This window comes from Vicugna pacos, chromosome 1 (genome assembly GCF_048564905.1).
Source record: "Vicugna pacos chromosome 1, VicPac4, whole genome shotgun sequence".
NCBI classification, from domain to species: Eukaryota; Metazoa; Chordata; class Mammalia; order Artiodactyla; family Camelidae; genus Vicugna; species Vicugna pacos.
In genome coordinates this window covers 76,404,136-76,659,316 of record NC_132987.1, presented here as the reverse complement: position 1 = coordinate 76,659,316, position 255,181 = coordinate 76,404,136, and the positions used below count along the sequence as shown (strand labels likewise).

Sequence of the window (255,181 nt, the reverse complement as noted above, 5' to 3'; positions counted from 1 at the left end):
TTATTTAAATAATTTTAAAGTACATTTAGCTCATTTCCCATCTCTGGGTTTTTTTGTTTGTTTGTTTGTTTTTGGGGTTTTTTTTTGCCTTTACAAAAACATTGTAATGAGAATACATCTCCACACATGTTTGGGTACTTGTCTGCTTTCTTCTTAAGGCTAAATTTCTGGGAAAAGAATTGATGCTGTAAAACGTGTGCATAGTGTGAGTCTCTATAAAATAGATTTCTGAAAGGTCAAGAGTTTGGTCAAAGTGTGTGTCCTGTTTAAATATGTGCTCTTAAATTGCCCTCCCCAAAATAAGTGTTTAAAAAAACCTTCCTTTCTCCAGTTGGAGCAGTTTAATCAGGTCTCAAATTATCACTGACCAAGAAAATTGTACATGACAGCCATCAGTCCTGCCCTCTGACCAGAGCTTAGGGGATTTCAGTAGCTCTTTCCTCAGTGGTTTGTGGAGCTGCTGCTGCAGTTTAGATACCAAAGTATGGATGGTGAGGGAAACAGAGAGTCTAAACCACTGATCTACAAGGTAGGAGAAAAGATGAGTGTCAAGTTTACAAAGAAAAGGGTAGCTACTAGTAACAAAAAAATACTAGTAAGAAAGCAGAGTGATGAGAGGTAATAATGGAGAGAAGGCATCTCTGAAGAGGAAAATTTAATTCTGAGAACTGAACAATGAGAAGGAGCCACCCCGGGAAAGGGAGGAAGGGAGAACACATTTTGGATAAGAATTCTATCCGTATTTGGAAGTACTGACTTCCGTCAATAATTATTTTCCATTAGGCATCTGTAGAAAATTAAACACTAGTGACAAAGTAAAATATTTTAAGTTGTCCACATTGCCACAGGCAATGCAAAATATATACAAATTAATGTCTAAAGGCAAAAGAAAAGGAATCTGTTTTCTGATTCCAGAGAAGAACCAAAAAAAAAATCCCATAAGAAATAGAATGAATAATTAATAACATATTGATTTTAAGTTTTTATGTTTAATTTAAAATAAAATCTTTGCTATCATATATGCTGATGTTGTTACATTTCTATATATACCAGGGTTCAGTAAAAACAAAGTTTGATTGTATTTTTGGCAGTTATTTTTTCCTGTAACTATTCCACATCATTTACTTACATTATTTACCTAGCACCTAGAGATATCTGAATTTTTTGCCCCTGGTTTATATCATTTGAATTCCAAAATATTTTTTAAGTTTTGTGTACCAGGTAGTTGTGAAGTTTTCTAGCTACAAATTTAAATTCTTTAATAAATATAAGGCTCTTCAAATTATGTCTTTGTAAGTTTGTGTCATTTGAGGAATTTTTTCCACTCATCTAAGTTGTTAAATTTATTGGCATAAAGTTGTTCCAAATATTTCCATGTTATTTGTTTAATATTTGTAAAATCTGTTGTGATTTCACCTCTTTTTGATACTGATAATTCTTCATTTTCTCCCGATTTGTCTAGAGATTTATTAATTTTATTGATTTCCTAAAGAACTAGTTATTGTTCACATAATTTCTCTATTATTTTTATATCTTCTGTTTCATTGCCTTGCTCTGTAATCGTATTATATCATTTCTTCTGCTTTTTATTGTGTGTTTCATTTGTTCTTTTTTAGCATCTTAAGGTGGAAGCTGAGGTCATTAATATGAGACTTTTCTGGTCTAAAATAGACTTTTAGTTTTAATAAATTTCCCCTTTTAAAAATATTGTTTTGCTTTAGCTGCATACCTTAAATGTTACACTTGATCTTAGCCAAAAGGCCGAGAAGTGATACATTCCTCAAGTGTTGATGCACTGAGTTTTCATATTCATTCATTTCAAATACTTTCAGTTTTCCTTTTGATTTCTTCTTTGACCCATGGGTTATTTATAAGTGTTTTATATAGTTTCCAAATACTTGAGGATTTTCCAGATTTCTTTCTGTTATTGATTTCTAATTTAATTCCATTGCAGTCCTAGAACATATGACCTGACCCTTTTCCATTTATTGAGCCTTCTTTTATTGGCAGAACATAGTCTATCTTGGTGGATGATGGTGTGCACCTGAAACAAAGTGTGTATTGTTGCTGGTAGAGTGTTCCATATATGCCAATTAGGTCAATTTGGCTGACAGAACTTTTCAAGTCTTTTATATCCTCACTGATTTTGCCTACTTGTTCCATCAAGTATTGCGAGGGGAATGTTGAAATCTCTGACTGTGACTGCACATTGGTCTATTTCTCCATACCATTCTATCAGTTTTTGCTTCATGTTTTAAGCTCTGTTGTTAGGTACCTACATGTTTAGAGCACTGTGGGTTTTCGATGAATTGATCCCTTTATCATTATGTAATGACCCTCTTTATCCTTGGTAATATTGTTTTCTCTGAAATCTACTATGTCTAATATTAATAGTGTCATTCTAGTTTTCCTTTGATTAATGTTAGCATGATAAATCTTTTATATCCTTTTTAACCTATTTACATGTTTATATTTTAAATGCATTTTTTTGTAGGCAGCAGTTTGTTTTGCTTTTTTTCTTTAAATTCAGTCTGAAAATCTCTGTCATTTAATTGGAGTATTTAAACCATTTTCATTTAATGCAACATTCTTGATATGTTTTTTATTTATCCCATTTATTCTTGATTTTTTCCCTCTTTTTATGACTTCTAGATTACACCAGAATCTTTTTTGTGATTCCATTTTATCTTCATTGTTGGATTATTAGTTATGAATTAGTGTTGTGTTATTTTAGTGATTTCTTAGGGTTTATCATAAACACCTAACTCTTCAATCCTTTGTGTAGATCCAGGCTTCCATCTAGTATTATTACTCTTTAGCTTAAAGGACTTTCTTTAACATCTATTTTAGCTCAGGTCTGCTGGTGATGAATTCTTCAGCTTGTTTTATATTCACCTTCATTTTTGAAAAGTATTTTCTTTGGGTAAAAAATTTCAAGGTTGAGTTGACTCTATGCTTCTTTCAGTGATTTAAAGACACTGCTCTACTGTCTTCTTAGTTGCACTGTTTCTGAAAAAAAATCTGGTGTCATGCCTGTCTTTGTCCCTTTGTGTGTTCTTATTTTTCTCTGATTTAAGATTTTCTTTATCACTGGTTTTAAGCAATATACTTTGGCGTGGTTTTTTTTTTAATGTGTTGTATTTGGAAATGCTATGCTTCTTGAATCCGTGTGCTGTTGACTAAATATTTCTTTGATTTTTTTTATTACCTTCTTCCCCATTTCCTGATTCTTCAATTACTTCCAAATTATCCCACATTTTACTTATCTGTTTATTTCAGTCTTTTTTTTGCATGTTTCATTTTGGATAGTTTTTCTTGTTATGTCTACAAAAGTCTATTTGTCAGTAATCCCAGACAGATACTTTAAATGTCAGACATCTTGGTTTTTATCTCTATAAATTCAGTTTGGGTATTTCCTTTTTACATCTTTCATGTCTCAGATATGTTTAATCTTCTGTCTAACTTCTTGAATATATTGAATACAATTATAACAACTGTTTTAATGTTTTTATCTACTAAGTCTGTCATTTCTGTCATTCTGAGTGAGCTTCAACTGATTAATTTTTCTCATTATAGGTTGTATTTTCCTACTTCTTTAAATGCTTGCTAATTTTTTATTAGGCAGAAAATAATGTGAATTTTACTTTATTTGGTGATGGATATTTTTCTAATCCTAATATTCTTGAGTTTTGTTCTGGAAAGTGGTCAAGGTACTTGGACACAACTTGATCCTTTAGAGTCTTGCTTTTAAACTTTGTTAAACAGGACCAGAGCAGGCTCCTGCCTCAATCACAGGCTAAATTTAACTTAGGTGAAAAGATGTTCTGGCCCTCAAATTATGAGGTATTTCACTCTGGCTGTTAAAACAAGCACTATTCCCAGCATTGCGTGAATCACAGTCACTGTTTTCTCCATTCTTTCCCATAGGTCTCTCCCCAGGCTGTGGTAGTTTTCTCGCCTGCATGCACCTATCAGTATCCCACTGAATCCTCAAGGCAAATGCTTTTTACATATCTCCGGAGTTCTCTCCAAGGGCAGCTTTCCCCTCTTCAGTGCTCTGCCTTCTCGGTTTCTCCTGTCCTGCAGCTTCATCTCTCAGTTCAGAAGACCAGCGGACAACACCTATCCCTCCATCCACCTGCTCTAGGGCCTGAATGCTTTCTTCAGGCAGTAAGATAGGGCAACAGTAGGGTTCACCTCATCTGTTTCCCATCATTCAGGGTCACTGTCCTTCATTGCCTGATGTTCAATGTCTTGAGTACCACTGCCTCATATTTTTATCTGGATTTTGTTTGTTTAAAGTAGAAGGGAATATATCCAAGTGAGAGGGTAAATCCAAGATGTTATTCTATCTTGAGCAGAAGCAGAATGCCAAGCAACTCATACCACTTTGGTATAATTTTAAAATTATATTTTTAGTATAATTCAGTGTAATTCTATAACCTAGTCAGGGCTCTTTAATATTAATTAATAAGCTATGAATTACTGATTATCATGCAATTATTAAAAGAATGTATATGCTTCACCTGTGACAGTTCTCAGGGAAGTATCATTATAAACTTCCACATTTCAGCTGAAAAAAAATGCACAGAGGGAAATATAGAGAACAATTTTGATTAGAAAACAGATGAAGTCTAAATCTTAAATTTCACTGAAAATGTCTTAAGGTCCCAAAAAGTTCAACTAAAATCTCAAGAATAGGAGCAATGACTCATTTTCCTTTGGTGTTAAAGGACTTGTTTCTGGCAGAGTAAAGGCAGGATGATTAGTTTTGAAATATGCTTAAATCTCTCTCTGGGGTTTTGCTTTCAGTTGACAAAGAGAATAGACAATTTATATTAAGGAAACATCAAAATTTAGAGAAGAAAACAAGAAAGAATACAAAATGCCCTTTGACAGAGATGTGCTCGTAAAGCCACCCTACCTACTCACAGCTCCTACCACCTAAGAAGTCATAGCTGGCTGGAACAGAGGTGGGGAACTGAACCAAGACAGCCAGTGCATGCTGTAAACCAGTCTGTAGATGGGACAGTTATGAGTAGGGTAGAGCCAAAAGGCTGTCATAAGATAAAACTAGGGCCCTTGGAAACAAGGCACAGCTGCAAGGGACAGAAACTAAGACTATGTACAAGAAGACAGTTGGTAGAGAATGGAGTTCAAGACTGTGTAATCAGACTAATTGGACAATCATCATAACAACTATTATTTATTAAGAATTTACTAAGCACAAGACACTGGGCTAAGTACCTACCTGCATACGTAATTTAATCACACGAAACCCTAAAAGATAGATGCTATTATAATCATAATTTTACAGATGAGAAAGTCAAGGCTGATAAAGATTAATTCGCTTAATACTGCACAGATAAAATGCAGATGCAGGATCTGAACAAGCTGTCTAAGTCCAGAGCTGGATCTGTAGAGAGGCGGATCCCTTCAGTTGGTTCAAAGCACCTTGGGCCCTATTTTTGGATTGTCCTTACACCCTATTTACTCATAATAATCTCTCTCTACTTTAAATAGACTGGGTTTCTATTATTTATAATCAAAAGTCTGTGACTGGGTTTCTGTTATTTAAAATCAAAAGAAGTGAACTAAAATTGGAAAAAAAGGTATTTCTTAAAAACGTTGAAAAAGAATGAAATTTATGATAGCCTTCACATACTAAAAGCCCCTCTAAGTTTAGGATGAATGCAAGTAGAAGTCCACTTAAATGACAGTCTGTGGCTTTCAATAAATACTAAGACATCCACCACAACATCTACCAGGGCTGTACAGGGAAGTATTTTGTAAATGCCACTTGCTTTTAAATGCCTTAGCCTTTCTTTATCAGTCTTTTATCCCAATTTTAGGGGAAAGAAGTAAAAGTCATCACTTTGGATACTAAAGTCATGTTCACACTTAAAAAAGACAAAACCCAAAACAAACATACAAAAAAAAATTCCAATGTTACAGCCAAAGCCAAAGTTTTGTGCCCAATTTTTGTCCTTGGGAGATAAAAATTATCTCATTTAGAATCAGAGAAAATTTTATTTAAACCAGATGGGAAGAGAATGGAATAAGAGTTTCAATCAGTACTGTCCTTGGCCACCTCTGATGTGTTGAACACATGAACACGTGTTAAGAAAGAACAACTGTTTTAACAAGTCAGTATCCATCATAAACTTGAGAGTTAGTAGATATTTGGTTTGGATTGTTTTCATCTAAATTGATTGAGACAATAGGTGGTAGATTAATTTTTTAAATTGGTCCATGTATTGAATAATAAAAAAAGTAACAAACATTTTAACTTAAAATGTATAAACATTTTAAATTAAACTTTTGATGTAGGACCAAGGTCATTTCTTGAGAAAGTCTATTATGGGAGTTCCATGCCATCTTTTTTTTAATAATAATTTTTTTTATTGAAGTATAGTTGATTTACAATGTTGTATTAATTTCTGGTGCCATACTATCTTTCTTGTATAAATCTGACTGTCCATAAAACACTGTCTATAGCCCCAGTTTTAATTTCTTTAAAGTGAAATAGAACTTAAAAATATTTGTGATGAAATCTAAATGCAGAATCCCTCTAGATCTTTTTTTCCCAAGAGTTTTTTAGGAATTTTACCCCCCATCTAAACTTGCAGCGGTTTTTCAGCAAGTCACATTTACCTTTTTCTTGGCAAAGCAGTGGGCTTAGTTATCATACAAAAAGTCCTATCCACACCCACATTTCATTAGAACACATAATAATTAATTACCTTATGTAATTACAATAACAAGTAGAGCTGGCAAGTTTACAGACACACATCACTGACTCTTGGACAGTGTACAACCCTGGTGGTGGCAGAAATTCAGCAGGTTTTAAGAATGTTATCTATTGGCCTGAGCGTTTTTCATGCTGTGGTCAGAGGTCAGTACTTTTACAGCAGGAAGGGAGAATGGCTCGCGAAAGTGGAAGTTGGTTAAGTCTGCTTTACAAATCAAACGTCATGAAATGAATTTTTGGAACACTGGAAGGGTCTCAAACATTCATAAAATCTTTACCACACAAGTAATAGTAGTAACTGAAATTCTACCAATAGAAAGAGTAATTTTTTAATTAAGCATGTTTGTGTTTTTGTAGTCTTTCTTTAAAGAACCGAGACAGAAAAAGTTACTGAGCCAGTGGGAGCAAATTGCCAGTAGTCCTCCAATTTTCATTCTCCCATTCATTCTTTTCTGGTACAGAATCTCGATTTTTAACTGGTGACCAAGTGGGCCTTAATATTTCCTCAGCTTGACAAACTTTAGACGGATTTCTTCCTGACTATAGTCTCCAACCTGACCTACCTTTTCCTAGAGTTTAAAATACTTGTAATTGTAAATTATTTCTCTGTCACCTTTGAAAGATATAAAAGTTTCCTTAGGAGCCTCTTTGCAGTGTGATGTCTTTCTCAAGGACCTGGGAACTATCTCTTTGAAATATAAACGTCAAGGAAGACAGTGCCCCTATTTCTCAGTTGCCTTGGGAGGGTAGAAGCCTAAATTTAGTGGGTACCTCGCTCCAAGTTATAAAACTTAGCAAGCACAGGTGGCCTAGGTTGACCCTACCCCAGCTCCTAGAAACCCTCCAGTCCTTTGTTTCATGGAATAGAGTTCAGTCTCCCCCTCCTATTGCAACATTCTTGAATAAAATCTTGCCTATTTAATTTTGTTCAGCATAACTGACACTGGATGCATGGCTGCTGGAACAACGTTCCCCCTGAAGCCTGTGTGGCCTCCTTCAGTAGTCTTTCCCTCTAGCTGGAATAAAGATGTGAAGGCTCAATTTGAGCAGCCATATTCCATCACAGGATGGAAGCCATGGGCTGAAGATGGCAGAGAAACATTAGAAAGAACCTAAGTCTCTGATACAAGACACATCACTCCAACCTTAGACCAACTCTATCTAGCTTCTTTAATATGAGAGAGAAATTTGTTTTATTTAAGCCATTATTTGGAGTTTTCTGCTACTTCCAGATGGACCTAATCTAAACTAACGCATCCACAAATATCTTAGTTTCATTTTTCAGGCAACTTTTCTCCAAGAAGAAATAAGGAGTGCTAAAACAGTGTCATTTGGGGTGAGGTGCAGTTGGCAGAATGAGATCCCTTGGTATATATCCCCAGACTGAATCTGTTCCACAACACTCAGAATAGTCTTCAAGATTAAAGAAAGGCCTGTTTTCAGGAAGATGAATACACATTGAAATTCCTCACAAATTCCTTATTTTCTCTCCATTAAAGTTTAAAGTTTAAAGTTTCTCTCCATTAAACTGTACATTTGTGTACAGTTATTGGTTAATGTATTTACAAATTCAGAGGAAATACAATCAAAAGAGTAAAATTATGCCTTAAGGAGATCACTGAAAAGAACATATTTGGTAAGACATTTACGGATATTTTAAATAAATAGTAAACAACCTGCTTTAAAAGACCAACCATTATCTCTCGATTATTTACACTTCATCCACTCTAAATCTTATTGTCATTAGGGACAGTAAAACTTGCTGTATTCTTAATTATCAAGTTGATATCAGTCTGATCTAATTCATTCAGCCCAGCTGGCCCCGGAAGACAAGGTTCCAGCAAAGGTGGAAAGCAAGTGGCCTGCGGAGTTCAGCTCTGCTCCAGTTCAGAGGGAAGCAGTGCAGACGGGAGACGGCCACATTCTAGCCAGGAGGCAGGTCTGCAGCCTCTTGTAGGGCGGTCAGGTGAGCAAGTTTCCTGTTCCTCAAGTCAGGAATGCTGCAGAGTCCCCTGCCCTAAAAGTTTTTAAACTTTTGATTACCTTAAAGACGGAATACCTGCCTGGGTCTGTTGCCACTTTTGTCGATTTTTCCATTCTTGCATTCTGTGCATTCAGTGAGGACTAGCACCGTCCTCATTTGCAAAATCAAAAAGTGGAAGATTAATGCTAGAGGCACCTTCTTTCACTGTTAATAAGTCAAATCCTATTCATCTCTTATTCCATTTCTGCAAATAAAAATGAGGTTGCGGGCCTGCTTTTTACTTTTTATGCTAAGTAATGCAGTTGACAGAGCCTGGCCTTAAGCACAAGTCTTCACAATTAACAAGAAGAGTCTGAAAGAAATGAAGAGATGTCCCCCCTCTCCTGAAGTTACAGAAATAGAGAGCTTTCTGCATCATAAAACAAGCTCAAATGGTCTGATTTGATAAGGTTTTGAATTGAGAACGTTCACAAGAATATCAGTCTTGTTTCCCGTGCAATGAGGGGACTTGTGTGACTATTCATAACCGTTACCAATGCACACCGTTCTGTCTAGTAATAAAGGTCCTTGGAAGCAGCATTTGAAGAAGAGATTCTTGTAACACTTTGGAGACTTTAGAGATTGTTGCCATGCCCTGTAATAATAACCCAAAGAAACCTGCAGTTCTGATTAGTTACCTTACCCGACCTGGCATGATTATTATAACTGTCATCCCAGTGTTGTTAGGCAATATAAACACTTGCTGTATTATAAGTCGTGTCAGGAAATAATCACTAGCATTTTCCAAATTCCTAACAGTCATGATTAAAAAACTTAATGCCAAAGACTGCAACTTTTCTTGTTTTAACAAGGAGATTGAGTCTACCAACTTATCAGGAATAGTAGATCACAAATATTGTGCAAATGGAGGAACCATCCACCCATATGCTGCCTACAAGTAATGTATCTAAAACATAAAGACATAAAAAAAGATATATATAAAAGAAGGATATATAAGAAGATAAAAAGATGAAATATATGTATATAGTAAGCAGATAACATAAAAGAAAGCAGACATAATGTCAGGCAAAATAGACATGAACACAGAAAGCAGTAATAAAGAGGATCACTGCAATCAATAAAGTTAACATTTACTAAGAATATATAATAATTCTAATCAGTATGTGCCTAATTCCACATATGAAGCCAACATTGACAGAACTGCAAAGAGAAAGTATCAAAATAAGAGACTTCGCTGGGGAGGAATTTTTTCCCCTCTGCCCTTCTAGATTCTTCTGGCTGGTGTAATAATTAAACTAAGATAGATTAACAGAAGAAAAGCCAATTTAATTTTGTACGTACAGTGTCCCCAGAGACTTGAGATCCAGAGAAGTGACCAAAGCAGGCAGCTTTTATACCTTTTAGAAGAAGAAACAGTAAATTTGTGAAGAACCGAGAAGATGGTGAAATTTAGGTCCAGGTGCTAATTAGTGAAGAACATAAGCAGTTTGCTCCCTCAGCCTTCTTGCCCTAAGTCTCTGCCTCCTGGTGCAGGGAGGCTACCCCTCACATGGCAGATGTATTTCCTGCTTTCAGGGGGAAAAAGGAGGGTCAGAGTGTCCTTCTGGCACTGGCTGTTTCTTAAATAACTTTAAAATAATCAATATGCCACATTTTGTCACAGCCTGCCCTGGTCCCCACTGAGTTAAATACAACTTTCTCTGTAATTTATGGAATAATACACAGAAAAATCAATAAGGATTTGGAAGATGTGGAAAATATATTTAATATTGACCCAATGCAAGACTTATAAGCTGCTGTGCTCTGGGAAACTGTTCTACCGTGAAAGGGTTACAAGTCGGCCCAGATCTTAATTCCCTCTGTCCTAGGGAGCCCTGACAGTGGGCTGGGTGTCTTGAGCCTCACAGATCAGTCTCATCTGACGTCAAGTAACCTCATCCATTTACCCCAGTAAGGCATGGTATGAAAATAGTTGAGAAGAACTGAGACAATGGACTTGGATAGAAAATTATAATTCAAAAAAGAAAGAAAAGAAAACTAAATTCAGTAAGTGGACATCCTTTTCAAGAACACAGAAGGTTTATGAACATTATTGACCACATTCTAAGCCATAAGCTGTCTCAGTATATGTCAAAGAATCAGCAATACACAAATACATTCTTTGATAATTAAGTTAAAAATGGATTTTTAAAATAAAAAATCTGTAAATTTGGACATTATTAAAAACATATTTTTAAAAAGTCCATGGATAAAAGAATAACTAAAGTTAAAACTGAAAGTTAAAACTGAACTATAATTCCACTTACTTGTGTATTGTTACTTATAAGGAAATGTACAGTCTTAACTACTTATGTCAGAAAAAAAAATAGGCTGAAACTGAAGCATTAAATATCAACTGTGAAAAGCCAGAAATAACCATCAATAAGACTAAACAGAGAAATAAAATGTAAGAACAGCAATGAATTAACTATGAAAAGAAAAGATAGAATCAACAAAGCCGAATTTATTCTTCAATAAGGCATAATACTTTGAAATTTCTAGAATGGTGGTCTGCAACTGAGAGCAATTCTGCTCTCCTCCTCCCTCAGCCTTTCCCAGGGGACGTTTGTCAATATCTGAAGACAAGCTGTGACTGGACATACAACCTGGGGTGGGGAGTGCTACTGGCATGTAGTGCAGACAGTCCAGAGATGATGCTAAAAATCCTGCCGTGCACAGGACAGTCCCCGATAACAAGATTCATCTGACCCAAAATGTCAAAGTTGACACCCTGCCTAGTTGGATGTATTAAGAACAAAGAGAAGCCACTAGTACACAATATGAGGAATGAACAAGGGCTCATGTCCACAATTACAGAAAGATAAAGAAAGATAATTAGAATATTATTAACAACTATATGCAAAGACATTTAGACAAAATGCTTAAACTCCTAGAAAAACACAAATTACCAGAACTAAAGAAAAAACAGAAAAATTAAAATGTTCTATAAGTGTTAAAGAAGTTGATTCAATAATTTACAATCTTCCTACTGAACACAAGTACTTTCCTACTCTGCTGGTAAAGGGTGCAATCCAATATATGGCAGAGGGCAATCTGGCAATATTTGTAAAAATTACAAATTCATTTGCTCTATGACACAGCACTCCCATTTTGAAAAATTCATTCTTTAGCTACATTAGGATGTATTTGAAATGATATGTCTATGCAGAATTTATTGCAGCATCATTTGCAATAGCAAGAGTCTGAAAGCAACAAGAGTCTTGTTAAATGAACTTTGGTATAGCTACTACATGGAATACCATGCAGCTATAAAGAAGGATGAAGGCATGCTCTGTGCATTGATGTGAAAAGCTTTCAGGATATAGGTTAAGTGTTTTGAAAGCATAGTCTGTAATTATATAATGTATGCTACCTTCTGTGTAAGAAAGTCAAAGGTGGAGGAATAAGAATATACATATATTTGCATTTACTTGTATTTGTATAAAGAAAAATTAATACACCCACACACAGAAAAATCAAGAAATGGTGTGAACTCGGAGAGGACTGGAAGTGTGACTTCTCACCCAGGAACAGAAAAAAGCCCTTAATTTATTTTATGAGATTATGATAATCTTGGTAACAAAAACAGATGACAACAATGGTATAAATCCATTTCACTTAAGAGTATAGATTTTAAAAATTTTAAATAAAAAAATCTGCAATTTATTAAAAATATCTTGGCAAGAGATAGTAGGCACTTAACCACATCAAAGATCTCAATATATGAAGAAAACTCAACATTTATTCACTGAAAAAGAAACAAATGAAAACTCTCAGGAAGTTCAGTCTAGAAAATCAGGAGCCAGAGAAAGATGCCTATTATTATTGTTCCTATTCAACATGATTCTGTGAGATTCTTCTTGGCATAAGAATCAAAAGTAAATGAAGAAATAAAACTATAATAACAAATTATTATAAACTTTAAAAAATGCCTAAGAAATTACAGAAATATTAGAATTAGTTTGTAAGAATGCCAGACATTAAAAAAATCAATAAAAGGCAATTGCATTTTTACATACCAGTAACAGAGAATGTAATCGAAGATAGTTACTGCTTATAAATAAATAAACAATGCCTTTATGTAAATCTAGCAGAGATATGCAAATTGAAATGAAAAATATTAAAGTTGATTTACATAAATGGAGAGAAATATCAGGTTTGTGGATCACAAGAGTCAATGCTATAAAGATGTCATTTCTTCCCAAATGTACGTATAGTTTCAATACAATTCCATTCAAATCCCAACAGGCTTGTTCATGAAAGTTAAAGGCTGATTCTAAAATTTATATAGAAATATAGAGGACCAAGAATAGCCAAAGTACTCTTGAAGGAGAATTAAACTGAGGAATGAAGCTGGGGCTGGAAGGTGAGGGCACACCAAAAAAGTGGGGAGGGGGAGAGGGAGAAAGGAGAGACAGGAAAAGGCGGTGTTTTTTTTAAGCACAAGGGAGAATAGTGGATGTTTAGGGCAAACACATGTGCCCCACTTGCCCCACTTGCTCTTGGGGCCCCACATTTGGTGTTGGCTGTGAAATATCCACAGAAGCAGGCTTTGAAACACAGACACAATGGGAGCAGTGTTAAAGGTTTCTGTTTGGGATTAACAGATACACACTATTATATATAAAGGAGATAAACAACAGGGACCTACTGTATGGCACAGGGAACTTTATTCAATTTCTTATATAACATATACTGCAAAAGAATCTGAAAAATAATATATATATATGTATGTATGTATAGGTATAACTGAATTGCTTTCTCCACAGCTGAAACTAACATTGCAAATCAACTACATTTCAATAAGAAACCAAAGAAGAAAGAAAGAAAGTTTTCTGAGGCAGAACTGGGAGAGGACTCCTGTGAGAAACAGGTCAATAGCGACATGCAGCAGGAGCAAAGACGGTAACAGGGACCTCATTTTCTGGGCAAGAAGGTTTCCTCCAGGGAGGCGGAATGACCTTCACAAACACACTCAGGACTGATTTTCATGGAACCTTAACAAGTGAAGGAATGAAACCAGTATTAATTTGATTTATACAATAAAAGCAACGCAACTTTTCTTGTCCCAGAGTCTAATCTGCTGAGAAATATCAACCCAAACGAGCAGGGTTTCTTTTGCAGAAATAAATTACACCTATAGCCAAAAGAGGGGAAGGCAAAAATCTGGAGCACAACTTTTCAAGCCTTTTGTTTAATGAACGCCCCAGATTCACCTTGCCTCAGATGGCTCAGACAGTAAGTGCACTAAAGATTAACAAAGCAATACATGATAAAACCGACTTTTAAAATACTGACACTGTTGTGTCCTGATTATTTTATTTTTCTGCTGGTTTATCAGTATAAAGCTATACAAAAAAATGATACAAATTTCTGCCTCAAAAATTTTATTGGCTTCACTTTCTATACAAGATAATTAAACAAGTAAAGATAATTGGGCAAATGAAGATGAAAAAAGCATGGTAATCACTTGTCATTCTAATCTCATCAGCAGATAATTCATCTAGCTCAGACATGCTACTATTTAATCTATCTCCTTTCAGTTTGGGTAATGTTGCACTCTAATCAGGGGAATTCAAGCTTACTCAATTATAAAGCAATGTTCCACAAGGTAGATCAGAAAACCTAAGCTACCTGTACCTGCATTTTGCTTAATAGCACCTGCTTATGTGTCACCAACAAGAGGTAAACTCTTTTGACTCTACTTTCAGAGTCAATTGATGTTCAATGAAAAGTAGAGATATCTTTGTTTAATAAGCAATATAAGTTCAGTAAGGAAAAGGAAATAATTCTGTAAGGTGAAAACAAAAGATCCTGCTAAAATTTGAAATTGGTCCCATTTTTCCAAAATTAAATATACTCATATTAAATGATTCCACTGGTTCTTTGGGCTTTAGTCATCTTATCATGGTTTATTCATAATAGCTTTTTCCTTTCATCACTAGATGTGGGGGGAAGAGCCCACCAAACAGCATAATAACAAACAGCTGTTGGATGTGATCAAAATTTCCTAGGAAAGAAAATACGCTTAATATTATTTTTCTCATCATTTCGTCGTGTTTTGAAAGCTTCTTGTCACAGAACAGTTTGTATATAATGTGTTTATCATGTTACATAAAAAGTGAGGGATTCTACAATGAGCCTAATTATGCCCCTTGTGTTGGAGCCAGTTTTTGCCTGAGTAGAGCCAGAAGAGAATTCCTGCCCCAAATCCCAAATCCACACTGATTCCGAACGGCTGTCCCTCACTTGTCATGCATCTCAGCACTTGCTTCTGACATGTCACCTTTCTTTGTGAATGCTTCCAAGAGACCTCAGGAAAGCACTGCACTGGAGCCAAAAGATCCGGTCGCCAGCTCCCCCCACCCCCACCCCAGTAACTCTCAAGGGCTTTGTGGGCCCTCCAGGATATGCTGCAAAGCAGAGGGTTTTGTCACTTTTCTGACAATGCATACACTCAAGAGGAAAGACATCCTGTTTGTTTTGTGTTGAAATTCAATTTCACGTCAAAAATAAAAGTTGACTGAAACTATTTGCGATTTATTGCATAGATTCTTAAGCCCTTAAGGAGCTAAGTCCTCTACCCGACAAAAATATCCAAAAGGTCAGAGAGCCCTTTGATAAATGCTTAGTCGTGATTTTGTTTCCATTTTCCTAAGGTGTGGGCTGTGTAGCTTGTACACAAATGTAGCAGTCGAAGGAAGGATTTGAGGATTTTATTTTAAGTCTATAAAAATTTTTGCAAATCTACAGTGTGGCCCAGCATGTGAGAGAAGAATCTGTTCCTCTCTGGGCCTCTGCCCTGCCCACTCGCTGCTTTTGAGGGAACTGCGCCAAGCAATTTGTCCAGCCGAGGTAGTCACATATTATACCTCTCGACCCATGGCTGCCCAAGGGCACTCCGTGGCCGCTGGTCTATCATGTGGGCTGTTATAAGGATTTTTCCAAGTCTAGGCATGATGACAATTCACTGGGCCAGATTCAATCTTGTTATTCTTTTTTTTTTTTTTAAAGGCTGGGGATTATTGACAAAACCATATAACTGGTAGTGGGTCTAGAATGAGAAAGACAACAGGAAGCAGAGGGAGACAGAATATCTGAGAAATACAGCAGCACAGCGCTAGAACAAAGATGCATGGATAAGTGCTCCTAAAGGAAGATCTACTAGAGTTCATCCAGTGTCACCAGAGCTGCTGTCAATCAAACTACCAGAGCTATTGCTGTGTCATTAACACACTTCTGTGTCAGTGAAGCTTGGATATGTAGGTCATTTATTCTTTCAACAGATACTTATTAAGCACTTCGTGTATGCTGAGTACTGTTCTTGATGTGGACAAAAAGACAGCAGTGAAATAGACAAGACACCATGTCCCTCATGGGGCTTATTAATGCTTTGATGCAGAGAGGCAGAAAATAAATGAAATAAATCAGTAAATTGTATGATAAATTAGAAGGAAAGTTGTTATGGATAAAACAGAGCAAGAAGGGGGACACAGGATGGAGGGAGTGATGGGAGTTAGGGTTTTAAATACAGTGGGCGGGAAGGACCTGAGGAGGTAACATCTGAGCGATGATCTGCAGACGGTGAAAGAGCTACCCACGAGGATATCTGGGGCAGGAATGCTCCGGATGAAAAAAACAGTATCTACAATGGTCCTGAGCGGGGAATGTGTCCAGCATGTGAGAGGCCACTGTGGGAGCATCAGTGTGAGGGAGCCGAGAATAGGAGGAAAGGAGGCAAAGAGGTCAGCTCGGGGGGATGCAAAATGTGTGGGGCCTTGTATGGACTTTGACTTCAGTGGCGGGGAGCCCTTGGAAGATTCTGAGCACAGTGATCAGACTATATTTTAACAGTCTCTTAAGCTGCTGTATTGAATTTAGATCACAGGCAGTCGAAGGGAGAAGCAATCACGGACTTATTACAATAATTCCAGTGGGAGATGCTGGTAGTTTGAGCCACATCGGTAGCAGTGATGAAAAGTATTTGGATTCTGGGTATATATTTTGAGTGTGTCCATGTTCCTTCCTGAGTTTTTTTTAAGATTCTTTTATTTCCTGAACTCAAGAAGAGTTTTTATTTGTTGAATAAAAATTCATTAATCAGAGAAAGTTTATTGGCTGACTTCTACTTCCAGATAGATGAAATGGACCTAATGGTCCGATTTCTCTAAGTACAACTAAAACCCCTGAGCGTTCTGTATAAGAAAGACATAAGAAGACTTGAAAAGTTGAGAAGAGACAGCTAGGAACTTAGAGTCCCAAGAAACAGAAGAGTGAGTTCCCTGTGTTTTCTTTTTAACTCATATTGTCCTAAGTTGGAACTAAAGAAGCCAACAACCTGAAAATGCCACCAACTACAGGCAAAAAAGCCTACTCTCTTTAGGTAAAGGACCGGGAAAGAAGTCTTGCAAGACAGAAAACTTTTAGGCAGTATCTGCTCAACTCCAGTCAAACCGGAGAGGAAATTGTGATCCCATCTCCACTCACACAAGCAAAGGCTGAGTGAAACCTAGCCTTCTACACTCAGGAGGCTGTAAGAGGTTTCTCAAAACCCCCAGCAGGTGACATCAGAGAAAGCCGTAGGGAGCCAGGAGTGTCATCTCTCTCTGACCCCAGAGGGTAATGAGGTCCCCACTCCATCCCACAGGATCAGTGGAGATCACATGGAGCTCAGAGGAGGCCTAGTGGACAGTCAGGACGCTAAGCGCTGCCCAGCAGTCAGAGACCCACTCTCACTCTAATGTCAGGCGTGACCCCTTAGGGAGCCAGAACTCTCACCCAACCCAGCAGTAACAAGGACTCCCCACCCACCCTAAGTTGTCAATAGACGTTTGAGAGGAGAACCTAGACTCCTACCTCCACCTGGCAGGAACCAGCCAGTGCCCGCTCCCCACCATTGCCAGAGTGCTGAGAGAGAAAGCCTATCGAAACAAAAGGTGGAAACAAGAATCAGAGTCTCATTAACATAAAACAGAAATGTCCAGATTTCCATAAAAAATCACCATTATACCAGGAGCCAGGGTGATTCCAACGGAATGAAATGACAGTCAATAGATGCCAATGCTGAGATGACAGAGATGTTACAATGATCTGGAAAAGATTTTAAATGGGTCGTGCTAAAAAAAAAAAACCTTCCATGAGTAATTACGAACATTCTTGAAACAAATGAAAACAGCCTCAGTGAAGAAACAGGAGATATAAAGAAGACCCAAAGAGAAATTTTAGAACTGAAAAATACAAGCCTCGAAGTGAAACCTCAGTGGCTGGGCTCAGGAGCAGAACGAAGAGGACGGGATAAAGAATTATTGAACTGAAGACTGAAAAATAAAAATTATGCAGTAATTTCTGAACAATAGAGAGAAAATAGATTGAAAAAAATAGAGTGTCAGGGGTCTGTAGGGTTATAGTAGAAAATCTAACATTAATGTCATTGGTGTTTCCAAAGGAGAGGAGGAAAAGGCTGGGGTTAAAAAAAGCACGTGAAGAAATAATGGCCAGAAAATTCCTAAATTTGACAAGAGACAGAAACCCACATATTCAAAAAGCTAACCAAACCCCAACAAGACAAACCTGAAGATACCCATGCCAGGAATTTCGTCAAATGTACTCTCTGAATCAATTGATATGACCATGTAATTTTTCTTCTTCAGTCTGTTAATATGGTGAATTACATTGAGTGATTTTCTTGAACATTGGACTAACCTTGCATCCTTGGAAAAGACTATATTAAAAACAAAAAGCTTGGTATCCACTCAGTTGGGAATAATGCAATTGTGCAAAATCACTTTGTGTCCTCGTTCATGTAATTTAGATTTGATGAGGGACTTTTTCTTTGAGCCACAAAACCATTAGTCTGGTTTTTCTCATGACTTCTTCAGTCAAAAGGTCATTCTAAACAAATCACAAAGAGAATAATTGATCTTCTGCTATAGTACCTGCATTGTAATGTTTCACGATCCAAAACAAGCCACACATTCTATTTTTCTCACTTGACATAACCTTAGCATTTTAAATTGCTCTTCTGTCCCTATATAAGGATACTAGCTGTGACCACACTAGCTTTGTTGAAATGTATTTCTGCTTAAAAGAATGTAGTTGAAAATACTGAATAATTTTCATAATAGAAAATAAGCAGAGAGTGTGTGTTTTAATGAACAATCTTAGCCTATATAGAAAAAAACTAATACACTTCCTATCTTTAATCAGAACAGAGGGCAGTGTAGAGAGCTGCTTATTTTCATTTGTGTAGACACCAATTATTTTTCATAGAGGTCACTGAACTATTTGTAATACGCTAATTATGCTGGACATTCAATGCTACTGCACAAATTTCACATTTTTTCCCAACAGGGAATCTGGGAGCAAGCAGCAGGAGAAACAATAGCACTTCAGAGTTCTTATGTAAGAATTGCATTTCTTATGCAACTATATTTATTGATTCTCAGTCTCCCCTCCAATCTTCTCATTGTCCCCCACTTCCAAAAATCCACTTTCCTACCACTGGTCTTAACCTTGCTTGCCTGTCCTAGTCTGCTTCATATTAAATTGGAGGATACATTTTTTTAAAAAGATGCAGTGTATTTAAGCCCTCAAAATCCATAGCTGGATCACAAACTACCTTTATGGGTTACTTCAGGAAAAATCCAAGTGAAAAATAATAGTTTGAAATCAAACTGCTTTGCTTTCAACAGTGTCTTCTTAAATTATCACTGAACAAAACCACTGACCAAATTGCCATCTCTTCTTTATGTAATGTTTCACACTTTTTTTTTTGCTAAGCAAAAATATAAACCACCAGAAAAGTATCTCCCCCAAAAGAACACTATTGGAAAAAAATTCAAGTGACTAGTGCTTCAGATGGTGATTTTATATCTTTTCAACTATTTTTCTATGTAATTGAATTATTTGCAGGACAGTTTTCCATATCTAAACTTGTACGTGGATTCTTTGTGACGCAGATATTATCACGAACTAAATGTCTGCATCACAAATAAAATACCTGTGTCATCTTCTGTTGTTCATTTTTTGTTCAGTTTCAAAAAACTGTTTTCTAACTTACTTTAAGTCGTCTTCCTTTAAAAGTACATCATACTCCTAAACTTTATCAGCTTTAATTATAGCCACAGGAAATGGAGTTTGGACTGGTTTGATAGTAAACTATTCATTCAATTGCTGTCATTTTTTCAGGCTTAAAGTTTTTAGTTTTGTTTGGTTTCTTTTTTGTGACCAGTATACAAGATTATCACTATAACTGTGCTGACAGAATGTTTAATAATATCTTTCTAAAGAGGCAATGGGTCAGAATAAATATTCCCTGAATGTTAGTGCCTTGTAGGTTTCCAAATATGAAAAAAAAATTATACTGAGAAAACATCACTAGTTACTAGATGTAATCAAGAACTTGCTTAAGCCTGTCTTAGATGTTCAAATTAACATAACTGATTTCTGTGAAAAATGAAGATATACTTCAGTAATATTTTATGTAATCTGGTGGGCTACATCTGAAGGGAAGTTATATGTCAAAGGATTTATAAGGACATCTAATTCAGAGATATGCTACTTTTTAAGTAGAGAATGTGAGCAAGAGCAGTTTGCTATGTAAACTTTTTTAGAGCATCATGCCATTTGGTGGAATTCTTGACAAGATACACTGTAAATAATACAAAGCAGTATAAATGATGTGTGGAAAAAAATCTTTCACTGGTGGCCTATTTTTTTTCCCCAACCTCTCTTTGCAATCTTTGACTCAAACCCTGGGAAACAGTATTTCTCTGCAGATTCATGTTGCTCATTAAACAAGGTCTGGTGACTCCTTAAGATAATCATCACCACAGCCTGTAATTAGCCTTAAGGAAAATGAAAACAAAAACTACACACATTTATCCATCTATTTTATTCTAGTGCTTGCTGGAAACAGACACTGCAATCAAAGAGGAAAAGGAAACATGTGCAGTGAAAAAGAGGTGGGAGAGAGTGGAGAAAGACATGCTGAGTCCGTGGGCTCGGGTCTAGCTTTACATACAGGTATGAAATTTTCTTTCATTTGTTCATTCATTCCAAAACTGTCTTGCAGTGCTGGCCACCTGCCAGCTGGGCGATACCCATAAGGATAGAATAAGGAAAATAAATAATCATACAAAGAAGTGTATATGAGTGACTCCAAAAAAAAAAAAAGAGAGAGAAAAAGGATCTTGTTAGGGAATTGGGGGACGTTTACCAAAGAACTTATCATTTGAGCTAAAATCTGAAGGAGGATAGGACTGGACAAATGGGAAAGAAAAATCTCTCTGAAAGTGGTTACAGGAAAGCAGAGGCCCTATGTCAAGAGGAAGCATGATGATGAGAAGCTGAAATCTCGTCCAAGTACCCAGAAACTAATTAGTGCAAGTGACCAGATATGAACGACACTGCACAATGCACAGCCTTATAGAGCCTGATATTAATGACTTGTGGAGGAGTTTGAATTCCAATGGTTGTTGATTAGTTCCCATAAACATTTCAACTGGACTTGAAATCCTTTCATTGGAAGATGAGACACTGATCAAGATCTGGTTGCCCACATTGCTGATCAGGAATCAGGAATCAGGAATCTGGAGCAGGAAATTGGGTGGTAGAAGAGCCACATAAAGTACTGTGATTCCAAAAAGTCAGATTTCTACCTTCTAGGGTGGGCTCCTGCCCTTGGGTTATTAAAGTGGTGAACAGCACAGGGTATCTGAAGGGAGGCCTGGAGAGAAGTGATAATACAAAAGTGACTGCTTTTCTTTTTATCTTAATATTTTTAGGAAAGATTTCAGACCATTACAACAAATAACTTCCTAATAGAGTGACTCAAAGACCAGGTGGCCTTTCAAGGAGGAAGACGGTCCTCCTGCTTGAGATGTTCATTTATAGTCTTGACAGATGGGTCAGATGCCTGAAACAGATTGATAGATTGATATGCAGTAACTAATCAGTTTATCATTCTTAATTTTTTTTATTATGCTGTGAACATTGTCCTGTTGAATGGGCAACATTTGTTGCCTCAGTGGGTGTGAAACAATACAGTAGAAATATGACCCTTGTTTGTCAAAAGCCAAGGCAGAGATTTGAAGAACTTAGACCATACAATTTTTGTCCTAAACAAAAATTGGGGAATATTTGAGAATATATAATAAAAAGCAGTCTACAGTGCCTCCTATTAAATAAAGATACTTTAGGCTCCTTAGAAGGAGCGTGTTTAAATATAAAATAATAAAGTTAGAAGCTGAGATTCCCGAAAATTTTGTGCTCTGACTATTTCAGGTACCAGATCTCTGTCTCTAAGCTGGTCCACCCAACTTAAACTTTGTTAAGGAAACAGAGATAAAAAGCAGGGTAGCACTCCAACACCAAACCCCCTCCACCAATTCTTGAGTAGAATTTGGGAAGATGCAAGGCCTGTAATTTCCCCCATGTCCTAAGGAGCAGTAAAGGAGAGGCAGTTTCTATGGCCAAAAGTGGGACCACAACACATTTAATGCTTCTGTGAAACACTTGGGTATGGCACAGAAACTTCTAAGGGGACAAAAAGATGTGGCTGTGGCTTGGGTGAACCAGTAGTTGAAGACCAGAAGGGCAGGGTCACCAGTATGTGCTGGTCACTGGTACTAATTAGCTACTACCAACATCCATTTTGATTGTGCCTGTGCCATTTTGATTTTTTGATATTTTAATATAGTTTGATGACTACCCTTGATCATTACCGAAGTCAGCTGGATATATGGCAACACACACCAGAACTCATCCTCCTATATATTAGTGTCACTGGCAAAACCCAGTAACAATTCTTGGGAAATAAAAATAGAATCTGGGTGATAAACTAAAGCCTTATCTTTTCCTTTCCTTTGTGCTTTGTCTAGTATCACTTGCTCTTGGGGTGCCACGTGTAGAGACCTTGTCCCCAGCACTTCAGATCAGAGTTCCCTGTGCTAAACAGCCAGGTCGGAGGGACACTGCAGCTCTGTGTTCTGTGTGCAGAGACGCTGCTCCGGCACTGCCACTGCGAGCTGAGCTGGAGTTCGGAGGGAACAGCTCAGAGGGACCCGCCCAGGAAAGCTCCGCCCCGCCCCGCTGACGCCGTCCCTATAAAACAGCCCCACCTGCACCTCGGGGCGAGCTGGGGAGAGCGTGGACGCTGGAGCCATGAGCTCGCCCCTCTCCATTCTGTGATCACAGAGAGAGATTTCCTTTGCATCTGAACTGAACTTTGTCTCATTCTATTGGTGTGAGTGACACCAGGCAGGAGGGCCCTTGTTGGGAAGTGACTTGAAAAGGTCGTTAACATTAACATTACTAAGTTCACCTTATTATGGGTGAAAGAGAGAATGGAAGCGTTTCTAAATCGAGATTACATTTCCATTATGAAGAAGAATGGTAATCTTAGAATTTAAGTTCAGTTATAGAAAAATTCCATTCCATTCCCCGTGCACCTGACTGTGTAGACCAAGAGTTCATATGTATCTGAACATTATACACACACACTCCCCAGAGTTTGTAGCAACAGGAAATAGTGGCTTTTTGTGTTGCCTATCAATATGAGACAGGTAGTGCTAAATCAGAACTCTGTTTACCATCTAAAACAAAAATCTCTTCCTCTTAGGAGAGGAAAAATAACTTATCTGAAAAAACAAAATAAATTCAAAATATAAACACATATAAGTAAGTGACAACAAAAACACTGGGCCCAGTCAACGTAAGAATTCTCCCAGTAAGTATCCAGGTGTCAAGACTCAGCAAGGATGTTGTTTGTTTTATACAAACTTTCCACCAATAGCCCAATTCTCACAGGCATCTCAAACCTAATGAACTGCTCACTAGAGGAGGAAAGCCTAAACGTGATCCTTGTTAAAATTGACTGTAGTCACTTTAAGTCAGAGAACACTGGCAGGCTGTTCCCTGCCTCTGAGCCTGGCTGTCAGAACCATTTCAACTAAAACCAATCATCAAAGCAGGTACACACGTCTCTTTCTATCCACATCTGGTTGGTCCCTGATACATGTTTCTGTTTTTTGTGTGTGTTTTTTTTAAAATATTTATTGTCTTATAGTAAAGTGCTAGGGAAAAAAGTATGTAGAAGTTAAAATAGGAAGCTATTTGGTGAGGCCAGTGTTTTTTAGGAGTATAGGATGGTCAGTGGTCAGGGAGCCACAGAACGTTGCATTCATCAGTGTTGCTAAATTCATATCCATTACTTACTTCACCCTTGAAGCCACATTGTTGAGGGCAGAGCTAGGCATAGAATCCAAGACTTCAGACTTCATTCAAATCAAGGTTATTTCTATTGCAGCAAACTGCCTTTAGTCATATTCTGTAATGTGGGATGTAGGAGCAATTTTGAGAAGCTCAGAAGAATAAAATCCTCACTCTGCCTGCAACAGTTTTTTGCCAAATGAACTGAAAATACAAGAACAGTGGGTAAGACTAACTCAGCTGATGGCAGACCAGTAAACCTGCAAACAACAGGAAATGGACAAAGAAGACCTCTAATTACAGGGATTCATGTCCAAAGAGACACAGAAGAGTGAAGAAACTATGTTGTAACTGTATTACCCTAGACTTGTACCAAAGTACCATTCTTATACTCGGTTTCCCTTTCTCTATTACTCCTCCTTAACAGAGATACACTTAAAATTTTTTAGTAGAGATAATACATAAATAGAGTCTCCTTTTTCAAAGTCTGACACAATCAGCCTTATCTCTGGTCTTGAATATGAAATGTGAAGCAGAGATTGATGTCAGTATAACACAGAAGATGCTTTGATTCCTACATGAAATTTCCCACCTCATTAGTATTTGGAAGTGATCAGGGCAAGCTTTCACACAGTTCAAGAGAAAACCTTAGCAATATATGAAACCTTAACAGAAAAAAAGAAAAATTGAAAATTTTGCAGGAATGTCTTCCTTTAGTCCAAATAGTCACTGAACTACCCCAATTTCCACCCCTTTAAGCTAGCTGGTGAGGCTATGAATGCAGACAAAGGAGTGTGAAGGAGCTATATTTCCTTTGATTAAAAACAAAAATCATTGATGAAGAAGGCTACACTTTTGTTTTAATTTTGATAAGGCTGGTCCGTTAGGGGTACATGTTCTGATGTAGGGACCCTGAGCCAGGATTTAAGGCCACTGGCTCTACCAACCATGATTGGAGATCTAACTGAGTAGCTCTTAAGTGTTATTACCACACACACACATACACAGACGGTAATTATGTGAGGTGATAGAGGTGTTAATTCACCTCATCATGGTAATCATTTTGTAATATGTGTATCAAATCATCATGTTGTATACTTTAAACTTACACAATGTTCTATGTCAATTATAGCTCAATAAATCTGGGGAAAAAGGGACCATGGCAAGGACACAAAAAAAGTGAGTAACAATTTGGAAGGATGTCTATAATAATTATAAGAGCTAAAGTTTATTGTATACTTACAATATAATGTAAGCACAATGCCAAGTTATTTAGTTTCAGTAAGAAGAAATAAGTAGTTGTAAATCAGAACTTGTCAGTCAAGATATAGGCACTTATCCTTGAGATAGAGTTGATCTCAAAATCCTCAATATGACATTTGAGTCAAATAATCAAAATATTTTGCCAATTTCCTCTCTAAATCCCCAAATTCCATTTTACTATAAACTTATTATATGCTTATAATTTGGGCTCATATAAGATTGAAAGTGAACTTCAGTTTAGCAAGGATGAAATGTTTCACAACTTCTGAATAAGCCAAGTCCAAATTAATGTTTACTGTCCCTAGGCTGCCCATTTGGCCCTTAACCAAATTGATCCCGTGTTTGAGGCTCTGCTCTGAGGAGGCCAGGGCACTGCAGCTGGTCCCAGCTAGTGCCCGGAATGGTCTGAGGGGGCCTCAGTCAGCACCCATAAGATTATCAAGTGTTCTAGCTCTTCTACCCATCACAACTTCAACATGCCTCTTGAGCTGCTATTATCCTTCGGAGAGTGCAGTGTGTTATGACTGAGAGCATGAGATTTAGGATAAAAAGCATATATTCTGGAATACTACTCAGCCATAAAAACCGACAACATAATGCCATTTGCAGCAACATGGATGCTCCTGGAGAATGTCATTCTAAGTGAAGTAAGCCAGAAAGAGAAAGAAAAATACCATATGAGATCGCTCATATGTGGAATCTAAAAAACAAAAACAAACAAACAAACAAAAACAAAGCATAAATACAGGACAGAAATAGACTCATGGACAGAGAATACAGACTTCTGGTTACCGGGGGTGGGGGGGGCGGGGTAGAGGGTGGGAAGGGATAGACTGGGATTTCAAAATTGTAGAACAGATAAACAAGATTACACTGTATAGCACAGGGAAATATACACAAAATGTTATGATAGATCACAGAGAAAAAAATGTGACAATGAGTGTGTATATGTCCATGTATGACTGAAAAATTGGGCTGAACACTGGAATTTGACACAACACTGTAAAATGATTATGAATCAATAAAAATGTAAAAAAAAAAAAGAAAAGAAACAGTCTCTACCCTTAAAAAAAAAAAAAGCATATATTCAATTCCTGACTTGGGGACATAATGACCTAAGATTTCTTAAAGTTACCTGAGCTTTAATTCCTTCATCCGTGAATTAGGAGTTGTAATAAAGTCTTCGTTATATAGCTTCTATGAGGACCAAATAGACAACAAGCATGAAAGTTCTTGGTAAATTGGAAAGTCCTGTACAGATGTCATTATTTGGTTTTGCTGAATTAATTGAATTCAGTTGATTCCCTTTCAAGGTAGTAGTAATTTTCCTCTGGTGGAGAAAAGAAGCATTGAGATCTGTGTCCCTCTCTTTTATGGCCCTTTGATCGTCTTGTTAAAGGTGTGATGTATCTCTGTCTACCTCAATATCTCTCTCTGTCTACATGAAACCTAGCACCTCTGTGACTTATTCTGACACAGTCACTCAAGAGAGATTTCTGCCCAGGCGAGAAGTTCAAAATAATGAACACATCTTGTTACTGAGACACTTTTGTCCTAATGGGAAACCCAATTCTAATGAGTTAGGCTGTATTACATAGAGAATTCCTTCTGCCCAGGTTTCAGAGAGGCTTAGCACCTAGAAGTGGCTGTAAACTCAAATTTCCAGACAAGCAAAGCAGATCATGTTAATTAGTGACACTGACCGGGCATATTAACAGAGAGTGATGGAAACTGACAAACTGGCAGGCACTTTTTGTCTAGAGGGAGCAGCAGCTACTCAATGACTTTTCCCTCCTCTCCCCAATCTTCCAACTTTAAGAGAAGGTAAAAATTTAGATTTTTATGATTTTTTTTCAATTTTCAAAATATACTGTGGGTACCAGAAATGACTGGATCTGGCCTATGAATATCTTACTTGGGATTCATGGCCTACAACCAACACAAGGCAGAGCTACTTACATCCTTGTCTGTTCCCTCTAGGGTCACAGTTACGTCTTAGTCCTTTGTGTTTTAGAAGCAAGATTTGTCTGGGGGGGACAAGAGGTCAGCAAGCAGACTGTGACGTCAACTGGATCGGTGGTGGCAATCTTGGCTGCACACTGAAGTCATCAAAAGGGCTTTAAAAAATGCTGATGCGTGGGGCCCCATCCCAGCAGTTCTGATTCACCTGACCTGGGTTACATCCTGGACATGGGAATTTTTTAAAGTTTCCCAAGAGATTCTAATGTGCAGTGCAGTTGTGATCACCAAAGTGATAAAGGAAAATTGAGAGTGCCCAGTGCCTAGAGCAGTGCCTGTTAGTACATTCAGACAGCAGTGGGAGAGTGCTGGAGTCTTAGGGGACCCACGCCAGCAATGGGAATAGTCCTGAGCACCTGCAGATTAAAATCCTAAATAGGAAAGGATTTATCCAGTATTTTCAGAGCATGTTTAAGGTTTTCTCATTTTTCAAACAATGATTAAAATTTGTATAGACTCTGCAAGTCTGTGTTTCTACAATATTTAATGAAGGTGTTTTGCCTTACTTTGTCATGCACTTAGCTCTCTAAAGGAGAGGTGGTTGAACCCTGCCACAGGTGATGTGAAATGAGGCCCAGAGCTTTTGTAACTTCAGTGACAAACACTATTCTCTCTAGCCAGCTTCCCTTCCCTTTTCCTGGAAACATAATTTTCTGCTGTGGGAAAGCCATTCGAACTTTCTTAAGAAAACCCATTCTTAAGATTCAGGGGAGGCTGATGATATTCGCTCCCACTGGATGGGGGGTGTATGAGCAGGGTTAGCCAAGCCCTCCATCCTCCTTGGCCACAGTGATCGATGCAGGCAATGACCCAAGACAATCACTCTTTGCTCAGATTTGATATACAGGTGCATAGGGAAGAAGGGGGAATAAAGGGATATTGATAGAGATGGAGCTATAGAGGTGAAGAAAGAGAAACAGAGAGGAATAGGGAGGTGGGGGAAGGGAGATTCTCTTCCTTTGGAATGGAGAATTGTAAAAATTTAAGTTAGATTCATTTGTGGCTATGTATCTCAGCCTCAGGGAGAGCACTGAAGAGAATGAGGCCAGCATACAGAGACATTCAAAGATGGGAGCTGCAGAGAGCTGATAACGTCCTCTGAGCCCCGTACTCCGCTGTCTGAATGTTTGCGAGTGAGGAGATTCTCTTTTCTACTTGAGCTTATTTTGAGCTAGGTTTCTGCTGTTGACTACTACAGTGGAATTAATCTGCATCCTCTGGTCCTAAGCTGGCATAAGTACAGTCATCAATTTACTCTAAACCATGATACATGTACCTGCTAAAATAAGACAGGTTAGAAGACAGGAAGAGTGAGCTTTATTTTCTACACCAGATTAAAACTGTATGAGACCAGAATAATCCTAGCAGAAAACTAGGCTGTACACCCAACAGACCAGATCATAAATCTGGAAGGATCCAAAGTCCAGTCAGGTCCAGTTTTACTCGAGCTATAGGACCTGGAAGAGGAGCTCAGGGAGCACCAACAGAGGACGATACACCCAGAATATTGTTGTTACAGCCCTTATCTTTCAGTTAATTCTCCCCAAATGCACCTATAAATTCAATGCAGTTCTAATGGGAAATTCCAGCAGTGATTTTTATGGAAATTGACAAGCTGATGTTCCACTTTATATGGGAATGCCAAGGGTCAAGAATAGCTGAGACAATTGCAGAGAAGAAAGAAGATACCAGACATCAAGACATATTGTGTCAACAGAACAGAGTGTCTATTCTTTTTTTCAATTTTAACCTTTGAACTAATTTTATACTTAAGGAAAATTTGCAAAAATAGTAGAAAGCATTACCTTATATCACCATCTTATGACTGATTTTTAAAGCACACTTTAAATTTCCCTCTAATATTAGCATCTTATGATTGACTTTTAAAATAAATTTTAAATTTGACATGTGAAATTGCTTCTGTTTTCTTTAAATTTGTGGTGTTTTTTTCCTATTATCTATGACCTTGAAAACTTTTTGTGTTTGTTAACCCATAATCAGTTGCATTTTCTCCTTTGCAAATTTCCTTCCCAATCTTTGGAGCCTTACTCTTTTCTTGTTAATTTGTCTGAACTGTTATATTTAAAATGTGTTGTCACACTTGTACAAGTAAATTCAACATATTTATCTTTGAATTTTTTGATCCAATAGTTTTAGATTTAAGTATTAGATTTCTAACTATTTGAAAATCTTTTGAGATTTTGAGAACCATTTTGCTCTTAATGGTGACATATCATTCTACTCTTTGAGACTTTATTTTGAATTCTGAAAAGAGCCAGAAACCATTCCTAGTTAATTCAGGTAACCAGAGTAAAGATACAGTAATATCATTTGGTAAGCAAATGAACAAACCAAAAAGCAAAACCATCAGCCAGCTGTGAAGATGATATGATAGCATTATGATTTTCTTTTGTGATCCAGAAACTGCTTAAAAGGCAGTTTCAATAACATTGTAAAAATGGCAGCATCAGTTGGATTACATGAGCTTCTACACAAGTTAATTTGAAGAATAATGGAAAAAAAATTATTTCTCCATTCTGACATTTGTGACATAATGAAGGGACATGGAATGGAAGAGAGATGACAGAGAGACCCTGAAGAGCCCTGTTAGCACCATCAGTGTTAAGATGTGTAGTCATTGGCAACCTGTGTAATTCCTCTGTTCATTTAGCAAATATTTGTTGAGTGCTTACTGTGTGCCAGGCTCTGTCGTAAGTGCTGGAAATACGTTAATAAACCAAACAGCCAAAGATCTCTGCCTTGTAGAATTTGTGTTCTAATGGAGAGAGGCAAAGAATAAACAAAATAAGCCATGGAATAGTAGGTTGGAAGATAAATGTACTCCATAGTACTGGTGAAGTAGAAAGGGGCATACGGAGTGTGAGGGTGAGGAGAAGGAACGTTTGCAATTTTAAATAGGTGTCAGGGATGACCTCACTGAGAAGGTGACAGCTGAGCAAAAGCTTGAGGTGAGAGAAAAAAAACAAAGTTGCTATCTGGGGAAACGCGTCTCAGGTAGAGAGAATGGAGAGAAGGAAGTCCCTGCAGAGGGCTGACTGGTGCCTCCGGTGTCTTAAAGAAAGTGGCTCTTGTGGCCGAGTGAATGAGGAGGGAGTAGCAGCAGGTAAGGTAGAGGGAGGGGCGAGGGCAGATGGTGTACAGACCCAAAGGCCAGTCGGGGAACTGTGGCTTTTATCTCCAGAGAGAATGGAAGCCACAAGGAGTTTCGAATGACATCATCTGCCTTTTACTTTAGTTGGATCACTCTGGCTGCTCTGCTGAGACTAGACTGTGGAGGGACAAGGGTGGGAGTAGGGAGACTAGTTAGGAGGTTGCTATAGTAACCCAGGTGCTAACGAAGGGCAGCCTAGGGCAGGCTGGTCCTGTGGGTGGTGGTAGCGTGGTGGAGAAAGTGGTCAGGTACTGGATATATTTTGACTTAATATTCTTATATGTATTACTCTAAATAATATATTAAATGGCCATTGTAATATCTAAATTATCTTAGTAAATTTCTATTAGTTTTATATTATGTATAATATAAACTAATATTTATATTAGTTCATAAAGTGCTCATAAAGTATTAAATATTATGGAAATGTAAAGTGTATGATCAGAAGGAATGTATGTATGTGGTGGAGCAGGGACTGAGTGTATAGTCTAATTATAAGACTTCTGTCTGTACAGACACGAGGGTCCTATCATTTTAGGAGCACAGGGAAAATCTTCACTCTGTATAACTGGCAGAGGACTTGTTCCCTGTCGGTATTTTAATGCTTTTGCCCACTCGGAGATAATAGTTTATAGATGATTATTTTCTCAGACTTCATTAAAAGGGCCAATTAAGCATGGCTTGAGAACCAAGAGATTTAAATGTCTGGGACAAGTATCTGGCCTCCCTCTTGGTCAGAATGGAAGCCATTCCCTAAGAAGTAACCTTAGTTCCATGTGTCTAAGGCCTGAAACATTCTACAAGTTAGAGGAAAAGCGTGTACTAAATGTGCACTCTGCCAGGCACTGTGCTAGGTGCTAACGTATGTTCTCTCATGCTGGCATCATAACAGCTCTCACTAAAGTATTTTTAGTCTCATTTCATGGGTGTAGAAACAAACCTACCGAGGGAAAATGACGCATCGAGGGTAATACAATTAGTGAGCGATTGAGGCAGGATTTAAACTAGTCTGCGTGCGTGCAGGACTGTGATCGCTTTGCTGTACCTTGCAGATGGAGTGTGCAGGACTCCACGACCCCAAGGAACTTGGAAGGTCAGTGCTGGGGACGGGTACAGCTCGGTGGTAGAGTGCGTGCTTAGCGTGCACAAGGTCCTGGGTTCAATCCCCAGGACCTCCATTTAAAAAAACAAAATTTAAAAAAGTAAAATTTAAAGTTCAATGCTGGGAGACAGTGTGGATAGGTGACTCTGGGGCTGAGTCTCTCATAGAGGAGATGTGAGCAGCTGTGAATTCCACACCTGGTCATGCATCAGGGATATTAGAGACATAAAAACATTCATTTTGAAAAAAAACTTTAAGGTGACTTCTATGTAGGCAGACTGTCTCTAGTCTTCCCTTCCATTCATGATAGGGGGCAACGCAGAATGAGGGATAGGGACAAAAAGTAACAAATGGAAACAGCCCACAGGTAGCAGCCTGCAACTCACTGGCCATGAATCTAAAAAAATCTGGGCTTCCTGCAGTTTGTGTCAAACAAGTTTTCTTAAATTTTGTTTCCAAGCAACTACTCTCCTTGAGGTCCTGAGGTGTCATCCTCTGCATTATGAAGGTTTCACAGAGTCATAGACAACTGGAGGTGGAAGGGACCGCAGAGGTTTGCTCCTTACCCCCACCCCCTTGGGAGCTGAGAGACCAAGACCCTGAGGGGTAAATGGCTCGTCCAAGGTCACCAGAATCCAGGTCTGGGTCTTAGTCCAGTGCTCCTTCCACCAAGCAACTCTGCCTCCCTCCATATTTTTCTCAGCGTTATCAGTCATCCTGCTGATAATGCTCGGTATTCCCAGGGTTTAATCTGAATGTCCAGTGCTGCCTACCTACAGCTAGTCCCCAGAAACAAACTCTAAGTATTGGAAAAGCTATTCCCAGTCCACACTGTTTTAATGATGCAGGTTTTTTCAGTAAGCATAAAACTCCAGCTTGGTTTTAAATGTCAAGACTTTTCTGGATTTCATTTTCATTGTACAGGTTATTCTAATATAAATGGGGGGAGGAGCAGAGGAAGCAGGCTCTTTCTAGCACTTACTTTGTTTCTTTAATACAGTAACCCTTCCTTTAGGCCTCTTCATTTGCCTCTCAGTCATATGTTTAAACAAACCGTGTTCTCTCCTTAATTCCCCATTACATTTATGCCAATACATTTTGGGAAGGAAAATGAAGGAAACATTCGCCCACCTAAACCGTCCTCCCACCCGCACAGCCTACTGTCCTGCTTTAAAGCGCAGCTCTACATCAGCAGACTCTTCTCTACCAGAAAGGACCAAGACTTACTTGAAGCAATAGATGGTCACCAGCCACTGACCTGAGGAGAAAGAAGAGAAACCACACTAGAGCTCATTCTCATCCTCAACTAGCTGCTGCTCCTCTCTTTCCTTTTTGCTTTCTTTCTTTCTCGATATTTTGGGCCAGAGGTTAAGGCCATCTTCTTTCCAGTGCATCTTCAACTATATAGAGGGATGGGAGTCAAATGACTTTAGCCTCCGTTTTTAAAGGGGAGGGGTTATTTTTATAAGGTAAACATTATTAGACCCTTTAATATTTTCCCTTTCATCTTTCTTTTAAAAATAGTATTCTTTTTTTCAAAGCATCAAAGAATTGTTAAAGAAAAAAGAGGAAGATACATCAGAAGATCTAGGATCTCATTAGACAGTTATGATTCTGGCTGGCTTACTGCCCTTTGGTAAGTGGGAATGACAGTCTCAGAAATTAGTTAAAGTCGAACTTCTTCACCCACCCATTTGTCATGGAATCCTTTGCCTGAAATTTTACTGTTAAACCATTAGGGGGAAACACACGAATTCCAATTAATTCAGAAAACTGTAAAATTAAAAAAAAAATCACTGGGCAGAAGGCTCTACTTAGAGCTTATCATCTAAAGGAGGAATTTAAATTTACTTTAAAATATTTAGTTCATTGAAGTATCATGACTTCATATTTCAGTTAGGACTGTTTCCTCGGACTCAGGATCACGATGCTAAGCTGCAGAAGACAACATGGAGAAGAACATGACTTTGGGGAGATGTGACCTTAGAGATGGAAACTTGAAGAATAAGGCTCTGTTTTTCCAGCCTCTTTTTCTCCCTTACCTATCCATGATTTAATCTAAGTTCTTCTGTACTTGAATTTCAGCTTTTCTCCTTCTTAGGACCACCCTCAGCAAAACTATGAGGTAGACATCATTATGTGATTTGCTTTCTTATGACAAACAACTAGCATCTTCACGTCCTTCAACCAGCACCAGCCATGTTCCTAAGAAGCTGCTGTGTGTGTTATGCGGGCCGGCCTGCCCTTCTTACAGATAAGCTTCCTTTGGAAAAGGAAGGGAGTACTGCTCTTATCTCTCTCCCATGTCAACTTGAGAAGAGGTTGACCTGGAGTGAGCATTGGGTACAGAGATGGAACACAGCTTAGAAATCTAAGAGGCAGCATCCAGGGGGAAAAAACAAACAAACAAACAAAAAAACTGAAACCAAACCTGGCAAACTAGACAAACCAGTTATGACACCAAAGGGGGTGATGAATGGAGGAGGAAGATCCAGGTAAGAGGCCACAGGGTAACTGGAGCCTGGGGAGGCCAGATGAGAATGACAGGGTTCAAGTGGGGGATGGCGCCTGGGATCAAGCAGAGCTTGGATGCTCTTATTACGGTGTCTGTGGGTGGGGACGTGTCCTTAAGTTGTCTACTTGGCTCAGCCCATTTATTCTACCTGTGCTGCTAATTAAGCTATAAACCCTCACTCTAAACCCATCCTTCCATATTCCGCTCTGTGATGCTGGGCTGGTACCCTGCTGACCACATTGCTCTGTTACCACAGTTGTTTCCCTGTTAGGTTCAGCCCATAGCAGGTGATACTATCAGGCAATAATCTGGGAAAATGACATCAGTTCTTTGAGTCTCAGCTACCAGACATAAAGTGGAGATAACAGCCACATCACTGGGATGTTAGTATTCAACAGCCCACTCGGCACGATTCCAGGGTAAGTCCTCAGTTCATACAGGGAGAGGGGGGAGTGGGTTTCCTGCCTTAAAGAGAATTGACCCTTAAATCAGTCAGGGTCCAGTACTAGTCAGGATCCAGTCAGGGGAGCAGAACACTAGTTACTTTAACAGAGAGAATTTAGTACCAGGAATTGGTTAAAAAGACACTGGAGGACAGAAAAAGCAAAGGGAAGACACCAAAGTAACCCAGAAATGGCAAGGAGCAGCTACCATTCTAGGCTGGAGAAACAAAGGGAAGAGGTTGAGATTAGCAGAACACAGAACTTTGGAAGGCGGATCTGGAACCCAGTTTTATGTGGAAAGGACTTGGTGTACCTCAGAGGAATGTGGGGAGAGAGTGAAATCAGCTACCACTGCCAGGATTAGGCTGTTGCTGGGGCGAGACTGTAATGATGTTTCCCTTTTCACTCCTACTGCTAGGAAGCTTGGAGTCCAATGGATAGCCCATCTTTGGCAAATGAGAAGAACTTTGTGGCATTACGGCTGCAATGATTTTTCTCACCTTACTTTGTGATAATTTTATTTCAACATATATTATGTACTTTGTAGATCTCAAAACCTTTTGGAAAATCCTAGAATATTTCCACCTCCATTTATACTACCTCCATCTGTCTCTTCATCAATCCATTCATCTACAACTTTCCCACCTCCATTTGTATTTCATTTCTACTGCCATGTGTACCTCTATCTATACTTTATCCATATCTGTAACTGTGTGGGAGACGGGGACAGTCCAGGTCTTTCTTCACATTTTCAGTTGTGTGTTTTTAACCCAAACCTGACTATGAAAACATAATTAGGAAGCTCTTAACGTAAAGATAGTTCATATCTGCTCTTTGACTTCCACTGTGTTTCCATGAGAAAGCCTTGTGTTGACAGAAGGTACTAATGGGCCTGTGATATAGAACCCAAAACTTAGAAAGTTCTAGCCCATCAAGAAATCCCATTCATCATTTCATTTTGGGGAAAGGATATAAAAAATGAAATGTCAGAGCTATAATGTCAGGACCGTTTAAAATGTCAGGTGCTTGTTGTTGCATAGTCTGGCTGTCTGCTGTTCTGATCAAACCTCCAACTGGCATAATAATTACAGATGATGCATTGCATTTTCATGCACAACTGGACCCAGATTTATAACAAATCGGATGGAAACATTCTGGTTGCCCAGCCAGAAATTTTCTCCTTTTACTACATACTTTAAGACTTTTCCTTTGGAGCAGAACATTATTACTGATTCAAGACAGCATTCAGGGTAAGGAATGAGAAAGAAGGGCAGAAAAAAAAAAGTTTCTTAACAGACCAGAACTCAGTCATTTATAACATACAGATGCAACAAGAGCCAAGAGGCAGCAAACGCATTTGCCAAATGCATGTTTAATCTGAGACGAATGCTAAACTGGGGAGACACTGCCCGGAGAATCCAGCTCTGTTTCAAGATACAGACTCATTAAGGTGGGCAAGGAAACACACATGTGAGTTCTATTGCGAACTGATAGATATGGAGGCAAAACTTCAGTTTAATCATCACGTTCTAATCTGCAGAGAGCGAGCAGAATACATAAACAGAAGCAACAATGCTTCTGTCTAGCATCTTCATGGAAGTCTCTATGGGACTTAAGGTAAGTGAGGTATTCATAACCAGATACAAATTATCATAAAAACCTGAGATCAACAGCAGGTACGTACAGAAAGTCACACTTCTCCACTGAAAGTTTTGTGTCCTCTGAAAGTTGGATAATGCTTTCCTGCAGCCATTTCATTCCCCCTTCCCTAAAGCAGCCTCGTCAGGGAGTTTGGAAGCCTCTCTCCTGTGTCTGGTAGCTTCCTGGCACGGATTACTCTCAGCACATTGTTTCCAAGAGCTTCAACGTTTCCAATCTCCAGAAGACCTTGATCTTTTTCTGTGCCATTGCTAATTGTTCTAAATTCTAAAGTCAGTTCTCCCAGAAAAAAAAAATGAATGAACAATTATCAAGAGGCTCTGTGTATACCACTCATTAGCATACACAATATATTCACTGGTATTTTTACTGATAGTCTTCCTTTGATAACTTTTCATCTCTACCAGACTCTCAATTCCTTATACAGAAAAGCATTCAATGGTAGGATTGCTCGTGAAAATAAAGGTGATGAATACAATCTATTTTCATCTTGAGCTGAGAACATCAGGCAACGCATCTGTTCACACGTACATTTGTACCTCTACACAATGTTGATTATTTGACCTTAAATTTTGAAGGTATGACCAAGTCGTAGGAGTATGAAGATTGCAGATTTCTAAGATCAGAAGGAAATGACTGTTTTGCAAGGCTGTTTTTAATATTCTGCTCTCTGAGGAAATAATTCCAAGGACACTCCAAAGCTGTGCAAAAGGTTAAACATTCATTCATTCCATGTGTAATTACTGGTCACTAGTTCTCTTCTCCTGCTCTGATTTTTGATTCCTAATTTTGTCCCCTTAACTTAAGCATTAGGCCTACACTGACCAGTCCAGCACTATAAAACTATCACCTTTTACCCTCGTATTCTGGCCAAGATGTTTTCCACTAACCTCATCCCAGAAGACAACATTTTGGGGTGATGGGGGTGGGGTTGACTAAACCATTTGGATTGTAATTATGGGTGTATTCAAGTCGAAAGGTACAGATGCATTTCCTGATCTCAAGGAGATTGTACTTCATAGGGTTTGTGGCTTGGTGGGAGGTTAGCCAAGGACAAGTGAAGTACGTTGAGTAACTAGAGAACGTGCACCTGCGGCAGAAAGTCAGCAGGAACTGAAATCAAGTGTTATACTGCACCTGTGCTTTAATAGATAAAGATCTAAAACAAATAGACATATCTACAACACCACAGTAGTGACTCAAATATAAGTAAGCATATATAATCACATTCTCATAAGATACTTTTTGGTTTCCATGGAAAAATACAAAAATGTGTGTTTTTTGAGAGAAATCTACTCTTTGTTTCTTGTTTTCCTTATGCCAAAGAAGTATGTGCAAAACCCCAGCTAACAGCAGGTAGGATTAGAATCCCAGGGAAAATGCAACCACGGAATAAACCAAAGTGAGGTAGGAAAATCTGAAAATACAAAGGAGTGGTGAGTGTGTGGGCGGGGAGGGTCGCATGGAGGCAATGGTGGTAGGGCAGCAGCGGGGGGGGAGGGTGTCATAAATAACAAAAGAATAACCATCCTTTACAAAGGGAAAACACAGCTGCTAAATTCCCAAAAGATTTTTCAAATTTCTAGTGGCTCAGCACGACCAAAAAGAGAAGCAAGAGTGGAGACAGGGGAGCTGAAGTCGGTTTTGACCAGTTATGACAACACTTCCTCATTACCACTCCTGGCGAGGAGAGAAGCTGCATCCGAAGGGGCTGGAGTGCCGTTGCTGAGGTGGAAAAGAGAAAATAAAACATTTCTAAATTGAGATATAATTGACATACTGTATTAGTTTAAGATGTACAACATGATCATTTGATACATATACATTGTAAGATAATTAGTATGTAAGTTAACACCCATTCCCTCACATAGTTATAAATTTTTCCTCTTATGATAGGAACTTCAGTTACTCTTTTACCAACTTAAAGATGGAATTCGCTGCTGTTTTACCACATTTTTCAAAATGTCTGTGAATTCTGCATATTCATTTTTTCCCATTAAATAACTATTCACATACACACACACACACACCCACAACCACCCACACACACACACCTCTTTTCCAAAGTAAGCCAACCTCTACCTGTAGCAACTTGTCATGCTTACTATTTCTGTCTGACATACTTATTTGGAAGTTTTCCTCACTCCATTCGTTCATTTATTCGTCAAACGTTTATTAAGCCCTCATTACAAGTGCCACATCCTGCACGGCACGGCTGCCACCAGTCCAGCCAGCTACAGAGCAGTGAAGGTGGGAGGGGCTCAGAAAACCCATGCTGATGAATTGCTTTCCTGTATCCATTGTTTTTAAATGCTGCTTCCTAATCCTCTTTAAGTTGTCTATCGAGTTATGTCCCAACAAATTAAAAGGATGGTTTCTGGGTCTCCCTAGAAAAGATGGCCTGTGCGAGCCCAGAAATTTCCCATCAAAAGATCTACCAGCAGAGAGCCAAAGCCAAGAGGTGGTTGGGCTGGAGATCGTGGGACTCAAAGACCTAAAATGATTTGTTTGTTTTGTTTTATCCTTAAAAACATTTCAGTCTTTGTGGGGCATCATTCAGAAATTTCAGAATTTTCATACATTATATGAAATATGCACACAACTTGTATCTGCATTATTTAGGGCTATTTGTTCTGTTGGTGAATATTCTCGCCTCCTGGGGACTCTGAAGTTCGGTGTCATGGGTGCTTTTCCATTGATCACCACCAGGTTCAGTTTTACTGGTGATAGAACCACTACCCACGAATATTGGCTTTCATCTTGTTTTTGTGATCTGGTTCTTTTAAATATCTCTCAATCGTGGATTTCTTCTCATTAACATCTTAAATGTCTTTATAACGTCACCAAAAAAATTACTCCCTCCTTCCAAAATGCCAGAATTTACTGTGCATGCCCACATGAGCATTTTTTGCTCTAAAGAAGTCAGCCCGGTTAGCAAAGAGCCTGTCTAAAAGGAATTGTTTGCCAATTCTTTGTAAGTCTTTTAAATTAAAACTTTATGAAAATTTATGCTGGGGCTAGGAAGTGATGAAAGATGAAAATGGGGAGTCTTGGGAAATGAGAACGACCAGATTTTCAAGGGAGGGTGCAGGATTTTAAACGACAAGCTTTGTATTCACGGGCAAGGTGGTGCTAGCCGCATTTAGCAGCATTGTGTGGCGGAGCATGGGCAGCCGCAGTCCCCTCCCTTCTGTAAGGAAGCTGGATTCCCTCGGATCTCCTGGTCGTTCCCAGGTCCCCAGTTTGATTCCACAGTGTTGCAGTCTTTCTGGTTAGGTGCTCCATAAAATACCTTTATGTTCTGGCCCTGTTTTCTTTTACCCCAAATATCTGCTCAACAACCACCCTCTGTCATTTCCTCTCTGGCCTTGTTCTGTCTCTTTTCACTTTCATGTTTTATTATTATGAGCCACTTAACTTGCCTTTGTCCCTGGGATATTTGGCACTTTGTTAAACTTGCCTGGACACTTTCTGCACTTGAGGTGGTGAAGAGCATCTATAAATCTTCCGAAATCATGTCAAGAACAACTCCGAAGTGGCGCAGGGGAGCAGGCTGAGCGCTTCCCGGAGAAAAGGCTGCAGAATTCTGTGCTTAATCATTTACCTGGATTTGTCTTGTGGTCTTCTGTTTTCACTCTTCAATAATATTGAACATTGTGCTTTAATTTTCTGTCCTTGTGATTCTCTTCAAGATCTCCTTCCTGGATGCTTTTGTTCGTAATGTGAAAATAAAACTAACCTGTTAAATTATAACAGTGATAAAAAAAATTCAAACACTACACAAAAGATGTAATGAAAAGAAAGAATCCCCTATTACCTCTCTGGGGCCCCAGATCTACTTTCCACTGGTAATTAACTTGTGCTAATCGATCCGTGTTCCTATTTTATGAAGTCTGCGATGCACGTGCAAGCCTATGTGAACCTCCTAGCTGCCTTTCTTCCTGCACATGCATTGCACACTTTGCTTGTTTCTTCTTTACTTCTTCCTTTGCTTTTCATATGACATCTTCTTGTCAGACACTCATTAACTTTACAACTATTTACAGAGCACCTACTATGTGCCAGGAAGTGTGAGAGCACAGGAAATACCAAAGTACAGAGCACAGAAGTAGTACTTCCTTCGTGGAGCTTACAGCTCTTGATTTTTTTTTTTTAACTTTCCTAGCTTTAATCCTACACCCCTCTTTCGATTAATCTTCTTTGATTTGCTAACTACCACGATGATTACATATAGAAGAATTCATAGCTGTTGTGCATTTTTCTGTTTCAGCAGATCTGATGTTGGTCATTCTTACACAAATTATTTGCAGCCCATTTGGGACTTTCATGTATGTTCCTGAAGTGTTTCTGGTTGCATCTTGGTGCGCCGGGGTCTTCTTTATCTTTGGTCTCAGTATTCATTTGGATCATTGGATACCAATGGTATGCTTGCTGCTTTTGACTTTGAGAGATGGAAAAAAATGTTGGCACATAGCAACACTATTCTGATGCACCTACTTGAACATCTCTATTTCTACCAACACTGATTTTTTTATAACAATGATAATAAAAGAATTATTTGAGGTCTGTATACTTAGGCTTGTACAAATGTGAATAGACAGTCCTCTGTGATGCAAACTTTCCCTTTACGTGTGAGTGAAGCACTTCATTCTCTGTCAAATACAGGCAGAAATCCTTTTACCCTTCTGCAAATATCAACCCTCTACGTCTTCATTTCTTTCTCTTCCTTGGCCTCTGGGGCACTGGGCTGTCTTTGTCCAATAGTACAATTTTAGCATCTTTTTCTTGATACATGGAATGACTCTGAAGTCCCTTGATGAGATAACAGCCTCCAATGGTTTCCATATACAAGCAAATTTTATCAGTTTTAATTCTGTATCTGCACTTGCCAAGAAACAGTGGTTCATTGTTCTGTCAAAGTGCAACTAGTTTATTTGATGTCTTCACTTGTTAAAAGCCAGTGATACATATTTTTTTAAATTACAAGTTTTTGTATCAGGGAAGCGATTTGTGTGATTAGTTCTGTAAGCTATTCCAGAAGCCACCAGGCATGCCCTCTCTCCTGACATATTCCTGCAGGTCGAAGAGCTCGTCTCCCTAGTGTAGGTAACCTCAGTTCCTGCCTCAGTCCAACACCGTCTCTCTTCTAGATTCGCATCCTTTTTCAACCAGGCTCCATTTTCTGGCTCCTTCCGACCACATTCCCCATTTTATTGGTCTCTTATACTTTGTTCTTGGGGAAACTGCATAGACAGGAAAAGTCTTGCACCATTTTCTTGTTTTCTGGAACATGTCATCTGTCTCCTCAAACTGAGCCTCTTAAGGAAACTGCCATCTTACCCTTCTCTACAAGAAGTCACTTTTCCTCTTCCCCCACCACCAGCACTAGAAGCAGGATCCAGAGAGACTTTTCAAACAGTCTTGACCCTTCCTTTGGAATTCACTTATGATGCTACGTCTTAAACATCCCTGGTGTTCTGTCTACTTCCAGAGTTCTCACCCTTTGATCAATGGTTCGCCCCTGGGTTGAGTGGTTTATCCTCTCTACTCCAATTCCTGCCACCTGCAGCAACGCTAAGGTTAAAAACGAAAACAAAACCGAGTAAAACCTCCAGCATTTCTCCTGTTTGATGATCACTATTTTCAGGTGCATATTCCAAATGAGGTTTCTACTGGCTTCAACAGGCCCTGCTCTGTTTTTCTGGTTCTGTTCTAGTTTCGCTTAGCTTCCTGACCAACTGTGAGTAGTCTGAATCCGTTCCTTGCAAGCTTTCACCTGAACAGACTTACTTTATTCTCTATCCATGTAGACCTAAACATGAGTGATGACACACCAAACGGCGTTGGTCTTGGTAAACAAGTAAGTGAACATACTGACTTGAGACTGACGTGAGGCAGATCTTCCTTAAGAGGAAGATCGATGCTCTTGATACATTTCCAAATTGTTTTTCAGAGAATTATACTCTTGTCCAAGGTTTGGTTCATTCATAGTGATGATTTTATTTGAACTTCCCAGCTTCCTCATCACATCCTGCCAGGCCAAGCGGCCACATTAGACTAATGCAGACTGCCACACTCAGCATGGGTCTCTACTGCCTTCTAGTGTCCACGACAAGAAGTGACCCTGACATGCCGATTCATTCTGCAGATTGGTGACAACCATGGCTCCCATCCCCTCCCCTACTCCCTTTTTAATCTCTTACTAACAGCATGTATTCCACAATTCCAAACTTTCTGTTTTTCAAGAACCGTTCCTGGATATGCTCCCTCAATCTCAAATCAATACGCCCACCTGCCAGTTTACAGATTACAACCGCTTGGTGTAGGCACTCTCCCTCCTTTTGGAATGTCTGTCTTCCCTCCTCACTGCTGCCTCTGAAGAAGTGTAGCTTCTGAGATAAACAGGAACCCAGGTTTTAGGGCAGAAGAAGATGGAGAAATGAGCAGAAATGTAGAAAAGGAGAGAGAGCAGAAATGGAAGCGAGTATGGACAACACTTCCCAGAAATGTATAGTCAAAGGGAAGGAAAAATCTGATAGAAGATGGCATATTTGAAGGCAGGATTTTTCTACCGTAGGGAAAACTTAAGTTTATTTGTAGGCTGATGAGAAAGGAATTCATTACTAGGACATATCCCAGAGTGAACAGAAGATCCCTCTTCTCATATTTGCCCATTTTTTTCCTTTTATCTCCCTTTACTCTTCTTTATATATCCCAAGGTGTCAACCACTGTGCATTAAATATAAATATGATCAATAAATATTTACTCAATTGAATTGTATGCATGGATCAAATTACAAAGTTGCAATAAGATCACAAGCAGGGTTTGCTTGAAGTGTTCATGCTTTTGTCTGAATGGCAACCCCCGCTCCCCACTACTCCTGCTCTGTAAGAAAAGTGAGTCCAGGGTAAGTAGCTAATTCACTGTTCTCATATATGTGGATCTAATGAAACACCAATTTGGTAAATTCTTCAGGACTCAGGGTTTGCTGGCCATTGAGGGCTTATATAACCTGCAAAGAAAAATTAAATCAGAGTTCAACTTTTCCAGAAGCAAATTCATTTTGTGACATTTCTACCCCAGTGTGACAGAATTGGGGGAAATGTTTAGCAAAACTGACATATTCAACCTGTTCCAGTTGTTAAAAACAAGATTCTATGTCATTTCTGGGTAATGAGGCTTGGAAGTTAAATGAACTGAATACAGTCTGAAGTTTTATTTTATACAGCACTAAGGGATCTAGTCTACATTCTAATTAACAAAAGATCCTAAGAGCCCACTGAAGAAAAAAAATCATAGCGGTCACTGTCATAAGAATTCTGGACCCAGGCAACGGACAGTGTCCTCAACTTTAGAGTGACTGTCTCTGATCTTATGATGAACATGAAAGGATGTCCTGTAAGCACCTAATGCTTTCTCTCTGGCTTCTGTTGCTGTCACCTTTGATTTTTTGTGCCCTTTTGCACAGTGAGCAACTGGGAAGACAGACACACATGCCTTGGAAGGACAATGAATTTCTCACACTCTGCCCATACCTTTTCATCATAAAAGCCGTCGGGGGATGCAGGGAAAATGACATTCCCAGCTTTCCTAGAGGGAAGATTTAACCATCCTTCCACCTCACCTACCCCTGCCCCAGGTGATCCAATTAAATAACCCAAATCTAATGTAGAAATTCATAATAAAAGAGAGGGAGAGAGAATGGACTAGTCATCTGAGAATTTGAACATAACTTTCTTGATTGACTGTGAATGAATCATTAGGAGAACAGTTGATAAATTATTTCCATTAGAGACACAGTCTTAAATACAACTCTCTCTCACTTCTTCCCAAGCATTACTAATCCTGAATCCAGGGATTAATCATAATTAACAGCAACAAAGCAGCACTCTTGGCCTTAGAAAGCTGAGATCTCACACTTAATACTCAGTAACAGTTACATACATGTAAGCATCCTATTAGATGGAAATTTTTAAGGTTTCTCAATGTCTTGGCAGAGGCCCCCAAAGCCTAGGAAATTCCGCTGGACATCCAGTGTTCCCACATCCTGAAGAGATTCTAGACTACATGCATATGTCATAAGAGATTATGAAATTTCTAGAATTTGTCCATCACCCAACTCCAGGCAATAAGTGAGAGTGAAAGACGGAGTGGAAAGGAGGGAGGGAGTTGTCAGTGTGCCCTGTATTTTCCCTCTTCTTGTATAAGCAGTATGTGGAGGGATGGGCAAGGGGCTGTGGTTTGTTTCCTTCCTTCCTTCCTCCCTCACTGAGTACATCTACTCTTTTCCCACATTTTGCTGAGCCCTTCTCTGACCCCTGAATGTGAGCAGGAGGAGGTAGGAGAGAAAAGGGGAGGAGGTAGGCGAGATAAGGGGAGCAGGAGAGCCCTGACTTGGCAGGTATGGTCATGATTACCTAGTTTCAGAGCTCTGTGGATGGCTGATGTTTAAAGTCCACTCTTTCTCTGAGCCTCCTACCCACCCACCTTTTTTTTTTTTTTTTAATGACTGAGATGCTCCTGAACTCCCTAGTCATGAATCATGCCTTTTGATTCCAGCTGATCCCTTGAGGCTCCAAGTCTGGTTTTGAAACACCCGCACAACTGATATTTTGGGCCAGGCAATTCTTTCTTGTTCTCCAATGTTCTGTACATTGTAGAATGTTTAGTAACACCCCTGGTCTCCAAACAATAGATAGTGTTAGCTCCACAGCCTCCCTCCCTCTCCACTTGACAACCAAATGTCTCAGGAATTGGCCAAATGTCCCCTGGGAGAGATTGAGTGCAAAATAGGTGAGAACCTCTCCAGGTCTGCCTTCATCTTTCTTCTGAGGTCTCCTTCCTTCACCAGACAAGATCCAAGACAACTCTATGCCAGCTGCCTCAACCATGGCCCATAGCTGATTCATGGAAAAACCCAAGCATTCCCAACAGATGCCAGGAATGCAGATACATCCTAAACTTCATCCCTCTGCTCCACTGCATGGTCTGCTTTAGATTTCTCAGGTGGGATTCAAACACTGGAACACGGTCCAGTGTTCCCTAAACTGCACTGTACACCCACATCTCAGTGGTCTACTTAAAGCCCCATGCTATTGACATGAGGGCTCTCACAAGAAATTATCTCCAATAATCCTTCTCCAAAACATTCATCTTGACCATTTCATGCCCTTCAAGTACAATTAAAATGTAACTACTTCCTTTGTAAAACCTGCCTACAATTTAGTACTTCCTTCAGATCTCTTAATACCTGGGCTGAATTCCATTTTAATGCAGCGTTATCAAGTGTTAAGAGAACTTATAAAGTCTGTATTATTCCTTACCCTGCTGGGGTTTTATTTTGGTTTTCTTACTTGCCATTACATAGAAAGTATATTTGTAGACCACAGCTTTGTCCATTTGTTACAATATTTCATTCTAATTGTAGTTCTACTCATTAATTTTCCCTTGCAGTTTTGCTAACATTTATTCCAGGCATTATGTTTGTGACTCAGCTCCTTTCATCTATAAATGAGAATTTGGATCAGATCATTTCTAAGGACATCTGATTCTGAGTTGCAAATTCAGTGTACTGCACTCATAATGCTAATCTTACTTCATTATTTAGGTACAGTGTCCCACTTAACTTCTTGTGCTCTGGGATCCATTTTATCTCATACCATGGTTAAAACTATCCTCACTCCATTGGTAGATGGGTAGGGGGTAATATTTATAAAGGAACTCCTTGAACTTTAGAGATGAAAAGGATCTGACATCCCTGAGAAATTTATGAGAAATACTTCAGTCAAGCTCCCAGAAAGATTAGCTCCTCAGGTACCTTTATTCTGAGTCCATGTCTCTTGCTATATAAATGACCTTGTATTTTAGCTGCTCCCCACAAGATTTTCTGCACCAAGGCAGAGGAAAAAGATAAGTTGTTTTAGAACATCACATTTATTTCATTTTTCATCTAAATACTCTGTTAAACTTGTACACCTGAGAGTGGATGGCACATGGAAGCTATGCAGCCATACACTCAGTAGCCAACAGGATAGTGAAACATACATTTCCTCAGCCATTCCAGACATGCATCCCAAGAACAGCCGGCTGCATGGAGGACCGTCACCAGCTCCACAGGGAGGAAGACTGAATTAACTACATGATGTCCTGCAAAGGATATTTTACTACTTCACTGACCATGAGGATGTTCAGTAGTTCTCTTTTGTCAGTAGAACCATTTCCATCAACAACATACAGCTTAAAATAACATTTTAATTTTTACTTCTTTTTTTTCCCTTGTGCTACTAGATTTACAGCAGCAATAAACTCTGAAAAGTCAGCAAATCCATTTGATGGAAAGCAAGGTGGAAAGGGAAATAAATATTTAAGAAGACCAATTATTTTTTATTTGAGAAGTCATCATTCATAAGCAGGACCTTGAGTACAATTTAAACACAACCCACAGTATTTTGGCATAAAACTTTGCCCTGGCACTTTATTTAAAAAAAAATACATGGATAAAGTGTATAGATACAAGTAATTTTAAATAAATACGTTGAGTACCTTTTTAGAGAAAATATCTACTTCTTACGACCAAAAAAAAAATAAAAAGATTCCCACATGCCGTGACGGAAGGCTGAGTCCTCACCACTAAGCACCCAAAAGGGGCTTTCTTCTCCTGGACCCCTTCAGGCTGTGTCCTCTACTCGCGGAGAAGTCCAAGTACCAATTTTTTAACTAAAGGGAAACAGATCAGATAGCTGAATTCTGTACTCCATTTTAGAAAAACTGGTTGAAGTTTTTGGATGGCTAATCTCCAGGATTCCTTTTAACAGCATCATGTTCAGTATGAATCAAAATTGATGAGCTTTTTTACAAAGATTTTGTCACATTCAATCTTAGGAAAGGTTGTTGAAGGGTTACAAGTGTAGGTAGGTCCCATCATCCCATTTGAAATCGATAAAATATTCTCAGTTGAAACAGAAACAGCCTGGGTCATTCATTCTTAAGAATCATACAGGTCAAACCTTGCTCAGCCAAAAGCTCAACTGTATTAAAAAGGCGGCCAGCTCTGGGGAGCGTGTGACCTGCCCTCTGCCATTCTCCCACGTGGTTTGGCTGCCAGTAGCAGCATATTCAGCCCAGGAAAACACACCATCTCCTGCATTCTCTTTAAAATATTTGGGATGTCAAGTCCTATTCACAAAACAGGATGTGACATAAGTACACCTTTCCCTTGAAGATAAAGGGCTTTAGGCTTATAGGTCTAAAGTGATACGTGTTTGATTTGAGTCAAACTTAAGCTTTGGAGTCTAGTTCAACCGAGTTTATAACAAAAACAACTGAGGAACTAGCCGCAGTTCTGGATGTAGAGCAAAGCCTGTTTGGCTGGTTAATGGCTTGTTTTTGGTTTTGGTTTTGGTTTTGGTTTTGGTTTTTTTGAAGACAACTGCAGTCTCTGATATTGGAAGCCAGTGTGTAAATCACTATAGCATTGCCCTCATAATGTATCATACATTAAAATTTTCTACAATGTGGATAGTCAGAAATAAAGTGCGAAAATATTTAAAAATCATTTCACTACCTTTGGGTATAAGATTTTTGTTTCTTACAACAGGAATCTTTATTCTACCAATAATTAACGTCTTACAAGAAATAAGACTTCTGCTAACAGATGAGAGTCTGGTTGAAGGCTCCTGAAGGAAGTTTTCTCCATCTTTTTTTCCTACTGCTCACAACCACTCAGCCTTCTTAATTCCTTCTACAGCTATGGCTGAGGTGAGGAAATACATTATTAGAGAGTTGAAATTTAAGATGACGTCAGGATATCATATCTCCAGATTTGGAGGGACACAACCACTATTTCTCAGAAACGGGAGAATGTAAGCTGGGTGGAACGGTATCTAACCACGGGTGCATCTGCTCCGAGGTCTTACTCCTGCGTCTCCAGGGCTGACCAAACAAGACAATCACTTCATGTGTGGTTATTGTGCATGCTTACCAAAAAGTCACAAAAGCATCCTCTCTGCGAAGACTGAGCTGGCTTGTTGGAAACTTGATACTCCAGTGCATCCATAAAACTGTGTATTTCATGATGATTCATTTCACATTATGAGTCCCACTTCAGTGGTCACAGTTTTCAGTGCCACTTGCATGATGAATGGCAACAGGCTAGATTAAGCAATGTTGTCCTTAGAATATTTGGTATTTTATAATGAGGCACAGTGGGTGGGTGGTCCTAACACCTTCCAATCCAGGCTCTGAAAGCTCTGGGCAAACCCCACCAGGAGATGAGCATAAATATTTTCATTGTGTGGTTTAAAAATGGACAACCTGGCTACAGCCAAAGTTCGATTATGGATGAGGAAATCTTTTTACTTGGACAAATGCAAACTCTTTCAAAAACTCCTGCAGGCAAAACAGCAAATTAATCCTTACAGTCCTCAGCCAACTCTTCTTTCCAATTATCTTTCTATCAAGACTCTGTAGAAATTTGCATTGGCAAAAACAACTCTGGCAAAGGTAATTTAAAAGCTTGTATTGGAGAGGGTTATAAAGTAAACGCTTATTCTGTAAAACAGAAGAAAACAATTCTTGTCTTCAGTTAATCTATAAGTTTCAAGGATGGGAGGGGGAGATTGAAGAGCCACAGAGAAGGTGAGCCGTCTGCAAATGTGACACAAAGCATGCAATAGAGAATGTCCAAGACTTTTCTCTGGGGCGACCCAAGGGAACACTGTCTATACTTGTGTGGTTGAATTACAGGAGCCCCCGTGGCACGTAGAACTGTCCGGAGAAGTCTGACACTTCTTGGCCTTGAGCCAGAGTGGAGTTCATAAACTCTGCATCAGAATCACTAGGGGACAATGAAATATGTGGCTTCCTAGACCTCCTCCCGCCCCAACAACAGCATCAAAACTACCTGGGATGGGGTTCAAGGGTTGGCATCTTAATAAATGAGTCTCATGTATCCTAAGATTTGGGAACCACAGACCTAAGCTGTCTCTCTAATCCAGGTCTCTGTAGGCGATAGTAACCTCCAACCATCTCTCCAAGTGGCTTTTGTCATTGTGGCTTACTCTCATTTGAATTTATATAACCTTATTAAGACTAATTAAGAAAATTATGACCCACATGGTTCAGTCTCAGAATAATGACACAGTCCTACGACTACAACCCAGCCATCAAAAATTAATTTCCAAGTAACAGCAAGTCTTTACTTTCATTTCTGGAACAAACATGAGTTGCAAGAAATTTATGGGTTTCTTCACAACACCCCCTTCCTCTCCCGTCTGCTCCTCCGCACACACCCTGCTGCTCAGACTTCAGCAATCTCCACCGCCCAGCTCCACGAGAACGTTCCATTCTTTTATCCTGCCAATCCTCCTCATAATTCTGCCCCACAAAGTCCTAAAAATGAGTTTGGCAACGGCAGGATCCTCCTTTGAGGTTGGAGGGAGGAAAACAGGGCACAGAAAAAGCCAGTCCAATGAGCCTCAGGAGGAGGGTGTGGGAGCCTGTGTACAAAAATAATTTCAATCCCAACATGTTTATAGGTTTATGGATCATGTTCTTCGGATGGAGTAGATTACAGGGGAGAGATAAGCAGGGACCAAGACATGGAGGAATGACAGTTTCTCAGGCTCCTAAGGGAGTTTGGCCCCACTCATATGTTAAGTCAGTTCATAGATGGGGGTTCAAATGAGAAAGAAAAAATTTACAGAGACTTCAATTTTAAGCTTTCTCATGGTCTCTAAGATGTACAGAAACTAAGACATACCTTTTACAACTACAAAGCATAAGAAGATTTTTAAAAGCTAGTTCTTCCCTACTAAAGAGATGAAACTTGAGAAGTCTAATAAAAAAATAAGGGAAACGGTCATGTGCTTCTGAGCAACAGAAAAGCCACAGGGGGAAACTATAGTCTCCAGGTGATGCCATAAATCAGTTGTTTTTACGGATCTGATCAACTTGAAATGAAGTTAGAAAGTTAAAGTCTAACGCTGATACTCATATGAAAATTATTGTTTTATTATTACCAAGTATGACTATTAATATATGTATTTTAAAAATAGGGAAAAGCTCACGTCCCAAGCATTGTTCTGCTCACTTTCCATGCATTCTCTCTTGTTCTAACAACAGCCTTACAGGCTGCCTTATTACTCCTATTTTTACAGAAGAGAAAGCCGTTTTTCAGAGAGGTTAAATCAGCTAATTCAAGCAGCAAAACGGGGGTGTAGATGGGTTCAGGACTGAAACCCAGTCAGCCTGTTCTAAGACTTTTTCTTCCTTCCACCCAGCAGTGCCCTGAGTTCCTTACGATTGAATTCTCTTTCTGGAAGAGGTGTCTGCAGGCTGACTAGACAGGACACACTCAAGGCAGCATGTTGCTGTGGATTTCTGCGAGTGAACTACCGGGTAACACATCGTGTAAGGCAGGGTAGGTAACTCGCTGTGTCTGAAGATGCCGCACGTGAAGCTCGTGTTTCCTTCACACCCAGGGCCGCCCAAGGTGAAGCCGGCCGGGCGCTCCCAGCAGTTCTGCATCTGGGAGGCTTGTGAGCCCAAGCCCATGCCCCCCTGCACCGCCCACCATACCATCCTGCTCAGCAGGACCTCTTGCCCTCCCCTGCTGTCATGTCTGATGAATATTCCTTCTTCTATCCGTTTTGGAATCCCGGGCCCCTGCCTCACGGTCTAGCCTCCAGCACCCCGTACACAGCAGTGTCTCCCTGCTTACAGTTTCCCGTGGGAAACTTCCCCCGTGGCCCCTCCAGGACCGCTGATCAGCTGAACCGGCAGGTGTGCCGGTGCTCCTTCAGCTGACCCTGTCCTCAGTCTCACCCACGCCGGCGGCTAGGAACCGAGAGCCTTCCTCCGCTGTGCAGCCGGTCCTTCCTCGGCTCAGCGGTTCCCCTCTCCAGAGCCTCACCCCTGCGTTACAGCCCTGATTCCGCTCTTCTCCACACCCTTTGGCTAAAATCTCGCTGTAGAGATCACCTGGCCTGCTCAGTATGGCCCTGCCATCACTCTGTTTGCCTGAGTGACCTTGAGAAACAGATACTGGAATGTTCTCTCAGTGTATGTCAGAGACATCTGCTTTGGTGTTTTGTCCCAATGATAGAACCACGAATTGATGAACCGGATAATCTCATTAGGGAAACTTGGCTTCATTTCACTGATATAAATCATAGAATTTCAGCTCTTGAGACAGTGCTTCATTCTGCAGATGAGAAAGGGACTGGATGAGTAATAAGTCATGACTGCAGTCATGACGCAGGGATGACTGTTGGTGTTGATGTGACACTTGCTGTTCATACAGGGCCAGGCATCCTGCTTTACACGTGAGCTCATTTAACCCCAACAAGGCCCTGCTTGGTGTTCACCAAGAAGCACAGCACCTGGGTTCTGGTAACACTAAGATCATGGAAATAAAAATCACTATGACAACTAGTTAGCCCCACTTATTCCAGTGGACCCTCTTATTCAGGAAAACAATCCCAATCCAACAAGAATCCAAACTTTAGCTCAGATTAAAACTGTTTCCTCCCACAGCGTTAACTTACGGCGACTTTTCACGGAATCACTCTCTGAAAAATTCATGAATCATCACGGCCCCTAACCTGAAGACATTCAGATATTTTCACTCGTTTACATGCGACACTTTTCAGTGACATTTTGCCAGCTGTGGCAGGTCAGTAGCAACATAGGAACTGAAAGTTCTTGCCTGAAAATGGTTACTCAGATGGTCTGAAGCAAGGAAACCCAGAGAGTGAAGATAAACACGTTATATGGTTGATCAACAGTTGTCAGGGACATGTAATTTGCATTTTAGGAACTGAAAGAAAGTAGGCAACGTAAGGGCTATCATATCAAATACATGTGAATACTTTTTAAATACTTCTGTGAATTTTTTAAATCTGTAAGGGAAACGTGATGTTCAGCATTTAAGACCTAACCCATTTTCACCTACTGACACTTATATTAACAGCAAACATGGTTTCCTCAGCCATGGAATTGCTGGAACGCCCCGAGAAGAGGCTGGCTGGCCTCTGTCAGATGAGAAATCTGCTGCTGGCTTGGTAAATTAGTTCTATAATGTGATCTTTATGCATATCAGACACGGTTGTTTTTGACTTGGCCATGACTGCACAAAACTCAAGGATTCCGGGACAGAGGGCATCTCATAATGTTTACCAAGCAAGCTCCTGGTTATTAGTAGGTTTCCTGGATACCAGGGAGCCCTGACCACCTGCCCCCAGAATGCAGCCAGCTTAGTGTGCCCAGCCCGCTGTGAGTGAGAAGCCAGTCTCATGTGCACCTGGGGGAGGCAGGACAGTTGTCCAAGTCTGCGCACTTCGGAACGAGCTAGTTACGGAATACCCAGCTAGAGCAATGGCAGCCTCTTGCAGGGAAATTCCTCAGGTAGCCAATGTGGGTTTCTTCTCATAAGCACCTGTCTCCTTAAACCGATATTGCAGCAGATAAAATACAATCCAGTGTCACACCCTAATTCAGCCAGACTGTCTCCTATGCCTACATTACTTCCCACAGAAGAGCCTGGATCTCGTTCTCTAATGACTGGGAGAGGTGCCCAGGGGATGGGGACAATGGCAGGCGAGATGGTGGGGTGTATGTACCTATATTCCTGGCTTCTGCACGGGCTGGGGGCATTGTCGTTCTTTGACTATGACTAAAAGAACAGTCAGAGGAACTGCTTCCGAATTAATAGTTTGGGACAGAGAATCCCCTTTTCATACGCATCCATGGTTCACAGCTCCTTGGTGGTGGCAGAAATGAGCCTAGCAGAGTTTTTGGCTATTTTGACCGTGGTCTTTCTAGAACAGCAGGCACTGGCTGCACACTTGAACCACCAGACAGCTTAAAACTAACACTGTTTTGATTCAGTTGGACTGAGGCGGAGGCCCAGGCACTGCATTTCTAATTCCCCAGGTGCTTCTGTTACAGAGCCAAAGCTGGGTCCGCTCTGCTGCGTGCGGCAAGGCCAGTCTACGGATGCCGGCTCGTGGTGGGGGAATGAAGTGCAGCCTTTCCTGCAGGGCCAAGCAGGCAGTGTGGGCAGCTAACGCAAGACCTAAACTCTCAGCTGGCTTTCAGGGAAAGGTTTTTAAAGACAGGGTGAGGGAGACGGTTTCAGGGTGTATGACCAGGCTAGTGGACATTCTTTCTATTGGTTGGTGGTGAGGTAACTGGGAATCAACATCATCAGCCTTCTGGTTCCAACCGATCTGGGATCTATGTGCTCGTGGTCAGCACGAAGTTAGCGTCCTCCACCTGGTGGGGGTTTCAGTATCTGCAAAACAGCTCAAAGCTACAGCTCGGAATATGATCCACAGCCCTTGAAAAGGTCCTGGACTTTGTTTAATGGTTAAACTATTATTTTGTCTTGCTTGACTGTTTTCCTTTGTTTCTGCATTTTCTTACTTCTGATTAAATCTGCTCTTTGGAACTTGGGGAAGAAGCCTAGGAGGCTAAAGTTTTCTGCAAACAGGAGGCAGGCAGAGTACACGGGGTGGTCTGTCCCAGGAAGGCCCCATAGGGTCCTGCTCAGTTACACTTCTAACATGTAGCCAGAATTAAGAACCACGATTCCAACAGATTTTGTTCAGATAGGAGTTATAAAAATTAAGTTTTAAACGAATGTCAGCAGGTACAGTTGACATCTTTAACAGGTAACACTCTGAGAGGCTTGACCAAAATTGATTGATGGTGTCCATGAAAATGCTTTGTAAACTATACAGTGCTAACTAAGAATGAAGTTTTTATTTTCAGCAACAAATGCTTCCTAAGAGCACGTATGCTGGCAGTTCTGAAGTTAGTAGCCGTGGTCTTTACCCTTAAGAGCTTGCAGCCTAATGGTTTACAATCTAATAGATGGCCATTTATCTCTAGTAATTGCAGTCACTTTGTAGGCCAGACAAGCTGGGCAGCCAGGGGGTTAATGATCAGCAGCAATTGTGACACAAGTTAAAAGCCAGGGTGCCTGCCAGTTTTTAAGGGCTCTCACACACAGAGAAGCTGAGAAACCAGATAAGCAAAGGTCACTTCTGAATTTCAAGTAGATCTGGGGCTCCCTTTCAGGTGTCCTGGGTTAGATTAAGAAGACAGTCAAAACTCTAAAGATGATTCCCATGTAATTAATTTCATTCTGCGGCAACCACTGCCTGGGGCCAGCACTGCCCCAAACAGCACGAGTGAATGTCTGATGCTCTCAGATCAATAAGAGACAAGAAACTGTGGGAAAGCAACCCCTGCACTTGTAGGCATATCTTTTCATCGGGAAATATAAATTTGAGCTTGATAACCAGTAGAGTTAATCTCTGTGGGGGCTGAGGTCAGAATTATCTGCGTTTTACAGATAAGCACCCCCTCCCTTTGTTGGGCTGTACTACACTTCCCCCCACCCCGAAGTTTCCTCTAGCATTTCACACGAGCTGTGATAATGTAGGCAGGGTCACTTTTGCCTCAGTTTTGGAACTGCAGCTCAGGTATGCCCATCCCTTTTGTGCAGGTTGTCCATAACGCAAACAGAGAAACCTACGGGAGGGGCTCAAACTGCAATGTTAATTACAGTATAATGAGCGTTGGGTGCAGTTAAGCCAGGTTCTTCTCTATCTCACAGCTGCAGCGCTTAATCCTAGCCGGCTTCTTTGCGGGCCCTCACTTAGAGAAAGTTTTTGGAGCCCCTTATCCTGAGCACAGGCGTATTGTTATTTTCTGGGTCGCTCCTTCCCCCTGCCCAGTACTCATTCCTATTTAACTGCCTAACAATCCCACTCTTCCCGAGATGCTGCCTCCCCTGTTCCCGTGGTAGCCAGTGAGTCACGTTACAAGAGATTCACAGAAGGGCTCATTAAAGATAGCAAGGGCTTCTGATACAGTAGAGCTAAGACTTGATTTGTGAACACTTATTGGCAAGCCATCACATGTATGGTAGAAATTGTTAAGCCCCACAACTTGCCCCTTTATCTTCACTTTTCTTTCTGTAAACAGGTTAGTCACCTATGCTTAAGAATTCCCCACCATTCCCTCATTCTTGATTCGCAGGATTTGTCTGAGGCTGCTGATTTAAATCTGAGAGCTTGCACTGGCGGTTTTGGTTTTATCCCAGTGCTCAGCTTTATCCTAGCGCTGACAACTGTTTTTCTGGCTTAAACCTTCACTTCTTTCATGGTTGTATTAACAGAGGAAGAACAGAACCAACCCTGTTGAAACAGCCTCCATCATTCTTTAGCCCATGCATTCTATTACTTTAGCCCTGCACATCGAGTGTTAGAGAAATGTTGCTGTGTTCAAATAAGTGAAGTTTCCTTAAGAAAGTTCCCATCCCATGGTCCTGGGTTAGTTATGGCCATTACTTGTAGGTAAGTTCACTTTTAGCCTAGAACTCCTTAGAATAAGCAGAGAGAAGAGAGATTGAGTAAAAACTGCTAACAACTTGAATTTTTGCAGCTTTGTGATCCTGCCTGCGTGAGCAAGAACAAAGAATGATGTTTCCTTGAAGGCCAGGTGGCTCCAAGAAGTCTGCAAGCCCGCCTTCACCCTTTCACTTCCCCATTTTTCTTCAGCATAAGAGAAGCCTTAACTCTACCCCGAATTAAGACAGGACACCAGCCTGCCATCTTCTTGGTCTGCTAGCTTTCCAAATTAAGTCACTACTTCTCACCCTAATGTCTTGTCTCTTGACTTATAGGCCTGTCTCATAGGTGAGCTTGGACTCTAAGTTTTGAGTTCAAAACCCATGAATTCAGAGAAATTATTTTACCTTCCTTATAACACCTCAGTATCTTACAGGAGGCAAAGCTTCTGACAAGCCTTCTTCCATTTTCCCCCACCATTCCCTTCCGTACCAGTAGTCAGGCATCTATTACCCCATTCCTGCCCTCCTGCACGTAGGTATCTGACAAAAGACTACTCTTAGAGAACTTCAGATTCAGTTTGAGCTGATGGTGCTGTTTGGAGAGCACCTGCAACAGAACCAGATCTGTTTTGCCCTAAACACAGCAAGCCAGGATGCTGAGACGCCAGGATTTTGAGGCAGAGTTACTCGCAGCAAGGGAGCCAAATAAAGAGACAGAAGGACAGAACAACTAAACTTCCCCCCCCCCCAAAGGCCAGGGGCCTGGGTATTTATGGGATGAGGAATGAAGCAGCAGGGCTTTTGGGGCGTGGGGGAGCGTGGGGAAAGGAGATTGGAAAAAGGTGCCCTAATCTTTGTTCTGCGCAGGCGTAATTGGGCTACATGCCCCTACAGTTCAAAAGGTCACCCAGCACGCATGCCCAGTTGGAGGGTGGGTGCTCCTATCTGGCCTTTTTTTATTGGAGAGTCAGTTTACAATGTTGTGTCAATTTCTGTGAGAATGCTTCAGTCATACATGAACATACATATATTTATTTTCATATTCTTTTTCACCACAAGTTATTGCAAGATATTGAATTTAGTTCCCTGTGCTATGGTCCTATCTAGTCTTAATCAGCTCAGCTTCAACTAGAGGCAGCTGACTCCAGCTCCTGGACAACAACTCTGGCAAACAGTTTATTGTTTAGGCCACGTGCTGCTTGGAGAGCATGCAAGTCTTAAAACGACCTTGATTAGTGAAGGCGGGTGAAATGGATTTAACCCACGGTTTCACACCCAAATGCCTAGGTGTGGCCCTGAGGGCTGAATGCTTACCTTCACACCTGTTACGGCAGCAAGGCTGTGGACCAGGAGCCAGAGGTGCTGAGGGCTGGCCTTCTGCTCTGAGATTCTCCTGCATCTGGTGCTGTGAGCACCTCATTTCTCAGCCATGGTGTAAGAGTAAATGTAGTCCTGACAACAGACTGGCTATCTGTATGGAGTAAAAGATACAGTTGAGGTGCGTGGAATGTGTGCTCCCTGGTTACACTCTATACTTCAGCAGTGACCCTCTGCCTTAGTTAGGTCCCCATTGACCCTTCTCTCTCCTACCTTGTACTTTAATTTAAGCTGTTCTCTTCGTTGAAATACTGAACAATTTTGTTAAAGGTGGCATACCATAGCAGTTTAGACTGCAGCCCTTGGAGTCAGACTGCCGGCATTCCAATTCTGCTGTGTAGTTTTAAGCAAGTCACTTAATTTCTGTGCCTCAGTGGCCTCATCTATAAAATGCGAATGATAAAAATCATATCTACTCTTATATTATTGTTGACGATTCTGTAAGATAATAAGCAGAAAGTGCTTAAGACAGTGACAGGCACAGAAATTTTCATTAAACATTAGCTTTTATTCATAATAGTTCAAGTTCTTCACTTTTTCAACACCTCAACATGCCTCAACTTCTCCAGAAAACCTTTTCTAACCAAAACTACAACTTAGTTTTCGTTGCATCTTCTGGTCCCAGTAAATGTACCCTTGAACAGCACCATACTCCTGCTATAGTTTGTGATGTTATACTGCCTTATTTTCTTAAGGCATCTGATCTCAACATAACTTTCATCAGCTAGACTGTAAACTCTTTGGGGGCACAGAAAATCATGTCTTCTCCTTACCTACTCACCCCCATCCCCACACCTCTCCAAAATCTGAGTGTGATTTTTCTGCTATTACCTGCCCTGCTGGGATGGGATTGAAGAATTCCCTAGTCCATCCATCCAGCTGGCCTGTCTAGGAACAGGCTGGACCATTAGTCACAATACCAGGCAGAATTTTAAAAGCAGCCCTATAATACCCAAGACCCATCTGGAACCTTGAAACTAGAGAGTTAGTACAATGCTTTGCCCTCTCTCAATGTCTGATTCTTTATTTACTAACTTTAATTTTTTGAGGCTGCATTTGTCACCCCACTAGATTGTGAACTCCTTTGAGGACAGGTAGATAAAAATTCCATAGACTGGGGAAGTGTGGACTAGGGAAGGAAAAGAGGGTTGCAGGACACTGGGGGAGGGGGAGGGAACGGGCACTGCTCTGTGAGAGTCGAGAACAGTCAGAGGGTTGGGCAAGAGAAACCACTGGCGATGGCAGATGTAAGAGCAGAAGCACCTGTGATTGACTGGACAGAAACTCACCAAGTTCCCCTGAATCTGGCATAGCTTGGGAGGAAAGGCTGTAAGGAGTCTCCGGTCAGACAATCCTGAGCCAGCCTAAGAGACTTTCATACCTAAGAGTATAAACAGAGAGTGACCAGGAGGCCCCACCCTGCGGAGCCAGCAGCCTTCTGAGTGAAGCAGGAGATGAGGAGAGTGTCTGTCTCAGCACCTACCAGTGTGGACAGATGCTCCCCTGATCTCTTAATAATACCTTGAGTTCTAGGTATCAACACCCACGCAGTTTATATGCAGCCCTGGAAAGTGGAGGGAGAAATCTCCTTGGTAAAATGGGGACTCAAAAGACAATTTTATTATGGAAAACTAAAGTACATTTCTTAAATGCCTGAGTATGCAAGCTGAAATTCTTACCAGGTACACACACACACACACACACACACAAACACTTTAAAACTCCCCCTGAGATAATCATTCCAGTTGGGCACTAAGTTATAACTTGGAAGACACAGTGGCCCTCCTTAGTATAAATATGGGAGAATGGGGTGGGTGTAGCTCAGTGGTAGAGCTTGTACTTAGCATGCAGGAGGTCCTGGTTCAATCCCCAGTACCTCCATTAAATAAATAAATAAATAAGCCTAATTACCACCCCCAAAAAGCCCACAACAAATAAAAATTAAACGAATAAATAAATAAATGGGGAAAAGGGGTGAAAGAGAGAGAGAGGAACGGAAAGGAAAGAAGTGCATATACAGAAGAGAGGGCCCTAGAGTTGTCACTTCCCTTGTTATTTTATTTAATGGTTCAGTAGACATTTGTTCAGCATCTACTTCATGCCGCCATGCTGGGTGTCTGGTCTGGGGAGGCGTGCGGGATTTGGCGGGGACGATTACTTCATCAGTTTTACTCCTCAAATTTCTGCACATTGTTCCCTGAGGAAGAATTCATGCACCACTTGCATTTCAAAAGAGAAAGGACATGTGAAGAAGAGCAAACTAAAGATGGAGTGTGCAGAAAGGGGTGCGGCTGGAGCATGAAGGGTACGGGACGAACAGCAGTGCTGGGTGCTCCTTCGTCGCCAGGCCCTGCCCGGACTTCAGCAGAGCGGGAGTGAGCTCACGTCATGCACTCTGTATGCACAGAGCCCAGCGCGCGGGTTCACGCCTAGCATAGGAAGACGTTTCCAGGGAACTGGGCGTTTTGCATCCGTCTCCAGGTGAAGCGTGTGTAGGCTCAGGTGAGAATAGCGCAGCCCATGGCCATTTTCACTGCCTTTTAGGAACCAGTTGCCAGCAACAAGAGCTACACACTCACAGTGCTTCTTGCTTTTGGAGTATCTGTGCTGGCCCAGACCCAGCTCCAGCGCTCACTTTTCCTCAGCTTCTGCCCTGCGGTGAGTCGTTAGGCAATGGCTCCCTTTCCCCAGCAAATCAGTGGCATAAACGTCGGGGGAGGAGGTGGCCCTGGTCAGTCCCTGGAGCTCACCTAACGGCAAATCCCACCGTCCACCCTGGGTGGGTGTCGTACCAACCACAATAGCCGCAAGCTTTGATCGTGTTGTACTTTGCACGGAGACTTCATGTTTTGAGGAGGTTACTCACTACCAGGTTTAGACCCTCAGTTTCCAAGTCGGGAGGATTTCCATGGTGGAATGGACAGTTCCTAGCTGTAGAAACGAAAAAATCTGTTCCCTGAACAGAGACGGACCTTACTTTTGAGGAGAGCAGTTTTCATCACTGACCTTACTTATGAAGTTTAGCTAATATCTTTTATCTTTTTTTATTTCTTTTTTGTGTTATAAAATTTTCAAAAATCAGTTTTTTACTTTTCATCATGTACATCATTCGTGCACATATCTAAAATGCAAAGTCTTATACTTTAAAACTGATCTTTTTGGTTATTTTTTTCTAACTTGTTACTTACATGTATGTAATTGAGATGCTTATTCTGCTTTTGGCTTTATTTATCAGTTTTAGACTTTATCTGTTTACTTCCCGCAATAGCAAATAACAAGTATTTAACTCTGTGAACCTCGTACACATCCCAGTTGTGGGCTGGAGCTTATTCTGACTGCTGGTATGAGCTGATTGTTAAATTTTCAGAAATTTTGCAAGCCAAATATTAAATGATTGGTAGCTTGGTGAGTAGGGTATAGCTCAGTGGTAGAGTGCAGGTTTAGCATGCACAAGGTCCTGGGTTCAATCCCCAGTATCTCCATTAAAAAATAATAATGATAAGTAAAAATTTAAAAAAGAATGATGTTAACAAAAGAATGGGTAAATACACTGAATCAGAAAAAAATTAAAGAAAAATAATTGGTAGCTTGAAATTGGCCACAGTGGGAGTATTTACACCATGGAAATCAGCAAATGTTACCAGGGCTATTTTCCCCCCAGAAAACTAGTTGTTAAACATTTCCCAGCATGCCACTGTTCTTCCTCCATACCCTCACAAATGCAGATTAATCTAAAAGTCAAAAGTTTCATTTTAATGACTCCGGTAAATTTTGTTCTCTGCATAGCCCATTGGTAGTCCTAAATTATTGACTTCCTTATTTTACATGGAGTTAATAATTGCCTCATTGTACTGACACCTCCTGAAATTAATGGACAATCCACAAAAAGGGAGACAGCCAGTAATTACATGCTTAACGAAATATTCTTGCCAAACAAATGAATCTGATCTATTTAAGCTTCTTCAGCTGAATACCAGTTTACCAATAATATGAAGAACAGAAAGCAAGTTAGATGACACAAGAAAGCAACCAACTAAATCTAGAACGCAGGATATCCTACAGGACCAATGACTCACTTTTCTTAGTAAATCAGTAACATAAATGGAGTGGGGAAGTGGGTAAGAAACTATTACAGAAAAAACAGACTTAACTCATAACCCCGATTTCCATGTATGGATCCTGTTTGGATCCGAATTCAGATTAAGGAACAATAAAAAAAGTATGCTTAAGAGAGCAGGGACATTTGCCCATAGACCAGGTATTAGATGACATTAGGGATTATTGTCACCTTGTCCTGTCTGATAATGGCATAGAAGTTACCTTTTAAAAAGTGTCCTTACTGGTATTAGATGAATAATAAAGCATTTGCAGAGGAAATAGTACATTTGATTGTTTTTTTTTTCTTTTTAAAAAATCCTGGGAAAATGTAGGAGTACAGATGAAACAAAGTGACAAAACTTTAGTAACTGTTGAAGATGGATGATGGTCTATTAGAGGTCATTAGATATTCCACTCTGAATGTGTAAAATTTTCGTAGTAAAAAATTTTAGTTGCTTCATTTTAAATCTCCTTTGTGCTTTCTTTGTGCTTAGCCTTGTTAGTCTTTTCAAATGTACCAGCAGATTGGTTAAGTATCAATTAATGAATTAATGTTGTTTTTGAAATCCTTAAACATCGTAGACAACCCATCAGTGTCATTTTTCAGGGTTTCCTCCGCAAGTCCCCTTCTTCCTTTTCAGTGGGGACTAGCAGCACATTGGGCTTTCTGCATAGCCGCTGGTGTGCACTTCCCTTCTCCGTGACCCTGGACTGCCCAGGCCTCTTTTCCTGTGTCAGATTCACTCTCTCCCTCTTTGTTGATAGGTTCCCTCATTTTGCTGGAGCATCTGCCCAGTAGCTTCCTAAGAAAAATTAAGCGTGACGTACATTTTTCAGTCCTTGAATGTCTCCTCCCACATTGATTTGGCTTGATACTTTTCCCCTCAGAATTTTGGAGGCTTTTCACCATTGATTTCTAGCCTCTGGTGACGGTGTTATGAAGCTCAATGCTGTTTTGATTTCCATTCTTTCCCCTTTTCTGAAGATTACAGAACTCAGCGTATGCTGTAGGTTGATCTCTTTCTATTTGTTACTGTACTAGACATGCCTGGCGCAATAACAAATACTTGTTATTGTGAAATGTGTGTCTGATAGGTTGGGGAAATTTTTCTGGTTTGTTTTGTTATCTTACATTTTCTCTGGGCTCTGTTTCTATGACTCTTACTCTTAGGATATTAGAACTATTAATCCCAATTTAGGATTTTATTTGGAAAAATGCTGTGTAAAACAGAACAAGTCAGGGAAGGTTGAACGAGCTGCCAGACCAGGATGCTAAGCTGACCCAGGTGAGCAGAGCGAGAGAAGGGAGTCCTTGAGCCAAAGCCAGCTGACAAAGGAGTCCCCTGTGTCAATAAGGGTTGACCTTATTTCTGCTGCACTCGATCACTGGCTGTAATCTAAATGTAGGCACAGACTCAGCTGAAGTGCAGTGATGGCTTGCAAAGCGATGCACCTGGGGCCCTGGTCAATGACCTTCCCTAGAGCCTGAGGCGCCAACGTCATGGCCACTGCTGTCAAGCACGTGCTATTATCATTGTATGTTGACTGGGTCAGTCTATGTGCTACGCCTGAAACAGTGGTAGGCACATCCCGAGCACTCAGAAAGCATTAGGGATTATTACTGAGTGCCAAGGAGAAACCTGCAAGGGTGTGTGATTGGCCAAAGAAACTGTTATAAATTTTATGCTCTGAATTTCAGGATCTATTTGCTTTTACTTTAAGCACCTATTCTAATAAGCTTGGCTAACTTGAGTACAAGCCAAAGCCAGTTAAGAATGGCAGAGTAAAAAGAGATTGGAAACTTATTAGTGTTGTAACAATCAGAAAGCTGGGAAAGGTGTGTTTGACAGCAAGGACAGAGACAGAAAAACAACAAAAACCAAAATATAACAGAAGCTCGTATTTGCAGACTGGTTAACATTCGGAAACATAGCCCCAGCAACTTCAATCGACATACGTGCTTCTTGGTTTTTCAGAAATGTAACAACCAATGTTCACAATAATGACTCTGGGAGCAAGAAAATGTCTCACCAGCACTCTGAGGAAGCAGGAAAGTAAGAAATGTGGTTTAGACAGATTTCCACACAGAATAAACTGCAGAGGAGCTCCACAGAAAGACTGAACCCTCCAGGATTCTGGACAGCTGATAGTTTTATTGATCTAATTAAATATATGGCTTTTCTGTTTTCCTGTGCATAATTGCATAGCACTTCTTCCTGTCACTTGATAATGAGCAACCCTTACCCTTCTCATTTTATGACCCGATTTTATGTTGAGATCCCCACACCTTTCATGGCATCATCTCCGCCTGGGTTCACTTGCTTCCTAAGCAAACATAAAACCTCTCTGATAAATCATGAATAGCAGTAGAATTTCCAAGTCATTTAAAGTAAGCTCCTGCGGGGCTCGGCCACCCCATGACTGTCACCGAGGGGATTCTCTCTCCAGTGGCGCACACACCCCAGGCTGCCTGTCGGGACGCCGTCTGCCCTGCTTCCTCGACAGCCGCTTCACTTACACAGCGCTTCCTGTTTCCACCCAGCCCTCCTCCCTGTGTTCCTGCTCTGGCACGTGAGCCCCTCACATGCACGGTGCTCTCATAAATCCTGGTCAACAACAGAACCGTGGGCCTGGGGTGTGACATCAACACCTTTGGAGAATAAAGAGCTTGACAACAGCTCATTTTCCAACCCTCAGGGGTACCGTCAGAGCCTGAGAAGCCACCGTCTGGAGCCTCAGGCGTCCACTATGAAATCAGGTTGCTCACAGCAGGCACAGTGGGACAGAAGCAGCCACACAAGTGAAACACAGAGAAAGACACACGGAGAGAAAGAGAGCTAAGAGATACGTACAGGGGCAGATACAGACAACATACCAGTGTGCACACAGGATCCTGCCTTAGCCCAGGCTGCTGTAACACAAATACCACAGACTGGGAGGTTTAAACAGAAATGTGTTTCTCACAGTCCTTCAGGCTGGGAAGTCCAAGGTCAAGGCACAAGCAGATTCAGTGTCTGGTGAGAGCCCACTTCCTGGTTCACAGATGATGGTCTTCTGTGTTCTCACACAAGGGGCAAGAGAGGTCTCTGGGGCCTCTTTATAAGGGCCCTGATCTCGCTCAGGAAGGCTCTGCCGTCGTGACCCAATCACCTTCCAAAGACCCCCACCTCCAAATGTGTCACACTAGGGGTTTGGATTTCAACATACGAATTTGAAGGGGGACAAAAACATTCAGTCCACAGCAGATAGCGAACATACTTAAGAAAAAAAGTAGGATCCGCCTCATTTCCCCACCGATTTGTAAGCTCCTTGGGGGCGGAGCTCTGTTTGCTTGCATCTACACTTAATAAAATCTGGGAGGAGGAATGAGGAGGAACATACTGTCACGCTAAGCAGGCAGTGTTTAACTCATGTGGATAACAATGAACAAAGTACAAAATTGTCCTAAAAGAAATCCTTCCCTGACATTCCTACAAGGATTAATATAGCTGTTAATTTTGCACAGGTTTAATCCTTTCCAGTTCCTGGCAGTTACCTTCTTTTAAGTTATTTGTTTTGGTTTTGGTTTTGGTTTCGGCTTTAGAAAAGGGCTCAAAAGGTTACGTTAGATTCCATACATCTTAATGGACAGCCAGTGGTTTTAACTGCATTGAATTAATGATCCCTTCTTTCTCTTGTATTATCACGCACAGCCTTCTAAAGTCATCTGCTCCTCCGTGAGTATTCCCCCTCCCATTTTCCTGGATGGCAGCAGCACATTTTGAAATATACAGATCTACAGGTAAAACAACTGGGATACCCAAGGAAAGCAGGCAGAGAGAACCTGAGTCTAGTATTTTGGATTGTTACTTTTTGGTCTTAGTTTTTCTATTCCATATTTTTTCTTATTTTTGTATTTTTTCAAGACAAAATTAAATGTGCTACAATGCCTCAGGAATGAGTAAATTCAAACAACAGTTGAGTAACAAGCCTCAGAAATGAAAATTTATCTGAATTTAAAATTAAATTGTTTTATTTTTCCACAAACTAAATTGGTCAGATATGAAAAAAAAAGATTATGAAGCATTCTAACTTTTGATTTGAGTACGAACAATGTGTTGGCTAATTTGTATTGATTTTATCTGCCAATCTAGATGCAATCACACTTTTAAAAGCAGATTCCTGTAATTTGCTTTTCTATAAAATGTCACCAATGCATTAAATACCTTGAAAACAGTCTCTGTAAATCAGTCTGCACTTATTAGATTTGTTTAAACGATAGCATTAGAATTCCATGCCGAGAGTTAATTTGATTTTAAAATAACTCCCTACATGCAGAACATTTCCAAGGGCGGAGAGGCTAGTTCCCAATTATTTTCATGCCAGCAGTGCTAAATGTGTTTAATGACTCACTTACCTACCACCTGTGGGTTCTCTGAACACCACCCGATTCAGTGGAACACACACATTTTACCTCAGGCTATTTTATATTGAAAAAAGGGGGAAATGTAGAACCATAGCCAAATGATAAGTTAAAGTTCTTACCTTGTTTCTGTCAAAGGTTATTATAGACTTGATCAACTTGTTGACTGGCCTTTTGATTCAGATCTTGCAGACCCAAGAGTGTCTTAAATTCATGCAGTGTTTGCAGACCAGGTGGCTATTCCATCATAAATCCTCCATACCACACATAGGTCTCTTATGCAGGAATTGCTGTCTGACCACTGCTAGAGATTCGCTATTCCCCATCATGATTCATGGTCTACAGCTTTTTCTCAGTCTGTTTTCACGTTAGGTCTCTCTGGACTTAATCCCTCACTCTTCACTAAAACTTGAAGTCAAGAGATACCCTTAGAAAGCTACTCTAAACTTCATACAGCTCTAGGCTAAATGAGTGTAGAAAGCCAATGAGACTGACTCATCTGTATAATGTTGAGACCAAGGTCACTTACCAACTGATGAGACTGTGCTTACTGCCATTCAGAGATAGCTTTCTGTGAAGGGCAGAGACTATTTTAGAGAGAGTAATCCTTGTCATATTGTTAATCATCAATTAAGCCTACGTTATTGAGTGGTACGGTGGGGTCTAACGGAAGGAACTTGGATTTGCAATCAGGAAGCCTGGGTTCTAGGCTTTGCTCACTGCTTATTAACTACATGGTAGTTCTTAAGTCTCAGTTGCTCCATCTGTAAAATAGTATCAAGAGAATTTGCCTTCTCACACCTGAATATTGTGAAGATAAACTTAGATGAAGAGCATGTTTTTAAGCCATGGAAAAATTAGACATTCTGAGTACTGTTAAATTAAAAGGAAGTCTATGTATAGAAGAGGGAAATGAGTACCAGGTAGTTAGCAGTAAGAAGTTTTAGATGTAGTAGGCAGTAGAGTGTGGTCTGCAGATAAAGGGACATACCGGGCTGTGTCTTCCGGCATTGAACTTGTCTCTGCACCTCCCTTTTCTGTTGTCTTTTGTCTCTCAAGTCTGCATCTCCCTATGCCCTCTGCCTGCCACTTTTATCCCACTCCAGTTCCTGAGCTTATCTTGTCCCAGCCAAGCCCCAACTGCCAATGCACTTGAGAGCTGAGCCAATGGGCCTAAGAACTGTATCCATGCCCAATAACGGAAATGAACTGCCCCATGTGGTTCCCAAGCCATTTTGCTACCAACCGTACTTAAGAATAATAGAATTACATCATTTCCATCTGCAGCATCTCATCCAAAGTATGGCTCTCCTAACCTTACTCCATTTTTTCCCCCCAGCTCCTATGTTGACTCAGTTCAATAGTCTAGTCACTGCTTTGGTCCCCATTCCTTAGTCCTGATTACTTGTTTAAAACCCCAGGTCCCCCAAGAACTGGAGCCACTGGGGCCTAAATGAACTGCCTTGACAGGAAGTGAGGAGGTTACAGTTAATTTTCGTTCAAACATACCTACGTAGACTTTCAATAGAAAATTTCAATTTCAAAATTAGAGTTAAATAACAGGTATTCAGTAAGGTCAGAGAAATGTGGAACTTACTCATTTGGAGGTGTTACCTGAAACATTAGGATGGATGAGATTCCTTATGCAGAGTAGAAAGAAAGAAGATGAGATAATGAGGACTCAGCCCTGGGGATTATTCAGTTAGGAATATGAGGAATATTCTGTTAAAATCTTCAAAAGCCATTCTCTGGGGAAGTCCCCCCTCGGACTCTTCCTAAATGTCTGCCAGAAAAATGCTCAGAGGCATTGACTTCTTATCGCCATTAACATTGACTAATCACCAAGTTTTAGATTAAAGGAAGGATGGATACTGATGGCAGAGTTAGGTAATGAAAGTTTTCAGGGGTCAGAAAAATCCCTTGTGGGGAGAAAATTTTGGATAGATCAAGAATGCAAGGACCTGAGATCCAAAAACTGTGTTTGGTTGTATAAATAATGCTCTAAAAATCTGTACAATGATTACTTGAACTAAAAGAGAATTCTTACATTGGGTACAATATTTATATCCAAAAATCACAAGTCTTGCTAATAAAACATTAACCAGTCATAAGATAATGGGAAAAAAGACTCACTTATAATAAGGCAAAGAATAAATCTAATTAATTATAATAAATGTAACTACAATGTGCTAGATGTATTTGAAGAAACATTTTGAATACTAATATAGGTCACTAATGAAGACCTGAACATATAGAAAGGCATATTTTGGTCTTGGATAGAAAGATTTGATATATATTTTTTAAAAAGGCACGTCTCCCTATATTAACCTATAACATTACCAGACACCCAACAAAATACAAATACAATTCGAGGGGTGGGTGGTAACTTAAAACCTAATTCTAAGTTTGAATGAGATTTACACATGCAAGGATACAGAGGAAAATGCTGAAAAATAAAATTATTAACTAGCGCTACCAGAAGAACATGGGTCTGACATGAGAAAAGATGAAACAATTAATGGAAAAAATAGAGTTGTTTTTTTTTTTAAGAACTCAGCCCAAATATAAATGAGAATTTAAAATGCAATAAGATGGCACAGCAGATCAGTGGGGAAAAGACTGATTATTCTATTAATAATTCTGGAACAATATTAGGGTTATTTGGAAACATACACACAACTAGATTTCTAACTTATTCCTTATATCAAACTAAATTCTAGATGAATCAAAGATTTAACAACATAATTATTAAAATTATTCTAAGAAAACAAAGTAAAATTTATTTATAATTTTAGCACTGAAAAGTACTCTCTAATTATGACTAAGAACCCAGAAACCATAAGAACCCAGAAACCATAAACAAAAGGAAATTAAACCAAAAGTTTTTAAAAATCCCATATGGCTCACCATGAAAATAAAAGAAAATGAAAATTTATGAGAAAATATTTGTGAGACACGTCATATAAAAAAGATAATTTCTGAAATATGAAAATAGTTCCTGTAAGTCAGTAGGAACATTACCACCAAACTGAAAAATTTTTAAATTCAAATGAATTTTAAACATGAAAAGATGCTCAGCCTTACTCATAAGAAATGTACATTAAAGCTACACGTATTTAACACCTTCCACCTATCTGATCAGCAACGTAAGAAAGTTGGATAATTCATGGGGTAGGTGAAGGAATAAAGAAACAGGCATTTACACATTGCTGGGGAAGTGTATATTAATACAATTTTTATGAAGTCTATTAGGCAATATCTATGAATAATAAAATGTACTTACTCTTTGACCCAGCCATTCAGCTTCTGAGATTTATTTAACAAGGATAATTGCACATTGTGAAATGAACATATTTACAAGAATGTTCACTGTTGTGCACATGTGGATCCAAACGATGAGAGAAATGTAAATGTACATCACAAGAGAACAGTTAAATACGTTTTGGTATCTCCATAGACTGAAATAATAAAGAGCAGTTTAAAGATAATGGGACAGCCTTATATGCACTGATCCTGATGTGAAATGATCTTGAAGGCATATTAAGTGGAAAAACAACAGCATCTTTTGGCTACTTTTATATCCATATGTATATCCATGTAATGATTTATAAGAGTTTAGATACATTGACTGATTTTGGATAAATTCACCAGTAACTGGTCAAAGTATGCCTCTTGAGAAGAGTAATTAAGTAGCTAAAACCAAGAATGGGGTGAAGACTTAGCACCATGTTCCATTTCACATGTTCTGAATTTTGTACTATGTGCGTGTACATAAAATTAGAATTACATAATTCTACAAAATTAAATGTTTTATTGCTTTCGTCCAAAGCTGCAGACATTTCCAAATAAAACAGTTATCAAGGAAAATGAAAAACACAGTTCTCACGTTATGCTGAGAAGATTTACTCTTTTACTATAACTCAATAATAAAATTATCATATAAACCATATTTGAAAGTTTTGGGGGGATTTATATTATGTGGTTTACTGAGTATCGGCTGCAAAAGAGAAAGAGAATAATGTCTTTCTTTTACAACTCAAGTTCCAAGAGGAGGTGATTCTTTGTATATAGTTTGTATATAGTTTTTAAAAATCACTGTTTTCCAGATTTATACAGTCCTTTTAATGAAAACAAAATTTAGGCCTAAACGACATTTCCATCTTTCTTAGTAGCTCACATGGGAATTTGAGAACTCTGGAAATGGTTTCTCAAAGAAAAGGAAGAGTCAGGGAACAGCACTGGGAAATATAAAAACCAAATCAGTCTTTATTTCTAAATACAACTTTCTTAGTGTTAAACAAGATGAACTTTACAATAACAAGTACAGAGAAGATTTTTTTTTAAAGAATCTTCCTTTTTTTTTCTTATTAGCATTTAAAAAAATGAGATGTCTTCTCTGACTTTAAAGTGTGAGAAGTACTTTCCTTTTTTTCTGAAGGAAGATTGTGTCCTGAATCTGTAGTCCCTTTATTTAAAAGCATTATGAAAAAGGAGATTATCTTCTTTAAGCAAAGCTTCTAAATAACTGTCAATCTGCTCCAGGTCTCCTGCTGGACCACCCTGGAAAAGAGAAGCAACAACCATAGCAGGCCAAGAAGCCACAGGTTTATTCTTGTAATCTGGGTGGCCTTGGGCCAGTCTTCCCTATGATTCATGCAGCAACAGAACCCAGTTTGCATTTGAATAATGCTTTTAGCCTTTCGAAATGTTTTTGCATTTAATCTTGTTTTATGCTCACAAGTAGCTAGAAACCTGGATTTTTTTTTTCTTTTTTCTTTAGTGGAGGCTAGTTCGACTGTTTTTTACCCCCTTCTATTTAATTACTTGTTATATTCCTAAAGCCCTCATCCTTCTCTGTTGTAGGCTCTCATCTTCCAGCTTAAAAATTCGTGAATCTTTAGCCTTAGAGGCAAAACAGATGAATAGGCAAATTCTGACTTCTCTGTTTCTCTTTATTCCACAGCATCTTCCCTACAATTCGGGTGCGCTGCCCTGATCTGGGTAATCACATGCTCTCCTTTCCTGGGCTTCTTGATCCATGAACACTGGAGAACCTCTTTATTGACCTAAATCTCAGGCCCACCATGGCATTGACTCACTCTCCAACTGAGCTGATGGCTAAGAGAAGTTTTAGGAAGGACCTTTCAGAAATAATCCCAATTTTATTACTGTTCTAAATAAGTGTCTGGCATGATCACAGTTTCTCCATCCCTTATCTGGTTCCATTAAATGTGTTTCTGCTTTGCTCCCTCTGCCCTAGATTTGTTCAGCCCTCTAACAAGGCTGAATTGTACTGAGCCTCAACTTTGTGCCTAGGGCCCTGTTTCTGCAGATGGCCTCCATGGTATTGATATTCGCCAGGATTTCCAAATATTCACTGACTCTGAGGAATGCCCTGTGTGACCCATTCTGACACTGACTGCTTTCAATCTGTTCAGTCTGGTCTAATCCTTTGGCTTCTGCTCTCTGCCTGGCAGACTAGACTTCTTTCTTTCTAGGACTCCAGGTGGGTTCTCTCCCCCAGATTCTTCATATGCCTGCCCCATCCATCTGCTCCGGGTCCACCTCATCTCACATCTCTGCTCCACTCCACCAAAGTTGCTCTGGCAATCAGAGACAGTGAAAATGGAAATTTCAAGTGGGGGACGAGAGTAAACATACTTAGGCAAGAGCCCTCTGAAGACCTCTCCAGTGATACTAGATAAAGCATTTCATATTCTGTGGGCTAAAGCCCTTGGCCTCTTTACTAAACTTTGTGAACAAAGCAAATTAAATTAGTATAATTATTCTGGTTACTGCAAGGGAACCCAGGGGTTTGACATAGAAGGAAGAGTAAACTATTATTCTTTCTGCTTTTTTCCTACCTGAACAGATTTGCTATTATGAGAACCAATAATTTTTATGAACCTTTCTGATAGAGAGAGGTATTCGATCACTATAATATAGAATTTCTTTGATCGCTCTAGTTCTTCTTATTAGTGAACGACAGTCATCAACATCACTGAAACTACCACGTGTGAGGTATCGTACCAGACCTTCCACGTGTAAGAACGTTTGCCACCTTTTGCAGCCATAAAAACCCAAAAGAGGTCCACTCCTACAAACCGGCTTAGGTAGGACTGTTGATAGAAGCACAAGTATAATTACCATTTTGTGAAAACAATTAGCTTTAATCACTCTTTTTTTATTTTACTACTGAAACATTTTGACTGTTGCCTGGACCACCCAAGAAGAGAGGGTATCTTCTCTTTTGGCTATATATTTAATCAAAAATACTCTCCGTGTTTTATTTTATATTTAATATAAGAGAAATTTCAGAGAAACCAAAAGATGTATAGTTTTTGAAAGAGTGGACTCACACTGACTAAAACCCAGGCAGTCTGCTTCCAAGTCCATGCTGTTGATGACTACACCCTCATGGGCAAGGCGGGCCTCCCGGACTCTGGGCCTCCAGGGAGGCTGCTCTGTGGGAGAGAGCTCCTGCCTGCTCACCCTGCATGACCCAGGGCCTGTGTCCCAACAAAATGCCACCTGCTTCCTGGGTTCACTGTTGATTTCTTACTTTATTTCTAGCGTCTACAGAACGACTGACTCTTCAACACTGGCTACAGATGCTTTAGTTTGCGACAGGTTTTACTCAGCTCTCCTACATGCTGTCGTAGAAGGGCCTCTCCTCGTTGGCTCAGTCTACCGTGGAAGCCCGAGCCTTTGTGCACCCAGACACACCGACAAACAAGCTGGACAGTAATTTATACTTACATGACACTTCCTGGTCTCTCCAAACTCTCCTCTAAGATTAGAAAAGTCGATTTTTTATTTATATATTAGGGTACAAGTTAAAATATTTTGTTGTCTGAAAAAATCAGAAGAAAATTTCCTACTGGAAATATGCTATCGAGGAGACAGTGTGATCAAACCCTACCAACAGCACAAGAAAGGATTCTGACTTTTTAAGCAGAAAAAATAATAGACCTTTTAAAAATGTTCTAGTATATACTTTCAAAGTTCATTTATTTGTGATTCCAGTATCCCTTTAGGGAAAGCAAGGGCTAGTTTAAGCGACTCGCCCGAGGTTAGTAGGTGGGTGACGACGTCACAAGAGAAAGAGTGGGAAAGGCCCAGTGCTCTTCCCACAGCTGTAGTCCTGCTACTCAAATGAAAGCTTTTCTTACCAGCTGAAGTTTCTGCAGTAACACTGCCAGTTTCGCACGGAGATCATTCAGGCTGTCTTCAGCAGCTCTTCTTTTCTTTTCACATTGTCCCAGAGATACCTCATTAAGCACTCCTCTTCTGTTTGAGTCAAAAATAATGGACTGCATTTTCCTCCTGAGATTTTTTTCATATTGGACCATGTAGACATTCTGGATCTGGGAATGTTTTTAAAACAGTTTTAGTATATTTTAAAAAATATTACTTTCCCCACTAATAGCATAAAGCCATTTCATAGCCCAGTTCTGGACACAGGTACCAAAGGTCAACTCTGTATGTACGTACTAAGGGTGGTCTAAATTTACTACGAGTGGTCTGAATTTAAGACATGATGATCCCTTAAAGAACCAACGATCTGATGGGAGAGGAAGGGAGTGGGGAAGGATGTACAATACAGTCCAGTAACTGTGATGTAAGGAGGCCCACCAAGGTCAGCTCGGAGACCCTTGCTTTGAGATGAAGAAGAAACCTGGTAATGGTTGGATTTGTTCTCCCCAGTGCTACCAGGTTATTCAAGGCACAAAGGGGACAAGTGCCTGTGACCACTCTCCACAGCACCAGGGATTCATGGGCAGTGACAGGATAGCCAGCCACTTGGGGCTTTCTTGGCAGATGATGTTATTTATAACTCAAGTCTACAGCGTCTGAAAAGCACAGAAACTCCAGTAAGAGGAATTCCTATTCTGCCACTCTCTTTGGGTTCCTTATTCTGATGTAAAGAGTACACTTAGATACTAGCTCATATGACCTTTGCTAATTCAAGAGCCTTGATTATTTTCCAAGAGCTCATGTTGTGCCTGAGGCACTCACGGAGTAGAGAGAAGTCATGGAGAGGCCAAATGCTTCAATTTCAAAGTGACATTAATTGCTTGTATCAACATTTCGAGAAAGCCAGGGGGTATTCTGAAAAAAGAGATACAGGGCAAATCCTGTTTTGATAAACATCTGAACATTTCTGCAATAAGGAGAGTTCTGTGATCTAATACAGTGGGTTTCCAGGAAACTTGTAAGGTAGCCTCGTTTGTCTTCCGGGTCTGCCTTCCCTCTCCCCTCCTCCACCACAGTCACTAAAACGTTTGGGCCTCCCCAGCACTGTCCACATCACATCCTTTAAGCGCTTGTTGACCTCACAAATTTCTCCTTTTTCTATAAAATCCTTTAATCAAACAAAACCCCTTAAATATACTGAATTCTGTTAATAGACATACACCACTTCCTAAATTCAAGGCACTGAATTTTATTATAGGTGATGCAAAAATATGTAAGTTTCAGTCTCTGTCCTCAAGAAGTCTTCTAGTCTACAGAATGAGACAATACAAGTATGCAAATATTACATCTTATAGAAGAAAATGTGTTGTGCCCAAGTAAGGCACAGATATTTTTAGAGTGGAAAGGAGGGTGCAGATTCTCCACTAAATTAAAGAGCATTAAAGTCATGACTTAAGATACTTAACTTGGATTGACGTCAGTAACTCACCTCCAACTCCTTACACTTTTCATGTGCTATTAACTGAGAGGAGTCTTTGGGAACAGAGACCCCTACTCCACAGTGGCAAACACTGGCCATATATGTGTGCATTCACACACACACACAAACACACATCATGTGTCCTATTAAAGGTGTGATTTAATCGTGAAATCTGTAGATTGTCATGTAAAGAAATGCTAGGTTTTTTAGAGACTTAAACTGGCTGGGCATTTGTGTGAGGGATGAGGAATTAGACTGTGAAATCCCTGACCTGGCTCTGCCTCGTCTTGCCTTCTGTCCTGAGTTCTAGGCCTCACTCTCCCAGGCAAACACCAGGCTCATTCCTCCACAGGCCCTTTGCTCTTGCTGCTTTCTCTGTTCAGTAAATTCAGCCCCAGGTCTACGCAAGGCTCACCCTTGGCCTCAATCTGTGTTAAAACATGGCTCAGATAGTCCTTGCTCTCTGTATGTGAAAGAGCCTTCCCCCTGCCCCAAGACACAATCACTGTCTATCTCCTGGCCCTGCACAATTACTTTATGCACAATTACATTATGTGTTTTTTAATCTGTATGTTTAGTATCGTTATGTGACACTATATTATGGTTTATTTAAGTATTTGTTATCTGTCTTTCCCTCTGGAAGGTAAATTCAACATTTAAAAATCTCTTTTGTTCACTTCTGTATTTCTAATGCCTTCCACAAAGCACTGAATGGTGGAGAATCAGGACAGAAGATGTGCAGCAGTCACAGCAAGGGGATTTTAAACATGTGGGCCAATCCTGCCTTGAATTCCAGGCTATGTTCTGAGATCTTGGAGGAAAGTCCGATTTTGAACATCCTCAATTCAACCTAGAAGCTGATGGCCTATAACTAAGGCAACAACCACCTCCTCCAGGAAGCTTCCTAGATGCTTCCTGTGGGGGCTTCGGTCAAACCCAAGAAGTGAGATCTCCCACGGCCTGAAGGTGGAGGGGGGAACCAAATTCAACAGCTGGGAGAATGAGGACAGAGTCACAGACAGTTCAAATGTCACCAATCTTAAAGTTCTTTGTTTTCAGAACTTTAGAATTTTGCAACTTTTGCCATCCTGAACAATAGCCAGGGAACTTTTTTTAATAAAAAGCAACAAAATGAATAAAATTAAAAAGAAACATAAAATATGAAAAGCATTATTTAGAAGAACAACAGTATTGCTCATCAGTAACAAAAAGAAACACACCATTGAAGGGCATTACGTGGGGTGAACAAAGCCAACAGTAAAGCGACACCTACTGTACGGTCCCATCACACTCCTCGGATGACAGAATTATGGAGATGGAGGACAGATGGGTGGTCGCCCGCGGTGAGGGCTGTTTGTGCGTCGTGGGGTGTGACTATACAGGGATAGCACAGGGGTATCTTTGTGGTAATGGGAGTTCGCATTTCGAATGTGGTGGTGGTGGTTATACAAATCTACACATATGATAAAATGAGACACACATTTGACCAATTTCCTGGTTTTTATACCTTACTGTAATTATATAATTATGTAAAATGTACACATTGGGGAACATTAGGTAAAGGGTACCTGGGACCTCTCTCTGATTTTGTAATTTGCTGTGTATCTATAATCATGTTTTTTGAAGTTCAAAAGGTAGCACTGTTACCACAGCACGACAGTAAGAATGTTTATATAGCACACTACATTCAAAGTCGTCTCAGCCTCTCTTGTAACCAGTAAACTATGTTCCCTTCAAATGCTACCAGCCAGTTTAGCCAGGTTCCTAATTTAAGCTTCTGTCTTTTGTAGGCTAAAAACTCCAGGAGGTTTCTATAAAAGGTATCAATTTTGACAACTTTTAAAGCTTAATGTAAAAGGACTTCTAGTTGTTTTTAACATTTTAATTACGGTGCGTAGAGACTGTAACGTGATGAGAGGCTAGTTCTGCTGGTTAAACCTACTCTGGTGGAGGTATCTGTGACAGATCAAAAATGGAATTCTTCCAAACCCCATTATTTCAGAATGGAATTAGGATTTGAAAGAAAGAATATTCGACTGGGATTTTAATTTTCTGCCTTGAATTTAAAATGTCACAGCTCTAGAAGCTCCAGAATCCCACCAAGTTTGCACAAAACAAGGCAGGCCCACAAGATCTGTCTAAGCTTTTATACCCTACTCAGGAGAACATGCATGTGTGGATGTGAGCGGGCTCTACAGCAGAAACAATCAACTCTGACTCAGGGCACGATGGTTCAGGGGCAGGTGTGTTCAAGGGCACTTACTGATGCTGCTGTCGAGCTAGATAAGGGAAAACTGTGAATTTCAAGGATTCTATCATCTAGTTGAAGAGAAAATAAAATACAGGAGACTCCAGTACAAAGCCGAAAATTTAATTAATGCTAAAATAGAGTCTGAAGGTTCTCTCTGAACACTGAAATTAACATGGAGAGACTGAGGTAGGCGCGATGGAGAAGACAGCACTGAGCAGGTTCAACGAAGGGTGGGCAGGATTTCAAGAGGCCATCTGTGGACTGGAAAAGTGGAGAAGAGTATTCTAGGGGACAGCATAGGAAAAGGCCCAGAGGCAGGCCAGGCTCCATTTTGGATGGAGCAGATGGCTGGCAAGAGGAAAGTTTAAAAGACGGTGGTTCAGGTTGGGTTGCACAGGACCACCAATGCCGTCAGGAATCACCTGCTACCCTTAGTAGTTGTTAAAACCACTAATGTGGTCAAAGTGAGGTGACCAAAGAAGTCTGTAACTTCCCAAAGGTCCTCCTACACTTTGATGTGGCTCTGTTTATTAAAAGTACACATTTTGGTTGGGGGTACAGCTCAGTGGTAGAGTGCATGCTTAGCATTCACAAGGTCCTGGGTTCACTGGTACCTCCATTTTAAAAAAAAGTACACACTTTAAAGCAAGGTGCATAGAGTTGTCCTCTACATGGATTGCAATGAACGATTTAATAGTTCTGATAAGCATCCACTTAAAGCTACCAATCATTAATAAAGTCCTTAAGACCAGGCAATTTCATGTGAGGGAAATCATGACTCCAGTTGTTCTGCATTTTGCTTGCAACATCTCAGTTTCAACAGGAACTCATGGCCTCCTGTCTGTTTATCTTGCTTTGATTCTCTGAACTTGCCCTGAACATTAAAAGGATTCTACTCATCATCTATGCTAACACCCTGAATAAACACTTATTCAGCCTGGCCTCCAAGACCCCGCAACTTGGCTCCATTACTGAGTGTTGACACTGAAAAAACAACATTTAGAAACAGACGTGAAGGGCATAGACAAGCAGGGACACACTGAGATGTATGACAAACTAATTCTTAGCAAATTTCTAAGCTTTATAGTGAAGATATTTAACTCAGAGTTCCCTGACCAGTAGTTAAAGATCTGTGGGAAGATTCAGGAGCCTTACTGGTAATTTGTCAAACCGGCTGCCACAGACTTAAGAGCTGGGACAATTCCTGGTGGGATATTAAACAACCTGCCTACCACATGACCTCCCCACATCATATTTTATTTTTGTCATCTCCCCATATACATTGTATCATGTAATGTCAAGATCTCTGGAAAGCAAACAGCAATTCTTTTATACCAATAGGCTGAGAAGCTGTAGCATACCCATTGCAAGCAATACATGCAAACACTACCCCATGGATGAAGCGTTACCATCTGGATAAGAACGCGATGGAGGAAAGCAGCACAATGAAAAGAGCTGTGCACTGGGACAAACCTGGGTTCCAGTCCTGAATGTGCTACTTACTTGCGTCATGGCATTGGAAGATTCTCTCTCTGACTCTCCATGACCTCATTACTGACATGGAAGTAGTGGCATCCACTCCCAAAGTTGTTATGAGAGTTAAATAAGGTAACATATAGAAAAGGCCTTGTTCAGTGCCTATCTCTAGTGGCTCTCGATCAATCATAGTTTTACATTCGTTGATGAAAATAATATTAGTGCTAGAATAGAGTCAAAAATATGTCGGGAAAAGCTCTTTTATTCTAACTAGGAAATGTTGACAAGTTAGTCTACAAGCTGAATATGTTCAATTACTACTTTCTCCAGAAAACATTATTCAGAAAATAAATTCACTTTCAGTTGAACAATGATTAGAAAGTAAGAACAAGAACTACCACATTCCTTCCTTCCCAGTTGCTTATCGCAGGCCAGTAGGCACTCATGCAGAAACATCTGAGGCAAACCTATCAGCAGGGGACTACATTTAGGCACACCCTAAAATACTTAAGTGATATAGCCTTTCTAAGAAGAGATCTAGTTTAGGTTCTAATTTTCAGATTTGCCTTGTTATATGCTTTTAAGAACTTACTTCACAATTCTATTTCAGTTATAAAACATAAGTATTCAAATATACCCCATTCCCTGCAAAAGAGATGAGGCAGTGCCTTTGGTTATAGTTGTACTTTGCACAACTCCAGGGGGCATCATCACCTCCCAGATTTTACAGATCTGCCTGTTATAATGATAGCCTTCCAGAAGATGGCTGTAAGCAGAAGCACTTGGGAAAAGACGCCAGTATATATGCTAGTGACGGAGCTGGGGCACCTGTTTGAGTAAACCCAGGTGAAGTCTCAGTGTAAGCCTAACATCTCCATATTGATCCTGGTGCCATGAACATTTCTAGACTGTTGTGGCTTCAGTGATGTACCTGGGGACCTCAGTGGCTGTCCTGGCTCTAACATCAGCCCCCTGTGTTAGCTTGGCCAAGTTCACATCTTGGAGTCTCAATTCCCTTGAGTGTGAATTAAGGAAGCTGGAGGCATACGATTTTTTGAGATATTTCTCTAGTAGAATTGAAGTACTCTATGGACTCTTTCCTCCCCCACAGGAAATCTTTAGGAACTACTAGACACACAGTATTGTAAGAAAACTCTATACATATATATACAAAAAAAAAATCTATCCAGAGAGAGAAGGGTGGTAATGAAATACACCAAAAAAAAAACAAAAAAACAAAAAAAACCCAACAAACCTGTGATCTTGGAATGCTATGGGACCACGGATGAATTTCTTAAAATTTCTTTCACTTTCTTTCATTAGCATTAATTACTTTCAGGACTACTTTTATAATAGAAAAATCATAAATTTAAAAAACTGTTGATAGAATACAAAAAAACCCAGAGAGATATCAAACTGTCCAAAATAAAGACTTTAAGCTACAAGTGATTTCTGGTGTAGTACGCTGTCTTGAGGATTCAGTGAATCTATTGCTTAAAGTCTCAGAATGTCATGTTTCTTGTTCAAAACACAGTCCTACTCCAAGTGTTTCATAAGCTTTATGCTGTGGAAACATTTGCATCTTTAAAATTCAAAAAAGATGTTGCTTTGTGACATCTGATATGCTACACATTAATCTAAGTCTTGATAAGTGAATGCAAATTTGATTTCCTCCCAAATGTAACATTTGGAAATGCATATTATTTCTCCTTTGGAATGTAGGATCATTTAGAATATAAATGACTAAGTTGAAAGGAAGCTTACCTGGTCGAAACACATTTTCAGCTTTTTGTTTGTCTGCTCTGGGCACTGCTCCAGCTGTTTTTATAAATGATAACAGAACAGGATATTAACTTCTAGGGAACGAGCTGTCTACAGCAGAGTTATAACATGCAACTATCTAGTATACAAAGCTTTGCCTACAACTAGCCAACATTGGTACTGTGGGTCTTTTAAGCCTGGATCTAATTAAATTAATTACCTACAGTACACCTCACCTCATTCCAAAACAAAAGATTAAAGCAGCTTACCTAATACAACATGGTTTATAAAAACTACAGAAGAAAGAGAAAATCAAGGTGAAGGAAAAGTAAATGATACATAATAAACATTCAAAAAGACACCAAAAAAGCAGTTGGGAGTCTGGATTTCTTGGATGGGAGCATCACAGAAATAAACTGGGGAGTCACTGGCATGTGGGACAGTATTTAAAATCAGAGACTAGTTGAGATCGCCTAGAAACAACATCTAACAGAGAGAAGAAAGTGGTTCAGGAATGAGCCCACAGACATGCCAACATTCAGAAATCAAATAGAGGAATTGTCAGCAAAAGGAATGGGAGGGAGGGAGGGAAGCAAGAAAATGAGAAGCATGTTGTCATGGAAGCTACACAAAGACAGTGCTTCGCAGAGGGTGGGGAGTGGCTCAGGGGTAGAGCGTGTGCTTAGCATGCATGAGGCTCTGGGTTTAATCCCCAGTACCTCCATTTAAAAAAAAAAAGTGAGTCAAGAAAGAAAAAGTGGTCAATTGGGCTGAAGGCCTCTTGAGGTCGGATAAGATAAGTGACTGCTGCATTTGTCAGCATCGTGGTCACTGGTGGTCTGACAAGACAGGCTCAGTGAGGCAGTGGAGTCAGAGCCCAGTGGGAGAGAATGAGGTGAGAGTAGTTGGTGAAGAGGCAGAAACAATGATTGTAGGTTATTAAGGACTTCATCCAGGCATATGATTAAGTAAGATTAAGGCATATGTCCCTCTGTCCAATTAATCCCTTGGTGCTTTTTTCACGTGTATCCATCCTTCCCATAAGCTACACTGAGCATGAGATGGAGAAGGAGCCCCCAGCCTCCTGTGCCCCGCAGGCTGTCCTCCAGCCCCGTGAGCAGCTCTGGCAGCCCCAAGCCTGCACACCTCGCTCAGTGTCACCACAGCCAGCCGTGACTTAGTAGCCCGGGGAATGCCCACTGAGAGCCAGTGCCACGCTCACCCTGGGTGCCCCAGGCAGCTGCTGATCAGAGTTTTCCTTCCAAGCGTATGTGGTACTGCCCTCGAGAGGAGATCTGGTAAATACAATTTTCTTCATCTCTCCCTGTGATGTCTTCATGATTCTAACAAGACTCTGGGTACCTAACGTGGCTGACCCAGTCTTCACCTCAGCTCTTCATGAAAGGCGGCTGAGGAAGGGTATGTAAGGGATAGAAACTATTTTTGCTGCAAGGAGAAAAGTCAGGGACTATTTCCTATTTCTTTTCATCTCTGCAACCGACTCCTCAGTCTGTACGATCTTCCCAGGGTTTATTTAAACCTTGGCCACGCTGGTTTTCTGTGCAGCTTTAATTCCGAGTCATCCACTTGGTATAAAGATCCCCACGGTCATTCACTGAAGCCATGCTAGGTCCTCTCACTGGTAACACTTTACGTTTTTCTTCACTGAAGATTAAATTCAGGCTATTCGGTCACTCCCTTAAAGTTCAAAAAAAGCCAGCTTACCTCAGAGCTCGCTGTAAGTTCCTCTAGAGATCTGTGGCCAAATTCTGATGGTAGCTGATACTCAGGAAAGAAATACAGAAGAATCTCCCTAGGAATATAAGCACAGCAGAGATGGTGATACAGCAGGAAAAGAGACGCAGCCCTCACCGGTCAGAACTGACCCTGCCTCCTGGGTTCTGTTAAACATCTTGGCAAAGATGAACATTCATGCCTGCCGAACAGTTTGTTTTTATCTCTGGCATCAGAGTGTTCTTCAAAAGGCACTGACTGGGGAGAGGGAGGCAACTCTGGCTACAAAAGGGCAACAGGAGGAATCCCTGTGGTGATGGAGATGTTTTGTATCTTGACTGTGTCATATTGTCCTATAGTTTTGCAAGATGGTACCATTGGGAGAAATCGGGTAAAGGGTACAGGGGATCTCTCTGTATTATTTCTTACAATAGCATGTGAATCTACACTTACCTTAAAATGAAAATTTTGTTAAAGCAAGCAAGCAAGCATGTGCTCACAACGCCCACCCATAACCAAGCGGTCCAGGAAAGCCTGCGCCTACCTCAGTGTTCTCATTGGCAGAGGACGGACTAGCATTGCAAAATTTCTGGAAGAAAAGAGGCTGACTACAGGCTTACTGATTTTCTCCCTAAGAAAACCAGAGAACTTAACTCTCAGAGTAATTCTTTCATCAGGACCTCTGGAACTAGTCCTAGAAATCATACATTGACACTGCTCTTTCCAAACAGAGATGGTCATCGTTCTGACAGGTGCTTCGTTGTGTCAAAAGGCAGTAGCACCCTACCCTGCCAGTGTGATGGCTTTTCTAGGATTAATCACCTAAATGACACTTATTTCATTCATGGGAGAATATGACAGCTAGCAATTTACAGCTACCACATCATAAAAGTGTACAGAGCATTTTCATGGTGAAGTGCTCCAAGAACTTCACGTTCCAAGGGAAGCACAGTTTTTCAGTTGTAAAATAACATGGCACAAAAACAATAAAACAGCTATTTCTTATATAATTTACATTCCTAGCATTTTAAGTATATTATTTGTGACAATATTCATTTGTAATTTTAAGGAGATTCAATCCGAAAAGTTAAACATCTTCAACACTTCTGCAACATTAAACGTAACACACACACACATAATATTCCTCAGAATTATTTGCCTGGCTAGTAAGAAGATGAGTGGGGAGCGGGCAGGGTGAAAAGGGGCTTCCAGGTATTTGAGATGAGCAGAAATCAGATGGCACAGAAAGTAACCCTTCAACTGGGAAAGGGGGCCTGTGGTCAAGTTTAAGGCGGGTTTGGTGGGGCAGGAGTGGTGAGAGGTTATTTATACAAACCATCCCTCTCTCTCCCTAAATCCAGCCTCCCTTCCTTCAATACAGGATTGAAACCTCATCTGAGTACTGGTCCCTTTCATGCTGGGTCTACATTCTTTTGGGTTTAGATTTAGAGCTAATCAGCAACCTTCCAAGAAGATATTTCTAGAAAAAAAAATATTCAGAGGGGATATTTGGTGGGGTGTGGGAGAGCATGGAGGAGCAGGATGGGGAGAGACAAAGTCCTGAATCTGTTCTGGATTATTCTCAGTCTGTAAAATATCTACATCAAAATCTGCACCAACCACCACAGTAGTCTGCATAATATCTTACACGTAGGTACTATTATTTCTAAAGATAAATTGACGAAGAGATGAGTAGAGACAGTGATGGAAAGAGAGGGAGGCAGAAAGAGAGAGATTATTTTAAAGTAAAGCACTATGTAAAGGTTTTATTGGAACCACAGTAGCTTTTGTCATGTTGCATTTTCTCAATACTCCCAAGCTCATGAATTCCACAGACATTCCCTGAACCACTACGAAAACTCAGCCTTTATCTGGCACCTTACAGAGCCTGGCATCGTGCCCCCATGCCAGGAACCCAGTGCATTCTTATTACGCTGAATTCAGCCTAGCAGGGAATGCAGACAAGGAAGCAAACTACTCCAATACAGCGTGAGAGAAGCCAGAATGAGAATGCCGTGCCATGGGCACTGAGAGGAGAGGAGGGGCCCTAACCATACTTGGGGGGCCCCAAAGGAAGAGTAGGAGTTAGCGAGCTGTGCGGGGCAGGGGCCACAGCATGTGATGAAAGCATTCTAGGCCAACTGCTCTATACGTTGGGGAACTGAGTATTTCTAGTGGGATTAAGCCACCTGGTCAGGTGCTAGAAATGTGCTAAGTGCTGCTGCAGACTTTATATACAAAACTTCATGTAATCATTAAGGAAGCTCTTTGGTTGAGGAGTTATTCCTATTTGGAACCTCTCTGGTTTCCTAGTTATTAAGAACCCTCACCCAACCCCCATGGGTACTCTCTTTCTGTGTCCCTCTCCCTCCAGGACCCTTGATTCTAGCTTTTTAGTCTCTCCTCCACATGACTCCTGCTAAACAGCTCTTCCCTTGGGGATTCTGTCCCACAGGAAAGACTAGAGAAAAAGACAAATTATCTAGCTCCTGCGGTTTCCAAGCACAACACACAGACCTTTATCTTTTTCTGAAAAATTAATTCAGGAAAACTATCAAATAATATTAAAAAAAACATAAGATACCCCAAATCATAAATGTAGGGTCTGAATGCAGATGTTTAAAAACCCTTTAAAAATTCCTTCTTTTATAGTCGAGTCCCCTCAATGATATTCTTCAATGCTACTTTTTGTTCCCGAGGGTGTATCTTACCACTTCTCTCCACTCTCAAACTTCAGGTTTCCTTTAAAACAGAAAACAGTGATCCTCTAACCCACAAAAGGTCCTTCAAGGAGATGTGCCAGGAGGTGCCCATTGCAAAACTACAGGAATAAACTAGTGTCTGCTCTCCAGTAACCAAGCGCACGCTGTGCATTCTGGGGGACTCGTGCACCAAATGTTACCATTTCAAAGGGAGTCTTCTCCCACCAGGAACACCTCTTCTTCCCTTGGAGGATTTACTCACAGTCCTACCCCCCAATCAGAAAATAAAATCAGGAATTTGTCTTTTTAAATATTATCTCTCTTCTTGGGAATTCAGAAATAAGTATCCTAAAGATCTTCCAGGGATCCTGTTTGCATCCAGGACTGTAATAGGGTTTGGCTACGATGCCCCACTTCAGTTGAATTCCTATAGAAACCATACCCATATCTGCAAGTTTGAGTTGGAAATTTTTACAGAGTTCAACTAGCTGAGCTACAACACTAAATCAGCTCTGTCTCTATACCTGATGGCCAAGCTCTGCAAAGCTCTGCCAAGCTCCAGCTAAGGGCCATTTCCTTTTCAGTCCATGGTCATATCCCCTTCTCAACTAAGTAATTTTTCCTTAAGAAAAATCTCTTACTTGCATTAACACAACTCTGCTCTTTCTAGACATGAGCAGAGACACACAGAGGTACCTGGTCATCCTGCTGTTCTTTTTAAAGAGTAACCTAGTTAGTAAGTTTAGTCTTGGTTAAGGAGAAGAGCAAGCCTCCTACTCAAGGTAGATCTAAACTCTCTTCTTCAACCCAGTTATAGGCTAAAATGAAATGTAAATGGCATGGCTCCACTTTCTAAAACCAGGAATCAGGGTCCTGGTTTTTGATAGACTTCAACAGCTAGTTTTTTTTTTTTTTAATTTAAATTTTGTTGTCTTTTCTTTTGCTTCAGTAACTGGCAGCGACCTGTAAAAAGTGACTTTCTTTTTAAAATTTATTTTTGGTATTTTTAAAACTTAAGATAATATAAAACATGTTTGTGCTCTTGTAGAGGTGAAATAAACAAATCTGCTTTATTATCAAGTATATATATACAATGATAAATTAAAACAATGTATTATAGGTTAGCATTTATGAATAAGGACTATTAGACCAGACTGCCAAGATTCAAATCCCAGCTCTACCACTTAAGAGTTATGTAATGTGGGCAAATTACTTAACCTCTGCATACCTCAATTTTCTCATCTGTAAAATGGGGATAAGAAAAGTATCTATTTATAGAGCTGTTGTAAGGTTTGAGTAAGTTAACACACACAGAGCCCTTAGAACAGCATCTGGCACACAGTAATTACATCATCATCATCATCATCATCATCATTGTTGAAAGTGATTTGAGATTTGATACGACTTCAATATTTAAGGACCATTTGATAAAATTTAACAGTCTGGATTTCAGTTTAGCTTATTTACCTCCGATTTACTAACACAACTCAGTTGTACCCTATTATTTGAAAATACTTTAATATCCAGCAATACTATTCACTGTCTTTTACACTAATCCCTTTCAATTTAATTAAAAGTATTCTTTCAAAATCTACTAATACACATTAGACACAATGTGGAAAATTCTGTTTTCAAAGAAGTTACTATATTTGGGGATTAAATAAATTAATAATATAAAACAAAAAATAATGCAAGATAGGAAAATGCTAAGCTGAGCATAATCAGGTGATAAAAATAGGCAGTGAGAACTACTGTTTTTTTATTAATTAATTTTGCTAACATGGACCCAATAGAAGAGGCCTATTTAGCAGTGTTAGAAGGGGTAAGGGCAATGTCATGTCCACAGTGAACCAAGTAGAGGGAACACTCCACACATGTAGAAGGGCCCAACTGCTCTCTTATCTTGTGATAAACAAGGCAAAGCTGGTGAATAATCGTGAGTGCAAAGAAAACAGGGCCCGCCACACTGTACACAGCCAGATGCACTCTTCATGCCTTGAGGAATTTAAGTCTAGTTAACACAAGGAATAATACGTGGACCAGACAACAGAATAGTGCAGTTCAGGGAAAGGAATATAACAAAGAAGACAAGAAATCTGCTTTCCCTGGTGAAATGCGAGAAAACACAGTACATGCTGCTAAAGGCAAAGAGAAAACTGGTAGATGAAGAGCTCACTTTGTTCCAGTTGATGCCTTGGGCTGTGCACAGTTTTTTTTCCCATTGAATTTTTTTATCAAACAATCACCACAAAAAAATTCAAGCTGGCTCAGACAGGAGCTTATTTATTAATTCATTTGGCTTTCGGAGTGTTCAGCTGATAATACCATGATGATTTCAATTACTAAAGATTCTACACGTTCATTAGGCAGATGGTTTCCGGGAAATTTTCATTTTCTATTGGTGCCTAATTATAGAAGTAGATGCACTTCAAAGTCTCAGCAAACTCAATCAGCTTATCTCCTTTTTGATCACGTGCAACTCGTTAAAATTAATACTCATGATACACTTAGACGCAGAACAAAAATTAACCAAGTAAAAACTAAAGAAAATGATGACGTACGGTAGGACATCCAAACTCTGCTGCAACACAACCAGGCAAGTCTCTCCAGGTCTCACAGTGCAGAGAGCAGCAAAGTGTGTGTGTGTGTGTGTGTGTGTGTCTGTGCATTACAAATGTGTGTGTGTACACGTGTGTACATATGTATGTGTGTGTATATATATATAACACATATACACACACACACACACACACATATATATATACACATATACATACACGCTGTGGTAAAGAGCATGAGATTCCAAATCAGGGAGCTTGGGCCTAAACCCAACCTTGTCCTTCGTAGCTGTGTAAGTGTCTTTGTGACTTTGAGTGTTACCTAGTTTCTCTAAGCTTTTTCTTTTTTTTTTTTTAAGAATAATAACAGCCTTGTAAGCTTGTGGGAGTAAGAAGCTAATGTATACAAAGCACTTGGGTGAATGTCTAAAATACAATAATGACTCATAAATGACAGGTATTATTATCAAGAAGGCTTGGTTCACTTGAGGCAACATCCTAATCATTGGACATGTGGTCATATTCATATCACATAATTTTTTAAAATTCATTAGTTTGTAACAATACAAAAAAAACTTCTTTCAGCTGTAACATCTTTAACAGCGGTTTAAGTGCTGCAAGAGAAATTGTATACTGAATATAATTTTATTAAATTGTACACATAGTTCTTAGAAATGATATCTTGCTCTTCAAATATTTCAAAATTAAAAAAACATTAAATATGATATTTTTAAAATGCACACATTTATTCAGACATACACAGGTATATACATATATTATTTATTGCATATTACCATGTCTTAGGGACCAAATGACTTGTCTGAATCAGAACTAGTAAGTAAGAAACCAGGGTTCAAATTTATGGCTACCCAACTTCAAAGATGAGGATCTTACATATTACTTCTGGACAAATACTGATAGAAGGTAGGAAATGGTTGGAGACCCCATTCTTCAGGGAGTATAGTATAGGCCATGGCAGTATGAGACTGATGTCCATCCAGGTCACTGGATGAATGGCCTTTTCAACCTCAAATACCTGTACAACCCTGAGGTCTGGCTTGCTTCTGTCACATTCCCAGGCTAGTGCAAGCTTGGCAACCTGGGCCCAGTGCAGAGCTGGTGGTCAGAACTCAGTGTTCAGGAACACAGCACCCTGGCTTCATTTCTTGGTCAACAATTCACCTCTGGATCCCTGGTGCCATTAGTGAAAACAAGTCCTGATGCAAAGTCCAAGGTGCATCCACCCACTACAGCAAGAGCTTCCTGCCTTCTTCTGGGGCAGCACGAGTGTTAGGATGTGTTCCTGAAGGACAGTCGGTGGGGCCTTCGTGCCCACATAAGCACAGCCCTACAGCTGGATGCTGCCATAGATGCTTCCATAAAGCTCGGGGCAACTGCAGAATGGAGTTCCTGTCTTCCAGTGGTTTGCAGTCTACTTTCACTCACAGGACCCTAGACCCTAGCCTGGGCCTGGGTAGGGGCTATTGCTCCCTATATATGTGCCCAACCTCTACCTTTCTCTTTCCGCCTTCCTGGTCCTGTTCTCTGCCAACTCTCTTCTTTGGGAAGATTTTGTAGTCACTGATGAAAAAGTCAAAGTAATTGTTCCAAGGGAAAATACAGCTAGAGCATGTTGTATTTTTCCCTCTGCTGAAAGCCTCTTACTTGCAGTCTGTGAGGCCCAAACAAATCAACTGGCTGTGCTAGTTAGTGGCGGTACTGCCCCTGCCCCCCAGCCTCTCATATGACACCTACTTTAGAGCACTCTTTTGTATGCTAACTTCTTTGGCTTGACTGTAAAGCCCCCTCCTATCATTGGTCCCTATTTAGAAAGACTCTGAATCTTGGACTTCACCCCCTCCGTACCTCTATCCTTTGAGAACTGAGATCCAGACATTTAAATCCCTCATTAACTGTGCCCACAAATGTTAAGATTCTACACTGAACCTAAAAGTAAAACTCAGTTTCTCTCAGTAGGATCAGTATCTAAAGCTACAAAAAGAGACTTTTTAGAAGGCCATAATGTCATGAGGGTCTTTGTGAGGCAGGAAAGAAAGAAAGGAAGAAAGAAAGGAAGGAAGAAAGGAAGAAAGAAAAGAAAAGAAAGAAAAGAAAGAAAGAAAGCATGAAAGAAAGAGGAAGGAATGGAGGGAGGGAAAAGGAGGGAGGGACACAGGCAGGGAGAAAGGCAGGAAGAAATTCAGAAAGAATTTTTTTTGCCCCCTTCATTTCAAATGACACTCATTCATTTTTGTTTTAATAGTCCTTTCTGTCCTGTCTTTTATCCTGACAAATTCTGGTTCTTTATTACACTGGATTGAGTACTAAACATCCACCATTCTACTGGACCATGTAATGATAGGGTAGTTAGCAACAACAGTTCCATTTCAAAGACATGTAACCCACAGTGTATCTACATTAGTGCAGTTAGGAGACAAGTTATAAAGACATTCTATCAAATTTTCTCAATACTATTACCACTCAATATGGAAAAAATATCAGGAGTTGTCACCGTTTAGAAAACTCAACAAAGCATGTGGAAATATGTTAGTAAATATCTTTACCTTAAATTAGATGTCAGTTTTCTTACTGTTTCCTTGACAGATGTGCTTTGAGAAGATTCTGTCAGTGAAGAAGCAACTTTACAAACACCACCCACAGAAACTCTGGCTTTATATCCAGATCTTGGATTTAAATCTTCCACTGGCATACTGGGCAAAAACAAACTGAGGTTTACAATTTCTAAGTAGAAATTATATTAGATACTAATAAATTCAGAAACATTAATATGTAACAAATGAAATGTTAACACCCAACAAATGAAAGCAAGGACATAAGTGTAATGCTGAAATTGTCATTTATGTACTATATAAAATCTATTCTCATTTAGAAACATTACTATTTATTCCTGACAAATTTTGTTGCAAGGTTTTGGGTAGCCATGATTAAATAGAACTGGCAGTAACTTATTCCTTTTTTTTTAATTGATGTATAGTCAGTCTATAATGTGGTAATTTTTGGTGTACAGCAAAATTATAGTGTTTCAGTTATACATATACATATATATATATTCCTTTTTATATTCTTTTTCATTATAGGCCATTACAAGGTATTGGATATAGTTGCCTCTGCACTACTTGTTTATCTAATTTATTCTTAACAATAGTAGTCATGTGCCATTTGCCTCTTACTCGCTGAAACAGGCTTTATAACTAAAGTTCAATTTTAGCCTGGGGGAAGGTAGGTAGAGAAATAAAGTCAGCTGAAAGAAATATTTAGTCACGATGCAGTGGAAGAAGAGTGTTCCAAGTGAAGTGCAATGATCCAGGGTAGATACGAGGTAGGACTGTCTGGGGAGGCAGGAGAAGGCCAGAGATGCCGGGTGAGGGCAGAGGAAGAAGACAGAGAGAGATGAGTTGAGAGGCACTAGCCCTGGGGCAGGGACTGGAGCTGATTCTAAGCAGAGCACATGCCACCATTGGAGGATTATTTACATGGGAGTGAGGTGGTCTGTGTTTTAAAAGGATAGCTGGCTGCAGCATGGACAATAGCTCATAATGAGGATGCATAAGGTAGTACACAGTGTGTTAATGAGACCTAAAGCTTTCAGTATTGCGGGAATAAAAAAAAAAGCTCAAGAAGGCTGAGGGACACACGGTATGGGAGACAAAGCTGGGTAGGCCGTCAGGGGTCAGATCACGCAGGATTTTGTTTGCCAAGTAAAAAGATTTTTGTAGTCTTTTCGTGGTAATGTCCACGAATTAAGACTACGGCTCTAGAGTCTCCTATGTTTGCACTGTATGGGCCCTTTAAAAACTGGGTAATAGTTTATACCAAATGGAATGTGCTTCTACTGTCAACAGTTCTTTGGCATTAATTATACTAACTTCAGTTGATGTTTTATTTAAGATTAAGAACATTATAACTAATGCTTAATCGTCTGTTAAAGAACACTCACGCAATGTCTAAAGCCTATTAATTATAACCTCCTTTATACTCAAATTTTATTAAAGAAGTCCTTTAAATTTTTTTAACCATTTTGGGCATGCTAGAAATTCATGCTGGTGTTGGGAGTGGGGGGTAAAATGCACTACACCAGAGCACAGCAGTTCCATTCTGAACCTTTGCTTCTTCTGCCAAATAATAATAGTGCCTACCTCACAGAGCTGTGCTGAGGATTAAACAAGATATACAGAGAATTTAGCTCAATGTCTATTAGTTCCATTAGTAAGTGTTCTGTAGATAGCACCTAATTATTATTGCTATTGTCACCATCTTTATCATTACTAATACTACTGATAAATTTGATCAGATTCTTCCATTAAGATTGTTTTAACTGGATCAAAGTCCTAACATTCATATTGTAGTTATGGTTCAAAGATTATTTAAAAAACACAGTTTATAAAAACTAAAAGTAATACATGAAATAATATCCAAATTTTAATAAATAACTCTAGGTTAAAGTATTGTTCATAAAATGACCTAGCAACAGCAATGGGAAAAAATTACATTGTTTATTCAATCAACAAATACTAAAGAAGGCCACCTCTGAGGCAGGTGCTCGTCTGGATGCTAAGGACACAGAGGTGAGCAAGACAACCACCACTCTTGTGGAGCGAGTGAGCTTCTAGTGAAAATACAGAAAATAAGAAAACTAGAATGTAAAGCATTAAAATAAACAGATGTTTCAATAAGATACTTTAGAACAGTCATAAGGGATCTGGAAAAAAAATACAATGGGAGGATACGATTTGCTAGTGTGCCCCGTCAGAAGCGGGGCAGGCTATTTTAGCTGGAGTGTTCAGGGAAGACTTGTCAGAGGCCGCGAGTCAGGGAGAGGAGAAGATACATTCCCTGTCCTTCATGAAGCTGACATGCAGTGGGAAGACAGACACTCAGACGGCAATCCACCTGACTGTGAGGAGCGGCTCACGGTGTGTGTCAGAACATGGCTGGTCCTTAACAAATAATCACTGAAGCTGCAGGAAATGTGATGGGATCTGATCCCTGCAACAGCGGCTCTGTGAACACCCGAGTCTGCCCAGGAGAACTGAGGGCCCCAAAGGAGAGAACACTTGAACTGGAACATGAATGAAGGGTAGCAGACTGGTACACAAGTTTCAGAGGGCATCTGAGCCCGGGAAGTAGCGTGATAAAACAGAACTCTAAATAATTTAGAAATTCTGGGAAGCAAAGTCAGGGCTGACCAGGGAGGCGGGCCGAAGGAGACTTGTGCAATGGAAAGGAGTTTGCGCCTTTTCTTAAAAGTGGTGCGGCTGTGAAAGGCTTCTGAGTAGAAGAGGGAGGTGATGGGATTCGAGGGTAAGAGTGACCACTCGGTCTGCAAGTGCAGGAAAATAAAAGCTCCTCTCTCTCTCTCTTTTTTTTTCTTTTTTCTTGTACTTAATTCAACATGCTCCTCTACAAAAAGAGCACAGGATTTGGATTCTGTGACACCAGGTCTGAGTGCCGGGAAAAAGGCTTAGACAGATTTAGAGCAGGAGTGAGGGTAAGAATTTGCTTCCTGGAAAACATTTTTTTTCTTCTATTGGATATCCAAAATATTCAGCTGATTTTATATAAAAGTGACAAAAGTCTCCTGTCAAGAAAATTCTGGCATGCAAGGATTATTACAATTACATACATGCGCGACAATAAGATCACAAGCCACACACACAAAAAAACGCCTTCATGATTTCACAGTCGTACCTTAGATATATGTGACATTTTCAGTTCTTTGACTATATTACAGCAATTTGAATTAGTTGCTTGCCTGTTCCATTTCATTATTCCCAAATCGTCACAAAAGAAAATGAAAAGGTTTGGGAAAAGGATAAGAAACCTAGTGTGCTCTATTCTTTCCTTTGTAAAATTTGGTTCCACTCTTAATTGCCTGGCTTGTTGCTATTATTTTCTTTCTTCCTGCATTTAAACACTGATAACTGCTTTTCAACAGTGTAATAACTGCACTCACTTGGACTGTGTGTAATTGCAGTACACTTACCTTTCCCGGTTAGGTGATGAAGAGCTTCTCTTTATTTCTGAAGTTTCACTGCACAGCTCCTGTTTTTCTTCAAAAGAACATAGACAAAATGAAGACAATCACACTGTGGTGATCACACAATAAAGTGATCTGAAAGACGTGTAAGCAGTTCATTAAACACCTGTATATAATTTGGTTTTGTATTCAAACACCTTTTTGCAAAACTGCACCAATATGTTCTTAAGGTAATTTATAATAACTTCTTAATAAAGTGTATACAGTACATATAAGAATCCAAGAGCCTCTGTAGCTAATTTTTTTTTTTTGCAATTTCTTTTTATCTGCTATTGGTATGCATGGCATGGCTAACTGGAACTGTTCAGCGTCCCTTCTTTCACTAGCCTCTGTGCAGACAACCACTTGTCTCCTCCCAGTACCTCACTGCATTCCATTCTGGGATCAGGTTCAAAGACATCCTGACAGATCCCAATCAGGAATGTGCCTCTAGTAGAGAGCAGAACTTTAAAGCAGGAGGAGACCTACAGTCATCTAGTTAGGCTGCTGATCTCTACTCAGGGAACCTCAGAATCGGAATTTCAGAGAGGCGAGTCATTGCCACAGAAAGGCAGAAATGCTTTGATCCCCTTGGCTTGGTTTTAAGAGTGTCTTGAGGATAGTCTAAGGAGTAAGTCAACGCATCCTTCTTCCATCTCTAGAATTCTCTGTGATAACTGTGATCTTATTCTACCAAGTAAACCCTTGACAATAAGTTTTGGGCTATCGAAGACCAAGTAGAATAGGAGAGCAACAAGGTAAGTTTTAGATGGTGAGTAAATGGCTGAGGACCTGTCTGAATCCTTTAAGGAAACATAAAAGAGAGCAGACATAGAGGTTTTCCAAGCACACTTCAGTCACCCTTGGTTTCACTCATGATTTGCAGGCAAAGTGAAATTTCTTAATCTAATAGCCAACTAATCCATAATTACAGTCATTTGAAAATATTTCACAATTGGTTCCTTCCAAATCCAGGATGAGTACTTGAAATGAAATATTCATTTTAGGATCAAAATTGTATTAACAATTTTTCCATTATAATTTGGAATGGATGTGCCAACAGGCACATACTCGAAGGCATGTTAGCAGTTTTCAACTTCTGTAAAAGATTGGCTTTAAAATTGAGACCCTTACAAAAGAAATCTTGATTGTGGAATGGCAAATTATCCTAATTACGATGAAAAAGAAGAAGTGTGATTTCTTAGGGGCCTCACTAATGGGTTCAAATATAAAGATGTGAATGAATGACTGATGAGGTCACCTAAGCAACAAAGTGTGAAGGACGGGAGAGCTTAGTGAACACGGAATGATGGCATGGATCAACACAACAAGGACGGGCATGACGGAGACAAAATGAGCTGAGACCTGCTAAGGAAACTAAGAGAGGCTTTAAAACTTATTTCAGAATAAGAAGATGACAATGAAAATAATAGACTTGCTGCTTAGGCCCAAAGGCATAATATTACAATAAAAGAGACAATGTATAATAATAATACAGCACATAGTAACATAATTCTAGTAATAATAATGAGTGGACACTCAGAAAATAAAATTTTCTGAGTCTAGTTTGTTTCCAGCTTCTCCATCCAGGGGAACTGTCTTTGGACTGAATATAATCAGATGACAACTTTCTGTTTAAAAAAAAGCTCAGGTCTCTCACCTGAGACCACTTATGTCCCATGGTCATAAAGGAACTAATAAATATGTTTGTTGAACTACTCTTAGTGATCTCAGAGGAATCATGCAAATAGGAAAAGGACTAAATAATTGAAAATAGAGGAATGTCATTATAATTTTCAAAATAGGCTCCAAAATTATAGACCTGATATCAATCCTCAGCAAATTTCTAAACAGAAGTCAATGAAGAGGGGGACCCAGGTCCAATGTTGGGAATTTCAGGCAGTGAGGCAGTGCTGGGGGTAATATTCTCAGGCAGGAAGTGCCCCTCTGTCCTTCAAGACATGTGACATTGAAAGCTCACTCTCTACCCATCTGCCCTCCCACTTCTGGGACAACAAATTTAATTTTTAAAATCCAAACTGCTACCAAATGTCTGATTTATACCCTGCGTAAGATATGTCTCATAAGTCATACTGAAAACAACTCAAACATCACAACTAATATATGTAAACTAAATTCTTTGTTTTACCTTTTTTCATAAAAGAAACTTCCTTTTTTTCTTCTTTCAATAAAACATCAGTGTCATTTTCATCTAAAATCTGAAAAACAAGCTCTTTATTTAAAACTGTAAATAACAAAGGACATATTATAAGGTGAAAAACTGACCTTGAACATCAATGCCCCTGTAAGAGAGAGACCATAAAGTTGCCAGAAGTACAGTTTGCACATGTTTTGAAGGGAGACAAGTTTACGTGTTGTTGAAAATTATACTGGCATGCATCTCAAGGAAAGTTGCATTATAATTGTCACATTTACTTCTATCATTTCTTTAATGGGATTTTTACACTTCTACCAATAGTTGTGTGTTTGTATTTTAAAGTATCTGTGTCTGACATGGCTATAACAACGACTCCAACGCACGAGCCAAGTATTGGATCACCAGGAGCAACCAAGGAGCATCTGCTGTTTTAAGAAGGGCTATCACACCCCTAGTTGCTGCAGAGCAGATAGAGTACAAGGTCAACACTAGTGCAGTGAGGACTTTGGGGAGGTTGGGGCCTGAGGCCCCCGATCATAATAGGAAAGAACATGGGGATGGGGCCGGGGCTAGGAGTGTACCTGGAATGTTAAAGGGTGGGACACCTTTCTTTTGATAGAATCTCAGGAAGTCTGCCTTAAAAGGGGTGGCAAAGCCTTAATGTATTGAATGCAGGAGCCAGGAGGGTTGGTGGCACCTGAGAGTGGGGGGATGTGTGTGATGTGGGGGACGGGGGCTTAGTGGGGCTGGGAGAGGTAGGGCTGGAGCATGGCAATCAGAAGCCAGGTCTACAAACACTGACTTTGGGAATCCTGTAAGCCCATTTTACAAAGCTCACACAAAACAAACTTACATTTGGGGAACGTACTTCTTTGGACCAGAGAGTTAGTTTGTTTATGCCCTTCAGGAAAGCAGACCCAGCAGCTCTCTGTATGTATTTTTAAGTCTGTGAGAAGGTGTGGAAAAGGCAGTAAAAAAAAAAGAATGGAGAAGAATGGAGAAGGCAGGGGTAAGGCCAAAGCTCTGTCTGCATCTCAATCTGAAGACTCCTGAACACGCGCTGGGACACACCAGGCTCCTCAGCTATCACCTGGTGTAAGGTGTGGAGCTGTCAGTTTCCTGAAACTTACCAATTGTGCATGTAACCTTCGCCTTTCATGCCCCCTCTAAACTGCTAAACAAAGCAGTGGGATGGAGAGGCTATCAACCCTCCTTTTCTCCCCACCCAGGAAACAAAAGCATACGCTATATATACATGGCATTCTGGAAGCTGCTCCATCAGGAAGCAGGGTAAATGGGCACACACGTAACCTAGCAACGAAAGAACTGTGAGGCTGTCCACCATCACTGTTTACAAGGGAAAAAGCCTTATAGCTAAGGGGAAACAAAACTGATTCTAAGCTACTTTGGTCCATTTCAAAATATTTTTATTCTTATACTGTAAATAAATTCATGCTCCAAGAAGTAGATTAACTGCACATTTTTTTAAAGTTCATTCCACAAAATGACCTTTAAATGGATATCTTATTTATTTCTAATGTAACATAAAATTTAAAGTTCTCTTCTGATGTGCTGACATATAAGGAAAATCTGTATGTTTTGTCTCCCTTTTGAACTGAATATTTTTTGACCAGTTTATACGCAGAATAGACTATTTCCCAAAAATGTTAACAGCAACCACAAGATAAGCTTATGAAAGGAACTATTTAACACCTTTCGTAATAACCACTTTGTTATAATCTATGCTGATCCTGTTCAGGATGCATTCATTTCCTCTGGTAACTCCTCTTTAGGATACAAATCAGACAAGACAGAAGAATCCAAGGTTAGCAAAAATGACAGCACTCCCAGCAGGGAACTGTTGTCCACGGTACTATTAACACAGCCTCCTGAAATCATTTTTGCACTTTATGGTTTAGTTCTCTGCTTTGAGTTCTGCCTTGCGGGGGGCTGTTTCCATGAGATGCAGGTATGTCCCCCCCCCGCCAAAATGTTCCTTATACAAAGCTGTATCATTTCTGCTGCAGGAGAGATTTCCTTCTTTTCTTTTCCTTTCCTGTGTTTTCTTTATTGTTTGGCATAGGGATGTTAAAAATATTTTGGACAAACAATTCACAGCCTACAGTATTTCCTTTTAAGTAACACTGTGGAAATATCCAAGTTCCATAGGATGCTGCCTTTGTTTTTTGTTTCTTTACAATGTACTTGTAGCTCTAAAGGTCTGATTTTTTTTTCAAGCTGAGACAAGAAAACATGCAGTTGTCTTTTCAGTGACACTATTTGTATAATTTGATACTTGCAAAGCTCCTCCACACACATCATTTCACTATAGAAATGTTCTCCAATCACTTAGGCTTAACTGTGTCTCATGCTCTGCAGTTTGGGGACATGTCTTTCCTAAGATTTTACCTCTGTCATGAAAGAGGTAACACCTCCCACACAGCAAATGAGATTACAGTTAAGTCTTAACACGGGGTTTTAGATACCTTAATTAAAATTACGTTAACAATGAGTAGAGTGGAATTTGCCAGTTCTCCAAGGGATGCAATGGATCAGCCTAATACCACATGCTCAATTTTGTGAAGTATCTATTTAAGAGGATAAATAAATCATAAATGGATTAGAGGGAGGGAAGAGCAGACCACAGGCAGCTGTACAGCACTTCTAATTCGACTGTCGTTACAGAAGCTTAAGAGCTGGGTGCTATCACTCCATCTGGTTTCTTCCCTTCTATTTTTTTGCCCCTCCACACCCACCCCAAACATTTTATCAAGGACCCATAAAGGCTACCAGACCAGTAACTGCCTTCCTGCCAAGTTCATAGACCCTTCCTGTTTTCACTCTTCGTTAATTAACATTATGTTCTAGACGCCTCCTTTTTGTTCATCAATTTATTCAATAAAATTGAGTTCCCAGCACAGGGCAGACACTGTGATGGTGAAGACTACAAAGTCCTGCCTTTATGGAGCTTATTTTCTAGTTGGGGAGAAAGGAATGAAATAAATTAAAAGATGGATATGTAATCGTGTAAGTTCTGTGAAGAAAACTAGCCCAGGGAAGAGGAGAATGACCTGGGCTCCTGTGTAATCTGAGCCCAGCTGCCTCTCTGGGCTCATTGTTCTCTTCCACACCCTCCTTTCTCCAGGCCTTTGACTTGTTGTTGATTTGTTTGTTGCCTCAACTTTTTCCTAGTCTTTCCTCAGACAATGCCCCCACCCTGAGTCAAACCTAGCTTGCCCCCCCTACACACCACTGCACTCGCTCTCACCACAGCCAACACTGACACTTCCTGTCCCCTTCCCCGCTGTTTCTCTCCTTAGCGCTCACCAGTCTACCATGCAACATACTGTGCTTACTCATCTTGTCGATCGTCTGGTTCCCCCACTAGAATGGAAGCACCGTGAAGACAGGGAGTAGTGCCTATTATTTTCCTGCTGTATCCCCAGTGTTGAGAATATTAACTGATACTCCTTACATGCATAGAATAAAAGGCAGTGAAAAAGCAAGTCAAGAAAATACATGTGTGTTGCTGGGGGTGGGGAGCAGTGGAGTCCGGGAATTATAAACAGCAAAAGGAAAGGCTATCAGGCAAAAATAAGCTCAGGGTTTTGGAGGCCAAGGAACATCAGGGTGACTGCAGTGGAAGAAGAGAAGGAATGTATAGTAGGCAGTGAGGACAGAAAGGAGGCCAGGACAGGTCATGGAGGGCCTTGGAGGGCACTAAATTTTGTTCTAAGGGTGAGCAGAAGCCACCGGAGGGTTCTGAGAAGAATGGTTAATCTGACTTACATATTTTGGATGGGATAAGCAGATTTTTAACTGTGGAGGCCAAAAGCAGCAATGCAATCATTTATAGGGCTATTGCTGTAGTCCTGATAAGAGATGGTGGTGAACTGGCCAGATGGGCAGCTGTGGAGGTAGTAGAACAGAGCATAATACATCTGAAGGTTGATTCAGCAAGACTGGCTGATGCATTGAGGGCAGGGTGTGAAAAAAGGAGAGAAATTCAGGTTTCAGCCTGAATAACTGAGCAATGGTACCATTTATTGAGATGGGGAAGCATAAAGTCCCTTGGAATTCTTCCTTTCTTGATTTTGATAACCCTCTGTGTCCCAACTCTTTCTGGGTAATTATTATTTTTCTGTCTACTCTCAATCCCTCAAAGAAAATTTCAGGGGATTAAATGACCACCTTTACAGAAACAATGGCTTTATTGGCATCATCAACCTTAACTTCTCATCTTTGCTCCAGTTATTTCCAACTGACTTCAGGACACTTACACTTGAATAGCTTGCTGGAACTTCAGATTCTCAGCCTCATCTTGGTCCACTTAGATTCCTCTGGTTAATTCCTCCTATGTAAAATAACTTTTTTGTTCCAGGTTGCCATTTCAAAACCATTGTCATTGTTTAATCTTCCATGCCCCTTCCCAAGTGGTGGTGTTTTTCCTTCAAAATGTTTCACTTTTCCTTGTCTTCTTATACCACAATCTCTAGGCAGCAGCATCCTGCTTGCTTTTTTGGTCTTTAGTTTCTTGTCTTTCCAGTACTGCTCCATTATCACATTTTTGTAACACAAGGAATGACTCTCCATGATGAAATGTTCCTTCTCAAAACTAGCCTACAGGTCCTGACTACTTACTCTCTCAAGTACAAACCCTTCCTAAGCTCTTCTCAAGGTGATTCTAAGATATCAGGAAATATTTTCAGTATATCTTAACTACATCCTCTGTAATAGCCAAAAGGTTCTCTTCAGATTCCCCTGTAAGCACGAGATAGACTTCTGCCTCCACACCTCTGCCCACACAGTTCTCTCTACCTGGAATACATCCTCTCCTTTTCTTATGTCTTTCCCTCTTAAGGCAAGTATAAGTCCTACTCTTCCCAAAATGTCTTTTTTTATTTACTCTAACACATACTGATTTCTCCCTTTCTCTGAAAAAGTATTAACAGTAAATTACAAACAATTTTTATTATTTTTAATTTTCAAGCATCATATCTATGGGACACAGATAAGACTGGGATCCTGTAGTGGCCTTGATCCCAGCTTAAAATTACCCTTAAACCATTACACAGCTCTATTTCACTTCTTTAATTGCTAGCTGCCTCACCTCTCTGCACACTTTCCCCTCCAGACTCTCCAATTCTGCAGCAATGAGCTTTTATCTGCCTGTGGGACCACCCCCTTTCCCCTCCCTCCCACTCCCTCACACCCCCATGGGGTCACTCTCTAGCTCTCCCCTTTCTTCTCAATTTTCATTCTTTACTCCCATCTCCTGGCCCACCCAAAGGCTGAATCTGCCCTCTTTAGAACTACAGAAGGTCCTTTTTAAAAAATGTTTTGCATAACACATTATTTTCATTCTATCACAAATCATCCCACTAATTTTCATAATAACCTTGAGAGCGGGTAATAATATTATTTCCCTTTTATAGATAAGAAAACCGAAAACCGTACGTTGATACAACTGACAAGCGGCATGGAGGTCTGAACATGAACCTGGGTCAATCTGCCAAAGTCCAAGAGCCTGTCTCCTTTCTGTAAAATAATGCTAGCTCATGGTTTTGTAAAACTGTCTTCCAATTTTTCTGCTCCTTTAGGGCAAAGATCATGTTTTGGGTCCTTTTTTTGTTTTGAGGGAGTTTTGGGGTGTCCTCCAAAATCTCTTAACATAGAATTGTTCAATACATGTCAGGAATTAGTACATGGTTGCTGAGCATTCACACAGCGGCACTTAAATATTTAGATTCATTATAAGGGGCTCATGAGTTTTTCCTTTAGGTCAGAGGCTTTATCACATATTGTCTTTGTGTCTGTAAGTCCATTAGTGAGCTGACGGATGATGCTGTGGAGGGTGAGTACAGACAATCTTTCCTCCAAGGCCCTTGGGGCAGCTCTGGGTTATACTTCATAAAGGGGCTGGCTCTGCCTGTGAAATTTCTGATCCTGTGGGCAACAATCGCAGGATTACACAGGTTCACACAGAGGCAACGGTACCATCACCAAGCAGGAAAACTGACAAAGAAGTGGCCTGCTTTTGAAATTAAGGCAACTTCAATCATCCGAAATCATGTTATTGTGATATCAACACCGTTTCCTATTTAAAAACATTTCTGCTAGGAGTCAGCAAACTTTTGTGTATTTAGGTTAAATGCAGCTGATTGAGGGACTGGCTATGCAGGCTATTTGCTTTCCTTTTTTTTTTTCACCTGCTTTTGGGTTACTGAGACATCTTTTCACTTTGTCATATGGTTCTGATGCCAAAACAGAGTACTTACAGTTGGTTTTGTTTGCTGGTGTTGGTTTTTGTATTTTATTTTATTTCATTTCATTTCATTTTTGGCTACCATAGCACATAAGCCTAGACACTGGAAACTCATTAGCTCTTCCAGACATTCCTCAGCTTTTATAACATAGCACGGAGGCCCTGTCAAAGACACCAGGGATTCAGAATGGGTTGATGCCTTTCTGAGCTGGCATCAGCCTCTTTTGAAAGTTGCCCCAAAGAGCTAACCATGCGTAATTGGTAAAGGACTTAGTTCATTCTGAGACAGGAAGAAGGTTCCATCAACTTATTCCTTTATTCATTGGTCTTGAGCCCAGAAAGTATCATGCTCTGGACAAGACACTGGAGGTTACACCTCCTTATTTATCAGAGTAAATCCCGGAGACTCCATTGCCAAGCTCTTAAAATTCAGCTGTCAATGGTGATCTGGCCACTGAGTTTTTAAAATGTCTGCAGATTAGCAAAATGAAATGAATCCAACTGCCAGTCTGTTTTGGGGGCCAGGTGTAAGGCAAAAAGATCTAAATGACCATAGAGGACAAAAGGGCTAAAGCTAATCCAACCAAAAAAGGTAGTATGGTTCCTGGTCATTGAACAGGAAGCTCTAACATAATTGAAAATAACCACACCCACAGATATTATTTCACAGTCTTGGCAATCTGGGTTTGCCTCTGATATTCTCAGAAGTAACTGAAAGAAAATTATTACAAAATATGGAAAAATAACAAAAAGTACTTAGGGAAAAGGTAGATGTTGCTTCATATTAGAGTCAGAAAACTAGCATAATGTCAGTTTGAAGTACATGCTCCACCAACATGAATAAAACACGCATGTGTGTAACAAAAAGTTAGTACTTTTATCACTCTGACTCAAGTCTCAGAAAATTATTCCTACTCAACTTTTCTAAGTTACTGTTGGCATTGGTAATTTCATCTCCCTGGTATCTCTGAATTTTGAAGCTTTCTTCAAATTGATCATTTGCTTGCCTGACCATCTGTTGTGGTTTGGCAAACTAATTTTCCCAGTTCCCTTTTAGAACAGATCCCCTAGGATGTCTATTCTGTGCAGTCGCTTCTAATATCTCAACTGGTGACATAACCTGAGACTGCTCACCTCTTTGACAAGATGCTTGGTAGTCTAGTCCCATTGCTTCATTTTTATTTTTATTGCTTCTGTTAAGCATAGTACAGTGACAGCTGATCAAACTGCATTACTTTGAGGGGCGCTGGGGTACTAGGGAGCTCATATGCCAAATTTTTGCCTGGAGTAAAGTTGAACTGCCAATTTATTATATAGCAGGGCACAGGAGTTTTTAATTGAACTTAGACAAATCCTTAATTACAACAGTACCACAGGGCACTGCTCCGGGAAAGCACAACTGTAGCAACCTTCACTCAGATGTTGATTCCCCTGACATCTTTAAGAGGTGATGTAAAAAGGATTCCTTCCCATCTGGGGTAAACTGGGACATATCTGAAATTTACACATGGGTTTGTAAATGCTTGAGACAGAAACAGTTCAGAATACACAGTATTTGTGAAAAGAGCAGGCAGGGTATGTGTTTTGAGCATGAAGGATGGGAAATAATAGGATTTTATGGAAATTAGGAGACACCAGTTCATTGGAGGGGTTGGTGGTGAGGTTACGACCACAACCGTACACTGGACTGATACTCTTGGGCAAGGAGAAGATGCTTCTTTCCAGGAATCAGCCCTGAGATGATGATCCTGATGACTACCATGTGACTCTAGGTTTATGGGAAAGAAAAGAGTCAGATCTTTTGCACACAAAAATTGGTGTTGTATAGGTCAGATTTAGGGTGGACAAGGTAAGAAATGGGATAAAGGGAAGTTAGCTTAATCTGGGCAAGAAGTGGGTGATGCCTCCATTTTTTTAACTGAATTCAAGACTCTTGGCTGGAGAATGCCCATGTATGAAACTATGGAAACCCGTCTAAGCCAAAATGCTGTTAATCAATGTAGTATTGATCTGTATCCTAAAATCCTCACCCCTTTTTGAGTACTCCAACCAACCCGGGTGGAGCGGGCTGGATGACCTGACGTGGGGTCCAGCAGATGGAGATGGACGCTAACAGGAGAAGTCACAATGAGGAGTGGTTACGACAGTGGGAGCTGACGTTGAACAGCTAGGGTTTGAGGTGTGATCCTGAGCAAGTTTATTATACTCCTCATCTGGGGATGAAAAGAGAACGTACCCTTCAGGTTATTAAGAGGATGGGATGAGATGAAGCACGTAAAGTACAGTACCTGAGTTTCATCACAGCCACACAGAGAAAGGAAAGGCCACCTCTACTAAAACACACATGCACACACACATGGTAGAATTTCAGAAAAATACAGTTTTGCAGGATCTGAGATAATACATCTGGATCACACTAGTTACCCTGAAATGGTGGAGGGCACGTAGCTGTGCTAACAAGATTGTGTAAAATGATGAAAGAAGTTAGCCGCAGTGCAGACTGATGGCTCATACATGTCTCCAGAGGTCCAACTGGGCGGCTGTCTAGGGTATTTTGAAGAGGATTAAGATATCTTAAAAAAAAAAAAACTCCTCATTATTTTCATGACAGTTTTTTAATCTCTAGAAAATGCCTGGAGTTTTAACTGAATCCCAGTTGGAGATTTCCACAGCTCCAAACGACACGCCAGCAAGGTCTTACCAAGAACACTCTCACTGCGACGGACTTCGAAAAGGGGTGGCCCACGCTGGCTGAAAGGTCTGGCATAAATTGATATCAAAAAGGAAAAAAACTGCACAGAAGTGCTCCAGCGAACTATGTGATCAGAAGCAATGGGAGATAAGGAAAATGAAGCCCAGCACCGCACGAAGGATGAGGGAGCACGTGAAATGTGACACACACAGGTTACAGACATTAAAAATGACTCAGAAGTAAGGATTATCCCCCTGGGGAAACAAAACAAAACAAAACAAAACAAAACAAAACAAAAGAATATGCTTTAAAAACAAAAAAAAAAGCCTCCAGAGAAGGTAGGCCTTGGAGAAAAAGGAATATAAAAGCACGCAGTCAAGAATCAGGGGGAGGAAGAAGTCAGGAAGACAGATCAAACTGTGGTAACCCTGAGCCACAGCAGATGAGGTGATTTTGGAGAATAAATGTTAATAAGGCTGAAAGAATCAACAGTGGTCAGATTTAGTATAAATCTGAGAAGCAATCAATACTCTTATCACTTCACTTGAAACTGCATGACTGTCACTACAAGAGCCAGAGTGAGGTGTGCCGGAAACTTGAAAGAGAGGGAAGTGAAGTTCGCGGATACGAAAAAGTCCTTTCAAAAGGGAGACTCACAGACACAAAAGAAAGAATGTGCTGCTCAAAATAGAGCTGTTCTCTGTGAAAGGCGAAAAAAATACACTTGTAAGAGCATAGGAGGCAAAGGATAAGGGTGCTGGGCAGGTGCCCTTTCAGTGTCACACGTGTGATTGGTAGCATCATCTCTGCCCTCCCGTCTGGGGGCATGGACACAGCAGGCTGCTTTCCCTGCAAGTCCTTTAAATATTCAGGCACACAGCTCACTAGCTCTGTGACGGGCCAGCCCAGGCAGATGGGCATAAAGGGAGAGAACACACAGCATCCCATCAGAATATGTCTTCCAATTGGACTGAGGCTGGATTTCTCTTTTTAATGGCTAAACTGCCGTTACGATACTATACAAGTCTCTTGAGTTCAAATAATGTGGAATCATTCCTGTGAGATGGACTTTCTTTGGTGTGCTGAACATGTATTCTGGAACCTATTACTGGGCTCCAGTAAACTCACCAAAGTAATAAGAACTCCCTAACTGTGGCGGGGGTGGGAGAGCCAATTACTCCTCCTTAAGTGATAATCTTTTGCAGCCCTGCACACCCTCCTCCTTTGAATTTGACAGGCACAGGATCAGAATTAAAGCACATGGTACACACACATTCACACAAGTACTACAGTTAGAAGATAACTGGGGAGGAGTCCCAGGGTTAAGAACAATTTTTTTTTTTTGGTTTCTGAGTTTAAGAAAGTACAGACAGACAAGCATTCAGAAGCAATGATTTTCTACTTAAATTACTGCAACTACAGCCAAACAGAAAAGCTGATGTGCATCTCTGGATAATGTATATGTATCCAAATTAATTAGACACCATGAGTTTGAAAACAGACTTCCTGCTAGGATCACAGGGATACAAATAAATCATTCCACATACACTCACAAGTAACATCAGAACTTGAGAAATATTACATAAAAAGAACAATTTTAATATAAATGTCATACCTAATTTGTGAAAAAGCACTTGCTAAAAGCTGCATGCAAAGCTTAGAGAGGTGACAAAGCAATGGCTGCATGAAAAACCCGCAGATTCTGCAAAGCAGGTGGTGACTAGTAATATTCACAAGTATAGTTATACCACACTTAGCTTCAAAGAGGTAAAGAGGTTGTGTTATTTACACACTAGTTGTAGTCTTCTTTTCTGGCCTCTGATTATATTTTGAGCCTTTTCCTTTTGAAAATATGTAGGTGTTCCCTTTCTTCACATCCTGGATTTAACTGTTCCTTACTGTCAGTATGAAGGGGTTTTCTCTTCTGTTCCCATTCAAAAATCATTTCTAGAGCTTTTCAACATCCCTTCTTAAAACAATTATAATTATTGATGAAATGACATGATGCCTGGGGGTAATGGGGTTGGGGTAGGGATACAGATGAACCAAGACCAGCCGTGAGCTGATAATTGCTGGAGCTGGGAAATGGGCACATAGTGGGTGGGTGATTGTCCTATGTCTGAAATTTTCCATAATGAAAATTTTTTAAAATAAAACTTTCATTATTGTTATATCATGAACCTTGTGATAATGTTTTTCTGCTAAAGGGCACACAAATTAGGCTAAAGTCAGAAGATATTCTGTTCCTTACTGGCTTATTTGTAATTGAAACTTAATCCATAATTCTAAGATGCATTTTGAAGTAACTTACCTAAAGATATGTACAATGAGGTGGGCCTTTTTCTAAGTACTCCCACTTATATTATCATGTCAAACAGTAACAACCATCTAGGCAACTACACGCATTCTCATTTAAAGTTTAGTTATAAGCTTCTTGGCAATCAAGATACAAAGAGAACTACAGTGAGGAATAAAATTCATATTCTGATAAAAGAAAACATCAAATAGACTTTTTTCCTGACACTAAATTCTAATGTTCAAAGGAACCTTTTCATTATAACATAAAGGGCACTCTGTAACAAAATGGACAGTGTCTTTAATGTGGCTTCACAGATGAAGTGTTTGTCACACAGATAGTCCTTGAGTCAATTCTTCCTGTACACCAAAGCCTTTTACCCTTGGCTCAGTAAGGGAAAGCAGCTCTGCTGGGGTCCGTAGTAGACCAGTCCAGATACGCAGGTTTTTGATATTGACTACCAAGTTCGAATCAGAGATACAGAATCCAGAGAACTAAATGGAAAGTATGTCTATATTTCTTGAAAAGACTTCTCTCAGCAGGGCTTTTGGCAGTGGCCTAATTTAAGTCAGTTTAGAATTACAGTTTCTGGTGAGAATCCATACTATGAATATAGAAAGGTCCATATGCTTTGGATTTGAGTATGCAGGTTTAGAGATGACCTTCAAGTTACATATACATAAATTATATAAGTTAACATAATATTAAAGCTTTCTCACCCTGATAACTCAAATGAAGAGCATTGTGGCCCGGTGAGGAGGCATCAGTCCCAGTTGTATTCTTACTAGTTTGCATAACCTTGGGCAAGTAACTAACTTTTCTAAGTCTTGTTTCTTCACCTAAAAACTAGGTTACTCAATTAAATGTTTCAGTTACTCTGAGGCACTCATGTGAAATACCTCTTGGATTCCTTTAATCTTTACGAATATAAATAAATTTCAATGTGTCATTTAGTCAGTAAAATTTATCTAACCTGGATTATATCCAAATTGCTGTTGCCAGTTTCAACTTCAATCAAAACCTTACATTTCTGCACAGGGTTTTGACTCTGTTTCCTCTTCATTTCCCAAGAAGAGGCCTGGAGCAAGGTGTTAACAAAAAATGTACAAGGATTAGTAGCAATCAATGGTACACATTAAACCACCTTCACTCTTCCCTTCACTCAGCCTCTATTAACTGCTGACTTCTGTAGGATACTCAGAAGAAATTCAATTTCTGATCTTTCCCCTCAAGAAGTATATGACTTAGATATGCACATGTAAAGGTTAAATAACAATATAAAACAATAACAAAATAATATCAAACATTTTACCAAACATTTCAAGGAGGGTTACCACCTATCCTTCCGAAAATATTCCAAAAATTGCAGAGGAAGAAACAGTTCTGAACTCCTCCTATGAGGCTAACATCACCCAGATACCAAAATCAGATAAAGATAATGCACAAAAAAAAAAGAAAAAGAAAAGAAAATTACGGGCCAATATCACTGATGAAGATAGATGCAAAAAATCCTCAACAAAATACTAGCAAACCAACTACAACAATGCATTAAAAGGCTCATATACCATGCTCAAGTGGGATTTACCCCAGGGGTGCAAGGATTTTTCGATATCTGCAAATCAATCAATGTGACACACCACATTAACAAACTGAAGAGTAAAAACCATATGATCATCTCAATAGATGCAGAAAAAGCTTTTGATAAAATTTAACATCCATTTATGATAAAAACCCTCCAGAAAGTGGGCATACAGGGAACACACCTCATTATAATAAAGGCCATAGATGACAAACCCACAGTTAATATCATATTCAACAGTGAAAAGCTGAAAGTATTTCCTCTGAGATCAGGAACAAGACAAGGATGCCCACTCTCGCTACTTTTATTTAACATAGTTCTGGAAGTCCTAGCCACAGCCATCAGAGAAGAAAAATAAATAAAAAGAATCCAAATTGGAAAAGAAATTAAATTCTCACTATTTACAGATGACATGATATTATACGTAGAAAATCCTAAAGACATTACCAGAAAACTACTAGAGCTCATCAATGAATTTGGTAAAATTGCAGGATACAAAATCAATATAAAGAAATATGTTGCATTTCTATACACTAATAATGAACTATCAGAAAGAGACATTAAGGAAATAATCGTATTTACCATCACATCAAAAAGAATAAAATACCTAGGAATAAACCTACCTAAGGAGGCAAAAGATCTATACTCTGAAAACTGTAAGACACTGATGAAAGAAAATGAAGACAACACAGATGGAAAGATACACTGTGTTCTTGGGTTGGAAGAATTAATATTGTTAAAATGACCATACTACCCAAGGCAATCTACAGATTCAATGTAATCCTTATTAAAGTATCAATGGCAATTTTCATAGGCCTAGAACAAATCATTTTAAAATCTGTATGGGAACACAAAAGACCCTGAGTAGACAAAACAACCATGAAAAAGAAGAACAGAGCTAGAGGAATCACACTCCCACACTTCAGACTATACTACAAAGCTACAATCATCAAAGCAGAATGGTACTGGCACAAAAAGAGACACAAAGATCTATGGAACAGAAAAGAGAACCCAGAAATAAAGCCATGCTTTTATGGTTAATTAATCTATGACAAAGGAAGCAAGAATATACAATGGAAAAAAGACAGTCCCTTCAATGAATGGTGCTGGGAAAACTGGACAGTTACATATAAGAGAATGAAATTAGAACATTCTCTAACACCATATACAAAAATAAACTCCAAATGGATTAAAGACTTAAATGCAGTCATTTTTTGATATTGAAAAGATATCTTCAAGTTGAAAAGGTCAGAAACCCCTGGAATGAAAAATCTGTGATACAGGGAAAGAACTCCTTTGATTGGAATGGCTAGAGGTAGACTCTTAAATTCTTGAAGGCAAAAACTGTGTCTTATTTATCTCTGAGTCCACAGTACCTGGATCAGAGTAATCCTTAATTTACATTTGTTGCTAAAATGAATTAATCAAGTAAACTGAGGGAAAATTCACAGGAATTCAAAGTTGCAGATGTAGGAAAAATAGATGTATTATTTTTATGGGGAGTCCCATCTTCAGGAAATGGGAGGGTGGTTAGAACAAAAAAGTAGAATTTTCTGAGAAGTTCAAGGATGCAATAACACTTCTCTAAGAAGAATCATTAATTAATTAATTACCTGTATTAATAGAGCTGAATTGTGGTACATATAAACTAAAACAGTGGCTAATTCCAGACCCATTTTTATCAAGCTTTTGGAGCACACGATAAGGTTTAGTCTACCTTCCTAATTCCATTTCTTTAGGCTAATATTAAAAATAATCACATTTCCTGCACCTCCACTGTCTGGTACAGGGAATGCCTAGTGTTGCGTTCATTGGATAGAAGACTAGAAATGTATGGCAAATAATCCTCAAGTACTCAAATGCTGTTTGAATTGAAGTTTAAACCTGATTAAATTCATTTTCAAGTGCTTATCAAGAATTTCACAGTCTTCTGATCTATCCACCTCACTTCTAGATTTTAAGTATAGATTATCTTCTGAGGTAAAACTTATCTTTCTAAGAGCTAATGTACAACCTTTTCCATTTCTTTACCTTCCACTTGCTAATCAACTTCCAATCTGGTTTCTATTCTCTCCAGTCCAGTAACAATAATAAAATTCTTCCTGTGATCTTCTATTGCCGCTAAGTTATTAAGTCAATGGAGCGTTTTTAGAACTTTAGCCTGCTGAGTTAGCCCCTCAACAGAATTCAGGCTCTCTGACCATCTCACTTTGAATTGCCTTCTTTCCCTCATGCTTTAGTGATAAGACAAATTCCTGTCCTTTCTTCTTCCTACTCTGGTCATTCCTTCACAATCACTTGTACATACCTACCCTTCAACAGCTAGCCATAAATGCTGAAATCCATCAGTTTCTGTCTAGTACTTTTCTTCTTTCCCTTTCACCTTAGTTGACATGTTCTCCTGAAAGTCTCAGACTGAGGAAGCTGAACTCATGGTCCTGCCCACAAGCCCAGTCACCTTCTAGGATTCCCTAATTCAATGAATGGAATAACCATCCATCTAGGAGCAAGAGTCAGAAATCCTGTAGTCATTCTTGCCACTTTCCTCTGCTTCACCTTCCACACCCAATATATCCCCAAACCAGTGTTCCCTTCTCAAGGTAAACACAAGGAACAAACATATCCTCTTCTCTCCACCCTAAATGAGCACCCTCGCCCACACCACCATTATTTCCCCACAAGGCCGCTGCAAGAGCCTTTTAATTGCTCTGCCCACATTCATGCTGCTCTCTAGTCCATCTTCCATACTCAACCAAAGCAATATTTTCCAAAGGAAAATCTGGACATGTCACTTCCCTACTTAAAACCCTGCAGTGGTTTCCTGCTGCTTTCAGGATAAATACAAAATCCCTTCTCAAAGCCTATATGCCTGCAAGGTTTTGGTCACTCCCTGCTCATCTCACATCACAGTCCCTTTCCAGCTCTCTGCCCCATCATAGCTTACTTGTCTTCTTAAGGTACTTTGTGTTTCATGTATCCTTGTTAGCAAATGATGTTTGCATTGCTTGGAAATGCTCTTCCTCCTTTTATCCATTTAGTTGAAATTCAATCCTAAAAGTTCTGTCATCACTTTTTCAGGGAAGACTTACCTATCCTCCTAGAGTCAAATCCCTTATTATAAGTATTCATGCTATTATGTCATAAAAACTGCCACAGTAGCAGTTCACATTTGTCTGTATGATCGTTGGATTATCTGTCTCCATCACTAGACTGTAAGTTCAATGGGGGATGGGACCATATGTGGTTTTGTTCACAGTTAAATCCCCTGTAGCTGACTGGCATACTGAATGGCACATTATATACACACATACATACACACACACACACACACACACACACACTAAGTACATCTCCATGTTTAAAGTCTAAAATATGTTATTCTAACACCCAGGGCTCACTTCAACTTTTCAATCACTTGTATGTTTCTGGAGCATGCAACCTACCTATAAAATAAGCCTACAAATCTCAAATTTTGAATTGCATAGTTAATGAATAGAAATAAAGGTTAAAGGAGATATAACTACAAAACTACAACAACTACTTTTTATATAATAAGCATACCAGTTTTTAGACACAGTAAAAGTTGAATAAATGTCTGCCTAACAGGGAATTTGTACATTCAAACATGATATACAACTCAAAGTAAAATTCTGAAGATTATAGACAGATTCAGCTTGGCTTCTACAGTCTCAAAAAAGACTTAGGGCCAAAACTTCAAAATTATAGGGAACTGGATTTCAAATATTTTAAGAAAATGAGTTACCCAAAAATGAAATAGAAAAGGCTGCCTTAGGAGGTAATGAGTCCCCATCACTAAAGATTTTCAAGAATCTATGCACTATTTTCCAAAGATATTACAAAGGAATGTGTGAGACATTTCTGTAATGGAACTATTATTCAGAATAATTCCTTCTGAAAGAACCATGTCTAAAATCTTGTCTCCCACCACGCTTAACACAGTGTCTTATGCAGAGCAGAAGTTCAGCAAATTCTTGCTAAACTTATTTTATTGCTTTCAGAGCCTATGGCAACTCATCTGAATATTTCCCATGGTGTCCCATATTCCCCCTTTAAGGGTGAATTTAACTTCTGGAAACAGTAAAAAGATATCAGAAGTCAAATCTGACGAACAAGGCAGATAAACTAGGCAATAAATTTTGGCTTATAAAAGATATAAAATGGCAGTGAGATAATATCTGTAATCATTTAACACTGAATCTGGCACAGGGGAAACGCCCACTCAGTTAGGTATTGTAATTGTTATATACTGAATCAAGAGCAGATTCTCAAAGAGGAATTAAATAAAGGTAACATTGTAAGAATTAATCTGTAGTGATTCTTAAAAAAGAAAAACAAACAAACTCATTTGGATACATGGAAATCCTAGGATGGCACATTTGTTAAAATCAAGCTCGGCACTTAGTTATATATCAACATTACATCTCATTTTTCAAGAACTTTGACTACAGGGATAACTACCTATGTAGAATTTGACTAAGCATTTTTGCTACAAAGCAAAATCCTCAAGGTTACATATTTATCCTATATGAATATTTCTCTCTTAAGTATAGATTAATATTCTCTTCCCATCCAGGTGTTTCTGAGGAGCTCTTCAATGCTGATACTAGCAATCTGACTTTTCCTCCAAAAGAGAGAATATAGAAAAAAAAATACAGAAATTGGGACCTTGTAAGATTACAATGTGTACGCTATAATCAGAGTGCTTTGAAAATGGGAAAATGGAGCAAAATCTTTACTAAATGCTACTTCCAGAAAAGTGAATTACTACAAATTTTGTGAATAAGGAAAAAAAAAACCACCACCTGGGATCTCTCAGCTAGGCTGACATTTTCTAGCAGGGTTGCTGCATGTCTCTGCTGTTGAGGCTTCACTCTCTTCTGCATAGACTTCATCGTGATTTTAGTCTCTGAAATACATTCTACGTTGGAGTCCGACTCCTCTGTGTTATTTTTCCAGCCTCCACTGCTGACTGAAAGCTCAAAGGATGAAAGAGACTCATGCTTCAAGTCCTCACCAGAAGGCCTGATTCTCTGAATTTTCTTATTTCCCTTAAATAACAAAGAACAGGTCTTATATTTTGGGTAGCTGGCTTATTTATAATTAATTACCATTTCCTTTATAATCTTATGACATTAGGTGATATTTATTACTAATAAAATTTTTAAAAATCAGAAGCTTAGAAAATAGACTTTGGCAAATGTATACTGCTATAATGGCTTGTTTAGAATTTGATTTAGCAAAGCTAGGCTGAGAGTCAAGAAACCTTCTGATTTTGAGGATGGATGCAAAAGACCCCAAACTGAGTAAAATACACTGTGCTTCCTGACTCCCCTGCTCCAACAGAGATTTTCTTGCTTTTGGAGCCTTGGTGCATATATATCAATAATCTATTCATCTAAAGTTTGGCTGGATTTATCAATGCCATCATTTGCCTCTTAAGAAATGTGAGTAACTAAAACTGTAAAGAGTTTTCCATAATTTTTCTGGTGTGTGATTAGTCTAACTCTAAAGTTTCAAAAAAATTAAATTTTAGATAGTAACAGACATTTGAGGAATATACTGTAATATGACATTTGGCAAGCACAAAAACAATGTAGGAATTACATATACAACATATTTCTAGGCAAATATATACCCACAGACTCACACAGATGCACATCCTTCCTCTTTCTGATTTTATATATATAATTTTATGTAATACATAAATATACATTTTTTGTATATCTTGAACTATATTGAAAAGAATATATTGGAAAAATACATTAAAATAATTATATTTTAAATGGTCATCTCCAGTCAGTAAGACAATAGGTGATTTAAATTTTCTTATTTATATTTTTATTTTCTAAGTTTCCCCTAATAAACATGTATTACTCTAGCAAGAAAAGAAATAATGACAGTGAAAAAATACCTATCAGTGCTTCACTTTAAACCATGATAACATTCGGCCCTCGATAAGTCTCCTTCACATGGGAAATGTCACAAATGGTTCAATCCCACTTGAATTACTCACCTTAGGTGCTGAAGTTTGGCAGGTGGTAGTGAACTCAGTGATCCTACTTGTTGGTATAAACTGAGGCTATCGTGGAAAAAATCATTAGACAAATGTAAGTAAAAAAACTTTTGACTGGCATAGTATAATAATTCGATATTCTTCATTTCTTAAAGTGCCAAGATCGCATTCATTATTAAGGGGTCTCTGAGTTTAGATACACAGCACTGATGTATAATTAGTAGTGGCAGTACAAGAGAATCCAATGAAGCATTACAGATCAAATGCCCTACGAGCAATATAAAGGTGTCATTGTACCAAACACTGTCTCCACAGCCCTTGTTTCCCCTCTCTGGAGAATCTTTTTCTTTATTTGCAGGTCCCAGTATCTGGAATAAATCTTGACCTTTAGCAACAGCTCTGTATAGTTCAGAGCTCTGGGTCTGAGCTTCAGGAGGCTTTTGAGGGTAGACTGGCCTCATCTGTGTCCCTAACAACTGTGATGCTGTCTTACCCTAAACATCCAGCTCCTGCCCTGTACTCAAAGGCATAGCTAGAGAGAGAAAGTATTTGCTTTTCCCCAAAACAGAAGTGCCTTTAAGATAATATTTTGATGAGATAATTGTTACACTAAATGATGAGATGTTAACGAAATATTCAAAGAGAAAATAAAGAGTAATGTGGGCCCTGCACCCCAGATCCAGGATCACTCCCCTTGGAATGAGACCCCACTTAGGGGTCCACTTGCACCTCCTTTTTGGTGCACCCACTTTCTTTTACTGTGACACAGACACCATCATGGTATCCAGCTCAGTGTCCAGATTCTTTAGGACAGAAAATTTACCTCACTCTTGTAAGTACCCTAATCCCCAAATTGGAGTCCTGACTCTGATTCAGGGCTGGATCTGCTGAAAAATTTTCCAGTGTGGATGGACTCCAGAGATGTTGAAATGGTGCCTTTTCCTCCGTCCTGAGATCCAAATAAATACCCATTGGTGGCATCTTATAAACTGTAGGTACCCTTAAGGCAACCCTTCCGAAACTGAATTATTTCACCTCTGTACCTGTACCCATCCCCAACCTGTACTTCCTCTTGCAGTCCCTCTTTTGACGAGTAACACCACCAAACACCCGGACATCCAAGATAGGCTGTCCTTGGCCAACAATCACTCTCAGTCCCCTCACCCTATCAGTGACCAAATCTTGTGGATTTTTCCACAGGTCTGCACTAGCCTCAAGTCACCATCCTGTTTCAATGACTTTATCATCTTTTGCTTAAACTATTTTCTATAACCTCATTTTCTTGCTTCTAGTTCAGAGACTTCTCTATATATCTGTGTCATGATCACTTTCTACATAATGTTACTCCCTGCATTAAAATAAGGAAGACAAGAGAGAAGAAGTGGGGGAAAAGAGAAGAGGGGAGGGGGCATTCTCAAAATTGGACGCATGTGATTAGAATCACCTAGTAAGCCTTTAAGAAAAACTCTTGATGCCAAGTCTACACCCTGAAATTCTAATTTAATTATGTGGGGATGTGGGCCTGGCATCAGCAGTTTCTAAAGCTCTCCAGGTGATTTTAATATGCAGTCAGGATTGAGAAGGACTAGCTTAGAAGATAGTTTTCTGTGTGTAGCACCTACCACATGATGCAGCACACAACCAACATTCAATTCAAGTTTATTAAACGTAGCCAAACAGTACCTAGCATGACATACAAGCAGCTCTCAAATGGCTGCACCTAAACTCTCTAAACCTTCTTCTGAACATTCTTCTGAACCATCTTTCCATCTGTCTGACATCCCTTGTTGCCCCCATACACTAGATGCCCAATCACACTGACTCTTCCTCAGGTTCAGGTTCATGTTCCCGTGTCTTTTGTATCACCCATTTCCTGTACCTGGAGTGACATTTCTCATCTTCTCCAGTTGTCAAATTTCCCTTATCCTTCCAGTCTCAGTTCAAATATTATCCACTGTGAATGCCTTTTCCAATTCCCCAAGGGAAAATTAATTGCTTTATCTTCTATGTTCCTCCTGGCATTATGTCTTTTTAGATGTTTAGATATATCTATATATGTAGATTCACATGAACAATATACATGTTTTAAAGTATATTTTTAAGTCTCTTTACTACTCCATTCTCTATTCATTCAGTTCACCTTCCACTAATAAGTAACCACTGCTACTTTCTTGTTTAACTTTCCAGCAATTTGTTTATATATCATATACAAGCATATATAAGTAAGTTTTTCCAACTTTCTTGAGGAAGGGAAAAATGGTAGTATATTATACACACAGTCTATTACTTTCTTCTTCATTTAAGTATATACCCTAGAGATCCTTCTCCATTAGTACTTAAAATGCTTCTTTAGTCCCTTTTACAGCTGCATTGTATTCTTCCCCTCTCCAGTTTTATTGAGATATAACTGGCATACATCACTAAGTTTAAGATACACAATATAATGGCTTGGCTTACACATATTGTGATATTACCATATTATATTACCATAATAAGTTTAGTTATCATCCCTCATCTCATATAGATTCAAGTGAAGGAAAGAAAGAAAAAATGTTTTTCCTTGTAATGAGAACTCTTAGGATCTATTCACTTACTTTTACACATTATCATACAGTGTTAGTGATAGTTACACGCCTCAAAGTTTCCCTGAGATCCCTCCCTCCAACCCTTCCCTATAACTCTTCCAATTTCACCCCAACCACGGGCAACCACTGTTCTGCTTTCTCTCAGTATAATCTGCATGTTCTAAATTTTATCTTAAGTGGAATTATAAATCTTTTTTGGTCTGGTTTCTTTCACTAGGAAGAATTATTTTGAAATCAATCTATATCGCTTTGTGGATCAATAGTTCATTCCTTTTTATTGCTGAGTAGTATTGCACTGAATGGACATACCACAATTTGTCTTTTCACCTATTGATGGTCAGTTGGGTGGTTTCCAGTGTTTGGCTACAAAACTACTATGAGTATACAAGTTGCTGTGTAGACATATGCTTACCTTCATGTGTTTATTTTTCTGACTATATATCTCCCTTGGAGAAACGTCTATTCAAATGTTTTGCCCATTTTTTTTTTTTTTAAGCAGAGGGAATTTACTATAGTGACTGGTAACAGAGGAGACTGAAGAGGCTGAGAAGACTATAAGTAATGTTATCAAAAGCAGGAAGCTGTTAGAAGCCTCAGGTTGGAGGGACAATAGGAAGAACTGATATTATCAGAACCCAGGGGCCATAGTTCTATAGGTCAGAAGTTCAAGTACAGTATGACTCCATTTAGAGTCTTACAATTGCCTATTTTTTTAAATTGTGTTGTTTATCTTATTATTGAGTTTTTAAAGTTCTTTATATGTTCTAAATAACGGTCCAGTATCAGACATGGTTTTACAGATGTTTTCTTCCAGTCTGTGGCTTGATTTTTCAATTTCTTAAATGAGTCCTCTCAAGAGCAAAAGCTTTATCATTTTGATGAGGTTCAATTTGTAAATTTTCTTTTATAACTCATGCATTTTGAACCATATTGAAGAAATCTTTGCCAACCCTAGGCCATGAAAATTTCTTCCTATATTTTCTTCTAGAAGGTTTGTAGTTTTAGTTTTTACATTTAGACCTATGATCCATTTCAAGATAATTTTTATATGGTTTGAGGTAAGAGTCAAGGTTCATTATTTTGAGGACACATGTCTATCCAAATGTTTTGGTATCATTTGTTGAAAAGATTCTTTCTTCCATTGAAATGTATTGGTCCTTTTGTTGAAAAACAATTGACTACATACATATGAGTCTATTTCTGGACTCATTCTATTCCATGGCTCTATTTATCCCTTTTTAAACCAATACCAGATTGTATTTATTTCTACAGATTTATAATAAGTATTGAAATAAGGTGAAGTCAGTCCATCAACTTTGTTTTTTTCCAAAATGATTTTGACTATTATAAATCCTTTGCATTCTATATGAATTTTGTAGTAAGTTTTGCAATTTCTACCTAAAATAAAGCTGACTTGAATTCTGATCAAGGTATAGACCTATCAGAGAGAACTGACATAGTGACATATTACCAATACTGAGTCTTCAAACTCATGAACATAGATTATCTCTCTGTTTATTTGCTTTATTTTTTAGCAATATTTTGCTTTTCAGTATAGGTCTTGCCCATCTTTTGTCAAATTTATCCCGAAGTATTTCACATATTCTAATGCTATTGAAAGTGGTATTATTTTTTTATTTCAATTGCAATTGTTTGCTGCTAGTATGCTAAATTAAAATATTTATTTTTTATATACTGATTTTTGTACCCTGTAACCTTGCTAAGCTCGTTTCACTAATTCCAGTAACTTTTTAATAGATTCCACCCTATTTTCTACATAGACTACCACATCTAAAAAGAAAAACTGTTTTACCTCTTCCTTTGCAATCAGAATGCTTTTATTTCTTTTTATGTCTTTCTTGTACTTCTAGAACCTCCTGAGCAATGCTGAATTGGAACGGTGAGAGCAAACCTTCTTGTCTAATTCCTCATCTTAGGGGGAGAGATTTCAGTCTTTCACTAGTAAGTACGATTTTTGCTGTAAGGTTTTTCTAGATGCCCTTTATCACTGGAGGGAGTTTTTCTCTGTTCCTAATTTGCTTAGAGTTTTTATCAGAAATGGATGCTGTTGCTTCTTTTTTGTCATTCATATCTTAATGAATTTTTTTCCTTTTTGCTTATGATATTTATGTGTTACACATTTACATGATGTCTTACCCATATTTTACTGGAATTTTTCCCTTTTTTTTTTGAAATGATACCTTATTTAGCTGCTATACTAGCTTGTTCCTTAAACACATCACTATAAAAGTTAGGTTTTCCAGAAATAGCTCTTTGCCAGAATTTTCTATAGGAAGGATAGGTGGAGGATAAGAGTCTAGGCAAGTTTTTTTTTTTAATCCACAAGCAAAACCTCTTTCCTTCTCATCTTTACCCAAAAAAAACCCCACTGCTTCTGCAAATATGGCTCTTTTCAATACTTTCATGTGCATTCCACACCTTCTACTTCTGTGAAGCAAAGCAGGTCCAATAAGGTTTCTGTTGCTGTCCAGCTTCTGTACATAAAGGCTATAGCTTTTCCACCTCCAGATGAACCCTTCTTCAGTAAACGTATTTGTGTTGATTCTTCACAGGTGCTATTGCTGGGCTCTTTCTTTCATTTCTCTTCCTTTCCACCTGTGGGGTTCCTGCATTATCTTGACTACTTTGGACAGCCCTGCAGTATTTTGGTATATGTTTCTTAGCTTGACTGAAACTGGAGTTTCCATTTTTGTTTCCTGTTTTCCTTGTTATTCTTAAAAGACCCCCTGAAAAAGAACAGGAAGATGCTACATCTACATAGCCATATTTATAGCAGAAGTCTCCTACGTCGTTTTTACCTACATTTATCATGGTATGTACCTCACTGTCTTATAGTTAAGATGAGTTTCTCTCAATAGACTGTGAAATCTCAAATCATTTTTTATCTGCAGTAACTATCCCAAAGTTTAGCATTTTATAGGTACTCAATTAAATGTTGATGATTGACAGGATAAACAGATTCTCTCAGAGCCTACTGCTCATTTCTTCCACTGTTAAAAACTATCCCAAGTCTACTCTGTACTAATAATGTGACTACTTCTCTAAAACCTGTCAGATGTCATCACATCTTTGAGATGCTTTATATTAAACACAAGTGTCCTGTTTCTGTGCAGCAAAATAGAATGAATCTAGTGACAATGTATGATCCACTTAAATCAACTGGGTTTGCATCATTTTTGGTGCTAGCTTAATGGTAATTACTTTTTGCTGTAAAGTTTTATTGTAATGAGTTTTGACCTGAACTATTAATCATGTCACTAGAGTTGTGAGTAAATAAACATATCTTTTAATTCCATAAATTTTCCTCTTCTTATATTCATTTCAGAGTTTTGTTTCTACAAAAGAACTTCAGACATCATAGAAAAACATGGCAAAAGTGTTTCAGCTACATTTTCAATAGAAAAACATCAATAATGATGGTACATCTTTGATTGCATTTTTTGTAAAACAGAAATTCATGTAACAAAGCTAATCCATTTCAAATTCTGTCTCAGTTACTTAATGGGTAGTTGTTTACTAGAGAGAGAATTCTTTTTATCACCACCATCACCTTTTCAGATTTCAAAGAATTGTCATCACCCTAGAAAGCTTGCTAATATCAGTATTTATATTTATATGACACTCACAAACTCTCCCAGCAAGACTGTTACATTTCTTCACATGTTTGGATAGTCCTGAAAATCAGACTCAATCAGCAAAGCTGTATAAGATGAAGTATCTCTGGCAGCAGGAAAACTGAAGGATCCTTATCCCAGGAATAAAGAAGAGAATGTCAGAGGTGCATAAGAATCACTGGGGAGCTAGGCACAAATGCAGATTCCAAGGCTTCCATCCCAGAGATTCTTGTTCAGTCTGCTGTAGATCTCAGAAATCTGCATTTTTACAAACATGAGATGTTCTTACACAGACAGTCCTATCACCATAGACATACAGTACAAAAAGACAGGGGAGTCTCCTTTCTAATTTTGCATCCATGCTTTGTGGCACGGTAGAGAAAATATTTTCATGTTTCTGCACCATTAAGGCTTTCTGATCAAATTTTGCCAAAACTTGAGACTTAGCCTAGAAGAACAAATCTTGAATTTATGACTAATTATTAGAGAGCTTCTGAAGAGATTTACTTCCCTGGAGGTATGTGTTTACATTTTAAGGAAGGAGATCTAGGACCATGGGGATATTGCCTGGGTTGTAAAGCTGGAGAAGCTAATCTTATCTTACTCCCAAGAGATTTATTTCTATTCCAAAGAGCAGGAGTAAGAACCCAGGATACTTCTCAAATAGCAAACAAGTATGTGTATCTGTTGGGTGGTGGGGTGGGATTAGGGAGATGGCTGTCTCTCTCCTATTTAAACTTCCAGATTCATTTTTTTCAGAGTTCCTTGCCATAGTACAAACTCCAGTATATGAAGGGTAGCATAAGCTCTGCCTCATCTGTTGCCCCAGGGGTACAAATGAGGGCAAAAGGGAATCAGCACAATTATTTTCTATAATTAAATAATGATCTGCTCTGCTCCAGAAACCTCATGTTTGCGTTCAGAATAAAATTAATATATATGGATACTTAAAACTTAACAGTCTGTAAATGAAAATGGGCAACTAATACTCACAGGCTCTAAAACTGGATGGGTCTTTGCAAATACCCAGTTTAATCCTCTTTTTACTGTACTAGAGGAGTGCTAGGATCAAGAACTAGCGACACCTGACAGGCCTGAGGTTACTCGGCTCATAAACAGAGCCAAGACCTGAAGTTAGGCATCCTGATACCAGGCCGGTGCACTGTCCACCACACCCCACCTTCTGTAAGGAGCCCGTAAGCATCCTTACCTCTGTTGTGCTGTCTAAAACAATCACTGCCCTCCACATCTAAACAGAGCTCTTTCAAAAGCAAAAAATCTGACTACCATTAGCTGTTAATTTCTCAGTTTCTCCCACATTGAAGGGCTATCAATCCAAAATGCAAGCAGGAGATCAAAGTAGTTCAAATACCTTTGAACTAAGAATCAGTCTCATATTCTGGATCTAGCTTTATTCCTACCGTGTTTCTGCGGCCTCAGTCAGACAGGCAATATAGTTTGGTGACAGAGTGAGGGGTCTGGAGCCTGTGTTGGCTGGAATCACAGTTCTGCAGATTCCTAACTCCTTCCTTGGCAATTTACTTCTCTGTGCTCAGCTTCCTCATCTCTAAAACAGGACTCATAGCAATCACGGGAAGGTCATGAGGATTAAACAAGTCAGTACGTTCAAGGCATCTCTAAGGATGGCGCATTCTAACTGCTATTATCATTTAATCCTTCCATTCATCCTTCTCATTTAAGTTCCCCCATGTATGTAATATGTACAGTTACAGTAATCATTCAGGGTAGTTCTAGAATTCACCAAAATATATATAACTATGGAAATCTTGGGGAAGAAATTGGAGAGGAAAAAGCAATTGGACATATGAAAAATATGCAACTGTCACTTACTATGAAAAAGTCTCTGGTGATCAAATGGTGTATTCAGAACTAAGCAGCAAATCCTGAAGCAAATGAAGTATGAGCTTCAGGCTCCACCCTTACACAGGCCCCCTTCATGGTCCTGTCCCTGACTTCATAGTTATAATTTTGCATTTTCTTTTTTGAAGGAGATCCCCCAAAATGTATAAACCTCAGACTTTAAAGCACTAGATCTGCCATTGTTCAGAAGTATTATAAGTAATACTTAGCTATTTTCAAATGCTAGGTGCTATTCCTAGTGGTCTTGGCTAGAAGACCTTCCTTGAGGATTCTCGGAAGAGAGGAAGGATGACTCTTTTGCAAAGCAAAAGACAAGGACAAACACTGGTTATTTCTCTAGGACTGGATTAGACCCCACACCCTTTGTTAGAGGCTGAGCCTGGCCAGGCAAGACTGATGGAAGGAGTGGGAGGGTTAAACCACATATCGGTAAAGGACAAGGTGGACAATGTAACTTAAATGAGATTAAGTTTAAATTCTGCTCAAGCCTACAGGAGTTAGGACAGGAGAAGGCACCAGATTCAAACCAAGAATATGATCAGGAGACAGGTTAACTCGAGGGGCATGAGCTATGGGGTTTGAGTTAAAAATTAGAAAAATCATGAAGTACAATTCTTTAAACTGAATTCAAAATGTAAAGGTGGGTCCTGAGTAAGAAGTGAGATTAGATCTAACAGGATGAGGAACAGGAATCAGGCTCGGGGGAGGACGTAGCAGTGCTGGCGCTCTGGGGTACACGCTCAGAGGCACAGAGTTCCCCTTTAGAGGGAACCCAGGAGGAGCCTGCCCTGGAAGGAGGCCAAACACCTGTCCCTGACTCCGAGCAGAGTCAGGAAATAGACCCTGAGGTGCATCCAGGGTGCGAGGCGACCTCTGATTGTTCCTGAGTAGCATGCACGCTGGTCGAAAACTGGCTGTATGTACAGTTCAGGTGCTTAAGGAATGATTGCAGGGCAGAGATCAAATAGGTACATTTGCAGCAAAACCCAAATTAGTCTTCTCTCCAGTGAAAGCCATTTCAGATAACACACCTGAACCTCCACTTCTCTCTCCATCTCTGCAGATGTGAACAGGAAGGACTGACTGACATGCAGAGAGGGATGTAATGTGGCAAGACCACTTGCCACCGTCAAAGCTACTTCTGTCCTTCTTGGAGGAAGGATGAGTTCCCTCTGGATTTGAATTCCTATTGGCCTTCCTAATATTTGGTCACTTCTGTAAAACCAGGAACAGACAACAATGGATGATATTTCCTGGTCTCAACCTCCAGGGCAAAAGAGGGTGACTTACAAAGCCAGGAGCAGGAACTATCCTAGTCTCCCCACACCACACTGTGCCCTGAAGCCACGCTGTTCTGATGCCTCGTAACTGCTGGTACTATCCTGGTTTGTTTAGTAAACTACAGCGGCATTCTGTCAGGCAGTGTGGCATCAGCTCCTCAAGAAATGATGAAGAAGATAACCTGGAGGACCACTTTTTCACACCATATGCAAAAATAAACTCAAAATAGATTAAAGACTTAAATGTAACCATAAAACTGCAAGAAGAAAACATGCAATATGTTCTTTGACATCAATCCTAGCAAATTTTTTTCTGGACATTTCTCCTCAGACAAGGGCAACAAAAGCAAAAATAAACAAATGGGACTACATCAAATGAAAAGTTTTGTACAGCTAAGGAAACCATCAACAAAAGGAAAAGGCAATTTACTGAATGGAAGAAGGTATTTGTAAATGATATTATCTGATAAGGGGTTAATATTCAAAATATATAAAGGACTCATACAACTCTATATCAAAAAACAAACAACCTGATTAAAAAATGGGCAAGGGACCTGAATAGACATTTTCCCAAAGACACACAGATGGCCAACTGACACACGAAAAGATTCTTGATATGACTAATCATTAGGGAAATGACAATCAAAACTAGAAAGAGATACCACCTCACACCTGTTAGAATGGCTATTCTCAAAAAGATAAACAAACAAACAAACAGCAACAAAAAAAACAAGTATTTGTGAGGATGTGGAGTAAATGGAAACCTGGCACACTGTTGGTAAAAATGTAAACTGGTGCAGCCACTATGGAAAACACTATGGACATTCTTCAAAAAACTAAAAACAGAACTATTACATGATCCAGCAATTCTACTTTGGGATATTTATATGAAGAAAACAAACATACTAATTTAAAAAAGTATATTACCCCTATGTTCACTGCAGTACTATTTACAAAATCAAATATATGGAAACAACCTAAATGTCCGTGAATAGATGAACAAATAAAGAAAATGTGGCACACACACACACACACACACACACACACACAAAATGGAATATTACTTAGCCATAAAAGAGAAGGAAGTCTTACCATTTGTGACAACGCGGATGGACCTAGAGGGTATTAAGCTAAGTAAAATAAGTCAAAGACAAAGACAAATAACATATGATCTCACTTATATGTGGAATCTAAAAAACAAAACAAACAAACAAAGCAAAACAGAGATTCATAGACAAAGAGAACAAACTGGTGGCTGCCAGAGGGGAAGGGGGCAAGGACGTGGGCCAAATAGGTGGAAGGGATTAAGAGGTACAAACCTCTAGTTATAAAATAAGTTAAGTCCGGAGGATGTTAATGTACAGCATTAGAGGATGTAATACACAGTCAATAATATTGTAATAACTCTGTACGGTGGCAGATGGTAGCTAGACTTACCATGGTGATCATTTTGTAAATATAAAAATATTGAATCACTATGTTGTACACCTGAAACTAATATAATACTGTATCAATTATAATTCAATAAGAAAAAAAGAATTTGGACAAGTAAACCAAGCTAAGAAGTTGAACAGCTACTGTTCAACAGGTACTGTGCCCAACATGGAGCCAGATGTGGTGGTGGGAGATAAATGAGAAAATGAACATGATACCTGCCCTCAACGAGTTTTCATGAGCAGTAACAACTCATTTGCTATGCTGTGAACACGGGGCCCACAGGTGTGAGTATATTATGCATTATTCCTTTTGGAACAGCAACGCATCACCATAGAGAAATGAGATTTTTGTAGCAAGAGTAATAAAGCAAAACATTTCAGTTACACTGAGTACAACAGCCCCTTGTTAGAAAGGGTCTTTAGGTGTCATAAATTTCAGATTATGGCAGTTTACATAAGGAGGCTGAAAAGTACTCTTGATGAATAAATATATTTTCTAAGGAAACTGTCTCCGTAGTTATATAAATCTGAAATCTCAGCATCCTACACAATAATGACACATTAAAAAGATTAAATTCTAAATGGGAAAATGTGTTCACATTCTTCATTACAAAGCTGTACTCAGATATGCCATTTCAATTTGAAAAACACAGCTAAAAGTTCGACGAGTCCCTTTTGCTCTACATTTACTGCTAAAACAACCAAGGTGGGAATTGTCAGACGACACTGCTTCATTTTTTTGTGTCCACATGAGCACCACAAAAGAACAGAATGCTACTGCTGGAGTTTCTTTTCAACAGGCATGGCATTTATAAAGGCTATTCGTTTGATGCAAAGACTACGAACATGACAAATAAAATCCAAATACAGTCCCTGTATTCCCATTCAAACACAACACTTCATCCTGACCAAGCGTAAGAACGTTTTGGTCTCCAATAATATCTGAAGAAGGTTTTGAGTCTAACCTACATAGTGTCAACCATTCCAATGCAAAATATTTATTATTTTTGGACCTATTTGTGAAGAATTTTGCATAAATCAATGTGTTCCTTCAATCTTTCACTTCTTGCTCACTAAAAACCTATTACATAAAAGGTCCAGGCCTAGGTGTTGTTGGGAATGCACAGATGAATAAAAATGATCCCTTTCAAAAATCTTACAGTTGAATATAGGGACAGATTAGGTACACAACTAACTATAATGCCAGATAGAAAGTGAAACATGCTCTTAAGACAGACACACATCAAGGGCAAAGGGAACTAGAAGGAAGGAGATATTTTCACGGGAAGGGAAATGAGAGAAGACTTCATACAGCAATGACATTATTTTTGGATCTTGAAGGGCTAGGAAAGGGGCAGATGTTGTTTCAGACAAAATGGCAGGAATAAGGGCACCCAGAGCAGCCTAGAAGGAAGACAGGGCAGCTCAGTGGGAGAATCCCACAGAAGGGAAGACATTGATACCAAAGAAGGACTAGTGTCAGATTAGAGAGAGCCTGGACAGTGGGATGAGAAATTAACATTAATCAGGGAAGATTAACCCAGAAAGACCTAAAGATACATAAGCAATACAGCACATATGCACAAACATACTGATTATATAAATACACTACCCATTAATTTATGTACAAATGGGTAAATGTAGAGTAGACTTCATTCAGGGAATCAAGCCATACACACACACACGTTCATCATCTGCCTTATAATGATTTGAAGGCATTAAGTGGATTTAAAGTGGCACCAAAAAATCCTGAATGAAATGCACCTAAAACTGTAATATATTCCATGTGAATGACAATAGAAGACAGATGAGACTAAGTTGTGAGTTAAAACTGAGAACTGGGTGAGACAGGACTGGAGAGAGTCCTCAAATGCAGAGGAATTGATTTTGTAACTCTACGGTTTTAAAATTCTTGTCTAGGTTTACTGAAAAACAGAGTAACAATAATCCAGATGATATGCCATTAGTAGCTAAACAATCAAGGGTGACAATGAAAATGAAGATGCTTCATCGCTTCGCCAGCAGGTGGCACTTGCCACTTGGTATAGAAAACAGCAGGTAATGAGGAAGGAGGGAAAACATGGAGCTGGGAATACTCATTCATCTACTCGGAAAGGAGACAGCAGAACGCCGGTCAGAAGCACAATTTGTAAAGAGGCTCTTGGCTTGTTGATACAGTTTATCAATTGCATCTTGGACTTGAGCCCTTCTATTAGGTTTACTGAACTTACACATTTCCCTTAACAAATAGGATTTGCATTATATCAGATTCTTGCCTTTGTAAATGTTCTTATATCCTTTTTGTATTTATTGTATGAGACTGTGAGCAGAACAGCGCTGGATTAGGCAAAAAAAAGACACAAAGTCCAACTTCACCATTTAAAGATGTGTGGATTGATTCAAGTTATTTTAATTCTCTGAAATTCACTTCCCTCTGTTGCTATAACTGACGGAACTACTATAATGTTATGGGGCTTAAATACAATACTATCTGTGGAAGTGATAGCTTTGGACCTAGTTATTTCATTCTCTCCCAGAGAATAAGATCTAATCATTGGGACACTTCGTTTACCAGAACAGTTTTCAGACTCACTGTTAGTTTTCTCTATTTGAAGATTTCTAGGGCATCCTGCAGATGGTGCCCCTAGAATTTAGACTTTGTCACTCTCCATACCAGTAGGGTGTATGAGGGGTGGAGAAGAGTCTGTAGCTACTGATTTCTGGTACTACTACAATAATATTACCTTTCCTACCATGATTCTATCCCTCCTGGTTGTCGGTGACACAGAACCAAAGAATCTAAGATCCAGAAAGATCTCTGATTTATCAAGCCAATTCTTCATTTTCCAGATCAGGATAACTTCTGCCATTAAAGGTAAAATGCAAGAGAGTAAGAAATGGGATGTGCAGACTCAGGTCATTTTTACATTTGTTCCCCAGGCTTAATCAGTGGGTAAGTGAGCACTGGTTGTAGTGGGAGGCAGGAAGAGAGAACAGGAGGTGAGCAAACCATAATTACATGGCATACATCTTCTTATTTCCTGATAATGAGAGAATGGGCACCACCGATGACACAGTGGAACCATGGTCATATTCTAGCCATTATTTGATTTTCCAGTGGTGTCTACCCTACACCTGATCATGTCTGCACCAAACCTCAGTGGCACCAATGCCATGTTTTTCTGATTTTCCCACCCTTGCCTGTGTCACAGCCTAACAGCACTTCTTCTAAAAGGCAGCCAGGAAGAAAGTAAATTCTCACTGAGCACTGGATGGTTTTGAGTATTTTTTTTCTCACAGCAGGTAGCTGTCACCAACATAGTTCTTTTTAATATTTTATGAATTATTTCTGTGAAAAAGGGATTGCAGTCACCTTTCAGAGGTCTTCTATTCAGTAATTACCATATTTCATAATGAGTTACACAGTGTTTAAAAGACAGACCTGTCACACAAATGCTGAGTTTGTTTTTAAAAATACATAAGTTTAGCATGTGCCTTAAAAAAATGTTCCCATGAAGAAGCAAACTCAGGCTTATCTCCAAGTCTTCACTTATAATGTTCTTCTCACCCGGAACACCCTGTCCTTCCCTCTCTTTATCTTAAACAGACTTCAAGATACAAGCTGAGCGCCGCTTCCTCTACAAAACTTTGTTTGAATGAAGCTTCCCTCACTATCTCCTTGTAATAAACTTCTAGTTTCAGCTATAGATCAGACAAGTATTGAACTAGTATTATCTTACAGTGGTTGCTAATTTTAAATGCTATTAGATTCAGTCCACAAAGGAGGGCATGTTTTATTTACTGGTTCAACAACTATCTACTGAGTACTTACTATATGCCAGGCAGTGTATTAGGTAATAGAGACTCATGAGGAATAAAACCAAGACTATCCTTGCATTCAGGGGGCCTACATTCTGGTATCAGAATTACTCTGTATTCCCCACCATATCTAACACTGGACAGACCCAAAGGCAAGTATCTGCTCAAAGACCACTTCAAAGTTAACTGGTTGCCCATGGCTGGGTGAACCCTAACCAAACTTCTCCTTGACTGCCAGGGCCAGTTAAGGGTACTGCGTACCTGCAATGTGTTAAAGATGTGAGAATTATTTTCACAAAAAGGAGGAGGGGAGGATGGTGAGGAATCTTATGCCCTTTGAACTGATGGGAGTAGGTTTCTATTTAAGCACTGCTAAACTTTGTCGTTTATATCTGAAATAGACTGAATCTAAAAACCTGGAGCAAATTTTTACAAAAAAATCAACTACCAAGAAAGAAAGAATAAGATGGCCCAAATCTGTTACTCTATCAGCCTCCATCAAAATGTCTACCTCTAAGATGAATAAAACATCTGATACTAAACAAACAACAAGGTAATTAAGATATCATGACTGGCACCATCACTATCCAAGGGTCAGCTCTGACCTCGATAGTAAAAAAAAAATATCCAGAGACTGCAATAAAGGTAAAATCAATTCAGGATGTGCTGAATGCCTTCACAAAGCTACAAGGAGTGGTAAACAAAGTATGAGACAAAACAAATTAAGATATTGCACACTGAAAAGATCTGACTGCACCTAATTGTTTATTAAAATAACCACAGGTGCTGATATCTCTACTTCCGAGTGTTATTAAACCTGCAACTAGAAGCTCTAAGAATTGTGAAAAGTTGAGCCACTTTTAGGGGTTGAAGAATGCTTAGGAGAGTATGTTTCAAATGACTTTCAGAATCTTTCCCAAAAGACCCTGAGACTCCAGGCTAAAAGGGGAGGTCAGGCTTTTCTGGTTGTGATCCCAGGTGGTGGCTGGACTCACACAGCAGATCCCTCGTGAAGTGGGAGGGGGACGAAGACGAAGCTGAGGTAGAAAAGAAAGTTTATCTTCTAAGAACTCAAGAATACAGTTCATAATCAGCTGTTAAGCTTGGGTGTCTTAACTCCCACTCAGAGAGGGAATTTTCTATTCAGATGAGCATTTTCTTTCCTGACAGCTTCACAGGAGTCAAGACATTTGGGCATATGGTGCTGACCTCCTCAGCTTCTATTTGAGGAACCTGACAGGCTACACAATTTAAAAATGCTGAATTGGGGTGCTAAATCTATGAAAAGAGATGTAATTACTTTATTAGTTAGGAGATTAAAACAGTAATTCTGCATGCCACTTTTTCTTTCACTTGCAATTGTCATGGTTACCTACATTTACTGATAGTAATGTTTTATTTATTGCATTTTCTTAACAATTAAATATGACTTTGAGTTCCTGTATTAATGGGCTAACATTTTTTAAAAGAACAACTCTTTACCTCGAAAATCTACCCTCAGGGAAGAAGCCTAATGAAATAAAAAGAGTCTAGTCTTTGGCGTCATACAGACCTGTATCCCAATCTTGACCATGTGACCTTCGACACTCTGGCTGACCTCCACGAGGCTGTATGCACATCCTAGAGTGGAAATATATTCCCCTGTCCCTCATACACACTGTTATGTAGATAGACTTAGGTATCATGTATAAAATACATTATTATTTGAAGATTTCTCCCCTCCTGGAGCCCTGAGGCACTTGTATCACCTCTAGAACAGTCCTTGGATCCAAAATTTAAAGAAGGTGACAAAAAAGAAAAAAGAGGCTGCACATTTTACTTAGGTAAACCACATTTAGTCAGTTTGCACCCATGAAACCAACAGCTCCAGAGTCAGGTAGATTTGGGAAAGAATTACTAACCGCTCACCTGTCGAGGCTGTTCTGCCAGTCGATTCTGATACCTTTGGACTGACTCTCGAAGTTGCTTCTCTTTCTCAGTTTTTGATGGTGGTACTGTGTTCATAGTGCCCAGAGGGATGGAAGGCAGACGCTCCATCTGACAACAACTTTTCACAGTCAGCAAGGACAAGAGACAGCGTCAGGAGGAAATATACAATTATTTTTACTGCCTGTAAAAAATTATGTACTTCTACAAAGAGTAACTCTCTGGCTTATATCCAAATCTCAAATGCCGCATTTCTCACATAGAGCATGGTACTGAGTGTTTAGGTAATACATGACTTTAAATCTCCAGGCTGCGTGGAAAAGAACTTAATGGAAAATGTGGTGGGTAGGATATATTTACAAGAATGGGAGAATATTCATTATTTACTAATGCTTCATTTATCCTTCATTATCATGAAATGAGGCCTTCTGCAAAAATGTTTTTTAGATAACCAAAGCTTACCTCATTACTGGCAAACATTTTTTTCACAGAAAAATTTGGGATAGGAATCTATATATCTAAAATATACCAAATAATTCTGCTTCTGAAACCCTCGGATCCTTTGTTTGATGACTCAGGATGACTGTGAAGACCAGCGACTACGTGGTGGGATGCAGCACTCAGCGATGCCCTGGGCAGGGGCGGTGGGGTTACTGAGCCACGTGGGGGAACCCTTCATCCAGCTGCCTGGATGAGCCTGCCTGCAGCGTCCTAACAACCTCGTCTCCCTGCTGCTGTCAGGGTGGCTGCTGCTGGTCGACACCCTTCTTCCCACTCTCACTGCTGTGATGTCTCTAATCATGAGCAGGTTAATACACGTATAACACAATCAAGTAGAACTGTGAGTAAATTGCAATAAACAAGCTGTGGATGGGGGCTTCCCTTATGGTTACAAAAAGTACTAAAGATTTTTGAGACATATGGTTGGGAAGGTTTGAGCCCTCTTTTTTTTTCTTTTCTATTCCTGGTTTCATGGCTATGTGCTGGGGAGCTGAGTTAGCCAAACTGTTGAAAAACTGAGATGTATTATTCACTTTGGTATGAAGGCTTGGCAGGGATCAGAAGTTCCACTCTCACGGACAGGACCTCGACTCAGGGTGTGTCTGAGGATGTGCGGTGGTGGGGCAGAACGCAGAGGGAGGTCAGTTCCTAGAGCCTGCCTGACACAAGGGCTTTCCCTGATTGATAGGTGCCACAAAGCAGGGAAAGTGTGTGTTATAAAATAAATGAGCGCTAAGCCAGGAAAGGGAGGAGGAGGTTGACAACAGAGAGAGGGATGTCTCCCACCGGAAACAGTGCAGGGAAAATGAAGCCTCACACGCCCACTGTATTTCTCTATTTTTCAAGGCTGCAGCATATATTTTTCTTGCCCCTACCAACAGAGAAGTGTAAGGACTACAATCAAATTCAGGTACTACTGTGAAGAAACACTTAATTCCACCTACATATGGTATTTGTTTTTATTGTTATTTTCAAAAAAAGGTGGTAGGTAAACAAAACAGGGAACACCTACCTATATATATATAACCACCTGCAGTGTTCATTTAAAGACACCTGTGGGGTGGTACCTATACAGGTTTCTATTTCATTTGTGAAAAGAACCTTTTGGCAGCATTAAGTTTTTTACTTAGGAAAGAGAAACTTCAGGTATTTTATTAAAATGCAATCCATTCAATTGTCTTCAAAGATTTTTGGAAACAATTAGATTTTAATATGCAATACAGACCATAGATATTTTTCAACATCCTTTTCAAAATTCAGACTTTTTGGTTTAGTCAAAAGATAGGCATCATTTTTACCCTGATGGTGATCCCTATTTTCAATACAGATAAATGCACAGAATGAATGTAATGGAAGTGTATTGATTGATGTCTATTTCCTGGGTACTGTGACAGAAATGCCTAGCCTCCCTCCGTGTCTAAAGTGGAAAACAGAAAGAGGCTTCAGTGGTCTGAAAAACAACGGCCCCATCTTACCCCGCCTGGGTCACCAACTCTGAATAATACCATTTGTAAAATGGTGTGTTTTGTCACCATAAAGTGTCTAGAATCAGGCTTCCTGAAATAAGGATCCCTTCAGAGGGTGGGTGGTGTGGTAAGATAGAAAAAGTGCAGGGTTTGCATCAGAGTGCTTGGCTTCACATTTCAGGTCTAACGAGGAATCCTGGACAAGTCACTGGACTTCCCTTAGCCTCACTGTTTTCTCCTCGGAGAAATGAAAGACGTTCATACTGTTATTGGAAAGATGAGATGACATAATTGCTATGTAAGAGAGAGCTATTATTATGTTTCTTGCCTAAGTTCTGGGCAGACGTTGTTCATTCAAATACTGTTCATTGGTATTAACCTAGCTGACAATTGGCAATTAACTGCTGACCATAAACTACATTTTCTGTAAACACAGACAATGCCACCTTTCACCCCATTACTCTGTCCTTCCACCATCTGCGTAATAAATAAGTATACTTCACTTCTCATGACTTTAATACAGCTATTTTATGTGATCCTGTCCAAATCCCATTGCACATTTATATCAGGGTTTTGCTATTTGGGGGCATATTCTCAAAGGATGCACAGTCCATCCAACCATGCTGAATCAGAGGACTGAGCGAGGCTCTCAGATCAACTCCTCTTCCCCTGGGAATCTTCATCTGCAGAGCTGTTTAATGATCTCCCGTAAAGGAAGTGTCAACTCACAAGTAACTGCCCTTGTAATCAGAAGTTTTTCTCTACATCTCCCATTTCTAAATCTCTTGCTATCACTTTAAGCATATTTTTTGTCATAATCTTTTCAGTGGAAATGAAATACAGATGGTCAAAATTATGTCAGTATATTTAAAGAATCAAGGACTTAAGAAATTATAAATGTAAGAAGATTTTTTGCATTTCAGGCTTTTAAGGTCCATCAGTTTTCTGTCAACATGGCAAATTTATCTTGCCTGTCGTCACAAGTGGCAGAATTTTGATGTGTAAGAGACAGAATTAATACAGCTTTGAAACTAATTTTACACTGTTCTGTGATGACATCATTTTTCAAGGAAAACAGGGCGAAAGTCTGCCTATTCAAGGACATTGGTGAGCTGAAGACAAGGGAGACGATACAGGACAGAATCCCAGTTCTGTGGGTTTGACAGTACCTAACACTGGTCTAAGTCACAGATACATGGTTAGAACTGTGGGAAGAACCTAAATTCTCATGGCTTATGAGAGGCCCCCCAGAGATCAGGGACTTAAATAGTCCCTACAAGGGGCTATGCTGGACCTAGAAAAGACACAAAAGGTACCATTACTACCCTCCATTTTATGCGATGGTAAAGATGAGTTAAAGAGAGGTGGTATCTTTTGTCCGAGGCTTCACAGCTAATGGAGCCAGGAGTCGAACCCTGGCAGGTGGCCCCAGAGTCTGAACTCTAAACGCTGTCCTACACTGCATCAAAGTTCCTAGCTCACAGTAAGTGATCAATAATATTAACTCCCCAGCCCACTTTTTTTTTTTAACAGCTGGGGGTTTGAACAAATTTTATTTACACTTCCAAGCACAGCTTATTCCACACAGAAATTTTAAAAACAAAACCAAAACAACAAAACTTCTTTTAAAGAATACTTTGGTAAAAATAATAACAATAAAAATACTACATATCACACTATCCTTTTCTTAAAAGATTGTCATATATATATGCATACATATATATATTCAATTTATTTATTTTAGAGGAGGTACAGGGGACGGAAACCAGGACCTTGTGCCTGCTAGGCACACGCTCTACCACAGAGCTACACCCTCCTCCCACATCAGACTATCCCTAATATTGGAACTGAGCTTTAACTTTGTTCCAAGTTAGGGCTGGAATCAGGTTAGGAGTCAGAAGACCTGGGCCAGTGGCTTCATGAACAGGTTTCTCATGCCCCGAGTTGGGCTTCAATTTTCACTTCTCTAAAATGAAGAAGTGAGACTAAATCAGTGTTTTAGAATCATGCTCCCTGGAGCTTTATACTCTAGCAGAAAGTAGGGAACAGAAGTGAGAAGTGGATACTTTTGGCCCCCAGATTTTCAGTCTCTAATGCAATCAGGACAGTTCTGTTTTTATCTGTTTCATATAGTTGGAATCAGAGACATTTTATTTTTGGGGGGAAAAAACAGGTTCTGAAAGCGAGAAAGGAAGATTGAAAAAAAACCCTGGGCCATGTAAAATCTAAGAACCCCTGTCACCTCTGACAGTTTTCATTACTCTCTAAATATTATTAACCTGGGGTCTCCAAGTAGAAGGGGTTTTAATAGCAGTTTCTAAATATTTTCTTCTTTTTAATTTTTTTCAATTGCTTTTCTTTTCAGGGCTGGATAAAAATAATCAAACAGGAGTTACTACCCTAATGTCTGTATTAGTAATATTGATCCACTTATCCAGGTCAAAGGACTTAGTACTCCATGGAAATGCAATGCTTGACTTAGGGGTGCCTTTCTTAAAGAGGAGTATTAACTCTCCCCTCTGCCAAGGAAAAGAATATAAATCAAAAAGGGCTTGTAATAACATTGCCATTCATCAATATTTAATCAGTCTTTTTTCCTGTTTTAGTTTGAACTTCTTCCTCCAAGAGCACAAAGCAATGAAATCAATATATGTCTTAAACAGAAAAAGCACATGATCTAACAGTTTAGTGCCTCTGGAGACACCCTCTAGGTGAAATTCCTGCACGATAAGATTGTATGTTGTGTGAAAACGAACTGGAAGGCAGAACTTTTAAACACCAGGTCGAGGTCTCCCAACAGTGGAAGCACAGAGCCGCACACCCATTGTTTATAAAAAGTTACACCCAGGTCTCTTTCAACTTGATGGAAAAGAGCACTAACGAAATGCCCTTCCAGAGATGACAGCTACTATTGCTAAAATGTATCTATAGCTGACATTTTCCAGTTTCACACATGCATATTTTAGGAATTAGAAATGGATAAAGAATTTTAGAAAACTATCAAAAATTACCTGTTTTCCTGGAGATTAGGGTTATTAGCACAAATCCAGATGTCAAAAGATTCTTTCTCCTGGTAATGAGTAGAGGAAGGCAAGACTCTCCATTTAAGGCAAAGATCTAAAATCATCAAAGCAAAATCACACACAAGAAAGATCACAATCAGAAGTGAACCTATCAGAGTAGGATGTCAGACTGCATATACCAGAAGTATGAGATATCTTTCAATCCAATGACAAGTAAATCCTCGACACTATACCACTATATTTGGTGGCACAAATAGTTTAGGATTCTATGAGCTACCCAAGGACACCATCAATAAATTGTTGTTGTTGTTGCTGTTGTCACTATTATTGCTTAATTTCTTTCCAGTTGGTTTCTGCTAGTTTCAGCCAAAAGAATCTTAAGTATTCCATCCCTCTTTATTTTTTCTTAAACTACATGAGACTTCCAGTGACTTGACTCCCCCTTTTTTTCTGACCTATTATCTAACTGCTGGCAACACCACTTTCCATCTCCAACCACACAACCACCATAACTAGGAAATCAAGCTCTCTCTACCATTTATACACTTCCTTGTTCTGTACTTTTAAAAACTGCTCTTAGCCTACTCTCCAGTCTCTATTTACTGACTACTTCGTCCATTTCTCCCTTTCAGTCCCTCTTTGCTTTTGCACCCTACCCTCTGCAGCCTATGCTTCACTTTACTCCTGAATTCCCTTCGGACACAGTGCTAATGGCTGTTAAGTAAATATTTCTCTCTGTTCATCTAAGATGGAGGCAGGGTGCACAGTAGTTAAGAATCTGAATAGCTCCATAATTACCACCTCAATGACCTAGGAAAAATTACTTCTCTCTGTTTCAGTATCATCACCTGTAAAAAGAGATTAATTTTAGTACTTACCTAAAAGGGTTACTAAGAATTAAATGAAATAACACTAATGATAAAAACCAACATTGCTCAGTATTATTGGTAATAGTTAATTTTATGTGTCAATTTGACTGGACTATGGAGTGCCTGGATATTTGGTCAAACATTATTCTGAGTATATATGTAAGGGTCTTATGGATGAGGGTAACATTTGAGTTGGTAGAATGAGTAAAGAAGATTGTTATTCCTAATGTGGGTGAGCCTCAACAAATCAGTTGAAGGCATAAATAGAGCAAAAAAAGGCTGACTCTCTTAAGAGTAAGAGGGGCTTCTTTCTGACTGTCTTGAACTGGGATATAAGCTTTTCCCCACATTCCAAAGAACTAAAACATCAACTCTTCCTATGTATCAAGCCTGTCAACATTTAGATTGAAAAGAAATCTGTAATTCTTTATAATTAATATCTATCTGTCTATCTACCTATCCATCCATCCATTCATCCATCCATATGTTCATCTATTCTACTGGTTCTGTTTCTCTGGAGAACTCTAGTACACTATCCTAAGCACTTAGTAAACTTTACATGTGTTAATTAATTGTATTTTCACTAAACTGTATAATGTAGCTACAAATACTAACCTCATTTTATAAATAAGAAAACTGAGGCTTAGATAAGTTAAGGAATTGGCCCAATTTCATACAGCTCTCAGGTACTGGAGAATGGATTCTGGCAGTACCTTGCACATATCAAAAACAGAGTGATTTTTAGCCATTCTTACTATCATTCAGTAGGTTGTTGCACATATTCATCAATTTCCTCAATTATACCTTCTAAGTATCTGTCATGGGTGTTCCTCTTAAATCTCACTGCCATGCCTTTTCTCAGACATTTACGATTTCTCACCTGGATCCTGGATTATGCCTGTAGTATCATCAGAGGTCTGACCCTAATCTTTGCTCTAGCCCTCCCTCCAAATCATCCTGCCCTGAGCTGCCAAAGCAAGCTTACTGCAAGTGACATCTAACCAGTCAGGTCCTATTTAGACCACTCCAGGCTAAAGATTGGGGTACTCCTTCAGCCGTGTGTAAATAATTACACTATTTTGCACACTACAGTGTGCTTTTTTTGTTTGTTTGCTTGACTGTCCTCCCCAATGGATGTCAGATTCCTTGCAGACAATAAGGACTGTCTTTAATTCTCTAACCCATTGTATAGTGGCTAGAAGACATATCCAAGGCAACAATAAGTGTTCAATGCTCCAATGATATCACTCTCTTTTTGAAAAGCTTCCAATGCCTCTCCATTGCTTATTAAAGTAAAAACTCTGTATCCTGGCATTCAAGGCCATTTAACATGTTTACTCAGCCTAACAGTTTTGTCTCATTATTTATTCATCATTCATTCATTCAGTAGTCAATTACTAAGTACCTACTATATATGTAGCACAGTGCTGAGTATTAAAAACAGGAAAATGACTGTTTCTATTATTTCATCACAAAAATATTAGCTGAAGGATACACCTGATATTAACACACGCTTCCAGCTACAGCTCTGCCTTTCAAAAGTCTACCTCTGCCAGAAGCCTTGCTTCAACTTCCTCTTCCCTCTACTCTTTGAACCCCCAAAGAACTTTATGTCTCTTTCCCATCATTTACATTATTTTCACCTCTATTATAATTATTTGCATGCTCATCTTAACCTTTCTCCTAGACCTAAATCTCCTTGAAAGCAAGAACCTTGTCTTTACCCACCTTTGTTTTCTTCACACCCCATTTTTGACCCAATGATTTGTATATTAGGAACTCACTAAATGTTTGCTAACTGGAGTGGAATTCAACACTCACCACACTGAATGATGAACGGGATGGACATGGCTTGTCTTCTGTGATACCGAACAGAATCTAAAGATCTCTCCACATCATTATTTGCATATCCAAATTCATTCCAAAACAATGTCAGATTTCTATTACCTGAAAAAAAAAGAAAGAAAAAAGAAAGCAGGCAGAGAATAATGAAAGAATATAAAATCAATAAGATCAAGATGATAAGCAAAGAGAAGTTTGGATATAAACATATGTATGTACAATATGATCTCAACTATGTAAAACTTAGTATATATATACATAAATAAGAGATTAAAATATTAACATTGGTTTTCTCTGAGTACAGGTGAAATTTGTTTTCTGCTTTGTACTCTCTTGCATTGTCCAAATTATATGTAATAAATATGCAATACCTTTATAATAAAACTAAACACAATTTCAGTTATAAAATATATATATACTTTTATTGTTGCAATAAAATACACTTGACATTTCAAATTTTTTTCTTAAATATTCCCAGGAGGGACTGTACTGATTAAACTTAACAGCCATCCTTAAGACTACTGATACAAATATTTATCATCTTGTCTCACATCCAGAGTTCCTATTTTCTCTCTTTCCCCCTTTCTTTCCAGTCTCTGTTGTTTATGCCCTACCCTTGCCCCAGACTCTAAACACCATCCTTGCTTAGAAACAGCACTTGTTGTGGAGGACTACACAGGAGTCCTCCTTGAGAGGCTGTGTTTTTATTCTTTGATCTAGCAATTGCACCGCTAGGAATCTTTCCTACAAACACACAAAACAATGGCCATATATATTATAGCACTGTTTAAATAGCAAACAAACAAAACAAAAACAGAAACAAAACACCTGGAAACAATGTAAAAGCCTAGAACAGGGAACTGATAAATCCCATTTCCAAACAAGGGAACACTAGGTAACCTTTAAAACATGGAGTTAGAGCCAAATTATTGTATCAAGATCTCCATGAGAGAATTTTAATAATAATTTTTTAAAGACATAAAACAGCATACCTAGCATAGTCAATTTTTGCAATGCAAAAAAGCATATACATATAAAATTTTGACAGACACACTTTTCTTTTCCTAAAAGGATACAAAAGAAAGTTTTAACAGCGGCTATCACTGGAGAAAGGGACAGTTTGAAAAGAAGTCAGGGGAAGGTACTTTCACTTTCCATTTTTTACTTTCTGAACATTTTGAATGTTTTTACACGTGCATGTATCACTTAAAAATCTTTTTTGAAAAAAGAATCCACGTTTACCATTCTGTCCAATATGATAACCAACTGGCCACATGTGGCTACTGACCACTTGAAATGTGGCAGACATACAACATTTCATCAATGTACAAAGTTCAAAAAGTAAGGTTCTAAAATACATATCTTGGAAATAACATACATGAAATAGGGCCAGGCTTACATCAACCTTAACATATGACTGTGTAATCCAAGCAAAACACAAATAAACATCCTTACACCTAACTATTCCTGTTAAAATTTAGGTTCAGAATGCTATGTGCCTTTAAGACTAACAGGGAAGGGACTCAGTCTTCAAAAAGGGCCTTACAACTGGGCTGGGCTGACAGCCCACAAATTCTCAGGTCTTCTGCCTTGTTTTTTCACAAAATTCCTACCAGCTCTCACCGCAAATTTCACTTTGCATTCTGCTTTTTGGGCTTTTCTCAACTCAGACCCTACTTTTTCACTGCACACCAGATCCTGAAATACTCTTTGGTGTCTGGACAGGGCTCATGAGTTCCTGTCCTCTGAATTTCACATGAGCTACTCAGCTCTTACTATGTTGAGGCATGAAGTGGTGTAGATTAAAGTCAGGTGATTTGACCACTGCATCTGCCACAAATTCACTGTGTAACTGTGGAAAGCCAGTAAATTTTCTTAACCATAAAGTAAATGTTTACAATAACTTGCCTTACATTCTTATCACTAAGAATAAATATGAAGGTGTATTAAAAACTATAGGGCCCTGAAGAAATTTAAGTTGCTGCTAATCTGTATTTGTTTTCTTTCTCATTGTTACTTCCCCAAGAAGACCTCACCTTTTCAAAGGAGGAACTGTGCTTTATCACTTTGCATGCCCTCAACTCAGAGATCAGCATCCTGCACCTAACAAGCCCTCAAAAAATGTTGCTGCACTTTTGACAGAACAGCTCATTGATGTGTTGTTCAGGATAAAATAAAATTTAAATAATATCTCTCCCTGAAAACATTAACTAAACACAATTAACACTACCCAGCAAACTTATAAAATGAATATCAACTGTGAACCCCACTACAAGGATTTTAACAGAGGTAAAACTACTAGAATGTTAGAAATAAAGACACACACCTCTTGAGTGTGGGTTGTTATCTGCTCTGTGATCACACCACTCTTACAACATTACACATTACATTTCAGTTCACTTTGATGCCTATTTTTTCCTCTAGAGAGTGAAATCCTTGAAGACAATAGCTATGTTTAGGATTCTGTTTTCAGCAGCTGACACTCAGAGCTTAATGTTTACTTATAAGACTAAATAATACTAAAGGATTACTGGTTATCAAAGGCAGAAATGAGAACATTCAGTAGCCCAACATCTAATGATAGGTGACTGATAGAAGATATTATACTATTCAAAGTAGATATCAGGACAAAGAAAACAACCAGAGTTATTCAATCTGGGGATCAGAAATGGCTTTTCCTAACTGCCATGGGAACTTTGACTTTTTTCCTTCAGACAGAAGCTACTCAATATGCACAATTTATAATATGTTATTAAAACAAATTTCCATGTAGTGGACCCTAAAGACTAGGTAGATGCTTCAGCAAGTAGATAAGTACATCGGTCAGTGAAATGGCAGTGGGAAGAAACATATCACACCAGTTCCTGTTTTGTTCCATGTGTTACTCAGTCTGTAGATATTTATACAATTATCCTGAGAAAATAATTCCTCCCATTCAAAGGAACTCCCAAAAGGCTATTAGTGGATTTTTCAGCCAAAACACTGAGAGAATGGGATAATATAATCGAAGTGCTGGGAGGAAAAAAACCCTCTGCTAATCAAGGACATGTTATCCAGCAAATATGTCCTTTAGAAATGAGGGAAAGATAAAAAAAAATCAACAAACAAAGCAAAACAAAAGCTGAGGGAGTTAATTACCAGTAGTCCTGCCTTACAAGAAATATTAAGGGATGTTCTCCAAGCTGAAATGAAAAGAAACTAACTAGTAACTTGAAAACATAAAACTCACTGGTAAGGGTAAATACATAGTTAAAATCAGGATACTTTAATTTTGTAATGGTGGTATATAAATCACTTAAATCTAGTATAAAGTTTAAAAGACAAAAGTATTAAAAATAACCATAGCTACAATAATTTCTTAATGGATATACAATAGTAAAACATGTAAGCTATGAAATAAAAAACAAATGTTTGCAGGGGGAGGGAATATAAAGGTCAAGTTTTTACATGCAAGTGAAGTTGTTATACTTAGAATAAACTATTATAAGTATAATGTATTTTATGTAAATCTCATAACCACAAAGCAAAAACGTGTAGCAGATGCACAGAAGATAAAAAGAAAGGATTCAAAATATAACACTACAGAAAATCACTGTAACACAAAGGATGAGACCAAGAGAGGAAGAAAGAAACAAAGGAACTAAAAAGCAGCCAGAAAACAATCAATAAGACAGCAGCAGTAAGTCCTTATCTATCCATAATTATTTTAAATGTAAGTGGATTAAATTCTCCCATCAAAAGTTGTAAAGTGGCTGAATAGATAAGATCCAACTGTATGCTGCCTATAAGAGATTCACTTTAGTTTTAAGGACACACATTAGCTAAAACTGAAGAGATGGAAAAAAATATATGATGCAAATGGAAACCAAAAATGAGTATGGGTAACTATACTCGTATCAGAACAAATAAACTTTAAGTCAAAAATGATAAGAAGAGGGAAAAAAAAGTTATTATCCAACGATAAAGAAGTTGAATCATCAAGAGGCTATAACAATTGTAAATACACATACATCCAACATCAGAGCACCTAAATATATTAAGCAAACAGTAACAAATCTAAAGGAAGAAATAAACAGCAATGCAATGATAGTAGGGAATCAAAAACAAAAAAAAGGAAAAAAATCACATCTCAATAGATACTGAAAAAGCATTTGATAAAATTCAACACCCATTCATGATAAAAAAAAACTCTTACCAAAGTTGGTATAGAGGGAACATATCTCAACATAACAAAAGCTATTTATATTTAATGTGATCACTATCAAAATACCCAGGAAATTTTTCACAGAAATAGAACAAATAATCCTAAAATTTATACAGAATCAGAAAAGACCCAGAATTGCCAAAGCAATACTGAAGAAAAAGAATGAAGTTGGAAGAACAACCCTCTCAGACTTCAGATACTACTACAGAGCTATGTAATCAAAACAGCATGGTTTTGACACAAAAACAGACATATGGATCAATGGAACAGAATAGAGAGCCCAGAAATAAAACCCACAAACTTTTGGTCAACCTTTGACAAAGGAAGCAAGAACATACAACGGAGTAAAGACAATCTCTTCAGAAAATGGTGCTGGGATAACTGGAGAGCCATATGTAAATCAATGAAGTTAGAATGCTCCCTCACACCATACACAAAATAAACTCAAAATGGCTTAAAGACTTAAACATAAGACAAGACACTATAAACCTCTTAGAATAAAACACAGGCAAAGCATTATCTGACATAAATCTCAGCAATGTTCTCCTAGGGCATTCTACTCAGGCAATAGAAATAAAAGCAAAAACTAACAAATGGGACTTCATTAAACTTATGAGCTTTTCACAGCAAAGGAAACCATAAGCAAAACAAAAAGACAACCTACGGAATGGAAGAAAATATTTGCAAAAGATGAAATTGACAAGGGCTTAATTTCCAGAATATATGAACAGCTTGTACAACTTAATAACAAAATAAAACAAACAACCCAATCCAAAAATGGACAGTAGACCTAAACAAGCAATTCTCCAATGAAGACATGCAAATGCATTGGAAAAAAATGCTCAATATCATTAATCAGAGAAATGAAAATCAAAACTACAATGAGGTTTCACCTCACCCCAGTTAGAATGGCCATTATTCAAAAGTCCACAAAGGATAAATGCTGGAGAGGGTGTGGAGAAAAGGGAACCCTCCTACAGTGTTGTTGGGAATGTAGTTTGGTGCACCCATTATGGAAAACAGCATAGAGATTCCTCAAAAGACTAAAAATAGACTTACCATATGATCCAGCAATCAAACTCCTGGGCATATATCAAGAGGAAACTCTTAATTTGAAAAGATACATGCACCCCAATGATCATAGCAGCACTATTTACAATAGCCAAGACATGGAAACAACCTAAATGTCCATCAACAATGACTGGATAAAGGAGCTGTGGTATACTTATCCAATGGAATAGTACTCGGTCATAAAAAATAATAAAATAATGCCATTTGCAGCAACATGGATGGACCTAGAGATCATTATTCTAAACGAAGCCAGAAAGAGAAAGAAAAATACCATATGATACCACTTGTATGTGGAATCTAAAAATAAGGAAAAAAAGAGGACACTAATGAAATCATCTACAAAACAGAAACAGACTCACAGACATAGTAAACAATCTTATGGTTACCAGGGGAGGAGGGTGGGAAGGGATAAATTTGGAAGTTAAAGATTTGCAAATATTAGCCACCATACGTAAAAATTGATTAAAAAACAAATTTCTTCTGTATAGCACAGAGAATTGTATTCAGTATCCTGTAATAACCTTTAATGAAAAAGAATGTGAAAACAAATACATGTATGTATAACTAAAACATTATGGTGCATACCAGAAATTGACACAACATTGTAAGCTGACTATACTTCAATTAAAAAAAAATTGAGATAAATGAAAACAGAAACACAACATACCAAAACATCAGATGCAACAAAAGCAGTTCTAAGAAAGACATCCATAGTGATAAGCACCTACATTAAGAAACAAGAAAGATCTCAATCTAATTTTACACATCAAGGAACTAGAAAAAGAAGAACTAAGACCAAAGTTAACAGAAGAAAGGAAATATCAGAACAGAATAAATGGAATAGAGAATTTAAAAATAGAAAAGATCACTAAAACTAACAGCTGCTTTTTGAAAAGATAAATATAATTGACAAACCCTTAATCAGACTAGGTAAGAAAAAGCGTGAAGACTCAAATAAAGTCAAAAATGAAAGAGGAGACATTACAACTGATAATACAGAAATACAAAGGACATTAAGAAACTATGAACAACTACTTGCCAATAAATTATATAACGTAGAAGAAATAGGTAAATTCCTAGAAACATATAACCTACTAAGACTGAATCATAAAGAAACAGAAAATCTGAACAGACCAAGAATGAACAGAGAGATTAAATCAATAATCAAAAAATCTCTCAACAAAGAAAAGCCAAGTACCAGATAGCTTTACCGGTGAATTTTATCAAACATTTTTAAAAAATGAATTCCTGTCCTTCTCAATCTTTTCCAAAATTGAAGAGGAAGGCACACCTCCAAACTCATTTTCACAAGGCCCACATTACCCTGATTCCAAAACCAGATACGGACACTACAAGAAAAGTACAGGCTAATGCCAGTGGTGAACATGGATACAAAAATCGTCAACAAAATAAAGCACACCAAATTCAAAAGAGAAATAGGAGGATTGTGTGGTATTCATCTCTGGATGCAAGAATGGTTCAACATACACAAATCAATAAACACCATACATCACATTAATGGAATGAAGAATAAAAATCATTTGATAATCTCAATAGATGTAGAAATAGCATTTGACAAAATTCAACATCCTTTTATGATAAAACCTCTCAATGCATTAGGTACAGAAGCAATATACCAGAATAGACAAAGCCATCTTGAGAAAGAAGAACAAAACTAGAGGCATCACAATTCCTAATTACAAATTATATTACAAAGCTATAGTAATCAAAACAGTATGGTATTGGCAGAAAAACAGAAATACTGACCAATGGAACAGAACAGGAAGCCTAGAGATAAACTCACACATTTACAGTAAACTAACCTTTGACAAAAGTGCCAGGAATACACAATGGGGAAAGAATAGTCTTTTCAATAAATGGTGGGAAAAATAGGTTAAAGACTTAAATGTAAGACCCGAAACCATAAAGTTCCTGGAAGAAAATAAAACAAAAAGCTCCCTGATGTTGATATGGGCATTTATTTTTTTGGATATGACACCAAAAGCACAAGCAACAAAAGGAAAAAAAAACCCAAGTGGGACTACATCAAAGTGAAAAGCTTTTGTACAGCAAAGGAAACAATCAAAAAATGAAAAGGCAACACACAGAAGGGGAGAAAATATCTGTGGATCATTTGTACGATAAGGGGTTAATATCTAAAATATACAAAGAACTCACACAATTGAATAGCACAAACAAAAACAAAAAAACCAAATACTTATTTAAAAATGGGCAAAAAACCTATTGAACAGTTTTCCAAAAAAGACATACACATAGCTAACAGGTTCATGAAAAAGGTGTTCAACATCACTAACAATCAGGGAAATGGAAATCAAAACCAAATAAGCTATCACCTCACACCTGTTAGGATGGCTATTATCAAAATGAGAAGAGATAAACAAATGTTGTCAAGGATGTGGAGTAAAAAGGATCCCTTGTACATTGCTGGTGGGAATGTAAATTGGTATAACCATTATGGAAAATTGTATGAGGTTTCCCCAAAAACTTAAAAGTATAACTACTATATGATCCAGAAATCCACTTCTGGGTGTGTATCTGAAAGACATGAAATCAGTATCTTGAAGAGATATCTGCACTCCCATGTTCACTGCAGCATTAGTTACTACAAGCAAGATATGGAAATACTAAAGTCACCTTAATATTCACTGATGGATGGAATGTTGAAGAAAATATGTGTGTATGTGGGTGTGTGTGTGTGAGAGAGAGATTAAGAGGGAGAATAGACTATTACCCATAAACAATTTGGAAATCCTGCCACTTGCAACAAGAATGAACTCGGAGAGCATTCTGCTAAATGAAATAAGCTAGACAAAGAAAGATAAATATTGTATGCCATGACTTATATGTGGAATCTAAAAATTACAGTAATAATACAGTTGAACTCATAAAAACTGAGAGTAGAATGGTGGTTACCAGCAACTGTGGGCCAGAGGAAACAGGGAGGTGTTGGTTGAAGGGTACAAACTTTCAGTTATAAGATGAGTAAGTTCTGAGGATCTAATGTACAGCATGGTGACTACAGTTAATAATACTGTACTGTATAATTGAAATTTGCTGAGAGAGTAGATCTTAAGCATTCTCACCTCTTACACATGTAAAAAAGTAACTATGTGAGGTGGCAGAAATATTAATTAACTTAATTGTGGTAAATATTTCACAATGTATATGTATAGCAAATCATCATGTTGTTCACTTAAAGCATACACTAGCTGTTATAAATTATATCCCAATAAAAATGGGAAAAAAATCACTGTCTATCCTAGTCTGGCAAAATACAGCAAAATTAATAAAAATTCATTATATTACATTGGCCTTAACTAATGGAATGGTATACAATTATGGATTTTTTAATATATGTTTTTTATAAAACATCTTTTGTTAATACATCTTAATGAAGGTTTTAAAATTGCTGTTTCATCCAGAAGTCAATTAAGAGCAAAAATGTGAAATTTCAAAACATGCAAAAGTACCTGATTTTTAAAAACACATCTTAAATATTTCCACCCACCTATAGAGCGCTATGTAGATAACCTCAAATTTATTAATTTCAAAATTATATTATTCTAACATCTGCAGGGTATTCTAATCCGAAAATTCAGTTTACTTTTGAAAACAGGAAATGGCTATAACCAAACAGGCAGTATTCAAAATTATGAAAGAATGCATATCTTGAGACTTTTGTTTGAGTAATCAATGAGCATGATCAAGGGTTAATGCACAGAGAATTAAAGTCATAAAGTCATAATGAGAAAAACTGTGAAAATTTAATTTATTACTCGCTATGTTTAGAGTACTTTATTCAGAAGATTCCTAATGCTTAAATTAGTCTGATTAATTTTTCATGTCTCTTAAAACTAGGAAAAAATAATGGGAACTACTACAATAACTTACTAAAAATTTGCCACAAACCAGTAACTAAAAGATCAGTTCAAATAGATTTTGCCTCTTAAAAATAGGAGAAGCGCAACGCCCTCCTAGATATCAGTTTCATGTCTATTCATAGAATGTACAATGACATACAGGGAATCAATTAGCCAAAGGGAAAAATAATAAAATTCAGTAATAAACTACCAAAGCCAAGCTTTGATGGTTTCCATCAAAACAAGGAAGGCTACACAGTTTATGAAATCAAAGCACCAGGAAAATCATAAGATGGAGAAGGTATTTAAATCAGGTCCCTGTCTTCAGGTTGTTCTGCATCTTAAACAGATGATTATATTCTATTTCTAAAGATCTCCTCTGATAGAAGTTACACACCCATTCTCAGGAAACTATAAATCATGCCGCCTCCTCTGCGGAAGACTGTCCTGTTTGTCATTCGTAGCTAAGCCAGACATCAGACCCCTCCTAAGCTGATCCACGGTGTGGTCATTTATCTTGTATAGTCTTGATGGCATCTCTGGGTTAGGGATGGCAAACTGGTTTCAACTGGTATGTCAGTTCCAACCTGTTGGTAGTGATGCCTGTACCCTCTCTAAGCCAATCGCCACTTACAAGGAAGAAGTGGCACAACAGCTTAGAGGGTGTGCGGTGCACGTGGGGTGTGGGAAGGCCTACATAACCGCTTCCCAAAGGGCTCTGTTTGATTGGAGGAAAACAAGGCAAGAGATGCTTCAGCGGTGGTGAAGGGGCCTCCAACGCCATCCCTTCTCTTGGCTCCTGGGTGTGTTGGAGTGGGGCTGGGCCTGTCTCGGGGTACTGTACAGTTAGTGGCAGCTGCAGCCAGAATGTCTTCACTTCTTCATCCTACAGTGAGCACAGCAGGCTCCAGGCAAAACTCCAGAAATCTGCGGCGCTGGCCCAACCTGCACTGAGTGTCAGCTTCATGACTTCATCTGATGACGCAGCACTGCTGTCTCTCACTTCCTATCAGCTGCTTCCTGTAAGGAGCTCCTTAAGCTGCAAAATGATTTCAAAACCACCACCCCCAACTTGAGAAAATACACGATGATAAAAAATAAATTAAAAATTTAATAACACATGTGATTAAGATGTGATTTTCCATCTTACTACCCACAACTACATCTATACATATTTGAAAAGCTGCAGCACATATATGCACAAGGCATGACACTACTTTAGACAGTCATTGGTAGGCAGGGATCTAAGGACTCCGAGTCACACTCTAAGGCCCCCTAGGGCCTCCTGCCTCCCAGTTCAGAACCACATCGTTTTGTGAGCTGAACACTAGGTAAGAAGACTGTTGTGAGCCTTGTGATGACAAATCTTCAAAAACAAATCTGAGGAAAGTTAGGTTTCCATGGCATCTTTTCTTTTAAAGAAGCAATTTTACTTTCCCTTTTAAGGTTATATTTTCATTTAGTCATATTCATAGCTTTTCTTTAGATATATTCATTTTTTTCTATTCTTTCTAAAATGTGGAAGTCAAAATTAGACATAATAATATGATCTACTGCACACTCATAAAAAGTTCTGTGTTATCCCGGGCAATAGCCTAGTCAGCTAGTCTCTCCTCAATGCCTGGGTTAGCATAATTTATCCTTCTACCAGGATTCTCCTTACCTCACTCAGACATACAGAAAATCTCTAACTGACTTAATGTTCTCAAAAGTCTAAACATTCTTCTGTTGTTAATACAACTTACGTGTAATTCTGATTGCATTGTCTTACTTTCAGAGTCATTAGCTACAACTGACTCTCTTTTACCAAGGTACACATATGCAGACTAATGAAGAAAGTTTTGAGATCTTGCTTCTGATATGGCAGGGTAAAAATCAAACTGTAAGAATCAAAGTGTATTTAATTCCAGACAAAAGAAAAATGGTTGGCTTTTTCGTATTTTATCTGCAATACAGGTGAGATCCTCTGAGATATTTTAGCAAGAAACTTCATTATAGATGTAAAAAATGTCATTATCATGATAATAAGTGCAGTCAGAAAGAAAAGGAAGCCTAAGTGCTGTCAATGGTGATAATTTCAATTGCCAGGTGAAAGCAGCGTAAAAGAATAAAATCTAAGAATGTGATTTAAAAAAAAAAAAAAAGGAAGTCAATCCACTGAACTCCTGAACCATCCCGCTATTTGCTGGGAGCTGGCACAAAGTAACAATTTTAAACAGAGTATATATTGATGCCATATAAATCAGTTAGGCACAATGTCTATACTGTTTTTTAATATTTTAATTTTATCTCTAATTCCTCTCACATCAAGCTCTTCCTCCAATGCAATTTGCTCAGTGGTATAGAGCTCTACTGCTGCTGCTGTCAAATAGTAAATCACCAGCTAACATGGTAACCAAACAGTAGGTGAGGGACGTTCTTCCTCATAGAAGTGTTAGAGGTAATAAGTGATGAAAATACAGTGGAATTAAAATACTAGACTTTGGAGCTCCTAAGGTATCTGACCTTTGATCACTAACTGTTCATATCACTAAAAGAGAAACAACTGAACAATATATGGCTCCTGATAGAACACACCACCACCTATGAAGTATCTTGACAAGAAAAAAAAACACACACACATGCACATTTGAATTTGATCAAGCTGCTAGATTCTACCAACTTACAAAGAAATAAACCAACTGAAAGAATGCAGTAATGCAGTAATGCAGTAAGCAAAATTTAAACTATGAAAACTGTAAGACAACCAACGCAGTTTTTCCCACGAATAAACTGCAAAAAAAAAAAGAAAGAAAGAAAGAAAAGAAAAAGAAAAAGAAAGAGTGAGCGATAAAGAGAAATATAAGGATAGAGTAGAGGGACTATGAATTATATTATCACAGGAAATAAATAGAAATGAAAACAATAGATTGGATACTTTATGATATTAAGAAAGCACTGATAATTTTTAGGTGTAATATATATAATGTGGTTATGTTCTTACACAGGGTTCTTTAACAATACATGCTAAAATATATACAGATATAACTGTATAGTGTCTGGAATTTCCTTCATAATTCTGTTTGGGGGCAGTAGGTAAAAGTACAGATAAAACAGTTTGCCCAGGAGTTGATAATTGTTGAGGTTCGATGATGAGTTTCTGATTTCATAATATTCTCTTTAAATCTGTCTAGTTTTGCAATTTCCCACATATATTAGTTTACTAGAGCTGCCATAACAAAACACTGCTGACTAGGTGGCTTAAACCACAGAAATGTTTATCTTCACAGCTCTGGAGGCTGGAAGTCCAAGATCAAGGTGTTGGCAGGTTTGGTTTCTTGAGAGATCTCTCTCCTTGGCTTACATATGGCAACCTTCTCACTGTGTCCTCACATATTCTTCTTTCTGTGCACACCCATCTCTGGTGTCTCCTTGTGTGTCCACACTTCCTCTTCTTATAAGGACATCAGTCACATTAGATTAGGGCCCACCCTAATGTCTCATTTAAACTTAATCACCTCTTTAAAGGTCCTCTCTCCAGACACAATCACATTCTTGGGGTTGCTGGGGGTTAGGACTAAAACATATGAATTCAGGGGAGACACAATTCAGCCCATAACACCATAATAAAATGTTTTAAAATAAAAGATAAAATATAACATTGAAAATACAAAAATTCTAAAAATACACTAGAATAAATACATAAAATCTATAACTTCAAAAACTGAATTTTTAAAAAGTATGACTTGTAAAAAGTATGACACCTTTTAATATATACATAGGCCTCCTCAGTCAATGCATATCCCTAGCTGAATGTGATGTTTCAATTTTCCTGAAGTGCCTTTCTGAGATCTCAGAGACTTACATACATCATAAGAGAAAGAAAATTTTGTTGTGAGCAGCTAGCTGTATCTTGCTACCAGACTGTTATGGGCTGAATGTTTGAGTCCTTCCTAAATTCACATGTTGAAACCTAATTCCCACTGTGATGGTATGTGGAGGTAGGGCCTTTGGGAAGTCATTAGGTCATGAAGGGGAGCCATCATGAATGGGATCAGTGCCCTTATAAGGAGAGGCCAGAGAGATAGCTCACTCTCTTTCCACCATGGAGGATACAACAGTATGTCGGCAGTCTGCACACCAGAAGAGGGTCCTCACCAGAACCCAACTGTGCTGGCATCCTGATCTTGGACTTCCAGCCTCCACAGCTTTGAGAAATGAATTTATGTTGTTCATAAACCAGCCAGCTTATGGTATCTTGCTATAGCCCAAGCTATGACATAGAGAACTATCTATTTATAAAAGAATTATTCACCTAACAAATATTAGCCCTTACTTTCAAAATTACAAAAATTGAGAAACTGACATGAGTTAGGTGACAGCATAATAGGAAGATCTGTAGCTGGCTAACTGCCCTCACCCAGTGTCCCATTTCTAACTTACTGGAGGTCACCAGTGGAGGGCCAGGTGCTTGATTTCCCTGTCCTGCGCAATAGGATTTAAATAAAATCATAGAGAAAATACTGGCCAAACCTAACATACCAGGAAAAATAGCACATTAGTTAAAAGTCAACATTAAATTCCAAAAAAGGTCCTGACAATATTAAAAATTGGGCCTCATAAAGTGATAAAACTCAATAGGAACAAATGTATGATTCTACACTAGGGTCCAAAAATACTTACTGGAAAAATATAAGGGAGGTACGGTTTAACAAGAATACACATTAAACATTTTATTAAGAATTTTAATTGGTAATAAAGACACTGAGGGTCAATAATGTTGCTACAGCAACAGAATTACAACAACTTAAAGACAGGATGATCCCATTTTATTCAAGGTTGCTAGAGTTTCATCTGAAATTTTTTTCTAGGTGATACACTTTATAAAGAATAACATTAAAGTGGTGAGTATATTTAATGTCATGTCAAATAAAAAATAGCAACAGAACTTGGAAATGTAAGGATAAAATAAGACTGAAGAGAGACAGAAAACTTCAAATATCTGGAGGGCTGCCATTTGAAAAGGCTTTAGGCCTATCCTTCATGGCCCCAAGAGGGAAGAATGAAGTTAGCCTTGCTAACTCCTCTTCATCCTTCAGGAAGTATCTCTTCCTCAGAGAGGTCTTCTCTGGCCTCTAAACTGTGAGCTCCTGATCACTGGCTTCCTTCCACACACACATTCTTCTCTGCTGGGCACCAATCCTACTTTCATTTGTCAAACTGTGTTAGTCCCACTCAATGGTAAATTCCCAGAGAGTGGGGGGACCATGTCTGATTTGTTGGTCCTATGACACTCAGTGCCTAGCGTAGATAAATGAATGAAGGAACGCATGAGAAATAGATTTGACATTAATATGGAAATGTATTTTTCCAACACAGTTGCACAAAGATTCATGGGATGCCTCAAGAAGTAGCAGTTTTTCTTTTGTGGGAAACCCTTGCTCAGGCTTAAAATGCCATCCACTTGCCTGGGGCAGGGGTGGGTGAGGTAGAGGGTATTAAAGCATGGGGGACTGGATTAAATGGTTTTTAACCTTCTTGCCAACCTGATGCTCTGTGATCTGAGCTCCACTGGGAAAGGTTGTGCTCATTACATCATAGATTTCATTTTAGCACATCGGCTATTTCTGATCCATTTTGGAAAACTTTAGTAATACGTTTCTATGTAACTGCTCCTGTTCAAATTCAAATTTCATTTGATATTTCTATCTTTTCCTCCTCCTTCTCTTCTTACTCCAAAAAAGCTGATGATAAGTATTTCCATTTTATTGTAAGGATGAACAAAGCTTCAGAAAACATAATTGCAGACACTGAAGTGAGGACAGACTCAGAGATGAGAAAAATACTTCTGAGATTCTCAGCATCAACTGTGTTGAAAGTGAATGCAGATTTGACAAATGAAACAAAGTCATTACCTCTCCATTTCCCTTTCTGCTGATTTGATTTTTACAGCAGCCCAATTTTCCATAGAAACAGATCAGACTTACAGCAAATACAAAGATTGCATCTTTTATTTATAAGGCCAAAAAAATCCACCTAAATAATTTTCATTAAAATTGTGTGTCCTGTAATACTGGCTTTCAGAGCATGAGTCAAGCATTACACAACTGTGCTTATTCCAGTGGGAATTAATTAAGCAAAGACCTTGAAGGTTAATCTCCTCAGCACAGCTCCCAAGACTATCAATTCTGACCTTGATTACTTGATTCGGTTTGATAATGAAATTTGGGGATGAAGCTGTGAGGTATGTGAGCAAATACACATGCTCACTATCCTTTCTCCAGCCTCTGCTTTTCTTCTAGGGGAACAGCTTTGTGAGAGCATCTTCTAGCCTAAATTAGGCAATTACGGAATGAGGAAATCAACATGTTATTGATCATTAATACTTAAAATACAAATACAATTTACTTATTTTGAATCTTATTACATCCATGGAGAAGGTTTTGAAAAATTAGGTAGATAAGATAGGGAGAGGAAGTTACATGTGAGGGGAGGCTGGCAGGTGACATCCTGGAGCTGAGAGTACAGTGCTGGGAGGACACCCACGCACCAGGCAAAGGCACTTCCAGAGAGCTCCCCCACAATCAGGACTGACTAAGGCTGTCCTGAGTAAACTGGGGCTGGATCGAGATCATTCCTATCACCTTTAAACTTAATGCCTAACTTTTTCTGAGGATATAATCCCTTATTCTAAGGATAAGCAAGACAAGGAAGGGATTACAGAGAAAATAGGAGGACAGGGAAGTTACAGTTTTCAAATGCTCAATGTTTTCCTCTTGCACCGGGTCATGCTAGCATTTAAAGACCAGTGAGTAGATCCTTGATTTATACCACCTCACTCTGTATATTTCTACGTCTTCTACAGCTTTAAGCACACCTTCCAAATAATGCAGTCATTCCTACATTTAGAATAACTTCGAACATGTCTCTGAGACAAAAAAAGTACATGTGAAAAAAGCATGCCTATGCTAAGCAAAAGTTACATGGATGTATCATTCAGAGAAGTGCTTATTAAACTTTAATGTGCATACAGATCACCTGGACATCTTGCTAACAGGCAGATTTTAATCCAGTAGGTCATGGTTGGGGCCTGAGAGTCTGTATTTATAACAAGCTCTCAGGTGATGCTGTGGCTGCTGGTCCACACATCACATCTGAGGAGGATTTAGACCATGATGTGAAAATCTGGCTTTGGCAGGAAATCTGTGCCCCCAACTTCATCTCCACCTTTGTATTTTGCCCCCTAAGTTCCTGAGCTCTTTCCTGTTTCACTGGTATCAGAAAATTTTAGGACCAAGCAGAGTGGGTACAAAAGGAAAGAAAATATTCTAAAATTACAACTTCAAGTGGAGCAATAAGAAGATTTTAAGTTGTCTCAAGGGTAGACATACTTTTTGGTATGCATGAATTATACATACTTCATGCAAATCACTGAATGAATACATGGTAGCCTGTCTATTTCTTTTCATAAATGAGGCCCTATGTCTGCATAACTTAACAGAAGTTTATTAAATTAATGCACAGCACACCATCATTGTTCAGGTATCTCTGGAGAGTGAGGTGATCTGAGTAAGTCAAATTTTCCAGATGACTGAAGTTTATCTTTTTACATTTCCGAACAAATTTATTTTATTGATTTTTAATCTAAATCTTTCAGAATTATATATTTAATACCTGTTAGATATACAAAACAAGCTTTAATATATCTACAGTTATCCGGGGTCAATGATGATTGTTCTATGGCATGATGTAAGTACCATGCATACTACAGAAGGTATCGGGTGTATGTGGGGCTCTGCACTCCCACACACAGGGTGTCCTCTGGGGGCGTCTCAGGCTATTTCCAGCAAACTTTTGCCTGTTCCTATGCAATCAGTTGCCACTTCATATGCTCTGTGATTGTCCTCCTCTTACAATTTTTCAATCTGCAGCTTTATTTTTCCCGTAATATTCTGGGGAAGCTTTTCAGACTGACTTTCTTCCCATTTCCCTCATGCTTGTTTTTTTAATGCAGGTGCTCTCTTCCAGGGTTTTGAGTTACTGGTTCCCTGAATCAGTGCAATCATTCCGGCTTAAAGAAATCACCAAGTCAATTCCCCCTAAATTATCTCTTACTATGACTACTTAATACTCACTGATTCCGGTGTCCTTACAGTACTGGACCAAGTACTGTCCCATGACTTTTAGAAGATGATTATACTCTTGGACATTGAGAAATTCCTGTTTATTATGGGATGGTACCATGATCTCCAAGGGTATATTAACAATGCCAACCACACCTGCACCAAGTCTGGAAGAATGCATACATATATAAATTATATGAAATTTAGCTGAGGAAAAAGAAAAAGCAACTATACCCTTGTCTTTTGAAATCACTTTTTAAAACATAACTTCAGTTATTTGGTCTGGACCATGTCAGAGTTTAACAAATTATAATTATTTTGTTAAATAAATCTATAGTAATCCCAGGTATCTTTGGTTCCATAATACAAAAATCTCTTAATACATCATTACTGAATTAATATGACACCTTTTCCAAATGTATAATCTTATATGGGGAGTCAGGGTGGGTGGGAAGCGGCAATCTTTTAGCATTAAACACCCCTAACAATGCCTTGCAGTGATACACTGACACGGTCCTTTTAATGACACCGGCCAGAGAGTTACTTTCTTCATCCTCATCTCCTCTGTCAGGCCGGATTTCTCCTCATTGCAGAGGTCCACGGGTGCTCAGAGAATTCTACTGAGGGAATATGCAGGTTAGATTATTCCATAAGGTAACAACTAGATGGATAAACTAGATTTTTTTTTTAACGTTTTTAGCGGCTCATGGTATATGCAGCTGGGATATTCTCCTCAGTGACATGAGCTGTTTGGGGAAAGGGCACCCAGGAGTCTAGCTCCTTAGGGACTCCCATTGTCCATGGCCCAGCACACAAGTCATGCCTTCCCAATTTAGGGCCCCTGCTTATCATGTTTTTCACCACTTCCCCCTTCCACCCTGCCCTCCCTTCACCATTCATTCTGTAAGTCTAAATGTGGGCATCATTTATTTCAGGAAAGCTGGCTTAACTTCCCCCAGTTTGGTTTACCACCCCTCCTAAAAGGCTCTTTTTGCACCTGATACTTGCCTCTAACATATATTTGTTTGTTCATTCATTTGGTGATTCATTCATGCTCAGCACCTAGCCCCAATCCAGGAACTAGCAATATATTATGAATAAGAAAGAGAAGGTCCCTATTTATGAAGTTTCTCCTCTACTGAAGGGTAACAGGCATTAAGGGTGACAAGATCATTTCAGATGGTAGTGAGTGGAAAACACAGCAGGTCCTGTAGTATGTGAAGAGAGAGACAAGTGGAGAGGGTGAGGTCAAGGGCTAATTTTACTTAGACAGTCCAGCAAGACCTTCCTGTGGAGGGGACTTCAGAGCTGGTGCCTGGGTGACATGCTAGGACCAGCAGTGAGATCTGAGGACAGAAGGTTCAAGGCAGGGGGAATAGCAAATGTCAAGGCTTCCTAAGCAGGAAGGAGCTTAGGACGGGTGAGGAACAGGAAGCCTGCTGGTGAGGGGAATGCAGTGAGGGTAGGTGTGGGCAGGGGTGCCCCAGAGCCAGGCAGAAGCCAGATTACCGGAAGACTATGAAAACCAGTTCTATTCCACATGCACTGGGATTTTAAGCAGGAGAGTAAACTAATTTATGTTTTAAAAGGTCATTCTTGCTGTTCCCACACAATATAAAAGATATGTATGCATACACTTGTCCATCTCACTGGACTACAAGTTCCTTAGCAAAAGGTAGTAGGTCTTCACCATTTGGTCTGCAGAGCTTGGTAAGCACCTGGCTTACATGTGTATGCACAGGACATTGCAATACAAGTACTTGCTGAATGAACAAAGAAGTGAACCACCAATTCCCCGAGAGCGAGGAAGCAAGATGAAACGGATGTTGCCCTGAGCCATTCTTCTGGTCATGGTTATCCTGTCTGCCTCTGCACTTTTCTATGGTCTCTCTTCAGGACTCTCCATAATTCATGAGAGAAGCTGGTGGAGTTTCAGACCACTGGGAAAGTACTCTGGAATCCAAACAGGCTGGAGAGTGTTACTAACATAGGCTCATGCAGGTAACTGGCAGGAACTCATACACACAAGGGCTGCACAACATGTTAACAGGGCTGCGTTATAAGGCTACAGATTTTTCTCTTCTAATATTTCTTCACTCTGCTTAGATTATTTACAAATTGGTGAAATATTAAAATGTAACCAAAGTAGATAGGACAAAAGAAATGGTAAAGTTTCCAAAAGCATGCTTTTTCTGTACAGCAGGCATGCAGCTCCACCAATATTATGAATTAGGCAGAATATTGCTTGTGCACTGATGGGAAGGGTGGACAGAGGATAGGACACCTGCTCCCATTATGATTAATCACTTATCTAACTCTACAGACAGAATCTTACTGCAACCTCTCTTATCCTGCCTGTGCCTCTGAAAACAAAAACATACTTACAAGGACTTCAGTTTTAGTTGTGGGCCCACTTTCTCATGCATTTTGATCAAGCGGTTATTACTGTAAATGAACATCCCAGCTTGGCTTTGGTTTTCTATGTTCACTCCAAAGAACAGGGAGAGTGTCCTTGCTTTTTTTAATTCTCTAGCATTACATTTAGAAAGTTAAAAAAAAGTTTTATTTAATAAAAATATACAATTTACAGACTGTTAATAACTAAACTCAGAAGGTAAACATTAAAGGAACTGTAAGTAAAACATCCAGGTATTTTGCAAAACCTAGTGGGCAACCCACTACCTCTGTATAGCCAAGTATTTTGCATAAACATGATAGCCAATAATTAAACCAGTCAAACACAAGCATTCTTTGACTCAAAAATGAGTTTACCAATTTAAATTTATAAGAACTAGAGAGTGCAAAGGAGCTGTGAAATGTTAACTGGTCTAATAAGTACACTGCAGCATTTTTGAAAAATGATTTTGACTATTTTAAAATTTAGGTGTTTTTAAACACTGGATGTGATTTCTAATTTTCAGCATGTTCTTACACCTCCAAATATCCTACATAGATTGGAATGTGCCAAAAGATATTCTTTAGTTTTCTCTCTTTTTCCAAAATTAAAGATAAGTCAAAGTTAATACAGCAAGTTTACAAGGGTAACAGATATTAGCTCCTGTTTTTCTTACTCTGTCTGCTATGCTATGTTTTATGTGACTTTTGCATTAAAAGTGTAAAGACAAGAAATTGATACATAGCAGGAAATGATAGAAACAACCACAGTAACAGGAGGCTGCTTGGAGCATGAAAAGCACCTGGATGTAAGAACCAGAAAGATGGAGCTGGCTTCAGATGCAAGTTCATCCTTGGAATAACCTTGTGACTATGGATGAGTGACTTCAACTTTCTGTCTCACCTGAAAAAATGGGAATAATACCTGCCCAGCCACTTGGGACGCCGAGAGGACTAGAGGAGATGATGTTAAATATAATCCTGGAACTGATTAGGAGCCTAGCAAATGTTATTTTCTTTTCTCAACCAAGAATAGTACCAAATATAACTCTTCCTCTCCACCCATTCTGTAGCTCCTGTCATTCCACAAAAACAGCTTTTCTTTTCAAATTCATGGCCATGGGCCATTACAACTGACATAACATAGTTACTGGACTGATTAGAGATATCCATCACTAAAGGACAATGATAAAGTTCTACCAGTCCTTTTATGTGGATATGATACACAGAGTACATCAGACTTTCTGAGGGAGTGATCGACATATATTATGTATTTTTAAATGCATATACATGTCGGGTTAAATATATATGAATCAACTTTTTTTCAAAAACGTCTACTCAATAATTAAATCACTATTGCTCCACGAAAAGGAATACTGACTTTGTAAGGGATCCCAAAACAGGGTGTTAGAGGATATTACTCTGTGATGTCACGTGGCATACTGATTGTCTTACATTTTAAAAAAGCATTCTGCTATAAAGACAAGTTCATGTCAACTGGCTTTATAAAATACAGGTTGGCCACCTTTCACACCTATCATTATGATGGCAAAAAAGTCAACAACCAGCTTTTTCTTTCTGAGGACTTTAAAGAGGCCTTTGCTTTTCAGTGAAGATTTCTATGGCATTTATTTAATATTAATTTTGATGAATGCAAAATTAACATTTCCAATTTAAATTTTGAGGAAAGTTATGGTTATATAGCACTTTATGGTTCACAAAAAAATGCTTAAAACTAGTAATTCTTCCCTAGAAATTTGTTTCTTGAAATTATCATGGTTTTTAAAGTGTGACTTTACTTGACAGATTATTTTCAGTTTAACTTGCTTAACACCTGAGCTGGACAGCAAGTCAACCTTACCAATGAAAATAACGGTTTTGTAACAGAGGCTTGCTATTTTTATTTTACCCATATATAAGTGACACATTTATTGGAAATATATTCTATCTTAAACTGTAAGCAGTGCTAGAAAAGGGAAGGAATTGGAACCAACCCTCCAGAGTTTAAATGGCAAAGGACACAGAGAAAATGAAGCTGGCAGCTGATCCCCTGGGAAGTTCACTTCCTCATCCAATCAAACACTGAACTAATTTTTCACTCTGTGCTTAGAAGTTTTAACATTACGTTAATATGTGCATACATGAAAATATGATTTTATAAATACTTTCCATTGGTTATGTTGGTTGGGGGATTTTGACCATATTATGCTTAATATTATAAAATATCACAGGCTGAGAAAGAGAAACTGTCACAAAATCACCAAATCTGCCTACTCAGAAATTAGAATGTTTTAACATAGTGTAAGGATTTTAGCAAATAGAAAACCTTATTATCTCACCTTCGTTTCTCTTGAAGAATCTTATGCTTTGCTTTTACATCTTCCGAAGCTTTTTGTAATACATCCTGGAGAAATACATTTGGTTAGGAGAGAACATAATGCCATTAAATTAATGAGCACTGAGCTGATATTTATTATCCTATTATCCAAAGGTTTCACAAGGCTAATAGTGATAGGTCACAGTGCCCAATGCAATTCTACCTGAGAAGATACTCAATAAATACTTGATAAATGATTACGTTCCAAAAGCTACAAAGACAAACCAAATTCTGGCCCACAGGTTCTCTTTCTGCGCATATTCTGATGTCTTCTCTGCTTTTCAGAGAAAGAGACACTGCTTCCTATAATGTTACAGTGGTTTTCACACAAACTACATGGAAGTTTGGGAAAGCCATTCAATGTACCTAGACTCTGGCTTTGGTCTGTGAGAACAGAAAACACTGAATCACGTGATCCACCACTAAGGCTTCTTTCGGGAGTGGGGGGAGATTACAATTAAAAAAATTGTCAAAGGCCAAAGAAAATGTCTCCTTTATATCAAGTTCCGTACTCCCTAAACTTTCCCTTGATAGGCATCCCATCCCCCCGCTTTCTCCCTCTCACAGGTCCTATACCAGTGCCCATCTGTCTTCCTTCTCTTTTAATTTGATATATTAGCTCATTCACTGCCCTATCTCCAGAATGTTCCCTCCAGTCAGGCAGAAAAGAAATTATGCATTATTACTATCTCACAAATAAGAACAGACTTTTAATGTACTGTATCCACCTGAAGTGAAAGATGGGCATCTCACTTGATGGTATGCCACTGACTGAACCTCGTTTTCACTGACTTTAAAGTAAAAGAAAATGGTAAATTGTTGGTGAGTATTTCACTTCAAATTCAACTACTCAACTGCATAGAGGAATTTCAGAGGTCAAAAGCTGAGGTCATTCTACTTTGCTCTCTTCTCTGAGTCAAAGAAACCAGTGTGCATCAGAGCATCAAAGCAAGCTGGTCAAAGACATCCCCACCCTTCCCGTCAATGCACTTAGAGCACCGAGCAAAGAGAGAGCGAGATGTAAAGTGCTAAGGCAAGAAGAAAGTGAGGTCCTGACCTGTTAGAATCTGTTTCTCTTGTCTCACAAATACATAAAGCCAAGGAAACTGATTTTTAGAGATGAAATAAAGAAAGATTAAACTTTTCTTTAAAAATCAATAACAATAAGATAGGTCTATATTTAACTTAAAAAAAAGTGAAAAGAAAAAGATAAAAGAGAATTTGGGGAAAGCCATGGACAGCTTTGGGGAATTAACATGTGCTACTCTTTAATTCCACCGCATATTCATGACCCTTAGATATGAGAGCTCTTTATCAGACACAGCTCTGGTCCTTGAAAGTTTAAGGACAAATTACAGAAAGAATTCATACAGTGAGTCTGTAGAAGAGGATGAAGAAAAGGTGAAGTGAAACATTTTTTTCTCCATACACCTCCTTCTACCACTGTATGCAAGCAAATAAATGTGTTGTGCAATGATTCACAGTGGTAGAAAAGCTTGGTACCATGTCTTGCTAAAAGTTAGCAAACTTACAATACACGTCCTGCAGCAATATTCTTTTTTTTTCCTAGTTGCTACGAACTATAATTAATAATAATAGTTCTTTATAACCTATCTTACTCATGGGCATAGCGCAAGGATTAAGAGGATGTTTATGGATTGTGTGGAGCAACTCATAAGAAAAGAGCTTTGTAAGCTAGAAGCACTGTTATTAATATTCATAATTATAGCACATAACTCCTAGCACTGGAAAGAAGGATTGTTTATTAGTCTCCTCTTTGCTCTCCCCATTTATTTAGGTCCATAGGGAGCTATAATTTGAAAAGATATTTTCAAGGAGACTTGATAGGCTAGTTTTTTCTGCTAGCTTTTCATTATTTTCTCTTTTTCTCATATGACTCTTCATTTTAAAGACATGAGCTGTGATGCTCTTCTCCATGGTTCCCAATTCACCCCACAATGTACTCATCTTCTCTCTCAGTCTCAGCCTTCTCCTCACTCACCTTGCCGAGTTTTTGCTCCTTTCTCTGCACTCAGCTATTCTGTTTATCTGTGTTAAAATTAATCTTCTGAGTTTGCCTCTGTTTAAAAGTCTAGAAAGTAAGTGGTAAGAGACAACTGTGTACAAGAAAAAGCAAATGGCACTGTTTGCCATTTAAGAAGACTGACTCTCTATGTCCCACCTTGGCAGGAGAAGACAAGGAAGTTCTGTCAGAGTGGTTTGCTTCAATTTGTACTTCTTTCAGTGTGAGTTCAGCTAGAAACAAAATTAAGATAATAAAATGTCACTCTTTCAAGTATTTTTAAGTGAACATTTTAGTCATCTCTATAACTAGTAAGAATGGCTTAAAGATGATAATCTCGGAAAATCCTATATTCCTCCTATAGCTTCTATGCATTCCAAGAGCAGGTAGCCATCCTGGGCTTCCTCTAACGCACAACAGTTTATAGGGCACACACGTACACATACAAATTCAAAAGTCAGGTCTGAACATTTGGCCGACTGAAAACTCTCTAAAACCAATGAAATATGGATAAAGAGCTACTCGTCACTCCAGGATCACTGGGAAAAAATGGTTTTGTCCTTCTGTGGAAGGAGTGAATGTATAGGACATTCCTTCTTAAAGTGGATGCAACACCAGTCTCTAAAATGATCTCACTCATCATCAGGACAACCAGGGTTTCTAGTTGAAACAATCTAGTTTCAAATGTGTACTTAGAGCTTGAATTATATTCATAATAATAAATAATATCATAACTAGATAAAACCAAAGATGGAAAATGTGTTAATGAAGTTCCTTAGAGGTAGGAATTACAACTGATTAATTGTGGTTATTCCTACAATGCTTAGAGCAGGGTATGTCTCAGAATAATTGCTCAATTAATGTTTGCTGAATAAAGTAACAATAATGATGTAGCCCATAGGTAATTACATACCTATCTTTACTGCTTCTTCTGCCTTTTTAACTTCATTTTTAAATGTCCCTTTAAAAGACGATGTGACATACAGATACTTTCTGAAATGAAAAAAGAAAGAAGAAGATATAATCAAGTCAGATTATCATTTTAAAGTACATGATACAAAAATGTTCTTTAGGAAGACTATATATTCTAGAGATACGTAATTATTAAGAGAAATTCATCAAGTAAGTGGCATTCAGTTGGTACATCAGCAAAGTTTATACCTGAGACAAATTTGTCTTTGAATACTTGGAAATTTAGCTTTTGCAAGGGAAATTCAGGAGAGAGATAAGAAAATCTCTGCCCACACAGATGTTCAATCATACATGTAAAATAGGATAATTTTCTTAAAAAAGAAGAATTTCTATGCAATTGTTCCATTATCAAAGTTTCTGGTTAATATACATAGCCTTCTCACCCAGATCATCACTGACACTGGATAAACTGTTTCTCCCAGTCCCTAAACAATTATCTCCGAGATGCTCAGAAACACACATTAAAATATCATTTTAAATAAAATGCTTTTTGTACTTTATTGCTCAAGAAGCCTGTTTTCAAGGTCCAGTGTTTCACTGAGAGCAAAGACATTCCAGAATAATCAGGGAGAAGGAAATGTACATACACGTTCCCCACCCTCTCCAGAAACTCAAAGCGAGCAAAACAGGTGAGAGAAGTTCTGCAGAAGAGGGGTTCCCTGAAAGCAACTGAAACTATGTGTATCTGTTACAGATGATTCCAGGAAGGAGGATTGGGTTTAAATCATCACGGAGAGAAAAAGTCCAGAACATTATTTGGTTTGAAAACGCACAAAGCTCTGTATATCTCATTCTATACTGTTTGCCTCATGCCCATGTAGACTCAGGAGCTTACCATTCTCTGAAACCTTCAATGTCTAGAAAGCCATCAAATTTTCAGTGAGAGGTAGATGAGGACTTGTAGAACATCTCTTGAAGTCAAAACATTTTAAGACATATAAAAAGAAGCATTTGTTCAGGCACAGGAGAGTCTAAATCTATATGCCCAATGAGTCTCTACCAGGGATAGACAAAATACTGCCCATGGGCCAAATTGAGCCAGTAGCTTGTTTTTGTTACAGTCTAAGACCTAAGAACAATTCTTTCACTTTAAAGGATTTAGGGGGAAAAAAGGAAAAAAATAAGAATATGCAAAAGAGACTGAACGTGTCCAGATATTTACTCTCGGGCACTTTACAGCAAAGGCTGACCGATCCCTAGAATCTAGGCTAATTGCAATGGCTTTTGAATAATAGTTTGATCCAGAATTGCATTTCTGTGCTCTGACTTTTAAACAATGTAAGCAGTTAATGCAAATACTTCACAATACAAACAGGTCACACATAATTTACATGTTTGTTAGCTGGAGTCTGTTTATACTTAAAGACTCTTCTATTACCTCAAAAGAAGCTGCACAGATATACTCAAGACAGAACACTGCCATGATTAATCATTAAGAGTTGGACTATCTGTAGTCCATCTACCTGGGTTAAAGATCTTGGTGTGCCCCTATACTAGCAGTGCAAATTACAAAAGACTGAGCAAATTACTTCACTTTCTGTGATTCCATTTCCTTATCTGTAAATGGAGATTAAAACAATGGCGTCTATCTCAAAGGGCTGATACGAGAATTAAAGGTGTCAACACAGCTCAAAAACTTAGAACAATGCTGGTTCATAGAAAGTACTAATATGTACTTTTATTTAATAAATAACTTATAAAGTGTGTTTATTAGATGCATGCTTTAGAGGAAATGTATATTTTAGAGGGAATATACATTGGAAATGAGGAAATAAAATGAGCAGCTGAATGATTTACTTTTCTTTTAAGAATCTGAAAAATCTGTAGAAGTTTGCCCAATTAACTACATAAAAGGCTTAATGTTAAAAAACAACAACAAGAGAACACACTAAATGTCATCCTATATTCATCTACTTCAATGGTTTAATGAACAATTCAAGTTAAAGTAACTAACTGTGTATCTTCTCTGATTTCATGTTCATTTTCAAATAAGATTATACAGTTAGCACAGGAAAGGAAATCTAAGGCAAAGTAATTCTCAGTTTATTCCCTTATTTTTCTTGCACTCTGAACATTATCCATTTAAGTCATAACCTACATTTATTTCAAATCACTTTCTGCTACATTTTGAGAATAGCAAAATCTAAGTTTTAAATAGGAAATTACTGGTCATTATATACTAAAATTATCATTTTTTTAATTACATACTAATCATATAATCTGGTTTGAATTATTTAAATCAAATATTTTTCTAAAAAGTTAAAAAGTGGAATCAAGGAGAAACTGAACAATGAGTAATCTTTCAAAGATGATATGAATTATACTATTCAAGCATTTTCATAGACTATGTGTTTACAGCCATAGAAGGTATGGGTGGCGTAAAAAGTGCCAACTCTGCATTAGTTGCTTAATTTTAAACAACAAAAACCAAAAAAAGGTGCCCTTATCATGGTTTGCATTGGGATAATCTGGTCCCAGATGATCTGCACACTCCAGATGACATTTTAAATTTTACAACTGCTCACAACAATTAAAGAATATGAAATATCTTAGAAATATGCATCACTTTGTAAATCCAGGGTAGTAAGTCTGCCATTCTTATAAAGTAAAGAATTTTAGGTCAAATCTCCGCCCACAATCAGAAGCCCTCATCAGCCTTGCACATTGTTTTTTCCTACTAGTGGACTCTGGAAGATAAAAATGCCTTTGAGAGCCAAAGTACCACTACCACTGGAGGATAAGGAAGAAACCAATCCAGCTCCGTCTGTTCCTCAGTCCTTGCAACACTCCTTGCAAGGGAATGGTGTTCCATCTAGAACTGGGCTTCTAGTTTCTCAGAGGTTAGAATTTTTCCAAACCCATTCCCCAAACTTTGTACTTACTTTACTTTTGCCCTCAACCAAAGGCTATGGTCTCGCCTCCATCTTGTTTCTATCTTCTAACTCTGCCTTGTCCTGCCACATTTTAGGTCTCCACTCCTCCTCAAACATTTCACCTTTCACTTCCCTACTCTCTTCTATCAATGAAATTGTATTCAAATATTTTGTTTATGCCCCCTTTCTACATAAACCAATGTTTGAGTATTTTCTTTCTAAAAGAGCTTAAAAACATAAGGTCAATGAAAAGTATTGAGGGAAATGAAAGTTAAAACAATACAAAAGTTTTACTCCTCAGAATGGCAAAAATAAAATTAGAAAATACTATTAATAACAACCACACAAAAGCACACTCTTACACAACTGTCTGTGTAACAATAAATTGGTTCTACTTCTTGGAGGGTAAACTAACAGCACCGTCAAAATTAATGATGTACCTATCCTCTGACCTAGAATTTGCTTCTGAAATCTGCTCTATAGAAATAACATGCACGAGCATATGAGCATAAATATACATCTGTCTGACGGTGCCCAAGCATGTCCAGTTTAGCATTTTAATGATGAAAACCCTAAAAACCCTAAGTATACAGCAATAAAGAAATAGTTAAAGAGACCACAGAGTACTACACAATATATTTGACAAAGACAGAGAAAGATCTCCAAGAGGTAATTTAAACTTTCATTGGCATTTAGTCCTCACATTTATAAAACTTCTCCAAAACATTTTGGATAATACAAAATAAAATATTTTTTAAAACATTTATGTTGAAAAATATACTACAAGTAAAGAAAAGCAAAGTTCTAAACTTGTGTTTATGCAGAAGAAATTAGCCCACGGTTATGAATCACAACTACATTGTTAGTCACAATCATGATTATTTTCTTTTTTAAATTATGAGAGTTTATCCAATTTAGTCATACTGTAAAATAGTTACAATCCTTAATCATTCATGAAAACATATAATGAGGCATGGTTAAGAACTTTGTGGCTAGTGTAATGCTGACAGCTAGACCTGGATGTCAAATAGGCCTCTCAAACTTACTATGTCCAGAATAGGTGGGAAAAATCCCATTCATTGTTTTTCCTGACACTGGCACCAGCACCTCCGCTATCATTCCCAAGCTTTAGCTCAGGAAGGAGTGTAGAAGGCTTTCATGACTCCTCATTTTCTCTCCTCTGCACATCCAATCCATCAGCAAGTCTTGTTGGCTCTATCTCTACAGCATATCTGTAATCTGAACACTTCTAATTACTTCCAACACTACCACCCCAGCTCAAGCCACTATGATTTCTCACCTAGAATACAATAATGGTATCCTACCTCATTTCCCTTCCTCCCTTCTTGCCCCTTAAAATCAGTTCTCTACTTAGCAGCTGCAATAATCTTTTAAAATAATAAATTAAGTAATGTCACTCCTTTCAAAAGTCTACATTCTTTTTTTTTACATTTTTTATTGATTCATAATCATTTTACAGTGTTGTTTCAAATTCCCAAAAGTCTACATTCTTAATACAACCACCTCTTCCCACCATGTTGCTCAAGATCCTACACGATCTGCCGCCGTCTACCTCACCTCCTCCAGATCCCTGTGCTCTTGTTGTATTAGCTTTTTCCCCTTGCCTTTACTTGGTCTTCTCTTCCTGGAAACATCTCCCCATAAAATTCTTACATGACTCACTGTGGTATCCACCCTCCAAGACGTCCTTCAATGGCTCTTACCTCCTGGTGTTCATGCCTTTGTGTAGTGCCCTCCCACACTGACTCTAGGCTGGCCTCTGTGACCAAAGGAATATAGAAGTGATGGTGTATGAATCTTGAGGCTAGGTTCTAAAAGACTGCAGTTTCTATTTTGTTTTTTTGAATTGTACACTCTGGTGGGAACCAGTCCCTGTGCCATTAAAATACTCAGGTAGGCCTGTGCAGTGGCCTTTGTAAAGAGGAACCAAACTGCCTGCCATGTGAGTCAGCCACCTTAGAAATGTGTCTTCTAGAAATCCTAGCCAAAATCTCTCAGCCACCTCATGAGAGATATCAAAACAAAACCACCCTACAGAGCCACAATCAAATTATTGACCCATAGACACTAAGAAACAGTAAATGGTTACTTCATTATTAAGCCACTAAATTTTTCGGGTGATCTGTTTTGCAGGGATAGATGATACTTTCACTTTCTCAGTTTACTCAGCTCTGCTCAGAAGCTATTTATTTAAAAGTAAATTCCTTCCTTAATTTCCTATCTAAAATAATCATCCAAAACCTCCCACCCAATAAAATCTCTATTTTTTTTAATCTACTTTGTGTTTCTTTTCTTGGCACTTAAAATTACCCACAATTTATATTATTATTATTATTGTTGCGTTGTTACTATTATTTTGCTTATCATCTTTTCCACCACTAGAATGTAAGCTTTATGAGGGCAGGAATTTTTTGTTGCTGTTTGTACTAAATTCTAAATGCCTAGAAGACTGCCTCACACAGGGTGGTCATTCCAACCATTTCTTATTATCCATCTGCACAATATCAACTACTGCTTGCTCACAAATATTCTGGAAACTTAGCTGAGCATTGTTTAAAATAAAACATATTTTTATTTTAATCCTCACAACAACCCTGAGGGGCATTCCCAGTGCACAATGGAGAAGTGTCAGGCTTAAGCAATTGCTGAAGATTCACAATTAGTAAATAAAATCAAAACTCAGATCCACGTTTGGCTGATGTAAATTTCAATTTCAACCACTTTCCTATACTGAAAGATTAAATAATTTAAGATCATACAAACTTACGAAGGGATACATAAGATGCACAGTTTACGAAGGAGACACTTTTAAAATACTATTAGTCTATCTAGGTGGATGTGATGTGAGGTGGTGGGGAGCATCCTTAAAACTGAAGACCACCTCAGAAGCACAGAGTTGCAGGGTATTCAGCAGCAGACTATAAACTTAGTGTCCCTAAATAACTTAAAAAGGACCACGGTGCGCCTGTGAAAGCAGGAGGACTCCAATTCCATATCACTTGGGCTCCTTTCAATGTTGAGTCCACAACAAAGCAGTGTTAATGAGGAATGGAGATCTTCAAATATACTTCAAATCTGTCTCCCTTAAAGAGCTTTCAAAAGTGACCATTCTATGTTCTTCCTTAGTCCTAACGTGCAGAGATTTTAATGCCTGCATAAATCTGAGAGTTCTTTCTCTATTAAACCTAAAGAAGTCAAAGCCAAAGAAAATCAGTAATGTTTGTTGCCTAAGATCAAGTTGCATAAAATCAAGTCCATATTATATAAACAACACTTAACACGCAAATAATTACAGACTTCTAAAATCTTTAAGTTGAAAAAAACTTAGAAATCACCCAGCTGAAACTCTTCCCCAAATAATAATTCTTTCTACAATCCAGGCTCTTCCCTAGACAAAGCTGTCTTCGTCTTGGATGGGTCTGTCTTCCACTGCTGAAGAGCATGATCATTAATCTCATGCCACACTCATGTCTCTCTCTGAGTTGCTATACCTTCTGTCATGTGTCTAGAGAAGCTAAATTTGCCATCTTAAACATACTGGATTTGGTATCCTGGGTATTAAATTGGCTAAGTGGACCAAGCACTGGTGTTCAACCAAAGGAAGCTATGTGAGCAATCAAACCAACCTCCACTTCTGGTGTGTCTTGTCCCCAAATTCTGTCCAATAAGGAAGCTTTGAATTTGATGGTGGAAAACCCAGTGTTGGAGAAGCAAGTACTACGTACACAGAGCAAAGTCAGTTCAGCAGAGCCCAGGGATGTTCTGAGAAAAACTGGGCTGTTCTTTAAAACAACTGAGTCATGGAAAAACTAAGACAAAGGTGAAATTAAGGGGACTGTATGGTGCCGTGCTCCTTGACTTCTCTGAATATACTTATGCTAAATACCAATTGAAAAAGGTAATCTGTGTGTCTCTGCCTTGCAAAAACAGCCTAACACATGCTGAGCTAGCTCCAACTGTCTTCTACTTCTATCCAGCCATCCAAATTCTACTCTCTAGACTTCCAACCATCCTATGACAATCTTTCACATTTCACTCAGGCCTTGTCTTCTCTTGCCCATGGCGTAATGCTCAATTCCATCAATGAAGCTAGCACGGGCTTTGAAGGGATTTGGACATCCTCCTCCAGGCATGGCACAAGCAGGATATGGTTTATTAGTGCTATCACCATACTATTCTGCTCACTAAGTTCCATAAACATTTTTAGCAACCCTGTTACACTGTCAGCTTATACTAAGCATGTTGTCAATGAAAACATATTTTTTATGTAAATTAGTGTCCAGTCTAGTATATTAACACAATATGATTTTTAAAATCTAAATTCAGGTCTGTATGTTATATTACATTTATCTTTTGTACTTCAACCCTTTCACATCTTGTTCATATTATGCCTGATATAAGATATCCCTCCTAGTTCAGGGTCAACTATGAATTTAAACCATGTGCTTTTTATCCAAGTTACTGATAAAAATACTGAACAGAATATGATTAAAGAAGGAGACACCAAAAATTTCCCTCTAGTCCTCTTCTGAACTTGTTACAGACATTGGGGAAAAAGAGCTACAACAACTGTAACTCCACCCACACAATTAAAATCCAGTGTTCTTTTTGCTGCAAAAATATACAGAAATGGCTGACCATGAAGTATAGTCATGTATTCTTATCAATAATACTTCAGGGATTTCTAGGAGTTTATTGGTGCCTGGGTGGTCAAGTAGACAGAGTATTTAATCATTGTAATATATTTTAAATGCCTCTACTCTGATCAAATAGGGTCATCACCAGCTCATAATTTGTTCTGATATAGCCATTAGAGCTATAGTGCCTTTTAGGAAGGAAATAAAGTAAGGGTTACCCCACTAGGGGTGAGATAACATGAAGAGAACTCCACATATTTCTTAACACAAAATTATTGCCACCAGAGAACCTGTGAGGAAAACAATATGCAAGTAAACAAGGCAAATGGAGAGAAAAGTAAGCCTAAAGGATAATGCCATGAAAGATGAAATCTGTCCCGACTGTATATCCCAAATATCAGATTTAACAGTTTATCAGAGCTCCATACACCACCTGGCAAAGGTTCAAGCCTCATTAAATATCTTTTAGGGAACAAGATAAATATATTATATCTACTTTCTAGTAAGATAGGTCTAAGAATCTTACTTCGAAATGTGAATAAAAAATATACTAGAATGGGAAACAGCCATCACTTGAGATAATTAATTTAGGCAGATAAAATTCAATTTAATAAAATTCCCTCAGGCAAAAAATAATATTAAAAAATGAATAAATAAATAAAAATAAAATTCTTTAAGAAAATAGAGACAAATCCACATTTTCCATTGGCTTAAAACATTTTTTACCCAAACTGAGAGGAATAATTTAATTTGAAAAGATCAGCTCTATTGATTGATCCAGAAGATCTGTGGTACCTCCCAGAAGAATGAGACTGATGAAAAGGAAGTACCACTCTGATACGAATTAGGGAACAAACAGATTTACAGAGTAAGTCTCAGGCTTGGTATACTTCATTTTTCAAAATGTGATCTGTAGTATAGCCAGAAATCAAAAATAGTTCTCGAGGAATTCATTGGTATGTGGTCAAGGCACTCAATTCAGAGATCCATAATTTTTAATATTAATATTGATATGAGTGACTGCAAGGCCCCAGGACAGCAACTATTTTTTCATGAAATAAGACAGCATAACAAATGTGGGTCTATTACAAAGAATTATTGTTGTATAGGAGAAGGAAGATGAAATTTGAATTGGTAAGGAATCAAGAACCAGAAGATTTGAGTTCTTGTCTAGTTCCAACATTTATTTATTTCTAAAATGATGATAAAACCTAACACCAGGGTCATGGCAAAAATCAAATAAAATAATGCATATAAAAAGGCACATACAGAGAAAAAGTTCAAGCATTAAATGTTCCTCTCAGTAGACAGTAAACTCCTGAAAATATAACTAACCTCATCTGTCTATGCTTTGTACCTAGCACAACCTCAGATGAATAGAAGATTTCAATAAATGTTTAGTGAATAAATGAATGACCATTCAGAAACTACACACCAAAAAAAAAACAAACAAACTGTTCTGGCTGCACACACAGTTGGGCAAGATAAGTTATATAATATGCAAATGTCAGTTTAAAAACCTTATGCTAAAATATTAAAGGTAAAAAAATATAAACGAACCACACGTGTACTTATACATATATTCATTCTACATACATATATATGTATATGATTTACTAGTTCAAATATATTGTATAAAAAGAAAATATAAGTCAACTAATTTTTTTAATGGAACCTATTCTAATCAAAGCACCTAGGATTCACTGAAGTAAACAACAAATTCCTACCCCGGGGGAATGATGTAACTTAAGAACGGCTTCTGTGGTATGTTGCTATTATGGCCAAATATTTGTTTCACACGATTACTCTTCAGCAAACCTTCCAGAATGCAGTTTAAATTTTATTTACAATTGTAAAAATCACTTTAACAATTGGGTAGGAGGTATTTTATAAATAAAATCTTTATGAAGATAAATCAAAAAAGTATAGCTATAATCTTAAGAAGGAAGAAATAACAGTATGACAATAAAAAAACTAATTAAACCTATGTTGTTGGTTAAAATTTTAGAGTAGATTTTAATGTATTTATAACTTTTAAAACTTATTGTATGTGTTCTCAATTTTTTGTTAGATACGTAAGTTAAATAAGTTGAGCATTAAACAAAGAATAAATAAATTTAAAAAAATAACTCTACGAAGATCATTGAAGGAAGGAGAGTTACCTTGGTCTGTAGAGGCAGTAACATAGGTATTTTGTTTGAACTCTTTTGGCCTGAATGAAAATTCTCATCCAAGGGTCAAAATACAGAACAGATGTGTAGGCTCTGAATGACCATCTCTCTGGAAAACTAGAAAAGAAGGTAACAAAGGCCATACTGTAGAGGATGTAATAATGACATTATTTGAGAAGAAACAATCAGTTCTAAGTAGACTTATATCAGCAATATAAAAGATACTGTTCATTAAAGCTATCAGCCCAGAAGGACAAAATTAAGCCAAGTAAATAAAATAATCCCCCTGCTCAAACATAATAAAAAGAATGCAGGCCCACATGAATAAAATACATTTCCATGAAGTTAGTACAAACAGAGAAATATAATAAAATGTTTCATTTGCTTTGAAAATTATGAACAAGAAACATAAAACTTCATCCTGTAAGTGCAGTAAGTATTAAAATAACTATTAATGGTCAGCTGAGAGGAGAAGTCTGACAACATGATAAGTGGAAAAAGAAGAGAAGAGAGAAAAATAAAGGATAGAAAGGCAATAAAATGGAAGCAGAAACAATGTAAATAGCCTATGAAGAAAACTACCCTTCTAAAGCTGCACATTGCTGAGAAATGGCTGCGTTGCCGAATACCAACAACTCCAGGGACCTTCTACATTAAAGTTTATTTATGAACTGTAAATCCTCTCCAATTAGACAAGAAATAAAGATTAAAAACAAGCCCAGCCATGCTACTTAAGAAGTAGTGCTCTCCATCTACTGGATCCCAGAAAAGGCTACTATGAAGGGCTACAAGGCCAAGTCGAAAGCAGGGGGCCGTAAACCCATCACTTTTACAAGCCCACCTCAGTCCCGAGGGAGATGGTTTGATGGAAAGGAAATATAAAGCCCATCTGGGGAGGTCAGCTCAGTAGGGTCACACTATTGGCAGTTACTCAGTAAGAAAGAACAGAACTCCAAGGAATTTACAAAAATGAAGACAAAGCCCATAAGCAGTGCAAGGACTTCCTGGTTGGTTATACTGTCCTCAGGCAGGATCTGAAGCTCATTAAAAAGTCAGGAATTTCTTTTAACTGTTTGAAAAGAAATTCTTTTAACGTAAGTCTTGAGTGGAATTTCCCAATGTAAATGATATAAAAGTATCCGGTCCATGGCTATTATTCCATAAATTCTGGTGCAACTTTGATGTGACAAGAGAGGCTGTCTGCACTAAGGTGCAGCACTGCAATAATACAGCCGGTTGTTAGTATACAAGCAGCTGCACAATCAAGTCCTCATCTGTCAAAAGAAAAAAAAGTCACCATGGGACACTACACAAATTCTGAGTACTTTTACCATTATTCAAATCCTCTCTGGATCTCCTGATTTGGAATTACCCCTACAACTAGCAGCTCTTTCTTTTGACTCTCCTTGAAGCTAACACTTCTCTGTCATTTGAAGATTAAAGTCAAAAGTAATTCAAAGCCAAATTAGAGAATTTGAGAAATACAGTGAGATATCAAGCTGGGTTAGACAAGTTTGGTTTAAAAAGAATTATACAAACATAAAGTAAGGACACATACTTCTACCTCCTGATAGGTCAATTTTTTTTCGAATTCAGTAAATATTTATAGGTAACTATTCATAGCATGCATGTTGAGGATCCTCAAGACCTCCCCTGTGTTAGGAGAGGCATTAGAAGGTCTCACAGGACTTAGCACACACTTGCACTCATGGCGATGCAGCAGGGCATACAGTGGTGCATAGGGAAAAGACAGGTGGAGTCTGGAGGAATCCTTGCATGGCTTTCTTATGTCCTCTCCCTCTCATGAAGGATCACACAGAGACTACTCTTTCCCTAGCTATGAAAATGTAGCAACATGTGTGCGATGCTTCTGCCCAGGGAAGCCCTTTAGAGACTAAGCACCAAAGGTTTTCTGGTTTTTTGTTTGTTTTTGTTTTTGTTTTTTTACTAGGGCTGGCTGTATAAATACCCTCTGCCCAGAATGTATAAAAATTTCAGAGTCCCAGAAAGACAGTTTTCAGCAAAAATCACACTGTTTGCACAGTCTAGACACAGTGAGCCACCCTTATCTGTTAGAGAAAGTTTTGTATCAGTGTCAGGAACCATTTACCAGCCAAGTTCCCCGAAGCCAGCCAAGGGCCAGTCTTGTAAGCAAGCCTTCTAGTGTCAACCCTTTTCTATATACACGCCACCTACTTCTGAAAGTTCCCATTTACTTGTGACAAACAGAATGGCAATACCTCTCATGCTATTAAATAGAAAGACAAAGAAGGCTAAACATGAAATCTGTACATCAGATAGGCCACCCAATGTAACTTTCAAACGTCTTTACATGATGTGTAAGGTCTTTCACATCTGGAACCCACCTAACCCTCCAGCCTCTTCTGCTGGCTTCAGTCTAGCTATTTAGTCTCGCTCTCAGTTCTCCAGGTATGGGATCCTGCTTTCTTACCAAGAATCAGCACATTTAATTATTTGGCCATTTTCAGTTACGTCCTCTTCACGCCTCAGGAGATCTCACTTCCTCTCAAAGCCTCCCCTCGCTCCCCAAGTCTGGGTAAACCACTCCCCACCTTCTTCTGTGCCTCCCCATCACAGTACTTGACACATAATGTGTCACTGCCTGCTTACCTACTTGTCTCTCTGTCAGGCTATATGCTCCATGAAGCTAGCATCCTCATCAATAAATATTTGTTTGAATAAGTGATAATTATTCAGGACTTCCTTGGCTACATTTAGAATAAACAACAGGTGGTTCCCTATATAAGACTTTTAATGACTTTTTAATGACTGATCACCCTCCATGATGATGTTACCAGTCTATAAAGAAAGCTACTCCCTTGGGAAACTGAGATACAAATGTTCGAAGTCATCATGGCATCTTCAGAAGAACTAAGGGGAAGAAAAATACTGTTACTCTCCATCAATTATCACTTCATATATCTTTTCCAAGAGCAGTTCTTCTCTTGTTTCCTCCTAAAATGTCTTTTCCATCTTAAAGTTTTCCAGAAGTGTCCATATCTCTATCTTGGTCTGTATCATCTCTCTTTCTCTCTCATTTTCTACTTAAGTGTCTATAAATAAACTGAGAAAGGAAGATGGAGAGCAAATTCCCCAACATACACACACATGCACACATGCACATGACCAATGACAGATTCAAGAAGAGAGAATTTTAAGGTAGAAACTGGCTTTATAGTCTGAAATACAATGGGAGGAAATGGAGTAGTCTATGTGCTTGTCCCCTGCTCAGCAATGGGTATTCTCAGTCTCTAATTTAGTCTCCAGCTGTGGCCATCGCCTGTGTGCAGCCTCTTTCTCCCAACCTATCCACGCCATCCCGCTGCTGTTGGAAGTGTTGCTCCATATGCCACAGATCATGGGTTGATTGGTGTGCTGTGGCCACCAAACAGTGTTGTCAGAAAGAGGGGTCTCATGGACAAGATCATATCTCCTTTACCAATTCATATGCTCTGTGGCTGGAGTCTGAGAATGTGAATTTTTTTAAGCTATGCAGGAGATTGTTTAACTCTTATCAGCTTTGAGAACCATTGCCTGGTAGACCTACTGCACAGGGTGGTACGTAAGGCAGTTTTCCTGGAAGAGGGGAGTAGAAGAACCTCTTGAAGGAATCTGGAGCTAGAACACCCTCCACATTTATCCACACTGGGGACACAGAGAGCAGACTCCTATCTGGCCCAACCGCTGACTACCTTCCGTGATCGAGAAAACGACTCTAAAATCTAAGCACCAGACTAAATTAGATCCCTTAGGGAATATCTCAGAAGTGCCATATATTTATTCATGAAAATACTGAATAATATAACCAAAACTGTTTTCTAAATTTGCTAAAGTCCCTACAAAATCTCTGAAGATTTCTTAAAGTTGAAATGAACAAGACTTATATGATCCTGAATCTAATGAAGTGCATAAAGATTTTTAACTAGCTTAAGTTCTGAACTATAAAGGGCCTAACCAAATTTAATCTTAGGGAAGATTATACCTAAGAGAAATGTCAACTCAAAGAGGTAATTTAGAAGAAAACTTACAAGCTCTGCTTCTGTCATAACCACAATATGGCAAGCAGCACATTATAACAACTTGAAGCTCTAAGTTTTGATGTGTTTCCAGCCAGCTCAGGTAAGACATAAACTAGGGACATCATGGACTTCTGCCCAATGACTGTCAATTTAGAAACACACTGGCAACATGGCATCTAGTTTCAAAACATTATTTAGCATAAAATTTCAACTCCATTACTCCGTATTATATCATTACTTTCAGAGCTGGTTTTTTGGATGGGTTCCTCTATCTGCCTCAGATCCTGAGCCATAACAGATTCCAGGGGCATGGCAGCCCTTTTGATGACAGCCAAATCCACGACATGTCTTTTTTACTAGAATGTGTGTTTTCTACATCTTCTCATAAAGTTGAATATGCAAAGTCCTTATGACATTAAGTAACTGAGATGAACACGGGCACAAGGCAATCACACGTATAACAGACCAAGTGAAATGGTCATATGATCCTGGCCCCTGAAAAAGGAATCAGGAAAAATGCTGTAGGAGTGATCAAGCCTCCACAGTTTGGAGGTCAAAAAAGGTTACAAAAACACTTTACAAAATTTCCTAAAGCTCCCTGTTTCATCCTAATAAAGATCCCCAGTGATCTTCAGGGATGGAGGCCAGTAGAACCCACAACTGAGAGTGCCAGCACCTTCCAGTGAAAGTGTCTGCAATATCCTTAGAAAATTACCTACACATTGACAGTCAGTGCAGTCTACCTTAATTCAATTCATCTGTTGCTTGCTATGTACCGGACATGAATTGGTTTACAGAACATTACAGTAAGTGCTAGAGAGAAGTGCTGTAGGAGAATAAGAATGGAGGGAATTAAAAGACACTGAGAACTTCCATGTGCCTCATACTGTGCCTATTCTATTTCTACAGGATTCATATTAGGTTTATGATGCTATAGCTTCATTTTATAGATGAGAACACTGAAATTTATAGAGACTACAGATAACTTACCACTAGAATGAAAGCTCTCTCAACAGAATTCAAGACACCTTGGAGCAAAAAATATTTGTCTATTTTGTTCCCTGACATATCCCTAGCTCCTAAAACAAAGCCTGACACTCACACTCAATAAATAGCCACTGAACAAGTGAATGTAAAATGAATCTACTTATAGGCAGCTACTCAGTGGAAGAACCCAGGAATTTGAGGCCAGTTCTAAGTAACTACAAAGTCCACTCTCCTTATAATGTACCCCCTCACCTCTAAGGCTGATGGGTTTGAACTATTGCACTGCAATGTGACTTGGAGTGGTGACAGGTAGATGATGGACTCAGGCAACTCCACCCTCCACAGCCCCTACCTGCCTATAAGCCTGAGGTTCTGGTTCCTTCAACTTAATCCATAAAACTGGATTCAAGGATCTGATGCCCATGTCTTCTAACTCTGTATGGACCTTACTCTACACAGAATAAATTATATGGCATTAGACTGCAAATACTGCCTAACCATTCAATTATCCCTGTTGTCTCTGCTGACAGACCACGACATCATATAAAGAAATACTTTTAAATAAACCAAAAACTAGATAGAATCAAGCTAGTAGATAAGAAGACATATTAGTCTCCTGCTGAAATCCAAGGAAGAATAGTAAGGAGGCCTGGTGCCTACAGAGGAATGAGAGGGAAAGAAGATGAGACAAAGGACAGGTAAGTATTTCAAGCAGGATGCTGCAAAACATTGGTAAAGACTTACTTTCTCTCTGGGTAAAATGGAAAATCACTGGAGAATTTTGTATAGAATATTTAAAAGACTACTCTGGCTGCTTACAGAGGGGCAAGGCTGGAAGAGTGGAGTCAAGGGTGGAAGCAGGGAGACCAGTGGACCAGTGGGAGGTCTTCTGCAATAATCCAGATGAGACACGATCGTGGCTCAAACCAGCATCACAGCAGTAGAGAAGGTGATAGTGATTGGATCTGGAACTATTTGAATGCACAGCCATTGGAAATAAATAAATTGAAAGAATCCTCCAATTGCTGAGTACAAAAAATTAGAAAAAGATAAGACTCCACCAATATACACATCATGGGAATTATTAAAGGTTAAGGGAAAAAAATCCTAAAAGCTATCTAACAGAAAACAATAAGTAATTTACAAAAGTCTAATAACCACAGCTACATCAGACTTCTCATTAACAATATGGATTCAAGAAGTCAAATGAGCAATAGGTTTGGAGAAAAATAATTTTTGAACCAATATTTCTTTATCCATTTAAACAAGTACTGAGGTGGGGATGATAAAGGCACTTTTAAGGATACAAAGCTTCCAAAAATGTATCACCAATAGACTCTGAAATAATTATTTGAGAATTTACAGGATTATATTCTAATATAATAATCTAAACTAATAAATAAGTGAAGAAGATATGGGATGAAGATAGCATGATAAGCAAAACCAATTTTTTAGTCTTATAGTCTAATCACATATGCAGGGTGTGATAAAGTACTGTAAAGTTTGTAAATAAATTTTATATAAAATAATCAAAAGAGAAGAAACTGGTAAGGAAGAGAAATAAAAGCATACTAAGATTCTGACTTATTTGTGAGAAGGAAGATATAGATACTGATTAACTATAAACTTTGATAAGAAAACTAAATGTGCTTATATATGTTTGCTTAAAATGTAAAAGGTAATTCACAGAAAGAATAGAATGGAACAAATAATTTTCAAACTATTGGAATAGAAAAAAAGAATCTTCCTCCTTGAAAACAAAAATCACATCTCAACCAATCTTACAAATGGAGAAAAAGGAAAAATTAAGCAGAACAAAATAAACAAAAACCAAGTAAGTGTAAACAAATAACAACCAAGGTAGCAAAGCAAACATAAAACATAAAATAAGAAGGCAGCATAAGTTCAACCATAATAGATGTCATTATAAATGTGTAGACAAATTTCCTATTACAGATAGAAGCAGTTAGACTGAGTCAAAAATCTGGTTGTATTCCATTTATATAAGAGAGACCAAAAATAAAAGAGCACTGCTCTAAATAAAGCAGTGGCAAAATACACAGTAATAAAAAGTTAACTGAAAGAAAAAAACAGGATATTAGACAAAAATAGAAATAAAGTTATTAGAAAATATTAACTCGAACATAGAGGGATATTTTAAATTAATAAAAGGTTCACGTAAACAAAATGACATATGTGCCACAAATCTAACAACTCTGAAACACATACAACAAATACTAATAGAAATACAAGAAACATGGATGTATTCATTTGCACTGTCAGAGATTCCAGCACACTTCTCTCAGAAACTGAAGGATCAAGAGGGAAAAAAAGATATTGAAGGTGTGAATAACTTAATTTGAAAGTTTGATGTATTAGACTCTTTCCTTATCAGAGAGTCAAATTTTTCCAATGTTTAAAACATTAGGCCACAAGAAAACCTCAGCTGATTTCAAAGAGCAGATATAAAACAGGCTATATTCTCTGATCACCATTTATTGAAATTAGAACAGTAAGAAGAAGATATTTCACATTTCCCCCTCAAAAAAAATCCTACGCCTTTATAGATTTTTCAAATATTTTTTAAAAATAATTTTTGGGCTAAATAGGAAATAAAATGAAATTTATAAACTACTTAAAAATAAGCAAAAATGATAGTTCTACATTTTGAAACCTGTGAAATATAGCCATAATGCAAGTAGTAAATAAGAGCCTGAGCTGTTTAGATTAGAAAGAGATTGAAAGTGAACAGATAAAATACATTCCTCAAGGAAACAGAAAAAAGTGAAATAAATCCAAAGAATGTTTAAAAAAGTTAATATACATATAAAATTAACATAAACCTAGTCGACTTAATTAAAAGAATCCAAAATTGTTTCATTTTTAAAGATAGTCAAAGCAATTAAATCTCTCTAGCCAAGAAGAAAAGACGGCAGAAGTACATGATAAGAGAAGTAAAAGTAGACAAAACTACAAGACTGGAGGAAAAGAGAAATTTTGTAAGAATATTCTGTGCAAAACTCCATATCAACAAACTTGAAAATCTAAATAAAATAAATATTTTTATAAGAAACTATAATGATAAATTTGGCCCAAGAACTTTAAAATCTTAACAGATTAACAGTTATAACGATGGAAAAGTGATGAAAGTAAAAAGGAAATAACAGGATCACAGATTTTTTATGGAAGTTCTACCAAGTCTATAGGTAAACAAGAGATTCATTTTAACTAAACTCATCCAAATCAACAATAGAAGTGAAAAGCTTCCCAACTCATTCTACTATAATCTATATACCAATACTAAACAAGACAAGAGAAACAAAAGCATAATTCTAGCCAGTCTCATGTGTAAACATAAAGGTAAAAAAATTTTAAAAAAAATACTAGCAAAATTAACACGGTGAATAATGCATCATAAACTAGTTGGGTTTATTTGAGCGATGTAAAAATGGTTCAACATCATAAACTCTACTATAATAACACACTGCTTTAACAGATTAAATGAGAAAAACAAAACTAAATCACCTCAACAGATGTCAAAAAGCATTGACTAAAATTTAATACCCATCTCCTGTTGTGAAAAATAAATAAAAGGCACTCATTAAACTGACTTCTTCAGTTTGACAAAAGGTATTAATTCAAAGGAATAATAACTAGAATAAGTATCACACCTAATGGTTAAACAAAAAAGAATTCCATTCAGACAAAAACAAGACAAAAAAGCATGTCTGCTATTATCACTTCTATTTAATTCATAATTAGTTAAAATAAGAAAAAAAGAAATAAGTATAAGTAACAGAAATGAAGACAAAAAACCATCACTATTTGCAAATAAAAACTATGTAGAAATCTAATTAAATTTAAATTTAATCTTATTAGAATAAAATAGTTCAGAAAATGGTGAGACATAAAATCAACAGGCAAAAAGTCAACGGCTTTCCTACCTAGAAAAAGCAACAGAGGGAAAAAAGTCTTATTCGAAAGCCAAGAAGAGTCAGAAAATATCTATGACTAATCCTAACAAGAAATATACAAGAACCAAATGAAGAATAGTTAGCAATTCCTCAGCTCATACTATGTGTAAGAAATTTTCTAAGCACTTGTTACATCATATGTCATTTAACCTTGGCAACAACTCTGTGATATAATACTATTATTATTACTGCCTTTTTCAAATGAGTAAATTGAAGTTCTTTGAGGTTAACCACCTGCCCCGTAATAGCACAGCTTGTAGAACTATAAATTGAACACAGTCTAACTACCAAAGCCTTGTTCTTAATTACTATGATATACTATGATGTTATAAAACACCACTCAACTATATAAAAGAATACAGGAATAAGAACCAAAACATAAACATGTCAGTTCTCTCCCAATTAATCTATAAATTCAATGAACTACCAATCAAAATTCCAAGAATTTTTTTATAATTAAACCTGAAAAGCTTATTTTAAAAATTCATATAGAAAAGAACATCTACAAGAAGAGGCAATTAAAAAAAAAACAGGGATACTTCTTTTACCAAATGTCAAAACACATTATAAGGGCTATAGCAATTAAGAAATTCTAATGGGGCAGAAATAGAAAAATATGTCAGTGAAAAGGAACAGATTGTCTAGAAAAAGATCCAAGCACGGTAGGACTGGTTTATGCTAACAATGCATTTCAAATAAGTAGAAAAGGTTGAACTATTTAAAAATGCTGTATGCATCAGGAAAACATGAAATTAATCTATCTTCCCCATGCACACACAATTTATACCATGTTCAAATTCCAGATGGATTAAAAGTCTATACAAAAATAAACTACAAATATTAGTAAATATTATAGTTGGTTTTCTGAGGGCTGTGAAGAAAAATCTATTCCATAACTTTTGCCTAGGTTCTGATGCTACCTGGCAAAATTTTTAAAGATTGATTATATCAAATCCTGGTGACAATCAGGACATTGAGAAAATTCAGACCATTGGTTAAGTGCATAGAGAATTTAAGTTTTTTGCACAGTACTTTAGCATTATCTATTTAAATTTAAAATTACTACTTCTTAATCTAGCAATATTATTTCTGAGAATACTAAAGAAATACTTGTACATGTGTCCCCAAAATATAAGCATAAAAAACTCTTCTGTTAAAAGAATGAAAAAGTGAAGTCCCATCAATCGGGGAGTGTTGATGTATATCAATGTATAATAATGGAATACTATGCGAAATTGCTACACACCAACATATAGTAATTGATTATTATACAGCCATTTTAAAAATTAGATACATGATTTTAAAAAGAGTCAACTTTTAAAATGAAGTATAGCACTATCTGATAAAAGGAACTAGGGTTCCTTGGAGATGATGGCAGGGTTACAGCAGGGGAAAGAGAAGTATAATATGAGCGTGGAACATCTTGTGGCTCCAGCAAGCACAAAATGTTCAGAAATGATGGTGACATGAAAAAAAAATAAAATTCAGTTTGAACGGGCTCCTACTAGCCAAATCTAGGACAACTTTAGCCACAGAATTTATTCTGATAGTGAATAGATTATAACCCTCAGCATAAAAAGAATAAGAAAGAACCCATGGATTCATGCTACATACATCTGAAGAGAGGAAGAGCGAGAGGCTGAAAGATAAAGCAAGTGTGGAAAAACATCAACATTTGCCGAATCTGAGTGAAAAGCATATTGGAATTCTTTATATTATCTTCTCCACCCTTTTGAAAAGTCTAAGTTATATCAAAAGAAAAAGTTAAGAAGAAAAACAATCCAAGAAGGGAGGGTATACATCAGTGTGGTAAAGTGTGTACTTAGCACCCATGAGGTCCTGGGTTCAATTCCCAGTACCTCCATTAAGTTTTTTTCACCAAAAAGGAAAAAAAAAACCTACATTAAAACAATTTTTTCTTAAAGAAAAAGTTTGAGTCAAATCTAATATAAACTGACAAGTGCTGTAAAAAAGCCAGATGATATATTTAAAAACTCAAGTTGCAGAATAATTTCTACAGGAGGAGAGAGACTGAAGGAAATGTTATGGAGAATGAGGAAGCACTATTATACTGATCTGTGTGTTTATGCAGCTTTGATTAGTTTCAATAAATTAATATTTGTGAACGACTTTAGGCCCATACCACATACCCGCTCCACTCTTTGCCCCAATGATTAATACCACTGGAACAGGTGTTGGACCACCAGGTAAACAAGGAGGAGTGAGATACAGGAGGGAATACAGAAAACTTATGTGTGGATCCAGGATTCAGTGATGTATCACATGAAATTTCAAAATCTCAATTATGAAACTATAATTCTATACCAGTATTCACACAAAAACTTCATATCTTAAGAAAAAAATTTAAAACATCTGAATTTCAGAGTTATAATTCCATAGCTGGCATCTACATAAACTCTCTGGGTAAGGGATGCCGAAGTGGAATTACAACCCTGTAGATTTTGCAGATGCCAATTTATACTAACCACATACAAGGTAATGATGGGCACTGACTCATTTTAAAATCCTCCACCAGCCTGTCATCTTCTATTAGCTTAGTTTTACTGTACTCCATCACTACAGAACCTTTGAAAATGACTCTAAATTTTAATCACCTGTGTTATTGTGATTGAAGGTTACTTACAGACACCAGTGTGAAGGAGAAAAAGGATTAACTTGATTCTGTTTTGCACAAATGGACTACTTCAAAGGGAGAAAATACAATTTGGTGGTGGGGGGTGGTTGCAAAAGTTTGAGATATGTAACTTGGTCCAGAGTTCCAAAAAATCACCACAATATAAATTAATACACAAAAATTGTCTAGAGATTAAACAATATGCTATTAAAAAAACCAATGGGTCAATGAGGAAATCAAAGCTGAAATTAAAAAATACCTTGAGACAAATGAAAATGAAAGCACAGCCACACAAAATTTATGGGACACAGCAAAGGCAGTGCTAAGAGGGAAGTTTATAGCGATGCAGGCCTTCCTCAAAATAGAACAACAATCTCAAATAAACAATTTAACCCACCAACTAAAAGACTAGAAAAGGAAGAACAAAAACCCCAAAAGGCAGCAAAAGGAAGGAAATTATAAAGATCAGGGAGGAAATAAATAAAATAGAGATTTAAAAAAACCTAGAAAAATCAATCAAACCAAAAGCTGGTTTTTTGAAAAAGTAAATAAAATCGACAAACCTCTGGCCAAACTCACAAAGATGAAAAGAGAGAGAGCACAGATTAGCAAAATAAGAAAGGAAAGTGGAGAAATTACAACAAATAAAATAGCAATACAGAATATCATACAAGAATATTATGAAAAACTATATGGAACCAAACTGGATAACCTACAGGAGATGGACAAGTTTCTGGAAACATACAGTCCATCAAGACCGAATCAAGAAGAAACTGACCACTTGAACAAACTGATCACTAGAAATGAAATCAAAATAGCAATAAAAAAATCTCCCTACAAATTAAAGTCCAAGACCAGACGGCTTCACTGGGGAATTCTACCAAACATACAAAGAACTCATACCAGTCCTTCTCAAACTCTTCCAGAAGACTGAAAAGGAGGGAATACTCCCAAACTCATTCTATGAAGCCACCATCACTCTGATACCAAAATCAGGCAAAGACACTATCAAAAAAGAGAATTATAGGCCAATATCACTGATGAACATAGACGCCAAAATCCTCACCAAAATATTAGCAAATAGAATCCAACAACACATAAAAAAGACCTAATGAAACTTACAAGCTTCTGCACAGCAAAGGAAACCGTAAGTAAAACAAAAAGACAACCTACGGAATGGGAGAAAATTTTTGCAAATGAAACCGACAAAGGCTTGATCTCAAGAATATGTAAGCAGTTCATATGACTTAATAAGGAACAACCAAACAACCCAATCCAAAAATGGGCAAAAGACCTAAACAAGCAATTCTCCAAGGAAGACATACAAATGATCAATAGGCACATGAAAAAATGCTCAATATCAGTAATTATCAGAGAAATGCAAATCAAAACTACAATGAGGTATCACCTCACACCAGTCAGAATGGCCATCATTTAAAAATCCACAAATGACAAATGCTGGAGAGGCTGTGGAGAAAGGGGAACCCTCCTACACTGCTGGTGGGAGTGCAGTTTGGTGTAGCCACTGTGGAAAACAGTATGGAGATTCCTCAAAAGACCAGGAATAGACTTATCATATGACCCAGGAATCCCACTTCTGGGCATATATCCAGAAGGAACCCTACTTCAGGATGACACCTGCACTCCAATGTTCATAGCAGCACTATTTACAATAGCCAAGACATGGAGACAGCCTAAATGTCCATCAACGGATGACTGGATAAAGAAGAAGTGGTATATTTATACAATGGAATACTACTCGGCCATAAAAATGACAACATAATGCCATTTGCAGCAACATGGATGCTCCTGGAGAATGTCATTCTAAGTGAAGTAAGCCAGAAAGAGAAAGAAAAACACCATATGAGATCACTTATATGTGGAATCTAAAAAAAGCAAAAACAAAAACAAACAAAGCATAAATACAAAACAGAAACAGACTCACAGACATAGAATACAAACTTGTGGTTGCCAAGTGGGCAGAGGGTGGGAAGGGATAGACGGGATTTCAAAATTGTAGAATAGATAAACAAGATTACACTGTATAGCACAGGGAAATACACACAAGATCTTATGGTAGCTCACAGAGAAAAAAATGTGACAATGAATATACATATGTTCATGTATAACTAAAAAATTGTGCTCTACGCTGGAATTTGACACAATATTGTAAAATGATTATAAATCAATAGAAAATGTTAAAAAAAAGAAAAATACCATATAAGATCACTCATATGAGGAATCTAAAAAAAAAACATAAATACAAAACAGAAAGAGACTCACAGACATAGAATACAAACTTGTGGTTGCCAAGGGGGCGGGGGTTGGGAAGGGACAGACTGGGATTTTAAAATGCAGAATAGATAAACAAGATTATACTTTATAGCACAGGGAAATATATACAAGATCTTGTGGTAGCTCATAGTGAAAAAAATGTGAAAATGAATATATATATGTTCATGTATAACTGAAAAATTGTGCTCTACACTAGAATTTGACACAACATTGTAAAATGACTATTACTTAATAAAAAAATGTAAAAAAGAATTTTTTTAAATAAGGAAAAGTGAATATTTTACAGATAAAAAAAACTGTCTAAGCACGCCCTAAAGAAATACCTTGTTTTCTGTTATTAGCTCACCTTTAATTTTCAGTATTCTCAGTGCCCCTGGGCCCCTCCATTTCGTTCCAAACTCTTGATTTTCTTTTGATTTCTTACAAAGCTATTTTTCATGACATCTTCTTCCCTTTCTGGAAACTTTCTTTAATTTAACATGAAAAATTCAACACAATTCTTTCCCTGCAGGTACAACTCACTTTCCGCACATCACACTGGAACCTCTGTGTGTTTCCCTGGCCCTTTCCACATACCACATTCACAGATTCAAACTTCAATTTAACATTTCACACACTAGTGCAAACTTCTGCCTCATCTGCATTCTGAAGTTCTGAGATGACTGGCATCTACATATAATTTTTTAAATGTAAGTGAAAACGGGTTGTTTTCAGATAATACTTCCAAAGCACATGCCATTGCCTGTGTGCTTGAGCATCACTCCTAAGGAAATTTTCATGAGGTTACTGTCATCTTGAAACAAGGCCTTGCCAATGGTTGGATTACTAGTTAGAGCTTAAGCCCATAGCAGAATGATAAAAGGTTTTGATTGCTAAGTTTAAAATTGATGCCAAATATTCACAAGGAATGTATTAAAGTTCAGACCCTTGGACTCAGTAGTTCTGTGCCTGGGAATCTGTCTTAACGAAAATAATTTAAAAAAATTTTTAAAATCCACCTGTATGAAATATTTATTTCAACATTATCCACAAATAATGAGAAACACTGAGACTAATGCTACTATCCAAAATACAGGAATCATTACATAAGTTACGATGAATCAACTTAGTGTACTGTTATAAAGCCGCTTATCAATAAATCATTATGAGTACAGGAAGTATACCACAATAAAGGTGTTTCAAAAGGAAAGAAACCATGAGGCATATTAAGGCTACATAACGGAGAATAAAGTTTAGAAATAAATCATAAACGAAAAAAGAAAAATGAGGCTATACTTAAGAATGAAATAATATAAATAATCAATTATGATATATAAATTCTTTCCCTTAAAAATTTTAAAAATATTCTTTCATTTTTGCTTTTACAATAAACAAAACTGGAAGAAAACAAATCATATCAGAAAACCTCTTCTCCAAGGCCAAACAAAAGCCTGAACGCTTGAATTTTCCTATTCCTATGTAGAAAATTATTTTCAGAATCAGCAGGAGCACACCATCTAAGACTAAAGGTGAAGATTATACAGTTCTGAGGTTTGAAACTTGTTTTAGACAGATACAGAATTATGCCCAGTGGCTTTGTGGGGATACAATAACAAGAAAAAGAAATGGTGAAAAAGTTATGTTACAAACCACTTGTTCTTGAAACCAACATTACGCAAATTCTACTAGATTAGAAGTTCAAATATCAGAAGTCATGAATGGAAGAGGAGTCAGAAAAAGATCCATCCTGGACCAGACATGTTCCTTCAGCCCAAGGACTGAATGGTTTTCTAGCCCCTGAGAGAAGAGGAATTAGGTGTTAATGTCAGAACCCACTGAATTTTTAGAAGAACTATAGTGGCATTGTTACCCCTCCCCGGGAGGTGATACTGTCCCTTCTTGGCACTATCATGGTAGTCACAGTAGAAACTATGAAATGTATAGCAACCATGGTATAGAAGTTGTCTCCTCACAATAACTCTTCCTCATAAAATCCCATCCTTGTCTTTAGAGAACTTTTCTTGTGATTAAAGTATGAAATTTTTAATTGAAAATCAAACAAAAAAGTCCAGTGTGGTCAATGTTCCAAAGTTTAATCGTATATGTTGTGTCTGATCCATTTTCTTTATTTTGTAATTAATTTTCTAAATGGCTTAAGAGGCTTCTGGTTCCATGAAACAATCTGAAAACAGTAAGAATTTTTCCAAAGAATAGCTGTCAAATTATTTCTCTAATAATTTGTTTCCTGATGCTAGTGTTGAAATGCCAAGGCTCTCTGACAGATAACTGTTTGAAATGTGAGCTCAAAGCTTTTAAATAGTATGAGACATCAGTTTTGGAACCAGCTGTTAAGCAGAAAGGCAGGGCCAGCGGGAAAAGGAGGAGACAGTAATGGAGGTGCCAGTAAAAGCTCTGGACCTCTTTTCTGATATTGGCATGTTAATGTTGGCAAAAGGGTTCCCAGCATTTGCAGAACAGTAATTAGGCTGAATTTTTTTTCCAAGAGAAAAAAAAAACACCAAAGACCTTCATTTCTGTGTAAATTAAGAATTCTACACGTTAGAACAAAATGAGAAAAAATTATAAATTAGAAAAAAATAGAAAAGATAATCTAAAACTGTGTTATCAAACGTTAAATTTTCTAACTGGGGAAAGGACTTTCAAATTTGTGCTCCAAAGGCAAAAGAAAAAGTAGTTCTCCAAGATGATGTGTTTACTTGGTTGTTAATCTCTTAGTCTAAAGCTGCACTGCCCAGTATGGTAGCTACCGGCCACAGGCCCACATGATGTGTGCTATATGCATAAAACACACACTGGATTTCAAATATTTAGATGGAAAACAATGAATGTAAAATGTCTCAATATTTTGCATACTGAAATTATAATATTTTTGTGTACCAGATTAAACAAAAACATTATTAAAATTAGAAATTTTGACTGTTTCTTTTTACTTTTCTTACTGTAGCTACTAGAAAATTTAAGATGACATATATGAGTTTTATATTTGTGGCTCTCATTATATTTCTATTGAACAACCCTGGTTCATAAAATAATCAGATTGAATTAAATTCCTTTAAAATCCCCCCTAGATCTAGCATTTTGACACTAAGAGACTACAGGCTTAAACTAGTAAGCTTTAAATACAAGGTTACTTTAGGGAAATCTCAGTTTGGTCACCGTGCCATTATTTCACCACACTTTTTCACCCATGCCCCCTAGTGCTTTCTCATTCTACTTCCTACAGATCCCCAGTAACCAAGAAAAATGAATGTGTCCATTTATTTATTTATAAACTGCAAATATGTGGTTCATAAGGCCATTGTGAATTGCCATTCAGTCGTATTCCTTTTTGCTTCACGCCATATAATATGTCTTTTTTTTTTTAATGATCTGTAATGAACAATGAACTTGTGTTTTTTTCTCAGTTTTAACACTCATAAAATAGGAGTCTGGGAATTAGAGAAGCTTAGATGTCTTATGTTCCAGCGGTCCACACCGATGCTGGCACCTCTGCATCACCCAGGGAACATACGAAAAACTGACTTCTAGGCTTGATATCTAGAGATTCTGACTCAGTAGATCTGAGGTAAGACAGGATTCTATACTTCTCAGGGAGCTGTCCAGGTCACTCAGAGGCACAGCCAGGTTTGGGACTCAGTGGTCTAGCCTAGCTCACTTCATCTCTAACTGAGGTAAAATGAATTATCCCAGTGCTAAGGCCCAGTGGCCCCAGACCTGGAACCAGGATGCAGGGCTCCTAACTCCAGCTCACTGCCATTGAGACACATTCTGCCAAAGACACAAATTACTCACTCCTCAAGAGCTCCCGCCATCAGTATATCTTCCTTGTCAGTTTTAACATCCAACTCAGGCTCTCCACTAAGCAGAAGCTTCAAGTTATAAACAACCAGCAAAGTTCCTAGTGGAAAAGTAGATGTTTGACTTGTCAATATTTAACTACACTAAGCAGTAGTCATGGTGCTATTGTTTCATCTGTGGAATTAAGCCTGCCATAGACCAAATTTCCTTTCGTACTTCAGTAAGTAGTATGCTTGGATAAGTTCCAAAATATACGTCTCACAGCAAATTCTACTCTGTGCCAAGGAGTGCTGAGTTTCTACAGTGCAGTGCTTCTTCTTACTACTCAATCCATTATATATTTCAATGTGGATTCTTAAACTTTGGCACTGGTTTCATAATCTGCATTATAAAAACTATTAGAAGCCTGAGCCAAGTTTGTATTATAGGTAAAGCTCTCATTGGCAGAGCCGAAATCAATGCCCATAAGAACAAAGATGAATTTTTTAAATTTGTGTAAATACGAAGTATTGCTTTTAGGCCCTAAAACAGGTGTTGGTAAACTCTGTAAAGGGCCAGATAACGAATATTTCAGGCCTTGCAGGCCTCTCACAACTACTCACAACTCAACTCCACAGTTGTAACATGAAAGCTGCCGTAGCGAATACATAATGAATGATGTGGCTATGATCCAATAAAAATTTATTTACAAAAACAGGTATGGGGCAGGATTTGACCTGCAGGCCCTAGTTTGCTGACCTCTGCTCTAATGCATAGTAAACAAAGAAGTCCAAATTCTTTATGATGTTGATTATAATATAAGGAAAAACAGCAACATCAGAGAAATTAAAAGAACAACCAATTATACTTTTTTTGGTAGTACTAAAACAGAAGGGAGAACAGTGGAGTTACTGAGGATTTGGACTTGGATCTGGGAACCTAAATGCCTGTGTCTAAATCTGGTATCAATCATTTGCTAGCATACTGGCCTCAGGTAAGTTTCTTAACTTCTCTGAATCTAAGTTTTCTAGTCTACACAATGGAGCTCATGAGGTACCTACCACATAGAGTTGTTTTACAGATTAAATGAGTTAACTTTTACAAAGCATTTAGAAAAGTATTCAGGAAGTACTAGACTCTTTATTACTACTTATATGAGTATTTCACAATTAGAAGGCAGCTAAGAGATTACATTAACTGTCTTTAAAGTATGCCATGTGGATATTAATGAAATGAATATTTATTTAGCTGCCAATATTTTTCCCTCTATGACAAAGGGAAAACAATAACAGAAAACTTCCCCTTTAAACAAATTAGAGAAGAAATTCTGAAGGTAACATTGACCAAGTTAGAAACAAAGTTTCTCAGAATTTTACTAGACAACATGGCATAAAACAATTTTACTATAAACATAACAGAATTCTGCCTATAACTATTACAAAAAGCAGAATGCAAATAGCTTTCTCTAGAGTAGGATTCTTTTTGTTTCTAGATAAGTAAAGTTGTAGAAGTCTGGAGAAAGACTGGCACAGAAGTCTGAACTGGTTACTTTATAAATTGCTAACAGTCTTATAAACCCTGGGATCATCTAATCTTGGATGCTGCAGTAAACACCTCCAGACTTTGCTGTCTCATGCAGGGACTGTATCACCCTCTTCCCATCCAGCTTCACCAAGCTCATACAAGTACACACCTTTCTCCCATTGTCAGGGATTCCTGTTTGGATTCAACTAAGACAAAACTTACATAAATAAGACAAATAACCGCCCCATATGATATCCCATGTGATATTATAAATAGAAAAAATATGAAAACATTGAGTTTTTCATAAGACACCCTAAACAAATACTTCCATCAAAATTTCAGAGTTTTGATGATCTTACCACACTTCCCGTAGATCACATCAAATTGCTGCATCAATTCAGCTTCGGTTTTAAACGGAGAGTACTTATAAATTATAGACAGTTCCGTTGAGAACTTTTGAGGATCATCTGTGACAGATTCTTTGGTTCGTGTTAACCATGAAGGTATTGGAACCACAACCTATTTAAAAAGATACACATCAATTTACTATGAAATACACAAATGAAAACCATCATTCTTCTGTCTGATCCTAATTCTATTCATTTACCATCCAGCCAAATTATAAAACACAAAGTTAAAGTTTATTCCCCCTCCCCCACATTCTAGTTTTACAAGGAGAAGACGAGTAACAAATACGTATACTCCAAGTTTTATTCTAAAATGCTCTACTGCAGAACATGCAGACAGATGAAGTCTACTTCAGCTCCCTACTGAGCTATGGGTTGAATGGCAGAGGGAGCAATGGTATCGGCATTTTAGAAGCTGAAAAGCATATGACAGCACATCCAAGAAAACCAGTCTGAAGCCCATGCCAGAAAAGAGAAGAACCAGCCTGATTTACAACTCAGTCTCCTCAAAGGCTCAGAGGTTGATGGCATGAATTAACTCTGGAGGTGGGTAAAAGGAAGAGAGAGCCCCATCTGGCAACAGCTCCTCCCCCACCTCCACTGGGACTGGATGTCTATGCTCTGGAAAGAGTTGGGAAAATGCTTTTCTGGATTAGAGGACAAATCATGCACAGTTGGCTAGGGACATACTGAAATTAGGGGGATTATATAAAAGTATATATGTTGGATGCTGAGAACCCCAGATCTCTTCTCTCCTTTGGTTGCCAGGAAGCTGTCAGTCAGCTAGGCCTTCAGGCAGAAGACTGTAGGGGTCTTCTTTGAGATAGCTGACCAGCCCAGAAGGAAAGACACTGAGGATTTCCAAAAAAAACAGCCCATCTAGATCACATTATTGTGGCACTCATGGCTGCCAAGCCCCACCCCCACTACACTCCCAGAGCTTTCAACTGACATTTTATTGGACCAATCTTCAAAGTACTGAGGATTAAAAGCCATCTAAGAAAAGCCTCTAGTGTGATTCAGACCAAATAAACAAGCACAAACAAGCAAGTCAGTGGTAACAAAAACCATAAGAGAAAGAGGAAAATTTCAGGGGGAAAAAATCAATCATAGTTGATACCTTCAGAGCTCTAAGAAGCAATACTGTATCCATGAAACAAGAACTATGTATCTTTAAAAAGGAATAATGAGAAAATTTAAATATTCCTTAGAAATAAATAATATGATTATAGGAAAATTTTTCTATGAAAGGGTTGGAAGAAATGTTAGAAAAATCTCCAAGAAAACAAAACAAAAACTATAATAAAGGACAGAAAGCAAAAGAGAAAAGATAAGAACAAAGATCTTCAAAAAAAAAAAAAAAAGAAGGGAGAAAAAAACAATGGGTCACACAGAAGACTTGGGAATTAAAATGGCTTCAGATAATTTATTCTTATCTTTTTACACCTTTATTGTGATATGCTTTCTGTACAGTAAACTACACATATTTCAGATGTACACCTTGATGAATTTCGATAGATGTATACACCTATGAAACCACCAATCAAGACAACTAACATTTCCATCACTCCCCAAGAGGTGCAATTTTTAGGCTTCTGATTTATCCCTCCCCATTCCCTTTAACCCCTGGTAACCATAAGTTTGTTCTCTATGTCTGTGGCTTCAAGCTTTTTAAATAATAACACTAGAAATTAGAAGATAATGGAGCAATGCCTTCAAAATCCTGAAAGAAAATTAATTCTAAGAAAAAAATACCAAGCCAAACTATCATTAAGTGGGTACGATAAAAACAGTTCCCTGCATGTGAAGTCTCAAAATATTTTCTCTCTCATGCCCTCTTGCTGAGAAAGCAAATGGAGGATGTGTCACAACAAGAAGAGGGAGCAAGCAAGGAAAGAAATTTGAGATGTGACACAGAAGAGAGGTGAAGAGAATCGCCAGGAGGGTGGCGGGGCAGATCCCAGGATGACAGATGAATGCCAGCGTTGGAAAGCAGGAGTGTGAGGAGCAATGCCTGAGAAAATTCCAAAGCAGAGCTCATCAAGAAGGTGGGACTGACAAAATGGCAGCTTGGGATTGGGGTTAACATAGTGATAAAGGCATATAAAACCAGCACACACACAGGTAGAGATAAGCACACAGAACACTAAGCAATTATTAATTATTAATTAAAAGTGGTGCAGGAAAGGGAAAAAATGATAGTTCATGAGACAGCCTAACTGTGCATAGTGTTCACACAGTCTCGTAACATAAACACTGAAAACTGGCATAACCAAAATTACAGTCGAACTATGTTGAGAGTGGAGAATTGGACGGGTGGGTATGTGTGATAGGAGGAAAGAAAAAGAAATAGGTAAACCCTCCTTTTTCTAGTGGGAGGTTAACAAATAATGCCTACATCAAGTCAAGACATAGCAATACAAGCATGTTACATAGAGATTTGCAGGAAAATGTCAAAATACTGTTGAAGGAGACTGCCTCTGTATAAGTGGAAATGGGAAGGGGTTGCTGGTTTTAGTTTAAAAAAAGAGAATGGCCCATTTTAGGAAAGCTATAACCTTGGCTTTGACCCAACTTCCCTCCATGCCCTTTACATACATGAGGCATAATGTAAATGCTTAAAGTATGGCTCCTCCTCATGTCAGAATCCCACTCAGCTACTCTCTACTGCCTACAGACTGCTCCAGCCCCATGCCAGGGCTGCCAGTGGACATGACGGCTTCCTGCTGGGCAATTTCCACACTATCCCTCCAAACCCACAATCATCTCCCAGTCTGACACTTGCCAAATGCCATTTCTCACCACATACCTGCCTTTACAGTTGTAAATTGTACCCTCTCCATAAAAACCCTCATTGACCACTCAAGGCTCTCTAATCTCTCTACCCACATCATTGCTTTGGATAGTTCTGTAACAGCAGGAACACATACTCACTGAACAGCATGCTTTTTAAACACCCTTGCTTTGTTATGTATCCAATTCACACTTGTCTGCCTTATTTTGTGACAAGACTGAGAACACTTTGATGGCCAGACAGTTTTCTTCTGCTTTCTAGCTGGGTCTAACCAGTGCTGGGCCGACAGCGATGCCTCAACATGCATTTGCTATACTGAATTATAACTGATGTTCATAATAGTAAAACTCAAACACTGCAGATTAATAAAATGCTCTGGGTCACCAAATGGAGTTGAAATTATGAGAGTTAGAGTTATAGTTTTAAGTATGTTTTGCATTCAATTTATTTAGATGTCATATTCCAAGTCTTGTGAATCCAGTATTCTATTTATTTTAAAAATGATCATCTATTTTTGGACAAGTAGTGTAATTGTTTTGTAGGCTTCTTCCAAAAAGCTCATTGTGCCAAAGGGAGCCTCTTATTCTGAAGATTTGTGTACCTGGATAATAAAGTTCTAAAAACTGCCTAGGAGTTAAAAACTTACTCAAGAAAAGATCAATAGGACAAGATTCCAATGACCCCAGGATGGGCAGCCACCCTCTCTCCATTTCCCAAATATATTCTTAAATTTATTTTTTTAATTGAAGTACAGTCTGTTTACAATGTTGTGTCAATTTCTAGTGTACAACATAATAGTTCAGTCATACATATACATATATTCATCTTCATGTTCTTTATAGATTACTATAAGACATTGAATATAGTTCCCTGTGCTATACAGTATGAACTTGTTGTTTACCTATTTTATATATAGTAGTTAGTATCTCCAAATCTTGAATTCCCAATTTATTCTTTCCCATTCCCCTCCCCTTAAGTTTGTTTTCTATGTCTGTGAGTCTGTTTCTGCTTTGTAAACAAGTTCATTTGGCTTTTTTTAGGTTCCACATGAGTGATACCATATGGTATTTATCTTTCACTTTCTGGCTTACTTCACTTAGAATGACAATCTCCAGGTCCACCCATGTTGCTACAAATTGCAGTATTTTATTCTTTTTTATGGCTGAGTAGTATTCCATTGTATAAATACACCACAACTTCTTTATCCAGTCTTTTGTCAATGGACATTTAGGTTGTCTCCATGTCTTAGCTATTGTAAATGGTGCTGCTAGAAACACTGGGGTGCATGTATCTTTTCAAACTAAAGTTCCCTTCAGATATACACCTACCCAGAAGTGGGACTGCTGGATCATATGGTTAGTCTATTTTTAGTTTTTTGAGGTATCTCGATGCTGTTTTCTATAAGGGCTGTATCAAACTACATTCCCACAAACAGTGTAGGAAGGTTCCTTTTTCTCCACACCCTCTCCAGCATTTATTGTTTGTGGATTTTTGAATGACAGCCATTCTGACTGGTGTGAGATGATACCACACTGTAGACTTGATTTGCATTTCTCTGATAATTAGCAATATTGAGCATATTTTCATGTGCCTATTGTCCATTTGCACATCTTCATTGGAGAATTGCTTGTTTAGGTCTTCTGCCCATTTTTGGATTGACTTGTTTGTTTTTTTTTTATTGTTAAGTTGTATGAGCTGTTTATATATTCTAGAAATTAAGCCCTGCCAGTCTCACCTTTTGCAAATATTTTTTTCCATTCTGTAGATTGTCTTTTTGTTTCATTTTTTAGTTTCCTTTGATGTTAAAAGCTTATAAATTTAATTAGGTCCCATTTGTTTAGTTTTTCTTTTATTTCTGTTCCCTAGGTAGACTGCCCTAGGAGAACATTGCTAAGACTTACGTTAGATAATGTTTTGCCTATTTTTTTCTAAGAGGTTTATAGTGTCTTGTCTTATGTTTAAGTCTTTAAGCCATTTTGAGTTTATTTTTGTGTATGGTGTGAGGGAGTATTCTAACTTCACTGATTTATATGTAGCTGTCCAGTTTTCCCAACACCATTTGCTGAAGAGACTGTTTTTGTTCCATTGGATATTCTTGCTTCCTTTGTCAAAGATTAATTGACCAAAAGTCTGTGGGTTTATTTCTGGGCTCTCTATTCTGTTCCATTGATCCATATATCTGTTTTTGTATCAACACAATGCTGTTTTGACCATTATAGCTCTGTAGTAGTGTCTGAAGTTTAGGAGGGTTACTCCTCCAGCTTCATTCTTTTTCTTCAGTATTGCTTTGGCAATTCTGGGTCTTTTGTGATTCCATATAAATTTTTGGATTATTTGTTCTAGTTCTGTGAAAAATGCCCTGGGTAATTTGACAGGGATCACATTAAATCTGTAGATTGCTTCAGCCATTTTAACAATATCAATTTTTCCAATCCAAGAACATGAGACATCTTTCAATTTCTTTAAGTCATCTTTAATTTCCTTGGTCAATGTTTTGTAGTTCTCCACGTATAAGTCTTTTACTTCTTTGGTCAGATTTATTCCTAAGTATTTTATTTTTTTGGATGCAATTTTAAAAGGGATTGTTTCTTTACTCTCCTTTTCTGATATTTCATTGTTAGTGTAAAGAAATGCAATTGATTTCCGTATGTTAATCTTGTACCCTGCTTAAATTTCTAAATCATAATCAGAAAGAACCTATGATAGACTTTATCTCCTGAGATGGTAAATGAAAACAACCCCATTATCATGGGAACCAAAGGAAAATCTCACCCCTTACCTCATTCAGACCTTCTCTTTCACAGAATGTCTGAGAGAAAAACACACAGGTCATCGTTTCCTCCTTTTTTGTAAAAAGAATAAAGTCTTTTCCAATCCTCATGGATCCACTGTATTAAAAATCAAAAACAATGGTTTACACCTCAAACAGCAGAAAGAAGGAACAGGCAAGCATGATACTGTGTACTGCAATGGGTTGTTCTTTTCCTAGAAAGAACTCCAATGTTTTGCTAACCAAAAACCAAGAGAGTACAAGTATGATTTTTTTCCTCAAAGCCAAGCAGGATTTGAACTAATGTAGCACCATACTCTTGCTTGGGATATAACTGCTGAAGATAAGGTGCTAGGGCTCAAGCAAAGAACAATCATCTTGTCCCTGGCAGGTGTTACACACGTGTTAGTGGCCTCATGTCCTCACCTTTTATGGAGGTGGACTAGTAACATATGCTGTGGACACATAACACCTACACTATGGTATGCTCGAGGAACAACAGAACACAAAAATACAATGAAGCTCTAAGGTACAGGGGTGCTACTTCAGCAATTCCTGAAAAAAAGATTCATCACCTACTTGAGATTTAAATTGAAAAATATTGTGAAGATTTAAGTCAGTTATGGGTATGAAAATTCTAAAACAAGGTAGGACTCTCAGGTTTATATTATTTCTTAATCTTTACAAACTTAGATCATTCTCTGTAAGATTTCCTTTAACTAAATATTATTCCCTCAATAATCCACATCAATAATATATGAATTAAAAGAAAAAAAAGTCTCACCTTTTAAGACCATTGCCATATTGCCCAATAAACTTCAAGGTCGATAACCGTTTCTTGGATGTTCCAAAGTAAATGATATCTGAAGCTTCCTCTATAATTGACAAAGACATGTAAGTGGTTAGGACTGATAAGTCACTCACACTGGCCAGAAGTCCAGCTGTCAGGATGTCATACATATTTCAGGACATTGGGACAAACTGACACCTTTTGGATCAGCCCAGAGATGAAGATCCTTATTAGGCTCAATAATCTCTGAGCAGCATCTTAACGGTAATATATTGAAGGAGGTCAGACAGACCCAGCCATGAGACCCTGGGTAAGTAGAGCTTAAAACTCTGAGCCTTAATATCCTCGTCCCTAAAGGCAAACTACTAACACTTACATCCCAGAGTTGTTGATGAAGATGAATGAAATGAATTAAATGAGATGATGTGTTAACCTTGAATAATACATGTCATTTGATAAATGCTAATAAATTAAAGGTGCTATAATCATTTGTACCATTAGTAATTTCTATGGTTTTGTCTCTTATCCAGCCCCATGTGAGACTGAGAAGGGTAGAATGGCTTCTGGTCTGCTACTCACTGGGGAAGAAGGGCTACTTATTTCAGACTTTGAGAAATAGTCTTCTGATCTCTTGAGGCCATTTTGGAATTCTAGAAAAGAATCCTCTGAACTTCAGAATATACATACCTCTAAGAAACAGAAATGCTCTCAAGGAAACAGGGAAATATAGAAATGGGTCTCCTAATTGGCCTCCTGGAATATACACTCCAGAATTGCCTTCAGGACCCTGTGTCAGTCTGAGTGAAGACAGGCTAGAGTTCAGTGGAACTTGGCATAGGGTGTGTAAAGATAGTCTGCTTGTCTGAAACTGACTGGACCTTTTATCACATGTTCTTATTAAGGATTGGGTATTAGATGAAGGTGTCTTTAATGATAATACTAGCTACTATTTACTGTTCAATATGTGCCAGGTATTATATCATATACTTCATCTGCACTGACTATTAAATATTTATAACAAACCTACAAGGCTATAAGGAAGATACCATTATTATATGCATGTTACAGATAAGGAAATTGAAGTTTTAGGAATTTATGTAACCTGCCCAAGGTCACATTGATAAATGCTACCCCCAGAACTATAAGCCAGAGTTGCAAAAGACCAAATCCCATGGTTTTCATTACACACCACACACACTCTCATGTATGGTGGACAGAGTTCTGGGCACAGGGATGGAACACTGGATAGGACAGACATTACCCCCGCCCTCAATAACTTTATGTCATGGTAGGAGAAATAGACTGAAAGAAATAGACAAACAAGATCATTTCTGAGAGAATTAAGTGACGGAAACAAAACTAGGGTAACATGATAGAGAAGTAACAGGAGTGTGGCCCACAGACAGAATGATCAGGGAAGGCCTCTTTCATAAGGTGTCATACGAGATGAGATTCAAACGATGAAGAGCCAGCCAGGTGCAGCTGGAGTGCCATAAGCAAAGGCATGAGCAGGACGAGAAAAGGTCAAAGAGGTGGACAGAGGCCAAATCATGCAAGAAGTGTTACTGGGGAGTATGAATTTAATTCTAATGGAAAACCACTAAGAGTTTTAAGCAGCAGCATCAATATGATCTACTAAAAGAAAAAATCCACTCAGGATTTCTGCATGGGGAATGCACTATAATCGGGCAAGACTGGAAGTGAAAAGAGTTTGGAAATCACTGCAGTCATCTTCTACAGGTCAAGATTGATGGAGCTCAAGGTAGGCAACAGATATTTTCTATTTCCAATCATCAGAAAAACTCTTCCAACTTATTACTTGAGTTCCAATGTGAATAAAGAAATGCTCTCTCAACACTAGTGGGACTTTTCAAAATATAACTGTATATGTCAACTGAAGTGTGAGTTTCTTCTGAGGATCACAGCATTTGTCACTTGTCTGTGTTTTGATCATTTTGTTTGAGGACCCATATAAAGAAGCTGCTTCTTCTTTTGAGGAACTACCTTAAAATATATCACAAATATTCTGGCTATTAGACCAAGGAGGTCTTTAGAGACTCTGAAGAAGAAAAGTGTTTTACTTTGTATTCTTAGCTTCTATCAGCACCAACAATCATTCTTTCCAAATTACTTGAACTCCCTCATCATTTGTTAAATCTAATGGTCAAAATCTCTGGCTTGTGGGACATACACAAATGTTATAAGAATTCAGGGATAAGCTATCCCAATTAATGCAAGTCCCTTATCTGAGGGAATAACATCTCAATTCCACGGGACACAGTATTATGCACCTACTATGTGTTGCCTCTCTGCTAGCCTTGAAGATAACAAAGATAAATCATGCAATGAATTGTAGATGTTTTCATTAGGATGAGAACATTCAATTGAAGCAACTAAATCTCTCAACATGCAGAGGAAAAATACAAACCAATAAAAACAAGGAGAGGTGTGATGGAAATGTTATCTGTCTTGATTGTGGTAGTGGTTTCATTGGTGTATAAATCTACCAAAATTCATCAAATTGTACATCTGAAGTATTTGTAGTCCACTGTACAGGAATCATACCACAATAAAGGTGCTAAAAAAAAAAAAGGAGAGGTGACTTCTACCTCAAGGTCAAGCAGAAAAATTTAAATAGCCTAAAGGCATTGATTGGAAACTGTCTCATGTCTGTCACAAGCAATAACTGAAGAGTGTGCTAAAAACAGTCTCACAGTCCATCCAGTTACTGTTTGTTTTCCATTCATTTCCAGATCCTTTTCCTTACAAGTAACAGGGACCCCGTGCCTTTCATTTTTCTGGCAATATTTATGTATATTCACTTTTTGTCTTGCTTTAGATGGTTACAGTGAATTTACTCTGTCAGCTGGAATATTGAAACCTAAAAAGTTCAACAATATGTTAAGTCTGCTGTTTATTTCCCCTAATATCTCCATACCTGTTTCTGTATAGATGGCTCAATTTATTTTTATTTATTTTATGGGTTTTCAGACTGCTCTAACAGCCAGTTAGGTATCTAGATAATTAACTTACCAGGGCTCATACCACATCCATCATCCAGGAAGCACAACATGAATCCACCCTGCAGGTTTTCATTATCCACTGTAAGAGAAAGCAATTATTACTAATAAATACTGGGCTTAATTTGTTCGTCAGAAAGTCATGCTGCTCGAGTAATTATTTGTCCTCCTAAAATGCAGCCACTGAGTGACAGAGTTACGGCACAAGGATGAGGCTCAGAAAGGCGTCTTTGCTACAGTTTCACAAGAAACTGCTGGAGGAAAACGATCACGCAACAGAAAGGCTTTAAATTAACGTGTTTTACGCGTACACAGTAATGAATTATGGATACAGCATGACGTGCCCCCTCTGGAGTCTGACTGCTCCTTTCAACTTCAGGTATCTCCGCCCTGGGGGAGGGAATAAAGAGAGACGGTGATGCAATCCCAGGATCCCCCTGTCAGAGTGATCCACCCTTATGCCCTTCCACCCAAGCACTAATTCTAAAGTCAATCCAGGTCATTCTTATTAAATTCATCAGGCTCTCTTCCGAGGTGTTAATTCCCATAAGAGCCATTTTGCGCATGCTTCTTGGTGGCAGCAAATATTTGCCTCTTGAAAATGCATTAGATTTTTGAAAGTAGCTATTTGGAATCAATTTTGATGATTAAGAGATATCATTAAGTTACATAATATAATCTCTTGTTTAAAAAATTTTGAAGGTGTAACCAAAACTAACGAGACTAATTTTAATGCACAGTTTGTAATCTGGCTCTCAAAGTAATTTCAACATTTGGAAATATAAATTCTAGCACATCTCTTTTTGGTAACAACTTCATTGAGAAATAGCTTACACACACCAAAAAAAAAATACCTGAACATGTTTAAAATGTAAAATTTGGTACATTTTGACATATGTAAATACCTGTGGAACCATCACCAGAATCAAGGCAGTGAACATAGCCATCACCCCAGGTGTTTCCCTGTGTCCCTTGTAGTCCCTCCTTTTTGCCCCTTCTATGCCCTGTCACCCTCACCCCCACCCCCAGGCAGCCACTGATTTACTAATCTATCCTTATAGATTCATTTCTAACACATTGATTAAGTTAACTGTGTTCAGTGGTCACCTCTAACCCACATTTCAAAAGTTAATGTTCAATATAGTCTATAAATAAATATCTAAAAAGCACACTTAAGCTTTCTGAGTCTATCATTTCATGGCCATGTGCCCACTTCTAATCCCTCTCCTCTCTTTAATTCACTTCTGGTCTACAAACCCTTTGGATCTTTGCTACCATTTCACTTTCCCACTTCTCTCCACCTGGTCTTCTGGTCAGCTTCCCTCAACTTCTGTGTCAGCATAGTCCTCTCCTCCTCTAGGTATACACTCCATTCAGTCCTCCCTCTGACTAAGGCTGACATTCCTCCGCTTTTCAACTTTCACTGAGTTCTCTGCATGATGCAGTAATTCTCAGCCTTGGCTGCACATTTAATCATCAAGAGATATTCTGAATGAATTGGTCTTGGATGGGGTACAGGAATAAAAGCTCCTCCCAATTATCCTAAGGTTGATCAGGACTGGGAATCACCTGATCCAAGTCAGCCTGCATAGTTGCAACAATTGATTTTACAGCCCTTGGTAACAGTTCTCATGTAAGGATCTTGCAGAAAGCAGGGCATTTCTTTGGTGAACAGGTGGGAACGACTCAAAATTCCCAAGAGACGTACACAGTGCTTAAATTTTCTATAACTCCCAGTTAGGGAATACAGATAACCACAGCCTCAAAATTTAGTCTTTCCCTACTACCCAACCTGAAGCCTGGCCATGTTTATTTTAATTCCTTAAAACTATGGATTTCAACTCGATATCTAGTATCTGTTAAGTAGTCATGTCCAAAACAACCACAGCATATTCTCCTATATCAGACTGCCTCCTCTTTCTGGTGTTTCCTGTGTAATAATGGCATCACTCATTAGGCTTCAGCTGCCCAAGTCAAAGCCTCAGGATCAACTTATGGTGAAAAAGAATAAGAAAACAAATATATATATTCCTATATGACTGAAGCATTGTGCTGTACACCAGAAATTGAAACATTTTAAACTGACTATACTTCAAAAAATTTTTAAAAATTAAAAAAAAAATAACCTCAGGATCCAGTTCCCTACCCACTTACCCAACGTACAGACATGTGTTCTCAATTCCACCTCCTAATGTCTCTCAAATTTAACCACTTTCTCCATTCTTACAATACTGTCTTAGTTCAGGAAACCATCTCTCTTCTGGATGAGAGCAACAGCTCCCTAAATTCTTGTTCCCACTGAATCAGGGTGTGCAGATGGTCTGCAGCCACTCGTGTGTTTCACTGATCTCCTGTTTGTATCTCCAGCGTGGTTTCCCACTGCCCACAGGATGAAACCTAAACTGGTTAACAAATCTTGCTTGCCTTTCATGACCTGACTCTCCTATCTTTCTGTGATGATTAAACTTATGTGTCAACTTTGCCAAGCCACAGTGCCCAGTTGTTTGGTCCAACACTAGTCGAGATGTTGTGATGAAATTACTCGTGGATGTAATTAACATTTACAATCAGCTGACTCTGAGTAGATAATCTCCATAACGTGGGTCAGCCTCATCCAATCAGTTGCAGGCCACAAACGCAAAGACTGAGATTCCCAAAGCAGTAATTTTCTGCCTCAAGACTGCAACACGGAAAACCTGCTTGAGCTTCCAGGCTTGGCCTTCCCTAAAGATTTAGAACTCGAGAATGCAACCTCAGCTCTGGCCTGGATTTCCAAACTGCCAGCTGTCCTACAGATTTTAGACTTGCCAGTCCCCACAATCATGTGAACCAACTCCTTAAAGTAATGCCCCCCCACTCTTTTTCCCTCCTTCTCTCTCTCTAGCTAGATCTATACCTATCTATCCATCCATCCATCCATCCATCTCCTATTGGGTTGTTTCTCTGAAGAACCCTGACTAATACACTCCCCAAGCTCATCTCTTGTCACCCCCTCCCCTGCCCATACTGCAACCTTCCACTTTCACACAAATAACCCCCTTGGACTAAACCTGAACATCCAGAACATTTCTTCCATGCCACTAGTATCCTGTGTTCGCTCCAGATTCAAGTGATTACACATTCTGCCCCTCTCCCTTTACCATCCCTGATTATCCAGGATAAGGCCTATTTTCCCTTTAGGTTTTTAAGTTCGTAAAAGATTTTTTCCAGGAAGTCTTCCTAATCCTTCCACATCATCAGGTGCCCATAACGAATGTTTTCTTTGTAATTTGTGTTCCCACTTTTCGTAGTATATTCAAATACCTGTGCATGTGTCTATTTCTCTTTCAGATTAGTGGTTCTTACAGTTTTTGGAACTCGGCTGCCTCTGAGATATGATGAAAGCTAAGGGCCTTCTACCCATAATAGTGAAGATGCATACCATATTTTCCACAGACCCCTTCACAAGGATGCCAGTTCCTTAAAAGCAGGCACTGTGTCTACTCAGCACTTAGCCCAGTGTCTGCCACTTGGTAAGCACTAAAAAAATGTACTGAATATGTATCTATGTTTATTAGAACTAATGCACACAGACAGCTAAAACACCCATGGCTAAACATATTTAGCTTGAATTTTATAGCCCTCAAGTTACTTGGAAGAAAACTTAAGATTGGAAAGTAATTCAGAAGCCTCGGTAAAAAAAACTTAAAACTAGTCTGATGCTTCAATTAATTATGCATCCTAGATTAACAGGCACACATTAATATATATAAAATAGATAAACAACAGGGACCTACTGTATAGTACAGGGAACTATATTCAATTTCTTGTAATAACATACAATGGAAAACAATCTGAAAAGAATATATATATATATATATATATATATATATATATATCTGAATCACTTTGCTGTATACCTGAAACTAACATTGTAAATCAACTACACTTCAATAAAAAAAAAATTATGCGTCCTCATACCAATTCTATCAGTGCATAAGCCCTGGCCCTAGTTTATTTATTTTTATTTTTTAAAGAAAAATCAGTTTGCTAGGTTGATAGGTTTATTGTGGTTTGCTGCAATAAAAAATTTTATAACATGAATAGGTAATTTAAAACCAGAAACTATAAGCTCAGTTTTTCACACAGTAACCTAAATAAAGAAGTGCCACTTTCAACTCAAATTGCAAAGGTTCTTTTCTATTTTTTGTGACAATGCCAAGTACTAAAGAAAGTGGGGTGAGTGGGAGTAGAAAGGGAAGAAGAGTGTCATTTATTATGATTCCTTGGATCTCTCAAGATGTCCACGTCTCTCTTCCTCATAAGCCAAAAGCACCCACCTGGCACAAGATCTCAAACACTGAACTGAATTGCTTTTTTTTACTGATAAGGATTTACATCAGGGACCACATCCTCTCATCTGTGACCAACAGCAAATATTTACAGGAGAGCTGACAGAACACGGGTTGGAGGTCAGTTTTTATACCAGAGGTGTGTCTCTAGGAAATGTTAACTGCAGGACTGGATCACAAAACCTAACTTCATCTGCATCATCTTCTAATGAAATGAACTAAAAAGTGCAATAAATACTTGATGACTGAAAATGAAGTCAGCAGAAGAAAACATACTTGGTTTGGATTTTATAGCTTTCAAACATTCATACTGCATGTTCACTTACGCATTTTAGAACTGTGGTAAGTTGGGAATGATGTATACTTTATTGTGAATAATCATTAAGTTAATATGCATTTTAAAATAAACCTGTTTTCTCATGGCAGCCAAACTGACTGCTCCAAATCACTCTGACGCTTTCACAAAACCCTAGAAGATCTAATTTTGTAAATGAGTCCTCTAGCAAGTGAACAACTTCACAAAAGGAGTGTACTGTTCTCAACCTGGCTCCCCATAGTTCCCTGTAATCACAAAGCACTTAGATTACATTAAAAATCTATAAAATATGGTTTGATTTCATGAAAAAAGTAAAAGCAAAATAACTACAGGCTTTTCCATTAGAAAAAGAAAGAAAGCAAATCTGCTCACCTGAAAACACATCAAGTCTTGCAGCCCCTGCATCTCTGAAACAATATAAAAATATTATTGCTTCAGTATGAAATTATGTTTCTACAATTTATATTAATCTGAATTGTTCATGTGATGTATGATTTATTGTCAGACAACAATAGAGAAATTCACTTAAATTGCTTCGAAAACAATTACTAAAATGTCTCACCCTGAATTCATAGACTAAGACCTATCATCACTATAATTTGAGAATGTTACAAAGCCTGGAACTCAGAAATTTAAAAGAAGAGATGGAATTTAGTGATAGCTACACAAAACATCCAACAAAATGTATATATGAATATTGAACAAAACTGGTTGGAGAATAATTCAGAAGTCACTTGAAGATTTTCATGATATATTATAGTACAAAAAATTATTAAGTAATGTGTATCATAAAATCACACTTTTAAAGACATACATGATATACATGCATATATCTGTGAGGAAATCATATGTCAGCAGTGGTTTTCCCTAGGTCAGAGGTTGACAAACTGTAATCTTGCCCATCAACTGTTTTTGTAAATAAAGTTTTATTGGAACACAATCATGATCATTCATTTGCATGTTGCCTATAGTCTGCCTTCACAATACAATGGTAGAGTAGTTTCAATAGAGAAGACACAGCCTGAAAAGATAAAAATATTTAATATCTGGCCTTTACAGGGAAGTATGCTGGACATCCCTCACCCCATGTGATGAGCTTACTGATACCTTTTCTTTTTTTCTTATTTTCTTAGTTTTCTACAATTCACAGATATTATTTGTGTATTTTCTTATACTGTTTTCTAAAGTAAAAACTTTAGAAGGAAAGGAGAAAGAGCCAGAAGATCCTGGTTTCCATGTGAAGGCTGAGAGAGAAATGAGTAAGACAGTGAGGAAAAAAGTCTAGCTGATGAGGAAGTGAGTACGCTGAGGGAAGGAGGAGTCTAAAAGGAAGCTCAGAAGTATAACCACCCATTGGACTCTGAGGGTGAAATATGAGACTCTTGTGAAATTTCCAATAGTCTCAACCCAAAACTATCCCAAATAAATCTGAGTAGGTACAGTGTACTTATTCTACAAGTCTAGATCCAAAGTTAGCCCCTTAGCTCCTTCCTCTTGCCAACTGCTGCTTCTCTAAGCATCTCCTGCATAGAAATTCTGGAGTTACCACTGCCATTGCTTGAGCGTTTTCTGTGTCACAAGTAGATGCTGAATTTGTGTTTTTAAACCTTCCCTTCTAATCCTTACCACAATTCCATGACACACAGGTATCATGCTCTCCATTGTATAATTATACATTATACACAGTACCACATACACAATAGCTGATCAATAAATGCTACTATACTGAAAATCAAAGATTTTCCATAGAATCAGTTTCTTCATAGACAACTTCCATGGGATAGTACAGGAAACAGTCATTCACCTTTACAGTATTATAAGACATTTCATAATAAGTTTTGTACCTGAGCCCAGGTACTTTCTCTCTGAACACCCGTTGTATTAGGAAGAGTCCCCTAACCATTCCTTTCTATCCCACCACATTTTTCCTTCTCTCTCTACAACATTCTTTTAATATCTTTCAGTTCTAATTGTGATGCCTACCAGAGATCATCAAAATACTGAATATAATAATATAAAATAAATTCTTAAAGTAACACAGGGACTTTATGAAGACTTCCAGAGACCAACTGAGCATCTTGAGTAATTCTCGTCAACAGCTTCATTTGCTGCCAATTACGAGCATCTAAGCAGCAGTGTCCCCTGAAGACAGACGAGCTGAAGAGTTCAGGTTGACTGTGGGGACACTGGGAATGAGAAAGACAGAGGCTGGTCCCAAGAGAGTACCTGCTATGCACCTGATCCCGCTGAGGAATGTGGCCTCAAGGTTGCTACTTCTAATCTTAAAAAAAAAAATGGATCCAGGTGTTTTAATTTGGCACCTCCTGTTTCTCAAACTTTATGAACGATTCCTTCTTTTCTTCTCACTCTTTATGAACACTCTACAAACTTTCACTATGAGTAAAATAACTTGAGAAAGGCTGGACCTGGTCAGGGGGCTGCCAGTTTACAAATGCTGCTCTAAGAACTGCTTACTGATCGCATTTCTCTCATTCCCGAGTCTGAAGTCAGTGTTTCCTTACCAATCACCAATCATCTTGTACTCCATCAACTATTCCTATTGTTCTATTTCTCATACATTCTGATTTTACCTGCCTTCCTCTGATGAATGAATGAGTGAAACAACTTCACAGGAGAAAAGACAGTTGGCAAAATAGACAAATGTGTTCTTTCACTGTTACAGATGTCAAGTTGCTGAAAATGGACATTTAGTAGGACATAGGACTAATGGATACTGGAAGAGCCTTGCTTCAGAGCTTTGTGCAGAAACAAACAATAGAAACCCTGGTATCCTGCAGACAGACTAACCATGAACACTCATGTGTCATGGCCCCATCCCTGTTAGTGCCTCCTAAGTTGAGTCCATTGCTCTTCTTAGCAGCCAACTTGATTCTTTCCCTCCTGCCTTCCTTCCTGTGAGATCTGTTGATCCCATCAGTTCTACAGAGTTTCGTATAAGGAGGAGCTAGTGACATTTTACTTGGTGTTGAGTATTGCTGTGCAGGAGGTTCTTGCTAGAGGGTTAAACGACTACACCCTGTAGTCACACTCAGTCACCTTCCTTCTAAGGCCAAAAGTGGGGGCAAAACATTGAAACACAGTCATCAATCAGTGGCAGGGAATTTAGATCTCCCCACAGAGATCCCTGATCCAACAACCACATACTACTTCCCAGGTAGACTTTGCTTTCTGCAGAAAAGGTAGACAAAATCTTTTGCTGCAGGAAAATACAAACATAAAACAATCTAATGCCATATTCAGTGAGCCAAAAAACTGACTCCCTTGCAAACCGTCACAAACACACTATCGAGCAGGCCTTAAATTGTTAAGGAGGTTTCCTGAAACATCTATACCTTTGTTCGAGATAGTAAAATGGAGCAAGGGAGTTCTGTAGCCAGATAGCCTGAATTTGAATCTAGGTCTGTCCAATATTATCTGTGTGACCCTGAATAAGTCATCTAACCTCTCTTTGCATCAATTTCTACATCTCTAGAATGGAAATAACGAGTCCCAGCTCAAGTACTTTTGTAAAGAAGAACGAGTTAATAACTGCATATGAAGTACTTAGAGCAGGGTCTGATACACAGTAGTTCAACACCAGTTAGCTCTTTTCTCCTTAACTATGCAATTTGCTTCAATGCAGACTTCAATAAATGCCCAACCCCAAATCTAAATTATCATATATAGTACATACTGATTTTAAACTCAAAAAACATTCAAATGAATATTTGCCATTATATGGTTATTAACACAAAGACTAACAGATGTTCAATTTACCTGCACTTCTAGTCTGATCACAAATACAAACCTAAATAAAGAAGAATGAGCCCTCCGCTCACTTGTTCTTTTTCCTATAAGATCTTGATTTTATAGGAAATCAGCTCACAAAGCATTCCAGGGGGTAGCGGGTAGGAAATGACATCATCTTTTCATCTCTAAATATAACTAGATGTGACTAATGTCATAAAGTCCCTTTGTCCCTTTGAATTACTTCTGTTCACAGATAAGTCTTACCTTGCATTGTCCAGCAATTCAGCCAGTGCTCCAAACAGAAAACTGTGAGTGGTGCTGATGAAGAAACAGAGGGAAAACCAAAGTTAAACCAACTCTGTAATCAGTATAAAAGGTTCAAGACATGTGCAGACAAATGTCTCCAGCTCGAGACAGAGAATCAATTAGGGAGTTATTCTAGAAACAACCGTCTCAGCACGGTCAGGATTCTGAAGTATGCGTGCTCCATCACAAAGCCAGGGCTAATAACACTATTGCCAAAGTAGCCTGCCCACTCCTGAGAAAACAGACTTAGGGACCTTGCTGGACCTTAGAGCAAACTGTGACATTTTGTAATTGCTTTATAAGCATTTATTCAAGTTTTCTCACAGAATTTTTTATTAAAACTGTATTATTTAAGGCCAAATTATTTCTGAAAAACCTTGATCAAAATCTTAGGCCCCCTAGGGAGGGATAGTGTAGCTCAGTGGTAGAGCATATGTTTAGCATGCATGAGGTCCTGGGTTCAATCTCCAGTACATCCTCTAAAAATAAATAAATAAACCGAATTACCTCCCCCTCCAGAAAAAAAAAAAATGAAACAACAACAAAATCCTAGCTCCCTAAAAGACCCTAAGACTCCATCTGCAGGCAGTGACACTGGTGGGCACTCCTGTTTCCACCACTAATCTGTACTCTTCTGTGGAATCTGTTCACTTTGTAAAAGCCTGCTGCTTAAATAATCTTATAGATTACATGGGTCACTCTCCCCTGAACCCCTGGTGCCAGGTCCTGGGTAATGGAACCCACTAGATAGTCATCATTATCTACACTTTGAAGGCTGAATGGTCACCTATAGGTGGAATCAAGCCGCTCTCAGGGTCCCACACTTGCTTTTCATTTCCTGACGTGGATATTTCGATCAGCAACCTTCTCACAGCAGTAAGGGAAGGTTCAGGACACAATTTTCATCGTATATTTAGGTATAAATATAACAGGTAGCAGAAGCAAGAGAGACCCATTTATCAAAAAAAATCTGCTCATTTGTACAGGAGGAAGAATCATCTGCAATGTCTCAAAGACTCCATATTCCTCAGGGCACAGGATATTAGGTAAAAAATTATTTTTAAAAAGTACATATATGTATTTATTTTGGAATTTTAAACTATAAACACATGCTGATGAGGGATCTCTTGACTCCAGTTAGCTTCCAAATTTGTAATTAAAATAAACCTACTAAATACAATTGTTGCAAAAAGGTGTTCTGCACTCAAACGAAAGTGCTTAAAAATCTAAAATAGAGCAAAAGAGAAGTGTAGGTGATATGCTTTACAAAAGTAGCACTTTAAACCACAAGCCTTTCTAAACAACTCTTCAAGAAAGTTGCTACAATCATTTTGACCAAAAAAAATGCCTACAAGTTCCTGTACTATTTCACTCAAGCGATTTTTACTGCCTGCATGCTATATGCCAGTGTGGACAGACATGGTCTTTATCCTTTGGGGGCTCAAGCTTGTGGGGAATGTGAAAAATATAAAGCAAACATACATATAAATATGCTAACACAGATTGTGTTTAGGTGCTATGGAGGAGGAGTGACAGGAGAGAGCAACTGGTGAAGAAGGGAATGGGGGTCAGGGAGAGCCTCTCTTCATAGAAGACTGAACCCTGAAGGATGAGGAGAAATCGGTCCCTTGAAAAGCCAGAGTGGAAACTCCAGCAAGAGCAGGAGGCACAAAGCCCCTGAAGCAGAAGAAAGCCAAGGAGGCCAGTCCACTCTGGCTGTGGTCAGACAGGGAGATCATGAAGAGATGCGGGGGGGGCCAGGCGGTGCAGCCCTTCCTACATCGTGGTTTGGAGCTCGGACTTGGTCCTCATGCAACTAGAAACCACTGCTGTGTTTTAAGAAGACTGGCGTATCTGGTTTCCATTCTTAAAAGCTCACATTGGCAGCTTTCAGGAAAATGGATTACAGGGGAGCAAGAATGGGAAGCAGAGAACCCCCTTTAGAGGCTGTGTGGAGTCCAGAAAAGAGAGGCAGTGGAGATGGAGAGAAATGGATGAACTGAGACACAAGAATGTGAAGAGGACTTGATGATGGATTCCACGTGGGAGTCAAGCATAGGAGGAATGAAAAAAAATCACTCCTGTTTTTATTGAGGCAAGTCTCAAAAATCTTATCTAGGAGGGCTGAGAAGATGCCAATCTGTATCTGATTTTGTGGCTGTTGCTTCATGATCTTGTTGTTTTTGCTATTAAGTACCAGACCACCAACTGACAATGGGGTGACTTGGGTGGGGGTAGTTTGGGGGAGGAGGAGGCTGGGGAGCAATAGTTGCCAAAATTATACAAAACTGAGTCTGGGGAACTTTTCTAAGAAAATTCACAGTCCTTTCAGCACTCAGCTTATAATTTTTCTTCAACCCACTCAAAACTGCTATTTCTTCATCTGTCTTCTACCTCAGTTAACTTTTAACTATTTGCACCATCCTTCCCAGCTTGAAATCATTCTCCATGATAATGAGATAAAAACCTAAGTATCTGCTGAATATTGTCTGTTTTATTCTGTTGTAAGAAATATACTGTTTCAAGCAGCAAGGCCAGGTTTTTTTACTTCCATTTCTATGGTTTCAAATTTGCTGCATCTTTTCTATAAATCATTACTCCTAATAAATCCAAATTACTAAAAGGTTCCAATAAGTCAGCATACCACGATGAATTACACAGCATTCACTGCCACGCTTTGCTGGGTTGGAAGTGACATCAAAGAGAAAACCTCCGTCACCTGCCTCTGCAATGTGAAAATCTGAAATAACACCTGAAGAGTAGCCAAAAGGCATCCGGGCTTGACAGAGGAGAAACAGTGCCCTAGTAACAAGCAAATGTGAGACGTGAGATTCCTATCATCGGAGAGGTTACATTTTCAGAAAGACTCAGGATGCAACCGAGGCTGGAATCAATAAATACAAATTACTCTCTGGAGGGCAACTTTAATCTTTAAAATGTCAGTGTGTGGGGTAGAGAAATCACTAGAGATAAGAAAGGTTGGTAGGATGAGGCTTGCGCTGACCTACAATTAAATAGTTTTGTTAAATGATAAACCTGGGCCTTCCTACCGCTCGGTGTCATTGCAGAGCACCTGACCCAGAATATATAACTTCATCACTTTTTCGTTAAAGTTTTCTAAAAGCCATGTACACTTTAAATAAATAGTTCCATAAATCAATAGTACCAAGTTCCTTTTTTTTAAGGGGTACTTCGCTAGGAGATGGACAAAAATCTCCTCTTTTGTGTGAAAGCCTCCCCTATGGCTACCCCAGGGCACTCACGAGTTGGCGTGGATAAAATCCAGATGCAGCCGGGCCCTCCGCAGAGCAGCATACTTGTCGCCCATGCCCTGGAACGCGACCCGCACGACCCTAGGTGACGGAGACGCCGCGCGCAGCAGCCGTTCGCCCTCGCCCACGCCCACGCCCACGCGCAGACACCTGCTCGGCGAGCACGCGCTCCCCCTGGCGGCTGGAGCGCGAAGCTCACCCTGCACTGTGACCCACCGGGTGAAAGTAAAGCCAGGCTCCTGGACACTCGTTCCTATCATTCCCCAACTGGAAAATGGAGCTCAAGGCTGGGGCTAGAAATTGATCAGAAATGACCATACTCTCATACACACATAAACACACAGAATGGGAAGAATCTGGGTCGTGAGGTCGGAAAGGGGGCAGGGGGAGGTAGGTAAAGAAAATGGGTAGTTTTCTTGCGTGATTGACTCAGCAGAGGTTAAGCACTTTGTGTTCTTACCCCAACACTTCTCTTACTGTGTTGCCTGGGCTAATCCTGTTTTCTCCAGTTGAAAGAAAGAACGAAGAAAAGAGGTCAGCCAAAGAGAGAAAGGAAGGAAGAACTAAAGGCAATCAGAACAGAACTTGGACTTTGCTGTAATGTAAAGGCTTGTGTTCCAGGAGAACCGCTTTCACCTGTCAGCTGACATTCACATCTTTGATGTGCTGGCCTGGCTCAAAGAACAGACATTCTATGTTGTTGCAAAAGACAGAAGTGGGCAGGTGAAATGTAGAAAGCAGGGCCTTGGGGGTAAATATAAGGAAGGGCTGTGTACGCCAGCTATCCAAAACAGGATACAAAGCACTGAGTCAGCAAATCCCGAGCTGAAACAGGGTTTGTCAAGGATGTGTTATGAAAAGGACCTGGCTGGGACGAGGAATTAGTAGACCTAGTTGACTTTTAAGTGTTCAAACTCATTCATTCTAGGACAATATGACTTGCAAATAATGTAGCTCAATAGTATGCAGCAGAGATTTTGTATGAGAGTTTTAAACTTAGAAATAAGCATCTATGGAATAAAGAAGTTGAACTAGATGTGTTTGTGATTTCCAGGCATTACACAAGCAATGAGGTTCACAAAAAGGAAAAAAAATTGTCAGTTTGGGGGTACTCAATCTACTTCTAAGGACAGAAGTTTATCAGCCACTACATTTATAAGACAAAATAGAGGAGGAGAGAATTTGAATGGCAACCTAAAGGCACATGATGTTCTACTTTAATTTCAAAACTAGAAGTAAACATAAACATTTCAAGTAATTTTCTTGATTGCATTTTTGTTTTAACGGCAGCTGATGTGATGGTGTTTTGATAGCAAAGTTTTCTTTACTAAGCAACGTGAGCTATATTTCCAACTTTTCCTTTCATAGAACTTCAAAGAAAATATATTTTATTTTCATTTTATGGGTAAGAAAAGCTTGATGAGCCTCTTCTGGATTTATTTTACTACCCCAATTTCCAGCTGCTACCTCAAAGCAATTCACCATTGGGAGGGCACCAGAGCCACTAGCCTGTAATTAGCAAAGGCTGTAATACCTAATTTCTACCAGAGGAAAGGGTGTGATTATCACTGAAGCACTTCTTCTAATAATCTGAGCAGAGCCCTCTTACAGTAAGTGGGCAGTCCCAAAGCTCTAGACAGTACTGATTGGCCTGGATGACAGGCATGCAGGGAAATCTGTTTGATGGTGCTAAAAAAAAAAAAAATTCCTGAGATCATTGTACACAGTCCACCAAAAGCCTTTTCCCCATTTCAGCTCTGTTTGGCCACGCTGTCATAAAGGCAATTCTTGTTCCTCTTTAAGGTATACTTTGGGGATTTCCTGTCTCAGCCATCTCCCTCAGCCCTGCCTCAGGATTCATTTTAACATTATTTCATGATAAAAATACTCGAGGAATAGCAGGAAGGGGAAATCTTAAACAAATATGTCATCTGCTCCTCTTATGGTTGATCCTGAGGTTAAGGACAGTCAATTTGGGATGAGAGACTTCAGCGCTTCCTGATTGAACTTTTCAGCTTTGCAGCACTCATGTACTAGTCACAAACGATGGCTCAGATCTTTCAAACTCCACTTTCCCCCTTTCACTTAGATAACTTTGTATGAACCAACATGTCATTGCTCTTCACAAACATGTTTAAATTTGAGACAAAGTTCATAAACATAAAAAACAATACTTGCACCTACCAGCATGCACAATGGTATGCCACTTTCTAAGAAGTGATGTCAGTATATGATAATAAACATAGAAAGCAAATGTTGTTAAGATGATAATGTTGAAAGAGGCCAGTGCCTCTCAACTGATAATACTGAAATGTTTCTGAAAGCAGCTCACACCCTTCTTGCTCATTTTCTTGCTTCTGTGTGAACCTGGTCAGTGTGTCCTCATCTTTTCCAATCTACTCCATGTTAGACAGTGGTGGGGTTTTCATTACGGAACTTCTGTCCTCTGTATAACTGACCATCTTTAGACTCTAGGTATGCAGCCCTGTGGTAAGCACCTCTGAAGATGGTGGAAATATGAAGCTAAAGCTTGCCCAAAGAATAATGATGGTATTAAACGAGTTATAAATTAAGGTATTCATTCTGGGTTGGCTTAGCCACTAGCCATTTTCCCACCTTTCCTCTTTCTACTATCAAAGCTGAAAATTTGCTTTCCTGGACTCCCCTATAGCAAAGTGTGGCCATCTGACTCAGTCCTCATAAACAAGATGAAAGCAGAAGTGTGCTGAGTGGTTTCTAGAAACCCACTAGATAAAAGGCATAGGCAGGGCTGGTTCTGGCTCCCTTCTCCCTTGTTTCTGCCTTGAATACAGAAACAGTACTTGGATTTGGGGGTGTCATTTGCATCCATGAGGGAAAGGTCAAGAGAACCGTGTGAAGCTGCCCAAACATTCTTGAATTACTAAACCCAAACTAGCAGTCACTCCCCTCCAGATTTCTCATTATGAAACAAGACTTAAACTTCATCTTTATTAGTTTAAGTAATTATAATTGGATTTTCTTTTACTTGTAGCCAAAATTATTCCTAACCAATAGAGAGACAAAGCATGATGCAAGAAAGCATTAGAAGCATACTTTCTTTACATTACTGGACACCAGGAGATTATTTATGATGAACTATGATTTACAGTCTTTTCTTGCCAGAAGTGGTATATAGGAGTTGAGAGGAAGGAAGACACTTGCAGCAGCCACTAGAACAGAGACTGAGGAAGCGGGCGAGACACATGTCTGTATACAGAGTGTCACAACTAAAATTATTAGACTGAAGTGCAGGAGGAGACAATGTTGGCCAGATAAGGAAGGAGAGCATTAAAGAGAAGTTGGAGCATCAGGGTGAAATTTATGTTTAGTGTGATGTGTAATTTGGAACTCTTATTGGCTCATGCAGTGAATCAGCCATTTATTTGGTGAGAGACAGCTCCATGGTAGATTCTAAGAATATAAAAATAAAAATATCTTGTTTCTGCCTTCAAGGGATTACAGTTCAATAGAGCCAGACTGTATCAGGTTTCAATGTAGGAAACAAACCATTCCAGGTACGTCAGGCACAAAGAAATATAATGCAGGGAAATGGATATTGACAAAAACCCTGGAACAGATAGAAGGGCTGAATCAGGGGCCACATGGAACAGTTTAATTTAGCCTCACACCATGAAGCTGCAGAACAGAGGGCAGCAGCCTCCTGATGCCACTGCTACAACCCCCTCCAGTTACACATGAGGATGGTTTCCATATACAGGAACACTGACGCTGCCCATTGCGTCTGCTCACTCACATCCCATGTCCTGCATAGTAGCAGCAAAACAAAACAATATTTTTTCACATTCAGAATCTAAGTACGGTTTCTAGTTTTTCAATCTTTCTAACTGGAGAGATTGCAGAGAAGATGCAGGAGACTAAGGGAGACAATATACAGTTTCCACCACACCGATGGACTTTTAATCAACAGTTGGTGCATCAAGGTCCTCTGAAAGAAGTTCAGGCTCCAAAGAAGGAGGTGAGTTAGGAAAGATTTCAAAAAAGTGATGGCACTTGAACAGTGCCTTGAAAGATGACCTTACATTTGCCAGGTAAACAAAATCAGGATTGGCTTTCTGGGTAAGAATGCTCAGTTAGAAAAAGGAAAAGTATGAAGCTACTGAGATATTCAGTAGGTAGCTCATTGTGTCTGGAGTTTGGGGGCACAAAGTGGGCCAGGAGGGGAGGAGTTTCAAGGTTCAAAAGGACTGAGAATGAAGTGGGGGTCAGATCATGGTGGACCCTGAATGCTGTATTGAACAATTTGGAATGAATGTATCCTGTGGGTGGTGGGAAACCAGAGTCAGGCCTTACACTGTAAAGCACTATGACTGAGTTTATGCTTCATAAGGATTGCTCTAGAAGCATGCGAATACTAGACGGGGAGTTCAAGACTAGAAGCGGGAAGACCAGTTCTCAGAGTGTTGCAGTAGAAAGTGAGGAGTAGCCCCTTGAGCTGGGGAGAATCTTGACGTTATGGGAGAAAGAGATGAACTGGGTGTCCTGATAGCTTATGAAGGTGTAAAGGTCATCTGTAGAAGACTTGCAATAATGCGGAGAGCAAACAACGGAGACGAGGACTGGAGTGGTGCCAAAGGAGAAAAGGAAATGAATATGAAAGGTCTTGATGAGGAACGTGTGGGAGTGGGCATCTCTAAATTGGATCACAAGATACTAGTAAATGTAGGGGAAGAAATACAAGTTTGGGTGGCTTAACTTAGTTCTTCAGGGGTCTGAGGGAGGCAGGAAGAGAGGGCAAAAGTCACTCCATGTTTTTAAGCTTGAAGTCCTAGGGAGATAGTGTTGCTGTTGACAGTATTGGGTAAGTCACCAAACATTACCAGTTTGAAAGGTAGAAGAGAATGAGTTCATTTTTTTTCCTGTTAGGGTATGGCATTAAACAGCCATCCAAGTAGGGAACTGTCCATGCACTTTAAATGAATATGTGGTTTTCCTGTTTTCGATGGAGTTAGCTAACAATGGGTTATCATTTGTCAATAAAATATAATTTTGTGTTATGGAAAATACTAGTGAAGTTATTTAGCCTTGTGTGCCTCTGAAGTCAGAGGCTGAGATGTTCAAGAAAATGGGAGAAGCTGGTTAAAGATACCAAGAAGAGACACACTTGGGTAAAGATATGGGGACGTGTGAATTTTGTGGATATAAGTTTGTATTTGTCAAGACTGATCCAAAAAATAAACAAATATATTTTCTGTACTGAACCCCCATTTAGATATGATGCCTCATTTCTGATTTGAGGCTGTATATCCACTCAATAGTTTGCCAATAATTATACACTAGCCTCAGCCAGAGAAGACTAGATGGCATTTCCTATAATTGTATTTCCTGGGATTTCTCCTTAGAAAATGAAGGGGAACCAATGTGTCCAGATTCCTCTCAAACTTGTTCCATATTCTTTCACAGAAAAACTCTTTTAAAAATCATTGCAAATAGCCAAAATGAGTGCATTAGTAGAATGCAAAGTGATGAAACAACACACACTGATCTTTGGGGGCATTCTGTAATCAAAGTCTTTTTAAAAGTTCAAAGGTGGAAAAAACCTCACACATGTAAGGGAGACTTGTACCCTGACCTTTGAGCACAGCACTTACAGACGTGCAATGAATCACTGGCAATTCAAAGGAAGGAATAAGCACATTTTTCCTGCTGTGGCCAAAAGAACTACCTCTTAAAATTTCCTCTCTAACTCAAATTGCAGACCTTTGAAATACAATAAATTGTCCTGTATGTTCTCCAACAGACAATTTTCAGTCTGGGGACCTTTCTTACCCATAATTGTATTATCTTCCCCTCATATCATCCCACAATAACATCCAGAAAATGCCTGGTATATTTTAGACACTTAAATAAATTTTTGTTTCTGAAATGAAATTTGCTACTTTCACTACTATCATATTCCTCTCATATGAAATTGCCAGACTTCTGTTATTTGAGGTAAGCTCAAATAATGTTATAATAATAATAAAAAAAAAAACTTTTTAGAGCAGGGACAACGTTTGTCTGCAATCAAAGCTGCACAACAGTTTTAGAATAGTTTTTGGGTTTGTTTTATTGTTGGACTTCATGTATTTTATACGTAGAACTTCTTTATTCTACCATATATATAACAACTAAGTAATGCAAAATATCTAACATGTAAAAGAAAGGAGCCTGTGTTGTGATATTAGGGGTCTTCTATCATCAGCCTAACACTCCACCATCTTGTTATTTGTAGCCTGAAATTTCTTCAACAAGGTGTAAAGTGATATTATCTTTCTTCTTGTATCTAACTCATATAGATAAAAAATCCCCATAATACCGGAGGTGATGAATAATTATTATCATCAACTTCCCATTGGCAGGATCTTCCCCCAGAAAGAGGCATGCCATTACATGCCAAGGACTTAAAGGGACTGGGATCATAGACTTGACTGGATTTATTGAATTTTGTCTCACATTATTGTATAACTTAGGGGTTAAAAAGTTTCTTCAAGACATCTAGGTGCCTGATGGGCCTAGAGTGTATAGTTGGTCATTTCCTATCCTCTCTTCTGTCTTTCATTTTCCCCTGGAGCACAGACATCCCCTCAGTCTCTGTCATGGTCTTGTCTTTGTATCTGTATCTCAACCAGACCATAAAATGTCTTTGTTTAATTATCTTAAACTGAGTCCTAATGCTTATTCTTTCTAAATTTGTAGTCTCTTTTCCTTTTTCTCATCCTCCACTTCAGAACTATCCCTCCATGCTTGTCCCCACCTAAAGTTCTCCTTTTTATAGCACTATATGTCTCGTCTTTAGTAACCAAGGATTATTAACCCTGAGCAGAAAGTCTGATGGTGACAGTAGAGAATGTGGCATCCCACTGACCTAAAGGGGACTGGGGCATTGAAAGAGATTGAGATTCTCTAGCCATTATACCTCTATTAAAAGTTAAATCTTTATTCTTCATAGTAACCCTCTTTATGGAGATGATCACAATTTCAGGAGCCTAGAACCTGCACTAAATTTGGTTTTCTAGTTCCAGAGGATACATTCTCAGGATTTCTTGAGCAATATATTACAGTGGATAACAAAGAAATTGACTATAATAAAGTGCATTTAATACCTATTATATGACCAGGAGTAAACCAAATAATCTGGTTTTAGGGCTCATGAAAAATTTGTGAATTCTATCTGAATAGTCTCCTAAAAATGAAACCAATGCTGCCTGGGTATAAAGGCCTCTTGCCCAGCACCCTAACTCACTCTTGCCCATTTATACCTGCCGTGATACAGCTTGCTTCCATGAAAAAGAAATGTACCCATCAGCCTGTTGGTCAACCTCAGTGGGAAAAGGAACTACAATTTTACATTAGCCTTGACATGTTGACCCAGAAATAGAAACCATTTCACAATTTTTAATATTCTAGGATGGGAACCAAATCAGGAGAGATGAAGAGGGAGGGTTGTGGGAGAGCATTTCTTATCTTTCTCAAACCTTTCTTCTTTTCAAGGAGGAAAAGCAGTCTTACCAAAGAAAATTTTTATCATCAGCTGAGAGAACCTCGTGGGGACTCTTCCTCCCCCTACTATTCTCCATTCACCTTCCAAATATTCCTATTCCTTTTGGATAAACAAGAGTTGAGAGAAGCAAAACTACACATATTTGAAGAGTTTTCTCTTTGCTACCTGTGAACTGTATCCCCCCAAAATTTTTATGTTGAATCCCTAATGCCTAGTACTTAAGAATGTGACTGTATTCAGAGATAAAGCCTTCAAAGAGGTGATTAAGTTAACATGAGGTTGTGAGGGTGTGCTCTGATTCAATCTGATTGGTGTCCTTGTAACCAAAGGAGAATAGGACAGAGACATCAGGGATGCATGTGTTCACGGAGGGAAAACCATGTGAAGAGGCAGCAAGAGGGGGGCCAAAGAAGAGCCAAAAGGAGTGGCCCAAAGGAAACCAAATCCATCAACACTTTGATCCTGGATTTCTAGCCTCCAGAACCATAAGAAACAAATTTCTATTGCCTATGCCACCCATTCTGTGGTGTTTGCTATGGCAGCCCTAGCAAACTAACGTATCTCCACCCAGTAACAATTCATGGGAAGCTCCTGCCATTCTTATCCAACCACTGTGCCAGCTGATGCTCTCCTTTTAACCTCTTGCCCCTCAAGATTCTCTGCTTATACTCCTCAATCCCCTTACCCACCCATGGTATTTCATTTTCAAGTGCCCTCATCCATAACTCTCTCCGATATCTTATCTCCCATATCTTCTTCTCAAGGAACAAGGCATTTTAAGCAACAATTTAAATCCTTTAAAACCAAGCCTTTTCCTGGAGAATCCAACTGTTGTTTTTGCACACTAGACTGAAACATATGTACTTACATTTTGATCCTGAGTAAGTCACACGGTAAAGGTTCAATTACAGGTTGCAGCAGGAAAAAAAAAAGCACCATGAAATGATAGAACAGCCTTTACTTCAGATCTACACAAGATTATCAAGTTTATCTTCTGAGATTACCAGAATCATGAGAACAGACTGCTTCCCTATGGGGCAAATACTAACGCCCACAGAGCTACCTGCAGAGAAAATCTGGCCCCATTCACGTCCACAGTGATTCTCCAGAAATGCGTTCTTTGCTTTCAGTTTAGTGAAGCATGGAAGACTTAGCAAATGACAGACTGTTTTGATAGTGAGCCAACTGGGCAGGGCTCCTTGATAGTTCTCTGTTCTGTAAACTAGCTAGCACATTGCTGATGCTCAATAAATGTCACATATTATCAACTATCAATTATTCAGTGTATAATGACAAAGATGCCTTGGCATGCATTACCCCTCAAAGCCTCATCAAGAACTTGTGTGATCCAGACACCACATCATAAAACAGATTGATATTTTTACTTAAACTGCTAGACTGTATACATTTGTATTAATGACACATCTTTAAATTACTCCAATTTGCTTATAGAGACAGCCAACAGAACTCACTGAAATTACTGAACATCAGTAACATAGAGGAATTTTTTTAAGTTAGGCCAGTACAATATTTGCAAACATTACTGTGATAGCCTCAGATGATAACTGACTAATGTATTGTGTCCATTCAAGCACCTTGATCTATACCCATACTTTTTCCTTTCCTAGAATTTTCTTCCTCCCTCAACTGGATTTGTCCTCATGAAAAAAATCCAACTGACCTCATTTGGAAACTTCCTCTGAAATGACCTTCTCCCACACAAGAAACAATGTTTGACAGATCTTTGTAACAACTTTAGTACTAGGAACAATGTACACGGAATGTGTTCAAAATAGATGGATTCTAAGAAGTGCCTAGATCTTTGGGGGTGTCCATTAAATAGCTGAATGAAGGAACACCTGAAGCATAAATCTGTACATTCCCCATTGTCTGTCTTTATATTACTCTGTGGTAGATATACAGATTATCAAATAAATGGGGAAAAGGAAGGAGAAGGAACCCCTGAACAGTAGGGGTAGCCTGGATCTCAAGATGACAGTGACCTCCAGATAATAGGCAGCTCACCTCCTCTCCAAACCGAGAAGGATCTGTTCAATCTTTCAAAGACCCTGAACCACCTGTCTAGTAAAAGAGAAATCTATTAGGCAAGTCCTTAAACTTTACCAAACCACATTAAACCTAAGGCATCTCAAGCTGTAGCAAGTTTTAAAATCTGCAGCAGTCACACTGAAAATGAATACAAAAACAGAATACATTTCTCCAACACTTTAGCTAATTTCTCCAAATGAATCCAGCCCCTACTATTAACATACTGGGGGTACATGCCCCCACGTCCTGATAACAGCATTGAAGAGTTAGTAGTTATGACAGCAAGAGGGAATATAGTGTACTTAAGTGGAGGAGAAAGGTGAAAGAAAGACTATACCTCCTGTTTGCCTTCAGCAGGGCTTCATTTTATTCACAAATTGAGAAAAATAAATAAAAACAAAATTCTAGCTTCCAAGACAAAACAATATTCTATGTAGTAATTAAAAAATAGTTCCTGGAGATTCTTAGACATAGAAAACAAACTTATGGTTCACTAAGGGGAGTGGGGAGGGAGGGGTAAATTGGGAGTTTGGGATTGGCTAATGCAAACTACTATGTAAAGAACAGATAAACAACAGGGCCCTACTATAATAGCACAAGCAACCATATTCAGTGGCTGATAGTAACCTGTAATGAAAAAGAACGTGAAAAAAAATATACATATAACTGAATCACTATGCTGTACACCAGAAACTAATACAACATTGTAAATCAACTATACCTCAATTTTAAAAATGGGAAAAAAATAGTTTCTGTATTATACCGAGTCTGAATCTGACATCTTGTGCCTCACTAAAGAGCGACTTTCTGCCTGTAGCACAGACTTTTCAGAAACGCTTACTCATTCCTGGGATGTAGTTGCTGTCATCCTCTGCCTAAATGTAAAACAAAACCATGGGGGTAATGGAATATTCCCTCAGTCCTAGGAGAGAAACGATACCTCTGAGGCTTGACCTGATCATAATGACATGTTCTACTCTATCTTAGTATATAAAAACTGTATCAAACCCATCTGTGGCCAAATCAGTTTAAAACTGACTCTTTCACCAGGTGCTGTGGAAAAATTTTGTCCTCAGGTAGCAACTCTTTGAGAATCTCAAATAACTTCACAAAACTAAATGCTATCACTAGCTTATATTTTCAATAGGTTGAATGCTGTTGAAAGTTCAGTACAATGTTTATAAGGGATAGTATCCTCTTCTCCTTCAACACGTTATCTGATCCTCCACCTTCTCCTGATGTTGATAATCACTGAATCATGCAAGGCAGCACCATGCCCTCCACCCCTTCTTATCGGAATTTGATAGATGAGCATTGCATTCTCAAAAGCTTTGCAGTTTACAGAGTCTGATTGCATTGGTGGCATGACTCAGAGCACAAACTAAATTCAGCCTGCTCCTTGGTAGAATAAAGTTTTCTTTCTTTTCTTTTTTAAAAAAATTTATAGTATTATATCTGATTTCACACTATTTTCTTCCAACATTTATATTTCATTTATATGGAAGAGATCATGGGAGCTTATCAAGGTCTCTCATATCATATTAAAGTAATAATTTCTAAGTATAAAGCATCAAATTGTAAACAGACTCCATTGATGAGTTTCATGAATTCATGCTGCTTGATCTTTCTAGTTTTCAAAGATAGACATTCCAATTTCATTTTAAAGAGCATTAATGTCTTTGTAATTAAGATTGCCGATTTTTATGCATCCAATTTTTTTCTTTGATAGATCATAAGAAAAGACAAGCTATAGGGAACACTATTTAAAACTCAAGTTTTGTTAACATAAAAACAAAACTGCTATACTTTAGTTGTGTTTTTTGTTTGTTTGCTTGTTTGCTTTCTTTTTGCTGTCAGTAGGATAAGACTGCATACTGGTAGACTGGTGCAGGAAAATACGGACTCAATTTAATGTAGTTCAGTTTAGTTTGAATCAGTTGATTCAATTAGGTTCATCTTTAAAGAGGGCTATTAGGTAGCAGGCACTGTGCTAGGCGCTGAAGGCATACAAACAGGAGGAAGCTGCAGTGTCAGCCTTCAGGAAGCATACAATCTATTCAAGAATACTGAAATGTACACACATAACCATAATACAGGGAAGCATGGCCTAAGTACTGAAGATATGCTGATGTAAGAAAGGGCAGACAAATCTCATTTGGGGGGTGGGGAGGTCAGAGATGGCTCCGCTCACTAGGAAGGATGAGATTTTCTGGCCCATGAAGGATCGAATACAACTCCACTGTGAAACTGAGTGGCCAAGGCCACATTCACCTATGGGCCAAAGTAGGGTCACACATTCACCTAATTTGTTTCATTTCATTGGCTTGTGCCTCTGAGCGTAAGCAGCCACTTTACTTCTGCTTCAGTCTCACCCTGTAATGGCTGAACACTCCTTCAACAAATCACTAAACCTCTCTGAGCCTCAGTTTACCATCTGTAAAATGGTAATAATATCTTCACATAAAATTGTCATGAGGACTAAAAGAGACTGCATATATAATTTATGAGAGAACTATTATTGTTTTATACTTGCAATACACATCCTAGCCAAAATGACGGACTACTGATCCATTCTGTGAAAGAAGTAAAAGAAAAGAGATAGAATGCAACCTGTTCCCATTCCCCTCTCCAGACAAGGCTCATTTTAGGTCCAAAAGCTGAAGAATTATGGAAGAGGATTAACGAGGAAGATGAATTTCTCCTTTGATTCTGTAAACTTTAAATAACAAGAAAGCATTTTTTCTTTGGGTTTTCTTGAGCTTCTTCCTGTCTGTTACACAGCTGCATATTTATATGGCTCCATCAAGTAAAAAACAAGGAAACTTACAGAAATGTGGCAGTAGTTGTTGCACCAACAAAATCTTTTCTAGATGGAGACATGGGGCAGGCTGCCAAGATTCTGCTGTGCTTATTTCCAGATATCTGTCTTCCCAAGCCTTGCATCAGTAATTGGAGGCACAATACCCACCTAGTCAGATCCAGGTTTCTAACCACTCTACAATTCAAAGGTAAACATCAAGAAAGCTTCCTCCTACCACATTTATATCCCTACCCCTACTTGATACAGACTGCATAATCCTGATGAGACTGGCCAACAAATGCATAGTTTGCTGTTAAGAATAAATTTATGATGATGAGTTTATTCATTTAACTGTTAGTCATGCCACTGAAAAAGGTAATTGTTTGAAAAATCAGAATAAAAAATTTTCTGGTTATAGTCATCATATACTTTTGTTTTTTGGAAACAAAACAAATTTTGGAAACAAACAGAATTCACCAAACTGTTAAACATTCCTTTGTTCTTAATTAAACTTTTTATTTTTGGATGTGTAGAATCACTCAGTCTTGTAAGAAATAATACAGAGAGATCCTGTGTGCTCTTCGCCCAGCTTCCCCCAATGGTAACATTTTGCAAAACTATAATGCAGTGTAATATCACAACCAGAATATTGACACTGATATATCTACCAATCCTATTCAGAGTTCCCCAGCCTTATATGTACTCATTTGTGTGTGTGTATGTGTGTGTGTGTGTGTGAGAGAGAGATATGTTTAGTTCTATGCAATTTTATCACATGTTTATGTTCATGTATCCACCAGCATAGTCACAATACAGAATCATCATAAGGGTCTCTCATATTGCCCCTGTATAACCACTCCCACCTACCCTGCTCCATCCTTAATCCCTAACAACTACTAAAACGTTTATAATTTTGTCATATCAAAAAGATTATATAAATGGAATCATACAGGTAAGTAGCTATTTGAGATTGGCTTTTTTTAACTCATCATAATTCCCTTGAGATTCGTCCAAGTTGTTGTGTCTATCAATAACTTGTATAATTATTGCTGAGTCATAATCCATGGTATAAACATACCTCAGTGCATTTAACATTCAGCTGTTAAAGGACTTCTGGGTTGTTTCCAGCTTTTGTCTATTACTAATAAAGCTGCTATGAACATTCTTATACAGGTTTTCATATGAACATGAATTTTCATTTCACTGAGATAAATGCCCAGTAGTGCAGTTGCTAGGTTGTATGATAACTGCATGCTCAGATTTATAAGAAACTGGCAAACTCTTTCCCAAAGTGACCGCACTATTTTATAACCTCACAGCAGTGTATGAGTGATCCAGTTTTTCCACCTTTTTTGTTTTGTTTGGGTATGATTTTTTACATTGCATTAGTCTGTGTTGATGGTAAAATTAGTAAATAAATACACAGCCCATGTAAGAACAGCCTGTAAAAAGTCAGTCTCAAAAGTCCAAAGGGTAAAAGGCAGGAGTTATATAAAAAAGTCTCTCAAGCAACAGCCTCTTTCTGACTTGTCTCAGCTCATAGGGCCTCCAGGTATGCAGGAAATGCTTCATATTCCCGGAAAGTACCCAATATGCCCTAAGCCTTTGCTCAGTCTAAATTAAAATAAAATATTTTCTTTCCAAAACAGGATCATGGCCTACAAAATGCTTCAAGTGGCCCTGTGTTCAACATTGCTAATAGGTAAGAATCTATTTATTTTTTCTTTGTCGTGTCTTTTATAACAGGTTGACAGATAACCTCTTTTGAGTTTTTAAAGAAATGAACAAACCTATTTTAATCATGGACCAATTCTAAAGCATTAGGGAAACCAAACATTGTGTTATGCTGTGGTTTTGAACATGTTAGTGTTAACTGTATGTGTGATCATTTTATTCCTAATTATAATATTAACATATTAACATGTTACTGTTGCTAAGAAGTCTATTTAACTGCTGCCTCCAAAGAAGTGCTCTGGTGTCCTTGAACAAAGAAAAATTTTAAATGCCTTTCAGAAACTATAATACTTACATGATACAATTATGTGGAAACCTCAAGGTACTTTGAGTGTGCGAATTCATTAACCTTTTAGGAAGCTGTAGCTCAGAGAAGCACGTGCTGAAGGCACCAAAGGCCAGATGATTTGCTGCCAAGTTGACCCAGTAACTATGTGGCTTATATCTGAATGGAACTAAGAGGTCATTTGTTTTCCTTGTAACCAAAACTGAAAATACTTACAAAGGTATAAATTATTTTCACAGTTAAATCTCTATAATTTAGAAATACTTCTAATAAAGATGCTTAAATCAGAATAAATTTCTACTTTTATGATAAGCTTGAGACCCAAGCAAAAAAATATACGTATTTTGCCTGAGACACACACACACAGATAGAGATATAAATATATATCTGAAGTATGAATCTAGATATGTGTGTATACATAGATACATGTGTGTATATAATCAGCCTTTTATTACTAAGTACACGAATGATTTTAATAAAGTGTTTTAATCACCTATATTGCACTTTGCATTTAGGACATGTTTAAATAAATGATTAGCAAGTTTTAGCCAAGTTATTATTAAGCAATTATTATCAAGGTATATGCAGTCATACTCAGTTACAGTCCACACCTCCAGTTCAAGAAAGTGAGGCTGGCTCAGTTTAAGAGAGTGTCTGAGGAGCAACTGTAAATTGAAGTCATGGGTTGGTTATAATCCATCGTATAAAGCTTTGCCTTGACTGCTGATCCCTGTAGCTGACTTTAGAGTGGACGATGGTGGATGACCGCAAGGCTAAAAGCACTACAGTTGGTCCACATTCACCTATGAACACGGCAGGGTCAGAAAGACCAGGCAAAAAGAAAATGGTTCTGTAAATTGCCTTTCATAGACTTTCTTTAAAAGCAAGCTGGAATTAGCTTTAATTCCAGCTGAAATACAAATTTTTCTACCTATAAAGTCAACTGGTTTGACTAACTTCACTTGAAAAGTAAATAAATTAATACATACAAACATACATAAAATCATGTACTTGAAGTTCACGAAATAATCTGAGGATCAGAATCCAAGGACAGAGGGATGTTGACACTGCTGGGTTAACCCTTCAGTCTCAGGATAGACTTGCAGGCCTAGGAGACTAGCCTTTAGAATCAGATTCAGTTGTTAACACTAAAAACTAGTTCAACTGACATTTTCTAAATCACACAGCTCTAAAGTAGGAAATAATAGCTTCAATCAGCTCTCTTTGTTTCCTCCCCACCCCACCCCTCTTTTTCATTTGAGAATGTAGCCTATTCATCTGCACTTCCCAGAGCCCTTCTGCTTGCCACAAGAAAACAACAATTTTTAAGTCTGTTTTTATTATTTAAAAAAAAACTTTTCTTGTTACAAATTAGTTGTCTAATAAATTACTTTCATCTAGAACTTAATTTGAAGTAAGTTGGGAAAAGATCTCATTATCCATTTCCCTAGTGGGAATGCTGAAGCCAAAAATGATGAAGCACCTACTCGAGTAATTAAATTTATGAGCAGAGTCTCCAAATTATTTTATTGATTTTCTCAAAATAGTAATGAATCCAGATGGGGACTGATTCCCTGGTCAGAGAATTAGAAGTCCAAGTGTCTTGATTTGATTGAAAGACAAAAATAAAACAAAACAAAAACCATCTCTTTAGCATTTAGGTCAAGAATTGCCTGCTCTGATAGTAAGACAGCAAATATTAATACTACTATTTTAAATCTTTATTATGTGTGAGGGGATTTCCATATATTATCTTAGTTCAACTCTCATAATCACTCTGAAAACAGGTGTTATGAGTGTTACTGTACAAAGAGAAAACTGAGGCTGAGAGAAATTAAATGACCAAGCTACACAGTCAATGATGGATGCCAGATTCACAACCAAATTCTACATCCAGGTCTTCTGAGAACAAAAGTCTTCCTCCTGCTATGCAAACTGTCCCCTCTGTCACTGTAATGCCAGGTATGGGATATGCAGGTGTAAGATAGGCAGCAGAGCACACAACATTTCTTTCCAAAAAAGTAATAGAGCCAATATCGGAGCCATTGGTTCCAAAAGAAAAGGTCAGTGGTTAGGGAGCTGGATCACTTTATCTGAGAAAATAGAGCCAAACCAGGACATAGCCAAGGACAGCTCCTAGTTGAACTGACTTAAAGAAAAGTTCCAAACCCAACATGTTCCACCTCAACAGTGCAATTTAAAAAAAAAAAAAATTGAAATATAGTTGATTTACAACACTGTGTTAGTTTCAGGTGTACAGCAAAGTGATACAGTTATACATACAATTTTTTCAGATTTTTTTCCATTATAGTCTATTATAAGATATCTCATATAGTTCCATGTGATTTACAGTCAGTCCTTATTGTTTATCTAATTTGTATATATTAGTGTGTATCTGCTAATCCCAAACTCCTAATTTATCCTTCCCTCCTTTCTCCTTTCATAACCATAAGATTATCTGTTTCTGCTATGTAAATAAGTTCATTTGTGTTACTTTTTTAGATTTCACAAATAAGTAATATACTATGATGTCTGTCTTTCTGACTTACTTCACTTATGATAATCTCTAAGTCCATCAATGTTATTGTAAATGGCATTATTTCATTTTTATGGCTGACTAATATTCCATTGTTTATGTATACCACATCATCTTTATCCAGTCATCTGTCGATGGATATTGACAGGTTGCTTCCAGGTCTTGGCTATTGTAAATAGTGCTGCTGTGAACACTGGGGTGCATGTATCTTTTTGAATGAGTTTTTGTCTTTTCTGGATATATGACCAGGAGTGACATTACTGGATCATATGGTAACATTTTTAGTTTTTTAAGGAACCTCCATACTGTTCTTCATAGTGGCTGTACCAATTTACTTTCCCACCAACAGTACAGGAAGGTTCCCTTTTCTCCACACCCTCTCCAGCATTTATTGTTTGTAGACTTTTTGATAATGACCATTCTGACTGGTATGAGGAGGTACCTCACTGTAGTTTTGATTTGCATTTCTCTAATAATTAGTGACGTTGAGCATCTTGTCATGTGCCTGTTGGCCATCTGTATGTCTTCTATGGAGAAAGAAAAATGTCTATTTAGGTCTTATGCTCATGTTTTGATTGGGTTGTTTGTTTTTTTTGGTATTGAATTGTATGAGCTGTTTGTGTATTTTGGAAATCCCTTATGGATCACATATTTTATGAATATTTTCTCCAAATCCTTAGGTTGTCTTCACTTTGTTTATGCTTTCCTTTGCTATGCAAAAGCTTATAGGTTTGATTAGGTCCCATTTGTTTTTGCTTTTATTTCTTTTGCCTTGGGAGACTGACCTAACAAAACATTGCTACAATTTATGTCAGAGAATGTTTTACTTATATTCTCTTCTAGGAGTTTTATGGTGTCATGTCTTAAACTTAAGTCTTTAAGCTATTTTGAGCTTATTTTTCTGTATGGTGTGAGGGAATGTTCTAACTTCACTGATTTACATGGGGCTGTCCAGCTTTTCAAAACTTCTTGTTGATGAGACTGTCTTTTCTCCGGTATATATTCTTACCTCCTTGTTGAGGATTAATTGACCATAGGTGGGTGGATGTATTTCTGGGCTCTCTATTCTGTTTCATTGATCCATATGACTATTTTTGTGCCAATACCAAGCTGTTTTGATTACTGTAGCTCTGTAGTATTATAACAGGGCACTTTTAAAAATCAAACATCCCTATTCATAAAAAGAGCAAATACAGAAAATGCACATATTTGGAAAATATTTCACTGAGTTAGTAAACAAGTCCTTGGGGTTGACCCATTGATGAAACAATTTAGGGATTCATGACCATATTGTTGGCCTGTGGTCAGATCTAGCCATAAAGAACAAGCATGACTTCTGGTTTTACATAGGGGAAAAAAATAAACTGTCTTTGGCCTGTTTCTCTAGTACAGTTCCAGCTCTTGTTGTTCAATCCAGAATTAATAATTAAGGCCAATTTTTCTTGAAGGGTTTTTTTTTTGTTTGCCTTTGTTTGTTTTTGACAAGAGCTTTTAATGTCACATTTTCTTCCCCACAACCCTGTCAGCACCTCCAGTCCTTCCCTTTGCCTTCTTCTCTGCTATAGAAGGAATGAACCTTCTCAGTCATCCCTACAGCCTTCTAGTTCCTAGAGAGTCTGTATTCCCTGATTTTTTTAAGTTTAATTTATTATATAAAATTTTGTTCTTAGTTTCACTTGCTCATTTTGACTTAAGATTGATTGATGCTCTAAAACAGTGGGTAGTGAGAATAATCTGGGAAATAACTTGGTTGGAGGAAAAATGTCACTGCCTATGACTAGATTCAGTGAGTACTCTGGGTGTTGTAGAAAAACTGTTTTCCTACCCACGTGCCCAAAATAGTCCTGGCTCTAGAGTTGGGAATCCCATCAACACACGTAGGCAGTGACCCAGAAGGAATCACAATTGATTGAATCATATAAATGCTGCCTTTCATGAGACACAAATTTCTCTGTCCACAAGATTAAAAACTAATAAAAAACTGCCAGCTTCAGAAATACACCCAACAGAATTAATGGCCGTGTGTGTGAGCACATATGTGGGTGTATGCTACTGTGCAAAGAGCGGGTTAAAACAGAGTTAAGTTAAACTCAAGTAATACAAGTTTCTGTTTGCTTTTCAAAGTACTGAACACATCAGCACTTGTAACATCAGTAAAGCCAAAGTTCCTGAGTTAAAAGTTCAGTTTCAAAAGTGTTTTATTAACAGATGGTTTAACAGAATCATGGGTATCTGGTCCTGCAGTTCACTTCCTTCCATGCTGTTTGTTCTCTGCCTTTACCTCCCCCATTTGCCCTGCCCCTTTCCCCATCGCTTTTCACCTTTAGTAACCTCCCTTCTGTCTCTCCTTCCTTTGATTTCTTTTCTCCTTCTTCTTCACAGTTTTTCTCTCACAATCCAAATTTCTTGTCTCTCTCTCTCAATTTTATGTGAATTACAGCAAAGTGAGAGAATCCATTATACTAAAATACAACCCTTAAATATTCTACTGTAAAGTTTGGGGTCAGTTACCAAAGCTTACAGTAGAAAGGAAGTAGTAAAGGGCCTGGTGACTGGATCCTAGAATTTGCAAATTTCATATAAAATTTCAGGTTACAGAATCAGAACAGAAAGTGTGCCTTCTGAGGGCAGCTCACTCTCAAGAGGAAGGAAGAATGAGCTGGGCATGCCAAGTTATGCCTCTTGGATTTACCCGGCAGGAGCTCTACACCAGTTCCCCTGCATGGAATAAAACAGGGATCTGCCATCAGACTCTGCCCTTCATTCTGTGTCTAAGTTTCACATCAGGCTTTTTGATCTTTTTAGCGTGTATGTTCCTACAACAAATGCCGTTTTCATGGTCATGAGCATAGTATATAGACTGTTCAGTCATTTCTCTACTATCAGATTTAAGGACTCTTCTTCAGCCTCCCCTGAGTGATCACAATATAGGGACTTTCTGCACTTCTAATTATACAAATGATACAGCTTCCCTCACTTTCACACTGCCCACCAGCCTGTGGTGGGCACTCATATCTTTGTGCCTAATATGAATACACTTTTATTTGGTTTTGCTTACTTATTGGCTAGGTGTTTTGATTTCTCTTTCACTTATGTCTGTCTGTCTCCATGCAGATAGAAATTCCTTGACGGTAGTAGTAGTTGCTCCCACTTAGCATATTCTACATGCTTCCAATGACAATATCATTCAGAGAAAGTAACTGTCAGTCATAACCTATTTGTTATGAATACATTCCAATTCAAACCATCAGAGCTGAAAGAGACCTTAGAGATCACATGATCCAGCCCTGTTTTACAGAACAGAAAATAGAAGTGTAGGAATAAGAAGTGGCTTGGGGACCAAACTCATCACTGTAGGGCCAGGATAAGACTTTGGATCTCTGATCCTTCTTGGCTTGTGTGGAAGAGCTGTGATCTCACATATCTCCACGCTCTGATGTGTCTGCCTTATTTCTACTGTACAGACTTTACTGCAGAGGATATTTCAGAAATGTTTAGACAGCAGAACTTGGCGTGGCAGGTCCTATTAAAACTGACTATGATACAAGATGAACGGAAGGAGGGCATGTAAGGAGTTGGAAAGAAACAGAGAAGATTTTTTATAGCTTATGATTATAAAGTTTAAAATAGGCCTGGTTGATATTGCCTACATTAAAAAAAAACACCCATTTAAAAACCAACAAAGTAATAAAATGCAAGTTTTAGTTTTCAACCCCCAGCAGTATTATACAGGCTTACAAATACAAAACTCTGACATTGCTCTCACTAACTTTCAAGGTTGATCAGGCAGAATGAAAAAGGGAGGGGAAACTTCTCAAGCAGAGAGGATAATAGCATGCCCTTCTGCATTACTTGCATTTTATTTCCAGCCCTGCCACTGACTTACTATGTGACCTTGAGTGAGTCATTTCATCTCTGTGTGTCAATTTTCTCATTTGTAAAATAGGATAATAAATACTACTTTCTGTCCCTCTCATGGGTGATGTTATTATCACCATCAATTAATATTTATTAGATGCCTGTTGGACATATAATGCTGAGGTAGGAGCTTTGGTCTGGGAGGTGGGGGAAAGAGGAGATGAAATATTTTCCATGAGCGAAAAGGAGGAAGATTTACAAAAGATAGAATTATTAGAGCCTAAAATAGCTATGCCTTATATTTTAAAGCCTACTTCTCTGCTGAGATTTATGTAATAGCATTTTTTCTTAGTTATTATACAATGCAGCAGGATAATTATGGTACAGAATACTGTTTTACTTTTAGATGATTCCAAGTAACACTATCTTAACCAATTACTGTACTTTCTTTTGTAACTGTAAATATTCTAAGCATAACTTATTTTAAAATATTTGTTAGTTATTGATAGTATTGGATCTACTTACCTAGCCACTACTTTAATTTTTAAAAACTTCCTCTTTTTAACAGAATAAATCGACATTAAATATCTAACACTGTAACTAATACCTTTTCTTCAAAGAGAATGAAGAGAAATCTGTAGTCACCTATTAGCATATCCCAGCTAAACCCAAAATTTTAATGCTGGTCATTACAGAGTAATCAGCCCAAATGAATGGGAGTTTCTTAGTCTGTCCAAATCAATCCTGTCTTCCTACTTCTGCTGTCATTACCCAATTCAGGTCCAACTAATCTCGCATCTGGACTATTCGAAGAGCTTCCAACTTTGTGTCTCTCACTCTGTCCTCTTCCTTTTTACCAACTGTCCTCCACACAACTGACAAAGGAGTTTTCAGAAGTTAATCTGTGAACGGATAAACAAAATGTCGGCATAAACATACAAAATATTATTCAGCCTTAAAAAGAAATGAAATGCTACAACACAGATAAGCTTTGAAGATACTACACTAAGTGAAGTAAGTCAGACACAGTGTTGTATGGTTCCTCTTATTTGAGGTGCCTGGACTAAGCAAATCTATAGAGACAGAAAGTAAATAATGGTTACCAGGGGCTGGGTGAGAGGGCAATGGGAGTTACTTTTTAAAGGGTACAAAGTTTCTATTGGGGACGATAAAAAAAGTCTGGAGATAGAGGTGATGGTTGCCCCACATGGTGAATGTACTTGATATCCCTGAATTGTACAATCAAAAATGGTTAAAATGGTAAGGTTTACATTATGTATGTTTTATCACAATAAAACAATGATTTTAAATGTACATCTGGTCCTATCATTTTCTTGTCCAGAAATGATAATAAATTATTTACAGAATAAAGTCCAAACTCCTTGATATGACAGTAATAATCCTGCAGAATGGAGCTCCAGTTTATCTTTACAACATTATCTCTGATAATCTACACCACAAACAACCCTACCTTTCAATCACATTGGTAGAGTGAGCGTCACTGAGACTTACTCTGCTCCTCTGCTCCTTGGCTATCCAGTCTCCTTCAGCCTGGAATATATGTCCATTGCTTCCACTCCCTTCCTCCTGGCTGTGGAAAGTTTATACCCTTTGAAGCTTAACTCGAAAGCAACTTCTCTGTGAGGCCTTCCCACCGATATCAAAATTATTCACTCCCCTTCCAATAGTCTAGTCACAATGTATCATCTTATAATTCTTTTTAAACTCTGAATATAATGGGAGTTCCTTAGTGGCAAGAGGTTTTTATTGTTTATCTTTCCATGCAATGATGATTACAAGAGCAGAAACTAGGGTCAGGCAAGTAAGTGAAGGTCTTATGACACAAAATTTGTAAAAGCCTAAGAGTTAATCTTTTCTTATATTTATGTCATATATATATATATGTCTGATCTTATTTGCCTCATCCTAGTCTCAACTCCAGTGATCACCAGTTTACTTTGACATTAGTTAGTGCTTATAATGCATTGCATTAGTTTTCTACTACAGCATAGCTAATTTCCCCAAACCTAGCAGCTTACAACATGTTTCTGAGAGTCAGGAATTTGGGAGTATCTTAGGTCAATTGTTCTGACTTAGGATCTCTCATGAGGTTGCAGTAAAGATATTAATGGGGGCTGTGGTCTTCTGAAGGTCTGACTGAAGCAAAAGCATCAGGTTCCCAGGTGGGTCACTTACATGGCTGTCGGTGGGATGCTTCAGCTCCTTCACATGTGGTCCAGCCCCTTGGGGATGCCTGAGTGTCCTCAGAACATGGCAGCTGACTTCCCTCAGAGCAAGTGACCCCAGAGTGGGGCACAGCCGAAGCTGTCATGTCTTTTATGTCTCAGCCACAGAAATCACACACTGTCCTTTCCTCAGTATCCTGTGGTTACAGCCCTACTAAGTGAAAAAGGGGACCACACAGAATAGGAATCCTAGGAGGCAGCGATCTTTGAGAATCATCTTAAAGGACGGCTTCCACAGACATACTGGTTTGACTGTATCGATTAGATTACCTAGTAGCAGGTTGGTATTACTTCTGATATCTGTTACTCTTATCTTCTAAAGTTTACATTTGTCTTTTATTTTTAAATCATTGAATAAATAAAACTGCTAACTTGTTATAAATGGAGAATATATCTGAGTCACTTTTCAACCCTCCATTAGTAGTACAGTGTTTTGCACCTAGAGGCAGCTTGAAGGATGTATAATATACAGAGAGGCTGCCATTTTCAATAGGTACCTGTTTAGAACTCGAGCTTACTGGATTGACAAATAAACTAGAAACAATAGAGCTAATAACTAGAACCCTTCTTAGAGCACAAGGTCGAGATTGGGAAAATATGAGATCATAAGGAATGTATAAGTAATGATTACTTTTTCTATAGAAGTTAAAGACTTCTGTTATTATTGTGACTGTTATCTGGCCCCAAGTATTCCTCTCTCTTAGTCATAATACAGCGCAATGGCTCTGAAAGGGGACTCCCACCTCTCCCTCCTGCTACTCTGGCCTTAAACATATTATTTAACTTTTCTGTGCCTTAGTTTCCTTGTTTCCAAAATAAAATGATTGATAAACTACTTCTTAGGTTTGTTGTGTGTATTAAAGTAAAAATATTTAGCATGATGCTCAATAAATGTTAATGAATATTATCATTATTGTATTTATTTATATGAAACTCTAATACAGCTACCTCTAACCACTGTTTCCAGAAATCAGTCTTGTAGATTCCTAATGCCACACTTTTGCACACATCGTTCTTTCAGCAAATTAAAAGACTTGTCCCTTCTCCCATTATGCTAAATATAATCACTTCCTCAAGGAATAGGGTAAGCGATTTCCCTCACCTGCTTGTGCCCCGGTGCTCCTGTGCTTCATATCAACACCTTCTCCTAAGCAGCTTTAAAAAAATCAAATCTTGCATTGCCTTGTTTTATTCTGTATCTTGGATCCTTCACCCCCTCTCCTATAGAGAAGAGGTCTCATATCTGACAGTTCACTATAACTTTGATCTATACGGAGTATTGGTCAGTGGAGACTTGCTAATGATAAAGATGTAGAATGCCTAATGTAACATTACCTACATTTAGATTCGTAATAAATGCTTCTTTATCACAAGCAATGAACAGATTGTATTGTTACCACAAATCAGTCAGGAATGTGTTCATTCTTTATACTGATTCCAGTTACAACTCTGAACATGATTGTGTTTTATTTAGGAATGAAAGCACAATGTAGACTATTAAAATGTCAAGATCTTAAAGAAGTCTGGATTTTTTTTTAATATTTTTTTCCTTAATTCTAGAGTGGGAAGGAGATTGAAAATGCAAGCCTGTTCAATTTAAAGACGGCTCTATCAATGTTAACAATTTTAACCACAGTGCAAGATTTGGGAGCAGTCTAGTTCAAAATGAAAGATATGTTCTATTTTGGAAGGCTAAGGAAGCAAGAATAAGATTGTAGGCTGCCAGGTTTGAACCAACGGTTTCTATCTATTAATTTATCCAATCCTTACAGTAATCCTGTAATTATCTTACTGTGTTATTATTATTATATCTCTTTACATGCAAGAAAACTAGAGCTCAGAGAAATTAATCAACTTGCCTAAAAAAGTGATAGAGTTGGAATTTGAATTTAAGTCTGCAGGCTCCCATACATGTACAGAAACTCTGAAAATCTCCATCTACCACACAGCATTGGCTTTCATGCTGTACGATATGAAGGTCATATAGGATGGTGACAGTATAATGATGCCAAAGGACTGAGGAGCAGCCATCTCCTCCTCCAGGTCGTAGACTTCCCAGAGTTTCCTTCTCAGGTGCCCATTCTCCCAAAGACCACAGCTGTGTTTCTTTAAGAGGAAACATTGAGAATGTAAACTATTGCCCTAAAAGATGCTGTGCTCTTGGACTCAATTACAGGAGCACTGGGAGCACCATTTTTATTGGAGGACCCAGCAAACCAGTTCCTACGTCTCAAAAGACACATATATTTGCAGGATTACTGGGACCCAGATCACAGTCCGAATATGTGGGGAAAAACACTGGCTGATCAGGTATTTGTATTAGAAACAAATGGCCCTTCACCATCTCTCTTTCTAAGTAGGCATGGCATCAGCTGGCATTAACCCACCACTAGGCCAATCCCTGATTTTTTCCTCTCTAGCTGTCTTGAACTATACCTGCTCTTTCCACCCCATGAATTAGTTTTTGTCTGGTAAACTTCATCTCCTCCTTTAAGACTAAGATCAACTGTCCCTTCCTTTCTGAAGCCTTTCCCTTCTATCCAGGAAGGCATGTGTCCTTCCTTCTTCTCTCCCCTTTGCAGGCTATTGACATGTGAATAGCTCTCAAATGTCACCCTGGAATTGTCTCATGCACCCAGCCTCCTACCTAGACTACAAAGGTAAAGTGGTTGTCTTATCCATCAAGGTCATTATTCTCAAGTTTCAGTAAATTGATTATTGCATATTTGGGTAGATGGCTGGATGGGTCATGGTCACATTTTAGTTCCCTTTTAGTTGTTCAGTAGCTAATTTTCCTCTGTGGTAATTATCCAAACCTTTAACGTCATTCCTTTGTTTGTTTGCTTTTTATACCTTTTCCCATTTATTTGTATTCTCACTCCAAGAGAAATAAATAAGAAACTCATTAGCCAGTTTCATTTCATGCTTACCTTTTTGATGGAAGATAACACTGAAACTCTGGGCCAAATGAAATTGCTAAATTATCTGAGGATTTAAATTATTCAAGATTTCCCTCTTACAATTTAGCAATTTAGACAACAAAGAAGAACAATTAATTAATTCACTTATTCATTCTCTCCTTTCACATATATCAGGTTCTCACTATCACCAGGCATAAGGGTTATATAAAGTCATAAAGAAATTGAGTGTCCTTGTTTTTCTGGGGTCTGCGTCTTATCCTTACTCTGCTTCACTGGGTTTTAACTGGTATACTAGGATCAGCTTGTTTCTGCTTAGCACTTATTGATGAAAACCACCAACTTGAATAATGAACTTAGTTTTATGCCTATTTTTCTCCAACAGGCATCATTTAGAGGTATTAAAACAAGACATTTGTTTATTCTGAAAATTAAATAATTACTTAAACTGGTAGGCTGTGTCCTCTTTACAGAATACTGAAATTTTCAAGTACTCTCCTGCCTGTAATTGTAGACCATTGCTGTAATTAGCTGACAGATACCATAATGTAACACGACTTTACTACATTGGTTCATACTGTGGCCGCACACACACTGCAAAGCATCTGAACACTGAAGTAAACAGATCACTAAAAGTGTGAAACCAAACCTTATTTGGTTTTATTCTTCCGATGTATGTCTCTCAGTCTTTTGGGAATGGCTGCATAATAGTCAGAATAATTGATGCAATGTATGTTCTACATACTCAGAGATCATGACTTGAGTCTCCTTTTGTTGCAGGCTCGTGAAACATGGACTGCTTTGAAAACAACAGCACAGCATTATCTGAATGTGAATATTTTCACCTTTGATACATCTACTGCCCAGTAAATGTGCTTTGCTGGTTAAACCAGGATAGCAAGAATAGTGGGAGTCAAAAAGTGATGCTGTGCCCAAACCACCAGCTTTGGAGACCTGGGAGCAAATCCATGCCATTTACCAGATTATTTATTATGTCTGCTTCATGGACCTGTTGAAAGGAGTAAATATGAAAATCCATGTAGAGGCCTAGAATTAGAAGTTCTCAATAAATGGTAACTTTTAAAATGAGAACTAGAATAAAGACTGAAGAATAACATTTACAAAAAAGGGGGCTCTTGGGGAAAAGGAAATAAGAAACAAAAAAGTAGTGTTATTAAAATTCTCTATCCAAAAAGAAAAAAAAAACTGTTGTAGCTCTTGCTTTCTATTGCTTCTTCTTTGAGAAAACGAGTAGACTTTTTAATTCAAGGAAGGAAAAGTGTTCTCTCAAATGGAGCTAGTCCTCTCCTCTTTTCTTCAGTACTTATCACTTCCTAAAGCCCGTCTATTCTAAGAACATATTTTTGAAACTTTTTTTACCAGAGCGTACTGCTGCAGGCAATAGAGAATAAAATCTTAACTCATAATGGGGAGCAGATGACGATTAGGAAGCCCCTTATCTATAAGTCTTCCTTATAAAGTTTGAAATTTTGTGCAAGTCTTGCATTCTGATCCATAATATGTTTATGTTTGTTTCAATATGAAATAACAGTTTTAAAGAAATCTCACACTCATTATCAGTCACTCCCCATTCCCCCATGCCCCAGCCCCTAGTAATCAGTAATAAATTTTTCATAGCTATAAAAGTAAGAAAGAAAGAAAGAAAGAAAGAAAGAAAGAAAGAAAGAAAGAAAGAAAGAAAGAAAGAAAGAAAGAAAGAAAGGAAGGAAGGAAGGAAGGAAGGAAGGAAGAAGAAGAAAGAAAGAGAGAAAGGAACATTTTTAACCTACTGGTCAGGTTCTTTTATTAATCTTTCCAATAAAACTGAAAAATTAACTCTAAAGAAAAGTGGACTAAATTTATCCTATAGTTTTCCACGTATCTATGAAATACCACTTCAGTACTCTAGTTTGAGGAGTACTGAGGAGATGATACAACCAATCACCAAGATTGCCCTCCAAAATCACAGATAAGTGGACTTTTTACCTTCAAAAGTCTATTTCTTTGTATATTTAGGTCAATTGTTCTCTGCAGGGATTTCTTTTGGTAAATAGAAGCATCCCACCAAGACCACAGTTGGTCTTATGCAGTCTTAAACAGTCTCAAGCACTTTTCAGCAGAAAAAATCAGATGCCAAGAAGCTGCACAGTAAAGACTTTGGCCCAGCGCTTCCTTCCCCAAAAGGGCACCAGAAGCTACTCAGTATTCTCCATGTTCTATTCCATCCCTTTGTTTTTTTAGGCCTTCAACTGATTAAATGAGTTAATCATATTATGGAGGGCAATCTGCTTTAGTCAAAGTCCACCAATTTAGGGGGAAGGGTATAGCTCAGTAGTAGAGTGCATGCTTAGCATACAAGAGGTCCTGGATTCAATCCCCAGTACCTCCATTAAACAAACAAACATAAATTATCTCCCCAACAACAAAAAAAATCTTTAAAAAAAAGAAGTCCATCAATTTAAGTGTTAATCTCATCCAAAAACACCCTTACAGAAACACCCAAGAATAATGTTTGACCACAAATCTAGACAGAGTGGTTCAGCCAAGTTGACACATAAAATTAACCATTACAACTTACTGTAAGTTATTTAGACTGTCTACACACACTCTTATACACACGTGTACACACACACACTCACATAGCTGTGACTGGAGCAACATGTGGTGGAGAAAAAGAAAAGGACTTTCATTTGTTTCATTCAGTCTAACACAAGAAAGAAGCTTCATGGTTGTGAGGCACTAATAATGTGAAATCATAAGGTAGCTGCTAAGTTGATTTTGATTTAGGTAACATTAAGGAGCAATTCTGCAATTAGGTTGTCATCTGATATAACAAGCATAGAAAGGGGGCTTCTTGTCTAAACACAGTTTTGTGAGAAATTATTAGAAATGTATGTGGTATCAGAAAACAAACAAAGCAAAAACAACGTGGTCTTCCTGAAATAATTTATCTAGAAATCTAGTGGTTAACTTCCACATAGTGATCAGGAAGCAGTGAGTATTCAGTTGTGTAGATAAGATTTAAGAAAACCCAGATACTACATATTTAGTGTCTACATACAAAATTAGCTTAGACTATAACAACTCTGAATTCAGTGTTTAAATAAATTGATTATATTGAGGTACCAATATTATGGCTAACTCAATTTAACTGATTATTTTCCAAAGACTCATGATTTTTACTTTGGTGGGGGCAGGGGGAGTGTCCTTTAAGTCATTATCTAATATATAAACCTTGTATAAGGTGCTTTAACTCTGTATCTAATTTATAAACCCTATGTAAAAGTCTGCCTCTTTGAAGACTGAAGGCTCTTTCAACATTTTTAAGAACCTAGAACAAACTATATCAGTCTGGACAAGGAAAGAGAGAGAGGATCAGAGACTACTCTTTTCCTCACTTACTTCCTGAGACTCTGTGGCTGGGATATTTACATGTTCTACTGCAGCATTAAGAACATAAATGCTGTGGTGACTGAATTCTTCTGAAGTACAAGGTTTTCAATCTGAGGTCTAAAAGGAATCATGGTGATTTGCCCGCTTAGTCTGATTGATTAAATAGGCTCACAATTTATGCTCAAGTGACTCATAAAAAAAATATTCCCACTAAATTAAAACTCCCCTGAGATTCTAGTGCATTTTGAGGCTCACTAGCCTCACTCTTGTAACATAAACAGTATTCTGCGAAGTTTTCCTGCCTTTTTTAATAGAACTAGTCAACATATATGTCAAAGATCAGACTGACTCTTAATGGTCTCTTGGACACTCTATCCACTAGAATCCCTATAATGCTGTTTCATGTGGTTTCCCAGTGAACGTTTCAATGCTAAATTAGTCCAAGGAAACAATTCCAAGTCTTCTTCAATGCAATTCATGAGAAGTACAGTTCTAATATTGTTATATATCCTGCTCAAAAACCTCGTCTTGTTTTAAAACTTTTGACTGATGAAGAGGGCAGAAAATAACATGTTTTTTACTAAGACACAGACTTTGCTGTATACTATACTAGACAGTTTTATACTTTATCATACTGCATCATGATAACATTCTGATAAGGTAGGTCCTGCAGATCCCATCTTAAAGAAAAAAATTAAGGCTTAGATATACTACTCAGATAGAGCTAACTGGTATATATACTTCTAAAACAGCAATTAGAATGTCTAGTCTTAAATCCTGGCATCACTAGCTGTGCCATCTTGTGCAAGTCACTTACCTCTCCAGGCCTCAATTTCCTCTTCTTTAATATGGGAATAATTGGGCCTACTTAACATGAGGAATACATAAAATGATACACATGAAGCATTCAGAACAGTGCCTGGCATGTAAATAAACACTCTAATAAAAGTTAGCTACAATTATAATCTTGTCAACAGTTACATAAAAGTCCATGCTCTTTTCTGTATACCACAATTTTGCTCCAGAATTATGTTATCCAGAACTCAAAGCTCCCCATGATCTGGTCCCTCTCCTATTATTTTATCTACAAACAGTCTTGCTACTTTGCATCATTTATTGATTCATTTATTCACTTACTTAACAAGTACTGCTGCCAACTTTCTTTGGCCTGGTCAAGGCAGAGGTACAAAGAGGACTGAGACATAGTCCCTTCTCCATAGAGCTTTAAATTCAGAAGAGAGATAAGCATCTGCTGTATTTATACAGATGAATTACAGAGACTCAAATAATAAATCATATATGCACAGAGGATAGATAACTTACTCAGGGAAGGCTTCACTGAGGAGGCAGCTTTAGATTTAGGTTTCAAAGGATGCATAAGAGTAATATGTATATGCTGTCTTCATAATTATAGTTTTTGTATTTTACTGTATTTTATATTTACAGTATTATACTTATACTATTATTACTATAGCATACATTTATAATATCATAGTATAAGCTTTTTAAGATCAGAATTTATTTGAAATTTATATTTGCAACTCCAATACCCAGGACAGTGGCTGGTATGCAACAAGAATTTGATAAATAAATGGGTACTGTTACGGAGGATGCCTATCAGGGAGGTAAGGAGTATTCACACAATTTTCCTGTTACCATTTGCTATAGATTGAATATTTGTGACCCTTCAAAATTCACATGTTGCATTCTAATCCCCAGTGTAATGGGTTTGGAGGTGGGACCTTTGAGGGTGATTAGGTCAGAGAGCAGAACTTTCATGAATGCAATCAGTGCCCTTATAAAAAAGAAATCAGAGAGCCCCCTTGCCCTTTCTGCCATGCGAAGACACAGCAAGAAGATGGTCATCTGTGAAACAGGAAGCCAGCCCTCATCAAACACCAAATCTACTGGCACCTTGATTTTGAACTTCTCAGCCTCTAGAACTATGAGAAATAAATTTCTTTTATTTCTTGTCATTTATCAGCCACCCAGTCTATGGTGCTCTTTTATGTCACCCAGACTGACACCTTCTTATATCAGTGGCTGAGACAAACAAGTAATATGCAATATAATGTATCCACACATTGTCCAGCAAATCAATAGAGGACTGAATAAGAACTCAATATTTTTTCATTTCTGGCCTTTAGTTTCATCCACACAGCAGACTTAATCTCAAAAGACATCCATCCTCCTGTGCCAATTCATTATAATTTAAATAGAATAACTAATGGATGGGGAATACTGTACATATAGAACACATTAAAAATGAAGGTGTTTATTTTCATATGTTGATTTTACTTATTCCATTTATTTTCTTCAAATTAATCTAAAACATCTTAGGCAACCGAACCAGTAGAGAATATATATATATATCTCACACTGTTATCTTCAATGATAGCGACAGCCTGAATGAATTTTATTGAAAGCAATTTAGCATTGACTGGTTAAATATATAAACTACCCAACTGAAGCAGAGATATTGCCAGGCTCCTTCAAATTAGAGACAAAAAATAAATGTTTGGAGATTACATCACAAATTGGAACTGTCTTGGAAGGCAGTTCAAATGTAAAAATGAAATAAATTATCTAAATTCAAAACATTTTATGCCATCCATCACAGTGACAAATGCAGCTGCATTTTCTCTTTCTGATCATAATGTTAGAAAACAAGCTAATTATTTTTAACAGACAATTTCAGAAAAGGTATGCCTTCTTAGCACTACCTTCTTTTGCTCCATCAGAAGTATATTTTAAAAGGGGTTCTTTGATGATCTTTAATCCAGGCAGTAATAAGAGAGGGAAAAAATAACTTGTAGTATAGATGAAATTTTAAAAACCTTTAAATTGATCATACATAGACTCTCCAACATTTTTCTTGAGAAGCTTAAAGTTTAACTCCTGGTTCTGCCCCTTCCTTGGTGGATGTGAAGGATGTAGTCTGTGATTTAAGAATGTCATCTCTGGAGCCAAAGGCCTGGAGTCATACTTCCCTGGCTAGCATTGTCTCCTTGGTCATGTCCCGTAGCCCCACTGTGGCTGAGTTTCCCACCTATGGAATGATAAATGCACCAACCTCATTGGGGTGGAGTGGTGCTTGCATGACATGAGTTTCTGGCATATAATAATCTCTCTACAAATACTTGTTTGCAGTAATAGAATGCACATATTTTGGCTTCCAAAATAGACTTAACTGTTAGGAAGATTTGTCACCTTACAAATACAAAAGGACTAGTTTTTAAAAAGCTAGAGATTTACCTGCTTATGATAACAGTGTTGAAGAAATTTCCACTAGGGACTCCAGTCAACAATTTTATCATCTGAACTTCTGTTTTTTTTTGATCCACATACCAACATGGGTCATTTTCCCTCAATATACCATAAAATGGTTACCCAAATGATGACAAGCAGGAAGAAAATAAAAATCAAGGAGCTCCCAAGTGTTGGTATTTCCAAAGCAACACAAGATTAATTATTACTATTGTGCTGTCTTTCTAAAGCATCTTAAACACTGACCTCACAGCTATACATTTGTGAGCTTGGTATGTTTAAGGCATTACAACTACTTTATGCTAAGGGATTCAAAGATGAATGGGAGCAATCCTTGCTCTTAAGGGTCTCAATGGACTCAAGTGTAATGAGGGGTCTCCATATGTGTACCCTATGATGCAGAAGTACCACAATGGAAGTTATGGCAGCAAAAGGTTCTTAATGCCTGGTGCCTGCCTGAAGCTCTGATCTCATCCTGGGCTTCCTCTCATAACATGTTCTGGTCACACTGGCCTTCACCATTACTGTAAAGCATGCCAAATCTGCTCCAGCCTCATAGACTTACACTTCCACTGCCTGGATTCTTCTTCCTGGGAAGGTCACAACATTGGCTTCTTCTTATCATTTGGATCTCAACTCAAGTGTTCCTCCACAGAGAAAGCATCCCTTTCTAACTAGACTTAAGTAGTTTGCTGTATTAGTTTACTCCTGCTACTGTACCAAACTACCACAAATGTAGTGGCTTTAACAATATGAATGTACAATCTTACAATTCTGCAGGTCAGAAGTCAGACACCATTCTCACAGGTGTCAAATGTCAGCAGGGCTGTGTTCCTCCCAGGATAATGTTAGGAAGAATCTGTTTCCTCGCCTTTCCCAGATTCCAGGATACTTCACTCCTTGGCTCATGGTCCCTTTCTTCCATCTTCAAAACCTGCAGTGTTATATCTTCTGCTCCTTCATCCATCCATCATTCATCCATTCTCTCTCACTTCTTCTTTGGCCAGAGCTAGAAAGAAGTCTCCTTATTTATGGACTCATGATTAGATTGGACTCATCTGAATAATCTAACAAAATCTCCCCATGTTATTTCTTTTTAAAAACTTTTTCTCAAAAATGTGACAATGAGTGTGTATATGTCCATGAATGAGTGAAAAATTGTGCTGAACACTGGAATTTGACACAACACTGTAAAATGATTATGAATCAATAAAAAATGTAAAAAAAAAAAAACCCTTGAAAAAAAAAAACTTTTTCTCCACCTCATTTCTTAACCTTAATCATACCTGCAATATCCCTGTTGCCATGTAAGATAACATACTCACAGATTCCCAGGATTGGGATGTGGACATCTTTGGGGCTTGTAGTTCTGCCTACCACACTACCACACTTAATCCTCCCTTAGTCTCTATTATGTTGCCTTTTTCTTTCTTATTATTTTTGTAGCACTATATGAAATTCTATTTATTTACTTATAATTTACTTATTATTATATATTTCCTTACTATTTGAAAAATCCCTCCTTCTACCCGTTTCCCCTATACTATTCAGTAATCTTGACAATAAGAATTTGATCTACTTTGATTATAGCAGCAACCCCAGCCCCTAGAGCAGCATCTGGCATGATGTAGGCACTCAACGAGCTCTTGTTAAACGAATAAATAAACCCAGCTTTGGTAATTGATGCAAGCTTTAGAGAGGAGGTGCTGCCTAAATTAAGTCTTGAAGATGGATAAGGAAATTATGGAAAGAAAATTAGGGATTGGAAATTCCAGCTTGTACAGGAGAGAGCAAAGTCACTGTGGAATGACAATAGTGCTCTTGGAGGAGTGGCCAAGGATGAGACACCCTGGGAAAAAATGAGTCAGAGGCAAATCACCAAAAAACTTTTCAGACTTTATCTTTCAAGTAATTAGAGCCATTGAAGGGTTTTTATATGGAGGAGTAACTTGATTAGCTCTGCATTTAGGAAGACACTATGCCACTGTCAAACATTATTTGGAGGAAGGCCAAATGGGAGGCTGAGAAGTGTGTTGTGTTCTATCTTCCAAGATTTTAGCTGATTAATCTGATAAATGAAAGAATGCCAAAGTGTTAGTAGAAAATTGTTGGTAGAAAATCCATCTCTTCCACTAGGCAATAAGTATTATAATAGTTGACCATTGGAGATAATTTTCTTCTTTCCCCTCGCAACTGTGAATGATTTTGGAAGCATACTGGGCTGCTTTCTTAAGATTTTCTTGAAATCTTAAAACAGACAGGTAGTATAAAAGCTCATTGCTATAACAATTTTTTAAAATCCTTAAAGATTCAATTTTACATGTTCCAGTCTAGCAGTGTCTTACAGAGTCACATTTGGCAAGATATTCCAGCTGTCTTTTTCTCATTTGTTCCAACTGTACAATGGTATAAACAAAAACAAATTAAAAAAAACAACAAAAAAACCACTGCTATGATGACAGCTTATAATTACATTGTGAGAAAGTAAAGAGTCAAAGATGACACCAAAGTTTCAAATGCAGATGGCATGGGTAGTGAAGGCTTCAAAAACAGAAAAGATTGATGACAGCAGGAAACTCTGACAGGTTCATGAGGTCAGGGGATACTGTGTTTGATTTTAAAAGCATTTAATTTCATGATCCATCCTCATTTTATTCTACTTTATATTCATATCATATTATGCAAAAACACAGGTGTTAGATTTAGGAAGTTACGGACTCACTTCCTAGTTAAGATTTTTATATGAAAAAGATAATCAGACAGTGCTACTCAGGCAAAAGCAAAACAGACGGGACATTAAATAAGTAAATAAACAAAAACTCATGGTATTTAATAAATTGCCGAACGGTTCCTTCACCTCTCTCCTTTTGTCTCTCATTTCTCTAGTGATTAATTTTGAAAAATTTAGTAAAATATCACAATTTAAATGTTAATAGTTATAGATTCTATTACTTTCCAGTTTAAAAGAAAAATATTTCATAATAATAGTTTTATAGAAAACATATTTAATGCAATTCTTTATCTAACCCAAAATAATCACGACCTTCTTCCTTATTGTTGCTAGTTAAGACTGTCTTTTTAGATTAATCATGTTTGATGTATTCTAGGGGACCCAAATTGGGGAAAATTATTCAACTACTTTAACATATGCACAAAATGACTTAAATAATTAAGAAAATTCTGGTTGTATATGTAGACCTACATGAATTAGTGATGATCTGAGAGAAGCAAAAATAATTTTTAAATTGCCCATATCTAGTGCTGGGAAGGATGCAGAGCAACAGGAAGTCATTCATTGCTAACAGTTATACGAAATGGTACAATCACTTTGGAAGATGGTTGGACAGCTTCCTACAAAGCTTAAACATAGTCTTATCATATGATCAAGCAATCACACTCCTAGGTATATACCCAATTAGGTTGAAAACTTACATCCTGACAAAAGCCTGCATATAAATGTTTATAGCAGCATTATTCATAATTGCCACAAACTGGAAACAACCAAGATGTGCCTCAATGAGTGAATAAATAAACTGTGGTACATCCAAACAGTGGAATATTATTCACCAGTAAAAAGATATGACCTATCAAGCCATAAAAAGACATAGAGAAATCTTAAATGGATACTGCTAAGTTAAAGAAGCCAGTGTGAAAAGACTACATACTGTATGATTCCAACTATACAACATTCTGGAAGATGCAAAACTACAGAAAGAATAAAAAGATTCACGGTTGCCAAAAGCTTGTGGTGATAAATAAGAAGGGTATATAGCACAGGGGATTTTTAGAGGGTGATACAATTCTGTGTGATACTGTAATGACAGATACATGACACTGTATATTTGTCAAAACTCACAGAACCAGAAAACACAGAATAAACTTGAGTGCTAACTATATACTTTAATTAATAATGAATCAATATGGGTTCATTACTTGTAACAAATGTACCACACAAGTGCAAGATGTTAATAAGAAAAATTGTGTGGTAGGGGTGTGGTATATGGGAACCCTGTGTACTACCTCCTCAATTTTCTATAAATCTAAAACTGTCCTAAAAAATTAAGTCTATTTTGTTTTAATGAAGGAGGGAAAAATAACTGCTCTGACATTTTAAAACTATGTAAGTGCCAACATTCACTCCTGGCCTTCCAAAATGTTTTACTTGGAGAAAGGGTGATCACACACCTGGTTTGCCTGGGATATTCCCAGTTTATGTCAGTTATTCAGGTATAATTATTAACTGAGCCTCTCTGTTCTCAAAAGTGTTCCATTTGGGATGATAAATTACATGATCACTGTTCTTAGAAGGGAAAGGAAAGTAACATCTTTCTAACATCTGTCTTTGAATGCAAGGAACTGGACTGTGCCTTCCTTAATGTCTCATTTAAGCCTCACAATGTTCCCATGAGACCAATTTTGTCCTCCCCAATTTGTAGAGGGAAAAACTTGAAGCTCAGAAGCTCATTTACTTAAGATCATACAATTCATCATTGGCAGATCCTGCAGTTACACCTTCACCTCTGACTCCAAAGCTCATGCTCTTTCTATTGTAGTATTTGAATGGTGAAGAAAAGCTGGGTGATAGATACTTGGACATTCTTTCCAGACCTTGTAATTCTTGAAAGAATTCTATGGTAGTTATACCTGAGAAGCTCATGTGCATGGTATGGAGGTAGTAAAAAGTAGAGATTATATGTAAAGACAGTTGTATTTATAAAACTCCTGAGAATTTTTTCCAGTAAATTACAATGATGTTATAGTTACCAACTGTTTCATCCCTGGTCATGTGACAATAATGAGATTTGTAATTCATTATTTCCCATAAGTACAGTGGTTGGTAGCACGTAGATCTATTGTATAACCACAAAAGAGAAAAGCTATTAATTTGTGCCACCACACTGTGCAGCCAGGAAGAAATCATTAGGGATGCAGAGAGTCCTCTGGGCCATAGCACCTCACTCTTCTGGCTAACTAGAGACAAATGAAATTTCTCCTTTTTTACTATCTATATAGCTGGGCTCGGTTTGAAGACCACAGTTTCCTGGCCATACACACTCTCCCACACACATTCTTCTCCTCCACTTCCAAATCCTCAGAGTACAACAGCCACCCCAGCCACTTGCCATCATTCCCAAAAAGAAAGGCTTGCCTTGAAATAATACTTTCATTGTGACAGAATAGTAGTAGCAGCTACTGGATTAGATGTTGTTTTGTAAAGGATCTCTTCAAAAGATAATTAAACCTTCTTACCCATATGGAAGTTTTGAAAAATGGGTAAGAATTTTGCTCTTTGTGTCATGCTTTAGGAAGCAGGTTGTGTAGTGGATATGAGCATCATCTCTAGGTTGAGTCCCAGCTCTGACACTGAATTCTGTCAATAGCACCTCAATATTGTATTTTCTCTGTTCCTCAGTTTCCTCATGTGGGAAACGGAAGCAATACAAGCATCCATTTCATAGGGTTGTTGTGAGCTTAAATAGGCATATAAGAGACTTAGCCTTACAATGTAAGTTCCATGAGTGTGAGAGAGGTTTGACTCCACTCTTAAAATATACAGTTTAGTACAGAAGTTTTTAAAGTGTGGTCTGGGGACTTTTAGGGAATCCCCAAGACTCGGGCAGGGGGGTCATGAGGTCAAAACTATTTTAGTAAAAAATACTAGGACATTATTTCTTCCCTCTCATTTTCACGTGGGTGCAGAATGGAGTTTCCCAGAATCTACGTGATAAGAGATATTGCAACAGATAGAATGTGGAAGCAACTATGAGAAAATCCAGCCACCTTCTATTGAAGAGATTATAAATTATAAAACAAAATCACTCTTCTAACTTCCTTGCTTTGGAAAATATAGTTCTTCACATAAAAATGCATTTTATGTTAACATGTAATGGGTTTACACTATTGTTAAAAGAGTTAATGAACACATATTTTTAAATATCTCAGTTTTACTTTCTAATGTAGTAAATATCACTGGCTATAGCTCACATAATCAAAGTTTTTTATAGTCTAAAAAAAAAATTTCCAAGAGTGTAAAGGGTTCCTGAGATTGAAGAAAACTGAGAACCACTAATTTAGTACAAGCCTAGCACATAGTAACCACTTAATAACTATTGAATTGCTAGAACAGGACTTGACTTAGGGGAACTCAATAAATGAGAATGTTGCTGCTGCTGCTGGTGATGGGTTGATGGTGACAAAAAATCATGATGTGAAGTTTGCTGGGAGCCTTCTATATGACAGGAGTAAATGTAGCAGTAATCTTTTGTGGAAATCTTATCTTGCCTAAGGCATGGCAGATGTTAGAGTTTAATGTAACACAAAATTATTTTCAGTGTTCAGACTCTCTTTTTCTTAGCTTATTCTTTTCCTAATGGGGCTGCTCATTCTCATCCTACCAGAAGAACTTTGGAATTGAGCCAAGGCCTGAAAAATTCAGTGTTCTGAATGGTATCAGATTGAATGACATGAAGGTCAGGATCTCTGGGACCCAGAAAATAAGGAACCATGGACATGTGCTTAATATATACTGTGAATATTGGATGGAGAACATGCCTCTAAACCTTCTCAACAAACAGGGTGCCCCCAGACCTCCTCTCAATTTCTCCTTCTTTCTGCATTGTCTCCAGCTATATAACACAGACTTTCATTTTTTCTAGATATGCTGCTACACTGGCTCTCCAGGAAGAAAAACATTTCTGGGTAGTAGTGTTTGCTGATTTCCATAGTGTAAATACTTCCATTGTGGCCAGTTTCAAGTTTGCTGATACGATGTTGCTAGAGTCCAATTTGGCAGAAGAAACATATAATTGGCTCTCTTGGTCCCAGCACACCACTGGTGCTGGCCCTGCACTATGACGTTAAATTCACTTAAGTCCTGGCACTAAGTTCAGCTGCTCACCAGGCTTTCTTAGATCTTTGATCATTAGCCCCACCCTCTCACCCAGTACTTCCAGCTAGTCAGTATCCTCAGGTCCCAGAATTATCTCCTGCTACTTCTGCTTTTGTGTTTTGTACTTTGCTACCTACATTGTCTGTCACCTTTGTGTCCTAAAATCCCTCCTTCATCCTTCTGCTTATTCATTTGCTATGCAACTTTTTATTGACAAACTAAAGGACTTCCTCCTCAGTAAAATCTTCTCCAAATATACAGAGGTATTACTTACCTCACTCTCCTAAAATGATAGGGCATACTGAGGGATAACATTTATCTAAGTAATGGTGATAATATTGGTTATCCAGAATATATCAATATGGTGTTGTGGAAACAGTTCAGAATGGCATCCCTCCCTCTGCTGTTAATATACTGAGTGATCGTGGGAAAATCACTTAAATGTTCTGAGCCTTGATTTTCTCATTTGTAAAATGAAGGCAATGGAATACATGATTTCAAAGAATATTTTTCTTTCCTTAAATTCCTCTATTCTATAGTCAAGTTACTTTATATAAACAGAAATCATATGACCTACTCCCATTGATAAAATTCAGTATTTCTTTGATTTTGAAACAAGTCAACTTCACTATGTTCTATCTGATAATCACCCATTCCTAATATTTCATATTAAGAATAATTCTGTTCACCATTATCTTTCATCTCAGTTCCTCTGTAAGATCAACTTCACCCCTTTTCAACAGATAAAACAACCAAAAGTGCTTTTGGTGAGTAATTAAAATAACAATTTTAACCAACTTCATAAAAGTGATAGTAAAAGAATTACAAGTAAAAAAGCATTTAGGCATAAAACTCCTTAAAATGAAAGGTTTCGATTCTTAAATATTTTTAACATGCTGTTGAAGAAGTATTTCCTATATGACCTCAGAGTCTAAAAAGAACCATTGGGAAAAAATGATTTAAGAAAATATTTGGTTCACATGCAGCTTCAGGAGAATTATTTGATGATGTGGTGGGATTAAGTTTTATACTGACTGATAAAGCCAAATGATATTCTTTTTTTCATTTCAACTTTACTGAGGTATAATTGACATACAAAATTGTAGGATGTTTAAAATGCAGGTTGTGGTGATTTGATATATGTATACTCTGTGAAAGACTTCCCCTAATCTAGTAATAAACATATTCACCACTTCATGTATTCATCTTTTTTTTTTTGGTGTGAATATTTAAGTTCTGCTGTCTTAGCAAATTTCAATTGTGCAACACAGTATTGTCAACTAGAGTCATCATATTACACATTTGATCCTCAGAACTTATTCATCTTATAGGTAAAAGTTTGCACTCATTTACCAACCTCTCCCTATTCCCCATACCCTCCAGCCCCTGACAACCACCTTTCTACTCTGTTTTTATAAGTCTGACTTTTGTTTTAGATTCCACATAGTTAAACCATATCCTTAAACAAAACAAAACTAATCTATGATTAAGTCCCACAGTTTTTCTTTCATATCTTTCTTTCTGGAGATTGCAAAGTTTCTTTCATCATTAAACTCAAGTCTAGTTCCAATCTTTCTGGAATCTTGTGCTTATTTTCTCCTTGCTCCTGTAAACTCACAGTGTGTGGTGAGGTAACTGCAAGGCAAGGAGCTGTGTTTAATCCTTTTTTGCATGGTTTGACTTGGCGTTCTGGAATGCACAATTTCATGAATAGGGACAAGCAGAACGACTCAAGTTGATATTGAATGCAAATTTTCAGCCTGTTTCTCAGCATGATAGGTAGTAAAATCAAGGAACTACAGTTTGTAAGTGAATTTAGAGGTCATTCATTTCCTCACAACTTATAGTGTGTTAGGAACCAGCAGCATCAGCATCATCAGTGTGTTCAGAACGTAGAAGCGCAGACCTCATCTCAGATCTGCTGAATCAGACCCTATTTTAACAAGATCCCCAGGTGATTTGCTTACCTACAATATACCACCTCTGATTAAGTGACAAACCAGCCTGTACTTGAATGTGTGCAGTCAGAGGAACTCACTCCAATTCCTTCTTCCTCTAAAGCATACTAACCAGTACTTAAGGTTCATTGGA

The 255,181-nt window shown here is 38.2% G+C and overlaps 3 protein-coding genes across 3 annotated transcripts; 1 reads left to right on the top strand and 2 right to left on the bottom strand.

Annotated features, from left to right (window-relative positions):
* Window positions 1-43,101: 43,101 nt before the first annotated feature.
* Window positions 43,102-66,406, bottom strand: GUCA1C (guanylate cyclase activator 1C). Its single transcript, XM_072970801.1, is given in 5 exon segments — window positions 43,102-43,170; window positions 46,335-46,486; window positions 65,517-65,535; window positions 65,537-65,699; window positions 66,387-66,406. Coding segments are annotated over 5 exon segments (423 nt in total).
* Window positions 66,407-69,634: 3,228 nt separating this feature from the next.
* MORC1 (MORC family CW-type zinc finger 1) lies at window positions 69,635-213,691 on the bottom strand. The gene is given in 28 exon segments (XM_072965611.1): window positions 69,635-69,870; window positions 69,872-69,955; window positions 72,568-72,762; window positions 79,564-79,617; window positions 81,286-81,373; window positions 89,119-89,280; window positions 92,559-92,625; window positions 94,741-94,810; window positions 106,976-107,080; window positions 112,405-112,650; window positions 113,616-113,681; window positions 130,160-130,298; window positions 135,156-135,261; window positions 137,858-137,983; window positions 155,149-155,303; window positions 157,522-157,665; window positions 159,870-159,934; window positions 162,090-162,163; window positions 162,844-162,923; window positions 172,596-172,721; window positions 190,328-190,433; window positions 192,196-192,355; window positions 197,817-197,925; window positions 198,592-198,682; window positions 201,631-201,699; window positions 206,637-206,671; window positions 210,279-210,332; window positions 213,584-213,691. Coding segments are annotated over 28 exon segments (2,949 nt in total). The 5' UTR covers window positions 213,649-213,691; the 3' UTR covers window positions 69,635-69,762.
* A 17,240-nt stretch (window positions 213,692-230,931) lies between these two features.
* On the top strand, window positions 230,932-240,411 carry C1H3orf85 (chromosome 1 C3orf85 homolog). The gene is made up of 3 exons (XM_072970799.1): window positions 230,932-230,998; window positions 238,800-238,933; window positions 240,322-240,411. The coding sequence occupies exons 1-3, from the start codon at window positions 230,932-230,934 to the stop codon at window positions 240,409-240,411; spliced, it is 291 nt and encodes a 96-aa protein (XP_072826900.1).
* Window positions 240,412-255,181: the final 14,770 nt, after the last annotated feature.

Coding starts and splice junctions, on each gene's coding strand:
- C1H3orf85 (XM_072970799.1), top strand. CDS start 230,932: ATGACCATTCTGACTGGTATGAGGAGGTACCTCACTGTAGTTTTGATT. Junction 230,999..238,799: donor TTGCATTTCTCTAATAATTA/GTGACGTTGAGC, acceptor ACTCAATTACAG/GAGCACTGGGAGCACCATTT. Junction 238,934..240,321: donor GAAAAACACTGGCTGATCAG/GTATTTGTATTA, acceptor CTTTTGTTGCAG/GCTCGTGAAACATGGACTGC.